The following is a 283,732-nucleotide window of genomic DNA, read 5'->3' as shown; positions in this document are numbered from 1 at the left end:
TCATTCCAAAACAAATTAAGTCCCAATTAACCAGCTTATCTCAAAAGGGGGCGGGGAGAAGAAAGTAAACACCAACTCCATTCCTTCCATGTATTTAAACAGCGGTTTTAACAATGGAGCAGATATTTATACAAACACTTGCATTACAACCCGAATCTAACAGTTAGCCCAAAGCAACTGCATACTGACTTGGTAGGAAAAGCACCAATTTCTCAGATAAATAAACTGTTCTTAACTCGAAGGTAAGCTGATATTTACGTTTACTTAAATTGAACCACAACTATTCCAGCACATTCTTGTTTTATCTCTCACAGAGAAAAGAAAAACCCCAAAATTTTAGCTCACAAATTTGTTTTCCTGGCTCCCACCTTCAAATGTACTCTGTCCGTGTTCACTCATTCTCAAATATCTCTTCCGTGCCTGCTAAGTCCTGGGCACCATGCCGGGTCTAGCGGTGCATGTTAGAGGATAAATCACCCATGATCGGTCTCCATTGATTGTCCTGTTTCTGCCCAGAGAAAAGCCCAGAGAAATGTAAAAGATGCCGAAATCTGTCGTTGTACTGGAAAGCTTGGGTGAGTGTCCTCAGAGGACCCCAAAGTGTGCAGCACAGGGGGACTGACAGCCAGCACCCCAACATGGGCAAAGCAGGCAAGGAGAGGGAACAGCCACTGCAAAGACACAGAGGTCAGCAAAGGCCGGTGACTCGGGACGGGAGGTGCAGGGTGAGGGTGGGTGACGATGGCAGAGGGACAGAGTGCAGCTCAGGAAGGCTCAGGAGCCAGGGAGCCAGTTCTGTCTCTTAAGTAGTTAGGAACGATTCAAGTGGATGACTTTCTTTCTCCAAGATGAACATGGCCCTCTAAAGGCAACATATGTCTGCAGTAAAGAAAAAAGAAAAAATCAGATAAGATAGGAAAATACTGTTAACTTTTTGACATTGATCTCTGGATGTGCATTTGATCCCTTTGCATAAAAGGATGTATGTACACTCTCCTTGAGGTTCTGTGACCTGCTGTTACATCTCAGGTGGCTTTCCACGGCAGCGGACACAGACCTGCCTCACCACTCAAAATCACTCGCTATCCCCGGGAAGGGTGGACCAGGTGCTTAGAACCAACGCCCTGGAGAAGCACGTTTACGTTAGTCCAGCTTGTCAGTATCACAAATAACACTGCAGTGAACCTCACCCACTACAGAGAACCCACCAGGGAGGAGGGTGGAGTCGGCCCGCAGCCTGCCTGTGCCAGGTCCTGCTCTGGGTGGCAGCTGGAGAGGGGCCAGGATGGGGTCAGAACACGAGACACACAGGTCACAAGACCTGGTCCACACATGGCGGCCAGGCACGGGTAACCAGCGTTAGGGAAGTTCTCTGACATGAAAGGCAGAAAGTTGAACCCAAACTGAAAAAGGAAGTGGGAGTAAGTAGAGAGAAAAAGTCTTCCAGAAAAGAAAGCCGTCCTCAAAGAGATGTGAGAAGATAACGCATTCCTAACATAAGAACTGGGCCCTGTCACAACCGACCTTTGGCAAGAAAGAAAACATCCTGCCTATTAACTAGACAAGGGCAGAAGGCTGAGGAGGTGAAGCTCTGAGCACACGGAGTGGAAAGAGAGTAGAGTTCAGAGAAAGAGAGATGAGGGTGAGGCAGGAATTCAGAGAGAAAACGGGAAAGTGGGGAGGAGGGAGGCCGGCCTCAAAGGAGCACTCTAACACAGGTCCCAGGGCAGGCTGTCCGCCAGACTCAAAGGGGCCTGTGTGCCCAGCACAAGCACAAAAGGGGAGCCACTGAACACGCTGTTATGACAGTTCAAAGCACAGGGGACAGTTTTCAGAGGAAATGGAAGTGGGTCGCAAGAAAGCATCAGGGCTCAGAAGGCACTTGCACATCTCAGCTGCGACCCTGGGAGGTGATGGCCAAGAAAGTGCACACTCACATACCCAGCTGTGCTGTCCATGCAGCGGTGCAGACAGACGGGAACTCCCAGTCCACTCGAAACACGTACTGGCTCCTACCCGTGTCACCACCAAAGGAGGGAGCAAACCACCAAAGAGGAGGACGTAGGATCTGGACACCGAAACAGAGACAAATGGTTTTCCCGGGGTGCGAGCTGAGCAGGAGAGGCGTCTTCAAGACCACATCTCAGAGAGAAAAGCAGATTGGAGCAGCCGCCTGCTGTGTAGACAGAGGACGATGTTCTCACTGCTTTCCTGAACACTTCCGGGAAGAACTGGTGACGGTGCCCAGAGGACCAAGCAAACAACAATGTCAGGTTTTAACACAGGAAGAAATGTAGAGTCTGGGACCCAAAGGGTGACTGTGGTTCACCGAGCAGGGAGAGTAACGATATTGACCAACAGACGCAACAGGGATTTGACTAGAGAATTACTTTTTGATGCATTGATAAGCCTGATTTACAGGATTGAATTAATAAATTGATGTAGTGATTAATATTGAATAATTTAATTATTCTAAATTTAATTTAATCCATAATGTGATTTCACCTTCTGGGGGAGAGGGAGGGGTGGGAATGGAAGGGCGGTGGGGGTCCGAGAAGACTGAGCAATCTGTTACTGTGAAGTCAGTGGGTGGTGTCTGAAACTTAAAAAGCGACAAACAGCAGAAGAAGCACGTCCTTTGGAGACGGGGGTGAAATGCCAAACCAATGAAACCAGAACAGATGAAAGGCTGGGAGCCACTTCTTCCAGGGAGGGGGGAGCAAAGCAGTGGGGCTGAGGGACAAGATGGTTTTTGTGATAAACCTTGGAGAATGATTTGGCTTCTTTTTTTTTTAAAGATTTTATTGGGGAAGGGGAACAGGACTTTATTGGGGAACAGTGTGCACTTCTAGGACTTTTTCCAAGTAAAGTTGTTGTCCTTTCATTCTTAGTTGTGGAGGGTTCTGTTCAGCTTCAAGTTGTCGTCCTTTCAGTCTTAGTTGTGGAGGGTGCAGCTCAGCCCCAGGTCCAGTTGCCGTTGCTAGTTGCAGGGGGTGCAGCCCACCATCCTTTGCGGGAGTAGAACCGGCAACCTTGTGGTTGAGAGGACGCACTCCAACCAACTGAGCCATCTGGGAGCTCAGCGGCAGCTCAGCTCAAGGTGCCGTGTTCAATGATTTGGCTTCTTGAATTATGTACTTCACATGCTGTTTCAATGAAATAAAACTTTGAAATGGAGTATGAGACAGAAGGCGCTGACTTGGACATTGGTCAGGAGTGTCCTTGTCAGGACGTTGGTCATGTGGCTTCCCTCTGGAAACAGCACCCAAGTGCAGGGTCCTCCCAGACCGCACTGAGCTCTGGCCAGCACGCCGTGGGAGGTCAGCACTCTCCACCCAACTGCAGTCATGCTGGACCAGACCGCATCCAGCAGAGCCGAGGGAAGGGGCACCAGAGCCCCGCCTGGACCAGGGACTGGTCTGGAGGGAGGCCTGGCAGCTGCACACAGCGTGATGCCCTGGCCAGAGCATAGACAGAGCGAGGGACTGCAGGTGGGAAGGAGGCTGTGCAGGGTTGGGGGGGACAGCTGGGCCACCTGTCAGGACTGGAGGAATCCAGGGCCGCCCATAAGTTGTTTAACTGACTCCTGCCTCACTCTCCTCCTGTGGAGTTCTTCCTGAATTTGAACTCCCAAACAATTGTGTAAATTGCTTTAAAAATCCTTCCATCATTCATCTATCTACCATCCATCCACTCACCATCCATCCATCATCCATTCATCCATCCATCCATCCATCCATCCATCCATCCATCCATCCATCCAACATCCATTCTTCTATCGATCATCCATTGTTCCATCCATCCATTGTTCCATCCATCATCCATCCATCCTCATCCATCACCCATTCTTCCATCCATCCATCCATCCATCCATCCACCCATCCACCCATCCATCCACTCATCTATTTATCCATCCTTCCACTGAACAAGGAAATCTTGAGCTGCTGCTATGGGCCAGGTCCCTGCCCCACGGAGCTGACTTTGGAGGGTGGGGAGGGAGCAGCCCATGGCCTGAAGAACAGCAGCCGTTCTCCTTCACCTGGTGGCTGCTCTGTTCCTGTCTTTCCTCACCAGAACGAATAGTGTCTGACTGCAGGGGAGGGCCTGGCTCTCCGCAGGGGGCCCAGAGCCTGCACAGGGGAACAGCACCCCCCGGCCAACGTGATTGCCAGGGCCGCAGGGCCACCCTCGTGGGGAGACAGCAAGTGCTTCTCTAACATTCATTTTCCCAGTTCTTCTCTCAAATGTCAAATCACTCTGAAGTGGGCTCCTGACTGGACACATGACAGGCTGTGAAAGAGGCATTTGGGGAGGTGTTAATAAGCTGGAACTTGCCGACTTCTGAGACAGGAGCCACCTCTCCTGAGGACCCTGACGGGACCCCCTGGGGGATGCAGAAAAACCACGCAGCCTGGGGTCCTGGGAAGATCTTGGAAGCTTCCCTAGCTGCCCTCCTGGAGGGGCGCCTGGCTGAGGAGCCGGCACTGGGGCCGGCCAGTGGTGCCAGCAGAAGCGAGCAGGCCCTGCCGTCTCCACCCTGTGACCCTGGTGCCTTTCTCCAAGCCCCAGGTCCCCAACTGTAAAGTTGGGGTGGGGCATCTCACAGTGCATTAGCTAACAGGGCCCCTTTCACCCTAATGTCTCAACTGCTCATTCTGGGCCTGAAGTCAGCTAGAACTCAACTGGAAGGAGGAGCCCATTCAAACATGACTTCCCTCCATGCCTCAGGGGGGCAGGAAACCGAGGCCTGCCCCCAACTCCACCCCATGGTGTGCTCAGCAAGGAAAAAGCAAATCTGGAGAGAGGAGATGGTGGTGACCATGGAAACCCGTGCCTCTGCGAGCTCAGATTCCCCCGGGATGGTGCAGGAGCTGAGAGCAGGAAGGGGCCAGGCATGGTGGGCTTGTCAGAGGAGGGCTGGGTGACAGAAGCCCTGAGAGCATAGAAGGTTCCAGAGTCTGGGCAGGCAGCTTCCCCAGCCTGTGCTTTCCTGCAGTTACGGTACCCGTTCCTGAATTGGCTCTCTGGTCCCTGGGTGCCCGCTCTGGACTGGGGTGGGTATGATGGCTGTGGGTATTTCTGTGCCAGGCACACAGTTGGTCCACATTAAAGGGCAGTGATGGAGGCGGCCACTCAGGTCTCCCTCGAGAATCCACCTGCGCTGGGAACCACCAGCTGCAGCTGAGGGATTTGTTTCAGCTTCTGAGCCAAGGCCATGCTCCTCCCGGGGGGACCCTACCTCCAAGCCGGCTCTGTCTCCAGCGTCTGTGGGGAGGAGGGGCTGCAGACAGCCCTGCAGTATCCCGGGAATTAGCACCCAGTTAATTAGCACTAAGGTTAGGAAGTAACAACTGTGCACACCCTGCTGTGGGGGCCTTAGTTGGTCAGAAATTCAGGTTGAGACAGCTGGGCGTGCGTCTGGGTCTCCTCCCCTCGGAGCGCACACGCTCCCTCGGAGCCAGGAACCAGGCTTTGCATCCTCTGGTCCTTGGAGCATGACTGTCTAGGATGTCTAGGATGTGGCATCCTCACCATGACCTGCAGTTCTCCCCTGCCTGCCAGGAGGCTCATCCCCTGCGCAGAGTCCTGAGCGGAGCACACAGGCTGCAGCCCTTTGCCCCCACCAGCTCCCTCCCTCGCCCCATGACACTGCCAGCTGCCCTTCCTTATCAGAGAGCCCTCATTAATGCAAGCCCCTCTCATCTCCTGCACCCCAGAAGTGCAATTAAACTGGGGAGATGGTGGGAGAGGACCCCCCGTTCCACACTCCTCGAGGTCCCCTTAGCACAAAGCAGCACTGTTGGGGTGTGCCTCTGAACTGAGTCTCTGCGAGGGAGGGGAGAGCAGGTGGCGATGAAGAAGGGGGGTTGGGGCTGTGTCTCGGAGGGGCTGGCAGGGGCACCCTCCCTGAGCGGAGCCCTGTGGAGCTTAGTCCCTTCAGTGTGGGTTGGTCAATTTGTCCCCTTGGCAGTACAGACAGACATATCCTAATTCCCATTGCGAAGGAGAGAAAAGCGAGTCCCAGGAGGAGGAAAGACTTGCCCAAGAGCCCATCCAGTCCTGGCACAGGTCACTTGCCAGCCTTGTTGCCCCCTCGCTGCTGCTGCCTTGGCAATGGCCCTAGGAGAAAGCAAGCTTCTGGGCCCGGACAGCCAGACCGCACCCTTGGCTGGGCTCGCCTCTCACCAGCACCCTGCCCCTGGAGCCAGGCTCTATTTGGAGCGTAAGGGAAGGCAGGCGCTTGTACCCAAGGGCCTGCTCCTCATGGGAATCACCTGAACAGTTTCCGCCCTCAGCACAGCCACCGGAGCCCCTGGGGGGCGGCACAAAGGGACGCTGTGTGGGTCTGGTGGCGAGCCAAGACTCGGAGCCGGGCCTGGGTGCAAAGCGGTCCGTCTTGACCTGTGCTAAGACGGTAACACTGATAATAACGATTCCTGTGCAGTAGGGGCTTCCTGGGTGCCCCCCCCCCCCCGCTTGGCCTGTGGAATCTTTGCTCACACTTGGGGGCACCCGCCACACCACAGGCCCTGGACTGCACCCCGTGCCCCCCTTCACGTGCCCCCAGACAGAACTGCAGCTCGATGGGTCTGATGGGCTCCGCTCGGGGCTGCGCGCCCCTCTAGCCTCAGCTCCTGGGCGTGCTCCGCCCACCACGCTTCACAGCTCCTCCTCCCCGGCCTCTGCCCCCACCCCCGTCCTCTCCAGAAACCACATCATGGATAGTTCCAGAGTTCCTGGCCCTTTGGATACCTCCCCTCCCCCACGCCACGGGGTTGGTGAAGGAAGAAAAGCACGGGCAGTGTGGGGCTTTGCGGAGCTCCGGGGAGAGGCTGGGAGGAAGGTGAGACCTGGGTCTGCGGCCCTAGCTGTGGTCAGAGCTGGGGGGCAGAGGGGGGTCCGTGGCGGATGGTACCAGGAGGCCCGAGCCCTGGGACAGAGCTGGGGTGCAGAGGGGGGTCCATGGCGGATGGTACCAGGAGGCCCGAGCCCTGGGACACATGGGGCTGCAGAACCCAGGAAGGAAAGCACCTGGGGGTGGAGAAGCAGAGCCTGAAGACCCCTCTCAATGAGGAAAATGTCCGCAGCCCCTCGGGCTCAGCAGGGCTTCCATGCAGGAGGCCTCCGGAAGTAAAGGCACGGGATGACCTGAGGTAAATGCTGTCCAGGGCCGTTTGTGCAGAGACTGTGCACCCCTCCACCCAGCTTGGTGACTGCTCCCATTGACAGCCTGGGTCCTTGACCTGAGTTCACCGCCACCTAAGGCAGGCAGGAGCCTCCATTCTGGGTGAGGAAACCAAGGCAGGGCAGGGGGGATTGACCCCGTTACACAGGCGGCCTCACTGTAGAGGTGGAGAGACCTGGAAGTGTGACTGTCACCCTGCATCGGAGATGGCTGGACATGGAGGACAAGCCCTCCTCGGGTGGGGACACGGGTCTGCTCCCTTCCCCATGGCAGGCTCTCGCTGTCTTCCCAGGCAGTCGGTCCTCAGGACAGCTCATCTGTGACCTACTTTCTCCCCAAAATAGCCTGGAATGTGCCTCTAGGGGATTTTCCATCCCCTGGCCCAGGCCCTTCCTGACATGGGGTGGGCGGGGGTGGAGGGGGTTCAATTTAAACCTCCTGCTGGATCAGCAGATTTGCAAACCACAGGTTTCTTCCATTTCTTTGGGGGTGGGAGAGAAAGGAAGAATGAAAAAAAGAAAATTATTTTCCTAAGTATTCTCTTTCTTCGCAATGAATCATGGCCGCCAGGCATGCAATGTCGGGGGCCTGGGAGAGGAGGAGGGGCTGGAAAAGTGACTAGAAGGACTGGGTGGGGAGCAGTCGGGGTGACTGGAGAGTGAAGTGAAGCAAGCGGGTGTTGGCTGGGGAAGCAGCCTGTGTGGAGCTGCCGATGGGTGAAGCCTGCAGCGGATGGAGCCTTGGCCGTTGGGTGGCGTGATGGGGTCCCTGGGACCGGCTGGCGTGGTTCGCCTGCAGCAGAGGGAGGAAACCTGGAGTGGCCAAGGAATGGGTCACGCTCAGGCAGTAACCTGTCGGCAGCCAATGAGCAGCGGGAGAAGGTGTGTTTCCTTTTCTATTGAGATGAACAATCAGTGACATTAGTACATTTGCAGTTTTGTGCGGCCAGCGCCTCTAGTTCCAAGACACTCTCATCACCGCAGACGAGACCCCACACCCACTAAGTAGTTCCACCCCCACCCCAGGCCCTGGCAACCACCAGCCCACCTCCTGTCTCTGGCTTTGCCTCTTCCGGGCATTCGATAGAATGGAATCGTACGGTGTGTGGCCTTTGGTGCCTGGCTCGTTTCACGTCCATTCGTGTTTTTCAGGTTCATCCATGCTGTACGCTTTGTGTCTGTGCTTCATTCCTTTTCTAGGGCTGAATAATCACTGTACGGATGGGCTGTATTGAGTTTACCCATTCATTCATTGACACACATGTGGGTTGTCTCCACTTTCTGGTTATTGCAAATAACATGGGGATACAAGTACCTGTTTGAGTACCTGCTGTATTCGTTTGCTGCCATAACCAAATGCCACAGGCCAGGTGACTTAACAGACATGTATTCCTTCCCAGTTCTGGAGGCTGGCGTCCAAGAAGCAGGTGAGGGCAGGTTGTTCCTCCTGAGGCCTCTGTCCTTGGGGTGCAGACGGCCGTCTCCTCCCTGTGTCCTCACATGGTCGTCCCTCTGTGTGTGTCTGTGTCCTTATCTTTTCCTGTAAGGACAGCAGACATATTGGGCAAGGTCCCACCCCAGTGACCTCCTGTTACCTTAATCACCTCTTTAAAGACCTCACACTCTGACGTGCTGGGGTTAGAGCTTCAGCATGTGAATTTGGGGGGACACGGCTCAGCCCATCGCAGATGTCTTTAGTTCTTTGGGCCACGTACCTAGGAGTGGAATTGCTGAGAGTAAGAGGTTTTTAAAGAGAAAAGTACCAACAGCTTGTCTGGTGGGATGGGGAAGAGCTGGGAGGAAGGAAGGACTTGAGGGTCAGAAATGGGCAGAGCTGGCTGGGGTGTGCAGGGGTGGGGCTGAGAGGGGTCAGGCTGGGGCCCAGGGGGCGGGGGGAGGGATGCGGGGGGGGGGGGGGCAGGGGCATGCCGCCAGCGTCCTGTGTCCTCAGTGAAGTGGGAAGTCCCGTTGATTCTCATTGGCTTCTACAGTCAGTCATCATGGACACTGAATAACAAACACGGTGCTCCTTTGATCACCGCAGGGGATTGGGCCCAGGGGCCCCTCGGTTCCACAGACGCTCAAGTCCCTTCGTTGGCCTCGGGTCCCACATCTGTGGATTCACCGACTGCGATCCTGGATGAGGGCACGGCCGTGCTGAACCACCGCTCTCACGGGAGATCCGGAGGTACCCCGTGAGCTTCCTGCCAGCCTCTCTGCAACATTTTTGTCAGCCGACCAGTAGTGACCTTGTTTTTTGAGCACTCGGTTTAAGGACGGCTCATGTAACATACGTTGCTGGACTCAGGCAGCAGCACTGTCACTCAAACACACACACACACACACACACACACACACACACACACACTCCAGCCTGGAGTCCCCGGCAGGCAGGTGGCAGGCACAGCCCAGCCTTCTTGGTCTCAGAACACTAGACGGCACTTAGGCACCCAGCATGGGGCCACTTTAAACAGTGAAATCACCAACCAAAAGCACAAAACTGCGAAAAAAACAAACAGCACTAAGTGGCCTGAGGAGAGGACACTGATTTATAGGGACAGCAGAAACAGGCAGCATGTAGCCTGTGCCACACCAGCTGGGACTGTGTGTCAGGCGCCCCCACCCCGGGTCTCCCTGCCCTGCCTCCCGTGACAAACCCCCCTTTAAAATTCCCTCTCCTCACTCCCTGCCAGCCCCTGACAGAGCAGAGGGGAGGCGGGGAGGTGCAGAGCTGCTGGGAGATGAACAGAGGAGGGAGGAGGGTGCAGCACTGGCTGCCTGGGGGTCTGTGGCTCTGCAGCCCATCCACAGCCACCAGCACCACAGGTGCCCTCGCCAGCCAGGCTCAGCCCGCAGGGAGCAGGGGCTGGGGGGGGGGAGGATTGGGGGGGCGGGGGGCAGGGTTTGGGTTTCTGCTGGTTCAGCAAAGTGGGCAGGGGAGGGAGCTGAGGGTGGATGAGGGAGAGATTACATCCCCCACAGGGAATCTGAGCTGGGCAGAGGAGGGGAATTGGGGGGACAGGGAGAAGGTAGGGGTGGTGGATCTGGGGGACATGGCAGCAGAACGGTCCTTGTGGACTTCACAGTCACCCACCACTGAGACAATGGCCTTTGGTGCCTGGCTCATTTCACGTCCATTCGTGTTTTTCAGGTGAAATGTCCTCGAGAGAGTGACCCACGAGTTGATAGAATGTGGTAGCCTGGGGAGGAGGGGTGGCTGGGGAGACGCCAGGAGGACAGGGATGCGCCTCAGGCCCAGGCCAGCGAAGGCTGCACACGCTCCTGCCGGAGGAGCCAGCCCTTCTCCCCGGAGGAATGCAGCTGTCAGGAGCGGGGACCGGTCAGGGCAGAAGTCACTGAGGGACGATGGCCATGTGGTGCCAGGAGTTGAGGACAGGTGGGGAATGGGAACAAGTAGGGTTTGTGCTGCAGAGGCATGCCAGGGGCCCCCTGGGGGCTTCCATAAGGTGGGACTGGCCTGAGTGGTCTTAAGGCTGAGGTGGGAGCTACCTGGGGTGAGAGCCTCTTCTGAGCTGGCCCTCGGGCCCCCATGGCCCTCACAGCAGCCCTGTGCCTGCTCCCTCAGTCAGAGCTCGTGACGGGCACCTGGTCCTTGCTGGCTCCCTGTCACATCCCCAGTGTGCTGGGTAAGTAGCTGTCCAGTACACGGTTAACAGGACACTGCTGTCCCAGCACAGTGTCCTGAGCCTGTACAGATGCCACTCTGGGGTACAGAGTATTCTTGGGGTGGGGGGTCCTGTGCGTTGTGGGGTGTTTGACAGCATCCCTGGTCCCCACCTGTTAGATGCCACTTGCACTCACCTTCCTCTCTCTCAAGCTGTGACAACCAAAACAATGTCACTAGACATTGCCAAGTGTCCCGAGGGAGGGAAATCCTCTCCAGCTGAGAACCCAGTTAATCATATAAACTCTTACTATAAGGGTAGGTGGTGGAGGCTCCCAGCAGGTCACCCACAGAGCAGGCCGAGGGCTCTGTGTGGGTCCTCATCTGGGAGCAGAGACAATCAATGCAGTGAGACAGCTGGTCTCACCATCCCCGTCCGGAGGCACCTGTTCAGAAGAGCAGTTCAGAGGCCCGTCAGGAAAAAAGGAAAACCTCTAATATTTCCCCACAGCGGAGTTTCTTGTTTAAGAGCTAAATAATAGAAAGATAGTTTAACTACCACTCAGGATGTAAATGCTCTCTGTTCCACTCTGCTCGGGTGTGTTTCTTTAACCAGCACACTAAGGGGCCATTTCTAAGAGCTGAAACATGGGGTTGTGCTGGGTTTTCGATTTGCCAAAAATGATGACCCAGGATGATTTTACATAATCTGCCCCCCCATAACCCCACACCCCATGCACGAGGGGTGCCTGGCGGCAGAGAGCATATCTTCCCAGCAAGTTCCTCCATATCTCTGAGCCTCAGGTGATCATCTATAAAATGCAGATTCTACAAAGTGTCTTTCTAAGTGGCTGTGGGAATTCGATGACATTTAAGGGGCCCAGCCAATAATCCCAGTGGGTATTTACGGGTCATTTGATGGGAATCGGGCCCTGCATCTTAGCACCTTGCTTTCATTCATTAATGGAGTCCGGCAATAATCCACTAGTAGTTTTATTATGATCTCACTTTACCGGTGGGGAAACTGAGGCAGCAGGCGTGCCTCACTTGCTGTCAGGCAGCCTGACTGGGCCATCAGTTGGATGTTGGGTCTGGAGTTCTGTGAGGGAGATACAGCACAGACCTGGGGAGCTGGGTCCAGATGGGTCTCCCCAGGAAGGAGGCCAAGGAGAGGTCCAAGGCCTGAAGTCAAGGGAGGTGGGAAAAGGTGTCACACGGGGTGCGTGTGCGGGGTGGGGTCCCAGGAAGAGGTGGACCTCGGGGTGAGTGGTCCCTGTTAGCTGGCCTGGGAAGCTCAGAGACCCTCAGGTCTCTGTGCACAGAGTGACCGGCCGTCCCCATTTGTCTGGGACTAGGGGTCCTGGGGACATGGGACCTTCTGTGCTAGAACCAGGACAACTGGTCACCCATTGAGTTACCCGCACACCACAGAGGAAGCCTCTTCCTACCCCCAGGCCTCCCTCAGCTCCCACATAATGCCTTCTTCTGGGAGGCTGTCTCCTTATGGAGGTTTATTTTCACCTACCGATGGGATAATTACAGGGAGGAGTGGAAAAAAAAAATGAAGTTGAAACAGCTGATGATTAGAGAAAAATGTAGCCGACTTCCTTCGCGTTCCGCCGTGCATTTAAAGAACCCGAAACATCAGAGCCTTTCCATCTCTACATAATGGGACTGATGCTAACTGATTGGGCAGGTGGTTCCTTCGTGCGCCGGGTCCCAAGTTACCAAACAGGCAGATTTGTAGGCGCTTCCGATGGATGGAGGAACTCTCCATGGTCCTGCTGGCCCGCCCAGGGCACCGGCCTGGAGACCCCAGGATGGCTCAGGTTTCCAGGCCCAGAGCCCATGCTGGCCCATCTCCCCCCCTGGGGCTAGCATGGTGGGCCTCCCCGCCAGGTCTCAGCTGGCAGTTTGATTGACCGCCTCAGCTCTGGCCAGAATGCTCTGTAAGGGGGCTGCTCCCACCTTACCTCCCTGCTTCAGTGCTGGGCACAGGCTTGTGATGCTCCCAGAGGACCTAGGGCACAAGCCGCAGGGGCCTTGGGGGTTGGACAGGTCCCAGGGTCAGCTGCCACCCTAAAGAACCATGGCCTGCCCCCACCATTTTTTTGAATGGACTCTATTGCTTAGACCAGTTTTCAGAACATTGAGCAGAAAGTCCAGACTCCCCTGTACGCCTCCCAGTTTCCCCGACTGTCACCATCTGGCGTTGGTGTGGTTCATTTGTTACCATTGATTAGCCAAGAAGGATACATTCTTAAGCCAAAGCCCACAGTTTACTGCAGGGTCCCCTCTCTGTGGCTCACATTCTGTGATTTTGACAAATGTCCTATAGCCAGCCTCACAGTATCACACAGAGTGGGCTCACTGCCCTAAACATTCTCCATGCCGCTTTTCTGTCCCTCCTCTCTCTCTTCTGAGGCCCTGGCTGCCAGACACGGGCTGAGGGGAACTTGAGCTGGGACTCAGGCCTGGGAAGATGGGGAGGGATGGATTAGAGGGGCTAGAATAGGGAGATAGCCCACTGGCCGAGGGGCCTGAGGCTCCGGGCAGTGCCTTGGTGGTCACAGAGCCAGGCCAGACAGTGGTGGACATCGCACATAGGGGCAGGGCCCCAGGCTCTGCACACTTCTGCAGACAGAGCTGAGCTTCCTCCAAGAGGCTGGACCAAGGATGCTGTCAGCCCTGGAAGGGGGAGCCCCAGGATGGGGTCACCCCCACAGGCGAGACTGGAGCAGACCCTCTCCTGGGAGCACTGTGGACCGTAGAGAGAAGGCGAGAGTTGTGGGTGGGAGTTGGGCAGGAACACAGCCCTGTGCCTGGTTACGGACAGCCCCCATCACATGGCACACTTGCTTTCTTTTTGTGAATGGGGAGACGGAGGCCCAGATGGGGAAGGCTCCCTCGGAGCCTCACAGCCAAGGCTGTGTGGGGGGGTCCCAGCTGGCAGACCTCTTCCCCAACCCAAACACAAAGCACCAGGGCAGGCTTTGCAGTAGGGAGCCCCTGGTTTCTGGGAGGTTCCTGGATTGTGAACTTGGGGGACCCGGGCTGGCCTATAGGGTCAGCTCTGGAACCAGACACTGCCCTGCCCCCTAGAACTGTGTGGTCTGGAGCTGGTTGCTTTCCCTCTCTGGTCCTGCTTTGTCATCTATTAAGTGGGCTTCCTGGTAATGCTGGGTGCGTATCGGGAGGTGTGAATTAAAAGGAGGTAGGAGTGCCCAGCATGGCCTGTGCCCAGGACCATGCTGTCTTCCTCCCCCCAAGGAAGGGGGGGCCCACTCAGAACTCCCCGGTGCTGGAGGAGGAGCCGGAATTGCCAAGGCTGCAGAGGCTTTCCTGTTTCTATGGCAACCCGGGGCTGCACTCAGCACAAGTTTTGTTGAAGACTGTGGACTCCTGGGCAGGCCTGGCAGTGGGGGTGGGGGGGTGGGGCCGAGGGAGGGAGAGAAGCTGAGTCCTGACCCACCCGGGCCCGGGCCCCTAGAGGACAGGTGCTGGAATCAGAGTATCTGGTTCTATCTGGAGACCTGTTCTCCTTTGCCGTCTGGGGAAGGGGCCAGGGCTGGACTTTTATGAGGCAGGAAGAAATGACCCCAGTGATACAGGGAGCCCCTAACTTACCCTGGACCCACCTGGCCTGCTGGGTACTGGGTGCTCTGCCTGCTGGTCTGCTTCCTCCTCAACAGCCCGCTGGGAGGTGAGCACCATTACTCTCCCCTCTCTCCATTTTCAAGGAAGAAATGGCTGGATGAGAACCAGTGAGGGCATGCAGCTGCCCAGCCCCAGCTGAGGGCAGCGCAGCCAGGATCACTGCCCTCAGTGGCTGCCAGAGCTGAGAGCACCACCCTAGGAGAACTGGCAGAGCCAGTGTCTCCTAAGCCCCACCCTCTGCCGGGGGGAAAGCCCATCGAGTGCAGGGACTGCCGGGTGTGGGTGAATTCTGTGGGAGCCAAAGCTGAACTGGAACCAGGGCATGAAAGTGACAGGGGAGCGGACTGCTCTGAGAGTCAGTGAGCTCCCCACCCATGGGGGGATCCAAGCAGAGGCTGACTGTGGTGAGGTTCCCACAGCACACAGTGATTGGACTCACCTGGACCCCTTCAGGGTTCCTCTAGGGAGACTGTGGAGCCCTGATGATAATTCTGGGATCAACCCTTTAGAAGCCCAGGCTCTAGGGAAACAGGGGACCGGAGACGGGCCAGAGGGAGAGAAACCACATTTTGCCTCCAAAATGCAGAGCCCTGACACTGCGACCTCTCCAAAGGAGAAAGGGCTCCCAGCCCTGCCTGCATGCTGATGGGTGCAAGTATACACACCCCACGTTCAAACATACACCACACGACATGCACACACACTCACGTTCACATACACTTCCAGGCACTCACATTTGGGGGTCCACTGACCCCTCAACACCCTGAAAATCAGGTGGCACAAGGTGCTGGGGGTGAGGGCAGAGGTCGGGCTGAGAGCAAACATCGCCAACTCCCCAAGTGCCCAGGGCACCGAGTCAGAACTAGCAGAGCTGGTGCCACTGAGGGACATGACATAGTGGAAGGTTCTCAGGTTCCAAATTCAAATCCGAGGCCCCTCTCAGCAAATTCCACCTGACTCCACCCGAATTTCATATAGTGCAGTTCACTTCATTTCAATTCCATTGAAACCCAACTCAATAGAAATCCAGATTTATTTCAACTCACTTTAACTCAACCCAATCAAAATCCGGCTCACCCCTAACCAACCTGCACAGTCTTCCAGAAGCACCACCTCCTGTGAGGGGCCCTCAGCACGAGCCCCAAACCCAGTGCAGACCGCCCGCCTGCCTGCCCACCTGTCTGCCTGCCTGGGTCCAGCTGGCCGGCTCTCCCAGCAGACTACAAAGCCGGAGGGCAAGGCTGGGGTCTTGTTCATGACCGCCCAGTCGTCTTTGCCTGCTCTGCATCATTCATCATTGTCATCTTCTTCACCATCATCTTCATCCTTCTGAGCCCTTTACCCCACAGCAGGGTTTCAGAGCACCTTCCAAGCATGACCCTTTATCCTTACAAAAATCAAGTTAGGCACCCTCACCCCCATTTCACAGAAGGGCAGACTGAGGTGCGAGGAGGAGACCCAGAGACATGCACCAGCTAGTGGCTGTCACATCTGGGAGCAGGATCCAGGCTAGCTGACTCTAGGGCCACCCTTAGCCACGGAGCACCCCTGCTGGCCCCAGGGTGAGCACCTGCTGTGTGAAGTGGAGGTCTGCTGTCTGAAGCCGCTTGGCCCTGCACAGCCCTCTCCCCTTGGCGCCCAAGCACCAAGATGGTGCTCCCTCACCGCCTACAAGTCTGTGCAGCGCCTGGCCTCCACCCACCCCTCCCACCTGCCCCACAGGGAGAAAGGCGTACAGATCCAGACAGTTCCGCTGCGCTCACAGCTCCCTGCATGGCCTCAGTTTACCTCCCTGACTAACCGGCCCCAGTCCTCTGGCCTACTCATCATACTCCTGGCATGCTGACGGACTTCGAGTTGGTCCTTATCAAAACCATTAATAATTTCAAAGATTTGAAAGAGGACTTGTTTTCTCCAGCCACACACTGCAGTCATTTAAATCCACTGTGACTCACTGAAGTCTGGCAGAGACGGGTTGTCATTGCTGGGACTGTGGGCTTCCTAGGGCAGGGGCCACACGGGGTCTCTGGGGGGTGGGGGAGGCTCAGGACGGCCTGCTGTTGGGTGAATGTGTGATCGGACGGGTGGAAGGGTGGTTTGATTTTTTTTAATAAAATTATTTTATGAATTATACAAATAATTTATGTCCATTGTGGGAATTTGGGAAAATACAGAAAAGTTCAAAAGAAAAAGAAAAGAAGAGCAAGGCCCTATCCCTCCCAGAGAAAACTGCCATAAACATTCTGGGATCGTTTCTTTGGCATTGGCTTTTATTGTAGGTATAGTTTTGCACAATATCTTTTGCACTTAACATTTTCCAGTTTATTAAATATTCATCGAAAGCATGATTTTTTAATATCTTCTTATTATGGAATTTTTCAAACATACAAAAAAAAAAAGGAAGAGTTTTGTGTAATGAACCCCCAGGCAGCCACCCCAGCTTTAACAATTATCAACATTTTACAAACCTTATTTCATCTATTTCCACCCCACTCCCATTTTATTTTTATTTTTGGTGGAGTGCTCTTTCGGATTGAATTGTGTCCCCAAAAAAGATACATTCAAGTTCTGACCTCTGGTGTCTGTGACGGTGACCTTATTTGGAAATAGGGTCCTTGCAGATGTAATTAGTTCAGTTGAGATGAGGTCTTATTGGAGCACAGCAGGCCCTAACCCAGCAGGACTGGTTTCGCTATGAAAAGAGGACATCAGACATACAGACAAAGAAGGCCCTGTGAAGACAAGGTGGAGATGGAGTGGTGCAGCCACAAGCCAGGAACACCAAGGGTGGCCACCGCCACCGGAAGCCAGAGGGAGCAAGGATTCTACCCAGAGTCTCAGAGGGAGCTCAGCCCTGCCAACACCTTGATTTCGGACTTCCGGTCTCCAGCACTGTGAGAGAACAAATTCCTTTTGTTTTAGCTACTCAGTCTGTGGTACTTTGTTATGGTAGCCATGGGAAACTGACACAAATACTTTAAAGCAAATCCCAAACATCAAAAAGCATGAGTTTTAATGACTGCATAATTTTTCATCAGATGTCTGTGCCGTGGTAAGAACATAGTAAGTGGGGGGAAAGATTGTAAAATGATGTACAAAATACCAGTTTAACCATATGTCTATATGAAAACTTTCATAATAGACATAAAAAAAGAAAGGAAATACATCAAAAAATTTTAGTTATTATTAATGAGAGATTCAAATTTGTTGAGTTCTCTCTCTGTACCAGTTGCCACAAAAGGTATTTTTCACCTCATTTAATATGACCAACAACCCTGTGAAGTGGGTGTTACTATCTACACTTATAGCTGAAGAAGCTGAGGCACAGATAAGTTAGGTAGCTTGCCCAAGATCACCCTGCTGGTAAGTGGCTAACCTCAGATTCAAACCATACCAGACCCAGCACTTTCTGCCCCGCACAGGGGGCTGGCCTCTACATCGCTGAGGATGGTGCTCAGAGCAGAGATACCAGCTCAGGCCCAGCTGGACTCTTGTTTCCTTGACTTCCTCTTCTCGTAGTATGGCCGTATACCCTCCACCATCTTCTCCATGGATATACCCTAGATTTTGCATTACCATTAAATACACACCCTCCAGAGCCTCACATTGAAGCATCTCCCATACTCACAGCCTCATGTCTTTCCCTCCCACACAGGCTGGTAGCACCATCCTGAGAACATGACCACCCTGAGATATAAAAAGCATTATGTACGTCACCCGTTCACTGGCCTCACCCTCTTCATGCCCTCACTTCCCTTGTTACTGAGCTTAGTTCCCATGGGGTAGCACGATAATCTTTGTGTGTGCATGCACACACACACCTTCAACTCTCTTATCCCTCTCTCATTTTATTGACCTCAATCCTGGTCAACTTCAGCTCTCCACCTAGTCCGCACTTGCATTTGATCAAGAAAACAAAGACACAGATTACCAATTTCATGAGTGGAAGAGGAGACATTACCACAGACCCTACAGACATTAAGCTACAGCCAAATAATAAATACAACTCAACAATAAGAAAACAAGCAAATAATTCACAACTAAGCAAGAAATTTGACAAAAACTTCACAAAAGAAAACCTATGAATAGCTGATTAACACTTTTAATGATGTGCAACACCAGGATTAGTCAAAGAAATACGAGTTGAGACCACAGGGGACACTACGACACACCCTCCAGAGCGGCTGAAATTGAACAGACTGACAGTGCTGTTAATGAGAATGTGAATCTGCTTTCATTGACTTTAGAAATGTCAAATAGTGTGATTTCTTTGGAAAATATTCTCACGGTTTCTTATAAAGTTACCACATAATCCAGCACACGTCTACACTATGACTTGCACGCAAATGTTTTTTATTCATAATAGACACGACCCAAATATCTGTCAATGGCTGAATAGTAACCAGTGTGGGACATCCACACAGTGAACCCTGCTCAGCAGTGACGGGAATGAACCACCTCTGCACAGACTGGGTGAGTCCTGGAAGCATGCTCAGCGACAGAAGTTGGCACCGGAGTCCACACACGGCAGGGTTCCAGAGGTACAATTGCAGGAGGGTGATTCTAACTACAGTGACACCAAGTCTGTGCTTGGGGGGAGAAGACTGACCAGGAAGGGGCACAGAGAAGAATTTTCGGGTGATAGAAATTCTCCACATCTTGATTGGGGCGGTGGTCACACAGGTGTCTACACTTACCCAAGCCCATCAAACTGTACACTTAAAAGGAGTGCATTTTACTGTATGTAAATTACACCTCAATAAAGTTGATAAAATATAAAACAGACAAAAAAATTGCAAACTCCCCCAACCCCCACTCCCATCTCACTTATTTCTGTTTTTTCTGTGGAATGTAATGACCTTTAATGACTATGCGATTTACTTGTTTATTATGATTTTGTGTGTGTGTGTGTGTGTGTGTGTGTGTGTGTGTGTGTGTTTCTTCTTCAATGAGAGCAGGGATTTTGTTTTATTCATTGACAGATCCCCCGGCCCTAGGATCAGGCCAGGAGCTTAGCAGGTTCTCAATAAATATTTGCTAAATCAATCAACTAATGAAAGAAGAACAAGTGAGAAGGACTTGCCTTGCCAGATCACAAGTCTTTATATAATGTATTAATATTTTAAAAGAAAGTGGTTTTTAAATTCCAACAAAAGCTTTTACAATGTGTTGTCATCTCCATTTAATATAGCAACAACAACAGACAAAAAATACAGCAGTTTGTCCAAAATTCATCACATTCATGACAGAGGCAAAGCAAGAATCCAAGAACTCTTTGATCTGAATCCAAAAGAGTTTGTATAGCTTCCAATTTAATGGGAGGAGAGATGTGAGTACAGGTCTTGGAACATAAAATGAAAAAAGAAATATAATTTCTAGTCCATTTACTCATTTTTGGGGAATGAATGCAGCCTCCAGTTTTAGAGTTTCAATGTCCATTTCAACATTTTCTAACTTTTATTGTATTTCAAATAGATACATTATATGTATATATGTTTTATATATGATATATATACAGAGGATGCAAAAAACAACATACACATTTTAAGAAAGGAAAAAACTGTATTAAAATTGTAATGCTCAATACATACCAATAACAAAAGATGAATACAACTCATGTGTACACATTTTTTTGGCACCCCTGGTATATATTATATATATAAAAATTACTTTGCTATTTGTCTGTGTGTGCATGTGATTTTGATGTGTGTCAAGGCATGGTTTGTTTTGTTGTGTTTTGTTTCTATTCCCAGGTGGTTTTGAACAGGGATGGGCAAAATGACCAATAGAAGAAATCAGCACCCAGAAGGGATCCAGCCATGTGTAGAAATGTGTGTGGCAGCCATGGATTGCCAATCTATGCAGGGAAGGTGCTGGGAAAATGGCCATCTGCGTGGAAAAGAATAAACTGGTTCCATCCTTCACAACAAACACCCAAAGACTCAAATCTTTTTGAGTTTTGCCTTTCACATTTAAGGTAGTTTAAAGACTTAAATGTGAAAGGCAAATTTTAAAACCTAAAGACAATAAAAAAAAACACCATTTTTATTTCCTCAGAGTGGGTAAGGATTTCATAAAATACACAGAGACCACTGAGCACAGGAAAATGATTAATCAATTTGGCTTTGTTAAGGTCATGAAGTCTGTCCATTAGAATTCAGCCATATATCCTCCTTATTTAAAAAAATACGTAGGGAAATGTTGACCAGTAAATGAAGAGGCACTGAGGCAATCAGATTCAAGTGACTATGGTGAAAATGAGACAAGACACCAAACAGAAAGTGAAAAGGCAACACCCAGAACTCACCAAAGGATTAGTGCTGGAATATACAAAGAACGTTCCTAAATCAACAAAAAAATAAAGGCATCACAAATAGAAAAGTGGATAAAGACTGAAACAGGGATTACACAGAAGAGGACATTCAAATGGAAAATAAACATTTACCCATCACGAGCTCACCCACTGTCCAAATTAGGACATGAAAACCAGCACAGTGAGGGGCCCTCTCTACCTGAGACCTGCCAGGTAGCTAAAGGTGAGGCATCCCGACAATGGGAAGGGCCAAGGCTGAGGCCCAAGGGGCTCAGGCTCTGCTGGAAGGGGTGTAAATTACATGTCACTAGGGAGGGACACTTCCAGCCCCTCACCCCAAAATCCCACACCTTGAACACGTATGTCTTATCTTTCCAGCAGCTTTTGCTGAGCAGCTGCTGTGTGCTGGTTTCTTTAAATGCAGCTCCCTATATGACCATCATAGAGTTTATAAGGTGGGATCATCATTTTTGGAGGTGAGATCACGCAGAAATAAAATGGCCAGTCCCAGTTCGCTGCTGAGCAAACGGGGGCCAGGAACCACCTTGCCTGTGAGTGGGGTAGATGCTGACAGGGGCCTGCAGATAAAGGCAGGCAGATTCCTCATACTGGAAGCAACATGCAAATATTCACATTATTTTTCAAGTGGGTTGGGAACACCTGTGCTTTATTACCGCGAGGAGCAATCAGCTTAATGAAAGCTTTATGCCGACTCTTTAAGAGGTGCCAGGCCTCCATCTGGCAACACGTGGTTGACCGCCCTGCCTATGGGAGCTCTATTTTCCCCACAATGAAGTCGCAAAAGCCCCTATAATTATTGAACAGGCGATGCAGAAGCATGGACTCCAGGAGCACTAGAGATCCTAAGGAAAAGCCCAGCCAAGCCCGTGGAGCCTGACCGGGTGGTGGGGGCCTGGGACTCTCAAGTCATCCTAGTTCTGTGGGTGCCAGGCCAGCTCTCAGCTCAGCTGCCCACCTGGGAGACACTGCAGGCCCAGGCAGGGCCCTGGACCACCTCTCTGTGCTGGCCTGGTGTCACACGTGCAGTCGTCATGCCCCTCCGGCCACCTCGCTCCCTCCGGTGCTCCAGGCCTATTCTCTCCTCTGAGCCCATCCCTCTGCTATAGCTTCCAGGTTCCCTATGTGTCACTCTGCCCCATCTCCCCACCACACACAGTGAGGGCGGGGGCGCTATCTGTGGGATCCCTGTTCATCAGAGAGCCTGGCCCATGTGGCCACAGTAGGTACTTGTAGAAGTAAGAGTGACGGGTGAGTGATGAACACTAACCCCTGGTGGGCTGAATAATGGCCCCAGAGATGTCCACCCCCTTCCCCACAGGGCCAGTGGGGCTTCTTCTGACTTCACACTTCAGCCCCCAGGCTCTGAACAGTCCTCTCGCCCGACCTGCTCCCACTGTACAGATGTGGGAACTGAGGCCTGCAGAGGCGAGGGCATGCCTAGGTCACCCAGCTGTTAGGGACGTGAACACCAGGGGAGCCAGGTCTCCCAGCCCTGCTCAGGACTCTGGCCCCGCGTGGTGTCATCTACCTTTTGAAAGCAGAGAGCCTCTGTCACTCAGTGTTTCCACTAAACCCCAAGCGTGCTCCCAAAAGTTGGTGAGGAGGCTTTACAGAAACCATGGAGTAAACAATAAATGACTGAAGGAAACATGCAGCCTGGATTCTCCACGTTGGCCGGTGTGGGGAGCAGAGCGTGCACCCTGCTGGGGAGTGGGGTGCACACTGACACCTCTTTTGCAGGGTGCAGGCCACGTGCGCCTCCAGCCTGGGGAGACGCAGGCCCAGCAAGGCCACTTCTGGCAGCTGACACTAATGAAGTCACTGAGGATGCAGGAAAAGATGTAGCTATAGGCACAGGCATGGCCGCTTTGAAAGACAGTGACAATGGGACCAGTGAACGAGTGATGGCAGATCTGTACACTGGACACCCTGCAGCCACTGGTCATTAAAACCACATGGTATCATCACGTTATTATATGATTACATGCTATATGGTCACATAAAAGTCATATTGTCTACATTATTGTGTAATTACATACGGTGTGATGACATATTACATATCACATATAATTGCATTACTGTAGAATTACATAAAAACCATCCTGCATCATTATTTAAGGGAAAGCAAGCTGAAGAGCAGAACGCTCTCCAGGATGTACGCATGCCTGTCCTGATGCCCAACTACGTGCAAGTCTAGGAGGAAATGCCACGTCATGGTGACCACTTCATTAGCATAAGGAAAGTAATCAATAATGGGGGAATAACTCTGCATAGTGCCAGCTGGGTACTGGTGAATAAGTATGCTGTACACCTGAAACCAACACAATACTGTATGTGACCTGCATTTTAATACAAATCTTTTTTTTGTTTTAAGGCTTTTGCCTGGAGCGCCCTGTGGTTGCGGAGTTCCTGCGATGGTCCACCAGGCGCTCTGCGAGGCGGGAGTACACATCTTTGGATTGCTCTTCTGCCCGCTGTGGTTTTCCCACCTGTGTCCTGTCCATCAGCTGTCCTGTGCCCCTACCCTGGGCAGCTCCCACCTGCCTGCACCTCCCTTCCTGGCCTGTGCTCCTGTCTGCATCTCCCTCATTGCTCTGGCCTCAGAGCAATGAGGGCCGGGCTGAGTCACACCCACACAGGGAACAGGACAGGGGACCTTGAATGTCTTGAGGGTCCCAGGATCCCTCAAGTCACCCAGTGACTGACAAAACCTACAGCTCTTTCCCTAGAAAGCACACAGCTGTGGACACCTCTGTGACACCAGCATTTCATGTGATTCCACAGCTCCCAGGACCCTCCCCCATGCAGTGGCAGGCCTGTGGGGTCCCGGCCTGGGGCTGAGAGCTGCCCCCTCCAGGTGCCTTGGCAGAGCCAGCATAGAGTGACACTCCCTGGGTACAGACCGAGGTATGGGGGCTCCCACACATTCTCCACGTGTGTGAGACTCCAGGGGTCGGCTGCCTTGCTTTCCACGGTGGGGGCAAGACCTCCACCATGAACCTAAACTCAAACCCCTGGCCTTTCCCAGGAGCCAGGCACACAGATGGCTGGGCAGTCCCTTCCCGTCCTTCCTGAGAAGGGCAGAGTCGCCTTCCCACCATCTTCAAAGGCCACCTCCCCACGAACAGGCACTGCCCTCCCACTCACTTCCGCACGTGACAGAAGATAGACGGTTTGACCGACTAAAAACAGCAGACGTGGCCCGTCCCTGGTGAACTTGCTGCAGATTGCTCCAAACCGCCCAGAAATACGGCAGCTTTTCACACCACGTCTTGGAAGTTTGACAAGTCTGAGGGTTTAAAATAATATCCTCAAATTAACCAATTCAGGGATTAGATAAACACATAAAATAAACTGAGCATCGGCGAGCACGTGCCCCACAGCTTCCACGCCCCCCAGAGGCACGGTTTGGAATCGCCACCTAGAATCCCAAACCGGGGATGGCGCTGCACTTACTCTGATTATTGCCCAGTGTTAGACTTGGAGGCTGTGTCTCATTGTCTTCCTGCCCATGATAAAGCTCGGACGGACAGATCTGTTGTGCAATTTTTTAAACAATCAGGATCATTTTTCACAATGTTAAATGTTCCTTAAGTGGTGCTTCTAACCTACAGAGATTTTCTGTGTGTGCAACTCGAGGTGTGTGGCCGACGCCCTGTGGTGGGGCGTTGGGGCCGTCCATGAAGGACCCCCGGTCACACAGCAGAAGGAGGCAGCATCTGGCAGAAGCCACCATGCGTGGAGATCCTGTCTCAGCGTGGCTCTGGGTTCCCACACCCGCGGGCCCCTCTTTGCCAGCCCCTTCCACCCCCACTGCCACGCCCTGCTCCTTGGCGCCCACTCACAGTCCAGGATTGAATTGGGCCCCCACTCCTCCTGGGGGTCTTCCCTAAGCACAGACCACTAGTCAGAGTCATCCCTACAAGGTACACTCCATGTCACCTGTGCTTCCCACACCAGAGCATTTGGGACCCAGGTGGAGGTGGCCACATCTGCCTCTCCTCCTCCCATCCCCCACCTCGGCCACAGACCCGAGACCCCTCCTCTGGGAGCAAGTGGCGGCTTCTGCAGCCCCGTGTCCTCAGGGCCCATCTCGGGGCAGCCCTGACTGCTGGCAAGGTCAGTGGGTGTGCCCTCCAGCCTCCTGGGATGCCCGGGGCCACAGCACATAAAACAGAACCATGAATGACACAGGGAGTCAAGCTTGCAAATAGTCCCACTTGTCCCCGGCAGCAGAGATGTCAGAGCGTTTCCATCATCTGAGATGATGGTCATGTGGTATCGGCTCCATCTGATCACCAGTTTTAGTGGAAGAGTCTGTGATATTTCGGGGTCACATTTAATTTGGTTGCTGTTTTAGACATGTTCTATATCATGCTAAAGCTCTCTCTCTCTCTCTCTCTCTCTCTCTCTCGCTAAGATTTGTGTTGAACTTAATTAATGCACATGTCCACCCCCAACTGGGTCCCTAGCAACTAGCACTAGCTGGCATTTAATGAAGCTTAATACATATTTGGGAATAAATGTAGGAATGTATGAATCTGATACAATTGTCACCTGTGCTCCTTATTCTACCCATTTATGTGGTTGTTGTTTTTCTGGCTGTGCAACCTTTGAACTTCTAGGATCAGTTCTCCTTGATAAGAGCAGATTAATCTTGACCTGTAAAAGAATGCTGAATTACGTTTGTGAGTATTTTACATCTAAACTCATGAGGGGCTAGTTCTTAGCCTGTGCGCACGTGTATGTCATGTTTTACATAGTTTGATATGAACCTATCTTCCTAAAAATTAGTTGGGTAGTTTTCCATCTTTTCCTCTGCTCTGGATTTCCAATTTGGATGCCTTTTATTTCATTTTCTTGCCTAATTGCTTCGGCTAGAATTTCTAGTACTATGTTGAATAGATGAGATGAAAGTGGGGACACTTGCCTTGTTCCTGATCTTAGAGGAAATGCTTTCAGTCTTTCACCACTGAGTATGATGCTCACTGTGGGGTTTTCATATATGGCTTTTATTATGTTGTTTTCATATATGGCTTTTATTATGTTAAGGTGGTTTCCTTCTATTCCTAGTTTGTCGAGGGTTTTTATCATGAAAAAGTGTTGAATTTTGTCAAATGTTTTTCCTGCATTCATTGATATGATCGTGTGGTTTTTCCCCCCTTCATTCTGTTAATGTGGTATGTTACATTGATCAGTTTTCATATGTTGAACCATCCTTGCCTTCCAGGAATAAATCCTACTTAGTCGTGGTGTCTAACCCTTTTAAGATGTTGCTGAATTCTGTTTGCTAATGTTTTGTTGAGGATTTTCACATCAATATCCATAAGGGACATTGGTCTGTAGTTGTCTTTTCTTGTAGTGTCTTTGTCTGGCTTTGATATCAGTGCAATACTGGCTCATAGAATGAGTTGGGAAGTATTGCCTCCTCTTCAATTTTTTGGAAAAGTTTGAGAAGAATTGGTATTAGTTCTTCTTTAAATGTTTGGTATAACTTCTCAGATTTAGATCTTTTCTTTGTTAGGAGATTTTGATTACTGATTCAATCTCCTTGTAGTTATAGATCTATTCAGGTTTTTTATTTCTATTTTAGTCTTGGTAGGTTTTGTGTTGCTAAGAATTTTGTCTAAGATTATCCAAGTTGTTGACAGAAAATTGTACTCTCTTATAAGTTCTGTAACCTGGTCACTTCACTGTCCAATGGAGCAGATTTCAAACCCCAGATGCCCAACTCCAGAGCAGATTTTCTGAATCCCTCATGCCATATGGGGACGGACTGCAGCATCAAAGTCATTTCCAGTAGTGAGATGTTCTGCACCCTTGGCATCAGGTCCATCTCATCCTGTAATCTCTGCCTGGGTCTGCTTTGAGGACTGTAAGCTGTGCTCCCTCCAAAGCCTCAGGTGGAGGGTCCCAGTGGCTGCTGGCATTCCTATGCTGTGGCCAAATCACTCCCAACTCTGCCTCCATCATCACGTGGCCTTTTCTCTTCTCTGGGCTTCTCTTGTCTGTCTGTCTCCAATTTCCCTCTGGCTTTCACTTATAAGAAAATTTCCCCTGAGCTGCCATTGGATTTAGAGCCCTTTCAGATAATCCAAAATCACCTCCTAATTGCAAGATCCTTAATCACATCTGCAAAGAACCCCTTTCCAAATAAGGCCACATTCACAAATCCCAGGCATTCGGGTGTAGATGTCTTTGCACAATCATCACTCAACCATCAATCACAAACGCTGGCCATGGTGGCCAGGGCCTGAATGGAGCCCCGAGGCGAGGACCTGTGGCAGCCGTGTGCAGAACACCTGTGAGGCCCAGGTTGAGGCGAACATGACTGTACCCCACAGGGTGAAGGGAGGATACCCGAGAAATTACAAAAGCAAACAAAGAAGGAATTAGCACCACAGAAATTACACTAGGATTTCATAAAATAACATCATCAGGCATAAAGATAAATAGTTTTAAGTCCTATAAATAAAAAAATATAATTTTTGAACAAAACAGTTCCATAGATGGGCTATGTAACCTTGTCACAGATGAAAAAAGGACTGGGGATGCGTGGAACAAAGCAGAAGAAATTCCCCTGAAGCATAGAGAGCAAGTTAAGAGACGGAAGAGGACCGTTGGGCTGGTGTGAGGGGTACGTGCAGAGGCACTGCAGCGAGGAAGGACCACCGCCCGGGACCGGGGCTCAGAGGGCGGCGGCAGAGTTTTGTGGAAAGGCAAGAGCCTTCATATTTTAGGAGAAGGAGAAGGAGGAGAAGACGGCATAGGCTGGGCTGAGCAGGCAAAACATCAAAGACAGAACATCCTAAAACCTCAAACAGATGCTGCTAGGGAAGACCCAAAGGCTGCCTTCTCGTCAGCAATAATCAGAGGCCAGAACCCCAGAGATATGGTCCCAGTGGAGGGAACGCCTGTCCCTGGCACTCTGTGCACAGCCAAAGCATTGAGGGGAGGAGGGCACAGGCAGGGCCATGCGCTACTGGATGCCACTCCCACCCCGTTGTTGAGAAAGCAGAGGCTGGACCAGAAGACCTGGCGCCGGGCACTCGGCCCGCAGCCCCACACTGCTGGTCTGATAACCCTCTCTGCATCTCAGCACGTCCCAGGATTTCTCCCGGGAAGCACGGGCACCAGGGGTCACGTGTGAAATGCCTGCGAGGGCTTGGCCAGCACTCACATCCCAACATGAAGGCGTCAGCTGCAGGAGCCGTGGTCCTCAAACCGCCAGCCGATTCCACGTTAGCCTACTGAGCAAACAGCTCGGCGGGAGCCCCGGTGAGGTCCTTATTCATGAGAAGTGACAAGAATCACTTTAACGTTCCTCTGGTCGGGGCTGAGTTGGTCTGGTTCCAAGGTGCCACAAGGGTGTCTGTCTTGTGCTCATGCAATATGCATCCTCCCCGAATCAGAACAGCGTGTGGCAACCTCCTGCTCCCCGCTTTTGATAAAATGGGCTCTGGGCAGCCACCGTGACAGGGATGTGTGTTTGTCTAAATTATGTAGGGGAAGGGTGTGGGCTCGGGGCAGGAGGTGAGGCGGTTTTCTCTAGCATCTCATTTCCATCAGGCGCTGCTGCTTCGGATAACATGGCCTTGCCTGGGCCTTAAGGGGGGCTTCACGTCCCGCGTGGATGCCCATGGCCACAGTTCCCAAGCCCACCCCAGCCCGCCCTGGGAGACCAGGGCCCGGGAGGTTCTGCGGGCTGGGCCGGGAGGGGATCTCTGCCCTCCGAACAGAGCAGAGCTGGTGGCCGAGGACAGCAGGGGGCTGTGTCCTCACCTGCCCAGTGAACGGACCAGGGGCCCCTGGTGGGGGCAGGGATCCGGAGGCTCCAAGGGCCCAGCCCCATCATTCTTCGGGTTTGTAGACCCACAGCCAGAGGCCAATGGGGACCAGGCTGGAGGCTGTTGGGGCTGCATGCACCTTGGGAGCCGTGATGGTTTGGGAGGAAGACCATACAGAAGGGTCTAGTGGGGCGCCCTCACCTCCTCACTGCTCACCCTCCTCTCCTCCTCACGTCCTCACAAGTCTCCCTACAAACGCGATTTTGGGCCGTCTGAGACCTGGCCCTGCTCTGCATGCCCCACTGTACCCTGACCTGGGCACATGCTGCAGACTCCATCAGCCTCAGCATCCTCAGTAAAATGGGGGTGACAAAACTTCATGGGACAGCCCAGGGCACACCTGACCTCCAGTAAATGCCAAGTAAATATTAGTTTAAAACAGAGTCAGAGAAAGTAAAAGCAGATCCTATGCCCAGAGCAGGGTCTGCCCATCCTTGGTGTTTTTCAGGTGGCTTCTGATGAAGCCCGTCGCCATGGCAATGCCGAGGTGTACCTTGTGCCAACGTCTAGGTACTTCCCAGGATGCATGGTGGACGACTCCCCTAGTAAATCCTGAGTTCCCCACCCTGCACCCACTCCCCAAACCAGGTCTCCATCCCCCGCCCCCACTGGCTCGGTCTCTGTGGCCAGCCCTGTCCAGTTCTCCTCAGCCCCACGCCTCTGCCTCAGTCTCTTTCAAGAACACATGGGCTGACCTCATCTGCAGCCCAGGTGCCATTGTGAACCCATTTTACAGCTGGGGAAATAGAGGCCCAGAGAGGTTAGGAGCAGCTCCAGGGAGGCAGAACCCCAGTCCCATCCCCCCCAGCCGGGCTGCCTGACTCCACAATGTGGGCTCTGTGCCCACCCCAGGCTGCCTTCCTGGGGAGAGGGGACCAAAGCAGGCAGATGGCCAGAGTGCTCTGCGCCGCGGGCCCCAAGGAAAGCCTGGACTCGTGCACCAGCACCAAAGGGTTAAGAGTTTGGTGGGCGAGGGGATGGGCAGCCTGCAAAGAAGCAGCCGAGCAGATGCCCAGCAATCAGGACCATGAAAATTTAATCCCGCTGCTCACTTTGTACCTGGAGTAAATTCACTGAGCGCGCTGCAGTGTGCCAGAGCAAAAGCTGCAGAACCTTGCAGTCTGGAGGGGACTTGGGGGACTCAGTCTGTCCCACCCAATGCTTCAGATGGCAGAGCCACCACCTGCCTCTCTTGGCACCTGGACACTCAGGGCATTTGCAGCAGCTCCCCCTGCCCCCAGTGGAGCTGGGACTGTCCTCAGGGACCTGGCGGCTCCCCCTACCCAGGCCGGCTCCAGCGGCTGCTGGAGTTGGGTCTCAGATTCCCATCCCTCTGCTCATCTCTGAGGAAGATACACCTGAAGCAGTAAAACAATATAACATCTTAACAACACAATGATAAAGGCAGCGACGGATCGCCGAGCCTTTCTGTCTGCACTTGACACGCACCGTGGTGTGTGACCCTCCCAACACCCCGTTCCCACTTTACAGATGAGGAACACAGGCTCCGAGGGTCAGTCGTCTTGGCTTTGTCTCGCAGCCGATGCCGGCCCTGGTTGGCCTGATGCCGGCGCTCACAGCCTTTCCTCCACTCTCTCTGTCCTCTCCCAGAAAGCTGTGTGCACACGTGCCCCAGGAAACGTGCCTCTAGGGCGGAACCCAGGACTCCCACAGCCTCCAGGGAGGCTGCCTGGCGCTCCCTGCCTCCTCCCTCCCTCCTGCTGGCAGAAAGAGGTTCCCTTCTCGCTTCCCACCAACCTGGCTCAGAGGTCTACTTTGTTGAACCCAGGGCGCTGGGACTGTGGATAGGCCGCAGGTGTGAGCCTGAACAGACTAGACCCAACTTCTAAGTCAGACATGAGCCTGGAGGGCCCTGGAGCCCTGAAGGACCATGACCGTGGCCCTAGGACACTCAGCTTCACGTGGGGAAGGGTGGGTGGCGTTTCCAGGCAGGCAGCTCATGGGACCGGCTTCCAGGACACACAAAGCTGAGAGCAGGACCTCATGTGGGGGTGTCCAGTGTGAATGGAAGTTGCTGGAGAGGTGGCCTGGCCAGTTCCGGCATGTTCTGGACACCTGCTAGGGAGCTGGACCCCAACCGGGTGGTGGGGGTGTTTGGGGGATCACCAGGGGTGGTCAGGGTTGCATGTTTTATAAGTGGCCTCCCCTCCAAAGAACAGCTGGCCCTGCTGGGGAGCTGGGGAGCCTTCCTCACCCCGTCTTCCCTTCCCTGTCCCCACGATCCCTCACATGGGCTTCACTGAGGCTTCCCAGCCTGGTGGATAGGAACATAAGCCCTGACGGAGGCTGCTGGGACACGAGGCCCCATCGTGTCACTTAGTAGATGATCCATGGAGCTGGCCCCTTCCCCCTCTTCCTCAGTTTCCTCACCTGTAAAGTGGGGTCACAGCAGCCTCTGTCTTAAAGACCACTGGTGCCTGGTAAATATCAAACAGTCAGTAACCATCAGTCATTTCCATTACATAAAATTCGTGCTGTCAGGAGGCTCCTGCAGAGTTTGAAAGACTGTTTCCTGCTTCAGCTAAATTTTAATATTTAGAAGGAAAACCAGGCTTTTTATGTTTATTGGGGAAGAGATTTAATTCTCAGTCTTTTGGAAATGCTCAAGAAGGCAGCGAATGTCTCTTTTTAAAGAGAATATTGTACCCTGAATCAAAACAGAGTGTCAAATTATCTTAATGGGTGTTATATAAAGTGCACGCTTAGTCACTTTCTTAAACTATTTGTCTGAAATGGGGGATTTCTCTAACGCACACAGGACTGAAATGAACTAAAATGTATTTTCACTCCAAGAAAATCCACCGTCCACGTCCGGCAGCCGGGCGTCCTACAAGCTCAGTAATCGTGGGGACGGAATCAATCGTGGCGCCTGTGGCCCCATTCAAATGTCCCCACTGCTTTTTTGGAGTGTGGATATGACCCTCTCAAGCAGGCAGGTGAATCACGAGGAGGATGAAACAACGCGTGCACGGCCTAATGCTAACCAGGTGTGACCTCCGTGGGCCAGGGCCCTGACACAGAGAATCTTCCAGAACCTGACGCCTGCTGGCATGGCGCTGTCTCGTCGATCGCCGGCAACTTTGCTTTGAAGATGGAAAATTTCACCATGGGCCGGGGTTTCGCACATTTTCTTTTGAATTCAGTCCACAGAGAAGGACTGGGGGGGCACAAAGATAAAGCCATGTCTGGGTGAGGCTGTTCTGTGTGTGATGTCCCACTGCCTGCGGCGTGGCTTACCTGGTATTTTGCTCAGCAGAATGAATCGCCAGTTTGGTCCCCTACCCACTACCATAGCTGCACCAGCTGTCAGAAAGCTGGACCATAAAATGGCTCCCCTTTGAAATGGGCAGAACACAGGCAGGTGCAGAGGCAGATGTGGCTTCCCAGGGTCGCTGGAGTTCAAGGCCATGAGTTCCTATTTCAGAGCATCAGGGCCCCCAAGCCCTGGAAAGTGACCTCTCTCTATGTTTCCTTCACTGCCTCTTCCCGCTCTAGAAACACAGGGTTCTGGGGGCCCCTGCACTCGGCAGCTGGGTTCGCCCTGTGCTCCCTTGCTCATGGGTTCCCTGCCTCCCAGTGTTGATTCCACCAACCCTGGGCCGCCACCGCCCCCATTCCAGCAGGACTCGGCTTAGGCATCCCCCTTCTGAGAAGCCTTCTCTGCCCCCTATCTCCTGCTCGGCTGGGTGCCTCCTCTGTGCACTCATGGCTCCAGGACTGCCCTGTCCGTCAGAAATTACTCAGCCTGTTTCTTTCACAAGGCAGTGAGCTCCCGGGACTGAACCCACTTCCGTGTCTGAGCACCCAAAACAGGCTGTGCCTTCAGAGGGCACATGGGTCCCTGGATGGATGGATGAGTGAGCGGGTGGGTGGGTGGGTGGATGAAGGAATATGTGGGAGGGGGATGGATGGATGGATGGATGATGGATGGACATGTGTGGGGGTGGGTGGGTGGATATGCGGATGGACAGATGGATATGGGGGGAGGGGTGGATAAAGAGCACACAACCCAGATGCCTGGTTGTCCTAAGACCTGAGATCGTCCATAACCTCCTGCGCTGACCCAGCTCTGTTCTAAGAGCAATGCCATTGACTTTAATCACGCCTGTCCCTTTTTTCCAGGTGCACTGGGGTGGCTGCGCCCACGGGGTTTGTGGGGCTGGCTTCACCTGCTCTGGAGCCTGTCTGCATGAAGCAGCCTTGCTGGTTGTTTGTCACTGTCCACCCGCCGAGCAGAGGAGTTTGGCAGACAGCGGGTTTTTGTCATTTCCCTTCACTTGGGTCTTGATTCCCGGGTTACAACTAATGCTGACAGGAGAGCCAGCCTTCCCAGCACTGATCCTGAAATCAGCTCCCTGAGCGCTGGGCATGCGGCAAGCTGCCGAAAGCCTGAGCATGCCAATGAGCCTGGTGGCCTGGCAGCTCCAAGGGGCACTCTGTCCAGAGAGGGACGGACTCTCGGAAAGCGTCCTCCTAGACAGGACCTGGGGGTCCCCACGCCTCAGCTCCCTTCCAGTCTGCCTCTACCATGCACAGCAGACTGACGGGAACCCCCGAGCAGAAACCCCCTTGAGCAGGGCCCTGATGACATAGGAGTCGCATCCCGGGAAGCTAGCTGGGACCCAGTCATTTGGCTCTCACCTTCCCGAGGTTCCCTGCCATCCAGATTTGAGGGGTGTCACTTGGGGGCCCAGCTACAGGGCCAGCCTGAGCTGCCCGGTTAGGTATCTCTAGCAACAATTGTGCAGGTGGCTCCAGCTGCTGGGTGGCAGGGACGCTCTTCCTCTTCCTTCACCCCATCATCTTCGGGGTGAGGCCAGCCTCAGAGAATGTGCTGGCAGAGGGTTCCACGTTTTCTATGGCTCAGGACTGTGAGCCATGGTGGGGCTGCCTGGCGGTGGGGGTGGTGGTTATGTTTGAAAACTCCCCAGTGGAGTATGGGGACACTGGGGCCTTGCGAGGAAGGGCTTGTTCCTCTTGGTTTCCCTGCTGTCGCCTCTCACCTCCTGCTTGATCTGCTCCTATGTCCTCTGCTCAGGACTTGCCTCTCCTCCACGGTCTCCACACACAGGTGGGCAGCAGCCCCTCCGTGGTCTCCAGGGGAAGCAGAGAGAGGTGAGTGGAAGGGGCCTTGGCCGGAGCCTCGCCGTGCCCTCTACCCGCCCATCTCGGTCGGTTCTTGTGGCCCCTCTTCTTGGTTGTGTCCTCAAGAGGATTTTCATTTTACAAAATGTTTTTAAAGAACCAGCTCTAGGTCTTAATTATCACTTCCTCAGAGCTTTTATTTTTCAGCTCGTTTGTTGCTTTGGTTTTATCGAAATTGTTTCCTTCCTCTGCTTTAGGAGTGCAGGGCGATTGGGTCTCTTTGCGTTCCCTGGTGGGGCTGGGGGCTTCCCCAGGGTCACCCCGCTGCTGTGCCTCGGAGGACGTCAGCAGCGGCTCTTGCCCCCATCACCTGATCCACTTCCTGCTTGCCTGGTTTCATCTCTGATTTCAGACCCCACATCAAATAACGTCATCATTAGTCTTTAAATTATGCATCTTCTGCAAAAGACTACAGTCAACCCATAGTACAGGACCCTCTCACAGCCACAGTTGTGGATATTCAAGTCCCTTATATAAAACGACATGGTATTTGTATATAACCCAAACATCCTTTGTACCTTAAATCAGCTCTAGATCACTTGCAATGCCTAATACCACGTGGATGCTGTGTATAGTTGTCATGCTGTAGTGTGTGGCTTGTGTGTGATTTGGGACATTCTCCAACATCACTCTCGTTAACCTCGAGAAATCCTGACATTTTTCACAATGTTTGCAAATTCGCTTTGGAGTCTCGCTTTGTATCCGTCTTCCTAGTGTAAGATATTCTCGGTACCGTGAGTGAGCACAGGCTGGTGGCAGACAGGAAGGGCATTTGACTGTGGTCGAGGCCCAGTGAGTGTCCTCGCCCAGTTAGCCACCCAGCTCAAATGCACACTCGGAGGAGATGCCCTGGTCCTCCCGCCCTCCGGCCAGCTCCGTGTTCTGGTAAATTCTTACCAGCCATGGGCTGGGCGTCAGACCCCCTGCCCTCGCCTCCCATCCTCGGCAAGCAGCCGAGGAGTAGGCCTCCCCACCTGGGCTCTCACGGAGCCTGCCTAGTCAAAGGGACAACTGGATGGATGCCAGGGTCGTCCAGGCTGGCTCTGGACTTTGATGCCATCCGTCTCTGCCCTCCTCGCCCCTCCACTCAGCTGCTCAGATTCTGGCTTTTGCCCCACCCGCCGTGACAAGGCTCCCTGCCTGCCTCCAGCCTGCCCTCATCCTGCGGCCACTAGGGAGGCCTGGGCTGAGGGATCAGCCACTGTCGAGAGGTCCCCATGATGGTGCTCGCTGGCTGCTTCCAACGTGTTCAGGAAAGTTCTTTCACTCCATCTCTTCCTTCCGAGAAAGAGTTTCAAATCCCCTGTTCCCATGACTCCAGGCTGTGTCAGGGCCCCGCCTCCCTGCTATCCCTGTGGGATGGGGCGAGGGCACAGGTGAAGGCCAAGTTCCCAGCCCAGCACAGGAGCCATAGTGAGGTCGTGCTGGCTGCTCTCCTGCCTGAGTGGGATACTCCTCAGGGGAGCCCCAGGCCTCATTGCAACACAAGTGGTCTTCAGTTTCCACTGGAACCGAGCAAACGATCGATGTCCTCTTCCCTGCTGGCCCTAGCCCTGAATGACAGTCATTGCAAGGGAATGCATCTGAGCAGAAGAAATGAGGAGAAAGCAAACCCTTTCTCCACCAGAAAATAGGGTCATTTTGTCAGTGAGGGAGAAATGGCTTCCTGCTCACTGAACGCTCCTCACCCGTAGGTCTATGTGCAGAAGGGCCCGCTGCACCACTGGGCTCCCCCAGCCTTGATGCCCGTGGTCATGGGTCAAAAGGGGTCCTCCCAGGCAGCAAGGCAGGACCCTGCCTTCTGCCCCTCTGCACCTCCCTTCTCTGCTTTTTCTCTGCCGTCTCCTCTGTCAGACCACCAACTGTCAGACTCTGCATAGAGCTGGCCCTGGCCCACACTGTCCCTGGCCTCCAGGAGCTCCTGGTGCAATGGAGGACGCCACCCAGAGACAGATGACAGCTGCCCAGTGATGCTGGGCCAGGAGTGTGGCCCCCCACCAGGGAGACCAGGGCAGACTTCCTGGAGGAGGTGGCCATGATATGGATCATGGGAGATAAGATGGCATGTGGGGAAAATGGCCTCCCCCTGATGTCCCAGAAGAGTCCCACCCTTGGGTCCCTGTCCCTTCACACTGTCCAGGGGGTCTCCAACCACACAAGGTGGACGGTGCCATCTGCCTGCCGGAAGCCTTCAGCAGCCATCTTGTCTAGATAATGTCACATGCCTCCCCAGTACCCGCCCTTCCCAGAGTCCTTCATATGGGGCTCTGCCCGCCAGCCTGGCCTCCCGCTGCCCCCAAGCCTACCCCTGGACTCCTTGCTCAGCACTCACAGGCCCCCTCACTCACGCAGTGCCCAATGGCCCTGCCAACCTGAGCAGGTGTCTCCTGTCCCTTTTCCATTACCTTCCCATCAAGGCTGGGTTCTCTCCTAGGGAGGTGGCAGGCAGAGTCGGGACAGGGGATGGTTGTAGGGCCCTGGCTCATCCCACCATACAATGTGTGACCTTGAACAGCCAATATACTGTTCTTTCCAGGAACATGGGTCTGTGACAAGCACCTCATGGAGCTTGGGGAAGGGGTCTTGTGGGGAGACAGACAGTTGGGGGATTTCATGGGCGGTGACAATCGCTCTCGCACATGCAGCATAATGCAGACCATGAGTTAGCACCCCAGGACCCACACCCCAAGGACAGACACACCACACACACACATTACATATGTGTGTGGGCACATTTACCCACGTACGTGCATACAAACACAATACTTCCACACTCACTCTCACACACACCCATATCCACACAAAATACACACCCATCTGTATACACACTCACACAGCCTCCCACATGTATCCACATACAACCACACGCCTATATCCACACACATGCACCCACACTCACACATCCGTACACACAGCCACACACACATCCACAGATGCACACACACCCACGTACACACAGACACACACACTGCTCGCTCTCCCTCCGAACCCTAAGACCCTCTGCCCCATCTCTGCCCTCGATCAGCTGCCCCTGTCCTCAGTGACCCCCCTTGTGCCATGGGGTCCTGGGGGTGAGTGTCCTCTGGCCCAAGGGAACCACGCCCAGGGCGGTACCCACACTTGAACCTGCCCCAGGTCCCCGCCATTTCCCATCTGGGATGGAGGGCAGGACGGGGACAAACTAGCTGCCCCTTCCTGAGATGCTCCTGGAGTGACTTCGGCTGACTTTACAGCAAACGATGTGCACGCCTGGGGTTTGTGAGCGGCTGAATAGTGCCCCAAAGATGCCCACGTCCTAACCTCATGTGGCCAAAGGGCCCTTGCAGCTGTGACTCGGTGAAGGACCCTGAGATGGGAGGTTATCCTGGACTCTCGGGGTGGCCTGTGTAACCACAGGGACCTTATCAGAGGAAGGCAGGAGGGTCAAGGTCAGAGAGAAGGCCGTGACATGACGGAAGCAGAGATGAGAGTGACGGGCTTGGAAGGTGGAGGAAGGAGCCGAGGAATGCAGGTGCCTCTAGAAGCTGGAAAGGCAGGAAATGGGTTCTCCCCTGTAGCCTCCAGAGGGACCAGCCCTGCAGACTCCTTGACTTTAGCCTGGTGACACTGACTGCAGACTTCTGAGCCCCAGAACTATAAGAATAATTTGTGTGGTTTTAAGCCCCTCAGTCTGTGGTACAATAGTCCCTCCTTATCCATGGGGGAGATGTACCAAAGCTCCTAATGGATGCCTAAAACCACAGAGAGTACCAAATCCCACATGCAAGGTCTGACAATTAAGTTTGCGAACTCAGCCCAGAAAAAGTGCTACATACCTCATTGCTGAATATCACTATGGTCACCTGCGAAAGACTCCCCTTGGGAAGCTATGCACCGACACCAGCACCTAGTCCAGCCTTCAAAGCGATTTTGGAACTCTTTTTCTGGAATGGCCATCAGAGCTGTCGTCATATTACCCTTGATGTCCTGAATGTCATCAAAATGTCTTCCTTTCAATATTTCCTTTATCTTTGGGTAAAGAAAGAAGTCATTGGGGGCCAGATCAGGTGAGCAGGGAGGGTGTTCCAATACAGTGATTTGTTTACTGGCTAAAAACTCCCGCACAGACAATGCCGTGTGAGCTGGTGCATTGTCGTGATGCAAGAGCCATGAATTGTTGGTGAAAGTTCAGGTCGTCTAACTTTTTCATGCAGCCTTTTCAGCACTTCCACATAGTGAACTTGGTTAACTGTTTGTCCAGTTGGTACAAATTCACAATGAATAATCCCTCTGATAGCAAAAAAGATTAGCAACATTGTTGTAATAGTTTGTGAATTTAATGGTCAAACCTCTTATAAATCTTTTTCAAGTTTGCACAGCCAATTTATTTTTACAAAACAACACAGAACCTGGAATATTCTAAAAGTTCTGGCCACGCTAAGTGCTCGTCTGCCTTCGCGGCAGCCCTCATTGCCTCCTGTTTGTTTCTTCTCTTCCCTGGGCAGCGGGGGAGTGGATCGATGCCTCAGTGCACTCACATTTTTTCCCTTTTTTGGAATGAATGAACAGGAAACAGGGCATTAGACACAAAGGTGTGCGGCCAGGCCTGCCCCGTCCTGCCCATCTGAAATTTGGAACCATCATTCTAGGGGCCAACCGGAGTGTGGGGACAGAATCCCAGAGAGCAGTTTCCAGGCTCTCGGCCTCACGTGGAAAGGTGCGGGCTCGGGTAGTAGATGGCCATCAGCTGTGACTAGTTGGCCATCAGCTTTAACCAGTTAGCCATTAGCCACTGATATAACTGCCATGGCTGTGTTGGTTGGTTGGTTGGTTGGTTGGTTGGCAGGCAGAGAAGTGGATGGCAGATGGTGGATAGTGTGGATCCTACTTCCTTTGTCTCACCCGGCCGCCAGCAAGACTGCGGAGCAGGAAGACCCCTTGTTGGGTACTGGCGGACGTTTGCTCCCTGTGTCTCCAACCCAGCCGCCAGTGAGAATATTGTGGTATGACTCCCCTACCTATGGCTCCATCGTTCCTTTTTGGCCTCACCATGTCCTGTGTTCTTCTGTGGGGAGTGAGAACTGAGATCCTGCATGGGCCCCTGCATGACACGGGGTCAGGCCCAGGCCAGGATCTGGGGCCTGTGACCAACAGGGCACCCTCCCTACAGCACACAGCATCCCATAAGCATCACCATATCAGCTAATAAATGACGGGAAGCGTGACTGGCTGGACTTTTGAAGAACAGGGACATGGAAATCTGTGACCTGCCCTGGGCCTCCTGTCCTGCAGAGACGTGGTTGTAACAGCGCCTCCTGGTGAGGAATATGGGTAATAACAATCATAAAACGCTTTGCCGGCAGACAGGAACATGGCGGCCTCTTGGTAAAATCACATCCAGTCCAAGAAACAAGTCCACAAAGAAGACAGCGATGCTTGCCAGGATTTATGGAGCCTGAGCCGTGCACAGGCCCCAGACAAACAAGGCCTCTGCTCACATAGGTAATTGTCCCCAATTACGGGGAGCTGGAGCCCAGAGATTTCGGGGGAGGTGAGAGGGGAGTCCGGCCTTTGTGGGGGGGAGGAGACCCTGACTTTCTTACCAAGATTCAAAGTCACTGATGACAAAGGGTGGAGCACGAAGCCAGGGCCAGGGACAGGGTAGTCTGGGGAGGACCTGCGATGTATCCGGGAGTCACTGTGCCCTACACGGCGTTTGTAATCCACTCTGTCACCGAAAACAGCCACCAAGAAAAGCAGCAGCATTTCAACCAACCCTAATCCCAGACCATGTCCAACACCACATGCCTGTGGGGTCACCCGTCAGAAAAGCATTCGTGGAAAAAACAACGGAGAGTGATGTAAGAGAGCAGAAGAGTGAACAGGAAGGGGAAGAAAGCAAAAGGCACTTCAGAACTGGGAGCCACGCCGGAAGCTGCGAAACAGGAAGAAGCAAGAAGGAAACAGCGCTGAGTCCTGGTGGGCAGCTCACGGAGGCCACACGCACGGAGCCTGGAGCGGTGGAAGCTGTGGGTGGCCAGGAAACCCAACACTCCAGGAAGCGATCAGGGTTCCAAAGACGGAACAGGAACCAAGGACCACAACATGCTCCCAGACGTAGTGAGAGGAAGCTTTTCTGAATGAAGGGACGTGAGGGTCCCAAACGCAGACATGAGATGGTTGTTACTGGACCTCAGACGGCAGGCGTGCTGTTCCTGTGTGGTGCGATTTGGGTGACTTCATCTCTTTTTTGCACATTTTTTGAACTTTCATAACAGACAGGTTCTGTTTTTGCAAAATAAAAACAAAAGAAAAGAGACAGGGCCAGTGAGTGCCACCTGGTCAGAGTGTTTTCAGGTCTGTGAGCCCGTGGACCCAGGACCTGCCTCACCCAGACGGCTGGTGGTCATCCAGGAGGTGGCACACGTGACTGTGAGAAGCCAGGCTCTTGGGCCAATCCTGGTGGGCTCCCTGAGTCATGTCCATGCAGTCCCGCTGAGGCCCGCACCCGTGGGGCTGCCCAGAGAGGCCAGTGTGACCTGCTGCCATGCTGGGACATGTCCTCATCGCCGAGCCTCCCTGTGACACAGGCCTTGGAGAGACCAGCCTCTCACAACAGTTCAGGAGCAGAACAGGCTCACAAGTGCCTCCGGCCCTCCTGCCCGAGAGGCCAGGGCAGACAGACAGGCCCCAACAGGGTCCTGCCAAGACCTTAAGGAGCCTGGGCTCCCCACTCCTCTCAGCCTGTGGTGCTCACATGTTCACACTTAGGGACACTTCTGAGGAGACTATATTTGCCCTTTGCTATGCTCTCAATGTTTGCGTCCCCCCAAAATTCATATGTTGAAATCCTACCCCCAAAGGCAGTAGCATTAGGAGGTGGGTGTTTGAGAGGTGCTTAGGTCGTGAGGGTGGAACCCCAGGAATGGGATTAGTGCCTATAAAAGAGACTCCAGAAAGATCCCTTGCCCCTTTCACCTTGTGAGAACACAGAGAGAAGCCGTCGGCTATAAACCAGGAAGGGGGCCTCCCCAGGAGGCGACTGTGCTGGCACCGTGACCTTGGACATCCCAGAACTGCGAGCAGTAACTCTGTTGTTTATAAGCCATTTTGTTAGAGCAGCCAGACAGACCAAGACACCTCTCTGTGGTGGGGCTTGATGGTACACTGGGTCTGGCCCACCACCTGTTTTTGTAAATAAAGTTTTATTGAGATTCAGCCATGCCCATTCATTTATGTGTTCTTTGGCTGAGTTCTCACTATAAGGACAGAGTTGTAATAGAGACCAACTAGTCTGCAAAGCCTAAAATATTTATTATCTGGCTCTTTACAGAAAAAGTTTGCAGATGCCTAGGCTGGAAACACAGGTTACAGGAAGCAGGTGGTGCATACGGGGCCCCACCTACAATGCTTGCAACATGTGTCTGAGACCCTGTCTAGCGACACTTCTCTGTGGGTGAGCCCAACCCTGCCTATGGTTCTTCTTAAGCTTCCAGTGTCCCACCCCACCTCGCCCTGTGGAGTTGCAGGGAAGACCCTACCATCATGCATATTGATGGAGCAGAGAGCGAGATGTGGCACTACCTGACTGATCGGAAGGCCCAGGGCCCAGGCCTGCCTGCCATCAGCGTGAGGGACAGGGCAGGGCAGACAGGCCATGTACCATTCCTCCCTATGCAGGCATCTTAGGACCCCATGGTCCATGTGTCAACAGAAAGGACACTTTTCGCTGGGCCACATCAATGTCTTTCCCACTAAATGATGGCCTCCCCGCTCACCTGGACAACAGCAAGGCTGGGCTCCTAACAGCTCCTCACTCTAGCTGCTGCTGACCCATTTAGAACTCGGGTCTCACCTCTGCTGTAACCGCCTCCTGGGGGATCATTATTTACTCAGAGCCAAGCCAGGGGCTTCTGGGGGTGGCCAGGCCTCCGTGGACACCCACCCTGACAGCCTCGCCTCCTAATGCTGCCCCTGCTGTCTTGCTCCAACCACTCCAGCCTCCCTGCTGTCCTCAAACACAGCACAGAGGTACCCACCTCCTGGGCTTCCCAATGTCCCCAGTGCTCCGCCCTCCTGAGTTTCCTCAGTTATCCATTTCTCAGGGTCGTCTTCCTCAGCCACCAGTTTACTTGAACGACACTCACGGTCGCTCTTCCCTGTTTTTATAGCACCTGTGACCATTCCTGCTTTAATGCCTTCTTGTTTACTGCCTGTGTGCCCCCGGGGAGGGTGTGGATCAGGTTTGCTCCCCCAGCATCGTCAGCTCCTGGAACAGTGCCTGGTATGTAGCAGAGGCACATAGAGACTGATCAATCATTGGTTGATTGATTGATTGATTGATTGATTGATTGATTGATTGATCCCAGTACTGCCCTCTGCTCTAGTTCACCTTTACCAAGCACCCCTGGGCTTTGGGGAATGCTGGCATCCTGTTACTCCCAGTAAGCTGGCACTTGTTCTCCTGAGTCTGCTTTCTATTAATGAGAACCTAAAAGAGAGAAGAGAATAGGGAGAAGGATGGGTGGATGGATGGATGATTAGATGGATAGGTGATTGGATAGATGAATGGATGGATGGATAATGGCTGGGTGATGGATGGATGGATGATGGCTGCACGATGGATGGATGATTAGATGGATAGGTGATTGGATAGATGAATGGATGGATGGATAATGGCTGGGTGATGGATGGATGGATGATGGCTGCACGATGGATGGATGATTAGATGGATAGGTGATTGGATGGATGGATGGATGGATGGATGGATGGATGGATGGATGGATGGATAAAGAATATAGAAAACAGGACCGGGACAGGGTGTGGCAGGAGAGGCACCGAGGGCGCCAGCTGTAAGGAAGCACTACTCTCTGGGTCATAGGAGTGCAAGGTTGGTGCCTCCTTACCCTTTGCACCCTGGACGCCTCTCTGGCCTCACCCCGGCCCACCCTGATAGAAAGGGAAGCCTTGCCCACAAAGACAAGTTCAGCAGCCAAGGCTCCTCCAGTGCCCGAGGCCAGGGCACCCCATGGGCTGGGTCACTGCAGTGAGCACTGGAACGAGCAGCAGAACAGGCCCCCCGGGGTGTGCCCTGCAGAGGCTGGAGGGGCTGCTGCAAATACATCCTTATTCCTCTCGCTTCATACAGTCTCAAATCAAACCATGTACATAAGAAATACATCTGGAAGGGGACAACTAGAGACAGAGACCGCCTAGCCTTAGGGGTGGCCTGAGTCACCCTAAGTTGGTCTCAGAGTTTCAGAACTGGCTCTCTCCTCCCTCAGCCAGATCTGAACGCAGTGCAGCTGGAGGTGGCACAGGACGGTGGCTCTGAGAGCAGACAGTGACTGAGGCCCTCAGGCAGCCCCACCGTGTACAGAGGGCGGCTGGCAGTCTCATTAGCTTGTCACTGCTGCCCCAGGCACTGAGTCACCCCACAGGACCATGCACTGCTCCTTTCTCCTTGTCCCCACGTGCACTTTCCCCAGGAGACCCGTCTCCGCTCTGAACTGCAGCATGGAGTCCTGGGTCCAGCTTCCCACTCAGACTAGGTGACCAGGGCCGGTGGCCAGCTGTGGCAGCTGCCCCACATCGGCGGGACCTGCCCCCACTAGGCCCAGTCCCATTCTGTGTTCACATAAGGAGCCGGGACTGCTGGTACCAAGACTGAGTCCCGGCCTGACACCCAGTGCAGAGACCCCTGGCACCTGTGAGTAACCAGACCCCTCTCTGCCTGCCCCACAGACCTACCAGTGCCCTCCCCAAACTGCACTTGTGAAGCGGGGTTCCCCACGGGCCCAGCCTCACCCCCACGGGGCTGGTCAATGCCTAGCAATGAGCTCCTTCCTTCTGGGCTCTCCTCCTCCGACCGCGCCCCTCCGCCCCGCCCAGGTTCACCAGGACACTCCTTTGAGCATCTGGCTTGTCTCTGGCAGAGCCCCAGGTGAGCCGCGGTAGGAAACAGGAATAATTCTCCCTGCTCCCACATGATGGAGAGGATCCACGATGACACTGGTGGGAGCCCCCTCGCCCTCTCGGCCTCAGTTTCCCCGTTGGCTAGCCCACCTCTAGGAGCTCTTCCTGTCGGGACTCCATTTGTTCAACCACATGGTCCACTCACCCAACAAGTATTTATGAAGATCGTTCTTGTTTGCAGACACTGTTCTGGTTGCCAAAGACACAGCAGCCATCACGAGGCAGGCTGCCCGGTCTCTGTGAACAGTCAACAGTTTGACCTGATGTAATAGCACGTGCTAAAAGGAGCAAGTAGTGGGGGAAGGGAGAGAGTTACCAGCAGAAGCAGCCAGTTGAGGGGTCACCGGAGAGGTGTCCCTGCGAGGTGAACAAAGGTGGTATGAAATCAGAGAGGAATCGTAGGTGCAAAGGCCCCGAGGCAGGTGAGCGCAAAGCTCCTTCTCTGGTGACAGCCTGGAGCCCCAGCCAGGGCTGGAGGGTGAGACCTAAGAGGCCGTGGCCCTGAGAGAGCCATGAGTGTGAAGGTGAAGTCCACCTGGAGGCCGCTGATGGCTGACGTGGGGCTGGGGAGAGGGAGGCTTCTGGACCGAGCCCTGGGCAGGCTGCCCTCTGGGTGTGGTAAGCTGGGGCACCTCCCAGATGCCCGGTTGAGAAATGAAGGATTCTGTGGAAAATGGGAGTTTGCAGGCTTTTCACTAGCCAGTGGGACATGAAGAGTCTGGCCCCTGGGCCAACCCTCTGTGAATTGCAGACTTGGGGAAACCTCAAAATTTATGGGGCAGGCAAGCAGGGCTCAGGGATACATCCCAAGTCCTCTGTGCACAGAGGGGAAACTGAGGCTCAGAGAGGAGGAGGAGCATCTGGCTCGAGGTCACAGGACCCCACATACCCCCCCACACACACAACTCAGCACCGTTGCCAGGAACCCTCGGCCCTCACCCAGGCGTCCAGTGTCTGATCCCCCCACAGGCCGTGTCCCACCCATCAGTACATCTGCAGCCCCGGAGCACTTTGGAGCATTTGATTTTCCTGTTTCCTCTCAGACCCACCAGCTGGCTTCATTTACTGGAGGCCACTTCTTTGCCCTAAGTGCAGCAGTGCAGATGACAAATTCAGAGACAGGGCCCTCTGGCCGGCCACATGGTCAGGCCCAGGGAGGAGAGGCTCCAGCCTAAGGTCACAGGCGGGGACAGCAGAGGGAGTGGTGCCCGGCCCCACCTGCCCTCGCTCTAACCTTGCTTGGCCCTGGGTGAGCGGTGTCTCCTGCTGTTTATAATGGGTTTTCCACATCATTTCATGTCTTGCAAAACATAATATCACGCAGAGTCATTTTTCAAAAGCAATTAGGCTGAAGTTTGCTGCAAGGGATTTGCCACCAATTTACTCAAAAGCAATCCTTTTTATCTCCCGGTCACCCTGGAGAAGGGGCTAATGCAGACACACCGGAGAGCAAGCCGACCCTGCCCACTGATTGACTGATAACGGCTCGGACCAGCAGCCTCGCATCAGAGTTCTGAGCCCAGTGTGGATGGAGGAACTATAGTTAACCAAGGATGACAAGCCACCACCCTCAGGAATGTTCCAGAATCACTGTGCCCTCCCACAGGCTTGTCTGCTGGAGGGCAGCACCCTGGGAGGCCCGTCTGAAGGCCTCCTCCTCATCCCCTCCCAAGGGGTGACCTAACAAAGGGCCACATATGGGGTTGGGCGAGAGGGGTGCTTAAAACAAGGGAAATGTACTCTCACACAGCCCGGGAGGCCGGAAGTCCAAAACGAAGGTGTCAGCAGGGCCGGTTCTCTTGCTGGAGGCTCCTTCCAGCCTCCTCCAGCTCCTGCTGGTTCCTGGCGTGCCTGGGCTGTATCGCGAGGATCTCTGCCTCTACCTTCACGTGGCCTCCTCCCATGTCTGTGTCTTCTGTGCTTTCTCTTGCGAGGACACTTGTCATTGGACTGAGGGTCTACCTGGATAATCCAGGATGATCCTCTCGTTCCCAGACCCTACACTGGATCCATCTGTATAGATGCTTTTCAAATAACGTCCCACTCACAGTCTCAGGAGCTGGAACATGGACATATTTTCTTTGCAGGGGGGTCACTATTCAACCCATGACACCACCTGATTCTCACATACCACCCAAAGGCAAGAACTACTCCCACAGCAAAGAGCAGCCAGACTCCTCTTGAATGCCCCCAGAGACAGGGAACTCACTGTCTTACTTTCTAGAAACGGCACGCCCTCCCACTCAATTGCCCCCTGGGTTCCTCTGGGCTCCATGACACCTCAGTTGCCCTCCGCCCTTCCTGGCCCACCTGTCTCCCCCAGCATGTGGGGGTGGTGCTGAGATTCCAGGTAAGAGATGGTAGCAAGATTCCCACCAAAAAGATAGGCAGAACAACAGGGGGAAGCAGTGCTCAGCAGAAGACGCTTCCATGCTTCTGGCTGGTAGAGCAGTTCAGGGAGAAGGGCCAGGGCATGTGGACAAACTGAGAAAGTTCAGGGAACTTAAACAAACCCAGTGAAAAGGAACCCAGACTCACACAGATTCCGGCAAACTGTGAGCGAGGAAAAGGCAGCATCCTGGCCTGGAATGTCTCTGCCACACAAAGCAGGAGAAACAAATGCCAACGAGTGAGGTCAGAAAAGGTGTCTAGGAAACCAATTCCCGCCCAGCCAGGTGACCTTGTCCGTTCCTGAAGGTCGCAGGAAGGCCTTCTTGGATAAATAGAACGCAGGTTCCATTTTTCTCACAAGTAGCCTTCTTGGAAAACCCCCTCGACGACGAACCCCACATTTTCAGGGATGATTAAAAGCTAAGAGTCCTAGTCTGGGGCAGCTACGCGGGAACCCCAGGCCCGGAATCAGCTGGCGGTACATCGTGGATGAAGCTGGTGGGACTGTGCCCCCCGGCCTCCCTGCCCTGCCTCTTGGGCTCCACTCCTTTCTCAGTTGTATGAAGTAAGACTCTGACCAATTGGTGAGACCAAATGAAATGGTCCTCTTTCTGGGTCAGAATTCCACATGGGTCACCCTCATACTTGACTTGCACTTCAGAAAGAATCTCTCCCCGTAGCTGATGATTTCTTCTTTCCGGGCCTGATTTCTTCTTTCCATGCACCCAGCCGCTAAGCCACTGGCTGGCTGGGCCACCACGCCAGGCGCAACAACTGAACAAAACGCTTTGTTTTTCCCCTTAAAAAAAAAATTACACGGAGACACGTGATGGCCATTTTTATTGCCGAGGTGCTTGAGTAATGACTCTCTGCGTGATTATGGTTATAAGTTATATTTAATGACACAAGTCATAGGGTTGTTTCTGCATCAAAAGGCCAATAAGCCTGCCAGTGACAAGTCACACTGCCATCACCATTTATCAAACTCTGCCTCCTGTCATCTCCTCTTTATCCTCTCAGGATATCTTGAAGTCACCACATGTGGAACAATGTCAGTGGCATAACATTGGGTATAAAACATACGAGAAGAATAAAGGCTGTTTGGAAGTACAGCAAAATTAACAGTGACTATTCCTGTGTGGAGAAATCCTGTGTTGTCTTGCCTTTCTTCCTTTTCTTTCTTTCTCTAAAGGAAATGGTGCGTATGCATTTTCATACAGGAAATGTATTTTTTACGTTGATTGTAGAGCTGTGTGTACAGCATGGAGCAGGCAGGAGGCTGTACTGTCCGTAAGCGCAGGCCCAGCGATGACCAGCCCCGTGGAGGAACAGAGGGCCCACTTGGCATTCCAGGGCATACCCAGGCTCCTGCACCCCAGGCCCTACTGGCCCAGGGCAGAGAGAGAATGCGGGGACCGGGGCCCACTGTGACCCAAGGCTGTGAACCCTCACAAAGAGTGAGCGACTCGCTCCTGAACGCGTCACAGCTATTTTCTGGAAAGACCCCTGTTGTGTTCACAGAGAAGGAGTCAGGACTGGGTGTGTGTGTGTGAGAACTGGGTCTTCTCAGGGGGAAGAAGGCTCCTGGGTGACGCATCCCCACCCTGCACAGCTGGGCACCCGGACACCAGGCCGTGCAGGGTCGTCTGGCTCCGGCCACTCAACGTTCGCTCTGTACAATCTGACTGAATTTAGTTCTGAGGTTTACAAACCTTTTTAAGCCCATCAGTTTCAATAAGTGTGCAATTCATAAGAGAACTGAAAGTTCTAGGAAAAAGAGGCCCCACATTCCTACAGGAACGAAAGGACAGAGTTTTTAAAATAGAAACTGGTGAGAAAAATGACAAACACTGTGCATTTGATGGGTGAATCATTTAATGGTGGCAATGACTCCTCGGGACCAGTGTGAGTCATGCCTCTTGGAGGGCCAAGGCCGGGAGACGAGCATTCCAGAACCGGGCAAGGAGGAAGGTCTGTCTCAGGAGCCTGGGTCGGGAGCCGGGCGGGGTTAACAGGTGGGGAAACCAAGGGGATTGGGCAAAACAGAACAAGAGAAGAAGATGTTTCCAGAAGGAGGGTGAGTAAGTGCAACAGGGTTGGAAGGGCCCAGGACGGGGTAAGACAGCCCCGCGTCTGTCTGCTAGGATGATCCAGAGGGTGGGTTGGCCATAGTCACTACGTCCTCACCACTCCCCGCCCTGCACCCTCAGGCAGGAGAACAGTGGCTTCTGTCTGGAGAAGGTACTTGGCCCCGGGGCACTGACATGACCAGCCGCCTGGACCCTGGAAGCCCTAGGAGGGTCCAGCCACCTTCCTAGCACCCGGCAACCTGAGATGACCTGGTGCTGGGGAAAACCCTCCAGCCGGAAGGAAAGAGACAGAAGAAGCTGGTAAAGGGCTGCTGAAGAGACAGGCGCTGGAGCTTGGCAGTGAAGGCAGCTGGAAATATAATGTTCTCTGAGTCAGAAGGTATCGTGACCACAAGACAGACTAAGACGTCTGTGAAAGAACAAATCAGAGCAAGAAGGGTCCTTGGGAATTATGCGGGTGCAGAGCTCGGCTGCACCCGGAGCCCCCCCTCTACTACACTCACAACTAATTCACTGGGCATTTTGAAGTGTTTACAAACTCAAGCAAAAGCTTCGGAGATGAAGTTAAGTGACATGCAAAACTGAGACAGTTAAGAAAATCTAAGCACCCACCTGGGAGGGTCTGCAACCAGCTAAGGAGTTGTAGAAAGTTCCAGAGACTCAAAAAAATGAAGGAAGGAGGTGCCCAAGCAGCACTGACTAGAGCGTTTCCCAAAGCCCGGGGCCAAGTGGTCCCATCTGAGACTCTCTGAGTCCCGCGCCCAAGGAAATGGGACCATAGGTGGCTCATGTCACGGCATAGACCAGGCACAGATGCTTCCAGACAAGAAAACCCAAAACTGTCACTGCGAAGGACGGGAATATGACAGTGTCGGTCAGAAGCAAGAAGGAAAAGCAGAAGACAGAAAGCACAGCCTTCAAAGGACAGAGGAAAATCATTTTCAACTCAGATTTCTTCTCCTGGGCAAACTGTGCCTGTAGTGAGCCTGCCATTCACAGGCTCTTGGTGCTGTCGCTTGGAGCTGTCCCCAGAGCTGTGCAGACCACGAGGCATAGAGCAGGTGACAGGGAGGGCCCAGGACGAGACCCAGGCTGCCCCCAGCCCGGGCTGGAGCAGTATGATGGGGCCAGGCGGGCTCCCTGGCCACGGAGAGACAGTGGTTTAGGTGTTTGGGACGTCCTATTGAAAGGTGTTTGGAACGTCTGTGGGGCATTTTTGAAGGAAAGAAGCTTGATGGAATGACTAGTTTTACGTGTCAACTTGGCCAGGCCAGTCCCCAATGATTCAATCAAAGACCAGTCTAGGGGTTGCTGTGAAGGCATTTTCTAGATGTACTTCACACGTGCAATCAGTCGACTTTGAATAAGGAGACGACCCTCAGTCGTGTGGTGGGCCTCGCCCAATCAGTTGAAGGCCCTCAGAGCCAAACCTGAGTCTTCCTGGAGGAAAAGGGATTCTGCTTCAAGACTGCAGCATCAGCTCCTGCCTGACTCTCCAGCCTGCAGGCCTGATTTCAGATTTACCAAGCCAGATCCCACAATCCTGTGAGCCAATTCTTTGAACTAAATCTCATCCTGTACATAGTAACACATTAATCTCTTTGCATATATATACATATATACATGTGCACAAATGTGTCTCTAGTTCTTTTCATTGGGAGAACCCTGACTGGTCCACATACGTAGAAAATCAGCAAATGTGAAGTGGGTCATTAACTCCCAGAAAAACAAAACTCACGCAGGCAGGGAACTAATCATAGCACAGGGACAATAGCTGACACCTCCTGCGTTCTCTGGGCCAGGCAATTACAAGCACTTTCTCCGTCACAATAACCCTCCTGCAGTGAGCACTGTCAGCATGTTACACGTTGTCCACGTGGAAAAACAGAGGTGCAGAGGCTTAGCAACTTGCCCTCTGCCACACGGCTGCCCATGGCAGCAGCAGGGTTCAAACCCAGGCAGCCTGGCCGCAGAACCCCTATCCTGGCCACAGTCAGGAGCTGTGACCCCAAGTTGTAATGTGACACCTTGGAAGGATGGGGGAAGAGGTGTGTTTTAGGAAAGCTGAATCCTCAGCCACAGTAATAGGATGCCCAGGGCAATGTCTAAATTCAATGACCCCGAAGAGGGCTGAATAAAGCCATTCTGTAAGACTTTGTACGGAAAGACTAAGAGCAAATGGAGAGACCGGCAAGGCTTGTTTTGGGGTGGGGTGACCCACGTGGGTGGGAGAAGGGCGACCTTCCTGTGTTCTTTACCTTTTAGGCTAAGTGCAAACTTTGCTTTGACACAAGCACAATTACTTCTAACGGGGTCACTGGTCGCAGGAAGTCTTCAGGAAGAATTTAGGGGTGGGCACCCAGGATCTGGGACCCTGCCATCCCAGGAGCTGGGAGGAGGCCAGTTCATGCTCAGTGCAGACGTGCACTCATCTCCACCTGAGTACCTACTATGCACTGGCCCAAGCAGCAGGAATGCGGGGGTCCTGATTCTATGGCCGGGGAGCCTAGTGCTGTGGTGGGGGGTCCTCGTTCTGGGGAGGCCCCCAGGAAGCAGACACTGAGCCAGCTCGGGGATGCAGAAGGGATGGGAGGTGACGTCTGTAAGAGACAATGGGGGACAAACCTGCTTGGGCAGGAAGAGCTTGGGCTCCAGCACCCTCGAGCTCAGTCACTGGAGAGATGGACTGTGCCTCCTCTGCTGTGTGTCTTGTGTCTGTGTGTCCCTCCGCTTCTTTTAAGGACCGTCGTTGGATGTAGGGTCAACCCTACTCCGGTATGAGTTCATTTTACCTAATCACCTCTGCAAGGACCTTATTTCCAAACCAGGTCCCATCCTGAGGTTCTAGGTGGGCATGAATTGGGGGAGGGGACTATTCAACCCGGTACTTCTGGAGCAGAGGCTGCGGGAGCCTTGGCTGAACAGGTTCCCATTTCCCTCCATCCCTGACTCAGAGCCACAGGGACCCTTCCGTGCTACCTGGCCAGGCCTGAGATCCCCAAGCAGAGGCCTGTGTCAGGAGGGGCAGTGGGCAGGCCTGGCAGAGGGAGGTGCTTTGGGTGGGGTGGCCCTGGCATCAGACCTCCAGCCTGCTCTACGGGTCCGGTTCCAAGGCCGCCTCTACATTGCGTCATTGTGTCTCTCTCTGTGGCTAGAGTCTCATGCATTTTATTTAATTAATTTATTTATTTAAAGATTTCATTGAGGAAGGGGAACAGGACTTTATTGGGGAACAGTATGTACTTCCAGGACTTTTTTCCAAGTCAAGTTGTTGTCCTTTCAATCTTAGTTGTGGAGGGCGCAGCTCAGCTCCAGGTCCAGTTGCCGTTGCTAGTTGCAGGGGGCGGAGCCCACCGTCCCTTGCGGGAATCAAACCAGCAACCTTGTAGTTGAGAGGACACACCCCAACCAATTGAGCCATCTAGAAGGCAGCTCAGCTCAAGGTGCCGTGTTCAATCTTAGTTGCAGGGGACGGAGCCCACCATCCCTTGCGGGACTCGAGGAGTTGAACCGGCAACCTTGTGGCTGAGAGCCCACTGGCCCATGTGGGAATAGAACCGGCAGCCTTCGGAGTTAGGAGCACGGAGCTCCAACCGCCTGAGCCACCGGGCCGGCCCAGTCTCATGCATTTTAAAACTTTCTCCCAGGGAAGAATTCCCTCTTTGCTGTGACCCAATTATCTTTTGGGGTTCTGGACAGGGTTGCTGACGGATGTGCTAATGGTGGCGGGAAGGGCAGGCCGGTGAGAAGGCAGGACGGGGATCCAGAGGACACTTCTGCCAGCCCTGGTCTCACTGACCTCCTCCTCCCTCACCAGGGTCCCTCCCCACCCCCAGCGCCCAGCCGCATGAGGACTGTGGGACACGTGGGAGCAAGGAGGCATCAATGACAAAGCCGGGCTCTGGGCGGAGGGTCCTGGCCCCTCAGGTGCCAACTCTGCAGCTGGGGACTGGTGGTTGACCTCCCAGCCTCGGTCTCCCCAGCTGTGGAATGGGCTGGGGACGACAGCGCTCTCCAGGGGCAGAGACTAGCTTACGAGACACGTGTGTGCAGTTAGCACAATGCGGGGCGCCGGCCCTGCTGCTCCCCTCGCTGAGCCGCAGCTTCCCCAGCTATAAAACAAGGTATTGGTGTCCCCTTGCAGGGTAGCTGGGAAGACTGAGCCAATGAAACAGTCCTGAAATAACCTCATGAAGCTGACGTGCTTACCAGTTGCGAGTCATCCTCAAGCACAGAGGCTGCTGTGCAGGGAGACGAGGACCCGCTGACTCAGCAGACACTCCCGGCCCTCCTCAAGGTGCCCACAGCCTGACGGGGGAGGCACACACACGCACACACACAGGTAATAAAAACACAGTGTCCCCGGAGCCAGATTGAGAAGCCCTGCTTTAGAGAAAGCTGCTTCCAATGAGGGGGAAGGAAGCCAGCAGGCCCAAGGGGCAAGCAGGCACCCTGGGGGAGCCTGGTGGCAGGTCCCTGAGGCCCAGTGTCTCTGTCCCTGTTCCCTGCAGTTGGAAGCTTCATCCTCTATGCAGCCCAGGAAGTCCACCCTGGTCCCAGCCAATGCAATGAATGGCTCCTGTTTATGGTCAAATCATGACACAAAGGCAGAGTGGGGGCAGGGCACATGGTCGAGAGCCCAGCCTCAGAAACTCCTCTGTGGACCAATAAGAGACAGGGCCTCAGATGCCCAGGGACATACCTGGCCTGGACAAGTAATGTCAACCTCACGCCCCATGCCCAGGCCACCCATTTTAGACAGGAACCTTCTGAAAACAGGCTCTTACCCACCCACCAGAGGGGTGTCCAGGCTTTGCAGAGGACGTGAGTGGCCAGGGCAGACCTGAGAGGCCGAGCAGGGCAGCCCAGCACGGAGGGCACGAAAGGAGGGCACTAACTGCTGGGTGGCCGACACAGGGCTTCCCCGCCCTGAGCCTGCCCTGTCCCCAGCCCCGCAGCTGTCTGCCTGGTGGCCAAGGGCCGGCTTTGGCTGAAAGTATCCTTCTGTCCAAGATGCAGTTTCAGCTTTTCCTGCTGGTGAGGAGCATTTGTTTTCCCTCCGAGGCCCCATGACGCCCCCTGCCCTCACTGCACTGGCTTGTTCTGTCACAGACCTTCTGGGGGCGACACTCAGCCCCTCTCTAAGCTGTGCTATGGAGGTCCCAGGTGTCCATGTCTGAGGACTCTGAATATCAAAGGAAACACAGGCCTGGTGACTTCAGGGATGGCCTTGGCTGCCATGGCTCCTCCAAGTTCAGAGCTGGGACCTGTCCCCGCAGACCTCACTTCCTGGAGCCACTCAACCCATGGGAGCCACACAGGTGGCCCATGTACAGTGAGGGAGGGAGCCGGGGCCCCACCCTGCCCCTCCACGTCCTGTGTGGGTGGCCCCTGATGAGTTACTTTCCCTCTCTGTCCCTCAGTGTCACTGTCCATAACATAGGAAGGTAACATGACCTTGCAGGACTGTGGCGACACATATGTGACAGAGGATGTAAAACTTATAATGCTTTCTGGTGACAGCATTGAACTGTACCTGAGCCCTAGGCTCCTTTGCTCTGGAAAGTGGCTCAGTGCAGAGAAGCCCCTGCCCCATGTAACTTAGGTGACACTCGCAGATGACCCTGTTCACCTGTGGAAAGACCAGACAGAGACCCCCAAACCCCCTGCCCCATAAGTGACTAGCTGAATTGTTTGTCCCCAGTGACCCATGGGAACAAAGTGCTTGTTAACCAAATTTGGTTATGCTTCTCTCTTTCCTCCAGGCTTCGTGGCCAAGTGTGGCCCAGGGACCTCCGGAAGCCCAGGAATTGTGGCACACAGGGACCCCGCTGGCATGTGTGGAGATGTCCCTTGCTCTCAACATGGCATTGGCCTGCCCAAGCCTGCGTGAGTGACAGCCATGGGGTTGGGCTGTGGGCCCACCCAAACCCCACCTGCTGGTCTGGGTGCCCACGCCATTGTCCAGAAAGGGCAGGACAAGAGGCAGACTCTCCCGGGTGAGAAAGTCCCTGACCCTCCCAGGGCTCTCAGGCCAAGTGGGACGCAGCCTCCCAGAGGACGAGGGGCCCCCGAAAGTGGGCTTGCTGGGCCTTCGGTGACCAGCTCGGGAAAGAATGGCACATTGTTCTTGTTTAGCCTGTAATATAAGTTGTCACCCAGTTCCCATATTGAGAGACCGTCTCAGGGCTGAATGGCGAGGTCTACACCCACAGCCGGTACGTGAGGCCTGAGCCCCAGACACCCTTCTGTGGGTGTAACTGCATTGGGCCCCGCCGCCCCTCGCTTGGCTCCTGGTCCTTCCCGCAGCTCAGAAATGTTTCCAATGCCACAGTGGCCTGAGCACCAGCCTCTCTCGGTTCCGTCCTCCCCACATCCTGTCTTGTCTTTTCGCCCCATATTCCTCTTACATCTTCTTACAAAATATATGAAGCTGTGAACACAGAAGTGTCAGCCTGAGCTAGCGTGTCCCGCTCAGAAGATCAGCCCTAATTATCCGGCGGGGGAGGTCCAGCTGCCAGAGGCCTTGTGGGGACAGTGTCTGGCGTGGAGACCCCGCCTCCTCGCAGGGTGGCAGGCACAGGGTGGCATGCAGGCGGCGCCTCATCAGTGCCCGTTGCCAACACAGGAGGTCACCCGCAGAATGCACAGCTCGCAGGCTGAGGGACGGGGTAGCCAGCACCCTGCCAGAGACAGCCAAGCTTCCCTGGGCCACATCACTCTCTTGGCCCCGGCCCCTGCAAACTGTCCCGAAGGGCAGCCAAGGCCCTGGGGCACTGTCCCCAGGCCCTAAAGTCCCTGACAGAGACCTCATTTACTCCGTAGGCTGTGAACCCCTGTGACTGTGTTTCAGGAATCCAAGTCTGGCTAGGGAGAAGAGACAGACATCGTGACAAGGACAGAGGTCAGTCCAAATGTCACATGAGCAGTGGTGGAAGCAGGTAGTCTGTGACCAGGAGCCCCTCCTAATGTTCCACTCCTATACACTGGGTCAGGTCCCCCTGGCCCATGGGGCAGTAGGGGAAGTCTCCCTGGAGGAGGCAGCAACTTTGAAGGCTTGTTGGGCCCGAGGAGGACAAGGCATATGAAGCTGAGCTTGACCAGGAGGGACGACAGTCTAGACAGGCTGGGAGCTGCTAACCGGCCCAAGACCAGGCTTTGTGCTTTCCTCTTCATCACACTTGGAAAACTGATGACGTTTGCTTTTCTGCCCTCTGAGAAAGGTAATCCCCAACAGAGTTCTACATAATCTCCTCTGCAGACACAAAGAAACGCCACTGCTGTAATAACACCTTCAAGGTAAACAGAAAACAGCAGGCTTGAAGCTGGAGAGAAGTAGATCAGGGATCCAGACGCTGATGAAATGATAAAATGGCCATGAGAAGCCACACACAGGGAGGACAGTGCTCTTACATGGCCTGACTGCAAACACCGGTGCTCCCGGAGGAGAAAGGGACGCCAGGGGCAGAGGTGACCAAAACAGGATGGAAGGAAGCCGCCGCCCAGCTCCAGAAACAGAAATTACAGGGAAATAATGCGGAAAAAGAAATGCCAAGAATATTGGGGTAAAATGGCCTGATTTGGGGGAAAACGAGGCACTTGAAAAGCTCCAAAGAGAAAAAGTTAACAGATGGTCTTAAAAGAAGCTACCATGTTTCCCCGAAAATAAGACCTAGCCAGACCATCAGCTCTAATGCATCTTTTGAAGCAAAAATTAATATGACCCGGTAATTATATTATATTATATTATGTTATGTTATGTTATGTTATATTATATTATATTATATTTTTATGTTATGTTATGTTATGTTATGTTATGTTATGTTATGTTATGTTATGTTATGTTATATTATATTATGTTATATTATATTATAGAATGGGTCTCATATTATAGTAAAATAAGACCAGGTCTTACATTAATGTTTACTCCAAAAGACGCGTTAGAGCTGATGGTCCGGCCAGGTCTTGTTTGTGGGGAAACACGGTACAAACAAGCTGTGGTTATAGTCCTCCCTGGAATGAAGGACGCCAGCCCAGAATAACTCACTCATGTTGGCATAACTAACATCAGAATAAGCAGCATGCGTGTGCCTGTGGAGGAGATGTCAGGACACAAGGCCACTGGGCCCTTTTGTGAAAGCTCCAGAGATGCCCGTGGCCATGACTCTGCAAGGACCCAAGGTATCGGTGTTAAAAAGCAGGACAGCAGGTATTACAATAGGCAAATAGAAGAGAACAAAAGCACTAACCACTGTGAGGAGGAGGGTTGATGCTGACGAATTTGAAATAAGACGATAACAACGCCAGCTGGGGAGAACGCAGATGAAAACCTTTCAGTGCGTTCAGTGTCACAGCAAGAGGGTGAGGTGGGTGGGTTCTGAGGACAGGAACACGCTTAGAAAAGGGGAGATGACACCAGAGGATCGAGGCTGGGCAGTCGGAGGTCATTGTGTGGGATTGATTATTAGATAAACATAAGTTTAAGATGGTTTAAAGCAGGGGGGTCCAAACTGCGGCCCGCGGGCCGACTGTGTCCCGCAATCCATTTTTAATTGGCCCGGAGCAAATTCCAAAAACATATTTAGTTTACTTAAATAAACCAGGCGAGGCAATACGTACTTCACCTCGAGTGAGTGGCCCGGCTGTTTGTGTATTTTACCGTATATGGCCCTTGGTGAAAAACGTTGAAAAAAGTTTGGACACCCCTGGCTTAAAGGAACTTAAGTGGTAGAATCAAGAACATGATGTCTGCCTTCTAAATCATTGCAGAAGATTTAAAAAGGTAAAATATGTGAAGAGAAAAAGACAAAACGGAGGCAGTAACACAGCAAAGAAAGGGGGAGGGGGAGGGATGAAAAGGGGAAGGGGAGGAGAGGGGTAAATACTACGACACAACTCACGCTAAACCTATCAGTTGGGATTATTTAAACAAAGGGTTTCTAATTATGAAAAAAATATTGCAATAACTGACTACTTACAAGAGATATAAAACAATACAGAAGAATATAAAATGAAAACATGAAGAAAGGCACAGATTGAAATAAAAATAAAGGAAGCTGGGGCAGGAGCGTTACATTACAAAACCAAATTTATGGCAAAAAAATAAAACCCACTGAATGTTAACATTGGGAACATCTTTATATTGCTCAAATATGCAAATAAAACGGATGATGGTAACAAAGACATGTGAGCGAAGACAGCAACAAAACACCAAAAAAAAAAAGCAAAGAAAGGAAATTATTATCAATACAGGGAGAAGGGGTTAGGTCTGCTCTAGGGACCACAATAAATGAGACTGGCCAGGAGAAGCCATTCAGGAAAGCTGCAGGAGACACTGCGGGCTCCGTGGAATACACATACATTCCTTAGGCACAAAGAAATCTCCATAAATATTTAGAACACAAAATTTATACAGCTCTTGTTTTCTTATCATAATGCAATGAAGCCACAAATAATAAAAGTTGAAGCAAAAACGCCAACCACTGAGAAATGTAAAAGTTTTGAGCAAGGACATACAGTAATGCATTGTTTGTAATAAAATAAATATAAGGATACTAAATGGCAAAACAGATGAGATACAGCCAAAACTGTACTCAGGCAGAAATCCATAGCTTCAACAACTAATGCAATTTTAAAAAGTAAGATTTAAGAAATATGCTTGGCGTTCAACTCTAGAGTTTGGGAAAATACTTCTGGTTTAAAAGAGGGTTTGGCAAGTGGTCAAACAGTCACAGACACAGTGACTTCCCACTGGAGTGCCTGCAATCCACAGAGAAAGATGGCACTCACAACACCGCACACTCCTGCTGGAGGACAAGTGACCAGGCTGGGAAATTGGGTTGAGAAGCATCGCTGGACGACACCTAGGGTGCACGTACCCCCACAACAGGGGACCCTGTGCCTGAGCTCCAGGCCAGACGCAGTGTCCCTCCACCACGCAGCACCGCCTTTTGGGTGGACGGTCGCACTGTGCCACCTCACCCCATCTTCATCTCCTACTGTGATCCAGGAATGTTGTACCCAGCTGTGATGAGCTGAGACCTGCCCCAGGTACGCGCCAGGTGTGCAGGGGAAGAGCAGTATCACCTCCCGGCCGGGGGCCATTCCCAGCCCTGCACACCAGGCTGCACCTGCGTCTGCCAGTCCCTCCAGGGTGCCCCTGAGTGTCCCTCTGCACAAGGCCCTGCTTGCCACCTGAGGTCAAGCTTTCAGGCTGAGTGGAGAAAATCTAAAGTCCACCTTCTTCATGACTGGGAGACACGTGGCCCCCTGCCCTTGTCCACGTGCAGTGACCCAGGTCTGATTTCCCAGATCGCTGGGCTGGGCTGGCCAAGCCACCAACGCTGCCCTAGGCAATGATTCCAGAACAGCTGGTCATTTATTTGCAGGGCCGCACAGGAAATCCTATTTCAAAGGGAGATGTCCTGCGCAGCATGTCCCCGAGAGGAAGGAGCTGGCATTTACTAGAAGCTTCTATGTGCCTGGGGTTTTGGAACAGGGCTTCCTGGTTTCTCTAGCTTGCACCAGCATCCCCATTTCCCGATGAGAACCTCAGAGCGGGCGAGCAGCCAGCGTGCTGTGCCCGCCCAGAGCTCTGCTGACAGCCCCCGCTGACCCCTTCTTTGGGGACTGCTCCTGACGAGGAGGCAGAGGGCCGCAGAGAGCAGCCTGCAAATTCTCTTCTTTCACAGCCCGAGATCCATCCTCCTTCTCCGGGAATTGTTCTGTTTCCTCTCGACTCCCACAGGAGATTCCTCGGACACAGTCAGGCAGAGAAGGGAGCTCTGCTAGGGACACGGGCCCTGGGTCCTCCTCTCTGCCTCCTGCACGGAATCTGCCTCAGTCCCAGTAACAGGAGCGAAGGGGGTTTGTTTCAACTTTTCCAGACAGTTGGACTTCTGACCACATTGTGGGGGCGGGGCAGCCCACTCTGGGCTTTCGGAAAAGACGGGGAGATGTAGAGCGAGGCGGTACTCATTGAACGTTTCTGGACAAGCAGTGGCCATGGGCACAAGGCAATGTCCCTGATGTGCAGGCTGCCTCGGGAAGACGAAGCTCAGGCCGGGGCTGAGGTCATGCAGGGCCTGTGTCAGTCCACTACTGCTGCATAACAAACATGCACGAATCTCCGAGGCATCAGCCTTGGTGTCGGCCAATCACAGCCAGGCTCGGATGGCAGATTGACGGGTCTGGGTCTGCCTCACATGCTTCTCATCCTTCATGTACCAGCAGCCTGGCTGGCACACATTTCATATCACATTGATGGCAGAGGCCCAGGAGGAAGAGAGAAAACCTTTCTGCCCATGGTTAATGCCGGTCCCATACCTGAACCCCATCCAGGGTCCCCAATGTACTTCAGTGGGACAGTCTCCTGGCAAAGGGCTTGGATGCAGGGTGGAGTGAAGAACTGTGGCCAAGTGTGCCATCTGCCACACCGCCTGAGAAACTTGGACTCGATCCTAGAGTGATAAGGAGCTGTCAGTAAGTGACATGTAGCCAGGGCTTCAGGGGGAGGTGTGGGGTGAGGGTGGGGGGACTGCTGCAGTCCATCATCCAGGGGACAGGTGACGGTGGCCTGGCTCCTGGCCATGGCAGGGCAAGGTGAGAGATGACAGCAAAGATTAGAAGGGAAAACCTCTGGCCGTGGGGGCCAGCTGGGTGCCAGGACTGAGGTCAGCTGTGCTCAAGGGTGAGGCCAGCTTCCGGTAGTAAAACTGGGGGTACAGGGAGCTAGGGGCAGAGAGGGCAGAGCCCACCGGGGTGGGGGGCAGAGATGAGGAGTCCAGCTTTTTAAACCTGACACTGAGGAGCTGGGTCTCTGAGAGTGTGTGTGTGTGTTGTTTGTTGTGTTATGTGCTTTGTATGTGTGCTGTGTGTCATGTGTGTGTCATGTGTGTACTGTATGGTGTGTGGTGTGTTTTGTGTGTTGTGTGTGGCAGGTGTGTGTCATTCTCCACCAGAGCCTCCCTACCCTGAGGGGATTGGGGCAGTAATACCTCTCTTATGGACCCTACCTTCCCGTCCCCCCAGATCCCACAGACCCCTGGACTGGGCAGACTGGGGACAGCTTGCCTGTTGCCTCCTCCTCAGCTCAGGGGCCCAGAACCCCAGGGGACCAGCACATCTATGAGCCAGGGGTCTGTACCCCTGGATGGAGGCTGGGATTGGGTCTGGGGGCCTCAAGGGTCTGAAAAGATGGCCTCTCCCAGCTCATCCCCCAAGAAGGAGGAAAGAAACAGCGGGTTACCATGGCAACCTGCAGGCCAGCCTCCCCTCCAAGACTGCTCCTCCTGGCCTGGCCCTCACCCTAGGCTGCCACAGACTCCAGCAGCTGCCTGCGAGGTCCCAGACGGAGCGTGGCAGGACTAATGTCTTGACACCTGTAGGTCTCCAGCGTCCCCTGTGAACACCTGCTTCTCTGTGGCTCCGCCAAGGTTCTTGAAGCTAGAGACCTACAGGAGGGAAAGCAGAGACCCCCTGTGTCTGGGGCTGGGGCTGCTCCACTGTCCTGCCTATCCTGGGTCCATCACACACAGGTCATCCGAGCAGACACTTTAGGGGCCCCCAGGTCCTGTCCTCTGAAACTGCTCCCACAGCTGGTGACTCCCCCACCCTGTGCTCATTTAAATACACACTGACACAGGCAAGGCGGGCCAAGTCTCCCTCAGGGCCCCCACTCTGCATTCTGCCTGCTGGGAGCTGACATGGGGCGGGCAGGGCACATTTGGTCCTGGGGCTCGGGAGGCCTGTGGGCCGTCTGTACGACTGTACCTGAGCACAGCCCACAAAGGCTCCTCTGCCGGGTCCCCCCGAGTCCGGGGTGGTCCAGGAAGGCCTGGGCTCTTGTGAGCAACCCCCACCCTCCCCACATCCTCCCCCAGCACAGGGGCGTCCCCGGCTCAGCCTCCGGGGAGAGGGTGCTCTATGAGGACTCTTGTCTGCCCAGCCTGTCTCCCCACACACCTTCCCAGCCCCTGGGCCTCACGCCCCAGCCCTCTCCCGTGGGAAGCCCGCAACAGAAGGAGAGATTCTCCCCAGGCCCCTGTCTGATCTTCACAACCAGAGCACTTTAGACTTTGGCTGTGCTACAGTCCTGGGGCACCCCTACCTGCCAGGGTACCCCCACATGGCAGCAGAGGGCAGAAGTGGGATCCTTGTGGCTGGCCGGCTGGCCTCCGCACTAAAAGGGGACCCCTCTGCTCTAGCTCAGCTTGGCGATCCCCCAGAGGGCAGGGTCAGAAAGACAGGGAGTGCCCAACTGCCCCCCAGACCAGCCCTGCTTGGGTCCTTCGCTGCATGGGGACACAGGACAAGGCCCCTACGCCTACACAGACAGCGGGGGCAGCAGGAGACCAGGCAGAGGCAGTAGGCCAGCACCGGCAGGGGTTTTCAGGCAGTGGAACCCCTAGAACCACCGCCCACCTCCTGTGAGGAGAAAGGCGTGAATAAGAGCAGAGGGAGGTGGAGGCACGAGGATGGTTATATCCCTCCCTGGACAGTGAGCTCACTACTCCCAATGAGGCCTGACACAGCAGGACAGCCCTGACCTGGGCGGCTCCCCATCTTCCTGTCCCTCCCCAAGGGCACACATGTGCGCACACACACACGGGGTGGGGACTTGGGGGGCGCTGTATAGAGCTCTCGGCCCCCTCTGCCAAGGGCTGCAGGCAGACATGAGAAAATAGCGCTGTCCCTCACTGAGGAGACAGAGCCAGCATGTGCTACTGGCAAGTGGACCTGGGCAGGGGCGGCCTAGTGTCTGGGCAGATGGACGAGGCCCTCCTCACTCTTCTGTGTCCAGTGCAGTCAGATGGCCTCTGCCATCGCCTCCGGGCAAGTGTCTCACCAGCTGTGCCCAGAACTGGCGTGGCTACCAGCTCTGCTGCCCTGGCCTGGCCCCTCTGGCCCTCCTTCTCCGGGAGGGTTTCACCCCATCACCCCATCACAGCGCTGCCTACAGCCCTCTCTGGTTCCCCACTGTGCTTTGACCAAGCCTAGACGTCTGACACTGCTGGCCTGGAACGTTTCTTCTGCCTGGGCCTGGCCTGGCTCTGCCTTCCCTGCCTGACACCCCTTATCCCCTCCAGGCCTGCCACGCTTTGTCCCAGGCTGAGAAAAGAGGATGTCACCTGCCGGTGACCTAGAAAGAGGGCACACAGCCTGCCTACCTTTCCCAGCCAGCACCAGACGCTCTGTTAACCACTGAGCTTCAAGAGGCTGGCAGACGGGCATGGGGTGGGGGCCACCTGAGCCTGCCAACCCTTCAGGCAGACGGAGGTGGGCAGGGCTTGGTCAGGCCAGACCTCCAGCAGGAAGCTTGGGGACTGGGGTCTTGAGCGCCAAGGCAGATTGGGGCACGGGCAGGAGCCGGCGAAGGAAAGGGACATGGACAGTGGCATATACTGGCCTCGGCCCAACTGTGTGGATGCGAACAGCCCAGAGCATCCGAGGGCTTGGCGACGCCCACTGAGGCAGCAGCCACACGCCAGTCATAGCAGAAGCGGAAGTCAGAGGAAGCCCTTCCCTGCCGAGGCGCTGCTGGGGGCTGAACGGTGTCCTCACGAAATTCCTGCTGAGTCCTCATCCCAGGACTTCCAAGTGTGACTGTATTTGGAGAGCAGGTCTTTAAAGAGGTGATGAAGGTAAGATGAGGCCTGACTGGTGTCCTTGTGGGAAGAGGGGATCAGACACAGACACAGACACACACAGAGGGGCGACCATGTGGGGATACGGGGAAGATGCCGTCTACACCCCAAGGAGAGAGGCCTCAGGAGGAAACCACCTGCCCTCACCTGCATCTCAGACTTCAGCCTCCAGGACAGTGAGTCTGCTGTTTAAGCCCCGGTCTCTGATCCTGCATTATGGTGGCCCTAGCAACCCAGAGAGAGAGGCAGGCGGTGTTTGGTCCTGCCTGACCCGTCACCTCCTGGCTGGGAGGGCTCAGGGAGGCTGGTAACAGCCATTGGTGTGACTGCCTCGGCCACCCAGCACTTGGGCCTTTACTCTCTTCTAACAGCGGGTAAGGTGTCAGCCGCTCACATGGTGACTGAGGCTCAGAGAGGCCAGCGACCCTCACAAAAGGGGCTTTAAGCCCTGTCTCCTCCCCACCACCGATCCCCTCTTGGGACAGGTGAGCGCCCGGCAAGGACAATTGAAAATAGGAGGCCCGGGACTTGCTGCTTCACTATGGGGGGGTCTGGCCCCAGGAGCCTTTTACCCCAAAGCCAGATGTGCCCAGAGGCCAGCCGTGTGGTAAGTCAGCCTCACAGGACAAGGAGCAAAGAAAGCCTCTCAGGGACGGTGACCAGTGACACTCAGAGGCTCCCACAACGTTTAAAATCAAACCCATTCTCTAAACTCCAGCCTGACTGTGCTCTGGCCCTCGGGCTTGGGGACCTCAGAGTGCCTGGGCAGCTGTTCTCACGCCTGCTTGGAGCCTCCCGGGGCCAGGCAATGTGCAGGAGGGGCCAGAGGGAAGCAGGGGCCCTGGGACAGCAGCTTTCCTGGCAGTCAGCGCTCTTTTGGGCCCCTGCTCCCCACCATGGGCCTCCACCCTGCCCTGTCCTGGCACTTTCCAGCTGTGCCCCACCCTGCCAAACCCTTGCCCTCAGCTCTGCCCGGAAGGCCTCCCCACGGCCTCCTGCCCCTGGTGCTGGTCCCACTCCCTCCACCTGACCCCAGAACACCCTAAGCAGGACAGCCATCTGTCCCCCACCCTCTGAGAGCCACAGTGGGCTGCTCCGGACAGCCAGGGCAGAGCCTGTTTCTCCCTGACCAAGGGCCTTGCCGCAGGAGGCACCTGTCAACTTCACCCCGGGGTTGAGCTCTCCCCTTTCCTCCTCTGACTGGCAAATCAGCCAGGAGCCAGCCAGGGAGCAAGGGGCCTGGCCCCGTGCAAGCAGCAGCCACCACAGTGTCCCTGAAGTTTCTGAGGACCCCTCCCTGACAGGGGCAGAGGTTATCATTCCCTCCACCTGGGCCGCAACAATCACAGCAATGATGCTTTTCATTCTGACAGATTTGCTGGTCACTTCTTATGGGACCCAAAGGTGAGACGTCATGGGCACAGAGCCTGGTTGGCCCAGGGTCAATCTCTCCACATCTCCCCTGAATGTGTGGCCCCTGGGGAGTTACCCAACCACTGCGTGCCTCAGTTTCCTCCTTGGTAAGTGGGGGTGGTCAGAGTTTACCTCGTAGAATTCACTCAGCCAGTGTCTATAAGAAGCTGGGGGCTGTGCCTGGCACATAGCAGGATGACGAGAAGGGAGCCCACCTGGCCAGGACATGTCCTATGTGGGACACACCTCCCCGTCCTCAGCTTTGGGGCTCAGGCAGCGGCTGTCTCATTCCTGAGGGTGGAATGCCAGCATGTGGGGGTGGAGACAGCTGGGACAACGGGACCCACTGCCTGCAGACCCCCTCCTCCTGCCCAGGCAGCCCCTGTGACTGGCTCCACGTGTCACTTAACACTCGGCCTGGGGCCCAGGAAGGCAGTGGTTTCTGGAGACAGGAAAGCTGTCGGCCTCTCCACACCGCTGCCCGCCAAGCTCACCTCCAGGGCTGCCTCAGCCTCCAGCGGCCAGGCTGCCCCAAGGCCCGGGAGAGTAACAGACGGGGCTCCAGGACAGCCCCACTCTTCCTCCCCCAAGCCCTCGGGTAGCTCAGGTCCCCTACCCAGTCCCCTCACTCTCTGACCACCCAGCCAGTCCCCCAAGTAGCAGTAATAATTGCTACCATTCAGAAAAGGTCTCTAGGGGAGGCGGTCCCCTTTGCATCCCAGCCTGCGAGGAACAGCCACCAGCAGTGCCCAAGTAACCCTATTGTCCTGATGCTTGGAGCCAAGTCAGAAAACCCCGCCCCACCAGGACGATTATGAGCTGGAGCTGATACTTAAGTCAGTCACATCTGGACCAAGGGCCGGTTACAGCCTTCATAACTCTCAGGAATAACTGCGAGGTCAGACAGGGGCACAGGTACCAAAGCCCTTGGAAAACCTCCCAGCATTATTCAAGCACCAAATCCCTTTGGTGCATCAGGCACTGCCCGAGGCAATTTGGGTACCTCAGTCTCCCATCCGCCCAGCCACCTGGTAAGGAGCACATTACTGTCACCATCTGGCAGGCGGGGAAATGGAGGCTCCAGGAAGTCATTTTCTCAGAGTCTCCTACAGACCAAAAAACCCATGAGGACACATCCTGCACCCGCTCCTCATCCACATATATGAGCCCTGAAGTCTAATATTGGCTTGGCCCTCACACATGCTCTTACTGCTCAGATTTTGTAGAAGAGCAGACTGGTCCCAGAGAGGTTAGTGACTTGTCTGGAGTCACAGCTACTAAAGGATGGAGTCGAATTTGAACCCACTGGTCCCCAGCTTGTGAGTACTGCTCTTACCCTCTGCGTGAGCACTGGTCCCCTCCCCCCACAGTATGCGGGCTCCTCCTCCAAGGCGTTCCCTCTGCTCGGAATGCCCTTCAAAGATCTGGGCCCATGAGTCGCCTCCTCCAGGGAGCTTTGCCTGACTTGTCACCCCCACCAGCCTTCGTGGGCAGATGCCCCGTCTCTGGCAGAAGCTCTCCCAATGACAGACAGCCTGTCGTTGGCTCATTGGACACGGTCTGCACAGAGCCATGTGTCTCTCCGTCCCCTGGCACTCTGCACGCTTCGTCCCAGTCTGAACAATTTCCATCCTTGGGTGGCTATGAGTAAGCTTTCAGTAACTTCAGCCAAGATCTTTTCATTAGCTGTGTTTGTTTGGGCTGTTTTTGCCCTTTTAAAGTAAAAATAGTTTGTTTTTAACGTTTTGATGCTGTTGTTTTCTTTTTAAGAAAGTGCAAAATATTTTTTAAAATTTAATTTAAAAAAATGCGTTTCTTTTTCTAAACCCATCTGTGAGCAGCCCTGCTCACAGATGCCCTGAGGCTCTGGCTGGGCCCCCAGCACACACAGCTGCCCCTGGACTCAGGGGGGCGGCGCTCAGGACGGGTGGGGAAGGAAACATGGTGACCCACTTCCTGGGGACAAACCCGAGACACAGAAGAGGGCCCCGGGGCTCCTTCCCAGGGGAGACAAGGCATCTCCAGGCTTCAGTGGGGCTGGGGAGGGCCCAGAGCATGACAGCCTCCTGCCACCCCTGCAGGCCCACGGGCCAGCCCTTCCAGAGCCTGGGGACAGCTCCTCAATGTGCATCCCATCAAGCTGGGAGCTGGAGCCTGGAGGCAGCCCTGTCCTTGCCCTCAGGAAGCTCCCAGGACAGAGAGGGACCCTGAGAGGAGTGAGGACTGGGGCCACAAAGAGCAGTCCAGAAGGTTTCCTAGAGGAGGTGGCCCTGAGCTGAGCCCTAAAGGCAGAAAAGGAGCTCAGCAGACAAGCAGGGACGCAGGACGTGGTAGGAGAGCGCTGCCCCTGGAGGCCCCCAAGACGGTCGTGGTCATTATGTCCTGCCTGGCGGGACTGCTGCAAGGACTCACTGGGTTTGTCCAGCCCTTTATCAATTTCTCCGATAAGCAATCGCTGCCCACTTTCCCTGTGCCCCGCCCCAGGCCAGGACCTCACAATGCAGACAAGAACCGGGTGAGGCTCTAGAAGGTTCTGGTTGCTCCTAGGCCAGGAAAGGAAATGGATGAGACAAGAGACAACAACCATGGCTGCATCTCAGGTGCATTCTGAATCCTGACTCCTGCCCACACGGGCCAGGCCCAGGACCTCACTGGAACCGGGGGACCACACCACCTGAAAAACAATACAGTGCAAACGCCCTGCGCATTCTGCTCTCAGGCATGTCCTCCCTCGGGTGTGCTGGGGTGCTAGGCGTGGCAGAGGATGTGGGGGCAACGACACAGCCCCCACCCTCCCTCCTGAGGAACGAGGTCCCATGCAACAAAGTGGGGCGGAGATGCTAGGAGAGGGAGCCAGGCTGCCAAATGCCCAGTTAAAAGAGGATTGTTGCACATAGAGGAAGGACCACGCTTTTGATAAAAAGAAATGTCCCTTTAGGACCAATCCACTTCATTTCCTTATTCCACCTGACTCGTCACCTCTGGGCCTCAGGCCTGGGCGGGTGCCCCTGTTGTCCTTCTGGAAGAGCCGTGCAGGGCAGTGTTTATGGACCACCTACTGCATACCTAGCCCTGGGCTAAAAAGTGGGGGTGTAAGTGTAAAACATGATCTCTGGGAGGTCCTGCTGCGTTGGTGACAGGAGCTGCACACTGAGCGGACCCCTTGACTCGCTTTCCTGCCCCCGCACATCCCAAGGGGCAAGAAGACAGTCAAGTCTGGGACAGCCCCAAACTGCCAAGGGGGGATGAGCTCCGCAGGGCTCCGGCCTGGACCCCATCGACACATGGAGTTTGGGGGAGCTGTACCCCACACACCCACAAACGCACCCGCACCCGCCTACATGTGCACATGTGTGCTGTGCTCCTGACAGCCACGCCACAGTCTCGTGCATAGTGACAGGAGACAGCGCTGGCACGGCTCTTCCCGTCCTCTGGGACCTCTTAAAGAGACGACATCTCAGAGTCGATGAGCAGGTCTCAGAAGGGTTCTCAGTGCAGTGTGGGGTCATCGGGTTCTGGCCTCAGGACAGGGGCCAGCAGCAAACCGCCTGGACTGAGCCAGCTCGGACCCTAAAATGCTGCTCAACCTTCTGGAAGCCTTGGCCTGGCTGGACCTCAGCTTCTCTGCATCAATGGAGCAAAGGCCCCTGCTCAGGGGGCTGGGCCTGCTGAGGCTGGGCGGCCCACGTGGTTGGTCCGCAGGAGCCAGTCCCATGACTGTTGTGACATCTGGGGTCTGTGGTGGGGACCCGGGGAAGAGGGGCTGCTCGTGTCAGTGTGGCAGGGGGGCCACAGCAGAGCTCAGTGCTGATGGCGCTCAGAGTGGTTCACCATTGCTGGGGTGAGGGGGTGGAGAAGGGCAGGAGGTGAGAGGTGAGGCCAGCAGGGTGACATCACAGGGTCTGTCCTGTGCCCTGAGGCCCACCCTGCTGCCACTGCCTCGTTAAAGAGGCTGAGCAGCTCCAAGTTCAGGTGCATGGCAGTTACCAGGAAAACAACAAGATAATCACCGAACAGCAATCAGCAAATCATAAGAGAATTCAGTGGGAAAGAGAGAGAAAAGTAGCCCACAGAAATGAGTCAGGACCATGGACAGGTGTCTCAGGAGCCTGCGGAGGATCGTGGAGGAGGAGCCGCCTTTGCAGTCACAACAGGAAGGAACTGAGCAGGGACAGCACGTGCTGGGCCTTCACCAGGAAGGTGTTTCAACACGTCTGAAAAACACAAAAGGCTCGGACAAATATTCTGGTGTAGAAAGACTCAACGTGATGAAAGTCTCAATTCTCCAAAAGTCAGTAGGTACATTTTGCAAGACCCCCCCTAAAAGATCAGCGGTTTATTTCCTAGACACGATGGTTCTAAAGTTCATGTGGAAAAACACACAAGAGCAGCCAGGAAGCGCTGGTGAAGAGTGGCAGGTGGGGTGGAGGAGCTGACACTTAAACACACCGTGGAGTTGCCGTGTTAAAACAGTGCGGTGGGCAGAGTTATGAACAGAGGAGGACAGCCAAGCACACGTGGGCATTTCTCACGGGGTAGAGGGGAGCCTCCGGCTACTGGGATGCGGTGGACCTTTCAGTAAATGGTGTCGGAACTGTCCAGTGAAACTCAAGTCTGCACCTGGGAAGAGAGACGTTCTCCAAAAGCATTACGGCAGGGGGAAAGGCCATTGTAATGGACAGAACGCTGACCGTGGGGTCTGCAAGCCTCTCAAGAATTAGGCAAAAAGAGTATTGGAGGGATTTGGGTTTTTTTTTAAAGGGGTTTTGGCTTTTGTTTTGTTCTGTTCTGCTTTGTTGTTGTTTACAGAGAGGAGAACACAAGGCTAGAAGAAGTGGGAGTGGGGAAATGGGGTGAGGGGTGGGGTGTGGGGTGGTGGACCAGATGCTGCTTCTCGAGGCCAGCCTGTCCCAGGCGTACTACGTGGCTCGGTGGATGGGCCCCAAGTCTGCTTAACACACATTTTGTTCCCATGGATCAGGGGGGACAAGCGGTTCAGCTAGTCATTTCTGAGGTGAAGAGAAGGACGTTGGGTCTGTGTCTGGCCTTGTCCCAGGTGAACAGGGGGCATCTGGGAGCATCACCTAAGTCACGGGGAGCAGGGCCTTCTCTGTAGTGACCTGCTTTCGGGAACAAAGGCTAGGGGATTCCTTAGGTGTTTCCAGGGGCCCCGGGCTCAGGTACAGCTCAACATTGTCAGAACAACTGGATAAACATTTGGAAGAGACAACACTGGATCTGGGCTTTGGCATTCCCCCAGAATAAACTCCAAGTGGAACAGAGACTAAAGTGTAAAAAGCAGAACTACAGAGTTGCCTGAGGAAAGTGTGCGTGAATTCCCCTATAATCTAACTGGGAAAAGCCTTTCTAACTGTGACTCAAAAGCCTAAGAAATAAAAGGCAGATACTGATAATATGATATATAAGTTGTGTATATATACATATAAACTACATGGGAAAATGCAAAACATGAACTCAAAACACACAAAGCCAGAGTAATCATGGAGAAAATATTTACAATTTATATCACAGTCAGAGGGCTGTTCTCCCTAATATAAAACGAAACAAAACAAACAACAACAACAACAACAACAGCAACAAAACAGGAACAAAATAAAAGACCCAAACCCGATAGAACAAAAACAGGAGTGGACAGGTGCAGCCAGATGGCTCAGTTGGTTAGAGCGCGAGCTCTGAACAACAGGGTTGTGGGTTCAATTCCCTCATAGGATAGCGGGCTGCGCCCCCTGCAACTAAAGATTGAAAACGGTGACTGGACTTGGAGCTGAGCTGCGCCCTCCACAACCAGGTTGAAGGACAACGACTTGGAGCTGATGGGCCCTGGAGAAACACACTGTTCCCCAATATTCCCCAATAAAAAATTAAAACAACAAAACAAAACAGGAGTGGACAAATGACATGAACAGAGAGTTCCCAGAGAAAGGCCAACGACCCTCAGACATATGAAAATGGGCAGAACCTCACATAAGAGAAATGCAAATCAAACCACCCAGACAGCCCACGTCTTCCCAATCAGAGAGTTGCTGTCCCAGAGCCTGGCTGTTCTCCCTCCTGGCAGGTATGTTCCTGGCAGATATGTGGACAGACAGGCACCCTCACCCCTCCTGGTGGGGGAACAAAATTGTACAGGGCTGGAGGGACATTTAGTGACACAGGACAAAAGCACAGATGCAATTACCTTTGACCCAGCGATCTCAGGTCTACCCTGAGATCCAGCTCTACAATGTGACATAACTAGGCACAGGATACCCACTGTGGTGTTACCAGTCATGTCAAACAGCAGGGCCAGCTCAGCCATCCTGCCACAGCGCCTGGCTGTATGACCGAGGTCCCTCTCCACAATGGGGTCGTAGGAGGTCATGGAGAGGAGCAGACGACCGCTCAGGGCTCAGCAGAGCTCTCCGGGACGTAGTGTTCATGGGAAAGTGAGGTAGAGAACAGGGAATGCCACCTTCCAATAAAGGACAATCAGTGTTTGACCTGTTTCTGCCATGAAAAAGAGGCTGGAACCAGACAAGTCCTCCTATCACACAGGACTGTAAGACTGGACAGAACAGAGGGGGTGGCTGTGTGCAGACTGTGCACTGAGAAGGATGCCAGGTGAGCCCCACATTCCCCCGCTTTCTGCCTGGAGACACTTGGTGGACCACAGTACAGGGAGGTAGAGCCCAAGACGGCATGGTGGTCTCACTGAGTGACGTCAGAGTTTGGGCAACCTAGGCAGCTGGAATCTGTGGAGTTAGAGGATCAGAGAGCAGGTTTAGAAATGTGCATGGCGTGCCCCATAGTCTTCTTCTAAATACCAATATGTCCACGTGCAGGGCAAGGTGTACTGAGGCCTGATGGAGTCTAACTCCTGGGGTACTGGGAGTTGAGGGGACAGTCTGGAGGTGTCCCAGCTGTCTAGGTGGAAGGCCTTGCCAAGTACCCTGGGATTCTGCCAGAAAGGCCAGGCATTAAGAGCAGATGTCCCAGACCTGGAGTGAGTGCTACACCAAATCCACCCCAATAAAGCTTAAAAGGAGCACGCTGACTCACCAGTAAGTAACTGCAGGTCAGGACACAAGTCAACAGTCCGGATGCAACCAAGCTGTGTCTGTAACACCAAGGCTACATAAAAAGATGAGATGTGAAGAATCAGGAAAACGTGACGTTACAACCAGGAGGTACAACAGTCAATAGAAACATACCCAGAGAAGCTGAAGCCAGCAGACAAGCACCACGGAGCAGCTACCACAGACATGTTCAAGGACTTAGACGAGCAGATGGCCACAATGAGTGAGCAGACGGAGAGTCTCAGAGAAATGGAATGTTGTGAAAAGAACAATATGGAAAGTCTACCACTGAAGAGCACGATGTCTGGAACGACAATGTCACTGGCTGAGCTTTAAACAGTGGAGACTACAGAAGAGAGTCAGTGAACCTGAAGGGGTCACAGACTCATCCCATCTGAAGGGAGGGGGGAAAAAGGTTGAAAACCAGAGGCCAAGTGAGGCAATACCAAGTGGTCTAACACAAGTGATTTTATGTATTAAGTCCATTATTGGAGTCCTGAGAAACAAAGAGAGAAAGATTGTAGCAGGGGAAAATATGGACTTGAAGAAATAATGGCCAAATTTTTTTTAAATATCAGCCCACAGATCCAATAATTTTAACAAACCCTAAGCAGACACACACCACCACCACCACAACCAAGGCACTTTATAATCTAATGCCAAAAACCAGAGCCAGAAATAAAATCTTAAAAGTAGCCAGAAGAAAACAAAAATATTCCATATAGGAGAAAAATAAGAACTATTACTAGTTTCTCATCAGAAATAGTGAGGTATGATTTGAATTTTTGTGTCCCTCCAAAATTCATATGTTGAACTTAACCCCCACAGACGATGGTGTTAGGAGGTGGGTCCTTTGGAAAGTGATGAGGTCACAAGGGTGGAGCCCCTATGGGATTGGTGCTTTTATAACAGAGACCCCAGAGAGCTCCCGCACCCCTTTCTCCATGTGAGAACACAGTGTGAAGTCTGCAGTCTATGAGCCAGGAACAGGGCCCTCCGCCAACCATGCTGGCACCCTGAACTTGGAGCTTAGGAAAACCTCTAAAAAGCTTTTAAAACACGTATAATGACGTCAGTAGAGGAGAGAAAATGAAATGATTTTAAAATGCTCTGTCAAACCAAAGGAGGCAGGAAAAGAGGGAGAAAGAGACAAAACACAAAGGTAACTAAGAGCCTCATGGTATGTGCCTCCTGACACATAGCAGAACAAAGCATAGCAGCATAAAGCACACGGCTCCACTCACAGAAATCAAAGGGAATCCTTCATTTACAAAGGACCCATGCCTCACTTCTAATTTACAGAAAAGACGGGACATTGGCACAAGTTAAACGATACCAGGAGGAAATGGACCAATGCAGGATGTGGGCATTATGTAAAACAACTGACCTAGCCCTTCAAAAGTCACCATCATGAAGAAAAGTGTAGACGAACCACATTTTTAATCTAAAACTTTTAATCTAGAGGGAACTCTAGGTTAAAAGAGTTCCCTCTAGATTAAAAGATTCTAAAGAGACAAACAAGTGAGACAGTATATGAAACGTGGTTAGATCTTGGTTCAGATTAACAACTACAAAAGAAGGGACATTTTGGACACTTTTAATCTGGGCAGGATATTAGATGATATTTGAGAATTGATTGTTAATTTTCTTAAGTGTGATAATGGCACTGTGGTTCTGTAGGAAATGTCCCTATTTTTGACACATGCAAGTGGAAAGATTAGGGATAAAGCGTCAACATACCTGCAACTTATACTGAAATGCTCAGCAAAAAATTAGAGGAGGGAAGGGGAGAAAGACCGTATATGCCAATACGTTCCTAATTGCTGAAGCTAGGTGGGAGGGGTGCAGGTGTTTGTTATGTTCTTCTTCTATATTACTCTTCCATTATGAAAATTTTCATAATTAAGAAAAATATCCTGCAGCAATCCGCAGATCAGATTTCCAGGAGGCTCGGCCATCTGGTGTGCAGGCATACACCCAGGAGTCAACACGAAGGTCTGCACGGTGGCCAACATGGCACTCACTGAGCACTCCAGGCCATGACGGCCACGGTAGGTGTTTGTTGATCGAGTCCCAGCACCTGCTTCCCCTGCCCATCTGCTCTGATTTCCATTTGGGGGGTCCTTGTGGTTTGCGAGAAGCTGACTTTCCCCAACTGAACATTCTATCCTCTGAATACGTGATTGCCCACGTGATCTGTCAGCCCGGTCATTTTGGAGTGGGTGTGGATGAAGACACCATAGCCTCAGGAGGTGTTGGCAAACAGCTCGAGAACATAAGGGAAACCAGACCTAGGACAAGCTAAACCTTCAGAAGCAGGACAGGATCCTCAGTGACATCCTGGAACTACTGGAGCATGCCTCACCTGAAGCTGCCACTGCCACTTTCTGTTGTAAAAGCCAATAGATTCACTTAGGTTGCATTTCTGTTGTGTGCAACCAAAAACCTCCTTTAATGCTATACCATCTATAGGGGATCCTTCTGGCCCCCACTTACAGCCTTAAATCAGTAAACAATGTTCACACAATTCTGAGATCTACATCTTGTTTCTCAGAACTCAGGAGTGTAGACCCGAAAAAAATAAGAGAGGGCAGGGCTTCTGCAGGCAAGCACCCAACAGCATGGAATAGTCAGAGCTGACAGCACACAAGCAGATGGGCTCTTCACAAAAGAGGAAGCCCAGATGCTCACCATCATCCATAACTGTGGAAATGCAAATGAAAGCCACAACAAGATAGACGTCGCACCTACCAGGTTGGCGAAAGTTCAAAACAGGATAATAACAAGTGCTGGCAAGGATGTAAAATGCCTAGAATGCACTATAGCCCAGCCAACCGGACACATACCAGTGATGTGGGGTGTTCAGATCAATGGATGGGTGGGTGGATGAGTGGGCGGACCACAGTCTGGTGAGTAGATGGTTGGTGGGTGGATGTATGAGTAGGGGTATACATGGGTGGATCATTTTATGAGTGTGTGTTAAGTGGGTAGGAAGGCAAGTAGATGGGTGGGTGATTGGGTATGTGGGTGAGAGTGTAGGAGGATACTGCATGGGTGAGTGCGGGGATGGGTAATGGGTACACAGAATATGGCTGGAAGACAGGCCAATAGATATGCAGATGGATAGACAGGTGCTGAGGGGATGGAGGTGTGGTGTGTTAAGGGGTAGGTGGGTAGACAAAGAGATGGGTGGGTGAGGCAATGGACCCGTGGATACCTGGGTGTGCACTTGACTATTGGGATATATGAGATGAGACATTTCGGTTTGTGTGTGGGTGGATGAATGAATAAGGCTCAATGCTGGATGAGTGGATGAAAGGATGGATGGATGGATGATGGATGAATGGATGGATGATGGATGGATGGATGGATGGATGGATGGATGGATGGATGGATGGATGGATGATGGATGGATGGATGGATGGATGGATGGATGGATGGATGGATGACTGGATGGTGGATGGGTGGATGGATGGATGGATGACTAGATGTTGGATGGATGGATGGATGAATGGATGATAGATGGATGGATGGATGGATGGATGGATGGATGGATGGATGATGGATGAATTGATGGATGGATGGATGATGGATGGATGATAGATGCATGGGTGGGTGGATGGATGGATGGATGGATGGATGGATGACTGGATGGTGGATGGATGATGGATGGATGGATGGAAGATGGATAGATGGATGGATGGATAGATGGATGGATAGATGGATGGATGGATGGATGGATGGATGGATGGATGGATGGATGGATGGATGGATAGATGGATGGTGGATGGTTATATGGATGGATGGATGGATGATGGATGAATTGATGGATGGATGATAAATGCATGGGTGGGTGGATGGATGGATGGATGGATGGATGACTGGATGGTGGATGGATGACGGATGGATGGATGGATGATGGATGGATGATAGATGCATGGGTGGGTGGATGGATGGATGGATGGATGGATGGATGACTGGATGGTGGATGGATGAGGGATGGATGGATGATGGATAGATGGATGGATGGTGGATGGTTAGATGGATGGATGGATGGTGGATGGATGGATGGATGGATGATGGATAGATAGATGATGGATGGATGGATGGATGGATGGATGGATGGATGGATGGATGAATGATAGATGGATGATAGATGGGTGGATGATGGATGATGGATGGATGGGTGGATGGATGATGGATGGATGGATGACTGGATGGTGGATGGATGATGGATGGATGGATGGATGATGGATGAATGGATGGATGATGGATGGATGGATGGATGGATGGATGGATGGATGGATGGATGACTGGATGGTGGATGGATGGATGGCTGGTTACATGGCTACATGGCTGGATGGGTGGGGGCGTACGGTGAAGCAGGGACTAAAGAAGTTCCTGGTTAGCAGACAGTCTCCCTGAGCTCAGAGGCCCTGGACTCAGCTCTTCCACAAACCTGCTTTCTGACTTGGAATGAGCATCAGCCCTTCTCTGGGCTCAGTTTTTCCATCGGCCCCATGAGTGTGATGGAGCAGATGGACTTGATTATTTGCGCGCTCGAGGCCTTTCACCCAGGCTCGGGTCATGGCCCAGGACATAGCCCTTGACAGTTGGGGCCAGGGTCAGCGGGCTCTGGCCTGACCTGCCACCTTGGGACAAGCCCAGACAGGGAGAACACTGCCCACTGGTCGTTGCCATGGAAAACCCTTCACTACTTGTTTTTCTCCTCAGCTGATTAAGGAAAGAGGCTCATAAAGTGACAGAGCATCACTGGCTCTCGCCCCTGGGCAGCTCTGACTTCTCCCCTGACATTTCCCAAGAGCCAGCTAATGTTTTGTGCCACAAATAGACTGATGTGGACCCCTCGAGGCAGTCTGGCTGGCACAGGATCCTATCTCAGGGGAGTTGGGGACCCAGGGGACACAAAAGGGAGTGGGGTAATGATAACAGTCAGGCAAGGGCAGACTGTTGGGTGGGACCAGCGAGCACTTGGGGCAGGGTTTAGGGAGGAACTGGGGGAGCCACAGGGAAACGGGCTCCCGACAGAGTGGTTGGCTATTGGGACCCACTGTCCCATGAGGTGGTGAGCTCCCCATCCCTGGCAATGTACAAGTTAAAGCCACAGAACCACCTGGCAGGCAGTTTGGAGAGTCCAGGGGACAACAAGGTCTATAACTTCCCTCCCAGCTCTGAGTTTCTATGAATCCAATGCTCTCACAGGATTCCAGGATTCTGGACCTTTCTGACTGGGTGTCAGAGAGTTAAGCAGCCACTGTCTTATCAAGGGATAAGGCACGCTTAGCTGTGGTAGTCAGGGAGGGCAGCCTGGTGGAGGTTCCGATCAAGCAAGAAACTGGGGAAAAGCATTGCAGGCAGAGGGAACAGCACTTGCAAAGGGCTGTGGGGTCCAGCCAGGAAAGGCCTGAGTGGCCTGAGAGAGCCTGGCCTGAGCCTGAGCTCACAGGTCACATTCTGAGTAGGTAGGGTCCTGCGTGAGCCTCAGGGTGGCTACTGGGGGAGGATGGACCAGCCAGGCCTGGCAGCTCCTTCTCACTGCCTGAGTTCCAGGCTGCCACCCACGAGCTGCCAGTCGGGGGCCTCTTCTCCCTAGGCCTCTGCTTCTCACTCTGTCTCTCTGCCCATGAGTTTAGGCAGGGGGCAGCTGAGTACCTGGCAGCCCCCCTTTCAGATCTGACAGCCTCGAGAGGCCTGCTCCCTACCATGTGCACAACTGAGCAGAGCTCTGCAGTGACTGGTGATTGAGCAGAACTAGGGGTGATGTGGGGGCCCTTTCATCAAAGCCAAGTCCCCCAGCCCAGCTTTTCTCAGCCACGATCTCCCCCTGCCCATCTTCCGTGACTCCATCTCAATGAAGGGGAAGAGGGGTGTCCCTGTTAGGAGCCCCCTATTGTGTATGCAGCTCGAAGCAGTGTCCTGGAGGTCCAGGGGCTGCTCTGGGGTACCTGCTCTAGCCGCCACCCAGCCATCGCAGCAGAATCCCTCCAGGCTCACTGGGGTCTCGGTGGCCTCTGTAGGTGAGCTGGCATGGCCTTCACCTGCACAGTGGACTTGGCACAGCACAGCTTTCAATAAGGACACCAGTGAGGGAGCAGGCCGCTCTGGGGAGACCACAGGGCAGGGCTCCATCATGACCTCTGGGTCGAAGGGCCAGGGAAGCAGTGGTTACTGGACGCTGTGCACCTGGGTCAGCCTCTCGGTGCCCGGAGCAGGACGGGGACAGTGTCTCACACGTCTGTCTCTAGACTACAGACAGCTGGGGCCTCTTCTTTTCACCAGGTGGGAAAAGGCCTAGCAATGTTTCTGGGTCACTGTCTGGGGACCCACCCTGCCCTGGGGCCGCAGGATTCCCATCTGTCGTTTGTTCGGGGAGACCTGCAGCCCCCACCTGCTCCCAGAGGAGTGCTCTGGGGACCAAGGGGCTGCTGGTTGCAGGCTGGGCAGTCTGGCGTCCTGCAAGCGTGTCATGGGACAGCTGCACGCTTCCTTGCAGCCCAGAGCTGTTCTGAAGGTGCCTGCTCTGGCCTTGCTGGAGGGACAGAGAGACCCAAGAGGTGGCTCGAGACACCCATCTATGCACTTTGGCACCTCCATCTGCCCTTTAGGCTATAAATCAAGAATAGTCAGGGTGTGCTGCAGAGATGGAGGAATGAGTCATCGGATGGAGCCTCCCCCTGTGCCCTGGGCTGGGCCTTGGGACCAAGAGCACATTAACCCTGTGGGCCTGGCATGAGGTCAGATAAACGGGCTCTCGTGCCTCCTGTGGGCATTGCTGAGACCGGAAGTCAGTCCCCTGTGACGCCCCCACACTCAGTCACCACCCTGCAGCCCACACCATGTCCTGTCCACAGCTGTCCCCCACTGGACTTGGGGTGAAGCTCGCTCTCCCACCATGGTGCCTCCAAGGCCAGCAGAGGCTGCCACCAAGGAGGGGCTCTGCAGGGGTTATGGAGTGAATAAGTGAATGAGTGAAGAAGTGAATGAGTGAATGAATGAATGAATGAATGAATGAATGAATGAATGGCAGCATGAACCGAGTAAGCAAAGGGGAGAGCAAGGCATGGACGCCCTCCTTCACCAAGTGTTTGAACTCAGTGGGTCAAGTTTGCATGGGATTAGGAAGGCCACGTTGTGACAATAAACATGCTGCTATTTGTCACCTCATTTTCTCACCTGGAAAACAGATGGTGCAGTAATGTGTCATGTCCCCACTTCTCAGTGCAGACGCAGCCATGGGGACGGCAGGTGGCGAGGGATTGTGCCAGCATTTCTCAGCTGGCACCGTCCTGTAAAGAAGTCCTCCCTTCTTTTTAGTATCTCTGCGGACTCATGGCTATTTTCATCTGAGATTCACCATCATATTTCCCAAACGTGGCCGCTGGGAGCCCCTGACACCGGCCCTTGTCTCTCCTGACGCGTTCCCCTTCCTCTCTGAGGGCTTCTGAGCTCTCTGGGCTCATCCTGGCCCAAATCTGGAGCCAGGCCTTCTCCAGGAGCCCCGGCCATGCTCGTCATCGGCGGACGTGGGGGAGAGCGACTCTCAAGTGGGTGCCCTGTCCCCGAGCCACGTGGCTCTTCCAGCCGGCCTTTGGGAGCTTGGAGTGGTTTGTTATAGACAGACTGGCCACTGTGACTCAGGGAGAAAGCCATGTGGCTCCAGGCCCCAGTGTGTGAGTAGCGCCAGGCAGGGTCTGAACCGCACAGATCTGGCTTGCCTGCCACTTGCAGCTGTGTGACGTTGAGCAAGTGCCTTCACATCTCTGAGCCTCAGTTTGCCTCTCGGTAGAAGAGCAGTCAAAGCTATGATGAATATTAGGAATAATATGCCCATTACACTTTGGTTTGGCTGCACACAGCACAGAAATCCCACCCAAAGAGGCATAAACAAGATAGCAGCTTGTTTCTCTCATAAATGAACACGTCTGGAGGTGACCCATCCAGGGTGGCATGGCAGTTCCACAGTGTCCTCAGGGTCCCAGACTCCTGCCAACTGCTCCTCTCCATCCTCAGAGCATGGCCCCCACCCCAAAACCACTTCATGGTAGGGTGCAGGGTGGTACCCAGAGCTCTGTGTCCTGGGGAGTGTTCATAGCGGGCTCCCCAGGAAAAGGCCTGATTTGTAGTGTTTGTCACTTTCCACGGTGCTTGGACCCCACCATGCCTGATCCAAAGCTACCACACGACACTGAACACCACTGGCTCTCACTATAGACCTCAGCTTTGAATTTTAGTTTGCAAACGTTCATAGTAACAGTTGGAAGGAAAACTGCCCTCTACAGAAAGAACGCGTGTACCATTATTTCAGACACCCACCTTCTCTGGCCCCCAGGCACCGCATTCCAGAATCAGCCACTGCTCCCCTCCACTGCGAGGGCGGTGGGGGAAAGTCTGCCGGATGCTCAGGAAGAGAACCCAGGATCCAAGTGTTTCAGATGACACTCGAGGCAGGTGCCAGCTGTCCCCACAGCAGGGAGGCATGCACTGCAGCCCCAACTTGCCCTAAACCACTTCCCGCTGGCCCATCCTAGGCTGGTTCTGACTCACGGGACACTGGAAGGGCAGAGGAGGGTGAGACTGGGTCCCTCCCCACCTCAGGAAGGATCCTGTGACCCCTGCCTTGCCCTGTGACCTCTGCCCTGCCTGGGGGCTGTGAGCTCCTATCTCTAGATGTGGAGAGATTCTGGCTGGGGCCCACAGTCCCTCCCAGACCCACTCCACGCCGCAGGGCCCCTGAGCACTCACCACGCACAGGCGTGGACTTGAATAGATCACAGTCCCCTTTACAGGTGAGCAAGGTTAGGCTCAGAGAGGTTGAGTCCTGATCCAGGTTGCACAGCCAGGAGCAGAGTTGTAGGGAGCTGAGCCCTTGACCCTGGTCCTTCTCACAAACACCCAACACTGCACCCAAGAAGCACCCAGGCCAGCAGGACAGGCCCACGCAAACCCCACTGGGGCAGCCGCCGTGAGAGGCAGCCTGGCTGGCCACAGAACACTGATTTAGAGACCGAGGTGGGGGCCCTATCTCAGCCCTGCCTTTGGCTGGCTGTGCGGTCCCAGGGGGCAGTGGACCTTCCTGATCTGTAGCTCCTTTATGCACAGAGTGGAGCCGATGACGCCAGCCTCGAGTGTGCTGTGAGCCCAAGGTGGTGTGGGTGGGTACCGGGTGACCACTGCTTACCCCAAATCCTGCTCCCCCACACAGCAGGAGCCTGGCGGTTTCAGTCAATAATGTAAAGAGGCCCCAGGCCTGTTTAGGGTGATGTCCTTTTCCAATTAGCCAGTAATTTTTTCTTGGAGACCCAGGCGGCTCTGCTTTTGTCAACGCGTCTTGAATCTGAGTCTTGCTGGACAGCTCAGGACGTCTGCAGACTCCAGAGATCTCACATGGGCCCTAGGGTCTGGGGTACAGAGGGGTCGGGGCCCAGGGAGGTGGCTGGAGGCCGTGCTCTCGAGTTAACGAGAAAGCACGGGACCTGGGGCTGAGGTTCCGGCTTTATCCTGCTGAGGTTCCGGCTTTATCCTGGTGGCCCATTTTCTGTAAAATGAGGGGTGGGGCAAGCACCTTTCCTTCTGAACTCATGGAAGTGCTGGGAGGACAAAATAAGGTGTGATTTGGGAAGGCAGGGTTTCTCTGCACACGGGAAGTATGCTTTGGCAACGTAAGTGGGATTCACACCCTGAGCTGTGGTGCTGGCCGGGCCACCCAGGTGGACACAGCTCTCGCAGGACACAGTCCCTCATGGTGTGAAATGGGACCAAGAAGTCTGCCTGACACCGGAGTGACCCCCGCATGGAGTCCTAACTGCCCCGACAGCCCAGCCACATGTGTGGGTGGTACCGTTCCTGCAGACCTCACACGCCCGGTGCCACCAGTGTCTCTGCTCAACTCAGGGTTCCCACCCCACACTGCTGCTGGGGGCTGGCTAGTTCTTTGTGGGGAGCTGTCCTGGGCACTGGAGGAAGCTTAGCAGCATCCCTGTCCCCCACCCCTTAGATGCTGGCAGCATTCCCCGCACCCAATTGTGACAACCAACTTATGTCTGGGCATGGCCAACTGTCCCCTGTGGGCAAAACTGCCCTTAGTTGAGAACCAATGATCAGGGGTTCAGACTGTGCTTCTCACCATGTCTGACTCCTCCCCACCACTGAGGCACCTCAAAATCAGCCCGGTCTAGCTCGGTTCTTCATATCTCCCCACTCAGCATGGGGCTCGACACTTGGTAAGGGCCCAGCCGACGTGCCCTGAATGAATGAAGGAACCACTGGGCGTGAGCACCAGCAACACATTTTGTGGTAATGGGCAGGGGTCCCATTGGTTGAGGGACCACTCTGTGCCAGGTGCTACTCTGAGCACTGAAGGGGGCCGCCTTCAGACAGGATTCTAGAAGATTCTGTCAGCCACCTGGCAGTGCCGATGTCCCCGTCCAGATGAGCTCACCCACTCCCCAGACTCCTTCCGGCCGCCTTCCACGCTTGACACAGCACCACCAACAACACATCCCAGTGGGCAAGAGGCAGGGACAGGGCAGCGGGCAAGTTGGCGCCAGGTCCCCTGGGACCCAAAGCTTGTGCCGGTGTTGGCTTTCTCTAAAGAAGAGAATACAAACATAGAGAAACGGATTGCTATGAAAGTGAACACTTACTGTGAGTGAGAACAAATGAAGACAAATTACACATTTTAAAAATCTTGACAAATACCACAAACATACAAAATGTGGAAAAACAACACAAAAATATTCTGTTGTTTTTCCACACTTTGATCCATCCCCATAATATTTTCTCCTGCATTTTTTGGCCACACGCTTTTTAGTCATCTCCGTGCATGACAATTTTATATCAAGTTTGAGAGAGAGAACAGCAATAGAGCTGTCTTTCTTCCAGCACGGTTGACTGAAATTTCTTCTTTCTTATTTATAGTTAGAAGACGAACAGTGTGGCTCCCCGGCCAACGCGTGTACTGTCTGCCACCCAGCCAAAGTTTCTTGTGCCCTAAACAGCAAGAGATCTGATCAATTCTATTTCATAAGATTCCCATTTTCAAAAAAGGAACAATGCTGGCACATATTTATCATTTCGTGCAGTGCATAGGGGGCAGCGCTTCCATTCTGCCCGGACGTCGGTGAGAGTGGTACCCTCTGCTTACAACTGTACACACCTGAGGCCTGGGGGGTGGCCCATAGAGGGCTCCGACTCTGTAGGTTTCCTGTCTTGCTCCCCTCTGCCACCCACATCGTCATCGTGCTGGGCACCACGGGACGTGTTCACTCTAAATGTGAGTCCTCACCCTGCCCCATCAGGCCACGATGCCAAAGGAAATGCAGGGGGTTGGGGGGACCACTTAGGATTGGCTGGTTTGAACGATGCCAGCATGCTCTGGGGCACAGCGCCGTCCCTCATTGGCTGGCACCTGGCCCTGGCATGGGATTCGCTTGAGAGATGCCAGCTTGCTGTGTGAGCGTTGGCTGAGGAGGCTCAGACTGTGGGCTGTGGATCTCGGAGGGGACGTGAACAGCACCGGCCCTGCCTTTGGGTTCATGATGAATGGAGGCCAAGTAGAAAAATGCAGCACCTCAGAAAATGCAGAGCGAGGAAAGAGCAGCAGGGGGGCAGTGGGAGGAGGGCGAGGTGGGTGTTTATTCCTCAGGCTCCCTCCTTTCCTGGGAGTAAACTGCTCCTCTGCCTCAGCCCACAATTGCCCTCGGGCACCCAAGGTCCTTCACACGTTAACATGTTAGGAGATACAATGCACGTGGTCCTCTCGGTGGGCACAGTAGCATTCAGTTTCTATTCTCAAGACAGCATCTCAGCTGTTTAGGAAGAGAAGGGAACACTGTCGATCTGATAAAAGCTATCTACCCAAAAACCTGGAGCGGTAATCCTAGTTAATGGGAAAATGTTGAAAGCTTTTCCTCTGAGACTGGCAAGGGGACAAAGCTGCCCATTGGCACCGTTTCTATTCAATGTCAGCCTGGATGTGGCAGACGGTGGCACAGTGAGTCGGGTAAAGTTTGTAAAGGAACAAAATTGGCTTTATTCACAGATGACATGGCTATGTGCAGGAGAGGGTCTAAAGGATCTACAGAGAAATTATGATAATGAACAGGGACTTGAGCAAAACTGTTAGATTCAAAATCTATGTGCAAGATTCAATTTTATTTCTATATGTTAGCAACAATGTTGGAAAAGTAAAATCTATGTGCAAGGTTTCATAAACAGACATTGTGCATAACAGCATCAAGAATCTAGGAATGCTGCTTAAGATCTCCATGAGAAAAATAAAACACTATCAGAGTTATTGAAGAAGGTCTAGTAAGTGGAAGTACCATGTTCATGGGTTGGGAGACTACAGAGTCTGGCCAAATTCATTAATTCTTTCCAAATTGATTTATAGAACCAAAGAAATTTCCATCCAAATCCCAACCAAGGTTTTGTGGAACTTAAAGTACTGATTCTGGGACGTGCCCGGTGGCTCAGGTGGTTGGAGTGCCATGCTCCTAACCCTGAGGTCGCCAGTTCGATTCCCACATAAAGGATCTCCGTGCAGCGGGCCAGTGAGCTGCGCCCTCTACAGCTAAGATTGTGAACAACAGCTCTCCCTGGAGCTGGGCTGCCGTGAGCAGCCAGAGGTTGGCATAAGCTGCCGCGGGCTGCTGTGTGCTGCTGTGGGCTACTGTGTGCTGCCATGAGCAGCCAGTGGCCAGCGTGAGTGGCCGGCAGCCGGCGAGAGCTGCTGTGAGCGACCCACCGGAGACCAGTGACCGGCGACCGACTGCCTCAGCCGGGGGAGTGCAAGGCTCCTAATACCAGCATGGGCCAGGGAGCTGCGTCCTACACAACTAGACTGAGAAACAACGGTTTGAAGGGGGGAGTAGGGGGTGGCAAGGGTGTAGAGGGGGTGGAGGGGGGAGTGGGGAGGCAGAAGAAGGGGAAAATAATACTGATTCTAAGATGTAGTATATGGAAATACAAATTCAGTTCAACAAATTCAATTCAATATATAGAAGTACAAATTCAGTTCAACAAATATTGACGACCGCTGGTACTTGCTTGTGGGTGCATCAGAGAATGGAACCAACCAAGACTGCCTCACACAGCTTTCATCCTAGCTGGGGAGACACACAAGGAACACGGAACAGAGTAAGTGATTTCCCAGAGTGGGATAGGAAAGCATGCTTCAGGGAATGTGAAGAGCTGGGCAGGGTGAAGGGGCCACTACTGCCGACTGCCAGGGGCCAGAGAGAGGCCGTGTTCAGAATTAGTGACTGGCCAGCATGGGCCTCATTGAAGGTGACATTTGCACGACACAGAGCAGATAAAACAGAAAGTGATAAAAGGTGGGAGGGACATGCTCTACGGCTATCAGGGCATATCAGGAACCTCTGCAATTAAGACCGTGTGGGGTTGGTGCAGGGAAGGCTGATTAACTAGGGGCACACACTGAAGAGCTCAGAAATAGACCTTTGTCTAGAAGGACACTTGATTTAAGACAAAGGTGGCGTGGCACGGCCAGGACTGAAAAACGAACTTTCCAATAAATGGTGCTGGGACAACAGGCCATTTATATGAGGGGAAACGTGAAATTGTGCTCCTACCAAAATCCATCCTCAAAAATCCATTCCAGCTGGATTAAAGACTGCAGCATGCAAGGCAAAGCCGTAAAGCATGTGGAAGATCATACAGGAGAATATATTCACAATCCTGAAGTAGGAAAATATTTCTTCAGAAAGACACAAAAGCACTGACAATTCAAAGAGATTACTGATAGTTTCAAGTATATTAAACTGCCTGTATATCAAAAGACACAATCAAAGAGAGAGACCGAGCCACGGGATAGAAGATATTTGCAACACACGAAACTGACCAAGTTGGGAGGTTGAAGAGGCTAAAGCGGGTCAAGTACGTGGGGACCGGAGGACACTAAGCTCTGGGTGGTGCGGCCACAGTGCACCACACAGGTGACCGAGCAGAGAATTGTGCACTTGAAACTCATATGATCTCATTAACCCATGTCACCCTGATAAGGTTAATTTTTAAAAAACTGACGAAGCACTGGTGTCCAGAGGTTCGATAAATCAATGAGAAAAGGCAAAAATGGTAACAGAAAAATGGGTGACAGAACTTGACCAGGAACTTCCCAGAGGACGAAGTGCAAGGGGCTCCTGTGGGTGGGAAGGGGCCCAAATGCAGTCACGGTCAGGCAAATGCTCGTTGATCCTGCCGCGACGTGCTCTTCCAGAACCACTGGGAAGACAGAAGTCAGTGCAGCCACTTTGGAAAAGAGTGCTGACTTACCTCTTAAAGCTGAAGAAATGCAAACCACGTGACCCGGCAATTCCACTCTCAGGTAAATGCTCCAGAGAAAGGAAGTCTGCAGGCACCTGTTCTGGGCAGCTCTTCTGACAATTGCCAGGGAGCAGAGACAACCCAGGTGACCTCCATCAGCCGCCCGCATGGGCAGGGGCAGTGTCATCGTGCACTGCAATGTTCCATAACCAGGAGAATGCCGCCGCCAGCTGCTGGGAACATGGGTGGGTCTCACCGACACGACCCTGGTGGAGAGGAAAACGCAGAAGGAATCCACACAGTACTCGTTTGCGTGAAGGGCCAAACAAACAGTATTGTTAAGGGTGCAATCGGTGTTGTCAGACTACACGGAAATGCAAGGGAGAGGTCACCTACAAGTGAGGGGAGCAATCGCGGTTACCACGAAGGAGAAGGGAGGAGTTTGGGTTGTGGATGGGCCCCTGGGGGCCACTCGTGTTCTGTACCCTAACCTGGCTAGACTCAGTTATAGCTGCGTTGAGAAAAAATGCACGGTCTTAACCGCCCATTGGTGGGGCTATCGCCGCTTATAAATGGCATTTACCTGCGCCCCTCACAGGGCCCTCAGAGCGGACAGGCGTTTCCACTGAGGGAAAAGGACTCAGACCGAGAGAGGAAAGCGCGTTTTCCCAATGCTGGCTCTAGGGTCACACGTGGAAAGGTGAGTCACTCGGTCACGAGACATCACTGCCTGTCCCAGCTGGTGACAGCGTAGCAGAATACTTTGCGTTTCCCTGTGCACTTGCCTTGGAATGGAAGCCCCAAGGACAGACACGGGTTGTTTGTGTCCCTGGACCCTAAGGCAGTGCCTGGCACACAGCAAGTGCTCCACAGTATTGGTTTAGTGAATGAACGAACCTCTGGCTTTATGGTAAACACCATAGAAACCAACCTCAGAAATGGGGAACGGGGAGGGGTGGGCAGAGATGGAGGAGAATCACCCTGCCCTGCAGCCTTGCACCCCGGGTGGGATCAGCCCCCCCGAGTTTAAGTCCTGACTCTGCCACTCTCTAGCTGTTGGACCTTGGACAAATGACATCACCTCTGTAAAGCTTAATTCCCTCCTCTGTGAGGGGGCACAGTTCCTCCCTCACAGGATGCTTCCTAAGATTGCCCGGCACCCACCCACGCACCACACATAGCAGTTCTCACTTCCCTCACCTCCCGGTGTCAGCCGGAGGCCCAGCTGTCCTGTCCCCATTCAGGAGACAGCTGTGATGTCCCTGCAAGTGGCGTGACCTCCATGGAGTCATGCACTTGTCACTGTTGTCATCAGAGAAGGGGCCACTCACGCCACCAGTGAGAAAAAGTCCTTTTCCCCAAGTTCAACAGCTCATTGGGACAGGGCCTTGGGACTTGGCTGCTTCATAAAGCGTTTAGGTGCTGGGGGCCGTGCCAGTGGGTTCAAAGCACAAGGTCGGCACAGAGCCCTGGCGCCGAGCCCCGGGACAGCTGGGCCCTGAGCCCATTTCACTGCTCCTCGGCGACCCAAAGTTAGAGTCACAGAAAAAGGGCCTAAGTGCAGGTCTCTCTCGGGGAGGCTGGAGCACGGAGGAGGGTGAACTCGGACAAAACGTCAACGTTTTAAAAGTGTGTTTCCAGGCTTCGCTGTCCTGCACCAAGTTTCAGTCTGGTGGGAGTTCCACGTCAGAACAGCTGAGGGACAGGTCCATCGTCCTTGTGTAAGGCTGAGGGGCTGAGTGCCATCTGGGTACCTAAGTGAAGTGCTTCCTGGGTCGGCCAGCACACAGGCCCCAGGGAAGGCAAGGGCACTGGAGCAGGGGGCAGGGGAAGGCAGGGGAGGGGTCCCCACATTCCCACCTGGGGAGAGGAGAGGCTCCAGGGCAGCACCCATCACCCTGAGTCTGCAGAAACATTGCTGGGGGGCACTGTCTAGAGCCTGGAAAAGTGGCTTAGAGCTGCCTGCTCCCCACAACTCCCCACCCCAATCCCCATCACCAGCCAGCAGATCCCACCTGAGTCGCTTCAGGCCTGTTGTGGCTCTGAAAGGGGTATGAGACCTTCAGCACCTAGCCCTCTGCCACAGAGTCACCAGGGCCTTTGTGGCGCCTTGTTTTCGGGGAAAGGCAGCATATTCTAGAACCGGGCGGGGAACAAGAGAGGAATCGTGCATCCTTCCAACCCTCCGTCATTGAGTACAGGGCAGGAAACTCAATGCCCGCTCTCAGAACTGTCCGAAGGGCAGACATGGACAAAAGCATAAGACAAAGACACAAAAGAATGGCCAGTCTGCGATCCACATCCTGGGGAGCAACTGAGACGTTGGTCTGATGAGAAGATGAAGAAACTGTCCGTTGTTGCCAAGAATGTTGGGTGTCCACCACACAGCTGGCAGGGGACAGGCAGGACGAGACGGGTCGATGAACAGTAAACACGGGGGTGGTCTGTAAATCCCAGCATTTGAAGAATTATTGCGATGGGCACGGGAGGAAGTCACCTGGGAACACAGGAGGTGGTGACTGCCGAGTGGGGGCTTGGAACTGTGTTCCGGGAGCAAGTGGAACTCACAGTCCTGGGTCTCAGAGTCTAGTGTGTGGTCATGGGAGTGGGTGGTTGGGGTAGGCTGGAGGTCAAGATCATTGGAGGAGAGCAGGCCAGGGTGTTGGAGGAATCACCCACCCGGAAATTGAAATCACCCAGGATTATAAGGGGAGGAATGCTGGAAAGAGTGACGTTGTCTTTGAAGGACCAGGGAGCTCCCATTTCAGAGCAAGGTCAAGGGAGAGCTCAGACAAAAGGCTCAGGATCCAGGGGTGCTGCGCATGGCTGGTGAACAGGGCCATGGGAGGATGTGGGGAGTTAGGGCGTGGGGGAGGGGCACAGATACGGGGATGTGTGAGCTGCATGGGACAAGGGCTGGCCTGAGAGATTGAACTTGACATACAGCGGGAGGAGCATAATGACATTAGTCTTGGGTCTATCGTGGCCGGTAGTGGTGGGAAGTAGGGAGGGTCATGGGTTTGTCTCAGGGATCCCACTTTCTCCTGCTGGTGGTGACGAGGCCAGCTGAGGGTGGCCTTGGCGCTCTGGGGTCCAGATGGAAGCACGGAAGCTGTGGAAGGGGTGGTTTTACTCAAGCACATGAGACCTCGCTTATCTCCAGGTGATGGTGGCTGGCAGAAGGTCGTGGACACTTGTGGTGCCCACCCAGACTCCCAGAGTGCCCACCCATGTCCCCGCTGCTCACAACTGCCCCTCGTTTGGGGTATTGCCCTATAGCCCTAGGCCAAATGGGAACTGCCTAACTCAGGAGGTCTCACCCTCCTCATAACCCACAGCCAATGAATGATGAACAGCTGGGGGCGGGGGAGGGTAAAATGGCCCCCGCCCCAGGAGAGGCAAACTGCGAGGTCCTGGTTACACTCCAGAGCTCCCGTGGGTCAGGCTGAAGCCAGTCCCCAGCCAAGACCACACTCAGCTTTCCTCACCTGCTCTCTCCTCCACCTCACGCCCCTTCTCCTGGAATGCTCCCTCCATGAATCACCTCTGCACAAACCCATCTCGGGGTCTGCTTTCTGGGAGTTGGACCCAAGACAGAGGGACTGGCTGTTGGGCAGGCAAGCAGCCGATGTCCAGCTGGGCTTTGGTTTTGCTCCACTGTGCGTGGTTCTGCCCTTACTTGGTCTTTCTGTGGCACTTGACAGTGTTCTCCCTCTGAAAGCTTTCTCGTCCCTTGCGTCTGCAGCACTGTTCATCATTGAGTTTCTTCCTATTGCTCTGGCTTGTGTGTCAGTGTCCCTCTTTCTCACCTGCCCTTTCAGATCAGAGCATTCCATCTGCTTCTTCTCACTCTGCTCACTTTCCCTGGGTGACCTCATGTCCATGCATGACTCCCATCTCTCTCTCGCTCCTCTCTCCTCAATCCCCCTTCTTTTGAATGCCAGATCTATTTGGCCAAATGCTCCCCTGGAAAGCCCCCCTGGACGTCCTGCAGAGACCTCACACTTCAGGAGTTTAAAAGCAGATGCGCCATCTGCCCCCTGAACTTGCTCTACCCCCACAGGTCTCTGACTCTGGGAATGGCCCTACTGTCTACCTGGTCTCCCTAAGAAGAAACCTGGGCATCAGTCTACACTTCAGTCACCAATTCTGTCCCTTCACCTTCATATAGCCTTCCATCTCCAACAGGTGAAGTCAGCCGATCCCTAAACACTCCTGCCCCTGAAAGCTGGCCTATCTGAATGCCAGGCCCCCAAAGTGAGCCATCTGGTTTGCTCAGGGAGATGCCCCGCAAGCACAGTTCCCTCTGCTTTAGCATGCGATGAATTCAGCCTGGATGTGGCCTCTTCCTGCAAAACTGTTAAGCCTACACATCCTCATGAAGGTCAAGGCTCCCAGCATGACATTTGTCTCTGTTTACACACCTTCACTCTCACCCCAGGAAGGAAGAGGTTTCTGATCAACACAGAGTCCTCAGCAGTCAGCATGGGCCAGGCCTGGTGGGTGCTGGGGGGTGGAGGGGTGGTGTTGAGCTGAACTGAGGAGAAAGCAGTTGGCAGTTGCTGAAAACCATGTCCAGCCCTGAAGGACAAGCCCAGGAGAAGAGGGACCTCATGGCCCCACCTGGAGCACCATCTGTGTGCTGAGCCCTGCACTGAATGCATTTACTCATTAAAATGAAGATTTCTTGTTTGGAAATACATAATGAGCACAGAGGCCTGTGTAAAATGCGTATGCCCAATTTGAGGAGTAACGACAAAATGCACACCTGTGTACCCACCACCCAGCTTAAGAAGTTCAATGTGAACAGCATGTTAGAAGCCTCTCTGCATCCACCTCCCCCAGATAATCACTGTCCCCCTTTGATTCATCCCCTTGCCCTTCCTTACGGTTTCAGCAACTATGGACTTACTCCTGTGTCATCTACAGCTTTGTTCTGGAACACTGAACAGCATATCAAATGTGGCTATATAAGAAAGGGTGTGAGATCACTGTAAAATGAAGGTCCCTAGGAGAAGGCTTTGGTGCCAGTCTGAGTTTAAGAGCTCTTTCTGGGGATACTAGAGGCAGGGGAAACAGGATTCTTCAGAACTGGGGCACTTGGGTTTGGGGAGGACCGAGTACCAGATGATCAATTGGAATCTACTCTTGGGGGCTGGGCCATCTGGACTCTCTTTCTAAAGACCACTTGCAGCTCTCAGGAGTAAGGGCAGAGGGACACATTTATGTGGAGTGAAATGGGTGACCTCTATGCTCCAGGTCTCAGGACACAGAGAGAAGAGCAAGAATTGGGAAACACATGGTGAAGACAAGTACATATGAGAATTTGGGCCAGCCTCACCTGGGCATTCTGTCTATAGATTAAAAATATGGAATAACGGCAACAACAGCATTTGACCTGGCTCTTGAGTCGTGCTCCTGCAATGGGAACTCGTTTCCCACTGTGTCTGGTCATCCCCTTTTACCATCTCCTTGGGGGATTCCTGTATCTCCCTCCCTCTTACACACACCCCATGTTGGATTTTGTATCCTTGTCTTCCTCTTCTTGCTCTATTTTCCTATTTTGGTGGAGGATTTGCTTGTCTGAAATGTCTTTATTAAGAGATTCTCATTAGGTACTTACATACTTTCTTGGTAATTTGGCTGGGTATAGAAATCTAGGTTGGAGGTTGCCCTCCTTTGAAATTTTGAAGTTACTGCTCCACTGTTTTCTTACTTTAAATGTTGCTATCAAGAATCTGAAGGCATTTCATGCCTTTTTCATTTACTAATTTTCTCCTTATAAGCTTGTAAAATCTTAGTTTTGCCTCCAGTGTTCTGAAATTTCACATTAACCTGCCTTAGTGTGGCCCTATTTTCAGTCATCACTAGAGTCCCTTGGTGGGTTCTTTCTGGCAACTTATGCCCTTTGGATCTGGAAATTTGCCCTGAATTATGTCTTTAGTAGTTCTATCACTCCTCTGTCCTTGCTTCCTGAAACTCTTGTTAATCAAATAATAAGTCTCCAGAATTGGAAATCTAATTATTTTCTTACATGTTCTTTCCTGTTGCTCATCTCTTTATTACTTCAATCTGCGTTCTCAGGGATTTCTTCAGTGTTATACTCTGTTTGGCTTTTCGTTTCTGCTATAATGTTTTTTAGTTTCCAATAGCTGTTTTTGTTCTCTGAATTATATACTTGTGTGTGTGTGTGTGTGTGTGTGTGTGTGTGTGTGTGTGTTCCATGGATTTAATAACTTGTCTTATCTCTATGCGGGTAAGAATAGTTATTTTTCCCCTTTTCTTTCCCCTGCATATTTTGTATTTTCTCCTAGTTGCTTTTTTGTTATTGTTGTCTATTTGCTTCTCTCTCTCTCTCTCTCTCTCTCTCTCTCTCTCTCTCTCTCTCTCCCATTAGGAAATTTCCTTGGATTTTTAGGACTCCTTAGCTCACTGCTCATAATAAGGAATGCAATATTTAAGAGCTGCTTGGAAAGAACTCATACAACTTAATACAAAAAAAAAAAATCCAATTTTAAAAAATTGGCAGAGGACCTGAATAGACATTTCTCCAAAGAGGACATACACATGGCCAATAGACATATGAAAAAATACTCAGTGTCACTAATCATCAGAGGAATGCAAATCAAAACCACAATGAGATATCACCTCACACCTGTTAGAATGGCATCATTAATAAGTCAATAAACAACAAGTGTTGACAAGGATGTGGAGAAAAGGGAACCCTCATGCACTGTTGGTGAGATTGCAAATTGGTGCAGCCACTATGGAAAACAGTATGGAGGTTCCTCAAAAAATTAAAAATAGAACTACCTTATGACCCAGGAAGTCCATTTCTGGGTATTTAGCCAAAGAAATCCAAAACACTAATTCGAAAAGATATATACAAACCTATGTTCATTGCAGCGCTATTTATAATAGTCAAGATATGGAAGCAACCTAAGTGCCCATCAATGGATAACTGGATAAAGAAGATGTGGTACGTATATACAATGGACTATTACTCAGTCATAAAAAAGAATAAAATTTTACCATTTGGGACAACATGGATGGAACTAGAGGGTATTATGCTAAGTGAAGTAAGTCAGACAAAGACAAATACCATAGGATTTCACTTATATGTGATTTTAAAGAACAAAATAAATGAACAAACAAAACAGAAACAGACACATAGATACAGAGAATAAACAGATGGTTGCCAGATGAGAAGGCAGTTGCAGGGCTAGGTGAAAAAGATGAAAGGATTTAGAAGTACAGATTGGTAGCTACAAAATAGTCACAGGGATGTAAACTACAACATAGAGAGTACAGTCAATAATATTGTAATAATTGTACGGTGTCAGGTGGGTTCTAGACTAATCAGGAGGATCACTTTGTAATTTATATAAATGTCTAACCGCTATCCTGTACACCTGAAACTAATATAAAATAATATTTAATGTCAACTGTAATTGAAAAATTTTTTTTAATGTAAAAAAAAAAATTAACTTTAGGAGAACGATCCAAGATGGCGGAGTACATAAATGCTGTGCTTGCCTCATCCCGTGAACACATCAAAATTACAACTAAATTATAGAACAATCAACCTAAAGAACTATCTGAAGTCTAGCTGAACAGAAGTTTTATACCTAAGGATATCAAGAAGAAGCCACGTTGAGATTGGTAGGAGAGGTGGAAACGCTAAACGGCTCGGCCCCAAACTTCCCTGGGATGGTTGAGAACCAGGAGTAATATCTTGGCCGGGGAGATTCCCCCTGGAGAAGCGAGGGACCCCAGCCCAACACCAGGCTCCCCAGAGTACTGGTGCCCAGAAGAGGAGCTCCCACAACATCTGGCTCTGAAATACAGTGGGAATTCTACCTGCACAGGTGGGATGGAAGGTGGCAGGAAACCCAGATGTCCTCTTAAAGGGCCCATACAAACTCACTCGCAGGCACTCACGTTGGGCTCTGGCGGAGGGACAGTGACTTGGGGAGCATCGGGGGCATGCAGCGGGGGAGGGCAGACTGAGGTGTGTGGGTTCAAGGCACAGGCTAGAGGACAGTCTCCATTTTCCCTCTGTGGGGTTCTGTTCTCATGCAGCTGGCAGGTGGGCACCATCTTTCCTGTCTTGAGCCTGCCCCCTACATTTATGGCTAAATCGGAATCTAATTGGTCTGGTGAGCTCTGCTGCTCTGCCATGCTGACTGACTGAGACCCCACCACATCCAACTCCATATGGAGACTCTATTGGCGGCTGAACTTTACCAGAGCTGGCAACTAGCAGCAGGCAGCAGCAGGTCTCAGTGTGTCCTGGTTTTTGCAGAGCTACCCCAGGCCCAGTACTGGTGGCAGCCGTCCTCAGTTTGCACCATGGCCTCTCCCATATGCCTCCAGGTCCAGCACAGGCAACGGCCAACCATGGATCACTTTGTAGCTCCTACCAGGTAGTCCCTGGCCAGTCACAGGCAGTGGCTGACCTAGGCCTGCACTGGAGCCCCTTCCAAGGTGCCTCAGAACCAACATACTTGGAGATTGGCTTCAGACCACAGCAGAGAACTGTACAATTAACCCCATAAGTGGCACACGCAAAGGGTGGTCTCAACAGGCACCAGAGCCCACTGGGGTGAATCCCACTCAGTAGGGTAAGCCCCTCTCACAGCAGCATGTAAACTGTCGACATAGACAAGCCACACAGCCAACCAGCCTGAGGTTCAGTCCCACCCACTGATATGTCAATAGCAATCAAGGCTCAACTATAATGGGAGGGTACACACAACCCACACAAGGGACACTCCTGGAACACCCAGAGCAGGTGACCAGGGAGACTGTTCCAGGGCCCCACAGGGCACCTACTACAAATGGCCACCCAGCAGGAAATGCAGCAGCTCTACCTAATACATAGAAACAAACACAGAGAGGCAACCAAAATGAGGAAATATGTCCCAAACAAAAGAACAGGAGAAAATGCCAGAAAAAGAACTAAATGAAATGGAGGCAAGCAACATACCAGATACAGAGTTCAAAATAATAGTTATAAGGATGCTCAAGGAACTTAGTGAGAACTTTAACAAAGAGATAGCAAGCAGTTAAAAAAGGCATAGAAACCATAAAAAAAGAACCAGTCAGAAGAGAAGGATACAATAACTGAAATGAAGAATGCACTAGAAGGAATCACCAGCAGCCTAGATGAAGCAGAGGATCGAATCAACCATTTGGAAGACAAGGTATCAGAAAACACCCAATCAGAACAGCAAAAGGAAAATAGAATTAAAAAAAAAAAAATGAGGATAGTTTAAGAGACCTCTGGGACAACATCAAGTGTCACAACATTTGCATCATAGAAGTACCAGAAGGAGAAGAGAGAAAACAAGGGATTGAGAACCTATTTGAAGAATAATGACTGAAAACTTTCCTAACCTGGTGAAGGAAATAGACATACAAGTCCAGGAAGTGCAGAGAGTTCCAAACAGGATGAACCCAAACAGGCCCACACCAAGACACACTGTAATTAAAATGGCACAGGTTAAAGACAAAGAGGGAATCCTAAAAGCATCAAGAGAAAGGCAACTAGTAACTTATAAGAGAGCTCCCACAAGATTGTCAGCTGATTTCTCAACAGAAACTTTGCAGGACGGAAGAGATTGCCAGGAAATATCCAAAGTGATGAAAAGCAAGTATCTACAACCAAGATTACACTACCCAGCAAGGCTACCATTTAAATCCAAGGACAAGCTTACTGCCAAGGCAACCATCCTTTCAAGTTAATGAATTCCTCCCACAGGAAAGGGAGTACTGTATAATTTTACCACAGCCCTCGAACTGCCATACATTTTAGACTAAAGAGGGGCTCTATCTTTACTGAATTCATAAATAGCGCAAGGTCCCACAATCCCCCAATAGACCCCCTGGTTGCAGCCTCACTGGCAGCACAGGAATTACAACGGTGGGTACTAAATACCCAAGAAACAAACAACTAGTCAATGGCAAATATATCTCTGTAGAAACCCAGCCAGTTAAATTCACAGAGATTTCTTTGGTAGCAGAAATATCCCCTTCTACAGGAGACTATTGGATTTGTGGGTCCCAGGCATACTCTACAATGGAGAGAAATCTGCTCTCTTGGGTATATTCTTCCTGACATTTCCAGAGCATGGGAAAACACCACCTTCCCATTCCCCTTATAAGGACAAGGACATCTTTTCAAGATGGCCGGTCCTCTTATTCCTCTAATATCACTTATTGGTATTCTCTCTGCTATGGGAACAGTGGTAGGGGATGCTACGTTAGGAATCCACCACCGCCAATCACAGAAAATGACTGAGTCATTAACTAAAACAGTGGAAACACTTGCGGCACTCCAAGAACAATGGGATTGGTTTGGGGGAGTCGCCCTCCCAAATCGAAGGGATTGGACCTCCTTACAGCCTCAGCTGGGGAAACATGCCTATATCTCAAGGAACAGTGTTGCTTCTATGTTAACAAATCAGGACAAATCCAACAGAACATTCAGAGCATCCTTGAATCCGCATCTAGGATCAAAACCTCAGCCTCATACAGGGGTTCAAATTCATGGCTCCCATCTTTACTTCTTCCCTTTGCAGCCCCATTGTTAATCACACTAGTGTTATTACGATAATCAAGTTACTAATTAAATTTATCTCTTCTAGAATAGAGACTATAAAGTTACACGTGACCGCCATGAACAACTATTGACCCCTGGGACTCCAAGCTCAGACACCTACCACGGGCAGATGGATGGACACTTCCCTCCAGCTCCTCTGATCAATAGTTAGCAAGCAGATGGAACCCAAAGAAGTCTCAACGTCCCTATACAGCAGGAAGCAGCCAGAGCAGTCGCCACCCCAATGTTCCCAAAGATTTGGGTTCCTAATACTTGAGGGGGAAAAAATGTTAGGTAGAAGTTAGAAAATGTAGGAGGAGGAAGGGTGGGAGGGGTCCCTGGTGCCTACAGACAAAGCTCATAACCAGCTTTGATGAACTGCTCCAGCCATGGCTCTGTTTTTACAACAACACGTGACAAGAGGTGGTCTGGAGCAAGATAAGGATCTGAGTCAACAGACCTCCACCCATCTTAGGGGGTCATGTCCTCCCGTGGAAGAGCAAGCACCACTTTTGCCGCCCAATCAATATGTAACTCCCTCACCCCACCCAGCAAACTGTAAGTCCTCGGGACAAGGTCTCTCTCTCTCTCTCTCTCTCTCTGTCTTGCTCTCTCTCTCTCCCACCTTTGCTGGGCCCACTCTCTTCCCTGAGAATGTATCACTAATAAACCCTCCTTGCATACTACACAAATAATAAATAAAATAAAATCCAAGGACAAATAAAGACCTTTCCAGACAAGAAAGAGCTAATGAAGTTCATCACCACCATACCAATATTATAAGGCATGTTAGAGGGACTTCTTTAAGAAAATAAACAAATAAATAAATATATGAATAATAAAATGGCAATAGTTACATATCTATCAATAATTGCTTCCAATATAACTGGATTAAATGCTTTGATCAAAAACGTAGAGTGGCTGAATGGATAAGAAAACAAAACCCTTACATATGCTGCCTACAATAGACTCACTTCAGATTGAAAGACACACATAAACTGAAAGTAAAGAAATGTGAAAAGATATTTTGTGAAAATACAAACAACAACAACGACGAAAAGCTGGGGTAGCAATACTTATACCAGACAAAATAGACTTTAAAAACAAAGACTATAACAAGAGACAAAGAAGGACCCAGTAATCCCACTTCTGGATATTGATCTAAAGAAACCCTAAATATTACTTTGAGGGCATGTGTGCATCTATATGTTCATCACAGCACTGTTTGCAATGGCCAGCATGTGGAGGCAGCCTGGGTGTCCATCAATGGATGAATGGATAAAGAGGAGGTGGCATATATACAATGGAATGTTGCTCGGCCGGGGAAGGGAATGGGTCCTTGCCACCTGCAGTGATATGGATGGATCTGGAAGGTTCTGTGCTGAGTGGAGTATGTCAGACAGAGAAAGACAGATGCAGTGTGCTTTTACTTATATGTGGAATCTAAAGAACAAAATAAACAAACAAACAAAATAGAAACATACCCATAGATACAAAGAACATTTTGATGGTTGCCAGATGGGAGGGGGTGGATGAAAACATTGGAAGGAATTAAGAAGTACAGATTGGTTGTTCCGAAGTAGTCATGGGGATGTAGGGTATAACAAGAGGAATATAATCAATAATATTATAATAACTATGTATGGTGTCAGATGGGTACTAGATTGATCAGGGTGGTAAATGGGAGGGTGGTTGGGAGACAGAGTGGAAAAAGTGAAGGGAGTAAGAAGTACAAACTGGCAGTTACAAAATAGTCATGGGGATGTAAAGTACAGCACAGGGAATATAGTCAATGATATGGCAATAACTATGCATAGTGCCAGGTGGGTACTGGACTAGTCAGTGGGATCACTTCTTAATTACATAAATGTCTAACCACTATGCTGTACACCTGAAATTAATACAAAATAATATCAAATGTTAACTGTAATTGAAAAATTTTTAAAGGGAGTGTGGGGACAGAGCCCCAGAGAGCAGTTTCCAGGATCTCGGCCTCATGTGGGAAAGGTGCTGGCTCCGGTAGTAGATGGACGTCAGCTGTGGCTGGTTGGGCGTCAGCTGTAACCATTGAGCCATTGGCCACTAAATATAACTGCCGCGGCTACGGAGGGAAGTCGAGGAGAGTCGAGGAAAGTGGAGGAGAGTCGATGAGAGTCAGTTGGCAGCAAAGCAGACAGCAGGTCGCACATCATGTGACCCCAGCCTCCAGTGAGACCATAGTGGTGTGACTCCCCTACCTATGGCTCCATGGGTGTTCCTTTTTGGCCTCACCGTGTCCTGCGTTCTTATGTGGGGAGCGGGAGCTGAGACCCCACAGGCCGTCCCACACGACAGCGGGGAAAAGGTGAAGGAGAATGAGAGGTCCAAGTTTCCAGGCATAAAACAAATAAGTCATGGGGATGTAATGTACAGCACGGGAAATATAGTCAATAATATTGTGATAGCATGGTACGATGTCAGGTGGTTGCTAGACTTGTGGTGATCACTTCTTTGGTATGTAAATGTTGAACAATTTGGTATACACCTGAAACTGATGTAATATTGTATGTTAGCTATATTTTTCAATAAAAATCTTTTTTAAAAAGAAAGAAAAAAAGATTAACTTTACATGTAGTGAAGTTCACAGAATTCAAACATACAATTTAATGATTTTACACAAATGTATGCAGCCCCACAATCAACATTTCAAACAAGATATCAAACATTTCCATATCACCAGAAAGTTCTCTTGAGCTTCCTTCCGGTTAATCACCAACTCTCACCCCCACCCCCACCATAGGCAGCCAATGTTCTGATTTCTAGAATTGAACCTGTTGAATTGGGTCATAGAATAGGCATTTATTTAATTGTATAAGAAACTGACAAACAGTTTTGCAAAGTGGTTGACCATTTTCCACTCCAACCAGCACTGTATGACAATTTCAGTTGCTTCATATTTTTTCCAACATATGACAGACTGGATGTATTTAATTTTGGCTGTTCTAGTGGGCATGTAGTAGTGTGTTGAATACTAATGATAACAGTGAACATTCTTGTATACTTTTTAATTTTAGGGTGAAAAAGCTCAACATTTCACCATTAAATATGATGTACATTTTGTTTAGATGCCTTTTAACAAACTGAGCAAGTCCCCTTCAACTGTTCATTTGCTGAGTGATTTTATCACAAATGGGTGTTGGACTTGTCAAATGCTGCTACTACACCTATTGAGAATATTATGCGCTTTTTTCTCCTTTATTCTATTAATGAAGAGAATTATACCGATTTGTTTTCAAATACGAAGCTAAACTTATTTATATATTTACATATGGCTAGATTTGATTTGCTAATATTTTATTCAGGGTTTTTGTGTCTGTGTTCATGAGGAATATTGGTCTGCAATTTTCTCGATCTGACTTATGTTTTAAAAGGCTCATGCTGGTTACTGTATTGAGAATGGACTCATCAGGAAACAAGTTTAGAAGCAAAGAGGCCAACAGGGAGAGACCGAAGTTATCCAGACAAGAGGGCCTCAGCAATCTTGTGGCTTTGAGCAAGTCAAACCACATCTCGTGGCCACCATTTGTCAGTCTGTGATATGAAGATACACAGCCAGATAAGCACTATAGACCCTTAGAGCTCTGATGTGTTCTTGGTCTGTGAACTTCATCATTCCGGGACCTGGAAGGTCACTGCCCTTGATGTCTGCAGCCCATGACCTCTGCCAAAGCCCAAGAGGGAAGAAGTATCATGACCACCCTGGATGAGTTCTTAACTCAGGCAGTCGAAGAAAAGCACTATCTCGTCCACCTACGTACACAGCTGGACATTTCCCAGTTTCCCTTGCAGTTAGGTCCGGCCATGTGATTGCTTCTACGCAGCAGAACATGGGCAGAAGTGATAGGCCTGGCTTTTCAACCACTTCCCTGTGATATCCTCAATGCTCTGTCCCCCCGCCAGTGGGAAGCGACCTTGGAAGGCCTGTGTGGACGATCATAGGAGTATCTGCCTTTCAGACTTGAACAGGAGTAGGAATAAGCGTCTACCCTCTTGGGGCCTGTATACGTTTTGGAGTTTGTTATAGCAGGTAGCATAACCTAACTAATAAACAGGGTAAGTGCATTAACTACGAACAGCCAAGCCGCTGGGAACTTGTGATCTGGGCAGAATGAAGTAACAGGGACTGAACTTACCCTTTTGCTTGAAACAACTAAATAACTGGACAAAATACATGGAATGATGGTTCTCAAGATAGTCGACATCAGGCAAGAAGGACCGCACATCACTCCTTGCTTCTAGGAGCCTTAAACCCTTTCTGGAACAACACGGGGTAACTTTAAAAGTAACTAAATATTGATTTATCCTGAGATGCCGTTTTTCTCCACCCCCTTCCTTTGTCCTCAGTTTCCCTCCACTTGGAATGCCCAACTCCCAGGCACAACTGACTACTCTTGGAAGCCTTTCAGGTCATGCTTGGCAGATGGGCTCACCCTGTCCCTTCTCGGTGCCCCAAAGCACCTAGTTAGTGCCTCTGCTCAACTCTGTATCTCAAACTACTTGAAGGCAGCAATCTGCATCTCACTTGTTCCCTTTGTTTCCCCCTCTGTCTCCAGGGCACTGCCCAACTCCCTGGGTTGGCTCTGTGGAATTTAGCTGATGCTAAAAGGAAGCAGGTGGGAAGAAATGAGACAGGTACACAAATGTATGTAACACAGGAGAAGTTAGGTGTTGGATGGCAGGTGTGGGATGTAGTGCAGACAGTGTCCGGGTGCAGGCGCTCCTCGGGGCAGTGGGGACGCAGAGAGAAGGCCAAGGAGCTCTGGGCCTTCCTGCGCCCCAGCTTTTCTTCCTCTGTCAAGTGAAGGAGTCGGGTAGGTGGTTCTCTAAGGTTCCTGACAGCAGTGACATTTGTGCCTGAGTACCAAGCAGGGGCCGCCTTCCCCAAGACCATAATGACAAGGAAGAGTCAACATCAATGCAGATGACACAGGAACCGTCTCAAGAACAGCCAGACACGTCCCGATTTCCGATTTACTCTTTCTACGGAGTAGAAAAGAAAGGGGCCTCGGGTCACTCGGCTTCCGGGATCTGGGGGGCCGAGTCGTCTCTCAACCAAGCCCCTGGCAACCCTGCAAAGTCAGAGAACCCCAAGCTCAGCGGGCCGCCGCGGGGACGCCAGGCGTCACGAGATCGCGGCGTGGTTGCCTGGGCAACGCCCACGTGCCTCCGCAGGGCTTCCCGGGCCTTGTAGTCCGCCGCCGGCCTAAGCCTGGGCCGGCCGCGCGGGAGGAACTTCAACTCCCAGGAGGAGGCGGGGCGGGGCGGGGCCGGGGGCGGGGCCTGACAAGACCACTGGGGCCAGGGCGCGGGGTCTCCGCTTCAGGAGGAGGAAGATGGCGCCACGAAGGGTCAGATCCGCGCAGCGCGGCCGGGCGCCGCCTCTGCTGCTGCTGCTGCTGCTAGCGCTGCTCGGGCCCTGGCCGGCGGAGGGGCACGGCGGCAAGTATTCGCGGGAGAAGAACGAGCCCGCGGGGGAGTTCCGCATGGAGAAGCTGAACCAGCTGTGGGAGAAGGCCCAGCGGGTGAGCGGAGGCCGGGGTCTGCATCTCGGGGTCCGCGGGCGTGGCCGGGGCTGTGATTCCTGCGTTGGTGCGCAGTTGCCGTGGTTGCGGGTTCGGGGTCCCCTGAGAAGACACTGAAACGCACTTGCTGTCCTGTGAGACCAGAGAACCACTCGTGTTGCTTCATCCCGTCCCAGCATCTTAAATCTTGACTTCCTGTGAAATCGTCCACTTCCTCTCTGATGGAAGTGTCGAGAAGAGCTGCAGGCAGGGGAGGAAGCAGGGCTCCTTCTGCCCAGTCTTGTGGGGCTTGTGACATATTCGGGGTGTTGCAAGACCACAGAGCAGGGGACGCGGGGCAGGGGGCTGTCCTTGGAGCTTCGGGGTTGGGGCGAAGCCTTTTAAGAGCTGCCTCTGGGCGGCAGCCAGGTGCTGGTGGCGTTTGTCTGGTTGGTGTCACCCTCAGCTCAGGGTCACCGTCCGGTGTTAGGGAGCCACTGCAGAGCACTCAGTGACATGGTGCTGCGAGCTCCTCTCTGTCAGGGTTCTTGTCCTTACCCCTGGGTGGAGGGCCAGAGCGGGAGGGAGATTGTGTCTGAGCCCCTCTGTCCCTGTGTGTATTTCACTTCCCTTGGGGCACCGCGTCCCTCTGCTCCAGGGCAGACTCTGGGAGGGCAGGCCGGGTAGCAGCCACCTTACCTGCATACCAGGAGGTGGTGGGGCCGTGTTCTGTCCTTGGAGCTTCGCTGAACTACTGCTGCCTGGCCTTGAATTGTCTGTCCTCTGCACACCGTGGCTCAGCGAGAGACCAGAGCTGTGGCTGGAGGTACAGGCTGGGGTGGACACCAGTGCCCACTTTTTTTTTTACCAGTTTATTGAGATTTGATTGACATACAAACACTGTACGTATTTAGTGTACACATCTGGGTGAGTCTGGAATCAAGTTACACCTGTGGGACCATCTACACCGTGAACGGCGCTTGTTTCTGCTGAGCTGCTTTGTCCCCTGCCTGTGTGTTTGTCTCATGATTGTTGATTTACGCCACTGTTTAATCTTGGACAAGTTCTGCTTTGCATTGGGCTCCTATTAACTTTTCACGTGAGGCATTAACATTTAACTAATTTAAAGAGATAGTCAAAGAATGCCAGGTGTTCCCACGGGACCTGGAGCAGGGCTCTGAGTGGTGGGAGCTGGTGGTCCCTCCTCCAGCTGCAGAACACGGTCCTGCTGGGGACCAGCTCCAGGACAGACTCAGGCTCAGGCTGTCGGAGCGTTCCTTAGCCACCCTCCACTCCAGGACCTGCCCGAGAATGTGGGTCCTTAGGGGAGATAACTGGTCTGAGATCAGGTAGGTTAGGGAAACTGGGCTCAAAGAAGCTGATAGGTTCCTCAGAGCTCTTAATATGCTGATGTCACAAAGTGGTGTGGCGGCAGCCTTCCCCACGTAACTGCCCCGGAACCCATTTCCATGGTCGGACTGTCCCTGGCACATTCTGGGTCATACACCTCTTGGAAAACCTGCTTTATAAAGAAGAGCCTGACTCCACAAAGAATGCCCAGCACGTAGCCAGGAGCTGGTCAGAACCAAGAGCTGGGGTGCATCTGGAAATGGCATTCTGACCAGCTGTCTGGTGTGGGGACACCTGGGCGTGGCTTTAGAAATCCACCATTAAACTTTAAGAATCCCAGGGTAGGTTTTTTTCTTGTGGGTTTTTTGTTGTTGTTTTTGACATTTAGAATGCTTTGAGCTTTCCAGCTGACACCACTTATATCAGTAGCTGCAACGTTGTACCTTGAAGCATATCACACAACTAGTCAGTAACGACTTTTCTGTAAGGGTCGGAGTAAGAGCAGGACGGACACATAAGAGTGTCAGGTTTCCCACTTCTGTGAGAAACTCAAAAAGCAAAACGATTTTCTCTCTGCTCCAAAGTGCACCACAAACTTGAAGGTACTTTTAGCTTTAAGCCCGTGCGTCGTCATCTGCTCTTGGGAGCTTGTGAACAGGAAAACCCTGCTCCTCCCAAGTGCTCGCGCCCTGCAGTTCTGGTGTCACCTGACACACACATTTGCTCTTGTACCAGCACTGAGGACCTGCAGACAGCACCCCTCACCCTCCCCTCACCCCCAGGCCCAGGTGACCTGCATGGGGAGCAGCCCCTTGGTCTGCTTGAAGCAGATGAGGGGGCTGGGCTAGTCCTGTTGAAGGGGATGGGGGTCCCTTTGAGAAGCGTCTTGGGTTTGTTTAGAGCTCTTGATACATTTAAGAAGCAGACACTGAGCTCAAGAGTCAGATGAAGGGTCAATGAGATGAAAACAGGAAATCTGAAATTGCACTGATTTGTCTGTAAAAGACCTTTAGGACTCGGTGTTCTTTATTTGCACTTTGCCCAGGACCACAAGCTGAAGTCTCCTTCCTGTTACCTCTGGCCCCGGGTTGCACTCCTGGGCAGGGTCCTCCGTGCCACCTGCCCTACAGCTTCCTCCCCTGCAGCGTCTGGGTCCTCACCTGTGGACCCTTCAGGTCTGCATTTTCTTCCTGGCTGGACCTTTACCTCTTTCTTCAGAGGTTCTAGCCCAACTGTGCTTGCAGGCACATGCACACATCCAGCCTGAGCATGGCCCTGGGAATAGGCCCTTCCCATGGGAGGGCTGGGCTGCCTGCGGTGGCACCAGGCACTGAGGGGGAGCCCCACACCCCTGGCCCTGGGCCTGTCGTCAAGGGGTCATTAGCAAGTTCCTGGGGGTGGGTTGTCTGTCAGGCATGTGAACAAACTGATTTTTAAAGCCATCCCTTCATTATGACCAGAACCTTCCCGTGCCATTTCCACCAGCAGTGGTGGTGCTGGCCCACAGCTTGGCAGGGGGCCTCTTGGGGCAAACAGGGGAGCGGGACCTGGCAGGAACTAGAGGTCCCCCACTGAGCCCCTCAGTCAGAAGCCAGCCCGGCGCCCTGCTCACAGGGGAAAGATGGCAGGGCATAGCTTCCCAGCCAGTGTCCTGGGGAGCTTTTTTTTTTTAAAAAAAAAAAGGGAAGTTTTCCATAAATTCAGTCTTCCGTCCTTTCTAATAGTCACAGCTTATTTTTATGTAGTTACATGACCCAAGGACAAGGTACTGGCCTCTTCTCCCAGCCCTGCATTCTTCCCCTGCACCCCCCTTCCCCATTTACTCAGATGCCCCACGAATATCCCCAGGGTGCAGGGTGAGAAGGTGGGGTATCCTCACTGGAGCTGACCTGTGCAGTCGGCTTTCCCTGCTGTGCCCTAAAGCTCAGGTTGCTGATAGTGGGCGGCTAAGGACCTGGGATTTCTAGATGATTCCATGCTGTGGGTGTTTCAGGAGAGGCCCGTATCTTCATGTTCAGGGCTAAGGTACCCCTGAAGCTCTCCTGCGTGAATGTGTGCAGGGTTCTGAGTGTCCAGGACCCTGACTCCATCTCCTGCTCGTCTCCTTGTGTTTCTCGGTCGCCCGTTCTCCAGGGTCGGTTTCTCTCAGCTGTAGCGTTGGTCATCATGCAGCCGGTTGTCACATGTCCTCTGTTCTCGTCCTGCAGCTTCAGCTTTCTCCTGTGGAACTGTCTGAGCTCCATGCCGATCTGAAGATCCAAGAAAGGGATGAATTCAGCTGGAAGAAATTGAAGGCCGAAGGCTTGGATGAAGACGGAGAGAAAGAAGCAAAACTTATACGCAATCTCAATGGTATCTTCCTTTTTTATTTTTGACTGTGAGAGGGGGAGTCACCCAGGCTCCGGAGCCCCGGCTTCTTATTCTGGCTCGGGTCGTGGGCAGGACAAGGTTACGGGCCGTGCAGGCCACAGCTGGCTGCGCAGGGAGCCATCTGGGCAGCAGCCTTTTTTCTAAATAGTTTTTTCAGGTATAAATTACACGTGCTGAAGTACAGCTCTCGGTGACACAGTTTGATGAGTTGGCAGGTGTATGTGCCTGCGTGACCCACCCCCGGCCAGGTTCTCGGTGGCTCTGCAGTTTAGGGAGAGAACCCAGACTGCTGTTTAATGTCTAGGAAACCCACGCGCTCACAGACAAACACTGGAATACACTTTTCATGGCACAGCCTTGAGACTTCCCGTGGTGTAAGCTGGCAGGTGGAGGGAGTTCTGAGGCACAGGCAGTGTAGACTGAGCCGGGGACGTGAAGCCTGAATGAACTGAGCAGCTGGCACAGCTGAGGGTGGGCACGGCTAAGGAGCAGGTGTGGGGGCCTGGGCTCAGGTGCCCCCATGCATGCCTAGTGCAGTCCAGAGGGGTCGGCTCAGGTGGGTTGCTGGCTTGGATGCTGAGGACCCAGGGGTGGAGGACAGGGTAGGGAAGCCGTGCGCCCAGTTTCTAAGGAAGGCGGGCGTGAGGGCCTGCAAAAGGCCTGGAGGAGCCTCCTGCAGCCCAGGAGGACCTCCGTCCCTTCAGAGCAGAGGACTGGGCAAGCCCACTTCCAGCCCAGGAGGTAGATGAGTGGGAGGCAGTGCTGGGCGGGCAGGGACACGGGAATGGGCCCTGAATCCAGGGTAGACCCAGCAGAGGGCTTGTCCCAAAGAGCCATAGCACGCTGGAAGTGGAGTCCGGCCCCACCAGGAGACCTGCTTCCCGGGGCTGTGCTTGGCGCCTGCCCCATGTCATGTCAGTGACAACGGGGTGCTAAGGGACCCCCCCACAGGCCCCGCCTGGCACAGAGGGCTCAGGGTGGGCGCTGAGAAATAGCCCAGTGACCGGGCAGTAGCAGGCCGGCGGCTGATCTCCGCTGTCGGCTGCTGTTAACTTTTTGTTGGAAGTTGCAGATACTGGTGTTTCTCCTTTCAAAAGTCTATTCCTCCAAATAGAAACGTGACTGGGTGTAGAAAAGCCTACCAAGACACACCCTTGCATCCTGAACTGTCATCTCTCCCACACTTGCCATAAACGGGCTGCAAATTTTGGTTTTGAAAATCTGTGACACTGTCCCATAAAAACGACCTCCCTGCTAACGACTTCTGTCCCAGATGAAGTTGCTGGTGGTGGGAGCCCCAGAGCAGCCAGTGTGTGTTTGGGGTGCGTCCCCTAAGCCACTGGACGTGTCGGTAAGAGTGGGAGGCGGGTCCCCAGGTTTGTTCATGTTCTTGTTCTGCTTGGTCCCGACTCGTCACCACCAACCCAGGGGGCCTGCCCCTCGCATCCAGGACCCGCCTTGATTGACATCCGGCTTCTCTCCTAGTCATTCTGGCCAAGTATGGTCTGGACGGAAGGAAGGACGCCCGGGCGGTCAGCAGCAACTCCCTCGGCGACGGCACGGAGCAGGATGGCCTGGAAGACCCCAGGCTGGAGAAGCTGTGGCACAAGGTACGCTCGGCGCTTCCCACGAACCCGAAACGTGTGCCCGCGCGTCGAGAGTTGGGGGCGGCTGGGGGCCCCTCTGCACGGTTACTTCTGCTCTGCGTAGTGGGGTCTCCGTGGACCCCTCTGCTGCCTCTGGCCGTTCCTCTTTCCTGTGGTTCCTCCCGCTCTCCTGCTAGGAGCCCTCGTGCCCACCGGGTACAGGGACTCTGGTGCTAGGCAGTGGAGCTTCCAATGCCGAGAACGTGCTTAGTAAGAACGTGCGGCCAAGTGCGCACGCTGCTGCTGTGCCCAGGGCTGTGTCAACTCTGCGTGTTTAGTTGGGCTTGATCCTGCAGGCAGGTTCTGTGGTTCTGAGAGGTGCCCTCACCTGGTGGGCGGGTGCCAGGCCAACTCGGCCCTTCCCTCGGGGGTAGGGGGTGCAAAGCGCAAATGGGAGCCTGTTCGGCCAGCCTGCAGGGCCAGGCGGTGGTTTGGGCAGCCGCAGCAAGGCACTCGCTTCCCTCCCCTCTGTCCCAGCGCCTGTCAGACATTCTGTGTGCCACATGGAGTGGGTCCCGGAATGGGAATTCTCACACCAGCCCGTGGGCCTTGGTCACGAAGGTGGAGCTGGCAGGGGGCAAAAGGGAAGCACGGCTGCTGTGTGGGGGGCTCTCTGTGGCCTCCAGGCTTACACGGCTCCCTACAGCCCCGGGGTTGGGGGTGGTCAGGTGGGAAGGCATGGTGATTGGCCCATGGGGTGGGGTGGGGGCACCAGGGTGTGGACAGGTGGGCAGGCCCACAGCACATACGCACTGGGTCATTTTCTCCCCAGGCAAAGACCTCTGGGAAGTTCTCCAGGGAAGAGCTGGACAAACTGTGGCGGGAGTTTCAGCACCACAAAGAGAAAGTTCGCGAGTATAACGTTCTGCTGGAGACCCTGAGCAGAACCGAAGGTGCTTCTGGCCCTGTGCCCTCCCTGTGGTGTGGGCGGCCCTGGCTCCAGAATGTTCCCGAATGGAGCTGTGGGGGAGGGGAGCGCATGCCGTGTTCTCAAGGCCCCATGCAGCTCTCTGAGGGGGACTCTCCGTTTGGAAACCCATCGGGGTGCCTTTGACAGGTGCTGGGACGTGTTAGTCAGATGAAACACTGCTTTAGTAACTCAGGTCACCTCTTTCGTCACCACGGGCCGCCTCCCACAGATGTGTAGTTTTGACTGGTGTGATCTCTGATGGCACCGTTGTTTGAACTGGGGACCCCCCCAAATCTGTGCTTCCCCCCCAAATCTGTGCTTCCCCACCCCCAAAGTCAGCACACTGGGGGCTGCCGCGGGTTCCTGCGTCTGCACCTTTGCAGGGGCCAGCTCGGGTCCTGGTGTCCCCACACCCTCGGGGCACAGGTCCTTCCTCATCGCACTCTGCTTGTCCCCACAGAGATTCAGGAGAACGCCATCAGCCCTGAGGACGTGAGCCGCGTGCAGGCGGAGGTGCTGGGCGCCAGGCACGTGGAGCTGCAGGACCGGCTGCGGGGCATCAGTCAGGGCTTCGACCGCCTGCGCAAAGTCAGCCACCAGGGTTATGGCGGGGATGCCGGTGAGCGCGGGCGGGGCCCATGGGGGAGGGCAGGATGGGGGAGGGCAGGCAGCGTCCATTTCCCCACTCTGAGCAGGTGCGTGGGGCGGCCTCGGCTTCTTTTCTGGAAAGCTACGTGCAGCTTGACTTTCAGTGTCACACTGTCCCTTTCCCATTCGTCAGTCTTCCCTTGGCCCTCATATCAGTCGGGACAGCTGGTTACGCTGCCGCTGCCGTAACAGCTCCACACATGGCTCGTTTATGCCAGCGCTCCTCACTGGTGCTCCAGTTCCACTCCTCGCGCCAAGACCTGGCTGCAGGTGCCCTGGGCAGTGTCCAGGGGTCAGCCACGTCCCAGTGGGTCCTGGATGCACGTGGGAACGATGCGCAGTTTGCTTCCAGAGGACACTGAACACACCCTGCATGCACACGCGTGCTCAGGTGCACCCACGTCCCATGTCTGCTCAGTCCCAGTGCACTTGTGGCCAGGTGGGACGTGTGGGCCCAGACGTCACGGGAGGCCGTGTGCGTCTCTAAGGTCGCCTTGCTCTCTGTAGAGTTCGAGGAGCCCCGGGTGATTGACCTGTGGGACCTGGCCAGGTCAGCCAACTTCACTGAGAAGGAGCTGGAGTCGTTTCGGGTAAGGAAGGCAGGAGGCCCTGCTGTCTCTTAACTTGGCACGGTCTGTCTGGTGAAGCTGGCCTCCGTGAGGAGGGCTGTGTGGAAGCGAGTGGGCTGAGAGCGGAGGGCCTGCAGGGAACGGTCTTGGGCAGGAAGCTGCCTTCCTCAGAAGCGAGCCCAGTGAGGGAGAGCCTGCTTGGGGGTCATTGGCAGGGAGGACGGAAAGGGGAACTGCTCTGTGGCGGGGGGAGCAGGGAGGCCTCAGGAATAGCCGTCAGGACACGTGATGGCAGAAGATGGGCAGGGAGGTCAGAGCAGGCCCGGCAAAGGTCTGTGCAGAGCATCTGCCCTGCAGAGTTGAGACCAGTTCAGAGGGACATGTGTTGTGAGCTTTCGCTGTCCCCAGGCAGGGCATGCAGCCCAGAGGCAATGACAGCCGCTCCAGGACTGTGGTGTGATTGGCCAGTGGGACGCCTGAGCCCATTGGGTGGGCAGGAAGGGCTGGGTGGTGGAGCCTCCCGAAGGTGAAGGGCAGGGGTCAAGGCTGGAGGTGGCTCCAGATGGGACAGAAGGCCGTGGGGACAGAGAGAACTGCAGGGTGGCCGTGTTCAGAGCCTGAGTCCCAGGTGTCAGGCTAGATGTGGGGTCAGGGCCGGAGAGAACCATTGCCTGGCAGGCCCTTTTCACTGAGAGTCCCCAGGGTCAGGAGTCAGGGTGGGTGCAGAGAGCACAATTGCCATCAGCTTCTAGCGTGGTGTCCCCTTACTGGGGACGTGCTGTTCACCCATTTCTAAATGTGCTGCTTCATAATGGGGTGGCAGAGGGGACGGCGGAGCCCTCGGCCCCCACTCAGCCCTTGGGGCTGTCCTGGGTGGGGCACACGGTGAGGGGCTCAGTAGGGAGCTAACTGCTGTCCCTGCTGAGCCCTGTCACCCTGTGGGACCCAGTCCCTGCGCCAGCGTGTGGCCTACCCTTGGTATTCTGGAGCACTTGTCGGGTCTGAGCAGGGACCCAGTTGGCATTAGAGCGTGTTGGGGGGAAATTCAATTGCTTAAACATTGTTCTAGGAGGAGCTGAAGCACTTTGAAGTCAAAATTGAAAAGCATAACCACTACCAGAAGCAGCTAGAAATTTCTCATCAAAAACTGAAACACGTGGAGAGATTTGGTGACGAAGAGCACGTCAGCCGGAACAAAGAGCGCTACGCCATGCTGGAGGACAAGACCAAGGAGCTGGGCTACAAGGTGGGCGTGGCCCCAGCGGCGCCTGCGCAGGAGGGGGCGAGTGACCGGTACCGATTCCAGTCGGCTGCAAGGGGCATCCGTCCGTGGCCCTGAGCATGCCCAGCTTCCCCTTTCTGAGCCTCAGTTTCCTCCTCTGCGGGGGGGGGGGGGTGAGATTGACCACACCTCGTGGAACTCGGTGGAAGAACCCGCTGAGCAGCCTCACGGCCCTGCTTCCAGGGGGCTGCCCAGCCCTGAAGTGGGACTGGGGCTTCCTAGCTCCTCCCACCCACCCCTGGGCTGGTTTGGGGCTGGGACCTGTGTATTGCCACTTGCACGCAACCAGGTGACCTGGCGAGGGCTGTGGGCACAGCAGGTGGGGCTGGAGCCAGATCTCTTCAGCCACACAGCTGGCCTCTTGGTCCCTAAGAAAATGGGGACCATCTCAAGACAACAGCTGGTGGCCCGAGTGGCCCTAGGCTAGCCAGTGCTTCTGCTCTGTATGGGCCAAGGTGCCCTCCACAGGGCACTGGTTAGGTCAGCCACAAGTCTGGACCCTGTCCAGGCATTACAACATAAAGGGCCCTGTATCCAGAGAGCCTCTGGTTTAGACTACCAGAAAGGAAGGAGCAGGGCGCTGGGAGGCCAGGAGCAGGTGGGGCACGAGCACAGCCGTCCTCACAAGGCGCTGGGGGGCACGACAGCTGTGCCTTTGAAAGTGCAGGCCTGCGTTACTGCTGCAAACCAACGTAAGGGGAGGAGCCAAGGGCCGGACCTGGGGAGTGGGTTCTAAACTTGGCTTCCTAATGCCGGGATTTGCAGAGGAATGCACCTGTGACAGGTGTGGGTGGTGGAGGGAGCTTCACCTGACTGGAGAAGGCTGCTGTGTGGGTTAGGAGCCTGGGGAAGGGAAGACGGGGCGGGGGTACCCATGGACCAGAGGGGAGCCTGAGAGTGGGCGCCTCCCCGGCCGGCAGTGTCCTGTGGGGACGAGGCACAGCTGTAGAAAGCTCGAGCAGGCTGTGGGACCCCGACAGGCTGCCAAGGAAGCCTGAAAGGGACCTGGGCAGGTGGCGGAAACAGCGCCCTCCTTCTCAGCATGCTCTGCGTCTAGCTGCTTGTTTCTACTACTCCCTGGTGGTTTCTAGCTGATGGCAACTGCTTTGACAATTTAGAGATGACGGTTCTGGGGGGTGACTGCACCCCACCCCCACCCTGGGCAGGGCTTGTAACTGGGCCTCCTGTGCTGTCTGCAGGTCAAGAAGCACTTACAGGACCTGTCCAGCCGGGTCTCGAGAGCGCGCCACAACGAGCTGTGACGAGCGTTGCAGTGCAGTCCTGACGACGGGCCACGTGCTCTGGGGTGGCGTCTGTGAGCAGGACCTCAGGAGGGCAAGATGGGTCCTCAGCAGGGCGAGGTGGCCTCATGCCGGGGCACCTGGTGGAGGGCCTGTGAGATCGCGCCCCAGCTGGCCGCACAAGCAGAGCTGGCGTCCCAGCGGCGGGAATGGGTCCCAGCTGCCCGTGGGGGGTGGGGGGGTCCTCTGTGCTCCGGCACCAGAGTCAGGCTCTTATAAAGCTGCCACTGGGACCACTGTACACCCGTCCTGCAGAGTAGCCGCAGTGTTTAATTCGTCTGACCTGACTCGTCACTCAGCTCTCGCACTGTGTGTGTCTTTGCGCTCAGCCCGCGGTGACTTCAGTCCCAGCTGTGGGAAGTGGCTCTGGGTCTCTGCCAGCGAGGGGCCCCGTGAGCACCCCAGACGCCACCCACCCTGTCCTTGTCCTTCTCTGTTGTGTAACATGAAGGAAGGGCCTGGGCTCTGCGCTCAGGCCACGCTCGGTGGGCATTTCTCTGCCCAGCCCTGCAGGTCAGGGTCGGCAAGAGCGGTGCCTGCAGGCCTGTGGCCAGCGGAAGTGCTGGCTGAGGGACAAGCTCCAGGAGGGCGGGTCTGACTTCACAACGGCGGCGTCAGGTAGCGGCTCGAACACAGTTTCCGCGTTTGAACCTGGAAGAGGTTTGACCCCAGTCCTGCTGTGGGGTTGGCCACGTCCCGGCTCCACCAATGCTGGGAGCCGCCAAACACATGTCCATTGTTCTAAGAAATCAAGGCCAAGGACAGCATGCTCGGACTTTGTGTGCCGGGGTGCTGTGAACAAGAGCAGGGAGGTGGCCCCCACGCAGGTGTCATGGAGCAGCCCTGTCCTCATGGTCACTCGGCAAGGGCTGGGCCTCCTGGTGAGGCAGCACCACGCCCTGGGCCTCGGTGTCATGTCTGCCCCTGAACAGTCAGCTGTGTGTCCCTCACGGCCGTCGGTTTATCAATCTTATGGATATTTTTTCCCTCTGAACCAGCTTTTGGGTTCATTGATTTTTCTCTACTATTTGTGTTTTCTTGTTTGTTTTTTTAATTTTATTTGGGAACAGTGTGTTTCTCCAGGGCCCATCAGCTCCAAGTCAAGTCATTGTCCTTCAGCCTAGCTGTGGAGGGCGCAGCTCAGCTCCAAGTCCAGTAGCCGTTTTCAATCTTTAGTTGCAGGGGGCACAGCCCACCATCCCATGTGGGAATCAAACTGGCAACCTTGTTGCTAAGAGCTCCTGCTCTAACGGAGCCAAACGGCCTGCCCTGTCTTTTGTTTTTGTTGACTTCTGCTCTTACCTTTTACATCTCTCTCTTCTATTTAATTTACTGCCCGTGTTCTTGCTTCTTATGATGGAAGCTTTTTGGTTAAGAATATAGAAGAATGGACCTCTCTGGAGGAAGGGCAGGCGTTTGTGTGGTTCCCCCCCCCCCCCCCACCCAGGTGTAGCCCTCGCACCTCCGAGCCTCCCTGGGCTGAGGGGGCCGCCGTGCACCAGGGCAAAGCCCTGCCCTCGGCTGGAGTCCTTACTCCCAAGGTTCTTCCGCACTGCCGGCCCCGCGGTGGCACAGGGGGGCACGGATGCTTGGTCCCCTTCACAGACTCCTGAGCACACGCTCCCTGACGGCCCTCACATGGTGCCCGTGGCCCGGCCATCTGACCCTGAGAGCAGTGCTTTCTGCAGCCCTGCCCCACGTCCATGCATCTCCAGGTGGATGTTTCCACCCGCGGGCAGAGGGCGAGGAGCAGACAACCCTATAGACAGGACATGGCCCTCGTCCTGCCGGTGCCCGGGTCTAGGCCCCTGCCTGGATGTCACACATCCTCGACCCGTGTTTGCATCGCAGCAGCTTTGTGGAGACCCCAGGCGCCAGCCACTCAAGGTCACTGATCAGGCCCAAGACCCCTAGTTGCCTCTCCAGGCTGCTCAGAGCCAATGCCTGCAGCCCCTCCCGCCCAGAGGGGCCCTGCATCACGCGCCCTGGACAGGTGCTGGCCTAGCTTTGCCCCCCCCTCCCCACTTACAGCTTAAAAGGAGAGTCCTGCTCCCCTGGAATCCTGTCCAGGGTGTGGAGCAGAGCCTTCTAGGCAGAGAACCTGCCCCCAGGGCTCAGGGCTGAGCCTGCTCCTGCCTTGACACCAGCTGCCCCAGCAGTCAAACATCAGCTCAGAAGATACGGCAGGGCAAGGCTGGTGTTCTAGAACAACCCACCCAGTGGACTTCAGCTGAGGAGGAGAACACGTGGCGTGGCGGGCTCCCACAGATTCACGGAGTGCTTGGTGGGCTGGGGGGAGATGGATAGATGGGTTACAGATGGCGGGTGATGGACAGATGGGTGATGGGTGGGTGGTGGGTGGTGGGTGGTGGGTGGCTGTGGGTGGGTGGTGGGTGGCTGTGGGAGGGAGGGAGGGGCCTGATGGGGCTGTGTTTGGGTCCCCAGCCAGGCAGAGCAGAGTCCCACCTCTGCGACCAGGAGGGCCCAGCCTGGGGCTGCCCGCTCATGCCCCAGGCCTAGGGCGGAATGGCAGGAATCCCACCACCAGCTCTGGAAGCTTCTCAGCATTCAGACCTCAGTGGGACCACCCACCCCTCTGGCTTCGAGTCATGGAAATGTCATTCGACTCCCCCAGAGCTGTAGGCATTGGGGGGAAACACGTGGAAACCCCCACGTAGACCCGCCACGGTGGGGCCAGTCCCGGCCCTGAGCCCCTCGGCCATGTCAAGATGACCCCGCTGTGTCCAGGGGCCGCCAGGCAAAGCCTCAGCCCACTGCACGTAACACAAGAGAGACAGCTCATTCTTCAGGAAAATAATGTGCGTTGTTAAAAATAGAACATTGAGGATTTTAAACTATTTACATGACTAACTGTGATGGGGCCACCATGGTGGCCTGCCAGGTCGGAAAGTGGCACAGTCCTGCATCAGGGCTTGGCTGGGGGCTCCGGTGCCCCAGGAGTGGCGTGGGTTGGCTGGAGGTCCTTGAGCCCAGGGCTGTGGGAAGCTCGGCCTGGGAAGGTCCTGGCCGTGTCATCAATTGGGCGGCACCACTTCTGGGGAGAGGAGGGTGGTTTGCATCCCAGGGCCACCTGCAGCCGAGAGCTGCCTCCCACCTGGGGTACAGAAGGACTGGCTAAGGCCAAAGGAAGGGGCAGCGCTGGGCACTGGGGACCAGTGAGGCGGGGAGGGCTCAGAACCGGCCATGCCCACCCTGTGGCCAGGAGGCCATGTAGCAGGAACCCAGACCTCTGGCCTGCAGCATAGGTGACCGCCAGGAGGCCAACTTCCCTTGGACCCGCTGTGCAGCTGTGTGGCTGTCCAGTCGAGGGGGCCTCAGCGTGGGGTCCCCTTCCTCCTGGGCTCCAGCTCGGCCAGTCGCTCCTCGCGGGCCTGTGCGTGCTGGGCCCCCGCCTTGTGTGCGGCTGCTGTGGCTGCGAGGTCGATCTGTGCGTAGTGAGACATGCCGGCCCCTAAAAGCAGCCCCAGGTGAGCCAGCCTGAGGGAGCCCACAGAGCCCGCCCCTCTCAGCAAAGGCCTGGCCAGGGTGTGGGGACTGGGGGCTCCACCCAGCAGGACACACCTCAGGCTGAGAGGAGGAGCCCCCCCCAATCCACCTGGACGCACCTCGGACCTCCGCACCGGTCTCCTGGAGCTCCAGCCCCAGGTAGTGAAGCTGCTTCCGGGAGGAGGGGCTGGCAGGGATGTTCACATAGCCGGGCGCCTCGGGCCCCGGGGCTCCTGCAAGGACCGGCCGAGCTGACCCCAAAACCGCAGCAAAGCTTCCCTCCCACCCCACCCCTCACGTCTCCACCCTCCACCTGTCCAGGGCCTGGGCCTCCTCGATTTTCCTGGGCCGGCTGCCCATCACCCACATGCCTCCCTGACCCAGGCACCCGCCTTTCTCTCCCTTCACACTGAGCTTCTGGAAAGGGTGTCCCCACTCTTCCTACCCAGCGCACACCTCTGCTTCTCTGCGCTGACCACTGCTGAGCTGTTCTCCATGCCACCGAAGCCCGGTGACCACATTCTTCTGTCTTCAGCACCCCTGCTGCCCTCCCTTGACCCTCACCACCCCACAGCGCCTCCTAGCCACTTCCTCCTTGGGTCCCCAATGCTCTGCCCCTCCCACGCAGGACACCCGCAGCCTCTCCAGGCCCCAGCCCTCCCCCTCGGCTGTCCTCCTGGGTCACCCTGCTTACTCCAGGCTTCAGGGACCCTCCTTGGGCGGGTGGGTCGTCACGGGATCCCCGGGCCCTTGAGCACAGCCCATGGGGTGGGGACTTGCCACCATCTCAGGGAGTCAGGTTCTTCCTCATCCGTCTACCAGCTAGGCCTAGGAGCCCAGACCAACTGCCTCTCAGGAGTGGGGGCTGGGATCTGCTGGCGAAGGACTCAGGAAGGGGGACTCAGGTGAGGGGGGATCAGGTTAGGGTTGAAGCCCCACAGGACCTGCCTCTGAGCCACCTGCATGCTGGTCCGAGGGAGCCAAGCCCAGGGTGGGTGGGGCTCACAGCCCTGTCCTGTCACAGGGCACCTTCTTACGTCCACAGGTGCCTTTTAGCCTGGCTGGGGGAGGAGGGGGCACACCCTACTGCTTGGTCGTTCCCGGTGTGGGGACAAAGGCCTGAGCATCCCTGGGTCCCGCCAGCTGCCTTGGCAGAGCTGGACAGACCAGGTCCCTGTGGGTCCACCATCTGATTCCATGAACCAAAGCAGGTCACATGGTTCTCCCCACCCCGCCCAGCCTGGGCACCTCCAGGAGACCCCTCCCGTCAGTGTCTGGACCCTGGAGGGCAGGACTCCCTCTCCAGATGCCATATCCACTTGATTGAAATTCAACACATTAACACTGATGCTTGGGGGCCTCCAAGACCTGTGACCCAGTGAAAACAGCTGTCCCTGCACATTCCTTGCACTGATCCCAGCAGGGATTCCTTGGAGGGTTCATGTGCACAGACCCAAGGGGCATGGGGCCCCCGGGAGCAGCCCCAGACCCCACGGAGCCAGATCTCCAGGAGACTCAGAGCCAGAAGGGGTCACGCCTGCGCTCGCCTGCCCGGGGCCCTCCTGTGGAGAGAGGGCGTGGGGACCACAGTCTGCCGTGACCACCATCCCCGGCGAGGTCCCGGGATGAGAGACTCAAGCTAACACCAGCGTCACGCGGGGTCTCAGCTCCCGCTCCCCGCCCAAGAACACAGGACATGGTGAGGCCCAAAAGGAACACCCACGGAGCCACAGATAGGGGAGTCACCACTATATTCTCGCTGGCAGCTGGGTTGGAGACACAGGAAGCAGGGGCCACACTACCCGCAACCCGCTATCAGCTTCTCTGCCAACCAACCTCACTTGCTACCTGCAATTGGCCTCTCTGCAATCCGCAATCCACACTCCACCGCTTGCTAACTCAGCCACGGCAGGTATATCAGTGGCCAATGGCTAATCGGTAACAGCTGATGGCCAACTAGCCACAGCTGACGGCCATCTGCTACCCGAGCCAGCACCCTTCCACGTGAGGCCAAGAGCCTGGAAACTGCACTCTGGGACTCTGTCCCCCAACGAACAAGGATGCCACTGGTCACCCTAGCTGAGACCTGCTGCCCTCCAACACCCACCGGGTCCCGGGGTCTGTGTGGCACAGTCGCGGAGCTGGCCCTGCTCTGTTTGGCCACCCACAGAGCGTCCTCCGTCCTTGTCAAGCAAAGGAGAGGCTGAGAGTTTTCCATCCCCAGAAAGTCTTGCTCTGAAGGGAGAGATTTCTGTAAATCCACCCATTTGTGGGGAAGATTCCACTGCAGGAAACAACCTCCTTCCTCACACCAGCCCCGGCAGTGGGAGAGCGTTGGTGGTGGTGCAGGGCCTTGGGGGGACAGAATCCATGTCCCCGCCCATTCCCGGGCCACACACGGTATCTGGGTGAAAGGCACCTGGAGGGCAGGCGCAGCTCTGAGAAGTGGGCAGCTGGCAGGAGGGAAGCGTCCAGGACCATGTGGGAGGGCTGCCTGGCGCCTCCCTGTCCCAGCTCAGGGGACCCCATCTGGATCGGCTTGCCCATGGCCCTGCTTGTTCCCGCCTGTCCCCTGATATCCACGCCAGGCTGGCCTGGGCCCTGCTCCGCCTGCAGGGTCTGGCCCCAAACAGGCTCCATTTGCCTCTGAAGAAGAGATGGCGGGATCTAAGATCCTTAGGGCCCCACCCTGGCCCAAGGCTCCACCAATGAAACAAGGCACACAGCTGACCCCTGACCTCCAGCCACCCCAGGCCAACCTTCCCATTCCAGGGTCAGGGCCAGTGTCTGGCCCTCTCTCACCTCCTACCTGGGCTTCTCCCTGCTTGGGCCTCCCCCCACCACGATCACCTTCGCCCCACCCATCGCTGGGTCCCCTGGACAATCGCTTCCCTCTGTTGTCTGTCATCTAAAGGACATGGCTCCCTAAAAACTGGGGCTCCAGGACACCCAGCCCCGCCTACTCCGTCTACACTCTTCCCTCCCAGGCAGCCGGGCCACATGCAGCCTCCTGCGCTTGACGCCCTGCCTGGCCTCGCCCCACCCAGGCCGGCTTCTCCCAGCTGCACATGGCCTTCCTGTCCACTGCTGCTGCCCACTGCTGCCCCCTCCCTATCTGGTACAGACTTTCTGGCTAGGCTGTCACTGAGGCCACCATGTCCCAACCCTCGTCCCGCAGCTGTGTGGGAACTGGTTCCAAAGTTGTGCCTACCTGAATGCATCGGGAGTCCAGGGGGTGAGGCGGCCGCTCCCTACACCAAAGAGAGCAAGTGTCAGTCTGTCCGTCAGGCCCCCACATCCTGCACCCCAGCCATGAACCGGATGAACCGGGACACTAACCCCAAGAGGAACACAGGATGGGGGGCTGGGCCACCTACACAGGAGACCAGCCTGGGGCCCCTCGCACGTGCCCCTGCCGCACCATGAGCCCTGACACCCACATGACCCTGTTTGGGGAGAAGAGTCAGCAAGTTGGGTCCCCAGACCTAATCTGTTCTTGGACATAGTAGTGTGACTGGCACACAGCCATGCTTTGTCACCTACTGCCGCTGGGAGATGCGCAAGGCCTGTGTGTGACACGCACAGCCTGGCCCGGGGCCCTGAGAGATGAGCAAGGCCCCCAGACTTCAGAGTGGTCTCCCCGGTGCCTCGTCGGAGATGCCCATAGAGCCAGCGGGGAGGGGACTGTGGCGGCCTCAGAGCCTGGAGCTCTGCTGCTGCAGCTTGGGAGGCAAGGACGGTGGCCTGTGGCTGGCACATCCATGGCTGCCTGAGCCTCGGTCTTCCAAATCTTGTAGAAGATGGTCCCCAGCAGGCGGCCTCGAGGGGGCTGGGGGCTGGAATGGGGTGCAGAGCCCTACCCACTCTCCGGGAGGGCAAATGTGCTGCCAGACTCAGGACATGGAACCCCGACCCTGGTCCTGGGCCAGGCTCCTGAGCACCGGGCTGGTCTAACCTCAGATGTCTCGGGGATCCCCGTGGTCGGGTGGGGGATGGGGCAAGGAGGACTCCTGGTGAGTATCTGCCCCCTCTGGTTGCCCCCAGCCCTGACACTCAGCAGGAAGTTCCGGGGCACCTGAGAAGCCCCCACCCCACCCTGGGGAGGGGGACCAAAACTGGCAGCAGGCTGGAGCCTCACCCAGCGGTGCCCCAGGAGCAAGGGGCTCCCATAAGCTCACTGGGAAGAGAATGGATGAAGATAAATGCCTCCTGCAACATCCTCAGGGCAAAAGGCTGTCCTGGCAGCCCTGCCAGCCCCACCAGGCGAGAGACCCCGTGCCTCCACCCTGTCCCCTCAGGCCACCTGGGGAGCCTGAGGCACCCAACTGTGGGGCTGGGCCCTCCTCCATCACAGGAGCCCCCCAAAGGTCCTCAGCCGTCAGTGGCCGCTCCCATGAAGAGCCCCTCCCCCCTCTGCACGAGGACGTCTCTCCAACAGCCCAGCCCCTGCCCATCCAGGTCCTCGGGCGCCTCCTCCAGCAAAGGGCTGATGCCGGAGGGCCAGGGCCACCGGGCTCCAGTTTGCCCAAGTCCCCACCTGGACAGTGCACAGTCCACCCCTCCTGCCTCAGCCCCCAGATGCCCTTCCCTCAAGTCCCAGCCATCAACCTCGGTCAGAGAGATTAGAGCCCACAGCCAGATTGCCCACCAGGGTGGGGACAAGCCAAAGGCCTTCCCTGACCTCACAGGGGTGATGGGGGACATCATTCAACCGCTGCGGGCTCAGTCTGCTCTGGTTGGAGGGATGCCTGCCCCACCCCCACTGTGGGCAGGGCATCCGTGGGAGCAGGACTGAGCCCCAATGACAGGGGCTTTGGTGGGAGCAGGCTGCCCCGCCCTCCAGGGCCAACAGCCCCGCCCCAGCTCGCCTTCAGCAGCAGCTGGAAACCGCATCTTTTTTTGCAACAAAGCTGGTGGGGGCCTTCTGGGTGGGGGTGAAAACGACACGGAGCATTTACATGTTGCCGTCAGACCCTCAGTGGGCCCAGGGAGGTAGGGACGGTTGTCCCACCTATGGAAGAGGAAACTGAGGCTCAGACAGGTATAGTGACTTGCCTGGGGCCACCCAGCCGGTGGGCGGGGCCTCAGCCTGGCCCCCAAAGCCTGCCTTCCCAGCTGCAGTGCTGTAAGAGCCCTGCCCAGACCTCCCCCCCACCCCTCCCTGCCCTTGGCAGAGCTGGCCCCCGCAGGGGGCGAGCAAGGGTGAGAATGGGCATGACAGGGCAGGGTGTGGCCCCCAGGATGTGCGGGGGAGATGGCGGTGGGATCCCTGGAGCTCGGCTGCCCACTGGGGTAGACGGGAGTCGGGGTGCCTCCAGGCACCATGCCAGCACCCTCACGGGCCCAGGAGGTGGCGTGTCCTCCTCACCTGGACATGGCAGCTGCCTGCCTGAGCCCCAGGGAGTGCCGAGGACCTCAGTGTGGTCTCCAGTAAACACTCAGAAATGTGCCACACCTGTGCACACACACTGCACACACCACACGCACACATGCATACATGTGCATGCACACACGTTACACGCATCTGTGCACACATGCACTGCAGGACACATACATGCAAATGAATGCACACACATGCACACATGACACATGAAAATGTGCACGCACACATGTGGGCCCCATTGGCTGTCTGGAGCCACCACTCATTTTTCACACGTCCTGCGTGTGGCCTCACGCAGGATTTCAGAGACAGCCAAGGCCCCACAGGGAGAGCTAGGGCTGGCCAAACGGAAAAGGACAAGATAATAAGAAAAGAACGTTTTATTTCCAGTCTGAGAATTTATTACAAACAGTGTCAGATTTTTAAAATGTGAAAGAGCAACGAACATCTCCAGCTGACAGTGAAGCAGAATACTGGCAGGTGAGCTGCCCGCTGGGCCGGGGGCTGATTCCAGAGCGCGGGATGAAGCCAAGCACAGTCCAGAATCCGTGGCACAGGCCACGCCACTCTCGGTGCCTCTGGACTCGCAGGGCGGACGCACAGAACCAGGCCACACAGCCGCACTCCATGCAGGTGGGCAGACAGGCCACGGAGGGTGCCGGAAGGGATGCCTGGGCCCTCCAAATGCAAAGGTACAGGCCTCGGAGCCAGGCATCCCATGTCCTGACCTCTGGCCTTCCAGCACTTCTGCAGCTGGGCCTCCTGCCACGGTGGCCACACAGAAGGCCAGCACGGCCCACCCACCCCTCACTGGGACTTTTCGGGTCCAGGGACAAGCTGATGTGGGGGGAGCTGGGAGGGGGTCCAGAGTCATGAGACCCCCCCTCACAAGTCCCTAGGCCTCCTGAGCCTCAGTTTCCTCCCTGTAGGATGGGCCACCAGCGGCTGCAAGGGAGGAGGCGAGGGACAAACAGGTAAAGCTCATCATACACATGGGACGCACAGGGAGGCAGTCTCGGGCTCAAGTTCCCCAGGACTTGGGAGTCTGGAGCTGCTGCCCATGGATTTGATTTTTAGCGAGCATCGTGACTGCGCTAGGGAAGGAGGGGCCGGATTGAGATGTAAGCATCAGCTGTCCTGGAGCTGGGAGGTGGGGCAGGCTGCAGAAGAGCCAGCCAGTGAGGGGCCTCCCGGCCCCTGAGCTCCCCCAGCCCAGCAGGAGCTCGCTGGGATGCAGCGCCCGCCTGCCCCCCAGCACCTGATCCTGAGTCTTGGGGCTCTGCTGGCCCTGTCTGCCCCACCTAGAGCCTCCACTTTCCAGCTGCACCCAACTGCAGGCAGAGTCCTGCAGGCTCCGCCCCACAGGTAGGCTCCGCCCCACAAGTAGGCTCCGCCCCACAGGTAGGCTCCGCCCCACAGGTAGGCTGGCCCCACCCTCCCCACTGAGCTGCACAGTTGCCAGCATCACCAACCAGCACAAAGGACACCCCCCTCTGCGGGGGTCCAAAGCCCCCTCCTCTCCTGTCCAGAGGGGCAACGCCAGCCCGCTCACAGCAGCAGGTCTGGGCTCGGCTCAGGGAGGGGGGTTTACCTTGAGTCCTCCACAGACAGGACACGTGGAAAAGAAAGCCGGAGGGGGTCCCGCATGGGGGCCGCCTGCTTCCCAGGACCCTCCAGCAGCCAGGCTGGGTAGCACCGCCTCACTGCCTGGGGCCTCTGTCACCTGTCCCCGCCGTCTCGTGCTCAGCCAGCCAGAGGGACACCCCATGGATGTCTGGCTGCCCAAGTCCCCAGCTGCAGTGTCATCAGGGCTGCCCTGCGTGGCCGGGGTCTGGTCCCTGGGGGCCTGGCGCAGGCTGCGGGGTGTGTCATAGTGGGGCCGCAGGTTGCTGGGCACCTGGTACTCGGCTGTTCCCGGCGGGCAGGCACACAGGCTGGGCTCAGGCGCCCCAGCCGCTGGCAGTAGGCTGAGCAGAGAGCCAAACTCATCGCTGGCACGCCACACGTCCAGGCTGCTGCCAGCGACGGAGGAGAAGCTGCCGGAATAGGAGGAGTGGCTGCCCGTGGCAATGCCACTGTCCGATGAACTCTGGCGGCCCACCTCTTGCAGCTGCCGCGGCCGTAGCGGCTTGGGGGGTGGCCTCCAGGCACCCAGTGCGGCCTCCCCGGGGGCCTGGGCCACCACCAGCCCAGGCCCCTCCTGGGACGTGCTGGCAGAGGACGAAGACTGCTCTGGCCATGCCGTAAGCCGACTGCTGGCGCTGACGTCCGAGTGGCTAGCCTCTGACGATGAGCTGGACAGGCTGCGGTCATCCCCTGAGATGGAGAGCAGGGGCTGAGGCTGCTGGGGGAGCCTCAGTTGGAGTTGCCATCTAGTGCCCCCCCGAGCCCCTAAAGCTATCAAGGGCCAGCACTCAGTTGGCACCCTGAGCCTTTTTGTCTGGGCACAGATGGTGACACTGAAAAGCATTAGCCGCAGCCTCACCCAGGCCACACGGCTGGTGGGTGGGAAGGAATCCAAACCCACTCACCAGCTGGCTCTCGTGACTGCACTGGACTCCCAGTCACGCCCAGGCCAGAGTGAGTGTCTGTGGCATGGTGAGGCAGGGGTCGAGTGAATGACCAGAGGGAGAACTGAAGGCTTGGAGGTCGACTTGGGGGCGGGCCGGGCCCACGCCGCTGCCACCCCCCCAGCCCACGCCGTGGCCCTACCTCCGCTGCCCGGCCGGCCGCCGTGGGAAAGGAGGCTGAGCCGCTTCTCCAGCTGCAGGGCTTCCAGGGCCTCTTGGGCCACTCTCTCGTCCATGGCGGTGGGCCCCCCTGGGCTGGGGTCTGCAGCAGAGAGGATCAGAAGAAGAGGCAGCCGCAGCCCTCTCCCCGCAGGACCCTTCGCCTCAGCCCACATGCTGCCCAGGACATCACAGTGAGCCCAGCACTGTCTGATCCAGCCCCAACGCCATGGCAGGGCCACAAGTGACCCCCTGGGAGGCCCACAGTCCACTTGCGGCTTCAAGGCAGGACGGTGCCAGCAGAGGGCGCTGCCGCATCATCCAGCAGAGCCCGAGCTGCCAGGCTCTGGCTACAGGACATGCCTCCTTCTTCCCAGCCTGTTCCCTCTGGGCCTTCTGAGGGATAGGGGGTTGAGGGGTTGAGGTGCCAAGGCCGGGAGAAGGGGGACCTGGCCCACTGCCCACCTTGTCCTGCCCAGGTGGCCCCACCTGCCCCCACTCCAGCGGTGGTGGCCATGCAAGGAGGCCCCAGATGTGAGCTGACCACCTGTGGGTGTGGCTGCAGGCCTTGGTCCCCACCTAGACAAGGGGACAAGCACTGCCTCACTGGGGTGAGGGGAGAGTCAGCAATCCTGGGTCTCCATCAGGGAAGCTGTGGTGACAAGTGTTCAGGGCCTCCCAGGTCATCAAGGGGCCTTGGATCTCGCCTGGCTGGGAGGCAGTGCCCAGGGTAGCATAGCCCCTCCGTGGGTCAGCACTGTCCCTGGCCCAGGACCCGGAACAAATGGTGCCAGAGCCGCGACCAGGGAAGCAGGGACAAGACGAGGCTCTGAGCGGCTTTCCCTGCTGCAGTGCACACCGAGACCCCGCACACGAGGCCACCCCACCAGGCAGCTTCCAGCGCCAACGCTGTCTCGGACAGCCAGCCCTGACCTCAGGCAAAACCCCACCCCACTCTGAGACATGGGGCTGCTCACAAGGTCTCCAGGAGCCCTTCCCCAGGGTCTCGGGCCTCTGGCTGACCGACCTGGGGCAGCTGCAGCACAACTGTCCCAACAGAAGCGGACTTGGAGCGTCCTAACAGCTCAGACCTATGAGGAAGGGCTGTGCCCCCAGGAGGCGCAGTGGCATGTGGGTGGCAGGGCAGAGGCCAAGGGACGCTGCTGGCAGAGAGGGGACCTCCTGCCAAGCCATGCTGCGGCACGCACCTGGGAGAACTGGCCGCAGTCCAAAGGGACCCTTGGTGGGGGAGACGCCGCGCACGACGCAGTCAAACAGGAAGCTGATCTGCTCGCCCTCGGCAGAGGACAGGAAGAAGACTCCAGCCCCTGCAGGGGGATGGACCCGTCAGCCTGGCCAGGGCACAGGTGGGTGGCATCCCTGCAGGGCAAAGCCACGACACCACCTGCCAGGAGTGGCACCCAGCACCTGGATGAGCCTCTCAGCCCCGATAACCCCGCCTGTACTTCAAACACACGCTTGTCCAGGCACATAGGCCACACGCCACTTGTCCCACACCTGCGACATCAGCTGGGCAGGGCCACCTCCATGTGTGGCAGGGATGGGGTGGGGGAAGGAGTCCTGCCCTGCTGGTCCCACGCCAGGACAGGAGCTGGGGCTTCTGGGGGTTGGCGGCCATGGGAGGAGACGAGGGCGTCCTGGATGCCAGGGAGAGCGCAGCAGCCCTCCCGCCTCCACATCTCCAAGCTCATTTGAGGGGTTTGGAGGGAGGTTGTCCAGAGTGGGGTTCACATCCCTCGAGGGCAACTGCGACACCTTGGCCATGTTGGGGACCCCAGACCTGGTTTCTTTACCCAGGGCTGTGGTGAGGGTAAAATGCAGCTGTTGGTAAAGCACGTGCCATGGCACCTGTCCCACAGGGAATCAGCCACTGCTGGGGCCAGCCAGCGTCCTGCCTACCGCACAGGGCTTCCTCCTCCTGGGGTCTGCAGTTGGGGAACTGGAGTCCACATGTAAAGGTGCAAGGCCAAGGTCGTGCCCACAGGGCTCCCACCCAGCAGAGGGAAGGGGGACACTGGGGCAAAGGTAGGGGTACCAGAGCACAGGTGGGGGCACCAGGACAGAGGTGGGGGCACTGGGGCAGAGGTGGGGGCACCAGGACAGAGGTGGGGCACTGGGGCAGAGGTGGGGGCACCAGGACAGAGGTGGGGGCACCGGGGCAGAGGTGGGCGCACTGAGGGGGTGCCAGAGCAGACAGCAGGCCGGTGAGTCAGCAGGGCCGACCGCCCTCCCGCTGGGCCCGCAGCTCTGGCCAGGGTGAATGAAATCCCTCACCACCAGTGAATGGGGACGCCGGGTCACGTGGGCTGGACAGTCAGAGTGGTGTCACCACACAAGAATGCCTCAGGCTCTTGCCCTGCACCTGTTGCCCAAAGAAAGGCACGCGCTCTCGAGGGGAAGGTCCCTGGGCGCCACTGCACGAAGAGGTGGGACAGGACGGCTCTGCACAGAAGCCTCTGCTGCCGTCACGGTCTCGCTCCACCCTCATGAGTTGCAGGGACTCTGGTCAGCCCCCCGCATGTGACAATGCCACTGCGCCCCTCGGCGGCCACCGCTCTGGTTGTTGCCGCCTCATCCATGCAATGCCCCTAAACTGGTGACCTGCCTGCTGAGGCCCAGAAAGGGGCCAAGGGGACTCAAGCTGCGACGCCCACCAGGGACACCCCCAAGGTTCGCCACCCAGAAAGGCTGGCAGGTGGCCCTCCTAGCCAGAGTTCATTAGCTGAGAACTTGTGCCGGACCTTGGCCAGGGGGCAGGCGCGGAGAAGGCCCACCACGCCTGCCTATGCCCACTCGCAGCGTCCCCGGCCCGGCCGCCACCCCACCCCACATGACTAGCCAGTCCGCCAGCTCTCACAAAGGGCCAGGCTTCTAATCCCACGCTCACAGTCAGCTGGCAGAGGCCACGGCACAATCAGTCCCCCAACTATAAAAAACCACATTACGAGGGGAAAGGAGCCGGCGGCATTCCACTGGGGCGTCTGCCGACATCACGCTCCCGAAGACGCATCCGGCCACTGAGGCCTGGGGACACAGCCACCGCCCCCCGTGCCAGCCAAGCCAACAGCAGGGGCTCCCTGGGAGACACGCGCGTCTCGGGGGGCTGGACTGCCTGAGCCTGGTGACCAGGCCTCCCAGGACACGGCTCATTGACCTCTTGCTGGCCCTCCTCGGCTCACGCCCAGCACAGCCCACGGGCTCCTCATAGGTGAGGGTCACTCCTGAGCCACAAGAAGCTGCTGGAACTGGCAGCAGCCTGCGGGCCAAGGCTTTTCCGTCCGCCCAGGAGGCTGGACTGGGGTGGTGGGCATGAGAGTGCCAGAGTCCAGGCCCACAAAGCCGAGCCCTCCTGGCACCGCACACAGGGCACAGGGAGCCCTGTGGTGCAGAGGAGGAAACTGAGGCTCAGGGACATTACTAGGCACCCCTGAGGTCTGCGGAACTTGCGGATAGCTACACATTGCCACATAGATCCTGGCATGAAAGGGACTTCATGCCCAAGGACCGAATTTCTCGCATTTGGAGACGTAGGATGAGGCTCGTGTGCCATCTCATCCAGATGGTCCCTCCCAAGGAGACAGTGCACATCCTGAGGGCAGGGGGACAGCGTGCCTGTCCCTGGGGCCGCTTCTCTGCCTGGGAGGAAACAGACTGGAGCAGACTCCCCAAGAGGACACAGGGAGGCTGCTGAGAGCTGGGCTGTGTCTGAACCCCCACAGCTGGCCCACCACTCAACCCTGTGCCGGGCAGGCGCTGGGTCTGGGGGTGGGGCCAATCCCCTGGGCAGACCTCGGTTCCAGTGCACTCAGACGGACAGACCCAGGAAAGGCGAGGCGGTTCCAGGCCTCAGTTTCCCCGTCTGTAAAACAGGGGTGGTGCATGTACCTTGTAGGGTCAGTGTAAGGACCGATGAGCAATGCAGTGAGTACCCGGGACCCCAGTTATGTGGCACCCCTGCAGATGGCTGTTGGGGCGGCTCTCACCCCGGGCCCCACCTCTCCCTGGCCTGGGTGTCCCCGGGCAGCCTCGCCCTCCGGTCATCTCCCTGGACACTCAACATGCAGAGTCATCCTCGCGTTTGCATCCTCAACGTGCAAACATCATAGTGGCTACAAAAGGGTGACAGGTTCCAGCCCAGCTCACACCCCCAGAGTGGCAACTTCAGAGCAGAGGGGTGAAACTGACCACAGACCTGCCAGAAATGTGACAGCTGGTCTGAGACCCAGATAGGGGACTTGAACTCCTGGTTTGAACCTGAAACGGTCCCTATCGAATGACCACAATTCATAAATGTCCCCCCATTGGTACCGAGTGGAAGGGAGATGGGGCCTTGGCATGGGCTGTCCCGTGGGCACAGCACTAGAATGGGGCTGGCACTGGGCAGGGGCTCCAGGCCTGCCTTCCTGGGACCTTCGCATGGCCCCTCCTCCCAGCCCACCCCAGGCTGCCCCTCCCCACCTCTCCCGTCAATCACCACCTTGTTAATGTCCTGGAATCCACAGGCCCCTCCCATCCACACAGTTGCTGCTAGCTCAGCGGCCACCTCTCAGCTGGACCTCATCCAGAACCTTCTCAAAGCCCCCTGCCTCAATCCCATGTGCACAAGGGGTCCCTTTGCACAAGGGGTCCCGGGCTGGAGAGGGGGCCCAGCTAGGCCCAGTGCGCGGCTCCACCCAGGCCCGCGGCCAACCCGGCACACAGTGGTCGTCTCAGCCACAGGCCGGTCACCAGGTCACCCAGCCCCATCGCAGGCCCTGGGCACACAGGTGAGGAGGGAAGGGGCTTTGGGCCCCCATGGTGGCCAGACACATGCACACCCCCATGGGAACAGCAGGCAAAGGGTGTTGGGACAGCCCCATCTCCACTGTGTCCCCAAACTCTTTGGGGAGTGAGAGACCTGGAGGTCAGCTGACTGGCAGCCGCTGGAGCTCACACCCTCTTGGACACCTGCCCTGAGCTGCGGCCTCTCATGGGCCCTCATCCTGTGACACTGGGCAGCTCTCCCCTCCCTGCTCTGCCCCTGGGTGTGGGGGGCTCATAGGCCCTAGAGCTGGGGCGTCCACAGGAGTCCTTGGGCCACACAAATGTGGACGTGTTTCTCTGCACGTCCTCAATGACCACATTTATTCTTTTTCTTTTGTTTTCATTATATGTGAACATGAGCAGCTCTGATGCTCTGTGGCCTCAGATGCAGGGCCATGAATTGTGACAGGAAGCCCTCGCTCCAGAGATGCTGAGTGCCTCCTGTGTGTCTTCGTGCCTGGGGGCCCCCCTCTCACTCTCCCAGCATCGCAAGACCCCCCACCCCTTGGAAAGAGTGGGTCTGGACTCAGGTCTAAGCATCGGTTTGCGAGACATCACCCTCGCGCGCCCCCAGACGCCAGCAGAGTGAGTGTGCCAGTGGGGTCACGGTGTGCCAGGGCCCCCACGGCCAAATACTTACAGTACCCACACCTGGTCCCGCCTTCAAAGATGAATCCATTTGGCACGGCCCCATAGCGCCGGAGGTCAGACAGCTTCCACTGCCCCGTGACAGCCGGAGGGATGGCCCTGGCCACGACGAGGACATCGTTGCAGAGGTGGAGGGTGGCAGGGCCGCTCTCCAGCTTGGTGCCTGGAGCCACCATCACGTGGAACCTGTGCACTGAGGACCAGGCAGGGGCGAGAGGGCATCACCAGGGGGCAGGGGCAGGAGGAGAGGGGATGTTGGGGCCGCACCCAGGGGTTGGCTCCGGGGGAGCACCGAGGCCCGGCCCGCTCAGCTGCTCCCTCCAGGTCCAGTGTCCAGCGTGGTGGCTGAACTCACGCTGTCCATCCTTCAGGAGTTACGTTTGTTCAGGGGCAGGCAAGTCCTCGGAGGGGCCGCCCTGATCCCCCTCCCCACCCTAACAGCCACAGGTGGTCCCAGCGAGCTCCCATGACAGCTCCCCATGTGAGGCTGCTGAGAACACCCTCACAGAGGTGTGAGGAACCCTCTTCACAGAGCACCTCCCTCAGGAACTAGCCCACCAGGTGGCCAGTGTGGCCTCATTTCACAGACGGAGAAACTGAGGCTCAGGGAGGCACAGCCTGTGCCAGTTTGTGGAGTGTCTGCCTCGCAGCATGGCCTGACCACAGGGACACCGGGTCCACTCTCCAGTCAGGGGTCTCCCTGGCACTGAGCACGACCATCGTGCTGCCTGAGATTGTGTCCCCATCTCGGCTCAGCCCTTGGCACCTGAAGCCCCTACAATGGGGGCGTCAAGGGCCCCGGGCAAGGTCAGGCTGATGTTGTGCTGGCCAAGGAGCTGGGTGTCAGTGAGCCACCCAGTGTCCTTGTCGTGACCTCTATACGTACCACCCCACCCCATAAGGGAAAGGGGGGCTGTGCCTCTGAGCCAGGTGAGCTGGCGGGAACCCCAGCTGGAGAGCTTTTCTCTCTCCCCTGTGCCCTGGCTGAGCTTTCTCAACTTGTCCTGCATTGAGCGCCTGGTCTGGGGACTCCTGGAGAAGGGAGTGGCTGCTGTCCCCAGCAGGGCAGGGGTGAGGTGAGCGAGGCCTCCTCCTCCCCTTCTGCGTCCTCCAAACCACCTCCCCAGCGCACTGGCCTCTCTCCCATCCTCGAGGAGGCCAGTCAAATGTCAGCTTTGCGCCCCAGCTCAGGGCGCAGGACCTGCTACACTGCTGTAGAGGGACGGTGACCCGTGACATTTGTTCCTTCTTGCCCTAGCTCTGGGCTCGGGTGGCCAGGGTAGGGTGCAAAGGCCACTCTGCACTCGGCTTAGGCAGCTGCCTACTTGGGTCAAAGGCTCTAGTTCTAACTAACAGGTCAAGTCAGGCAGCTGGAAAGGCCCCAGTGGCCCCACGCGCTCCCCCAGCCCCAGCCTTGAACTGGGGCTCTAAGCTCAGAGCCTGGGCCAGGAGGCGCCCAGCAGACACCCCTGCTCCATGCCCTGGAGGCTGGTCCCGGCCTCTGCAGCCTGTGGGTGAGGCCCCACGGGACACGTAAGGGGGGAGGCTGCCATCTCGGACCCCTGAGCCCCGCCGTCACTCACCCTCACCGAGCGCGTAGCGGATCCGGGTGTCCCAGGCGCACATGGCCTCACGGCTGTCGAAGCCCAGCATGACAGCCTGTGACAGGCAGACAATGGCCAGCGTGTGGACCAGGCCCTCGTAGGGCAGGCCGGGCTCCAGGCCGCAGATGTCCTCCAGCGTCAGGCTGCTGCGCTCCCGGAGGCCCTTGGCCCGCTCGGCCCTGTCTCTGTAGACCAGCATCTGCAGGCAGTCTGCAGGGACAGGACGCACAACAAGGGCCGTCAGGGGCGCCAGCCGGCATGGCGCTGCCCCCAAGCCCCCACACCCAGACTTGGTGGCTCAGGGAGAGGTTCCGAGCGAGCCACCCAGCCACTCTGAGCCTCCGTTTCCTCGTATACAGAACGGCACCCCCACCCTCAAGGGCAGAGCACCCCGAACACTGCATGGCTGGGCCTGCCACCTGACTCTGGCCCCCAAAGCCAAGTCCTGGCGCCTGCCCAGGCCCTGCCGCCCTGGGGGTCACCGTCAGAGGAGCAGGGGCTGCAGGAGCCGTGGTGGGTACTTGGGGGACGAGCACAGAGCCTGCGGAGGGGCCGGGTGCCCTGCCTCAGCCCTGCATGTGCCTCTTCCTGCCACACCCATACCCACTTCACCTCCTGGATTTCTGGGTTTCCAAGGTGTGCCCTGGACTCCAGGCCTGGGGAGGGCGCCACTGGGCCCTGGCTCCCCCTGCAGACCCCACATGAGCCCATCCCTGAGACCCATGCACGAGCTCCAGCCTCCTCCCCAGGGGACAAGCCGGAGTCTGGGTGAGCCAGGTCTGTCCTCAAGTTCAGCAGCACGACTGCCGTCCCTGCTACGCCAACAGTAAAGCAAGCAGCCCACTTCGCCTAGGGGTGCATTCCAAACGTGGCTGCACCCCCCACCCTGTGTGCCCTCAGCAAATCCTGCCCCACCCCAAGCCCAGGCTTTGGTGCAGGCACAGTGTTTGGGGAACTAACGTGACACGGAAACATTTAGGAGAACCCGGAATCCTGCGTGCAAGCTGGCGCTATCAGGCCTTGACATGGGGGGGGGGGGGCGGCACCCGAGGACAAGGACGCAGGGAGAGCAGTCAGGGACCTTCCTCTAATCCTTGAGAAGCCCAACCCCAAGTGAACTGGACTCAAAGACTGACTTCTTAGCCGGAGTCAGAAACAGCTGCAGAGTGTGGTTTGCTCCCTGCCTGCCTGGCCCCCCAACCCAGGTCCTGCCTCAGAGCAGCAGAGAGGCTGGTGGTCCCCAGACTCCCTGCTGTGGCTTGACAGCAGGTGACTGTGTCCCTGCAAACCTGTTACAAACTCAGGAGAGGGGATGGTGATGGGGGCTTCACTTCCTAGTTGAGAACCTGTCCGTTGTGTTTGAAATGCACATATCAGAAAAAAGCAAAGATGTTCCCATTTTGAGGGGAAACAAAAACAACAACCAGAACCCACAGAAACCCATCTGAGTGTTCTGGCATGTTCTCTCCCAAGCTGACCCAAAGAGGGGGTGTGACCTGGCCCAGAGAGAAATCGGTCACACAGGCAGCAAAAAGGGCATGTGTCATTATGGAAAGGTCTCTCAAATGTGTCACCAGAGGCCTGAGAAATAAGAACTGAGGGAGGTGTGATCACAGAAAGACCGCAGTAAGAGATTTGCGGTAAAGACCGCCACGTGGGACATAGGGAAGCAGCAGAGAGCAGCGGGCAGCTACAGAAGGGAGCCTAGTCTGTGTGAGGACAGTCCTGCCACCCACACCTGGGATGACCCCACCCCAGACACGCCCACTTCCTTTGCCCCGCCCCACAGCAGGCTCTGGCCTCCCTCAGGGAGGTCATTCCACTTGGCTGTCTGTCCCTTGTCTACTTGCTGTCTCCCCCTCCACCCTGAAGGCCAGCTCTTGAAAGCAGGTCCACTTCTGCTCATGCACAGTGACAGCCCCATTGCCTGGCACAGAGGAGGGTGGGGACATTCTGTCAAATGAAAGATGGTCACTTCATGCATGGTCTGACCAGCAAGGCAGAGCGTGACTGTCACCACCTTTGTTCTAGGAGTTATACTCCCAGTAATATAACCAAAAGCAAGGTCAACAAACCTTTCTATAAAGAGCCAATAGTAGTTACTGTCATCCTTGTGGGCCGTGCAATCTTGGTCACAAGTACTTAACTGCAAAAGCAGCTAACAACACATAAGTGAATGGCTGTGTTCCAATAAAACTTTACTACAGAAACAAGCAGAGGGTCGGATTTGGCTCAGGGCCGTGGTTTGCAGACTCCTGGTGTGGAGTCGAGTTGCTACTATGTTGCCCCGTAGTCCCTCACCCCTTCACCCCTTCCCGATGCTGCTGAGCAGGCCCCCGTCCCGGTCGTCTGCACTTGCAAGCCTGATTTGGGGACTGTGTGCAAGAGCCAACATTTGTCCCTGAGACGCTTTTCCCGCAGGAATGCCCCATTTTTTTGGATTCTGACTGTGTCTGAAATGCAGCTCACACCCTACTCCTTGAGGAGATCTGAGAATCCATGAACACCCTCACCCGTCTGTAATGGGCTGAAGAATGGGGCCCCCAAAAGATCTGTCTACATGCTGACCCTCGGAACCTGACATGTGACCTTGTTTGGAAAAGGCCTTCCCAGGTGTGACTAGATCTCAGAAAGAGATGATCCTGGATCAGAGCAGAGCGGCCCTCAGTCCAATGACAAGTGTCCTGATAAGAGACGCAGACACACAGAGCAGACGCCACAGGAAGACCAGTCATGGAGGGAGCACCTGGGGCCACCGGGAGCTGGAAGAGGCAGCAAGGACCCTCCCCTGCGACTTCAGCGCGAGAGCACGCCCTGCCACATCTTGGTTTGGGACTTCCGGCCTCCAGGGCTGTGAGAGAGCACATTTCCATTGTCTTAAGCTCCCTAGGTGTGGTAATTCGTTATGACTGCTCCAGGAAACTGAGACACCATCCAAGTCACTGATTTCATTATGAAATATGAACAAAGCAGGGAGAGGGGCAGAGCTGGCGGAAGCTGGCCCGAGCTCCGCCCCAGTTGCTTGGAGCAGCTGACGTCCACCCTACAGTGTCCCCAGGCTCCCGGCAGCGAGGCTCCATTGGAAGTGGTTGGGGGCAGCACATGTGGGGCCCCGCGGGGCCTGTGTCCCTCAGCTGCTCTAGCACCTCTCCTCTCCCCATCACCTCGGGCAATAAATTGATCCTATTTTTAAAACCCATTCTGTGAGGAGGGCTGTTTAGTGCAAAGCTGCTACAGTAACAGGCAGTGGAGACACAGAAATACTCAGTCAGGGACAGCAGACACACTGGGCACAGGAACGCTGGCCAGCTCCTCCCAGGGACCCAGGCAGGGAGTGCACTGGGGTGGCGCCCCTTTGCAGGAAGCCCAGCAGGACTGGTCCCTTGGCAAGGTGTCCTGGTCAGGGCTGAGACGGCCTGTTGGACGGCCTTCCCATCCAGAACACCGGCCACCGCACTCAGATGGCCTCTGCTGGGCTCCCCACGATGCCCAGCGGTACACGGCAGGGTGCAGAGGACGGGATTCATGCAGAAAGGAGGCACACAACAGGTACCGGGGTGCACACCATGCAGTGAGGACCAGCGGGGCTCATGCACACTCGCTCACTCACACTCGCACAAGTTTCCAGCTGCATGTCTGCAGTTGACCTGTCCCTCAGTTCTGGGAGCCTCTGCTTTCCATCTGAGAAGTAGGCACCACCCACCCCGCAGAGTGGAGGCGCTGACACGGCCCAGAATGGCACACAGAAGTCCTCAGCAACGTCATACTGCCAGCAGGCAAAGAGCAGGACGAGCAGGGCACCTGGGCCCAGGGCCTCGGACAGTCCCAGGCCATTAAACACCAGGAGGGATGCGATTTGGACCACACGTTACCTGCTCCCCCACCAAGCCAGCTCACCACCTCGCAGGGTGCCCACCCCCACCTCCTGCTGTATGCCAGGGCCTCACCCGCCTCCCCGCAGACCAGGGACTAGGGGACACAGCCTGGCTCCTGCAGAGCTGACACTCAAAGGGGAAGACAATCAAACACTGAAGCAGGATGACAAAGAGAAGCCATGTGTCCGTGCTGTTCAGGGGATGGGGACAGGCAGATGACAGTGCTGGGCTGGGGGCTGAGCTCAGGGTCAGAGACCCTCCCAGAGGGTACGATGTAAGGAGCCAGCTCAGCAGCCCCCGGGCACGGCATTGTGCTGGAGGGAACAGCCAGTGCAAAGGCCCAGAGGCAGGGACCCAAAGGGCTGGCCCAGCAGGAGGGGGAGGGGCAGGGTGATCCCAGGTGTAGGGGGTCAGGTCAGGAGGGACGGCTGAGCCAGGCCAAGAGCCTGGTTCCCAGCACCAGGGAGCCCTGAGGACTCTAAGCAAAGAGAGCCTGGCCTTGCTGCGTGTGAATGGACACGGGTAACCGCAGAGGCCTCCTGCAGCTGTTCAGGAGCGAGGAGCTGTTGGCCTGGGCTGGCCTGGAGAAAAGCACCCCCACCCCAGGCTCCAGAGGCTCTCTGGGCTCTGCAGAAAGCCTGAGAGGTGACAGCCTGGAGGGGCCTTCCCTCTGCTTGAGGCTGCCTAACTCACAGGACGTCTGGGAGCAGAGTGCAGATGAGGGGAAGGAGGAGGGCGAGGATGCTGGGTTCGGGCCGGGAGAGAAGTCTAGGGACGGGCTGCTGGGGCGGGGGCCAGGGTCGGGGTGTTGCCCTGGACACGAGAGCCTGAGAGGCCCACCGGACACAAGGTGGTGTGCACTTAAGCAGCTGGATGTAAAAATAACCATGGAGTCATGAGCGCCCGAAGGCGTTTACAGCCACGGCTGAGTGGGGAGGGCGGCTGGGAAGAGGAAAACCTCCGGGCTCTGTTGTGGGGGTGGGGAGGGAACCCTGCACGGAGGACAAGGACGGAAAGCCAGCCCGGGGGAGATGGTGGTCCACACCCAGGGGACACAGCCGGAGCCTGTGACAGAGGCCAGAGAAGCAGCAGCTGGATTTAGGCCTTGGAGGTCACAGTGACCTTGAGGCAGTGTCTTCAGGAGTGTGGCCTGGCAGGAGCCCACAGAGACCCTGCGGAGGGTGCAGCAGCCTGGGGGCATCTCAAGCGGCCGGGAGCTGGGGGCCCGCTGACCCGGCCAGTCTGCAGGTGCCTCTGGCGGCAGCCAGGAGGCGCCCGTCTGACCTGCAGTCCTGGTTCCAAGTGCAGGGGCCCAGGCCCGTTCTTGATCCGATTTGGGAAAGATGCACGCTCGCAGTGTGCACGAGTGGCACCAGGAGGGCCATGCGGGCTCACAGAGGCCAGTCCACCCAGAGCAGGGACCAGGACGAGTGCCTGAGGAAGACTGTCCCAGTCATATGGTTTGTGGGAGCACAGCTGAGATGGGAGCCCAGGGGCTCCAATTCCCAAGCCTGAAGCAGGGGCCACAGGAAGCCCTGACCCTTCTGCAAGGGCCACGGGGACAGGAGGGCTGGCCACCACCACACCGTGTCCACGGGCTGCCTGCTCAGCCCGGGAGCAGGCAGCATGCCCCTTCCCACGGGACCGATATTCCAAAGCCGGGAGGTGTGACCTGGGAGGGGGCCTGTCCTCTCGGAATACACCCACCTCAGCAGAGCGACCAACTAAATGGGGAAGGGGTGTGTGCCCCGCGGCTCCATTCTGGGTGGTTGGTGCTGCGTGAGGTGTGGCCATGCATGGCCAGGCTCACAGCACCTCAGCAAGTCCCCAGCCCTGCCAGGATGCCTGCTGGGGTGATGCCCTGGGGCGTCCTGCCCTCTAGGAACTCAGCACTGACCTTGAGGGAGACTGAACAAACACCCACTGTCAGTGGTGGAGCAGGTGCTGACCCTTTGGCCTGCCACAGGGCAGCTGGCGGCTGGGGGCTGGAGACAGGAAGCCATCCCCCCGCCGTCCTTCGGTCGGACTCCTTGGGTCTCTGGGCCTCAACCCTGTGCCTGTAAAGAGCCCAAAGGTCTCACCGGCTCCAGGACTCAGGGCCCCTTTGTTGGCTTTTCTGTACTGGATGGAGGCCCCGGGCAACCCACACAAGACAGGGTAAAGCAGGGCCCCCTGACTGTGGGGACCGGGGAGCCGACCAGACCGGCTGGCTGCTCCGTACACGCCTCTGGACGCCTTATCTGTCAGCCGCACCCTCATCCAAAGCCTCAACCAAGGAAAAGAGAGAGTGTGCCCAGGGGTCATCAGAGCTGGGCCCCTGACCAGAGGGGGGACCCAGACACAAATGCTCAGCTGGAACAGAGGCTAAGCCCTGAGGGACACAAACCCACAGAAACATCACCACCTTTTATAATGATTTATCACTACTTTTATTAAAGATGTTTTCCTTTCTCTCACTGACTAAACTGTTCTAAGAAGAGCTGGTTAGGAAGAGTGCAAACCAGAGAAAGGGCACAAAGAGCCAAGGTGCCCTTCACGCCCACCCGCGCCCCTGGCGCCTCTTAGCTGTCCCTTGTGGGCACTCCTGGGAAGGAAACAACTTTTAAAATGAAGCATCCTGGCTTTTCTGACAAGAAGGCAGGGTTGGCCCCATCTGTCCTTCACAGGCTCCCCTCTGCCGCACTCAGGATCTGGGTTCTTAGTTGTGAGATCCTCAAGGACTCCGACCTGCTCCCCCCACCCTGATCCACCTGGGGGTGCTGGTCTTCAGGATAAGGGTGGGGAGGGGGCAGCTGGGGCCACCCTCGCAGCAGGGAGAGGGGCCAGCTCATCAGCCAAGAGCCGGGGAAGGGAAGGCAAGGTGTGTCCGGGGCCTCTGTGCAGGGGCTGCCTGGACGGGAGCTCAGCCCTGAGACTCTGCCTGACGTCGGCATCTGTACGATGGCTGCACTCCTCACACCTACAGTGGGGGTTCGAGACGCCGGTACAGGGACATGAGATGGCAGGCGCAGGGCTCAGAGAGGTGGGCCACTCAGGGAGGACGGAACGTGCCCTCCACTGTCCAATCCCCTGGCCCTGCCCCTGGCCTCGGTAGCTTGGTGCATGTGAGGCCCGGCCTGGAGTGCCCTGCCCTCTGCTCTCCAGTGCTCCTCAAATCCAGCTGCAGAGCCCTTGGGGGAGTCTCTTCCACCCCCAGAGTTGGCTTCCATGGCACTCTCCTGTGACACTCTCCTACTGTGACTGCTCTCTCTCTGCTCCTGGGCATGTGGTAAACGCAGGGAGACACGGTGCCTCTGCAGTGTCGGGGACCCCCTGCAAACTCCCCAGTGCAGAAGGGCCCCACAGGTGTCCTCCAGGCCAGAACTCAACCTTCAGATGGCTCTCTGACACTGAGCTAAAACCCACAACCACCTGCAAATCACACCCCCTCCCCCACAAAGGGACAAAGACCAACCCGGGGCTGCTCTTCCAGTGGGACACCCGTCTGAGGTCTGCACAGGCCCCCTCACCACTGACCCACCAGCAACACCCAACTGCAGCCGGCCCTGCTCCAGCCACAACTGGCCAGAGTCCTTCACGGTCACCATCACTGTAGGCCCCATCTCCCCAGCCCCTGCCGGCTCCCTCCCTTCCCTGCCTGCCGGAGTCCTCGTCTCCCCAGCCCCTGCCCTCTCTACCAGGCCTCCCTGAAGTTCCCCAGAACAAGGGCCCTGCGGCACCAGCACAGGGTCTGAGCATGAAACACTGGATGAATGAGCTGTGCAGGGAGCCAGCCCCTGGAGGGGATGCCAGGCCCCGGCCAGCCGGAGGGAGTGTGTCTGGCCAACAGCAGGCCCTCCACTGCACCACGAGGTACCTGGAGCAGGCTCAGCAGAAGGGACTCAGGAGGGACCCAGGAGGGGAACAGGGTGGGGCCCCTACACCCTCCCTAGGAAATGACAGCCACCCACATCCCGGAAGACGCTCTGGCAGCCCCACACGTGTGAGGCAGCGTGCACTAACTCCCCCAGCATCCCACACAGACCCCCGGGTGCCTGGGCCGGCTCCAGGACACCTGTCTCCCGAAACAGCTGCAGCCACTTGGCCCAGCCTTCCACTGCTCCCCACGGCTGGCAGAGGAGGAAGACGCCCAACTTCCGGCTCCCTGCTGGCCTCCCACGCTGGGGTGCCGGCTCGTGGGGGAGCTGGGGTGCTTCCCACAGGACTGTGCCCCCCAAACCAGCTAGACTGCACTTTATTCAGGGACAGAAGCAACACTGTTCCTCCTGCCACCCCCTCTTCTCCACCTGGGGAAGGTGTTAGGGCTACTGGGTCAGCACCGTCCGGAATGCCCCACCACATTCTGGTTCAGTGACACAACTCAACTCCCCAGGCGCACAGCACATAACTTTCTGGGCGCTCCCAGCGCGCGATGGGGGAGGGGGCGGCCCAGGCTCCTGCACTTGGTGCCCCTCCAGCCTCCACTGCTGCTCCCCTCCCGGGCTTCAGTCTGCCCTTCTGGAAAGGGGGTCCTCGCCTGGGGCCTGGGGTCTGCCATGACGGCTCCTCGCCCCGCACCCTCCGCCTGCGAGAGGGTCCCGGCATCCGCTGCAGGAGGAGGCCGAGGCCGGCGCGCTCTCCGGTTACAGCCCTCGGCCCCGGCGCCGCCGGCTATTTCGGGTGAACTGGCCCGGCTCCGGGCCGGCAGGAGCTCGAGGCCGCCAGCACCCGCTCCCCCGCGCCCCGCGCCCCGCGCCCCGCGCCCCAGCCCAGCCCGGCGCCCGTCCCCCACCCCGCTCACCTGCCACCGGCGACGGCTTGCGCAGCACCAGCCACCTAGTCTTCCACTGCGGGGACAGAGGGGGCGTGAGCGTCCTCCCGCGCCCCGCGCCCGCCCCGCGCCCGCCGCGCGCCCCCACCTTCTTGCCGTCCCGCAGCTTGACCTGGCCCTCCACCAGCGCCGCCTCGGTCATCTTCTGTCATGGTTCCCGCGCGCCCGCCGCGCCTCTCCCCGCCGCCCTGCGGCCGCCCCAGCCCAGGGTCACTTTCAAAATAGCTTCGGGAGGGCCCTGGGCTGGGCCAGCAAGGGCGGGCCGCGGGCAGGCGGGCGGGCGGGGCGTCCCGCCGAGGTGTGCGCTCTCCCCACCCGCGCGCGGCCCCTCCGCCCCCGCGGCCGCAGCCGCCGCAATGGGCACAGCAGGGCGCCTGAGGCCCTGGAGCCTCCGCTCCGGAACAAGGCACAGTCTGGGGCTCAGGCACCGCTCACCCCGGTGCCAGTGCCAGGGGCTTCTTCTCTTCCAAAGGCAAACAACCCAAGAAAAAGGGGACACCCGTGTGTCCAGGTTTCCCAATTTTTAAGTTTGTCTTCAACCAACCTGACTTTACCCTCTGGCACCTGCTCCTCCCACCCCAGGGCTGTCACCAGATGCCCCTGACAACAGACCACTCTGGCCAGGACACTGCCCCACCCCCAGCCTTCCAGCCCCCTTTCCCACCCACCCCTCGCTGCCCCCACTCCCCAAGCAGGGTGGTGGAAAGGGATCCATTTGTGTCCCCCGCAGCATGGCCCCCAGTGCAGGTCGCTGGGGGACAGGACTACTGTGTACAGCCCACATCACCTGTGCCCCAGGGCTCCGTGTCTGCTCTCCTCCACCCGGGCTGAACGCTGCCCCGCTGAAGGTGGTCCAAGCCCACTGTGTGCCCGGGGCAGGCTGGAAGATGTGCTGCTCTGCGAAGGCCACCAGGAGTCCCCTCCCAGCTGCTGGGCAGGTAGCCCTCCTCCACCCTGTAGGTCCAGTTCAGACGTCCACATTCTCTGAGCCCAGGTGGTTTGGGGGACCTGGTAGGGCTACACCTAAGACAGCCTCCAGCTTTCATGCTTCCAGGAGCATCCAACAAGGTAAGAGGATGGCACAGAGGTGGGGCCAGCACCCTGGCAAAGCAATGAGAGGCAGCACGCCCTACTCAAGGTCCCTTCCTCAGGGGCCTTACATTCTGGTGGGGAGAAGAGGGCAGAGATAAAGTGTCCTGTTAACCGGAGATTCACTGCAGGGAGGCTGCCCTTCCTGAGGCACGGCTGTGAGTCTTCACACCATCCAGGCCCAGCTGGTTGGCTCCTGCCACTCACAGAGGAGGGAAGTGAGTCCCAGAGCCACTGGTGTCAGGTCTCGTCGCCAGGACTGACCCATGTCAACTGAGCCTGGGTTGGAGTCTCAGCTCAGCAGCCACCGTGCTGGGTGCAGAGAGCCAGGTCCACCCCCACTGGCGCCCCTTCCCCACTGTCCCTGGTGGGCCACAAGCTTGATTCTGATGCCCTGGGGGTGTCTTTCCAGGACCTAATGCAGAGCAGGGTCACACCAGGGCCAGAGAGCAGCTCAGTGTCCCCTGAGCTCACCCCACATCAGCTGTGCAGCCGCCAGCCGCCTTCCTGAGCAGTTCCCAGCCACAGAGCCCCGTTCACGCTCCTCACACATCTCAGACCCCCACGGGCTGGCACGGGACAGTCGGCGTGGAGCTGGGTGGGGGCTGGGGGCTGTGGCCACGGATACACCCGCTCACCCGGGCGCCTGGCACTTGGTCCTCCCTGTTGGGAGGGGCAGTGCCTGCTGCATTCCTGAGGACTGGCCATGACCCAGGCTCCTGCCACGCCTGGCAGCTGCACCTGCTCCCGCACTGGCCCCAGAAAATGCGGGCTGCAGAGGGACAGACAGCTCCCCTCCCCCTCCACGCCTGCCTGGGCTGCTGAAAGGCGGGACAGCTTCCTGCCTGGCACCCACTCCAGCGCTGGGTCGGCTCCTGGCCTCTGCTCCTCAGTTCCTGCTATGGAACCAATGCTTGCGACCTTCCAAATTCATGTGTTGAAGCCCAACCCTCAGTGTGATGGTGTTAAGAGGTGGGGCCTTTGGGAGGTGATCAGGTCATGAGGGTGGGGTCCCCATGATGGGATTAGTGCCCTTCTTAGAAGAGAGACATTGTTAGAAAAGGACACAGCAAGAAGGCAGCCACCTGCACACCTGGAAGAGAGCTCTCCCCAGGACCCAATCTCTGACTTCCAACCTCTGGAACTGTGATAAACGAATGTCTGTCGTCTAAGCCCCAGCCTGCGGTATTCTGTGATGGTGGCCCGAGCTGAGTGGTACAGAGAGTGTGGTTGCTTGTTTGGAAAAATGGCTGCAAATATTCCTGTCCCTGCACCCACACCCCTTGAAATGTGGCTGAACACCTCCTGCCACTAAAAGATGGGGTCTTTCACTCTAGCCTGGAATTGGCTCTCTTGGACAAATGAGCTGCCATGGAAATGCTCATATCTACTCTTTCTTTTACAGCCCAGCCTCCACCATGGGAACAAGCTCAGGCAGCTTGCCAGATGATGAAAGACATGTGGCCTAGTCACCCCATGGTCCCAGCCAACAGCCAGTCAGCCCCCAAGAGCAGCACAGCCTAAGACTCACTGACGACCCCAATACGTGAAGGAGCTGGCCAGCCCACAGCAACTACCCAGCAGAGCCCAGCCCAAGTTACCAGCCCACAGCATTGTTAGCTAAGCGCATGGTGGCTGTTTTTCATCACTGAGGGTGGAGGCCATTTATGACACAGAAAAAGCATCCTGACATGGAGTGTCTGGTATTGGACCCCAAGCTTCATGGGACATTGAAAGTTCTAAGTGGAAGGAGCCTAGGTCACCCTGGGGGAAGGGCACCAGCAAACATCCAGGCTGAGCAAGAAATCCAACACACAGCGAGCAGGAAAAGAGAAAGGGGAGAAAGCCACATGTACACCATGGTGGCGGCACATAGCACATCAATGACAAAGACGTCATAAAAGCCACCAGAGGAAAAAGTTATTTACAAAAGAACAACAGTTAGATTTACAGCAGACTTCTCAGCAGTAGCAATGGCAGCCAGAAGATGGTGGAGTGCCCCCCAAATGCTAGCAGAAAATCACCACTGATAACATCTGAGACTAAATGACAGAACACTATGACCGACTCTAGGGCAATAAATGTGATGATTTAGACAGGTAACTAAATTCCTAAAAGTGTGACTTCCTATAACTGGCTCAAGAAGAAGAATTCTCAACTACCCCTTAACTATTAAGATATTGAATCAGTAGTTAAATATCATCCTATAAAGAAAACAGTGGGCCCAGGGAAGTTTATAGGGACTCCTACCAAACTTTCAAAAAATAGATCGTTCCAGCTTTATACGATCTTCCGGTGAATCGTGAGAGAAGAGATACACTTGAACACATTCTGTGAGGTTGGTGATGACAGCCATTCAAAAAGTATACGAAAGGACAATTATAGGCCACTCTCACTGAGAAACATAAATGTGAAATCCTAAATAAAATACAAGTAAATCTCAAAAAGCATATGAAAAAATACAGCGTGCATCAACACCCAGGATCCCAACAGGCTGACACGACATTAGGACAAATCAAGGCAGGTTTATTTACAAAGGAGGGGAACCACCAGGGGTAACTCGGCAGCCCTGGGCTAGTTAGAGAGCAGGAGTGGGCCAGGGGTGGGAGAGGTCACTGGAAATGCCCAGGCAGAGGCATGTACATCTTGGGAGAAGCAATGACTGTCAGTTAAGGGATCTGTGTATTGGTTTGCTCGGGCTGCCGTAACGAAGCACCACAGACTGGGGACTTAAATGCCAGAAACTGATCTGGAAGACCAGGGGTCCAAGATCGCAGGGTCCACAAGGTTGTCCTTTCTGAGATGGAGGGAGAGGCTGCTGCAGGCCTGTCCTTGGCTTGTAGATGGCCGTCTTTCCCTGGTGACACTTCACATTCTCTTCCTTCTCTGTGTCTCTGTGTCCAAGTTTCCCTTTCTGGTACGGACACAGTCACATTGGATGAGGGCCCACCCTAGTGACCTCATCTCAACCTGGTCACTTCTGTAAGGACCCTTTCTCCAAATAAGGTCACTTCTGAGGTCCTGGGGGTCAGGACTCCAACATATGGATTTTAGGAGGACACAATTCAGCCTGTAACACTGAGATGACCCCAAAAGGAGGGAGCCGGGGAAATCAATACCCAATTTCACTCTCCTCCTCCTCTGACCTGCTCGGGCGCCGTAATGGCCCAACAAAACTCAAAGGGCACAGAAGCCCATTGATATGAGAGCAGCCTCTTGGGGCAGAGAGCAAGGTGGGGAATAAATCTGGGGGATGAATGGAGAACCCCTGGCTCACACTCAGACTCAGCATGGCTCACTCAGGAATGCAAGGTTGGCTGGACACTGGACAACCTATACAGACAAGTCACCTCTTTAACAGATCCACACTCAAACTCAGGGCAGAAGGGTAGGGACAGCCCCCTTCAGGCGACGGGTATGGCGGGACCAACATGACACAGTTCTCAGAGGGGTACACAGCCCGGGTGTGGCCTGGGAGGGAAGGCTGGGCTGGGGCAGCAGGACAGGCAGGGTGGGCTGCGTTCCCGGAAACATCTTTATTGCTGGCAAGCAGGGAATGGCTGGGAGGCAGCACGCCCCCGGGTGGTCTCAGGAGGGATGCACAGGCCGCTTTGGGGGCCGAATCCGGTCATTGATCCAGTCCACATAATTGGCCACGCGGGTGTAGACGCCGGGCTTATTGAGCCGCCCACAGCCGTCGCCCCAGCTGATGATACCGTACAGGTAGGCCACGCCGTTCTTCTCGCAGGCCAGGGGCCCGCCTGAGTCGCCCTGTGGCAGAGCTGCCAGTCAGAGCCAGGATCTGGCTTGGGGGGACCCAGGGCTCAGCTCCTCAGCACCCCAGAAACAGCCCCACCACCCCGTCCCTCCCGGGCTTCCCTCACTCCAACCCAAGAATGCCCCAAAGGTATCTCAGATGTTCCCCTGTGATCAGGCCTCCCCAGGGCCCTCAGACGGCCCCCTGACAGCTTGGGGACAGATGGCAAAGGCATTATTTCCAAGTCAGGGAGTTGTTCCCTTCCCCCAAACCTCACACACAGGAAGTCTTCTCATTCCGGCTAAAATGCGACACGGTCCGGCCAGTCATTCCCCTTCCTAAAGCCCTGCCCGGTCCCTCGAGCCTCCAGAGCCAGCAACGCACTCCTGTAGCTGGCTGCCCCCCACCGACCAGCAAGGGCCCACGTGGACGAGGTGGCCCCTGTGTTCTGGCACATGCTATCCCCCCACCCCCACCTTCCTTGCCTCTCAGCAAACTCCTATTACCTCCTCAGGACAAGTGCAAATGCCCCCTCCTCCATGAAGCCATCCTTGACTTTCCCCAAGGGCACTTGTACCATGTGGTCCAGTGTCAAGCCCCCCACCTCCACGCCTACTCCCCTGCTATGTCTGTTATGTAACCTGGGAAGAGTGATCAGACCTCTCTGGGTCTCGGGATCCCCGTGTATAAAATTGGGAGTAAAGCAGCTCCTCCATCTCAGGGTTGACAGGCAGCCTGCACGAGGTCCCGCCTGTGGAGCCTGGCTGAGCACCAGCTATTGGGACTAGGAGATGGATGAGCCCCCTGGGAGAACGCTGGGTGAAGGGGTTCAGCCTTTGGGGTCACAGGGACGGCCCTGCCCTCAGCTGGATGGCGGGGACATGACCGGCTTTGTGCCCTGCCCCTCCCTGGGCCTCAGTCTCCCCATCCGTGTGCCCCACCGAGGGGCCTTCCAGCAGTGACCGGAGGTGTGCTCTCTGCCCTGGCCCCTGCTGGCCCTGCGGTCTCACCTGGCAGGCATCGGTCTTGCAGTCGAAGTAGCCGGCACACAGCATGTTGGGGCTGATGTCCGCCCCGTACACCTCGGGGCTGCTACACTTGTGGTCAGCCACCAGGGGCACCAGCGCCTCCCGCAGGGAGCTGGAGTAACCGCTCACGTCTGTGGACAGCGCACGCGCCAGTCAGGGTGGGCAAGGCTCAAGTGCCACCCATCCTCTGGCCACCACACTAGCAGGCTGCCCCACCCCCACTCACTCTCGTCCTGGTGGCCCCAGCCTGCAATCTGGCACTTGTGTCCGGCCGGGAAGGGGCTGCTGGGCTCAGGCAGGCAGATGGGCTGGACGAACTGGGAGCGGACAGCACAGCGGTCTCCCTTCTTCTTCAGCCGGATCAGGACTGGGCAGGAGAGAGGCCACAGTTCAGCCTGGGGTGTGGGGGTCCTTGATGGACAGAGGGTGGCTGCTGAGTTACACTAGGTGCAGTCCCCGTGGGCAGAGGGGCTGTGGCTTGGGAGACCCAGGAGGGAACAGTAGGGCCAGCTCGGGGCCCACAAGGCGGGCTGTCCAGGGCTTCCTCCACTGGCCAAGGCTGCTCTGCCACACCAGGTGCCTTGCTGCCCTGCCCTGGACCCCCTCCCTCCCTCCCTCCCTCCCTCCCACGCTCTCCCCACTCATGTCTGAGCACTCTCCCAGGGTCCTCCTGGTGCCTACCCCCTGCCCCTCTCCTGGCTATGGCCTGGGGTGCACGGAACGCCCAATCCCAGCCCTGCTGCTCCCCAACGTGTCCTGAGCTCACCAAGGTCATGGTCACTGGGGTTGAACACTGAATACAGGGGGTACAGGATGTACTTCTCGATGCCAAACACCTGTGTCACGTCCGTCGTGTGGTTGAAGATGTGTTGGCCCAGGACCACTGAGACACTGTGCCTGGGGGGGCTGTGCAGGGAGGGGTTGGGGCAGCATGACCCCGACTTTCCCTTTGGGTCCCCAAAGTCGGCTCTCTGCCCACTCACAGGGGCTGAGCAAATCAGAGACAGGCCCAGGAGGGTGTCACTGTGCTGGAGCCCTGCTGGGCACGGGTCTAGGCCCATTAGCCCCGTTTTCCCATCTGCTGTGCAGGGGTCACTGCAGCCTGGCTCGGCCCTCCAGCCTTGGGCTCTACCTCTAAGCCACCGTGAGGCCTTGGCCACTTGGCCCTCCCAGGCCTCAGGCCCTTCTGGAAAATGGGCTCCCTCTCCGAGGGCAGCAGATGCCCAGCACACAGCAGGGCTTGGTGCCCCCGTCCCCTGGGCAGGGCCAGAGCTGGGGGCTCCTAGCTCTCGCTCAGGAGGCCTCTTAGGGTACATGGCCAGTGAGCTCAGGCTGGAAACGCCCAGATCTTGAGGGGGTGTGAAGAGGATTCCTGGTTCTGCCTTTTGCCCCACCCCCAAGGGAGCAGGCCCCTCCTGCGAGGCCACCTGGGGGTCCAGCAGCCGGAGCCACACCCCCTACCTCCTGCCTGTCCACACCTGTCCTGTTCTGCCCATCTCCCCAGCTCTCCTTGGTCCAGACCTGTGACCAGTGTGCTGGGGTCCCCGGGTCCTCCCATCCAGCTTGGCCCCTCCCAACCCCTCCCTGGATGTAAGGAGTGGATGTCTGCTCCCCTCCCGCACACTCTTAACCCCCCCACCCTATTCCATACTGGGGAAGCCTCAGGGGTCCAATTTCACAGGCCCAGGGAGGAGCTGCTGCAGGTAACACAGGGGTCAGTGCGAGCAGGACTCGTGTCCCTACCCCCATGCTGTAGTCCCCGGTTGACCCATGAAGGCTGACTGCCAACCCCTCGGCCTTCCCCAACCTTCATCACTGGGATGTCTGTCAGGCCTGGCCCCACCCCCCCGAGCCCCAGGCCCGAGTGCCCCCGGGCAGGCCTTGTCCCCACCACAGCGGTGGGAGCGCGGAAAAGGCTGGCCTTTCCGTTCTGAGCTCGCTGGCTCTCCTGGGGGTGTGGTGGTGGGCCTGCATCCCCGAGCCTCCCATCCTTAGCTGACAGCCCCAGCCCGCCTTCCCTGCCCGGAGGCCGCTGACTGGGCGGAGCCTCCGAGCCTCTGCGCCCCCTGGTGCCACCTGCGCTGTCCGGACGAGGGGGGCGGGGCCGGGGTGGGGTCTGCGCAGGGGACGGTCCCGCCCATGGCCCCTACTGCGCACGCGCTCCCGCTACTCCGAGAGCCTTCTCGCCCCACCCAAAGCGCCTGACAGTCTAGAGTCCGGGGACGGGGACGGGGCGGGGACAGCCATCGTGGTAGGGACGGGGCGGGCCTCTGTAGCCTTCATGTCCAGCACCTGACTGAGTGCTGAGTCCCACCTGAGTCAGAGGGGCGATGCGGAACCGGGAGCTGAGCTACAAGAGGATGAGGGTAGGTGGGAAGACGTGGGGACACGTGGGTGATGGTTACGCAGAAGCGTGTGAGGATAGGCCGGTGGGCGGGAGAGGGGTGGGGGATGGAGTGTGGGGGACGATGGGTGGAGGGGTAGATGGGGAGGGGATGAGTGGATGGTTTGAGGGATGGCGTGGGGGTCTGGGACTCGGGCCACAGCTGCTCACCTGGTTGGCGTGGGGGTCTGGGACTCGGGCCACAGCTGCTCACCTGGTGGAGAAGCAGTGGGCCGCAGACACCACCCAGCAGGTGTGCACAAGACTGCCTGCGCAGAAGTTGTTCCCGATGTAGATGGCGGCCAGCCAGGGGTGGGAGCCGGGCAGCGAGGACGAGCCACCGATGATGCGAGGCCGCAGGAAACTCCTCTTCTTGTGCCGCCTGCCGCAGGTCTGGCGTCCAGCAGGGGCGGGCTCAGGCAGCGTCAGCAGGACGTTGGTGCGTGTGTGCTCATGTCTGGCGAGGGATTCTGAAGGCACAGGTGACTGGTCACACCCCCTGGGTTCCTCCTGCGAGCCCCAGGCTGCCCCCACCTTCCACCTTCCTGGGGCCCCACCCTAGGCAGCTGCTCTGGAAGAGGGTCCAGGGCTCAGGCCCAGCTCTGCCCTCCTGGCACATGACTTACTCCCTGAACCTGTTTCCTCATCTGTAGGATGGGGAAAACCCAGTCACAGGCTGGTGGGAACCAGAGTGGCCTGGTACACCTGGCAGGTGTCCATGTGCCTCCTAGCTGCCAGTCCCAGGATGGTCAGATGCTGGGGCACGGAGGCCAGAGGGCAGCTGGCCTCACAGAGCTGCCCACCCCCAGGCCTGACTCCAGGGGCCCCTGCTGGACCTCCCGTCCACACTAGTCACTCCGCCAGCACTTCATCGCCTCTGGTGGCCTTCCCAGCATGGTTCAGCCTGGGCAGGGGCCACCCAGAGGACCTGGTGACCAGCCTGGCCCCTCTGACCCCTGGTGACAACCCACTGCCTGGCCTTGGACCAGCCCTGCCCTGGTAAGCCTCAGTTTGCCCACCCCTCAGTGGTCTGCCAGAGAGAAGAGGCCAGGTGTGGGGGTGAGGTGGGGAGGGCCACAGGGAGAACCGCTGTGACCTCAACTGGAGTGTGGCCAGCGCTGCCCACCCTGCTTCCCTCCCCTCCTCCCCGCAAGCTCTGCACACCGCAGGCCACCAGGTGGCAGTACTCCCAGGAGAGTGCGTGGTCCTTCAGCACGTAGCACCAGGGCCTCTCGTCCTTGTCTGGGTTCCTGGAGTGCATGGAGAGGCGAGTGCGCGGGTATCACACTGCCCCCCAGAGAGGGAAGGGAGAGAGGGACATGGGACACCTAGCAGGGTGGGGTTCCTGACACCCTCCCCCAGCAGCCTTTTGCTGTTTCTGCAGATGGATACAGTGGCTGTGGGGCCCGGCTCTTCTTGAGGCAGCTAGCTCCCAGGCAGAGGTGTCAGGAAGCTCCCCCCCACCCCGCCCCCCAGGACAGACCCCGCCCACCCAGTGCTGACCGGCAGTAGGCGTGAGGGCCCAGGCCAAGCAGGGCTGCAGTGCCCACCGAGTCCACGTGAAGTTCCTGGTACAGCAGGTCGGAGTTCCAGGCCAAGCAGCTGAGGCCCGACGCCGCCGTGCTGGCCACGCCTCGGTACTCGGTGCCGTTCCCCATGAAGCAGCTCTGTGCAGGCACTGGGGGCGGCATGGCGTGCCATCGGTGAGCCTGGGCCTGAGGCTGCGCCCACCCCGACACCTGGCCCCCAGGGCACCACGCCAGGAGGACAACCCATGTGGCTCCAGGGGCCGAGCGACTCACCAATGTTGCACAGCCGCCCAGCATGGCCTGGGGGACAGGCGCATACGGTGGTCCCGGTGGCCACGACCAGGTGGCAGGTGCCCCCATTCAGGCATGGGCTGCTCAGGCAAGCTGGGGGGAGGGCTCAGAAGCTAGGCCTTGGGCCTCATGCATGAGGCATGAGGGTGACCAGAGGCATGAGGGTGACCCTGGGAGAGTACGGGGCAGGGGACACCCGATGGAAGGCTCTTGACCTGTCCCCCCAGCCATAGTGTACCTGTGTGGCGTGTGTCCTCACACTGCACGTGGCCCCCCACACATGCGCACTGTTCCACCTGGCCCTGGTGCACGCGGGCCCAGCGGTCGCCCACCTCCAGGTACTCGTAGCGGGTCTTGTCAAAGCATTTCTCTGCAGGTGGCACCATGAGTCCCCGCTCTCTGCACACCACTGCCCCCATGCAGGGCCCTGCCCCCTTTATGCGGCAGGCCGCCTCCCACCCCCCACCTCCTCCCAGGACCTGGCCTTATCCCCCCGCCCCCCCTGCCCCACTCACCCAGGCTGCAATCCTTGCCAGTGAAGGCCACGGGGCAGGTGCAGTGGTAGGACGCAGGCTCCTGGGTGTTGGTGCACGAGCCCCCGTTGAGGCAGGGGCTGGAGGCACAGGGGTCCAGGGCAGCTGGGGACATGCAAGAGGGGTGGAGGTGGGGTCTGCGATCCCCATCAGTCAGTGTCCCTCACACTCCATGACCCTCCCTGCTTTCCAAGGGCTCGCGGTGCCTCCATCAGGCCTGCCACCTTAAAGATGCCCCTTCTGAGTTCCGTGGGGGTGTGGGTGCCCTGGCAGGAGATGCTGGTCTCGCCCTCCACCCCACATCCCTGCTTGGCACTCAGACTCTGGGCAGGTGGGCCTCTGGCTTTGCACCCGGCACCGGGGAAGCCTGACACCCCACCTCATCAGGCAGCATGGTCCCCTTCCGTGTGCCCTGGAGCCCTCGGAAGCAGGTCTGCCAGCATCACACCCTGTAGACCCCAATGACCCTCCCTCACTGGCCAGGGCTCTGCCTGTGTGGCCACAGGGCCTGGCCTGACCAGCAGGGGGTGCCTTGGTCCCAGCAATGGCCAAAGCAGCCACCAGAGAGGGCAGGGTCCTGACTGGTAGGGTTCCACCCTCTGTACTCCTGGGGTTCCATGCTAATGCCCCCCATGCTTTGGCCTGGCCCCCCAGGCCTGCAGGGATCCACCCTGGAGCCCCCTCCTGCATCGCAGGCAGGACCCCCCACACTCATCAGCACATTGATCCTGAGGTCCCCCAAGCTTACCCCCCAGGCCCAGCCCCCTCCTTGCCTGGGCTGGGGCCTCCCAATCTCCCGGCACCCACCTGGGCCCTGCTGGGACGTGGAGGTCTGTGCACAGTAGCCCCAGGCCCTGTCCCGGTCATAGTTGTGAGTCGTGGCACACCTAGGGGTGACGTGTGCAGCGTGTGGGCGCCCCAGACTGCAGAGCTGCCCTGACTGTCTTGGAGCTCTCACTCACCCACTCACCCACTCACCCACTCACTCACTCACCCTCTCACTCACCCACTCACCCTCTCACCCACTCACTCACTCACCCTCTCACTCACCCACTCACCCACTCACCCTCTCACCCACTCACCCACTCACCCACTCACTCACTCACTCGTAGGCGCCTTCATCCATTCATGACACCTGCTGTGTGCCAGGCTCAGTCTGGAGCAGGGAGGGTGGATGGGGGCTGTGGGGCCCAGGAGGAGGGGAGACTGGTGGTCTGCTTGCAGGCCTTGCCCCAGCCGGGACCCACCACTTCCTGTGGGCGCTTCCCTCCGAAGTGCAGGAGTGCAGCATGCGGCCGCCATAGCGGAAGGGGAACCTGCAGGGCTGGCCGTCCTCGGTGAGCACTGCTGGGGAGGCGGCGGGGTCAAGGGGCTCCCGTGCTGGGGACCCCGACTCCCCTCACTCATCCCACTCCCCAGCGGCCGTCTATGCCCCCCCCACCTGTCCAGGTGCAGCCCACCACCTCCTCCAGGAAACCCCCCTGACCCACCTGGGCCCCCAGGGCTGCTGCTGGAGGGGGCCACCCTGAGTGCAGAGGTGAGCCCCCCACCATGGGGTTCCTCTGCCTCTGGAGTGCTCACGGTTGGGGGCATGTGGGTCACTGAGGTTACACTGATCGTGGGCGCCCCAGCGGTCACTGTGGCATTAGATTCTGGGGGCTCCGTATGGTTCTAGGAGGAGCCGAGAGGATGGGCCTCAGATTCCACATTTGAGCCCTCAGGTCTTGGAGTAGGGGCCAGGGGACACTGAATGTCCTGAGGCCTCAGCTGGGCCCATGCCCCCTCGCACTGAGCCCACGGGGTTAGACCAGGCTGGCTCAAGGTCTGCCCAGGCAGGGCACCATAACCCTCAGGCTGAGTCCTGGGGGTCCGTTCTGGGGGATGGGCGAGAGGAGCTGAGCGGCACTGAGGCCCCCATCCCCCACCTGAAACACTTGGACCAACAGAGCCCAGCAAGTTGGATCCCCAGGCCCCGTCCCCCAGGCCATCCCAGCATGCCCACCTCACCCCAACGCCCCCTTTCACTACGTTGGGCCCCTCACCCTCCACCCCCTCCCTGGCCTGAGCCCAGGACCCGAGTGACACAGGGAGCCCATGGCCACAGTGCGATCGGGTCAGCGCTCACCTTGCCGGCCTGCGGTTGGGCCCTGAGAGACGCCAGCAACAGGAGCAGCAGCAGGGACAGTCTGGGCAGGGGCCAGGGGCTGGGGACCCAGGCCCAGCGCCCCATGGTTCCTCCTGAGCTGGCGTGAGGGGCAGTAGGAGGCGGAAGCAGAGCGGCCAGGCAGGTGGGGTCAAGGCTGCCTAGAAATGATTAACCGTGGCTGCCACCCACGCCGGCCATGTGGCCCCCGTATCTGCTGCCCAGCTCACGGGCCAGGCCCACAGGGCCCCGCCGTCCCCTTTGGCCTCAGCCATCTGCTCCTGGACCTGAATCATCCTCGGGTCTTAGAAGCCACCTCCACGAAATCTTCAGGGGCCTGGACTCAAGGCCCCAGCTTCCAGTCCCCACGTGGCCACAGGGCTGCCCACTGTCTATTTGTGAACGGCTATGACTGCTGAGCTCTTTCGACAGCTCAGGCCTGGGGGGTGGGGTGCTGGTCCCAAGGCCAACAAAAGGCCAGGCAGAGAGGAGGGTGTATGCACTGGGCTGAGTGTGGCAAACAGTGACCCAAGATGGGCACCTCTGCTGCTCTTCCCAGGGTGAGCCTGGAGTGGGGAGGCCCTCGGGGAGTAGAACTGGGGGAGGGGCAGGACCAGAGCTGCCCAGCGGTCTGCCCTGCCTCGGGGGTGCCCAGGAGCGTGCCCTCCCTCACCTCTCCTGGACTCCCTCTCTGGTCCCTAGCGGAGCCCCACCCAGGTACCTAGGGGCTCGGGGTCCTGCCAGGTCTGCGATGCCTGCTGTCCCCATCTGTGAACTGGAATGGGGGCATTGACGCCAGACACAGCTGCAGCAGTCGCCCCTCCCTGCCCAGAAGGCAGGCTGGGGGCTGCGTGCCAAGCTACCATCGGGACCTCTACCACAATCTCTAGGCAGCCTCACTTTCTCGTGAGTGAGCTCGGCTGCCTGCACCTGCCTCGCTGTGTGCCCCCAAACAGCACTCTCTCTGGGCTCCCACTATGACATCTGTGCAGAGAGAGGGAGAGGGTGCTGGGCCCTCTTTTTCACTCCAACACCTCCTCTGAGCCCTGCTCAGAGCACTGTTCATGGGGGGGGCCACTCCCTGGAAGCACTCAGGACAGTCCCATGGCTTTGCTGTGTGCTCTCAGGCCCTCCTGACAAACCTGGTAAGACAAGACCCCTACCTCCTCCATCATCTCTGAGGAATGGTTGTGGGGGGGCCGTCAGCATTCAGCTGCTCAACACTGGGGTTCCACTGAGGCAACCTGGGCCGATGGCACCATCTCTATCTGCTTCAGCCTCATACCACACCGTCCTGCACACATCCTCTCCTGAGTTGGCTGAAGCCATTCTGTAACCAAACTCATTCCAGCCTCAGGGCCTTTGCACAGCGCTGACACTTTCCCAGGGCTGCTTCACAATCAGGTTTCTGTTCAGATACTCCCTCCACAGAGAGGCCATGCCAGACCATTCCTCTAAGTGAGGCCAAGGGCAGGGCATCCTGAAGGGTCCCCACTGTGCCCTCAGAGCCACAGCAGCCCGGAGCCGTGGCAGGAGACCTGGCTCCTAGCCACAGACAGTGACCAGCTCACCCTGGAGAGAAGAGCCTGCTTTGACCGGCAGGGGAAAGTGTGACGTGGACAAGACCAGGCCTGACCGCAGCCTCACTTCCTCACTTCCCACAGGGCCTGGCCTTGAGTCCCACCTTGGACCTCAGCACAAGAACTGTCTGCCCTCAGCTCCTCTCCCCACACGTTCACAGAGGCCCCTGGGAACAACACCTCCCGGAGGACAGGGCCTGGGACCCCAGCACCCAGCACGAGGCCGACGCTTGGGGGTCCTCGAAGACACTTTATTGAGGGAAGGCTGGATGCCGGGGCAGGGGCAGGGTCCGAGGAACCTCTGAGCCAGCATGGCACATGTCCGAGGCCAGGCCCTCCGCCCTCTCCTGGTTTGGTTCCCCAGGGTGTGGTGGCTACGGTGGCCCCTCCAAGCCCCTTGAGATGGGCTCGGGGGCCCCCACAAGGTCACTGGGCCTCCACACGCGGGTCCAGATGGGCAGCTTGGCCGGGCTCCGTCAGGAGGGGTCGGAGGTCGGCCGGCAGGAGCAGGGCTATAGACAGCCTCAGACAAAGGTAGCGTGGTGTGGGCTGGCCTTGGGCTTGGCGGGCCCTCCTGGCACAGGGCTCGGGCCAGGGAGGTCTGAACCTGGGGGCCTGCTGGCCTGTGACCTCAGCCCTGTCCATCCACTTGGGGCCCCATGGCCCAGCCCAGGGGCTGAACAGGCCACACGGTCCACATCGATGATGGTGCTGGCGGGGACGCCTCGGCTGCCACGGGCCCCGCCTCCTGTCACAGAGAAGAGAGAGGCTGTTACCTGTCTGCCCCAGCACTGCAGGCACCCAGAGCAGGAGACCCCACCCCGCCAGCTGTGGGAGGGGTTCCTCACACCCAAATGAAGCCCAGAAGCAGGCAACCTCTGCCCTTGGCCCGCTTGGCCTGGGGCAGGAGTCTCCAGCCTCTGGTTAAACAAGGCGCCAGCCCCTCAGGGGCCTCTGGCAGACATGCCACACAGTGCGGGGAGGGCCCCGAGGCTGAGGGGGCAGCGCCCGGGGCCCAGGGCACTGGAGGATGAGGTCTGAGGCTACAGGGCCCAGGTCCTGTGTGGTGGAACCTGGGAGAGCTCCCATCAGTCACAGGGACACCCAGGCTCCCTTGTCCAGTCTGCGCCAGGCCAGCCAGGGTGTATCACCTACTCGAAGGCTGTCCCGCCTACTGGGGCACCTGAGCCCCCACAGCTCCCCACCAGCCGCCTGCCCTAAGCCTGGCCCCTGCCACCTCTTCCTTCTTCTTCCAGGTGGCATTAGATGCCTTCCCTGGCTGGGCTCCCCCAGCTCTGATGACACTGAACTGTCCCCTTGCCAGGGCTGTAAGTGGGGACAGGTGTATGGTTTATGTTGTAGAAATGACTTCTGAGCCCCATGAAGGGGGCTAGGATGGCAGGGGAAATGGAGAGGGGGGAGGAGCAGGGGACGGGGCCCCAGGGCCCTGAGAGGCCTCCAGTCAGCCTCCCTGGTGGGCTGTGTCCAGCGGAGAGCATTGTGGGGGAAGGTCTGCATGAGAAACCTCCCACTATGCTGCTCAGACAGCCCCGTGCCCCCCCACTGAGGCTCAGGAACAGAGCTGGGCCCCTGCTGAGGACCCAGCCTCATCTTGCCCCGACCCCCCCACCCACCCCAGAATAGTAAGCTCCCTGATTCCTTCTGGGGGGCTATCTGCAGGGCTTGCCCCTAGGCCGGGGTCCCAAAGGAGACCCCAGGGTGGGGGGCGACAACTTTACTGGGCTGGGGATGAAGACCAAGCACTGCGTGGGGTTGTTCCAGATGGGACTGCGCCCCCTGAGGGCACTCGAGGCCTCTACCCACAGCCCTCACTGCCAGCTTCTTCAAGGCACGAGTGACGCAGCTCCCAGGCTGGGTGGGGCAGGGGCCGAGCCCGTCTTCCAGTGTCCCCAGTACCCTCCTGGCCTGGCCACCTGGTTGTCCACTGCCTATTACCTCAGGCCCATGTCTTCAGCACACAGACCCTGAGCCCTTCTAGGCACCCGCTCTGGGTTCTGGGTGCCAGGTACGCTTTCCTACCCCCTCCCCACAGCTCGGCTGCCTGCCCCTTGCTCCACCCAGTACCCTCTGCCGCTGTCGGCCCCTCCTCAGGCTGCTCAGTGTCCAGCCGGACCTCTGGCTCCAAGCCACCCCCTCACCACTAGGAGTTCCTGAAACTGCCTTGGAAGCTTCTAGGCCTGGGGGTGGGCAGCCTTAACACCTTGCCAACCACAGCTGGAGGTCTGCCCGCCCCTGAGCAGGTACCCCAGAGGATAGAGACCTGTTTTCCCACGTGGAGTCTGCAGGGACCAGCGCGGGGTGGGCAGTGGGCACTCGGCAGATGCTCTCACTCCCCTGGCTCACCCCAGGCCGGAGACAGGCAGTGCCACCCAGGTAAGGGCCACGGGCAGGGCTCAAAGGCCCTGGGCTGGCTAGGACCTGGTCTGGGTGGGAGCCTTGGCATATCTGTAGGGGTGTCGGTGAGCCTGGGGCCGAGGCCCCTTGGGTGCCCATGACCCATGGTGGCCAGGCTGGGCAGGAGTCCAGCCCCAGGGCCATGGGGTCCTGCCCCCCTGAAGACCCTGCCCTGGGCCTCTGTTCCCTGGCCTTGCTGGGGAGGTGAAGCCTCTGCTCACTCCATGGGTCCAAGGCCTCTGAGCGGGAGTGGGGACGACCGTGGGATCAGGAGCCTGTGTTTCCCCAGCTGTCCGTGACCCCCAAAGTCTCCAGATCCCACTGTACCCCACGCCTCCAGAAGAGCCTCCACGCGGCCTCCCAGGCAAGTCCAGGCCTGCAGGCAGAGGCACGGTGTCCCCTCAGTAACAAGTCCATGCAGCAGACCATGGGCCTTTCGCCCCAGCCTCCGCCCTGCACATGTCAGCGTCAGGGCGCCCAGCTCGCACATGTCCTCCCCCATCTCAACGGGGCTGGGCCCAGGTGTGTCCCCCAGGGCAGGTCTGGCGCTGATGGAACAGTGGGAAAGGCTTTCGGGAAAAGCTGCCCCTCCTGAGGTCCAAGGGTGCAGTTCTTTAGTCATTCAACAAATGTTCCGCTAGGGCCTGCCCACTGGGATGCATCCTGTCCCCGCTTGTCACTGGGTCCCCATGCTGCTCTGAATGCTGGCTGCAGGGCAGGAGATGGTAGGGGGCTGGGCTTTGATTTAGTGTCAGGATGTGGAGAGGGCAGGGTTTGCCCCTTGAGCCTTTGTCCCAACTTGGGCCATGTGGAGCATTACAGGGCCTGTGACACCACAAACGTTCAGGAGCTTGGCCCTCTCCTATCCATCCATGAATGGACTCCCTGGAAGACCGGCCTGCAGGGGGGACGGACCTTGACCAGGCCCCCTGACCCCAGGGCAGCTCAGGAGGCTCAGGACAGGGAGGAACACTGTTTCTGGGGACAGGGCAGCTGATGCATGGGGCCAAGGAAATGTGTGTCACATGGAGGTGGCCAAGGTCCAGGCTGTCCTGCCTGCCTGGCCCAGCTTGCTCTTCTGAGCCCGTGACTCAGTGGTAGGGCCCCAGTCTCATGCAGAAGCGGCATCACAGAGCCCGCCTCAGAGCCTGTCCCAGAGCTGCCTGCCCGGCCTCCCTGGCAGGGACGGCGACACAGAGGACCCCGCAGGGTCCAGGGGCCACCACTTCCAAAGGGAGCCTGGTTCTACTCTATGCACAAGTTCATTCGGATCCTGTCCCAGGTCCCTGAAATACCCGATGGGATACTCGCCTCCTGCCCTAAGGCTGCCCTGCTGACCCCTTCTCTCTCCAGGGCTCCACAGCCCCTGCCCCCCCACCCCCAGGGACCAAGTCCTGCTGGTTCCAACTCTGCAGTTGGGCCCTCCCTGCCCTGAGGGGCCCTGCTGGTACCCTCACTGCGATCCAGGGTCTTCTCTTTGCCCACTGGTCAGCCCCACCCAAATCCACCGTCTGGCTGTTGATTGTCCCCTGGGCCACCGCTTTGTTTGTCCACTAGTGTTCTCGGCACTGGATGCCACATCTGCTCTGGTCCTTAAGACTCCACATCAGGAGAAGATAGCAGCTGAGTCAGGAGCCTCCTCTTGGGGACGGCAGGGTACGGGACTGCGCTGGAGGGCCAAGGTGGGGGCATGGGCTGATCCCTCGGCCACCTCCAGGCTCTCCCTGTGGTCCCGGCCCCAGCAGCCTGTCCCATAGCCCTTCGACCCCCAGGGGACCCTCCCTGTCCTCCTTTGCTGTGACTTGTCCCCATGGTCTGAATCGTCGGCTAGGCTGGGTCCTGCGTGTCCTTTGAGGCCACCCTGCCACCTCCTCTGTGAAGTCTCCTGGACTGACCCACAGAAGCTCGCACAGCACAAGGAGATATGGGCACGGCTAGGTGGGGAAATCTGGGGAGTGGGAGAGGGCCAAGGGCAGGACCCCATGGTCTGCCCTCAGCCCCCAGCCCTCCAGGCCCTTCTAAGGCCTGTGCTGGCCCTGGCTGCCCCATACCATTCTGCCCACTTCCTTGGAGGCTGGTTGGGTTCCTGTAGGAAAGCACCTGACAGCCACAACCAAAGCCCCGGGTGCGTGTGGCACAAGGTCCCCCTCCACTCAGACCGCAGCTGGACCGTGACCACGTCTGTGACGGGGTGGGGCTGGATTAAAGTTCCTCATTCAGCAAGTGTGTACCGAGCACCCTCAGAGCTGGGACAGCACATGGCGAAGGGACGGGATGTCTTCCAGGAGAATGGGGACAGGCGGTCTCGAGGTCACACCAGGGTGGTGGGTGGCCCTGGGGGAGGGGCTGCAGGCAGGAGGTCCAGCCTCGGTGGGCGTGGGTGGCGGGGACCCAGAACCCTGCGCTGTGCTGGAGGGGGTGGGGTGGGGGCAGGTCACATGGTGGCCACTGGGGCCTGTGGCTTCCACTCTGAGACCCGGAGGTTGGGCGGAGCACCCTCAGGGCACATGGTGGGGTTCATGGAGGTGGGGTGAGGAGGATGGGCACTCAATGGGAGACCCAGGGCCACTGGCCCGAGCAGCTGGGAGTACGGCGCTGCCATGATGGGGTCTGGGGAGGGGGCCGGGCCGGCTTGGGAGTGGGCTAGGCTGGTGCAGGAGCCCCGGGCATCTAGCTGGTCCACTCAGGCCCGTTCCAGCCAGGTCGATGCCGGAGTATACAACATGCTGTGCTGGAAGGGGGCTCTGAAGAGGCCGTTGGCAGGGGTGGCCCTCCTGGTGACTTCTGAGCCTGAGACCCATTGCACCGACGGTCCCCGAGAAGGCCACGTGCCACCCTCATCTATATCATGGTCTGTGCTGGGAGGGCTGAACTGCCTGACCTGGAATCCGGTGTGCATGGTTGGGGGTGTCCCTTGGACTCCCCAGACAGAAGGGCCAGGCCTCTGCTGGACAGAGGACGTTGGAATGGACAAGTGCAGACCTGGGGAGGGACAAGGAACAAGAGGCCGGGCCCTGGGCTGGCGAGACCTGCATGTCTGCCGTGTTGGGAAGGTGGGGACCGGAAGCTGGGGACAGGTGGCTGGGGACAGGTGGCTGGGGACAGGAGGCTGGACAAAAGCTGCAGAGGCCACCCTGTGGCTATTTTCCTAGACACAGCAGGAGCAAGGCAAGGTGCCCTGGTGTCCTCAGCCCAGGATGCCACCTCATCTGGGAATGACCAGGTGTGACACACCTGAGACTGTGGCAGGAGGTCCAGGCTGGGGAGGGGGGAGGAGGGAGGGTGGCTGACCGCTGAGCGGTGAGGTGCAGACAAGCTCCCGACACACGGGCCACAACAAAGGCATGTGGTCTGGCTACCTCTGCCAAGGCGAAGGGCATGGCCTCTGGTTACCTCTCCAGCTCCGTTTCCATGGAAACCACATCACGAGGGTACAGCGATCCCCTGGCTGGCGGGCTGTGTGAGTGGACCAGGAGAGCGACACATACTTGCTAGGAAGTGAGCTGTGGGCCCACCAAGCGCTGTCACTCTGGCAATAAGATGTGGCCATGAGGACACCAGACACTGACAGAAGGCACGAGGCGAGGCCTCCAAGCTGGGGTGACTTCCTCCTGCCCAGTGAGCAGCAGCTCCTCGCACCTGAGCCCCTGGGGACCCTGGGCCAGGATGGCTGTGTGAGGACGACCCCCGGGGGCGGGCCGTGTGGCCGGGCTGGCCGCTGCGCTCCTGGGTGATGAGTAAGGGCAGCTGCCAGGACGCAGAGGAGGGCAGCACGGAGCCCAGCCTGGCCTGTGGGCTCCTTGGGACTGGCCTGCAGGAGGGGCTGGGAGGGGCTCAGCCAGAACCCTGACCCAGGCCTCCAACGCCAGCACAGCCAGGCGGCAGTGAGAGGAAACGCTAGGCTCTACCCGAGCAGGGGGCAGGGCTGGGGGGCAGGGTGGAGCCGTGGAGAGCCCCTGCTGGCCATGTCTGGCCCATCCATCAGCTAGCGGGAGGGGCAGTTAAGGAGGGACTTCTCTAAGACCAGGCCTGGGGAAGGGCTGCAGACGTCCAGAGCCACGCGGTCACACCTGCGCCCCGAGGTTCTCTGCCGGCTGACACTTTACTGAGTGCTCAGCCCTGGGACCAAGGCGAGGACCAGCCTTGGGCCAACCCAGCTCCTGCGTGTGGGGGAGTCTGGGCCCGGGGCCACCAGCCGCCGGTCAGCGCACTGAAGGCAGCTCCTCGGTGGGCTCTGGACCCCTCACCAAAACTGCAGTTCAACAGAGATGTTTCCCTCGGTAGGAAAAGGTGTTCTTTAGGGGGCAACCCCAACACCCTCTGTGTCCGCTGATGTGATGCCTGCATCTGACGCGCCTTCTCCCACCGGGAAGCAAACCCTTGAGGCAGCACTGCCCTCTGCCTGGGCCCCCAGGACTGGCCACAGGAATCTGACTCGCGTTCTGCCAGGACCTGGGGACACACAGCACTGCTGCCCCACCTGGCCCTGCCCAGACGGGAAAGGCCAGAGGACACCCACAAGCTCCCAGGGGTTTGTTGGAAACAACAGGCAGCTGGGGACTTGCCTCCACCACCACACGCGTCTTATGGCTGTGCCCGTGGAAGGAGGGCCTGGCACCCAGAAGCGCTCTGCTCCTTACACCCTCTGCTCACCTCTGTCCTTCTGGATACTTCTGTCACTCTGGATACCTCTGTCTTCCTAAGGACCTCTGCTCTGAAATCCTCTACCCTCGGCCATGTAGGGTGTGCACAGGGCAATTCGCAGGTGGGCTCTGAGTATCGCGGGTCAGGGTGGGCGAGGGGTATGGCTCTCAGAGCAAGACCATCCCTACTTGGGGGTGCACTGCTGGCAGCCCCCAAAACCAGCCACACGGCCCGACACGGCCGTGGTGTGGGAGCCCTCGGGCCCCGCTGCACCCCCACCTGGTGTTTCTCACTCTGGACAAAAGGCCCACCGTGGCCACCATGCTGTTAAGAAATACTTGCTTCCCAGCACCTGGCAGAACTGGTGAGGGGAGCTCGGAACGAACGCCTCCAAACCCCGAGGAATACAGCTCAGCCCCACGCCAGCGGCGTCCTGGCCCCGGGTGTGAAAGATGCTCTCCAGGCACGTGGCTGAGGCTGCGTGGGCATGGGTTCCCTGCATTACAGTGTGGGGCAACCCACACAAGGCTTATGTGGACAAGTGACTGTCCAACGCAGACTGCATGTGAAAAGCCCGACTTGGGGGGCCCACGGCGCTCCCCGGTCAGCGCCGAGGCCCCTCCCAGCAGGCGGCTCGTCAGCTCCGGCACACACACGGTGGGTCAAAGACTCTTCCCAGCTCCACATGGCCACATCGCTGGCTCAGGGCCAAAGCCCGTCCCACCTGTCTTTTGCCCAGGGCGGCCCAGGAGCCAATGGTTCAGGGTCCCCATCTCCCTGGGGCTGGGAGGGGCCGCTGTGGCAGCCCAGCCACCTCACTGACCTCTGCCTGGCGACGGCAGACGGGAGACCTGCCTATGGAGACCACCGGTGTCCTCAGGGAGAGGAGGCCCTGTGACTGGGCCGCGAACTCCATCTCTGATCCTGCCTCGCGGTCTCTGGGGTGGGCCCCCCTCGTGACACTTGTCCTTGAGGCATCACATAACTGAGTTTGTGGGTACATCTAAGGTGCTCGAGAACAGCTGCTGAGTGAATGGTCTTTTTAAAAAGGCCGTATATTAAGGCAAACCCACTGGGGTCCCTGAAAGTGTGAAGTATTTTCCCTGGATTAAAAGGCACCTATAGTTCTCTAAAGTGGAAAACAAATTTTCAAATGAGAAAGAGTTTTCAAGCAGTCCATCAGGAGATCTAGAGTTTATTCCTCTTGGAAGAACGCAGACTCAGACGCGGCTGAAACTACACATAGGTGTCCACAGAGCAGAGCAGAGGGCAGCTGGGCCGTAGTGCAGACACCGGGCTCCTTCCACTCTGTGGGCTGCGCTGTCACAGCGGGAAGGTGCCAGCCGTCCCACTCCTACACAGCACGTGTCCTCCACAGCCGGCTGTGGACAGTACAGAGCAGGGACGAGTGCCCCCTGCTTCCCCGTCCAGGTGTGGGCCGCAGACTGCCATCAGATCCTGGACGGGGCTGAGCAGAGCGGGGCGTCCTGTCATCCCAACAGCAGATCATGACTGAAAGTGTCCACGCACCACCAAGCGTACAGGAGAAAGGGCAGCCCCCAGGGGCTCTATCAAAGTATAGACTGAGAAGGTGTCTGGTCCACAGAGTGGGGACAGGGACGCAGGCACCAGTGTGGTGGCACTATTGGGGGGGGGGGAGCGGAGCCGCTCCTGGAAGCCCCTCTTGCAGGAGGCCCTGGGCCTCACTTCAACTTCTAATCTGTGTCTAGGGGACAGTCCCAGCCGCCAGCACAGTCTTCACTGAGTTTCATGAGCACACTGAAGTCATACTTCCATTCAGAGAAACGCCTGTGACCGTCCGAGCTCAGGCCGCCCACGGAAACCCCCAGCCCCTGGTCCCGGCCACACCCCCGGCCACGCAGGCCCAGCACGATGTCTGCTGTAGAAGGGCTCTGGCGGCAGATGGGACAGTCCTTCCAAGTCACCTGGGCTTTACTTACTTGCTCAAGACAAACGCTTTTTTTCAGCCTTCAGACCACAACACTAAAATGCCAGCTCTCGAAATCTTAAAAGTAACACACACATTTTTGGAAATTCCCAGGGCCTTACTCGCGGTGTCACTGGACCCAGGACAAGTCCGCTGCGGGCACCACTCAGTGCCGTGTCCCGAGCAGTGCACAACACTGGCACAGCCACCGAGCACCTCAGTGACCCATCCTGACCACACATGCGACCTCAGCTGCTGCCCGACGCCCTCCGTGCAGAGAAGACAGAGGCAGCCCAGTTACTGTGGTTACTGAGAGGGGAGGGTCACACTGAAACGTCTTGTTACACAATCATGGGGCAGAGGGTGACTGACCACAGTGGTTGTTTTTATTGGGAGCCTGGTGGGCAGCCCTGGGTGGACGGCCCCGAGTGGGCAGTGAAGTGGCAAAGAGTCAAAGGTGAGCAGGGGAACCAACACCAGAGGTACCTGGTCTCGGAGGTCCGGCCGAGTCCTGCGGGGTGGGGGGTGGCGGCAGTAAAGTGCTGTTGGGGCTGCTGATGTCCCCCTCCCCAGTGAGCGTCAGGTCGGCCACGTGCTCTCCCTCCACGGTCTGGACGCCCCCGGCCTCCGCTTCCTGCACATGGGGCCCGGGGGAGGTCGGGGAGCAGAATGGTGGGCTGTCGGCTGAGCTGGGGCTGGTGGCCGGGCTCTCGGGGTGGTCTCGTGGCCAGGGCGCCTCCTTGCCGCTGCTGCTCACGGACGTCTTGCTGGAGCCTTTGGCCGCAGCCGAGCAGGGCAGGGCGGGTGCGGTGGCGCCAGGAGGTAACCGCAGAAACTCGGGCAGGACCAGGTCCTCCTTCCTTAGTAACCCGCGCTGGTCGTCGGCTCTGTTGCTCTGAGCCTTGGAAATGAGCTCAAAAAACGCTATTGGGAGAAAAGGTACATTGACCAAGTCTTAGAGCGGTGCACACTCAGGCACGCCACAGCACAAGCACCGTCTGGACGGTTCTCATCTCGCTGCCCTGCTGCTCTGGGACCATGGGCTGCGGCCCAGAGGCGTGTGTATCCTACCACCTTCGCCCGCAGAGCCGTGGGAAGTCCTGGGCTTCTGGAACAATCCGACACAGCTCTCTACCTCCCTGAAAACCCTGTGTGAAGTCCGGACTTGAATAACTCCAAACCCTCGACCTAACACAGCTGTGTGCTGATGGCATTTCAGTGGCACATTGTTTGGACTCTGGCCAGAGGCTGAGTACGAGGGGAGGCCGGGCTCCTTTCCTCCCTTCCTGGGAGGAAGGCAGTGACCCAGCAGATGCTGAGGCACTGGAGCTGGAGGAACCTGTCTGGACAAGGGAAGGGGCCGGGGGGAGGCGCATGGGAAGGAAGCCCCTGGTCATGCAACCCCAAACCTGGGGCCTCTGGGGTCACCCCCTCTTGGCACAGGGTGGTCGTGACAGGGCCTGAGAGCAGCGCCGAGCCCTCCATGCTCCCTCCCACCCAAGCCCCATGGCCCCTCTGGGCCCCACCTCCCTGACACCCTCGACAGCCTGCTGTGTGTGCCCAGCTTCTTTGCTTCTTCCAGAACCCCTTTCCTTACCCAGAAGGCTTTGCAATTGTAACTCGAGCTCACTGTTCAAAGCAGCAGGTGCCTAATCTGAGCTTCTCTAGCATTTAAATCACACCCTCAGTTTTTGAACAAGACAAGGAGTTTAAAATCTCAAATCTTAATGCTTCTCAGAAATGCGCAAACTTCAGAGTTGGGGGGGGTGTGTGTGCTTCACCTCTGCCTGAGTGGCTAACAGTGGGGGGGGCTTTATGGTTTTAAGGGTGGACGTCATGGGAGCTGTGACAAGCTGACTAGGAAGCACCCCCAGATTAAAATTCAGATCACAGTCACAGCTGTTAGTTTTGATTCTGCTTTTCATGCTTCCCTTGGTTATAAGCTTTTGGCAGACAAAGAAGTTTCCATAAAAGAGACCCTCTCTCCCTCTCAATCTCCTGGGTGCCTGCTTCCTGTCTCCTGTAGGCCCCGGGGGAGTACAGGCCGCCACACCCCACAGGCTAACACAGAGGTCAGCGAACCCAGGCCCCCCACTGGCTGCCTCCTCTCCTGGCACCAACTGAGCCACCATCCCAGTTGGGGACAGAGAGGGAGGAGCAGGCGGAACCTGCCGGGACCACCGTGCCGCCCCCCACCCCGTGAATGCTTCCTGTCCCCCAGGGGCCTGGCTCTCAGTCTGAAAATGGGGGTTTTAGTAAAGTTACACCAACAGCCACAGACTGACGGGGCAACATCTCAGTGTGACAGGGATCAGTCTCCCCGCTGCCAAGAACTCAAAGAAAGTTCTAATGATCATACTAAGAAACTGACATTGCATTCACTAACAAACGTGCAAGTTTAAAAAGTACACATACCCTCTGCTTCGTCCAAATTAATTTTCTGATTTTTTTTTTTCCCAATCTTTGCAATAGATTCTTCTCTCTTTGAAAGCCGGGGATCCCTAGCATTTTTTCCATTTTCTCCTTTTATTTTAATAGAATTAGACTTGCCTAGTGTTCTCTCCTCTCCCTGCATTAGAAGGAAAGTCAAAGTTCTACTCACATTTCAGACACATGACAGCACACAATTCATCAGTTACAGACAGAAAGGGTCTCTGAGGCACAGACTGCTGGACAGGCGCCTATACACGCAGGAAGCAGTCACCACGACAAAGATCAGAAAGCAGAGCACGTAAGACACAAGTGCCCACCACGGGGGAAGCAAGCTGGCATGTCACAGGTCAGAGGAGCAGGCCCCAGGAGGGGACGTGAGAGGACACCGGGCGGGGGACAGCGGGCAGGCCTGGAGGAGCGAGACGCCGTGCGGGCCAGGTGGGGCATTACCGTCGCCGAGAGACTTCTGGAGCTGGAACTCACGGCCACGCTCTGTCTACCCGGCGTGGCTTTCAGTTTGTCTGTGGACACAGAACACATGAGACAGCTTTGTAGTCACGGCGAATCGCAAATCCATCCGAACACCTAAATACCATCACACTTACACTGCCTGAGAGCAGGGCTGTGCAGAAGACAAAGCACAGCTGCCCTTACCTAACCTAGGCACAGACAGGCCCAGCGCCCAGTCAGGACAAAGGGACAGGACCAGCCTCTTGAGCCTGATCGCTGGCAGCACCCCAGGTGAGGTGGGGGGGACGGCACAGTGACTCCACCACATGGGACTTTGGTGGCACTGCGACGGGCAAAGCTCATTGCATGGACCACTGGGCATGAACATTGTTTAGAAAGTAGTCACATATTTTGAAGGATGCCCGTGGCCCCACGTCAGGGCTGCTGTCTGGCCTCTGTGGGCACTCAGGGCCTTGGCCCACTTCTGTGGCCTGATTCGGCTGGAGGAAGCACACCTGCCTCCAGCTGCTGCAGATACTTGGCACGGCCTGCCTGCAGCTCTGCCGGCATCCTCCCGGGAGAGCCACCGTGTCCGACCCTCAGGGAGGTGCAGCAAACCCACAACCTGCTGGGCGCTTGGCGCACCTGCTGGTACCAGGGAGCCTGGCTTTCTCCAGACGCAAGGATGGCCCGGGGAGGTCCCTCCTCTCACGAAGGGGAGAGGAGCAGGCCCTGGAGCCCCAAGGGCGGCAGGTCACCCGGGGACAGAGACATCTCAGAGCTGAGCCAGCCTCACAAATCATTTGCTACACAGCCCTCGCTGGGCCCAAGCCCCAAAGTTGCCTCAGGCAGCTCCTTACAAAGCCACCTCCTCACCCAGGTAATCAGATGGTTCCAGAAAGCTCTCTCCAGGGGCCGTGCTCCCTACTGTCCTCCGCCCGGAAGGAACTGAGGAGAAGCACAGGTCCCCAAGGCATGGGGGGCCTGACTGAGCCCTTCTGAGGCCAGGCACATACCCGGGAGGATGTGGCCGAGACAGGATGTGGGGAGGGCTCTGTAAACCACCTAATTCCGGCACAAGGGGACAGTGGGACCTCAGACACCACCCAGTCTCCGAGGAGGGCAACGATGCCCCCAGGGAAGCCGAGACCCTGGGCAGAAGGACGCAAAGCCTCCTGGGAACAGAGTTCTCTGTAGTTAAAGCCCCCAACACTGGGCGGTTGGAACCCTGGAGCAACTGGGGGGCTGGGCAGGGCCTGTCGCCTGAGAACACAGGCTCAGGAAGGACCCGCTCGTCCGGAGGCACACGGCTTCCAGTGAGGCCCTCGTGCTCCTGCCCAGTCAGGAGCCGCCTAGTCCAGGCCCCTCAGACGCCCATGGGGGCTGAGCACTGCCAGGGCAGGGGTCACCTGGCCCTGTGAGACCCCAGACCCAGCTGAGGCCGTGTGTGCTGGGCAGCAGGGCAGGGGGCTTTCGGGAGGCGGGAAGGGGACGCAGCAGGGCCTCACCCACCTTCTCCTCTGGAGGGGTCCTTCTCCTCCAATATGACCCGCTGTCCATCCAGACTCGAGATGGGGGCGCCGAGGTCTAGGGGCTCTTTCTCTCCGCTCTAGACACAAGATGGTGTGCTGAGTAACTCACCCGGACAAGAACTTTCTGGAACAGCTCATGTGGGCCAGCTGCTGACAGTAAGACGTCCCAGGCTTGATGGGTCACATTCCAGGTGACCGACCCCAGGACCTGCCAGCTAGCAGGGCTGCCTCAGAGGGCCCAGCGCCAAAGACCTGCTCCCTGAAGGAGGCCGTGGCCCCAGAGCTCCACGCAGTGAGGAAACAGCCAATGGCTAATGGGGTCCTGCCTTGCTCACCACATGCCTGGCTTAGGTGGACGCACGTGTTCAGTGAAGAGGGTCAGCTGGTGTGTCCATGGAAAAGCCACATGTGTCACACCCGTTTCCCAAGAATTCTCCACGATGGGCACCTCACAGCACCCAGGAACCGCAGTCCAGCAGGGGCACGGTCTGGCCACCGGCCAGCCTAAATCCTACCACAGCCCCTCAAGCACACTACCACGGGAACCTCATTTTACAGATACGGAAACTGAGGCACAGAGGGATTAAGCGATGGCTTAGGACCTCAACAGAGTAGGAGCAGGGAGGCCCATGTCCCTTTCTGTCCAGCATGTCTGGACTGTAGAACAGCGGTGCCCCTGCTGAGCCAGGAGAGGGAGATGTCAGGTTACTCCCGGGATATCTGTACACTATTTAACACGGTCCTCTCCTTCACCTCAAAGATCCTGAACAACTGTAGGGCCTGTTTCACAGAAAATTAAAACACTAAAAATATTTGAAATCATAGCTCCGATAAAGTTTACTTATTCTAAAGAAAGGCGAACACAAGGCAAATTCTGCATCATAAATCACCGTATTCCAGAGCACACGCACAGAGCGTGCAGACCCGGCAGTGATCCCAGCATAAGCGAGGTCTCGGGGGACCAGGCGTGCTGACCCAGGGCATCTCCCACACATGCCCTCTGGTTCAGGGGCAGCGGGCTCTGCTCCCAGCCAGAGACTGCTTTCCTTCTCTCCCAGGGTTTTCTTCCTTAACCCACTCACATGGTAACCCAACAGCCCGGCTTGGAAATGCCAGAGAGATTTTTCAATCTACCAAGTGTAGGTGGAACAGGACATTTGAGGAGAGGGCGCACCTGAGGCCACCAGCAAATGCCTGGCTCCCGGCTCAGGGTGCGGAGGCACTGCTCTGAGCTCAGACGTGCAAATCGGGGGCGCATTTCCAGGTGTTAGTTGTCTGTTTCTCATTTTGGTTTCTCTGGACTGAAACCACATCTCAAATATCAATCCCAATCCCTTTGGGAATGACCAAGGTACACACAACAACCGTCTGCGCTCAGCAGTATGCAAAGTGAGGGAGCAGAGGCGACACAGCTCCCCTGCCCAGGGCTGGCATGGCAGGAAGCTGAGGACCGTGACACAGCGGCGCCTTGTGGAGAATTAGAAGCCAACTGCCCAGCCAACAGGCGCTGAGCTTCTCCCAGGGAACAGTGGTGGGGGGCAGGGGCGGGCGGTCACTCACCAGCCTGGCCACCAGCTCATTCAGGTGCAGGCCGTATTTGGCCACCACGGGCCGCAGCACCTCCGTGACGGGCTTGCTGGGCTTGGCCTTGAGTCCCACTGACCGGTTAATTGGAACCAGATCCAGCCTGGTTGGAGAGAGAGACACACGCTACTGAATGTCAGCTTTACTGAGATTCTCCATGTCACAGGCAGACAAGGTGGCACCCGCCTCAGGCCCAGGTTCTGACTGGAAGGAAGCCTGCGGGGGCTTCTCAGATTCCTGTGGGGCTGAACATGGGCTGACACACTCGGCAAAGAGCGGTCCCTTCCCCACGGGGTGGCCAGCTCTGACGTCCAGCCTCCCACCCCTGGGTGTGGCCCTACTGTGTGCGTGGGACAGGAAGGCCCCTTGGGCTCCAGGTGGCTGTGTGCGGCCACCTCCCCCATTTAAGACTCACGATGGGGGTCAGCATTCCCTTCCCAGCAACCACTGGGACGCAGAGGCCACCAGGACAGTCCTCCCAACAGCTGTGTGCCTCTGGGACCCGCATGGGAATGGCAGCTGCACTTTTCTTACCGAAACAAAGTTCGCTTTTCTAGGCGCAGGTCCCTGGAGGCCAAGATGCTGCTGTCCTGATGCAGCACCAGCGGCTTCAGGGCACATGCAAGGGACAGAGAGATGGCATCAGACATCAGTGAGGGCCCTGCAGCGCTGTCAGCACACAGTGGGACACACAGCTGCACAGAGTTACAGAGCCACAGGAGAGCAGGCAGCTTCCATGCTCCCCGCGGCAGCACACAAAGGGTCCCAGAGCTGGATCAGCCTCAGGACGGCGCCAGCAAGCTGCCTAGACAAGGAGCTCAGCACAGGGTCAGCTGTGAGCAAGTGAGTGCCTACCACCACCACGCGGGCAGGCAAAGAGATAGGTGGGTCCCCCCACGGGGCGGGCACGCCCCTCACTGGTCCCCCCACAGGGTTCGCCCCTCTCCCCGGGCTGGTCCCCCCACGGGGCAGGCCCCCCTTCACTGGTCCCCCCACAGGGCAGGTCCCCCTCACTGGTCCCCCCACAGGGCGGGCACGCCCCTCACTGGTCCCCCCACAGGGTTCCCCTGGTCCCCCCACAGGGCAGGTCCCCCTCACTGGTCCCCCCACAGGGCAGGTCCCCCTCACTGGTCCCCCCAACAGGGCAGGGGCTGGTCCCCCCACAGGGCAGGTCCCCCTCACTGGCCCCCCCACAGGCAGGTCCCCCTCCCCGGGCTGGTGCACACAGGGCAGGTCCCCCTCACTGGTCCCCCCACAGGGCAGGTCCCCCTCACTGGTCCCCCCACAGGGCAGGTCCCCCTCACTGGTCCCCCCACAGGGCAGGTCCCCCTCACTGGTCCCCCCACAGGGCAGGTCCCCCTCCCCGGCTGGTGCGCACACAGGCAGGTCCCCTCACTGGTCCCCCACAGGGCAGGTCCCTCTCACTGGTCCCCCCACAGGCAGGTCCCCGTCCCCGGGCTGGTGCGCACACAGGCAGGGCCCCCCTTCCCGGGCTGGTGCGCACACAGGCAGGGCCCCCCAGGGAAGAGCGCTGAGGGCCTTCGTGCCTGTACCTTGTCCCCGCCCACCAGGAAGAGGTCCACGGCAGCCCCGTTGATGCCGCGCCGCTCGCAGAGGCCGCACAGCACCTCCTTGATGGACACCCCCGCCTTGACGAGCACCACGCAGGACGTCCCATCGGGGAGCTGGATGCAGCAGTGCTTGGCGGCTTTGTCCCTCTCAGGCGCCAAGGTCCTGCAGGCCTCTGACTGGGGAGCAGGACACAGGGTTACGGGGAGTGCGCAGGCCGCCCGAGCAGGGCTATGGCTAGCTCACATGCGCTCACAGAGGTCGTTCACAACTGTTGTGACAGATCTACACAGTGTACCACTGTGCAGCGAAGCCACTAAGGGGTTGGGGCTTTCATGCTGACACAAGGGGACAGCCATGCTGCTACTGATCACTCGGGCCCGGAATTCAGTCTCACCCTCCACTTATGAGGGCCACCCTGGGCCAGCTCTCCTACTCAGAGCAGGACGGGCCCTTCACACTGCTATTGTCGGGTCTTGTCTGGACCTGACCAGGAAGCAGACAGGGCACTGACCCTGAGCTGCCTTCCCCCACCTCAGTCTCCGGGGCTGGGACCATGAGGCAGGCTGGATGGCACACTGAGGGGCCCGAGGCCCGACGCAGTCTGGGAGCCCCTCTGCTGCTTCTTGCTATCTTTCTGGCTCCCCTGCCCGACCTCCCAGGCCCCTTCTGATGGAGAGCCAATCAGCCCGAGGGAGGAGGCTGGGGGAGGCTCTGGGCGGTGGGCAGGGGCTGTGAGGACCACAGTGAGAGCGGCTGCTGGCAGAGGGCCCGCCCTGCCTGAGTGAGGGACAGGCCACAGTTGTTTCTGCCCAGAGAATGCTAACACAGTCTGCCCGGACGAGGACGAGGCCCAAGTTCGCGTGCCCGCCCCTCCCAGGCCCTCAGCAGTGACGTGCCCGCAGGATGGGGGTGGGCAGTGGTTCTGGTGTGCTGGGTCTTTCCAGAACAGCAGTGTCTGTGGCATCACTCACATACTTTAGAGCTCAGGAAATCACTAGTTGGCACGCCACCCCAGCACCAGGACCCATGCTCAGAGGCGGGACGTGGACCGAGCGGCCAGCCTTTGGGGCTGTCCCTGAGTCATGATCTCATTTCCTCACTAGGAACTGCTCCCTGCACACACTCTTCTAATGCACTGCTGCCTTAGCTGTCACTTCACTGTCACTATCTCCTCTACATAGTCTGAAAATCTTTCACCCAAACATGATTTCAGAAAACTAGTTTGTAGGTGCTACCCTGATTGCAAAATGGTCCCAACTATCCCCTTCCCATGGACACAAGTGCGCTGTAAGCCCCTAAGTTCTGGGCGGCTTTCAGGAGCCACAGCTAATGGATAGCTGGGGAGGCCTTATAGTGCTAACCGTCGTGTGGCACAGCAGAAGGAACACTATGCCCACTAACTGCTGCCTGACAATTTCTAGTGACTCGGATGCTGGCAGCACCTACCCCATGCCTCCCACCTGCCCTCATCTACCTGGGTCAAAACAAGCAACCAGACACCAGGTTAGCAGGGTGTGAGGGGCCCCTCCCAGCAGCCCCACAAACATGGGAATGTCTGAGTTAGTGGGATGTTCAAACAGTGACACAAAGCTTTTGTTTGTTAGTAATAGGAGTTCGAAAAAAATGTAACTGAATGAAAACAGAAAGATTTCAAATTCAATCCAGAAATATTTTTAGTGCCCAAGGAGCACCCCCCCGCCCCCCGCACCTAGCAAACGGCTCCTCGCTCTGTTCAGAAGCCCCACCCCCCATCCCCAGAGTATCAGGTTTTGTACACGTGGGCGCTTGGTGACTAGACCCTCAGACAGGCTCCACAAGTCCACGTGGCCTCTGGGACTTACCAGGTCCAGGCTCCCCGCGGAGGACACGGAGCCCTGAGACTCCCTGCGGCCCAGGCCTCCATTGGCGTGAGGGGCGTCTTGATGGGGAAACACAGCGACTCAGAAAACCAAACCGCACCACCTTCACTTAATACAGAAACCCCTTACTTGGTCACATCTCCCAACCCCACCCCTCGAGGCTGAATGAAGGACAGAAGGCAGCAGGGAAAAGCCCTTTAGAAGCACTGCCCCACCTCCCCGGCCTCGCTGCAGAGACGCTGCCCCCTGCACAGCGCTGTGCTTGGCCAGCCCCCAGGAGCCCACTGGCTCAGAGCAGGTCAAAGCGCAGGATCGTCCTTCCCTTCACTTATCTGGGATTTTTATCTCAACTTGGGGTTTCTGGGCCTAAACAGAAACTGTCCCCTGTCACAGTCACTGAATCTTTACCAGTGGCTCTGTCACGTCTTCCTGCGAAGTCGTAAAGTGAGCCAACAATCACAACCTGTGATCACTAATTGAACTAACTGTGATCTTAGGCTAATGTGAAAATCATGAAAGCGCTGATCTAGAAAGGCCCTTCCAAACATGGGGCCTGCTTCCCAGTCATGATGCTATGCCAGGGTGGGGACTGCAGCCGGGGTGTGTGAACATAGGGCCCCTACATCCCACTGACCCACCTCCCCAAAGCAACGGATTCCTAGACCACCAAGTCCGAATTCCTGGGCAGTGCCCTGGAACCAGGATTAAAGCTCTCTAAAGATGTGCCAGGATGGGGCGCCCAGCCCCTGTGGTCCTGCTTGGGGGGACAGACGGTCTGAGGCGAGCATTACCTGTCTCCCTGGCACTTGGGGGTCTGTGGCCCCGTCTGGCTACACAGCTTCCATCCCCCTGGAGGTCTCACTAACTGAATTCTACAACTGTCTGCCTGTCCTCATGGAAGGACTCCTGCATCCGTCACCTGCAACGTGGCCAGGGCGGGGGCAGGGTGGGGGTTGCGGACCTCAGGCCCACGCCCCCTGAGCCGCCTTCTGTAAGAAGGCACGTAAGACGTCTGCAGACTGCTCTGAGGAGATGAAACACACACCACAGAAACCACTTGGCACAGCCAGGCCGCATCCCGGTCAGGAGCTGCGCCTGGCCCCTCCCTCGGTGCCACCTGCCTGTCCTCTCTCCATAGGGGTCACTGGCTGATGAAACTTGGGGACCACAGGCCTGGGGCTTTCAGGTTATTTCCTGGAAAGTAATCCCTTTCTTAAAGAGCTCTACAGAAGAAAACCCCTGCAAACCCTTCCCTCCAGTGCTTTTCAGAGCCTGGTGCGAACTGCTCCACCCTTCGGCCTCATTGAGCCCCCTGTGTCGCTCACATTGACTTCTCAGGTACACACAAGAAGGAAACCAAGGGGAAAATATCTAGGACGGTGACCTTTAAGATTTACAACAATAAAAAATTACAATTGTGAGAATGCTTGTAGCCAAACTATGGTACTGCATTTAAGCAAAGTCACAAAGGCTGGTGCACCCCTACACATACCTAGAAGAAAGCTAGGCAGAAAAACAAGAGGCTGTCGTCCTAGGTGGACAGACGGCACGCATTTGGGTTTTCTTCTTTTTACTGGGTTGCATTTTCCACATTTTCTCCCAGAGCACCTGTTGCGCTCAAGCAAGAAGAGTGCAGGAGTGCAGCAGCCAGGGGGCGGCTGGGCAGTGGGAGTGCAGCCCCATGCTTTTCAGAAGACCTTAAGACTCCCCTGGGCTGGGGTGGGCCCGCCCCCAAAGGCCACACCTACAAACAGCCACACCCCCATTGGCCCCGCCCCCAGGACAGCGTCGTCCTCATCTGGCTGCTGTCAGACCCCACCTGCACACCACAAACCGTTTGCATGGTCACCGTGGTCCTTCTTCTTCTGGGACCGCCCGGTGCTCCGGGTCCTGGACCAAGAGAAAAAGGCTCCTTTTCGTTTCTTCTCGCTGTCCTCATCCCCCAATTCTTCATTCAGGGATCTTCCAGACTTTGATTTTCCACTCAACTGTCATCCAATGGAAAACATCGTTAAAATCATGGACAGTTACTTTAAAATGACATGAAATGCAAAAGGAAGCTGAAGACGAGCTGTAAAGTGCTCCTTGGATCCTTCAAGGCTGGACCCCATGCCCACCCCACAGGAAGAAATGTTCTGGAAGGTCCGCGTCCCCAGGGTCTTGGGCTCACTGTGGGTGACGGGACACTGACACGGACTGGTGTCCTGTCTACAGAACCACCTGCTCTAAGGCGACGGCGACAGGGACGAGGCACCTTTTTCGGTGTGGACACGTTGGAGTGGTCTGAGCTGACACTGTGCTTGGAGGCCGGGCTGCTGGGCACCTGCTGTGGGTCGGGCAGGGGGCGGCCCTCCACCTCCGCCAGGATGCACTCCTGGTACAGCTGGGACTTCAGGAAGCGCGTGTAGCTGTCAAACTTCATCAGATTGAAAATCTGTGGAGTAAATGCAACGTGCTTTAGTTACACAAGTACCTACAGACTCAGCCATGAAGGTTCAAGGTCGCAGCGGGGCCGACAGATGCCCGCCAGCCCTTTTCTGAAAGGACGTCATTCAGCCCATTTCTCTACCCAGCCGCCCCAGGGTTATTTTCCCGAGTTCGCTGAAACCTGACTACTCTTTCTTATAAGACGGCAGCCTTTCATTTATCACACTATCAGCGAATCCCAACAACTTCCACAAAGCCAGCACCACCAGGAGACCCAGGGTAGCCAACGTGCAATCTTGGAGGAGATTTACTTCGTTAAAAATGAACCCCAAACGGCCAGTTGGCTCAGTTGGTTAGAGCACAGTGCTCATAACACCAATTCCACTGGTTTGATTCCCCCATTGGCCAGTGAGCTGCGCCCTCCACAACTAGACTGAAAACAATGACTTGACTTGGAGCTGATGGGTCCTGGAAAAACACAGTGTTTCCCAATATTTCCCAAAAAAAAAAAAAATTAAAAAAAAAAAGATGAACCCAAGCCACCGGAATCTGAAGGAAGTGAGGACTGTGTAGCGAATGCCTCTCTCCATTTGTTTTTCACATCGTTTACATGACTTAGCAACAGAAGTCATCTCAGGTAAGGCCGGTGGGACACGCTATAAATAACATGAGGTCACAGGCATCTTCTCATCACAGGGATGTCCTGACATGTATCACCCCATGAACCTGTGGTTTCACACGAATGCACGAGTCGAAGTGTCACTGGACACGTCATTTCTGGGGACCATGCAGTGGGTGGGGGGGCCCTCACATCTCAGGGCCCCACTGCAATCCGTAGACTCCATCGGCCGTACTGACATTGAAGCCCGGTGGGCAAGGGGTCCCTTAGCACCGAGCCAACTGGCGCCTCCCTCCTCCCGGCTGGCACTTGGGAGCTCACGGACCCGAGCCCTCTGCCCTGTGCCTGGGCCAGGAGTCCCTGTGGGAACCTGGGGCACGGTGTCACCTGCAGCTGCTGCTCCTTAAACATGTCGGGGTGAGGTGCGCTGAGAATGTCATCTGCCAGCTGGGCCTGGCTGTCGATGTTGACCGGGGTGGTGGCTTTGCTGCATAGGAACTTGCTGAAGATCTCGCGGGCCCTGTAGGAAAGCTGACAGGACAGGGCCATGAGCAGGACATATAGACCACGGGCTCCCAGCACGGGGTTTGCTTGTCGTTGCTCTATGCCAAATCCCAGATGAGGCTCCAGGCTCTGGAGAGGCATTTGCTCGGGGCCGAGCAAATACCGGGAGTGCCAAAAACTGGGTACAAGTGGACACTTTGGTCAACATTGCTCAAGCAGTAAATCGCCGTCATCAGAAGTGTCTGGACGCTCATGGTAACCACTTTGAGCACTTCTTGTAATTGCAGAAGTCAGATGTGACTTGTATCTTCTGTTATCGGGATATATTGAGTATTAAAATTTTAATATAGTTTTCCTTTCTTAAAATGTGTATAGATTTTTTTGGTACACTGCTTGGGTGAATAAATATAAGTAGAAGCCAGCGTGAAACTTTGCACTGAGTCGGCTCCTCTCAGTTTTTCCAGTGGGCCATCATGTGTCCCAAGGACTTGGGCAGCGCTGCAGCCACGGGCACCCACATGCGGTGTCCGCGTGCGGTGCTTCACGCAGCGCACTCCTGGGGAGGGGGGAACTTGTCCAAGCAGTGCTGGGTGTAACAGCAGACGGGCCTCGTGGGATGGAGGCGCGGGCTGCTGCAGAGCAGGAGGCGCCATGGGCCTGGACCGGCAGGGACCAGCGGGGCACACCCACCCCGCACGTGAGGTGGGGCCACACAAATGGCCCCCCTGATGCTCTTCCCAGGATCACCCGTAACCCCCTTTCCACACCCTGAATGGCAGCACATCTGCTGATGAAAGTTCGATGGCTAAAGGCATTTATGCAAACTACGTTTAGGCAAAACTAAATATCGTGTCTATGAAGAAACTTATTCTGAAAGGAAGTGTGTTGTAAATGATGTGAAAATATTTCACACGGACTTTTCCGACTACACTAGCTGCTGCCCGCAGTGAAATCCCCCTGCCCTTAAGCTCCTGACTTCCTGGCGGGACCAGACGTACCTCTTTTTTGTCGTGTGCAGGAACATGATTAAAATATTCACAAGCCTGCCAGAATAAAATGTTTTCTTCACTGAATTCCTTCCGGAGAAAATCCTAAGAAAAACACTGTCTTCACACAGCGGTCAGGAGAAGGTAAGTCGGCAGCTCCTGGGGTGCCCGCCCTGCCCCTGCCCCGGAGCTCTGTTTCCTCATTCCCACTTGTTCCCCAGTTTCCCTTTTGCAGAAACCGGGTCATAAGCATGTGTCCGTAGGTCACGCAGGGCCGGGCACATGACACTGTAAAGCCGCCCACTGATCAGACTGCTTTGGCGTCCGCAACTGGTCCCCTAGGAGCTAAGCACACCCAACCGTGGGACGTGCCCCCGCATCCCTGGCATCCAGGCAGTGAGGAGAAGCTCGGGTGCTCTTTCCTGTGAGAACTGAGGCCAGGATGAGCCAGGCTCCCTGCACTGCCTTGGTCCCGAGTGTGAGGCTGCACGGTGACCCCCAGCCGTCATGGTCCCGGGATCCTGCTGGAGGGGCCCCCATCCCACACCCAGCCCCACTCACAGAGAAGTACCGGACACCGAGCGGGTCCTGCAGGAGACGCTCGAAGGACACGGCCCAGCTGGCGACCCTCCTGTCGCGCAGGCGCCGGCAGCTCTGCACACTGGGGAGGCTGGCATTGCTGCTCAGGCTGTGGTTGCTCACGCAGTCCTTCCGGTCGGCGCCGCTTAGCTCTGTGGGGACCAGCACACACCTCACCTGCATGCCTGCCCGGGGGCTCGGCCGGCCTTGCAGGAGGCCGTGGGGGTCTCACAAGGCTCTTCTCGAGCACACGCAATGAGCGCCAACTGCGTCCCCAGTGCTGTTCTGGGTGCAGGGAGAGCCCGGGGCAGGACTAACCCAGCCACACGCGCACACCCTGCAGGAAGAACTGTGTCTACAACCACGCATGACAAGGCTGCTCATCACAAAGCCGGGACGCAACAGGGAGCTTCGAGGGGTCCACGTGTGAGGCTCGGCGGGGCGGGAAGTCAGGGTGAGCAGAGTGAAGGGGCAGGGCCGCGGACACTCAGCGGGGCTGGTTTCAGTGTGAAATGTCCACATGTGAGTATTTCAGCACATGTGTCAGTGTGACAACTCAACCAGAGGCCGCCTGGATGTAGCAAATGCCACATGTGCCCCAGCAGATTTGCTCCTCACTCGTATGTAAAATGGCACTGGACAGCCTTGGTTCCCATGAGCTTTAAAGTGAGCTCGCGATAATCTTCCCTCCATAAAGAGTGGAGGTGCCTGGGGAACCCCCGTCACGCTCGCCACCTCATGTCCCAGGCTGGCATGGGTAGGCCTGGCCAGGGAAACCCGCAAGAAGAGAGTCTGGCCTGGCAGGTCTGCCCACACATTCTGAAGTGCCATGCCTGCCCCTGGACCTGCGATGGAGACAGGACCGGAGGACCCCAAACCTGCGTGGGTGTGGGGCTCGGCTTTGGCGAGTTGGCACGGCTCCGTGGAGCAAAGCTGACTAATGAAATGCAGCTTCATGTGCTCCCACGTCACCCTCCTCTGTCCCACTGCCCGCTGTGCCCTGTCACCTGTGCGGAGTAAGCTGTCTGGGCCGGTTGTGGTGAGGAGTCACGTGGACTAGTTAACTGGCTCCAGCTCCAGGCCAACCGTTTAAAAGACATATTATCAGTGACGAGGGCCCAGCGGCGGGAGATGACTAGTGAGGGCTGGAGGCCAGCGCAGCCACGGAAATCCCTGACTGACGGGGCAGAGGTGATGCTAAGCTTAGAGTAAACGGCCTCACAGACGTTCTGACCATGGTGGGCAGAGGCTGGGCCTGCAGCCGCCATGCCCACAGCCCGAAGCCAGGGCAAGTCAGAGCCCCGAGGGCACGGAGGCCACGTCCCAGACCCTGCTCACCCAGGGAGACGTGGGCCTGTAGGGGCCAAGAAAGCAAAAGCAGGAATTTGATCAAGTCGTACTGGTGTGGTAACTAGAGGCCAGTTTTGGCAGGACCCACTTGGAGCTCTACAAGCATTTAGATTAGAAAAGAAGAGAAAAATAGAAGGGCAAGAGGAATCAAACGACTTAACTGCTACAGGAAAAATTCACATGAGAAGTTGTGGAAGATCAGAGGACAATTTCAATTTCTCCTTGAGCTTCAATAGGACGCACCGTGCTGCATGTATTATGTTTGAGAGAAAACACTCGTGTAGTCTGCCTGCCACCAGTCAGCGGGGACGCAGGGGAAGGCTGACTGAGCCGTCCGGAAGACGCACAGGCACCACAGGACAAACACTGCCGGAGCACACCAGTCAGTGACCAGCAGGACGAGGGTCCACGCGGGCCCTCCAGAGAACTCAGCCACTCTGCCATCACACAGCTGGAACCATCTGGAAATGCCTGGCCTAAGAATCCCGACCTACAGAGCCTGCCCATGTGGAAAGCTCTCCATGTTACATGTATGGGGCTGTGGGCGAGAGGGGGTTGTACAGAAAGCGACCTCACGGGTGACAGGATCATAACTCCCTACCTGGCTGGTCGTGGCGGGTCGTCCCGCCCCAGGCCTCCAACTTCTTTATTGAAAGGCTTACGTGGCCGTGAGCTGCCCTGTCCGTTGTCTCTGTGCATCTGGGTTAACAGCCTTTGAGACAAGCCGAACCACCCTCAGGAGAGCACAATCTCCTCACTGTCCTGTGCCTTGCTGTCCCCGCTCCAGGCCATCTTCCTTATGTGCCCCCCTTAACTCCTAACGCAGAAAAGAAGCTGTGAAACTGTTATTCTCCAGAGTATTTGAGATCTTGCTTCCCGGCAGATGGCATCAGTTTGGGCTCAAATAAACTCTTATCAAAACTCTCTACAAGTCTGGACGTTTCTTAAGTCCACAGGATGTAGGACACTCACTCCTACGTTGTACTCACGCACACAGGCACTTGCGCACATGCACACCCTCTCTCGCCTTGGAGCGGGGGTCCTGGAAGACGGCCAGCTCTAAGTTTGCTTTGTGTCCAGTAACTGGGGCATTGAGGGGTTAACACCACAGATGTGAATGCTCCCTAATGGACATGTAATCCCAATAAACTTCCTAGTAGAAGCTTTATTTGATCTTGACAAGCTGAGTGTAAAAGTTCATGTGGAAAACTAAACCTGAAATGCTGGAAAAACAAAACCAAACAGAGGGATGAGGCAGGGTCAGCCCTACCCAATGACAGACCGTCACAGCCTCGTCCTCCAGTGGCGCAGAAACAGACATGTCACGGGCTGTTCCGTCAGTGGTATAGGCCAGCTGGAGAGTAGTCTGAAAAATGAGCAAGTCCGATCCCTTCCAACACACACTAAAATAAATGCTACATGGACCAAAGAGCTGAGTGTAAAAATAAAATTAGAGAAATATTAGAAGAAAACACAGGATAATATTTTGAAATATTTGAATGAGCAGAGCCAGGAGACACAAGTCCAGAGCGATACGAGCATAACAGACAGCAGAGATTTAAAATCTCTGTATGTGACAACAGACTGCCAAGCTGGGGGTGAGGGCGGGCGGAATGGGTGACGGGGGTCAAAAGGTGCAAGTTTCCGGTGATAAGATGAGTAAGTTCTGGGCTGTAACGAACAGCACGGTGACTGTAGTTACTGCTGCGCTGTGTATTGGAAAGTTGCTGAGAGTAGATCTTAAAAGTTCTCATCACAAGAAAAACAACTGTATGGTGACAGAGGTTAACTAGACTTCCTGTGGTGACCATTTTATAATATATGCAAATATCAAATCACTATGTTGTACACCTGAAACTGATATAATATTGTGTATCAATTAAACCTCAATAAAAAACAAACAAAATAAAATCTCTGCATGTATAAAGCACCACAAGCTAAGTCAAAAGACAAAAAAGAAATTGAGGGGAAATACATGTAACACATTACACAGACGAAGGACTAGTTTCCTTGATATTTAAGACACGTACACATCAATAAGAAAAAGATCAACAGACCAAAGACAAGAGGAAGAGAAGGCTGGACGGTCACTAGGTGGGGGCTTAAGGGGCGTCCCAGTCACATGGAGACGTGCTCGGCCTCATCTGCAATGAGCTAAAGGTGAGTCGGAAGGAAGGATGAGCCGCTGTACCTTCCCAACAGGCCACTCCCCCTCAGCAGGGGATGAGCAAAGGTGCCCTCATGCTCCCTTTCATCCTCACAAAATGAAATAACCCCTCTAAGCACCAAAACCTTCCTCCAGCTTTTTTGTCCGTGAGACAACAAAAGTTGAAGTGAGAGCTGAGGATAAGCAGAAGTTAACTGGCCTCAGGGAAGCAGGAAAGCGTCCCACGATGCCACCAGCATGTGCAAAGGCCCTGCCTGGGACAGAAGGGACCTGGCTCACGGCCGAGCAGCAGGAGAGCTGGCAGGGCCAGCATGGCAGGGCTGCAGGCACCCAAGCAGTGTGGCACTTGCCCTGGGAAACAGTTATCCACAGGAACGTCAAGAAGAGAGAGACTTCCGTTTTCCGCAGGCAGAGGGCAGCTCTGAGAGCTGCCCCCATGGAGGCCCAGCTGAGGGTGCTGGTGGCCTGGACTGTGAGGCCAGGGGAGGCAAAGAGGGAGACGGGCCACAAACTGCAGACAGAGCTGCTGCCCCCATCAGTGGTGCTGGAGCTTTTATTTCTCAGATACAGGGTGTCTGGACTCCAGCCACACAACAGCGGAGTAAGGCAGAGTATCTGCCTCCCTCGCCAGCACGTGTAGGACTGTCCCCTCTGCAGAGGACACTTCCCACCAACCCACCCGCCACGGCCTGCCCTCCTCCAAGCCCCTGCTCTGCAGGCCCACCACTCATGTCCACAGTGCCCAGTGCTTCCCCCAGCGTGGAGACAAAGGATGTGCTGTGTGTTTGTGGAACGAACGAATGAACGAACGCTGACTGAATATAAATTTTAAGTGAAAGATGACCTGTATATTAACTAAACCCATTCTTATAACACTTGGCAAATACTAATTATTTTTAAGACTCACAAATCAATAACTGATACTTTAAATGTCTGAGAAAGAAACTTAAAAATTACAAAACAGGAAACTACTGCCCCACAAGGTACATTATGCTCCGTGTGTCAGATGACTTTGGCATGTTTTGGGGTCCGCCCTTGCTGATTCTTTGGTGCGTGTCAAGTTTGCCTTGGAGTCTGAGGGGACTGACCTCCTGCCCAGAAAGGTGCACGTCTGGCTTGAGAAGGCCCAGGTCGAGGGGCAGGGGGCAGCGGAGAGTGGACGCGGGGAGGGGCTCAGGCAATGCAGGAAAGAGCCCTTCTGGCTGGACACCCCACGCCCACTGAGGGTGCAGGCTCTGGGGTCCTGCTCCCCCTGACTGCACCTCCCTCCCCACAGTCTCCCTTTCTTTCCTTCCAGAAAGGCACCCCCACTCTGTTCTGTTTCTGGAGGAAACAACCCAAAGGCCATGCCGGCTCCCTGGGCCACAAAGCGAGCACCAGGAGAGCTCAGAGAGGGGCAGCGGGATGCAGCAAGGCGGGCGCCTGGCCACACACCACCGCGGCTGCCAAATGCAGCGACCGCCCTCGGCGACACATAGGTCTCTAGGAACACGCGCATTCTTCAAAGGGGGACAGTTAGAGACAGTGCTGGCTGCTCAGAGGTGTGATACAGAGTTCCTTCCGTCATGGGACCCCCCTATGGAACTTCTGACGGCACACTCCTGCAGAACGTGGAGAGTCACGTAGTGGGTGCAGAGGCCCCCGCAGCCAGGTTAAGGCAGAGCTGCTCCCATGGATTACAAAACCTTACACCTTCCCTGCGTCCTCGACACACACAGACAGTCCCTGCTCTTAGATATCCGTTTTCAAATTCTGCATCTCATAACTCACACTGCCTCTGAGCTCGCTCTGGAATCGTTCTCAACACATGGAAAATGGTGCACACATGAAGCATTGACCTTCAATGCTGAATGAAATTCTTTCAAATGCCAAGATCCCCACACAACTCCAAGGTCAGGAGAGGGTCGCCCCATCCACCTAAACCGCTGCCTGACTGTGGGTGCCAGGTGAGCGGGGACAGGCACGCGCCTGTATTCTAAGCACAGAAGAAAACACCCACAGGAGACACCCGCCCGGGCCGAGTCACAACTTCACTTTGGGGAATGTTTCCTGCTTTTTGTTGTGGCTTTGTTTTCCTCTTTTAATTGACCAGTTTGAGTCAGGGAAATGCTTTCTTGGGGAGAAAGTTTTTAAAGTCTGTCTCAGATTTGCTGGTAACTGGAAAAGCCACCACCTTTATTTACACTAGATGAACATGTCGGTTGTATATTGCAGATAATAATGTCTTAGCATTAAATTCTTATAGGTAATTCTGTAACACAGGGCGCTAGCCCATTAACATCTCGCCAGAATATTTCATCCAAACTATAATCCCAAGCACGTGAACTAGTTCCATCACAACTCCAGGGCGGTCAGAGGGCGCAGGCCGCACGCCGACCTGGGAGCTGCGCCAGCCCCGCAGACATACCTGGAGACCGCACAGCCAGCCTGCCCCCGCCAACCACGACAAGGCGCACAGACCACGCGGGACTTTACCTGGGTAGAGCTGATAAGAGCCACTGTGATGCCATTTAACCAAATACTTCCAACCATTCACCGCAAACCACCCCTCTGAATCCATACCAGGGTCAGCTGGCACAGCCCCCGGGGCCCCGGGCAAAGGCCCGGGCCACACACAGAGACATTGCTCCTTAGCTCGCTCCCCAAGGAGGCGAAGTAGTGCTCTCGCTCCAGCGACGGCAGTGGCACAGGCTGACAAAGGCAGCTCTCCCTGCTCGCTCAGAAGAGGAAACCAATAGTGCACTTAACACAAAGCCCTGCAGAACACGCATGCATAATTTACCACGGGCCCTTGGCCTGCTGCTGCCAACCGGCCTTGAATTATTTAGGCCAGCAGAGCCCAGCTCCAGAAGCCGGCAGGCAGGCCGGCCTTCCCGGGCGGCAGTGCAGGAGACGAAGGGCGGGCAGCGCTGTCCCACAGGCCGCTCTATCCGGGGAATTGTTTTTGCCCAACTAGCAACGGCAAAGAAAAAACAAAAATACTTGTGGTTTTTTATAATAACTATGAAGTTTTTAAACTCTTATTTCCCTATGTATCTTAAATCTAAATAACTGTTTTATCCCATAAACTTATCTTGTTAGTGAGAAGCTGATCACCAAAACTGCGCGATGTCCGGTAATAAGCAACGGGAGCGAACGGGACCACTTCTACACTGTAACGAGCACCTTTGGGGGGAGCGCAGACCGCACCTGTGTCCTGGGAAGGCGCTGCTTACGGACTGGCGGTGACCCCTGCTATAGCTTCTGGGACAGACGCTGCCACACAAACTGCAACTTGGTGATAGCGCTATGAAAAAGGTGTTACCACAATCTCAACATTTTCCAAGAAGACAGTTCTGGAAAAGGGTTTGAAAAGAGAACTTCAATTGGTCCTACCTTCCTGTCCATGTCCTTTCTGACCTCAATTTTCTGCAGTACAGGGAGAGCCCAGGACCACCCCCCAGGCAAGCAAAGCCGCAGAGCGTGGGAAGAGCGGACCGACAGGCCCCGCCCCTCTGGGCCAGCCCCGCCCTGCCCGGGCTGCACAGGGGACCCCAGGGCTGTGGAGAGGGCCGTACAGTCCAGATGCGACCGTCACTAGAGCCACACCTGGCCGGCAGGTGCTCAGAAAGGCAGAGCTGTTAGCATAGCCAATGCCGTGGGAACACTCCTTCACTTGCACTAAAATTGCCCCCCTTTTTTATATGTGTTGTTTTTTATTAATAAATCCATTTCCTAGAACTGCCCCTTTCTTATGTGCCATCCGTTTAGGGCGACTTTTTATTTTGATATAATTTCAAACTTGCAGAAAGGTCACAAGACTACTGAAAGGAACTTCCATGCCCCTTTACCCAGTCACCAAACACCATTTTCCCGACGTTTGCTACGTCAGCCTGTCTCTCTCCCCTCATTCCCTTCCTCCCATTCTTTCTTCTGAGACACACACACACACGCACACGCACACGCACACACACACACACACATACGCACACATACGCACACTATCTGAGATTAAGCCGGAGACGGCTTCCCTCTTCGCCCCTAAATACTTCAGTGTGCATTTCCCAGTGACAAGGACACTCTCATAACCACAGTACAGCTGTCAAAATCGGGGAGTCACACAGTCCATACTCCAATGGCAGCACTAATGTCCTTTCTAGCTTTCCCGAGTCCGGGATCCACTTCAGGTCACCTAGTCATTATGCCTCTTTAAAGATCCTAGCATTTCTTCCTTCTTGCCCTAAGCCCTGCAAATGTTCCTTTGTCCCCTAATGAGAAAACCAAGGCACAAGGACCCCATGGCCATGCCGTCTATCACATCACACCACCCAGAGCCAAAGCGACCATCCTGTGGCCCAAGTCTCCGCCTGGACTCCAACAAGGACAGATGCTACAGACCTCAGGCCCCATTCTGCCTCACCTGGCACAGCGCCCGCAGGCCGGCCCAGCTCCTCTCGATGACAAATTATGGAGCCCTACTGATCATTAGAACCCCACAGCACCGTTCTAGAAACTATTGATCTGACTCAATCCGCCCCTTTTACAGATGACATTGTCAAGGTCTAAAGACCTCCCACGACTGGCCTGAGATTAGCCAGAGACCGCGCTGCGCCATCCTTCCGCGGCCGGTGCCCAGCGTCACACTGCTCCGTGAGCTACACCAGTCTGGCCTCACAGCCAGATTTCATAGCCCTGGAGGAGGTAAAACGCCTTGCGCTCCCATGGAGGCCTGATGGACAGTGTACGTCCTGGACGTCCCAGGCCAGAGAAATGTGGGCCCAAACAGGAGGAGGCTGCATTCGAGTCTCTCCTGAAGTGAGTACCAGGAAAGTCTGGCCGAGCAGAGCCAAACAAACTTTGAGTCTGAAATGACATGAGTGCTTTTGGAAAGTGAAATGCCAAGCAGATGGGGGTGAAATGCTGGGAGAGCTCACGAGGCCACATGAGTGGGCGGTACAGTAACCAAAAAGGGTCAGTGTGGGAAGTGTGGAGATGAGTGGAGACGTGTGAATTTTGTCACTTGTCACACTGCATTTTCAGGATTCTAGGCTCAGAGCTATCAACTCTGACCACAAGTGGCTGGCCAACTGGCCACAGGGAGCCTCCAGAACTCACCAGATAGGGACACCGGGCATTTTTCAAAGATTAGCCCTAATCAAATTAATATATTATGCAAATTTCAATAAAAGAATTACATTATTCACTTATTAAGTAATTTCTTTATGGAATTAATGTATTTCATCTCAACAAAATACGAACGCTTTGTGAAGACATTCTTTTGTTCTTGTGCCCAGGGCCACACATGAAATGCAGACTCTCCAGCTGTGGCCTGTCCCTGCCTAGAGGACACTGCCCAGTGCAGAAGCCTCAGGCCCCAAATACGGGCTCCATAAGTAAGACTCAAATGGGTGCTACACTCAGTCAAGGAAGGGCCCCACCAGGGAACCAAGGCCCAGCTGTGAGCCTCCGGCCTGCGCTGACACGGGGCTGGAGGACCAGTGCTCTGGCAAGGGAAAGGATCAGGATACAAAATCATAAAGGATGCGTGGGAAAGGCACCCCCTTCATCAGAAATGGACTGAGAGGCCCCTCCTGAGAGCAGGAAGAAGTAATACAGTGACAAAGGAAAACACCTACTGTATGAGGTGTGATCATCAATACTGTGAATGTTTAAATTTAAAAACATTTATTATTGCCATTAATCCCCCTCAAAATACTCCCCCTCGCTTGGAACACACTTATCCCATCCTTCTTGCCACTTTCTGTAGCAGTTCTGGAAGCCCTCTTACTTGAGTGTCTTTAGTTGCGCTGTCATGGCTGCCTCCATGTCCTGAATCATTTTGACTTTGGGGAAGAGCCAGAAGTCTCACAGTGCCAGGTCCGGTGAATAAGGTGGATGAGGACACACCGTAATGTTTTTATTTGACAGAAATTGCCGTACCAGATGCGATGTGTAACATGGAGCCTATCCGCTGTGATCACAAAATACGGTGAATGCTGTTGCTAAGTGCCATCCAATGGAAAGGCAGGGATCTTCAATATGGGAAGCAGCATGTGGAACCTTAGTAACAAACTGTGTGACAAGTTTCAACTTGTTCAGTGCCGCCAGTTGGGTGTGAGCTACGGTTGAGAGAAGTTGTGTTTTAAAGTGTGCTGTAAATCATCCTCCATCATGACAAAGCCCCATGTCACACATTGCTTCTGGTACAGCAATTTCTGTCAAAAACATTATGATGTGTCCTCATCCACCTTATTTGCCGGATCTGGCACCATGCAACTTCTGGCTCTTCTCCAAAGTCAGAATGACTCAGGACATTGAGGCAGCCACAACAGCGTAACTAAAGACACTCACGAAACAGGACATCCATATCTACTTCAGAAAGTGGCAAAAACAATGGAATAAGTGTGTCTGAAGCTAGGGGGAGTATTTTCAGGGGAGTTAATGGCAATGTGTCTTCTACTTTAATAAATGTTTTCAAACATTCCCCGTATTATTTTATCACACCTCGTACATGTCAGCTGTAGACTGTAAGTTTTTAGCTATGGCCACCATAAGCCTGGGTTTTCTGCAACAGTAACGATTTCACATAATTTTAAGGAAGACATGTTAGCTGTAAAAGTAAACACAATGTAATATTTGTACCTTTTACATGACTTCCAAATAAAATAATTAAATTTAAAACGTCATTTGTCCAAAACTGGGTTTTAAAAACTAGCACCATGCTCACCATGCTGATTCCTGGTCCCTGGGGGCCCTTGGCCGCCTCCCTGGTCCAGGGAAGGCTGGCAGCTCACCTGCTCCTCCTGCAGGAGTAGGCTTTGATGGGCAAGGCTCCCAGAGACATGCCCCTCACCCATTGGTCTCTATGTCTCCAGTGGGCGGGGCCTGTTACTATGGTCTGTACATCTCCAGTGGGTGGAGATAAAGGCTGGAGTGTCTACCTTGCCTTGGGGATCTCTCAAGCCTGACTCTCCTATGGAAGAAGCAGATGACCAGGGCTCCACTACACAAACAAGCCAACCTTTCTGTTTTCTTCCTAAAACTGGCTGGGGCCATCTAAGATGAGTAAGAGGTAAATGGGCCCTCCCTCCTCACTTTTTCAACAGATGCACTGCAAGTCTACTCCGTGGCAAACTCTGTCCTGGGCACCAGAGTCTCCAGGCCAGTGTGCCTGGCACAGGTGTGGTGGTTCACGGTGAGGTTCCAGAGTCACACTGCCAGTCGAATCAGAGCCCCACCCTTCCTAGCTGGGCAATGTCCTCACCCTTCTGTAACACTGCGGGAGGAGCTGTAATGATGGCACAGGGACACTGTGACACTCTGCTCCTTACCAAGTTAACTCACAAGTCACTTCACCTTTCTCTAAAACTGTGGTAGCAACTGTATACTGGCGTCATAGGAATGCTATGTGACAAACAGTACCAGGGACATGGTAGGCGGCAATAATGCTGAATGAATAATGGATCATGCCTCCCAAATACAAGTTAATGAGATGAAAGGCTGAAAGGCATATAACTTCAAATTATACATATTTTGCCGTTTTAATGCACAATTCATGAATATTTTCTTCTTTAAAATATTACACATAAATCTAAAATTTCTTACTGAGCATTATCTAAAATCCTGGTCCTATCTTCCTACCCCAGAGAAAACCCATCTTATTAGTTTGGTGTTGATTCTTTCAAATATTTTTTAATGCTTTTACTAACATGTATACCTATATCCCCATAGAAACAATGTGTATTGTTTAGGAAAGCTACTCATTTTTATCTTTCTGAACTCTATTAGTTCTAAAAGGACTGGCCATGTGATTGATATGCTTTGGGTTCTCTAGTTAGATAACAGTATCATTCAAGAATAATGATTATTGGGGCCGGCCCAGTGGCTCAGGCGGTTAGACCTCGGTGCTCTTAACTCTGAAGGCTGCCGGTTCGACTCCCACAAGGGATGGTGGGCTGTGCCCCCTGCAACTAGAAAACGGCAACTGGACCTGGGGCTGAGCTGCGCCCTCCACATCTAAGATTGAAAGGACAACAACTTGACTTGGAAAAAAGGCCTAGAAGTCCACACTGTTCCCCAATAAAGTCCTGTTCCCCTTCCCCAATAAAATCTTTAAAAAACAAAGCAAAACAAAAAAAACAGGTCTATCTAATTTCAGAAATAGAGCTTTAAAAAAAATAATGATTATTTGGTTTCTTCCTTTACAAGTTTTTTAATTTATTTCTTTTCCTTGCCTTATAGTGTTGGCCAGAATCTCCAATACACTGTTCAATAGCAGCTGAGATAGAGAACATCCTTGCCTTATTCCTGGCTCTAACGGGAATGCTCCTGAAGCTTAACTATTAAGTGTAAGTTTTAAAAAACAGAGAGGGTGTATAATTTTATCAGATGCTCCTTTAGCCTCTATTGTGATAATCGTATGGTTCTACTCCTTTAATCTACTAATATAACACAATCTGTTCATGTGCTGGTGATATTTCACTACAAAACGTAAGCTCCATGTAGTCAGGGACTTGGTTTTGTTCGCCAACGTCCAGGGTCCAGAACAGTTTTAGAAGTAGGAGTTCGAAAAATAATTGTTGAATGAATCAGTGGTGACTTGAATGGAAAATGCCCTAATGTTAAACTATTCTTGGGATGCAGCTTTAAAAACAACAACAACAACACTGCTGGATTCAATTTACTAACATTGTAGCTAAGAAGTTTCCATATTTGTTCATAAGTTAAATTGGCCAATAACTTAATTTTGTGCATCCTTGTCCAGTTTTGGTACCAAGGGTAAGCTAGCATTGCAAAATGAGTTGGGTAGCTTCCCATCTTCTATACCCTGCGTGGAAGACCACGTTACGTTCCAGTGTTTGCTGCCCCTCGCTGTGGGAGGGTTACCCATGTCCTCGGTCCTGTCAGACTTGGCCTTGGGATGTGCTTTGGCCAGAGTGTGAGAGAGCATAACATGTGCCACTTCAGGGGCAGCCACTGCCTGGTTCTGCCACAAGACCCAGTGTCCTATGAGGAATTACTCCAACAGCCTGACTCCTGGAGTGAAAACTCTAAGTCAAATGGCAGTAGGCATGTAGTGTAAGTAAGAAAGACATATTTGCTTTTGTAAAGCCACTAATTTTTGGAGTTATTTGTTATTGCAACATTATTTAACCTAAGCTGACTAATATACTCACCTATAAATTGGTTTTGGCACAGTGCCTTTTTGGGGGATAAATCTTTGACTTAAAAGTCATTTTTGCCTATGCTGATTTAGCTAACCAAAATTTCTTTTTCTTCTTAGGCCAACTTTGATTGCTTATATTTTCCTAAAAGTTGTCCAATTGATCTGGTAATCACATGTATTAGTGTAAAGTTATTCATATAATTTTCTTACAACTTATTGGGACCCATTTCATTACTGATGTTTTCTTTGAGTCTTCTGTCTTTTTCTTGATCATACTTGCCAAAGACTTATCTTTTAGTTTTATTAATCTGCTATGCATTTTGTTTTGTTTTCTATTTTGTTAGGTTATCCTTATTATTGCTTTAATCTTACTTTGCATTTATGTTGCTCTGTTTTTTTCCCTACCTCCTTGTGTTGAAAGCTTATTCCCCATATTTTCCCAACTTTTCTTTTTTATAATATATACATTTAATGCTACACATTTTTCTCTAAAAACCACTTTGGCTATATCCCACTGGTATTAATCTGTAGCACTATAATTGTTAAACAGTTCTAAACTGTATTATAATTTCCATCTTAACTTTCTCCTTGACCCATGGATTATTTAAAAGTACAGTTTTAAACTTTCAAATGTATGAATTATTTTTTGTTGTCTTTTTGCAATTGATTTCTATTTTATTACACTGTTGCTAGTCGATGTGATCTGTATGCTATAAATGTTTTTTAAATTTGTAGCTACTGCATTTCTGGCACGGGATATAGTCAATTCTGGGGAATATTCCATGCATCTTTAGAAAAAAGTATATTCTCTATTGGGTGTAAAGTTCTATATGTATCTGCTAGATTTAATGTTTCCGTTTATCATTCAAATACTCTGTAATCTTACTATTTTGCTTATCAGCTTGGTCTCTCAGTTTCTGAAAAAGGTATATTACAGTCTCCCCCTAAGAGTACTTGTCAACTTTATTGTAGTTCCATCTAATTTTGATTTATAAATGTGATGCTTATTTTTGGTGCACACAACTCTCTTTGTTCTTCTTCCATTTTTCACTTTGAATTATTTTCTCTGATGTTAATATTGCCATACCAGTTTCTTTTTTCTTAGTATCTGCCTGTTGTATCTTATTTTATTATTTTCAATCTTCCTGTGTTGTTCTGTTTTGAAACTGGATCTTTAACCATTTAAATGGACAGTTTGTGTCCCCTGGTGCTCCTCCTCCCCCACTGATCTCGTCACCATCTTCGGATCTGTCCCAGCCTCTTCTATCCCAGGCCCTCTAGGCAATTTTATCCACTTCCAGTGTTAATCACGTTAGAAAGCAATGCAAACAAGGCATCTAGTAATGGCAGCTACCATTTTTATGGCACTTCATTATGTGCCCAGTATTGCTCTAAGTGCATCACATATATTAACGCATTTAGTTCTCACAACAACTCTACAGGACGCATCCTAGGACCCATCTTGCAGACGAGAGAACTGAGGCTTACAGCTGGTAGCAGAGTTGGAATTAAACCTAGACAGTATTGCTCCAGAGTCCATGCTCTCACTTCTTACATGTCCTGTTGCCTCTCACATCTCTGTGCCTAGCGGTCTCCCAGTTTCCCACTTACCTCAGAGGTTTGAGGCTCACCTTTTCTGCATGATCTCTTATTCAAGTTCAAATTCAAATTCCACTGACAGGTTGATAAATCCCAAATTTATGCTCCTAGGCCCAACCACTTTTGTGCATTCTATAGTCATTTATCCAACTGTCAACATGACATCTCCATTTATGTAGAAACTGAATAAAGCATCTCAAACACCACAGGTCCAAAGCAGAACTGTTGTTATTGCCCCATTATCTGTTTCTCCCCACCCTGCTCCTGCCCATCCCTGCAAATGGCATGATCACCACCCATCCTCCAGGTCCCCACGTGAAAACCTAAGGTCAGCTTGGGACCTCTCTCACCTGACTCTACGCTGTGCTCATGGACACACATTCTCCCTCGGGGCTCCTGCTCTTGCTGGCTGCTCCTTCCTGCTTTTCCCCATTCCTCCTGTCTCCCCAAACTTATAAGAGGGTTCAGCTCATCTCAGCTTTCAGGTCTCAGTTTTGCTCGGCCACGCTGCCTCTGACTGGATTAGGCCTGCTGCACTCGCCCCACAACAGGCCCCAAAGCCCACTCGTCGGCCACCGTCCCGCAGAGGCACCCATGGCCTTCCCACCTGCTTCTCTCCGATGTGACAGGCCACCTCAGATGCAAGCCCTTGTCAGGTCTTGTATGTCACAGGTTTCTCTCACCCTCCTCTGAACAACGGAGTGTATCTGAAGGTGACACGTGTGCCTGAAAAAAATCTCAACTAATGCTGGTCTTAGATAGTTACAGAGGTCAGTATCTAAAAGAAATGTTTTTTCAAAAGGCACACAAGCCACGCCAGGTTTAGTATTTATCATTATGGAATGAGCTTGAGATTTTTAGTGAGCAAGACAAAGCTCCATAATGAAGGTCAGAAACGTACAAGACGGTTTTAAAACCAGCTGACCTACTGTCAGCGGCTGGCTGTGGCTTGTGGGCCTCTTTCCCGTGCAAGCATCACACAGCTCGCACAGCGCTCTCAGCCGCCTCAGACAGACGCCAAAAGACTCTGCAAAACAGCTGGGGCCTCACAACTGGCGCTAATATGTGTGAGGGCCGGGGACAGACGAAGCACCCTGAAGACACAGAGCTGAGACTCGACAGAGCGGCAGGAATTACGACACGAAGTGCTGATCCAATGACAGACAGAGAGACCAGTGGAACAGAATAGAGAGGCCCGCACAGACCCGCGAATATATGATTACCTGATAACGGTGCTGCTTCCATTTAGTGGGGAAAGGACCGTCTTTTCAATACGCGGAGCTGGGTCAACCGGATCTCATGTGGGGAAAATGAGTCTTGTTCCTTAAGTCACATCATATACAAAACATCAGTTCCAGAAGACCAGAGATTTCAATGGGAAAGACAAAACAATAATGGTTTTACCTTCATGGCCATGGGAAGGACAACACCTGCTCCAAGAGGTCAAAAAAACGCATTACAAGAAGGAAAAAAATGATAAATTGGATGATATTAAGAAGTTCTGGTCATCAAAAGACACCATTAAGATGGGCCGGGCCGGTGGCTCAGGCGGCTAGAGCTTCCGTGCTCCTAACTCCGAAGGCTGCCGGTTCAATTCCCACATGGGCCAGTGGGCTCTCAACCACAAGGTTGCCAGTTCAATTCCTCGACTCCCGCAAGGGATGGTGGGCTCTGCCCCCTGCAACTAAGATTGAACACGGCACCTTGAGCTGAGCTGCCGCTGAGCTCCCAGATGGCTCAGTTGGTTGGAGCGTGTCCTCTCAACCACAAGGTTGCCGGTTCGACTCCTGCAAGGGATGGTGGGCTGTGCCCCCTGCAACTAGAAACAGCAACTGGACCTGGAGCTGAGCTGCGCCCTCCACAACTAAGACTGAAAGGACAACAACTTGAAGCTGAACAGAACCCTCGCACAACTACGATTGAAAGGACAACAACTTGACATGGAGAAAAGTCCTGGAAGTGCACACTGTTCCCCAATAAAGTCCTGTTCCCCTTCCCCAATAAAAATCTAAAAAAAGAGACACCATTAAGAAAGAACAGGTAAGCAGCAGGGGCCTCACCTGCTTACACAAATGCAACATAATATATTTTTAAAAATTTCTACAAATCAATAAGGAAAGGCACGTGATCTGAGAGAAAAACGAGCAAAAACCTTGCAAGGAACTTCACAAAAGCAGATATTTGAATGGCTGAAAACATGAAAAGGGGCTCAGTTCACTAGTCGTGAGGGATGTGCGAGCTGAAACCACACCCAGCGCCCCGACACCTCCTTACTGGCTACAAGGAAAATGCAGTATCAAGTGCTGAGAAGACGTGCAGCGCCCAAATTTGCATACGCCACTGTGCGGTGCATATGTTGGAAAACTGTTTTGGAAAACTGGCAGTATTCACTGTGTGAGGGATATAAACAGTAAATGTCTAATTAGTACATTGTTTTGTGCACCTGAAAGTAATTTAAAAAAGTTTAAAAAAAAAAGAAAACGGGCTGTATTTACTAAAGGCTGACACGCACACACGACCTGCCTATCACCACCCACAGAAACGTATGCAGGTGCCACAGCCCCGTGACAGTGGCACCGTATGTCACCGCCAAATCAAAACCAACTCAATGTCCAAACGGCGGACGGGATGAGTAAACAGTGACGTATTTAATGATGGGGCAGCACGCGGCAGTGACAGGGCACAGTGACTGGTGCACAACAAGGGCAAGCGCACAGACCCAGTGTTAGATGGGGCAAGCAGACACTCAACAGCAGGCATTGTATGGATCCTTTTCTTTTTTTCAAGTTCAAAAATAGGCAAGACTTACAGATGGCATCAGCAGTCAGGCTGGGGTCAGCTCTGGGGGGCAGGAGCTGACGGGTGGCGGTGGGGGGCTTTGGGACGTCTGGTAACAGGTGTGTTCACTTTGTGAAAGCCCCTCAAGACGTTCATTGCTGATGTGTAAGTTGTGCAATAAAAAGTTTTCATTACTTGAAGACGGCTGTAACAAAAACACATCTAAAGTGCTTGAATAAAGCAGTATCAGGAAATGTGAGAATAGAAGCCTTTCTAAATTAGTATCATTTGATGTAAAATGTAACTTTGTATAATGAAATAAGTACTCTGTGTAGACATTTGTTACTACATTTCTTTCTGGATTTGTTGTCTACATTTCACGTATTCAAATTGGCCAAGAGCGAGTTCTGGGACTTGTCATCAGAAAACAGCGGGGCCTGTCCTCAGTGAGGGATGCCCAGTGTTGGTCTGGTGTGTGTTCCAAGCTCACCCACATATCAGGTGGGATGGGGACACGTGTGTCTGTGCTGTCATATGTGTCCTGTGGGAGAGTGAAGATGACGTGCCCATCAGTGGGAGGACGGAGACCAACTGGGCCCAGCAGGCAGGATGGGCGAAGGCGCGATGGCATGTGGCACAGGCCCGGCTCCCTGCATGTCCCTCCGGCCACCAGCAGGACACAGGCACCTGGGGCCGCTTTCCTCCCCAGATTCCTGCCCCTTCTCCACAGTGAGTTCTTAAAGACAGATCCCCGCCGGTGGCAGGACCGGAGCTTGATTAAGGTGAACTGACTCAAAGGGCCGCCTTTGAAGCTCGGGAAACAGCCGCGCAGGCCAGGGCTGTCCGATGTGGCCGTCACTGAGACACTCACATGGAAGCTTTTCAGCACCACGGGACCAGACGAGGGCCGTCTCAGATTTGCTTCCAGGGGCAGGAACAGGCTGAGCATGGCCAGGCCTGAGCCTGAGCTGCGCAGAAGCAGGGGACCCCTGGGCCGCAGGAGCCACACACAGACATCTCCGTGAGCAAACTGCAGTGATAACACCAGCACACCCCGCGTTGAACAAGCCCGTGGGCCGCTGCCAGACACATGAGGCTCCCCGCCCCTCTGACCAACGTCAAGGCCATTTACCCGCAGACAGGAGCGCCTGGCGGTAGTGAGGGCCGTATGAATGAAAGCGTGTGAAGAGCCTGCGAACCTAGGACAGCGCTGCCCACGCCGCGCTCGGAGGTACCATGGCCGCCACCAGCATCCCCCACCGCCTCTCCTATCCCGAGGGAATTCACTTAACGACATGCCTCCTGCTGCTGGTGTTTCTCTGTGTGGTGCTGGACAAGCCAGGTCCTCTAAATTCCCTCCAATCAGAGGGAGGGCACATCCCCGGGCCCAAAGAGTTCCCTAAACTGGTTCCCGGACAGAACTGGGTGTGCTTCAGGGACGAGCGCTGGGGAGCTGGGGTGTCTGCCAACCAGGAGGCAGAGCTCAACTCCAGCACAGACGACTATGGCCCGGCTACTGGTGACTTTTCACCAGTAGCCGGGCCAGGTAGGGGAACCAGGTAGGTTATGGCTGTTTCACTGAGTGGAGAGACAGAGATTAGAATTAGGGAGGGCCAGGGTGTCTGGGATTTGCGGTGCCAGAGGAAAAGAGCCAGCAGAGAAGGAGCTCCAGACGTGTCACAGGAGACCCCTTGAGTCCGTTGCTGAGTTCTGAGTTGTGTGTGCACAGGCGGAACCCCATGGGTCAGAGAACTGCTGGGAGCTACAGGCTGAGCTGCTCCCAGAACTCGCCCGGGATTGCGAGGTATCCGAGTGCCCCCATTAGTTTTTGCTAAACACCTAGCCTTCAAAGGAGGCCCGGCAGTGTTAGGCTTCAGTGGGGGCACTAAACCAGCCTACAGTAAGAGCCACTTTAGACTCGCCCTAAAAAGCCGCAACACAAGCCTCAGACAGACCGAGCGCACCCACAGGACTTAACTGCCTATTTACACAAACCTCCACGCCCTTCCAAGGAAGACCACACCATGCAGCACCCAGGAGGAAAATCACAGGGCGTGTGAAGATACAGAAAAATGCGACCCATAACCAGGAGAAAAATCAGTCACCAGAAGGGACCCAGGAATGACAGTGACAATGTGTCAGCAGAGCAGGAACCTGAGGACACCAACATGCTGGAAACATGGCTGAGGGTTCACAGGCAGGTATGCGCGCAGTGAGGACAGTGAAGTGCTAGCAAAGCCAAAAGGGGCTGCCAGAGATACAAGACACGAGCTCCAAAATGAAGAGTTCACAGGATGGGGTGAAGAGCGTACTAGACACGCAGAAGAATCCATCAGTGAACTGGAAAAAAGCGCAAAAGCGACTATGAAACAGAAAGCTTATTGAGGAAAACGAGACTGAAAATGCACAAGCCTCAGTGGCCTCCAGGAGAAACTCGATGGGTTTAATATACTGGTAATTAAAGGTCCCAAAGTGGGGACGGGCGAAAAATATCTGACCCTCAACAGACCCCAAATAGCATCTAGACAGACAAAGCCAACGCAGGACTCCTCATAACTGAACTGCTGGCAGCCAGCAGGAGGGAGGTGCACACTTGTCTCCTCAGTTTATGCAGCTTGGCGGTGGGGACCAGTATCTCCCATCTGCAGGACAGCTACTCAAGTAAAGCCCCTGAGGAAAGCCACTGAAACCCCCAACCCCAGGCTCTATTTCTAGACCTTCCCCTGAATTATTTTGGCTAATCTGATTTGCAACACTTTCTCTTAGCAAGTTTACACATATTCTCCTGAGAGTGGATCTATTAAAATTTCCAGACCATTTTGAAAGTCCTCAGGTAAAAATCTTCAAACATATAAAACAATATTATTTTAGGAAATTATTAGAGCAGAACACAGAAAAGTGCATAAATCATAAGTGCAAACTTGCTGGATTTTCACAAGTGAACACACTCGTGTAACCAGGTCCCAGATCCAGAGCTGGGCATGAGAGCCCCTGGGGCTGCTGTGGGGGAACTGCTCCCGAGGGAACATGGGCCGCACTACACCCCCCACCGGCCCGGGCCGCACTACAACAGTCCTGACAGTTTCCCACACTCCAGTTTCTTGAGCGAGGCTTTCCCCTAGAATGAGACTGACCAGCTCCCTTGTAGTGGGAAGGATACACACCCGCTTCCAGGTCGTGCCTCTGGAAGAGAATGAGAAAGGGACACAGGAGGAGAGGGGTACCAAAGAGACCTCCACTGTGATTTTAATGCTTTAGAAAAAATATGCCCAAATGTTAACATGTGTTACTTCTGGGAGGTAGGTATGTGCTCACTGATCTTATTACTTTTGAATGTCTGTTTGCCTGAAAAAAATTCCACAATATAAATAATTACTAATAAAAACTCTCTCCAAATATCTTGTAGAACTGGAAAGAAATCAGTACACTGCAAGGCATCTTGGCAGAAATCAAGTCTCCACGCTTCCAAAAACAAAAATCTCCAATCTGACTAGTGTTTACAAATACTTAGTACTTTGTACCCTCTAAATACACTATGTTATTCTGGGTATAATTTTTAAGTTCAAAAGCAAACCATAAAGAATGTGATACATTAAACCAAAATAGAGTCCTGGTTAAAGCAACCCCTCTCGCATAGCAAATCACAAATTAACATTCCATCTCTACGCTTTAGCAAACATTTTTAAAGAATGTGTAATTAGGCTGCTGTTTTTCTGATGAGGAACATATGAATTTCCAGAATTCTCTACACATACCCATGGCCCTGCCCTGAAACCTTGACATTTCTCTTCCTCTTTCATAACTGTATAGAAGACAGACTCATCTCAACACTGTCACAGTGTAAGACCCTGTTCTTAAAGGACGGATGCAGTTCAGCTCCCCCAATGGACGGAACAATGGCGGCACCCTGGGTTCAGGCCGCCGTGGGATAGGCCAGCACGCGGCTGTCCCACACAGCGAGCCTGGCAGATAGATGGGACACCGATGGGAGAGAACACCAGGCCCTCGGAGGTCGGAGGTTGGCCTGTGAGCTGCGCGGCTGTGGGCAGAATCCACACCTTCCCTTCATGCCGTGTGGTGTGAGCCCGGGGAAAGCTGGTCACAGCAGCCTGGCGTGTGTGGAGCTGCACAGAAGGAAGGAGTCAGGGGCTGCCCTCGAACAACCAACCAGAGCACAGGGAGTGGTCCTGGGGGTGGCATCTACTCTGGCAGGCAGGATGACACTAGAGGAGAGGCCCTCCAAACCCCAAACACCTGAGGTCGTGTGCCACTTCCAGAAAGCACCGCTTCCTAGGAAGGTGACGCACATGGAGAACAGCGCCTGGAGGCACACCCAGACAGAGCTGGGGGTTGGACTGAGGCGGGAGGAAGGAGAGACCTCAGAACTGGAGGGGGAAGTGGGGACCCTGCACTGGATCTGACTGAGACCGTGCCCACCATCGTTCACCAGGTGCCCAGCCCGGGGATGAGGAGAGGGTGGAACCCAGAAAGACCCAGCCCGGCAGCCAAGCCCAGTGAGCGGTACTCAACCCTGGCCAGGTGTGCTCCAACTGTGGGAGCGGAGCTGGCTGCGCCCTGGAGACGCGGAGCAGGTCCCGGACCGAGAGGACCAGGTCAAGGACGTCTGGAAAGCGACAGGCTATGACGACCTCCTTTCCTCTTTCACTTCCTACTCAAAGTTCTACTTAAAAGCAAAACAAACCTGCATGCGACAGCTCCCAGGTAAGTACAGGCACTGGACAAGGCCCACAGACACTCCTCTGCCCCACACCCACCACAGGTGGGGGCAACGGGGAATGGAAAATCAGCTACAAACCCAACAAAAGCAACCAAAGAAGTGGGCACAGCCTCATGCCATAGCTTCAGACACAAATAAGAAATACAGGGGACGGGGGAAGCCAAGGAAAAATGTTTGAAAAAGGTGTTGACAGGGTTTTATGTCTGACCCTCTCCCAAGTTCCCAGCAGTTGTCCTGGGACAGGAAGCTGAGTCAACAAAATCCTGAATATTCTTGCTAAGGCCGTGCTGTGGGTTGGTTTAACATGGTCTCAGATCCACTTGTTTATGACTTAGGGGAAGTTGTTTTAATCCGCTTGCTTATGACAAAAACAAATATAACTTAGTTTTAAAAGTGAAGATGTTTTGACGTAAGAATGAAGTAAATTAAGAATGAAGTGAATTACGTCAGGATGTCATCCTCTCATCTAGGGTTTCCGGGCGGGAATTCTTTCCCTCCCATTCTCGGGAATTTTTTTCGCTTTCCCATTCCCAAATACTGAAAAAAGTTGGTCGGGAAATTGGGAAAATCGGCTGCTTGAACCCAGTAATACCCACAATGGGAAATAAACGTACTACTCACAATGTATCTCAAACATTTTTCCTATTTATCGGTATCTAAAGTTACATTGTGTTACAATGTTGCACGCCACCAGACACGCACGCGGGACACCAGAATCAGCTATCACATGACCAGCTAATTTTACTCTTGTAAATCGAGCACATTTGATCATGGAGAACAGAAAACAGTTTGTATTTACACATAAATATTTATTTTCACAACCCAGGATTTGACTACAAAGTCATCTTCAGGTGTAACTCAGGAAATCTAAGGTAGTTTACCTTAATATGACATTGTAGTCAAATCCTGGGTTGTGAAAATAAATATTTCTCTGTGTAAATATAAACTGTTTTCTGTTCTCCATAATGAATCGTTTCCACAAAGTGACAGCCGATGCTACCAACCACACTCGGTCACTTATGGAAAGAAGATTATTATGAAATATTGAGAGGTATGTGGAATTGCTTACAACCTGTAAGATTAGCAGTTGAAGCCTTAAGCAATAGAGAAGCTAATATTCTCACAAATGAAGGAATTTTTAAGTTCCTGTTCAGTAATTTAGAAAAACAGAATTCTTCAATGAGCCAAATGCTTTTAAAGGAAATAAAATTTGAATTGGTTAAATATAGAAATAGAGATTTTTGTGTCTCTCACAAAGTACTTGAGCAACGTTAGTTGTCCATGTGAGATGGACGAGGATGAATTTTTTGCCTTGTCAAGTAAGAATGAAATTGCACGACTGGCGAAGTCATTAATGGAAGGACTTTTTAAAGGAACATTTACAGCAGAAGAAGTTCCAAGAGAAGAAATAAAGGATGTCCTTACAGAGAGTTCTGACATTAAAGCAGAATCTGATCTGAAGTGTGAACTGACTAAAGCAATACCAATTTCGACATCACAGCCCAGCCCTCTGCATGCAGACAAAATATTAGCTTCTCTAAGGGAGGAAATGAGCTTATATGAAGCAACGCATTCTCTCTCCCAACTTGAAGATACTTTTAGACGCACTCATAACAATTCGACCAACGTGTACAGAAAATGAAAGAAAATTTTCCACATGAAATATATTTGTTACAAAGTGAATATCATGATTGTCTGATAGGGCAAGTAATGCTCTATGTTTCCCAAAGTTTCATTTTAAAAATGACAAATAAAAACTATTTGAAGTATTTTTAAAAATTTCAAACGAATAATATTTGTATTTGTTTTCTATTAATGTTTAATAAATAAAATATTTGTATGAGATTGGTAATGTTAATACATTGTGTGATATATGTAAAAACTCACTGTATACTTTAAGGTTTGGTTAAATAAACTTTGTATTAATTACATTGTTTATACTTTGAGAAAACCTGAAATATAACAGAAACCTAGCCAAAATGATACCATAGTGACCCCTGTTTAGCGTTCAGGGCAAGAGATGCACTAGTCATGAAATTCCGGGCGACCTCCACTTAGGAAATTTTATTTACTGAAGTTTTGCACTGTCATTTTACATGTAGGAGTGCCTCGAAACCTCTGAAAGACTGCGCTGGGACACGAACCCTGATTGCCCCACCTTCTCTATGACTTTTCCGTTTATTAACATTTACTGTTACAGCCATTATTACAGATGATCAACGAAAATTAAATAAAAAAGGTTATTTCAGGAATTCTCGAGAAATACGATTTCCCGTTCTCGATTCCCGAAGGTTCCAAAATGTCGGGAATTTGGAAAGCCTAGTCTCATCTGCTGTCATTGATAAGCACACAGCAGCTCAGCAAGGGCTTATCGATAAGAACATGTGGAGAAGCAGCTATGGCAAGGGGACATTTAGACTATAAATACTGCGAGTTTGTGAGCACTATTCGAGCATTTGGTACAGGCAAGGCACACTTTGCTGACCTCAACAGCTCTCCAAAGATCTCGAGACGTCTGTTCCTGCTGTGGCCAAGGCAACTCTTTGGTTGGCAGGGGTGCTAATCTGTGCAGTGTCCCCTGGAATGATAACCCTCAGAGCAGCCTGGCCTGCCCGCCAACACCGGCACCTTCATTCCCTAGCAACGTGCTCTAGCAACAAGGGACAGCATCAGTCTCTGAGTATAACTTTGCCATGTCCTCCTAAAACAAAACCAAACTGGCGGGATAAGGAGGAAGCTAGGGGAAGTCCAGGATAAACCCTTGTGGGGGGAGCCCCAGTTGGCACTGAGGGCTCCGGGAAGAAGGGCACAGGGGCTCCGTCTATGGTGTCTCTGGGCTTGAGAACGTCAGCCCCAGAAAGCACAGCGATGGGGACCACGGAGACCGCTGGCATACGCAGGTGGGAGGACGATCTGATGGATAGGTAAGTGGACGGGGGGTAGAAGGATACATGGAAGGATGGGTGGATGGAGGGGTGGATGAAAGGAGGTATTTACCACGCAAAAGGCAAACATAAAATCTGGTCTGGAGAAAACACAGCCTAAAGAACTTTAAAATCCTTCATGTTCTAGAAGAGAAAGAGGAGAATGCAGAGCTGACTAACCAAATTGAGGACAAAATCAAGACTATTACAGGACCAATAAAAAGTAAAAAAGAGGCAAGATATGTCTGAAAATCAAATTAACGACATAGAAAAAAGGACCTTTACCACCACATTGCCTTTTGAGCATAACGAGAACTGCCCGCCTTCTCAGAGCAGCAGAAATGTGAGGAGCAGAACAGCCAGGGGCTCTCAGATACCTTCCGGGTGAAGCAAAGAACCCGAGAGAGGTGGCTGGTAAAGGACTGACATAAGCCTTCTCCCCTTCATTTAGTACAGAACCGGGCTGGGTGCCCTGGGGGGTCTGGGGATGGCAATACAGCGACACACGTGCCAGTGGAAGGCGGTCCCTGATGCAGACCTGGAGGGGAGGGGGCAGCGGAGGGAGAAAGCAGAGGAAGGTGGCTGCGCAGGCTTCCCACGGGGAGCTGAGCAGACCCAAACCCAAGCTGAGGGAGCCGCAGGAGCAGCCCGAGTGCGGCAGCGGCCACAGTGGGGACGCCACCGAGAGACCTGGCCAGCACTGCCGACCTGGTGAGTTTGCTAGCGCGCCTCCCACCGTGTCCACCTGCCCAGACTGCTCTCTGTGTAAACACCGGCGGCGCTGTGCAACTTTCTGGGTTGTTGGATTTGGGCTGATTTTTTAGAACCACTTTCTGTTCTGCTTTTTCTTCTTACTTAAATTATTTATAATGCGTAAGTATCACTTTACCAAGAAAGGTCATTCTTCTCAAATATTAAATCTGTAAAAATAAAGCAGATAGTAAAGGTTCGGTGACTTGGAGAACAGGACCCGTCACACCGCCGCTGCCTCTCTCTGGATGATCCTGCCTCCCCGGGCCTCCGTCTCGATTCCAGCCTCTGGCAAAAACAGAATCCATCTGTCTCTCTGGGGTCTGGCTTCTTCCGCAGAGCACGCTCGCCGAGGCCCAGCGTGTGGGTGTGTGCAGCTGGAGCAGGTGAGGGTCAGCGCTCCCTGCCCTCCCTCTGGGCCCACTGTGCAGTCCCCCAGCCTCCTGTAGCTGGACACGTGGGCCTGCCCATCAGGGGCGTCATTAACATGGAAACCACCCCACCAGACACAGGCGGTATGCATCATATGCTCTCTGCAGGGAACTGTGGCCTCTTCCAGCCCCTGCGCCTCACTCAGAGAGGACCAGGGCTACAGGTCTAAACTGCTTGTGCCGGCCAAGTGGTCCGAAAGCTCTCTGCAGAAGATTTGCAAACCATATCTGATAAGGGATTCATATCCAAAATATAGAAGGAACTCATACAAGTCAGTACTAAAAACCCCATACCCAGATTGAAAATGGGCAGAGGACCTGAGTAGACAGACATTTCTCCAAAGAGGACATATAGTTGGCCAACAAGTACATCAAAAGGTGCTCAGAATCACTAATCAACAGGGAAATGCAATCAAAATTACAAGGAGGTATCACCTCACACCTATTAGGATGTCTGTTTTCAAAGAGACAAGAGATAACAAGCGTCAGCAAAAATGTGGAGAAAAGGAACCCTCGGGCACTGTTGGTGGGATTGCAAAATGGTGCAGTCTCTATGGAAAACAGAATGGAGTTTGCTCAAAAAATTAAAAATAGAACATATGACCCAATAATCCCATTTCTGGGTATTTATCCAAAGGAAATGAAATCAGCATCCCAAAGAGATATCTGTAACCCCACGTTCATCGCAGCATTATTCACAGTAGTCAAGATATGGAAACAACTTAAGTGTCTACTGACAGATGAATGGATAAAGAAGTGATGGATACATACAACGGAATATTATTTGGTCTTAAAAAAGAAGAAAACCCTGCCTTTGCGACACGATGGATGAACCTGGAGGACACGACACTGGGTGAAATAAGCCAGGTACAGAAAGTCAAATACTGCGTGACCTCACTTCTCCGTGGAACCTGAAACAGTCAGACTCGTAGAAGCAGAGAGCAGAACGGTGGGTACCAGGACGGGGCAGGGGACGGGGAGATGCTGGTCAGGGTATACAAAGTTTCAGTGAAAAGATGAACAAATCCAGGGTCTAAGGCACAGCCTGGTGACCACAGTGAATAACAGTGGATTGTACATTTGAAATCTGCTGACAGAGTAGATCTGAAGTGTTCTCACTACAAAACCCCCAGGTGACTCTGTGGGTGACGGAGTGTAAATCAGCTGGATCATGGTGATCGCTTCACAACGTACATTTATGTCGAATCACCACATCATACACCTTAAATACATGCAAGTTTTGTCAATTATGCTTCAATAAAGCTGGGGGGAAATAATTTTTAAAAGAAAAGGAAACAAGAAACTCTGGTGCAGGAAGTAGTTACTGACACCAGAGCAGCGTCAGGACAGCGCACGCAGACCTGGCAGTGAGCTCGGCCCAGGGCACGTGACCTTAACTACAACGCTTTTCTTTTTAGCAGTCTCTACGAGGCCCAAGTTTTCCGATATAATCTTAATGATTTAAGGCTGATCAGCTTAAATGACACGTCTAATTGCCGTCCACTTTGTCGCAATTATGAAATGACCCTAACCTGCTGGCACGACCTCTCAGCTACTAGTTACACAGGAACTAACTAGCAAGTGCCGAACCTCCCCGCTGCTGGGCTGGGTCAGGTGCGACCCAGAGTTTACAAAGTGAAGGTCGGGTGCCAGGCCGGATGAGACCCAGCGCAGCTCCACGGGCCCGGCCAGTCAGGGCTCCCCAGCTGCCAGGGGACAGGGAGCGGCACTGGACCCGCCTTCCCTGCCGCTCCCTAAGCCTGCCAGCCCCTGATTGCACGTTTTTTCGCAGATACTACTTCTGATGGCAAAGAGGTTCGCGTTCCTGTGTTAACACGATGGTCAGAAACACTAGAAATGACTGTTTGTTAGTTTACAGCACGGAGTTTACCATCTACTTCAAAACGATTGTCTTAGATCAGAAGTGACGATAAGTGGCAGTTTGCGGAGACAGAAGACACACTTGCCGGGGACCATGGCTGCCACCGGGAAGAAGAGGCCGAGTGGGTCTGCGGCGTTTCTGGGCCCTCGGGCCCAGGGGCAGAAGCAGCACCAGAGAGGCTGGGCCAGCCCCATGACTCAACCAGGTAGCTCTGCTTCTGTGTTTCACTGAACAGGATGCTACTAAGCTGCTTGTTTGTTTTCTGAGAGGGTTTCACTGAAAAGGAAAAGCTTGGCAAGCCCCTGTCCTGGTGTAGGTCTTCCCTTCCTGCTCTGGCTGACGTCTGTGCACATTGCAAATGCCGTGACTGAATCATTCACTCGACAGTACTTCTCGCGCCGTCCGCTGTGCAGGGCACTGAGCGCAACCCTGAAGCTGCCTCGTAGGTCACTTTCGGGGGTGGGGGGAACATACAAAACCAGACACAGACAGATAATTAAACAACAGGCCTTGTCAGTTATGTTGCAAGGAAATGAAGTCTGGGCTGATACTCAGAATAAGGGCTGGTGGTCAGTGCAGGCGTCTTTGAGGGACGACGGGAGACAGGGTGGGAGGACGTTTCCTGGTGAGGCCTGAGAAAGTGCTAACATAGCCCCGAGGACAGCTCTGAGCAGGCAGACAGCGATACCCAGGTAGGGTTAGGAGGGGGTGCAACCTGAAAAAGGGCAGGAGTTTAGGTGAAGGGAGTGGGGGCACAGCTGCAGCCTCCTGGGGGCTGGGCTGCGAGAGGTGGGGACTGAGGAAGGTCACGGACACGATCACGGACACCGACGAGCCCTCACGGCGACTGGGAGATTTGGGGACCAGCACGCGTGGAGGGGAAAACCAAGACTGAGGCTGGGCAACTTAAGTTGGCATGTTTATGAAGCAGCCAAAGTGGAGGTGTTGCGTGGACGTGTCACAGACCCAGAAGCCAGACTTTCCCACGGTCACAGCCTGACATATGCCAGTGAATGTGGGCGTCTGTGTGAACGCTCCCTGACACCCCTAAGTTCTTCCAAAGCTGTATCCAGTAATGGCAGAAAACACTCGGCCTTTCAAGGACGTGTGCCTTGGTGGGAGGAGAATGCTGGCAAAGCCGCTGATAGAGAGTGAAGTAGAAAAAGAGATCAATACGAGCATGAACTCTGCTCCGCTAGAAGCCAGGATCAGAGAGCCGGACACGCCCACCAGCAAGGAAGGTCTCACCTGCTTCCTCCCAGCCATTGCCGAGACCCCCTCACATTGTGTTTGAACGCTGGGGCATTCTGTGTGAACAAGTGTCTGAGTAACTTCCCACAGGCACGGCGTTACATCTTTAAGCCTCTCTCTAATGCTGGAATGTTCTTCCTTTTCTGGAGGCAGAGCCTGCCTACCTGGACCTCAGCCCGGGCCCTCACTTGCCCTCCGCAGACTGACCACTACTCCTTCCATCACAGGCAGCCTTTGTCGACAGGGAGCAGTCATTATGAGCCCCTCTCCTTCTGAGAAAGTGGAAAAACACACCTCAAGTGGCCAAAGATTACAAAAATAGTATTGTCCAACTTCCTTAAAATAAAGCCACAAAACAGTAAGAACACATGTTATAAAAGGATAATGTGTGAGACGGAAGCCAACAGCCACACGAATCCAAGCTGTGTCCCTGACAAGGGTGACGGCACACAAACATTGCTGAGTGAACGGTGCACTCATGGCCACGGTGAGCCTGGGTGACCAGACCATCCCACCGTGCGAGCAGCTTGCTTTCCAAATGGGCTCCTGAGTCACTGCGTGGAGCCGGGTGTGTTCCCACAGATATGGCTGCCGGAGGACCCAGGCCCTCAGTGAGCTGAATCTGCTGCTCACCTCGGACAAAAACATCTCACTGTGGAAACACATCCTGAGTTTCTGCCCGGATCCTCTCAACAGACTCTTGTCCACTACCGGGGAGGGCAGGAGGGGTGGAGCCCCCCCATCCCCAGGAAGCGGGCTGGAGCTGGGCCTCTCGGGGAGACGGGTGGGAAGCCAGAGCACCCGAGCCTCGGCAGCCAGGGGCCCCTCCACGGCTCTGCGTCAGCAGCCCCGAGTCTGAGCACAGCCACTTCACTTGGTGTCTACATGGCCCTGATCGACTTGGGATGTTTCTGCCTCAGAGTCTTTACCGATAGAGATGGCAGAATGTAGTATTATGCCTCCTAGAACTAACATACAGATTAAATGAGAGAATTTTTTTTCTTACTTACAATCAGAAAAGAAATTGAAGAAGGAAAAATAAAAACGTGAAAATAAAAAAGAAATAAAACACATGTAAGCTGTCAGGTGCAGTTCCTGAAATTCAGGGCATGCTCATGACACAATGGCCTCTCCCCTCCCCCTCTGCCACAGAGGGACTCCAGGGACAAGCGCTCCCCCGTCCCCCAGCGTGGCACCAGGGTCTCAAGTGCAGGAGCAAGGCAGGCCCAGAGGGCTGGACAGCGGCCGCAGGGGAGGAGGAACCACTGCCACCAGCCGGGCACCACTTCCTTAGCAAGGACATCAGGGCTGTGACTCAGGGCTGCCTACACTTGGGAAGTTTAGCTTTGTAAAAAACTATAAAACGGACTCTATAATAAAACTCCCTGAGAGTCTTGCATCTGTTGCTGACTGAAGAAAACTTTAGAGATGAATAAAGCTTAATATTCATGATTAAACTGAACATATTAAATAAACTTCTCAAATTGATACATTTCCTGCAGAAATGAGTCTTTTACCAGAAAAGAGAAATTAGAGCACAGTAGAAAAGGTAAGCGTGAACATAATCTTATAAACACCATTCACTTTTATCCTGGATTTGGTGACAGGTCCTATTTCTTTTTAAGGAAGTTATTCCCACTCCCAGCTTAAGACAGATTAAATGACATGGTTATCCTTGTACATAAAATAGGCAACATAATTCCTTTTATTATAAAAATAAAGCCCCAAACACAAGCTTCTCTGGTCTCAGCTTCTGACCCACCGCAGGGCTCCCGGCTGCGCCCTTCCCTGTAAAGCAAGCCTTTCTGAGGCTGTGGGGAGGCCAGCGGTATGGACCCCAGTGCCCAGACTACACCTAGCTTCCCTGTAACTTACAGTAAGGCGGCAGCCTCCAGCCTCATCACATGCCCCTGCTGGGACAGCCTTGGCTGTCACCTGGACTTCAGACCCACAGCCAACGTATAAATGAAAATCAAGTGCTGGTACCTTTTGATAAATTTAAAAATTCAACTCTCAAAAGAAAGAAGAATAGATTAATTAAAATCATGTAAACAAACAAACAACCTGTGAGCATAGGCACTTCTATGAGTATTACAAGAAACAAGGAACATTTGGGAGAAACTCCAAATCACCTTGGAGAGCTTTTAAAAAATCATGGAACTAAAGCCATAAGTGTTACATCAGAGAAATCTGAAGTGAACTAAGACATCTCTGGCCATTTCCTTTTTGGATCAGTCCCATTAAAACAATTCCCGTGCACAAAATTATTTAAAGACAAAGTTTTTGATTCCTCTTCACCCCACAACTCTCAACTCATCTCTGACACTTGTCCTCAGAAAGGGAAATTTAGCAGCTGAGAGTGTCACCCGTATTTCCAGAATTGCTCAAATTCAGCAAGAGCTCTGAACTCTTCCCTTGCTGGTTATACAACAGGGGACAGCAGGCTTTGACTTGTCAAGAGCAGGTGAGCGGCCGGATGTGCGGCCCCACCCTCGCCGGCCGCAGCTGTGCCATCGCGCTGAAATTCAGGTTCCTGACATGTCTCTATGGTAAGCGGCTTCCACACACATTGCCGCCACCTGGGAGCCAGGGAACGCTCCCCAAACCAGCCCGGGCAAAACCCTCCCCCAAGGGGACGGGGAATGGCAAAGAAATCCCCTTTCTTGTGTGAGCCAATGGCAAATACACTTTCACAATTTGAAAACTTCATTAAAAATAATAAAAATATACATCAGAAATTGTGACTTACCACCGTCAGATACAGTTGCAGACTGAAAGAAAAGAGAGAGAGACATGAGTTAATTAAGCCTCATGACAAATTTAGGAAACAGCACATCCATCTGAGGAACAAAACGGGGAGCTTCTGTGGAAGGTTCTGGTTCTCCGTGCCGGTGTCCCAGGAAAACCAGACACCTCAGTGAGTCAAGAGTTACGCTCCCACTTCCTGGGAGAACTCCACCCAAGCCAGTGAGCCAGGCCACGGCAGGACGTGCGGAAGTCATCGTCATTTTCACTGGGAAAGAACAAATCCCTCCATGTTTGACGTCACAACCTTAGTCACAGCCTCACTGAGGACAAGTCTACACACACGTTCCAATCTCATCAGCCAAGGGCTGCATCTGGAGGGCACACACAGCACCAGGGAGGCAGGTGACCTGCAGAGTCCGTTCAGTGCCACTGGCTTGCAAGTCGGCCGTGCCCTGGGCATGACACACCCTGCTTGGCGCTCACGCCCTGGGCAGCAGGCTAACTGGTGTCACCTCCACTCTACAGGGCAGAATCCAGGCCCAGAGAGGGCAAACAGCTCCCTGGAGATGGGTCAGCCCACCCGTGCCCTGGACCACCAGGCCCAGCCACCACCAAATGGGGCAGGAGGGCCCACGGCAGGCAGGGCCCACGGCAAGGAGGGCGTCTGGGAGAGGCTGAGAGACTGAAGGAGAGGAGGGCGGCTGGCTCGGAGTCACTGAGGCAAGAGCCAACATGCCCCACAAGGCACGATGCAGGCCGGTGCTGGAAGAAGCGGGCTGTGGAGGGAGGCCCCGGCATGACAGCTCCGAGTACTGAGAGCTACAAGCAGCTGGGGGCGGGGGGAGTCAGAGAAAGTCTGTCTGGGATGGGCACTCCGCTCTCAGACTGAGTGCCCCGAGTGACCCAAGGGGAGGTCACTTCCACCTGGACATGTGGAGGGAGAAGAGTCTGGCGGAGTCGGGAAAGGGGTGGGAACCGGGGCTCAGAAGGACAGGGCCTGGTGACAGACACCAGGAGGCATAAGGAGCCTGGGGAGCAGGGGTTCCAGTAGCCTCGGTGAGGGCACTGGGCTCAGGAGACCGGGGGTATGGGACCCTCCCAGCTCTGAAATAAGAGTAAAGTGGCGCTTCTCAGTGGCCGCAAGAGCCCCAGGGCTCCGGTGGGAAATGGACTCACAGCCTCCTCAGGGGGAGGGGAAGGCTTTGCTGAAGGCACAGGTGACACCGGGCGGGACTAGAAGGACACCTAGATAAGCTGGCTGACCAGAGCTGGTGCCTCCTCAGCGTGACCACACACGGCACCCCTTCCCTGGTCCTGGGCCTCCCCCAACAAGCGGAGGTCATGTTGAAGACCCCTCCAGCCAAACTTCAAACAAGCAAGGCCTGAGGTCCGCAGGTGAGCCAGGCTTCCAGCGAACGCCCCTCGTCATCATGGCCTCTGTCACGGAGAGCCAGAGCACATGTGTGCGGCTAGAGCTGCTACCCACGTCAGCTGGCATGCTGTGCTTTCTGCTTGATCGCCCCATCCCCAGCACCAAGGCCCCCAAACCTTGCCCCCCAAGTGGCACAGAAGATGGGGGACCTTCTCCATTCCGAGCAGACCTGGTGTCAGCCCTCACCTGGTGGAACTTACAGCTGAAGGCCAGGGAGCCCAGCTAAGTGACCCCCCTCCTCCCCCAAGAAAGGGTCTGACCTCGGACAGTGAGAGGAAGCCACCTCCTGACGGGCTGTCACTGTTTCGAACCGTCATAAGTCCCGGGTCAGAAATACTTTGAAACTGTCTCTTGGCATCTTATCAATGCGTTTTCAATAGTAAAAACATACTGTTATGTGTCCAGTTTTCACACTCTCATCTCCCACACAGCAGGCAGAAGAGCGGCCTGCAAGCCAGGCGTTGGGTATCGGCCCTCAGCCGAATGGGGCTCATTCCCGCCCCAGAGCGGGTGGGCCTCCTTCCGGGGCTGACCAAGGCCCGTGGACAGTGGTCTTTCTCCCACGCTCGTAATAAGTCACCTCCAGTCATGTGACACATTAAACAGTATCAAAGGCAAAGTATTCCGAGATTAAGAAAATCTGCGAGGCCACACGCAAAACCAGAAATACCGTCAACAATACTAATCTGAAAAATAAATCATAAAACATAAACTTCATCTATATGAAGGGCCCGGTTCACTTCATGTCACAATCAAGATTAACACTAAATTCTTAGGCTTTTAGCAGATGGAACAAAGTGCACTAAAAATCTCTACACGCATCCCCAAAATGAAGTGAAATGAAACAAGACCCAGGACAGAAGGGTGTCGCTGAAGCCACAGAGACAAAAGAAGGTGGTGGCTGACAGTGGGGTGCCCACAGAGAGGCGGGGAGGAGGGTATGGGCCACGTGGCAAGCAGGGTGGGCTCAGGGCGTCTGCTCAGGCTCTGGGGGGGCTGCAGACTGCAGCCTGTGGGTCCTTGCACAGAGCGAGCAGACCCAGGCAGAGCTCCATCAGAGCCCTTTTTCAAAGTCTACTTTACCTTTTAGGACAGTTTTAGATTTATAGAAAACCTGTGAAATAACAACAGTAACAAACATGCTTTTTAATACACTGCTGATCCCAAAGAAATAAAGGGAGAGCAGTCGGCGAAAAAATGCCGACCCTGGGCTGAGTGTCACCGCAGGGCCGGCCACTCACTGGCAGATGCCTGGGGCCAGGCAGCCACAACACAAGTCCTTCTGGGGAGAAAGCAGCCCAACAGAGGCCCACGGGAGTTCCACAGAATGAGCCCACGCCAATATGAGCTCACAATTCAAAAATCCCCTAAAACCAAGGAAAAATCCACCACAGGAAAGAACCAGCAGAACTGACAATGACAGAATCGGACACTGGAAAGTCCTCGTACAGATGTCAAATAACTATGAAATTGTAAAAAAGTAAACGTCACAATTAAAAAAAGAGGAAATAAGGTGGCATATTTGAAAAATAACCCCACAGAATGTTTGACAATGGAAGCTGCAATTGTTGAAATGAAACACTCAAAAGAGAGGTTAGCAGAGATGCAAGGTGGAACAGAAAATGTGGGAATCGGAAGATTGACCTGAAAAGAATCACCTTGACGGCAGCACAGAGATGAGGCATAGAAACGAGAAGACACCCAAAGAGGACTTAGCAGGGGAACCCTGTGGGGAGTCCTGGCTGGGGCGGGGACAGCGCCCAGCAAAGCTCTGCCAGGAATGAGGGCTGTTACATAGACATGCTCCCAGTACCCACCCCGAAAGAGCTCACCGCCCACACGCCGTCCCTTCAGGAACTTCTCAAGGCCTGGCCACCAGGAAGAAGTGTCTAGGATCCCAAGTCTCAGTGGGCCAGCATTTTCCAGGAGGGACTCAAAATGTCACAGCCACATCCTCAAATGTATTTACTTCCCTTTTCCCCGTCTGGGTCGCTGTGCCAAAAGAGTACTTTCCAAGCCCAAAACTCTAAGGAAAGTTCTAGGTATCTGAGGAGCTGCAGGCTGGTGGCCTCTGTGTGTCGAAGGTTCTCCTGGAGGGGCCAGTAAGCACTCAGAGGTCACGGATATCCCTGCCCACCCCACACCTCCGAATCAGCTCAGACTGGTCCCATCCTGTTTCTAAGAAGGCCTTTGGAACCAGTTTAAACCTTGGATACCCCACTGACGTGCGACCCTTGGGAACCTATAACTGCTCCCCCAACAGAACCAAAGGAGCGGGACCTGACGGGAAGCTGAACGCTGAACGAAGGGTCCGCTGTCCAGGAAGAAACGGTGCTGAAAACCCTCAGAACCCCGCCCCGCACCCTAGATGGGGAGACAGATCTGAGCCTTGCCTCCTGTGTCCTTACCAGTCAACTCACAAATGAAAGCTTTTCTCTTTTCTCAAAAGCTGGTGCCATAGCGTTGGCTTCTATGTGTGACAGGCAGTGAGCTCCGCCCAGAAATCCTCCATAAAAGGTAAGGTCACACCTGGATTGCTCCTAACACTAACCAGTGTGAAACGGCACCGGCACCAGGGAACCAGCAACACAACCCTTTTATTCATGGTCCCCCACCGTCTCTGCTTACGACTTATCTGGCAACTGGTCCCACCCCAACCAGACATTAATCTAAATGTCTCATGGAGACATGTTTATTACTACCCAGACATAAAACCACTGTCCTCCTCCAAGGTCACATTCTATCGAGAAACAGGTGTTGACTTTCCCTGAGCAGATGACTTAATTTGCAAACAAATAGTGTATAATGACCACAAACCTAAGTCTTCTGTTTGCTGTCCAATACTTTATTTATAAGCGCACACCTGGTGTGTATATCGGTTATATGACCGACACCCAGCTGCCTGCACAGGAAGGGCCCAGGCTAAGGAGCACGTGGCCAGGCCTCATTCTAGGAGGTGAGGCTGACGGGGTGAAGCAGTCGGCGTCGTGTCAATGGTGCCAGGTGGAGTCAGGGCACAGGAGGCCGGAGGTGCCCTGTGAGGAGCAGGGTACAGGGTGCTTTACTGGTGGTGGGGGGGAGGTGCAGGCAGGCACCCCACCAGCAATGGGGGTGTGTGGGGAAAGCACGTAACCCCTAAATTGTTTCCATTTGCCTTTGGATTGACAGCATGTCAATTCTGACCCAAGTACCCTTTTTTAGCCTGGTTTCGTGATTTTGCCCACATCCTGGCTGATGGGGAAGCAGTCTAAAATGGCACAGGCCCCGAAACCCCCAGAGATATTCCAGAAGACCCCCACAGAGAACAAGTAGGACGAACTGCAGCTCAGTGTGACCCCGAAAGCTGGCGTTCCCAGAGGCCTTGCCTACACAGACCACCGACCACCACAAACATTTTGTGAATTAAGACTTAACACACCTCTTGAGTATGCTGATGCCCGGAACAATCTGTATTAACAACTCGTTTTCATCTCCTGCACTGCTTGGGTTCTTCCTAAATCCCCAAATCCAGTTGTTTTACTTACAAGAAAAGTACAGCCGCAAAAACAAGCTGCCAGGGAAAAAAGGTCCCAGTAAATTTGCATTTTTCTCTGCTTACAATTTAAACACATACCACAAGTAGGAGGCTCTAAAAAGGTCTACAATGCGCCTCCCAGGCTGGAATTCACACTAACATAAATAGATTTGTTTTAAAGGAACTTACCAAGTGTCTTAGCGGTGTGCTCCAAGTTCCGACCGGCTCCAGTCCTTGGTGGGCCTCGGACACCCCACCGTTCAGTGGAAACTGACGTGTCTACTCCTGGCAGGAACTTGGACCACACATATAATTTGTATATAATACGGGTGCCAAAAAAACGGATACAAGTGGACACTTTGGTCAGCGTTGCACAAGCAGTAGTTCGCAGTCATCAGAAGTGTCCGGACGCTGATGGGAACCACTTTGAGCACCTCTTGTAATTGCAGACGTCAAATGTGACTTGTATTCATCTTCTGTTATCAGTATATGTTGAGTATTACAATTTTAATACAGTTTTATTTTCTTAAAATGTGTATACATTTTTTTGGCGCCTTCTGTATGTATTTACTTGACTTTTTAAAAACTTGATCATTTAAGTTTTAAAGCAACTCCTCACTGGCCCCAGTATATTAGAGAGCAGGTCCATGTGGGGCAGGGACGACCCCGAGAGGTGGGCCCGGAGGGCATGGTGGGGCGTCACAGGTCGCCATCCAGGTCCCGGCCAGTTGGTGGGATTACGAGACTGGGCGCACGCAAGCCCGCCCATGCCTGCTCACCAGCCTGCCCTCTGCTCCACGAGCCCACGGCCCTCGAAGGAATTGTCAAATCAATTCAATGGGCAATGAGCAGCATTTGTTAAAAAATGAAGTAAGATGGGAAAGGAGAACATGAAAGGAAAATCCCAAGGACATTCCAGGGTCCATGCTGTGCTTGGACCTGGCTTCAGAGCTCTGTGCGTGTGAGCTCACACACCATGTGCGTGTGAGCTTGTACACGTGTGTGTGAGCTCGTATACCACGTGCGTGTGAGCTCGCACACCACGTGACTCCCACTGTGGGCTCTGAGAGTCACTGCTCGGAACGACCCAGCCTCTCACATTCCCCCAGCGTGGAGCATCCCTCCCTGTGCCCCAACTCTCACCTGTAGCCTCCCCTGGTGAGCCCGCCCACAAGGGCTGCAGCTTCACCCACACCTTTTGAGAAGCCTTCCCTGCACAACCATGACGACTGTCCTCACAGGACAGCTCCCGGGTCTCTCGGGTACAGGACACAGGCATGACCTCCGGCAGACCACGCAGCAGCCTGAACTGAAGGGGGTGTGCTCCATGGCGCACCGCACGCCAGGATTCCACAGCGCTGCATCTCACCACCCGCTTTCTCCACGTTCACACAGCGGCAGATGCAAGCACACATACACACGCATGCACACACCCCCACACACATGCACGCACACCCCCCCCCACACACACACACACACTACTTTCCAGCAGGTTCAACCAGCGACCATTGGACAGAAGGCTCAGGAGGCGAGGAAGAGGCACATCTTTCTAGGTTCAAACCATGGTGCTCACAATAAAGAATTTCTGTGGCCCAGGCGATGGTGACAACAAAGGGACGGAGGCACGATGGGCACAGTGACAAACACAGGCCCGCAGGACGCAGGCGAGGGCTATGGGCGAGGAGGGCAAAATGACGCTGCTAGGGAGGTGGCCCGGCCTCCAGGGCCTCGGTTTGGGAGCAGAGCAGCCGGAGCGCAGAAGCGAGGCTGTGCTTCTTTTTAAAGTGTGTGCACGTGTGTGTGTGTGCATGTGTGTGTGCATGCACGTGTGTGCGTGCATGTGTGCATGCACGTGTGTGTGCACGTGTGTGTGTGTCCCAAAGAGCTCTTCGATGTTCAGTAAAAATCAAAAGAAACCGAACCAGGCAAACCTGTGGCGACAGCATTTCCCTAAGAATTGAACAGCCGATACTGCTGTCACGCCCTGGGTGAAGCACAAGACGGTTCACTCTAGAAACTTTAGAAGTCGGAGGTGCCAACCTGATGAGGCAGCGCATGGCCCCACAGCAATAGGGGTTCCACATACACATCTGACTTTAAACAAGAACCCCCTGACCTGGCTGGCCCACTTTAACAAAGACAGGAGTCCCCAATACAGAGAGGGGTGGTGTCACAGAGGGGTCTGGGGCGACACTCAGGATCTCAGGACAGAGCTAACCTCCTGCCAGCTAAGCCGGCATGAACCCTGGCCTTTGGGAAGTGGTATCGGGTCCAGGCAGACACTGGCCAGGAGCCCCTCGGGATACACACTACTTTACTCCTTTACGTGCTGGACACTAGAACCCGAGGCCTGTCACCTCCAGCTGATGCCCAACACCAGGGGACAGCTTACTCCTAAGGGCCGAGGCTGGCTCCCTCCACCCAAACAGCCAGACTGTCCTGTCCAGGCAGAGCCTGGGCTCAGGGTAGTGGGTGCAGGCCCTGGGGGTCGGGCCGGGTGGGTAGATCCAGCTGAGACGGCTGCCACTCTGCTCAACAAAACATCTGCTCAGCACCTGCTCAGACCCACCCCCAGGGCAGGTACACTGGTGGCTAGAGATAAATTCAACCTTGTCAGGTCCCCACCTCCAGGAGAGAGCATGGTGCAGAGGAGGGCAGAGGCAAATGTCCCCTCAGGCTGACACTGGAGAAGGGTGTGGGAGGAGGGGTGTGGTCCCCAGGGCTCCAGGCGAGGAAGTGTCACCACAGGAACAGATAGAGGGTCTGCTGACCGGGAGCACTCAGGGCTGGCCTGAGGGAACGGCAGGGGAGGGGTGGAGGGCAGACTGGGGTGGGGGGGAAGGGCAGACGGGGGGAAGGGCAGACTGGGGGAAGGGCAGACTGGGGGAGGGCAGACTGGGGGAAGGGCAGACTGGGGCGTGGGGGGGTGGAGAGCAGACTGGGGTGGGGGGGAAGGGCAGACTGGGGCATGGTGGAGTCACAGTCAGACTTGGACGCTTGGGTCGCAGACCCTCCCGCACATATGTCCGAGGGAGATGCGAGCCGGCTGGGCTGTGGGTCTGGAACGGGGGTGAGGGGAACCCTGCTGCAGAGGTCGGTAGGGGAGGGCAGCCTCCAAGTGACCTGGAGAAGGGAGGGCCTGGGAAAGCTGCGCAAAGGCTGGGACGCGGATGAATCCCGCTGTTTCCAGAGGCCCAGCCTTTCTTCCGCGTGTATGAAGGCTGTGCTCCTGCCGTTGTTTGGGGATCCAGGGAGAGGGGTGTGTGCTTGTCCTCTCGGGACGTGGAAGGAAGGAGGCCACATGCCGCCCAGGCCACAGGAGCGAGAGGAGGACACAGGTGCGTCTTTAAGCCTGGAACCTGGAAGGAAGGCTGCCAGTTCAAGGTAACTCGCTTCTTCATGAGAAAAGGGAAGAGGTGAAAATAGAAACTTACAGCCTCCCTCACTTCTCACACGGTAAAGAGAATCGGAGCGTTGAAAAGTGAGAAGAGGCTCGGTGCAGCCATCGGCTCGAGCGGGAGAAACGCAGACTGTCCCTAGCAGACCCAAGGCCCCTGCAGCCGGTTTTAGGGTCCAAGGAGGTGTGGGCCGAGTGTGTGCCAGGCGCCGGCCAGGGACAGAGCGCAGCCTGCACCTCCCACCTCAGCTGTCAGGGCGCCCGCTGCAGGGCAGTGTGGGGGCCCATCTGGGAGAAGAGGGGGCAGACAGGCGACACATGTCCACTCATCTGGACTAGAAAAGAGACCACCAAAAGCCACAGAAGTCCGCCCGCAGGGGCCCATCTGGACGGGCTCAGAGACGAGCAGGAGGCGCTCACACGTGCAGCGCAGGCCTGACGCCTCATGTCCCAGGCTCCCGGCCACACTCGTGGAGGCCCGCACCCCCTCAGGCTGGTCGGCCTGAGACTCCAGAGGGGACACCGTCCTGCCCCAGCCACCCAGCCTGGCAGACCCAGGAGAGGAGCAGGGCCGAGAGTCCTGTCAGTGCCGGGGAGGGGGAAGGACAGGATGATGGCATCTGGAGCCAGAACTGCCCTCTGCGCCAGACAGCCTGACTCCTCCTGGCGACCTGGCCAGCTTCCTCATGGTGCTTTCACTTCCCCAGGCACCAACGCGCAGCGCTTCCCTTTTACCGCCAGGCTCTGTCTTCCCCAGCCTCCCAAGGCTTGTGTGTGGGGCCTGCTGCGTGAGTGGACACCACCCCCGGGAGCCGCCCATCCCACTGGGGTCCTACTGCCACCCCTAAGGACGCAGGGGCTCCGTGCTGCCCGGAAAGAATGCTTGGCTCTTTATAGCGCCCGTCTTTTCATCTTCAGATCCTACACGGAGTCCAGAGCAAGAAGAGCCAAAAGCCCTTGGTCTTTGGAAGATTCCTTCCCTCGGACTCAAAACAAATCTCTTACATCTGATGTGCTTCCAAACCCCTGAGAGACAAGCCTCTGCTAAGTGTGCGACACAGCAGAACCTGAATTTTATGACCACGAAGGGAAGGACAGACCACAGCAGTGACAACGCCCCAGCCACCTGAAGCAAACACGGGAGGAGGCCGACACCTCAGCCCAGTGGTGCTGGGTACACCGAGCGTGGTGGTCACAGGGCTCAGGGACAAAGAACGGCACGTCAGCAGAGCCCTGAGATGGGATTGCTCCTCGGCTCAGAGGAGGGAAAGACACCCCATGTTTGGCTTGGCGCGGTGATGCCCTGGGGCCACTAAGCTGCTCCTGCCCAGTGTCTCGCTCAGGAAACCCTCCAGCCCAGGCCCCGGGGAACCACCCCTGCAGCTGCACACAGTGAACCTGTCACAGCCCTCCTAGGCTGCTGCCCCGGCCACAGCACTGGGACGGGGACCCACTAAGCACACACAGCACCCTGCCCCAAGCACGGCTCCGTCAGACATAGCACGGAACTCTGGGTGCCAGTCCAGGCCCATGGCGAGGGCAGGGGGCCACAGCGTGTTAAAGCTTTCTTATGACAGTGAGTATTTCTTTTAGGCTGTGGGTATCCGCATCTCCTCAATCAGTATCTTACTAGTATCTAGACTGTGACCCCCCCCATTACGATGGGGTTTAAATATGATGGATGGCTTCGTTTGGCAAAGGGACGGTACATTTTCCAAGTCTACTTAATGCTGTGTCCATCTCACTTCTAAGATGATGGGGACCTGAGCTGCTCACTCGGCCGCTGAGAGCCTCCTGCTCTTCCTGGGGCAGCATCCTGTCAGCTCTCCCTGGCGCCTCGTAAACGATGCTGGGAAATAGCTCCTGGAAAGGCTTATGAGTGCCCCACTTCACAACGAGGAACTCAGAGCACAGCTTGTCCTGACCACTCACACACTCTGGATGGAGCCCAACATCCCTGTGACACCTCCATTTTAAAGATGAACTATCTGAGCAACTTAGTTAAGATCACAGAGCTGGTGGGGCGAGAGCCAGCCCTCCCACACGGTCCCTGGCCCTCACCCCTCAGCCCCCATGCCATGTGACCTGTCACCACTGCACAGCTGGCCTGCCAGATGACTCACCTGGCCCCAGTGGAGCCAGGTAGCACTGCAGTCCAGAACCCCTCACCTTCCACTGGCCGCTCCACTCACAGGGGGGAGCTGCCCAGTTTCTGATGCTTAAAATATGACCACACAACCAGATTGTGTTAACACACTCACGTGAACAACTTATTTTACTTTGAACACTTGCAGAAATTTCAGAAGGAATCCAAATCATTTATATAGCCAAGTACAAAGGCAGATTTTTAGTGACCTTTTTTTTTTCCACTTAGAATAAAAAACATTTTTCTAAGACTTGCCTTAATACACTACTGAAATGCAAGTCCAGTCTACACGTATATAGAAGTAACAAACTGGTTAGTTTGTCCCTGAAGGCCGTAATCCATGCAAAACTCACTTTCCACCCAAGATGTGAAGTGGAGTGCACAGGAATACATGAGTGCATGGCACAGACTGGCCAGAGGCAGCCTCGAGGCAAGCGTGCCCCGAAAGCTGCGAGTGCGCCTGTACCCCACGAAGGAGCTCTGTCAGAACAGGGGCTTCCAAAACACAGCTCTGCATTTTCAAAACACAGGAAAAGCTGCACGTGCCTCACCAGCATAATCCCTGGCCTGCCCAGCAGACCTATTTCTCTTTTCCGTTTCAGAGGAAGGACGCTGCTCATTCTCCTCTACCCCCCTCCAAACCCGGCACATAGGAAGGAGCCTGTCTCCTGAGTTCTCTACAGAAGCTTCTAATTAGGCATTAGGAAAACATGACGATGCAACAACTGTCAGAAAAGAGTGAATTTAAAATTGGTTCCCAATAATTAGTGACAATCTTCTGTAAATGATTTACATTTAGTTTTACCTTCACATCAACACAGCACAGCCACAAGAGGAAAATAAAAATTATTCTTTTTATTTAACCTTGAACATTTAAAAAGTGTTTACAGTAAATTCAACTTTATAAGCTCAGATAATAATCATTAAGTATGACTGCCGGGAGTTCCCTATGTATGCATATGAAACAATCAACTCATTACATTCAAAGATGTAAGATACATAACTGTAATTAAGAGTATGATAGATTTTCATACATTTAACTAGTTGAAATTTAGTATTTCAACAAAATTATTCACGCCTCTTTAAGCTCTGTCAGCATCACTGTGGTAAGGACGAGAGAAACGCTGCCGCTTTCCTAAGGCTGACTTACAGCACAGGTAGCGTGGCCCCGTGAGCTTGGGCTGCCTCCCCCCAAGCCCGGCCCCGCGTGACCGACCACCCCCCCAAGCCTAGCTCTGGGTGAAGGTTTGTGGGCCCAGGGAGGGGGGAGCCCGGCATTTACCTCCACGGGAATCACTTTAAGCTCCATGACGCAGACACAAAGGAAGCGTTTTTCAAAGTTTACACTTAAAAGCTACTATTCTCGAAATAGGCTGAAAACAAAGCAGTAACCAAGCTGCCAAGTCTTCTTTTAACAATTCTGTTTAAAAGACAAGAAACGGCTGGAATAACTTACCTGCTGATCATTTAAAATGTGCGTTTCCTTTGACAACCCTTTTCCCAAATCCATCTTAAGACAAGAAAACTTCCGAACCTCACCAGGGCCGCAGATCTAGAATATACCATTTACACGGCGGCAGCGTGCCTGTGCATGTCAGAGAAGTTTAAAGACATTTCAGATGAAGTTCCATTTCGCTCCCTCCGTAACCCATGGCAACAGGACACTGCAGGAAGCTGTGGTTGGCCAGGGATTCAGACTCTCTCTGGATTGTCTCGTACAAAGAAAAAAAAAAGCCGTTTACATAAATCATGCTGTGAGATCATTTTTAAAGTATTTCCTCTACCGAATGAGAAGAAGACTTCAGCTGATGGGGTAATTCTCAGTCAGTACAACAGCTGCAGAGAATTCGTGTGTGCAGCAGCGTGGCACAGTTCCCACCCTTAATTACAGGGGCTGGTTCTATTATAAGCCTCCATGTGCCATGTGGGTGTATGTGGTGCCCGCCTGAGGACCTGTCTTCCTAGACCTGCTCTGTCTGCCTTCCAACACCTGACACCACCTGCCAGTAAGGGAAGCAGGACAGGCCCTGACTACGAAAGGAAGAAGGAAAGAAAGCGCAAACTGGCTGCAGGACCGATGGTAGGTAGCATTGCAAAACTACCCGCCAATGTGCTAGAGATTCAGGGGCAACTGAGCACCGCAGTGCTGCCTTACTCTCCAGCCTCAGCAGCGGGCACATCGCGCCTCATCCGAAGGGGAAGGGGCTCCTAGAATGGCAGAAGGAGCAGGCCTCAGGGAGCATCCTGTCCAGGGTTGCAAAGCAGTGCCCAGGTGGGCTGGGATGAAGGCCCTCGGGTGTGGGCTCAGGTCACTAGCTGGGCTGGTGCTGAGCCCACCCTCCCTCTTGGTCTTCCCTGGGAGGGGGAAGGGGAACCCGAGCTTTGCCCCAGGAGCATTCAGGGGACAGTCGGCTGCACAGGCCCATGGCTCTATGTTTAATGCAGACAGACAACGCCTGCCTGAAGGGTGAACATCTCAGAAAGTGCATCGGCTCAAGCGTCCTCAGACAGCTTTCCTCAAGGGACCGGCACACAGTAAAAGCATGAAAAACAGCAGGAGCAGGAAAGGGTCAGAGGCCTCCTCACCACCGCTGAGCACAGGAACTGCCTGGCCCAGCACCCAGGAAATGCTGGGGGCAGTGAGGCACTGGAGAGGAGGGAGGAGGAGGAGGGGAGGGAGAGGGGAGAGAAGAGGAGGGGTAAGGGGAGGGAAGGGGGAGGAGAGAGAAGAGGAGGATGGGGAGGAAGGATGGGGGAGCGGGAGGGGACAGTAGAGGGGAGGGGAGAAGATGGGAGAGAGGAGGAGGGGGAAGGGGGAGAGGGAGGAGGGGGCGGGGAAGAGGGAGGAGGGGGAGGGAGGAGAGAGAGGAGGAGGAGGGGGAGGGAGAGAGGGAGGAAGGGGAGGGGGAGGCCCACCCAGGGCTGGGGCAGTGAGGGAATGCTGGAGGCAGAACTGGACGGAGGGCAAAAGCAGCAGGGATGGCAGCAGCCAACAACCCGCCTGCCTGGGGGACGTGGGCAGGACTGGCACCCCACGGCAGCCCCCTCTCTGTCTGCAGAGCTGCCCCTCCTGGGAAGAGGGCAGCCATGAAACCAGCCATGGGGAAGAGAAGCCTGGCTCCATCCAGCTCCTTCCAGCTCTGCTTCCGAGACCCCAGGCTACACAGGTGAGAAGCTATGCTCGGAGCCTGTGTGCTATAAACTGTGGGTCTGGCCAGGCGGACAGACTGGATGCAGCACCCCCCTGCACTCATGCTGGGCCCCAGGGCCTGGCACAGCCCCTGACAGGTCTGGGCACAGCCCCTGACGGGCCTGGGCACAGAGGAAAGGCTGGGGTGGCCGCAGTGCATGTGGCCTCCAGGCTGGGCCTTAGCAAGAGACAGTGAGCTTCTGGAGGCCACCGGAAGAGGGCCAGCTCTGGGCGAGTCCTGCTTAGCCCCCCAACCCCGGCCTGTCTGGCGCCTACCTGCGCTGTACTGCCTGAGTGCCAGGTGCTCTGGATGACAGGAAGTGCTACGAGCCCCCAGCTGGTCCCAGGGCTGAAGGGAGCCTGGGTGTCCTTACTGCCTCGGCCCTGTGCCTGCCCAGGGGTCTTCTCTGAGCTGGGCAGCCTGTGTAAGCACTTGGGAATGGCCGGAAAGGTGTGGGGGGGGCCTCTGTGGGCAGCTCAGGAAGGAGGTCAGGGGAGGGGCCAGCCAGGAGGGACAGGTGAGAGAGAAGGGGTGGGGAGCATTCCAGCAGGGACAGAGATGAGCTGAGCAGGAGCAGCATGGTGACAGAACCCTCCTGCGGTGTGTCCCGTGTCCGGGGGGACCAGGGGGCCTGGGCAGTGCAAAGTTCCTGTGAAGGGGCCTGCCAACAAGCCCCTCTTTTATTGTGGGTCCCCTCGCAGGTCCGAGTCACTGCCCCAGCCCCACGGCCGTCTCATAAGGGGGAGGGGCACACTCTTCGGAGTCCCCTAGACCCAGCAGGTCTTCACAGCTGGGACCAGCAGGGACAGACACTCCTCTACCAATGGTTCACAGTAACAGCAGGGAGATGAGTGCAGAAAGCATGGAGGCCTCAGGGGAGGCTCCTGTCGGCCCTGCAGCCCCTTTACCCGCAAAGACAAGGGTCAGACCACCTCCACTCAGGGGTGCCCAAGACTCTCAGAGGAAGACGGCAGGTGGGAGCAGAGCAGCTGGTCTCACAGGCCTCCCTAGGCCAGCCCCCAGGCCTCCTGCCCCGTCCAGCCTGGCTGTGACCCCGGTGGGCAGTGACCCTCAAGGCTCCCCCCAGCTGCTCCTTCCCTGATCCCAGGTAAGGAGTCTGACGCTTAGCCTCCCCCCCCGGCCCAGGCCCCCAGCCCGGACCACCACATGCCCGGAATCCTAACTGCCTTCTAGCCCCCCCATGGTCATTTGTTCCCTGACGCCCAGAAGGACCCTTTTAAAGGCTGGCTCAAAGACCCCAGTCTGGCGTCCCATCCTCCCAAAAGGCCAGCTCCAGGAGACCAGGGGGTGGTATCATTCATTCACTTCTGTCCCGAGCCAGAATAACGCTAGGCACACAGTAGCTGTTCAATGAACACTCACTGAATGAGGGAGGAGACACACGAGGCACTGAGAAATCCTGGTACGTGCCCGAGTGAATAGGATCTTAAAGAAAATGAACATAATTTCCTATGTAAATGGTTTAAAGGATAGACAAGTACATCAAAGACCAAAACAAGCAAAAACTCCTAAGTGAAATTCTCCTAGAAATAACAAACAGCAGACTTAAGAAATAAGGTTAAAAAAGAAAGCTTGTTTTGAAATGTCTGTGCAGATTGCACCCTGGAGCATGCGAACTCTGTAAACTGCAGGCCGTCCCAGAGGTGAGCCAGGGCTGAGGGCAATGAACCAAACCAGACAACTGGCCAGAGAAGGCAATTGCAGCCTTAGCGCATCTCAGGTCTAGTCCAGTGCAGGTTCCGCCTGCCTTTTGCGGGATGACAGCTCTCCGAAGGCAAGCATAACAGCAGTTCAGAGTAAAGGAATTCACCCAGGGCCTGTACCGTAGAGACAGCAACTGCAAAAGCCCCTACTTGCCGGTCCCCCACCCCTCCTCTCCCCTCTCCTCTTCCCCCCACCAGGGGAGCAGTCTGTACGAGTGCTCACGGAACCAAGTGGCCTCGGCGCCCCCTGCTGTCCAGGTCTGACACTACCAGTTCCCGTTGTCAACACCTGGGCTCCCCCCACGCCCCCACCACAGCTCAAGAAGAGAAGCCAGCCAGCTTCCTCCAGTATATGCTCTAGCCTATGATACAGAGGAGGGGCTGCGGTGCTGTGAGAGGCCCAAGGTGCCGTCAGGGGCTGCAGGGAGCTTCAAAAATGCTGGGTCTGGGACACGGGCTACGGCCAGCAGTGAGGGAGTCCAAGGGCAGCCCGGCAGGTGGGCCTTTTGGAAAAGGGCAGTGTGTCAGGCCATGGGAAGGGGCTGGAGGCCCCCACCCAAAGGCTAGAGAACAGTCTAGAGCAGAGCTGGGCCCTTTCATCCCAGGCCCTGCCTCCGGCTCGGTCCTGGTGCTGGCAGCAAGTTCACCAGTGGCCTCGCCCAGGGCGCAGCAAGCTTGCTCTAGAGGCCAAGGGTAAGTACCCCGGCTTTGCAGGCGACACACTGTGTCTACCACTCAGCTCTGCCCTTGCAGGGTGAACACAGCACAGACGTGCGAGCGACGTGACCCTGTGCCAATAAAACTGTAGTCAGCGGACTCTGGCCCCAACCACGGCCTCTGACCAGTGCGGTTCCCCACCCCCTCCCCGCCCCCTTCTAGTCCAAAGCCTGGTGGCCCCTCCTGGTCTTTGGAAACCTGAGAGCTTCGGCTTGAGAAGGTGGCTGCCTGGCCTCCAGCTGCTGCACTGCCCTCCTGGTGAGTCTCATGCCCAGCCAGCCTCCACTGCTGCCAGAGGGGTCTTCAAACAGGCTGCGTGATGCTTCCTGCAGGGGGGGGCTGCGTCCAGCTCCCCAGGCCGGCCCACAGCAGGCGCTGAGCGCAGGGCAAGCCGCTCTGCTCAGCTCCCACAGGCCGCCATCACCCTGAGAAGGAAAGCCAAGGCCTCCGCCTGGCCCTTGCTCCCTTCTGTCCCTGCACACACTCTGTCCTGTCCCAAGACCTCCACGTGGCTGGCCGCCTCTTAGCACCACAGGCTGGGCGTGAATGTGCCCTCCTCAGAGCAGCCCCTGCCCCCGACTGTGGCATGCAGGGGAGCCTCATGTCTTCCTCACATACGCCGTCACCCTGTCTGCCGCCTTCCTGTTGCGGCGTCTGTCTGGTCGTCTGTCACCTGGACAGCGATCCGAGAGCAGGAGGAACAGTGGGAGCAACAGAAGGCTGGGAAGCCAGACGCACAAACCCAGGGGCCCGGCCTGGAGCTCCGGGGCCCGGGGAGAGGCAGCACGTGAGTCTAGTGCACACCCAGAAGCGGGGCTCTAAAGCCCGCCTGCCTGGGGAACCTGGGGAACGGGCTTGGTGGCCTGGGACCAGTCCCTTAAGCCTGGCAGGGGCACCTTGCCTCAATTTCCCACTCTGTAAAGCAGAAATGATGATCGTTCCTGCGGCCCAGGGTTCACTGTTGTATCTACAGCAACGGGGCAGGTTGTGCCATCAGGCAGATGCCATCAGCCTCGTGTGGCCTGTCAGTGCAGGTCACGGGGCCCTGCGTGGGGGGAGCTGCCCTCAGGGAGTGGGGTCACCATCGTCCTCACCACATTACCCACAAGGCCCTCCCCTCTTTCCCACGAACTGCCACTCGCTCTGTCCTCTCAATTTGGCACCCGTTCCACACACTCTCAGGCCCTAGGTCCCATCTTCCTCTCTCAGGCTCATCTGCAAAACATTGCCCACTGCAGCAGCAACCCAGGGCTGGAAGAGAGACACACACACACACACACACACACACACACACACACACACACACGTGCGGCTGTGCTGATCATTTTACTACAAACTCAGAAAAGAGCACAGGCCGGAATCTAGGCGTCTGTGGTTTATCCTGAAGCAGAGCCCGCGTGGCCTCTCCGGTCGTGACGAAAAGCGTGGTGGTGGTCTAGCTTTTCATGGTTCTGCACTGAGCACAACCAGAGAGTGGCTCAGTGCGGCCCGTTTTCAGTTTCTATGAATAGAAGCAGAGGGCCACGCTGTTTGTGTCTGCCCTTCCTGGGATACGTGTCCATGTACGGAGGTGGCCACAGAGCACCCGCTGGGCTAGTCAGGCACGGTCTGTCCTTCCCTGTGGCTGGGCAGTTAGGTCAACATTTACAGTCTCCGATTGCTCTCACTTTACAAGTTTGAGAGCTGACAGAGGAAGTGCCCTCACCTTATGCTTCCCCAACTATATCTTGGCTACTCTAGCACTTTGCATTTCCATGGAAATTTTAGAATCAACTTCTTAAATTCCATAAAACACCTGCTAGGATTTTGATTAAAATTGCATTGAATCTATAGGTCATTTTCTACCTGTATCCACAACTAATTTTTGTATATTGACCGTATACCCAGCAACCAGGCTAAACTCATTAATTTTAATAATTAATCTATAGATTCTTTTGGATTTTCTATATTATAATCATATCATGTGAGAAGAACAACATTTGCATTTTCTCTGCAAGCTTTTTAACTTCTATTTTTTTATTTTTATACTACACTGACTAGGACTTGCAATAAAAATGTAAGTAGAAATGGTAACAGCAGATGTCTTTCTCTTGCTCCTGATCGCAAAGGGAAAGTTTAAGTATGATGCTTGCTGTAGAGGTTTTCCATACTCTTCTTAGATTAAGGAAGTTCCCTTTAATTCCTATTTAAAGGGGGTGTTTTTTTAAAAACCATGACTAGATACTGAGTTTTACCAAATGCCTTTCCTGCTTCTGTTGAGATGATATATGGTTTTTCTACTTTATTCTTTTAATGTGGGAAATTACACTGACTGATTCTCAAATGTTAAAAAAATATTGTGTCCTTGGAAGAAACAGGAAGCGCAGCGCTCAGCTCACACATAATCACGTTGTTCGGGAGCCTCACACTTGTGCTCACCAGTGAGCCACCCTGGACCTCTCCTTGCCTTGTCGTCCTTGGCAGTTTGGGTGCCAAGGCTCGGGAGGCCTCATAAAATGAGTTGGGAAGTAACCCCTCTTTATTTATTCTTTTGCTAGTTTAGTTTGTTAATTTGAATTTAGTTTATTAATTTCTTTTAATTCATTTGTTAATTAGTTTTATTAATTTCTGCTTTTGCCTTCATTATTGTCCAGCTGCCCTTCTTCTGCGTCTGTTTTCCCCGCTTTTTCTACCTTCTTGAGATGACTTTCCATTGACCTTCACTTCTAATACATCACTGTAAAGCTATAAACATTCCTGTGCGCAGTTTTAGCTACACCCCACGGGGTTAGATGTGTGTCCTCATTATCATGCAAAACGTCCTAATTTCCATAGTGACTCTTCCTGGAACCCCGGCCCACGCAGCCTCAGCTCTCTCCCAGGCAGTGGAGTCTGCCCCCGGTTTCCACAACACCTGCCAGTGACAGAGGACACACCCTGCGGGAAGCGCGTCCACATTTGCTAAGACTTGCTCTGTGGTCCAGCAGATGGTCAGCTTGTGTAAATGTTCCGAGAGGGAACAGGAAGAAGGCATGGACTGGGAGCCGTGCTGACATCAGCCCAGTGCCAGGTTGGGGGTCACGCTGTTCAGATTCTCTACCTTGTACTGACTTTTAGAGGCTCAACTGCCACTGACTGAGCAGGGAGTGAAAAACCTCCTGTTGTGAGGACAGATTAGTCCATTTGCCTTCCTGCTTCTGTCAGGTTTGCTTCAGCTGTGTTGAGACCATGTTATTGAATGCGTACGAAATTTAGAGTTAGAACTTCCTGCTGCCTTTTGTCACTATGACGTCTCCCTTTTTATCTTTAGAAATGCTTTGTGCCTTAAAGTCTACTTCGATACTGAGACTGATACGGCTACATTACCATCCTTCTGATGAGTACTTCACGGTGCATCCCTTTCCACTCTTTTATTTTCAGTTTTGTATCTTTAAGTTTTAGTTGTAGCTCTGGTAAATAACCTAACAGATTTTTAATGAAGTCTGGAAATCTTTTCTTTTCAATTTCTTTCATTTAAAATTAATGGAATTACTGAGATATTTGGACTTAACTCTACCATTTTACTAACTGCTCTCTATCTGTCTCTCCTTGCTTCCTTTCTCGCCTTCTTTCAAACTGACTATTATTTATGGTCCATTTTTTCCTTCTATTAACTTGAAATTGATTCATTATTTTGTCTGAGGTTCCCCTGGAGATTACAACAGGCACCCTTACCTTATAAAAATGAACTACAAATTGGCACTTGTACCCTCTTTCTAGCCAGCAAAGCACCCTGAAACATGTACCCACTCCCAGCGCTCGGACCACGGCTGGGGTGTCACACGTGGGTCCCTCCTGGGACTTCCTCCTCATCCCGGTGAGTAAATGGCCTTCCAGCTGAGTCTGCGTCCAGGGACCCAACCTAAGCTGCTGGTGCCCACCGGGGCCCCAGGAAGAGGACTTGTAACTGAACCTGCGCGGAAGGGAGTGTCCAGCCGGCGGTGGCCAAGGGCATGCAGAGGCCCCGGCAGGCAGACACAAGGTTACTAACAGGCCCTGCACCATGGAGCACCAATTAAAGCAAAGATGAGAAAGTCGGTGCCCCCGCCCAGGGAGGGGACAATGCAAGGGTGTGAAGACCAGGAGGGGTGGCCCTCTCAGAGGCGGCCTCGCACACAGCCAGAGAGTAACAAAGGGAAGAACAGACAGTGTTCAGCAGGCGTGTTTCCCTTAGAAACAGCCTTACCAGTGACGAGTGTGAAAGGAAGTTATATGTATTAGGTTGGTGCAAAAGTAACTGTGGTTGAAAAGGTTAAAAACAATCGCAAAACCGTAATTACTTTTGCACCAATCCAATAGCTTCTACATTTTGCAAAAAATTAGCAAAAATTCACTCCCATGTCTCTAATACGATTTTGACAACAGAGGCTTGGTTCGTGGTGGTGAAATCCCGTGCTTTGCAGCCAGGTATGGCCTAAGAATGCCACTGAGCCTCCCTGCATCTCATCTATGGAATGGAGACAATGACAGTCTCCTTGCCGGGCCGATCTGACGATCGGAGATAAGAGACATGGATATGCAGCTGCCCCTGCCTGACAAGCAGATAACGGCAAACACCGTGATGCTTCGTCCTGGAAAGTGGACGTCTTAGCACTTCCTCTCTGATGAAGAGAAGCAGCAATAAGGGCAGCCAGCTGGAGTGCGGGTCCCAGAGCCACACGTGGGAGACACAGAAGTCAGACCACACGCCCACACGTCACCACGAAGCCGGCAATCGACAGCGAGCTTCTTCACCTCGGAGTCTGAGACCTTGTCCCAGGAAACCCTAAACCTGCTGAGACGCACGTTGGGGGTGGGGTGGGGGACCCCCACAGCCCCCAGGGTCCTCAGCAGGCAGGCAGCGCCTCGTCGGAGCATGCGTACCTGTTTCTTCCACAATAGTCCTGGACCAAGCGCCCTGTGCTGGCTGGAAAAGCCCTGTGACCTGAGACCCAGCAGGACAGCGGCAGGTTCCTGCCTCCAGCCCCGAGTACCCTGTCCTCTGCCCGAGGCCACCTTCACTGTCCGCAAACCCCCTGAATTCAGCCTGCAGCTCCCTTCACAGCTGCACCATGAGGGGACCTCAAGGGCCTCTTCCCCGCTAACATTCCAGTTTCACATTAGAACACAAATTAACTGACACTCTTAGGAAACAACCACCGAAGTCAATGTGTCCGGTTTATCATCACTGAGTCTGTCCCAAACCACCTCATGTAGAGTTAAGTTTCACCCCCGTGTGCACAGCAGCACCACTCACAGCAGCCAAGGAGGGAGCAGCCTGAGTCTGTGGACCCACAGATGGATAAACAATGGGACCCACCCACACAGCGCAGTGGCATTCAGGCTTGACAAGGAGGGAAATTCTCACACACACTACACCATGGATGAACCGTGAAGACACCCTGCTGTAGTCAGCGAAATAGGCCAGACACAAAGGGCACGTATATTGTGCGATGCCACTTATATGAGGTCCACAGAGGAGTCCCCTTCACAGAGACAGAATGTGGCTGGGGGAGGGGAGACGGGGAGTCATTTAATGTACACCAGTGTTCAGTTTGGGAAGATGAGAAGGTTCTGGAGATGATGGAGGTGATGGCTTGCACGACAGTGTGGGTGTGCTCAATGCCACCGAGCTGTGCACTTAAGGGTGATCAATGTTATGTTATAATATTTTACCACAATTTATATATTATGTATTTATATGTATATATTTTTTAACTAAAGACACCTAAACAAGGGTAGAAATAAGCCACACAGAAGATCTTTTCAAAATATTTACCTGACAAAGGTCCCATATCCAAAATATATAAAGAAGTACTAAGAAATATATATGTATAAAACAACCCACTCGAAAAAGGATATGAACAAGCTATTAATTCAAAACGGAGAAAACGAATAACCCAAAACCCACGGTGGAGAAAGCTCAGCCTTACTTGTGATCCGTGAAATGCAAATTAAAGCAAGATGCCATTTCATTGAAATGGAAAAATTCACATCTGACAGTGCCACTTACTGGAGGGGGGTCACAAGGACCAGAGCCTGAGTGGGAACAGCCACTGTGAGTGGGTGTGTGGCCACGCCCCGCACCCGGCAGGGTTCCTGCTGGGAACACTGTGTCTCCCTGAAAATAAGACCTAGCTGGACAATCAGCTCTAATGTGTCTTTTGGAACAAAAATTAATATAAGACCCGGTCTTATAGTAAAATAAGTATATTATAGTAAAATAAGACCGGGTCTTATCTAACGTAATATAAGACTGGGTCATATATTTATTTTGCTCCAAAAGACGCATTAGAGCTGATTGTCCGGCCAGGTCTTATTTTCGGGGAAACACGGTACTCTCTCTGCCACGTGTGCCCTGGAAGACCTCAGAGTAGACTATTTCCCACTTGCCACCCAGCACCTGTCAGTAGTGGAATGGATAAAAACTGTGGCATATTCACAATGGAATGCCACATAACAAGTAACTGAACGGACACTACACAGGTAAATCTCGAAAACATCATGCAGTGTTTTCAAGGTGGCAGAGTAAGGCACACAGCGCAACTGCACCAGTGTAGAATTTTAAAACACACAGAATGAACTGGTGAAAGGATCACTGTTTGCCAAGGGGTTCAGATGTATCTGTAAGATTGATTTCCAGTTCTAAACACCCGGAGATAAAAAAAAAACTAAAATGATTACCTCAAGGTCATCGAGGGAGCGAGTGACACTAAATCGCTTGGATCTTCCAAACGATCTCCGAGCAGAGGTGCGTTGAGAAGTCTGAGCGAGTCCAAGTCCTCGCCCAAGTTTTGAGCCCTAAAGAAAAAGAAAGAGTAAATACATCAAGTTGCCTTCTTGGGAAGAGATGTGTAGCTTTGCCTGACACCCCACCTCGGAGAAAGAGAGGGCTATGGTGGAACTGAAAACTGGGCTACGTCAGCCTAGGGTACATTTCAAGGTATGCAGACATCACCACAGTGCAAAAGTGCAGAGTTGACACAGATCTCCAAGCATTTGCTCTGCCCCTTCCATCTGTGTGCCCCAGAGAACGACCCCCAGAGCCTCACCCTCCGCCATCACGAAGGGATCAAAACAGCCGCCTCCAAAGGCTGTCACCAAGAGCAAATGCAAAAGCATGTTTGAATGTTTGTGAAACCAGTGTGTGATAAGAGTAACAATTATTACTATAGAAGCTGGTTTTCAGCAAGGTGGGGCTTTTACATACTTTTATAAGCAGTTTGGGAAATTAAAGAATCCCTAGACATTCACCAACACAGGTGTGGCAAATAACTGGCCATTGAAACCTCTTGTTCTTCCTCCAGGAAACGACCAGAATTAATTCTGTTATTATGTTAGGCACTTGTCCAAGTGTGATCAGTAAATAAGTCATCACATCTTTGAAATAAAAAGCATCAAATCTGAAAATCTCTGACTTCCTGAGAACGTGAAATCCTAAGTGACCTAAGGGCAGGCAGAAGGGGGACTGGAGGAAAGATGTGAGGTCGGTACAAAGACTAAGGAGAGACGACCGACCCACTTGGGCTGGAGCCAGGCCCGAGAAGGCTGGAAGCTGTCACCCTGAAAGTGATGCCGCACCACAGAGGTGCCAGCAAGCGACCCGTACGGAGGTGACGCCTCAGAGCGGCTGTGGGGGGCTCTCCAGTGCGCCCATGCCGGTGCCCCACTGGAATGCCCTCCAAGAAATCAAGTTGCACGGGAAGATGTGCTTGTCCCCAAATGGATGGCTGGGTGACCTGTGTGCACTGCCTGTCTAAGGCTGAGAAAACGCCTGTTTGCAACTCCCGCCTGTCGCTGGAAGGCTGGCTGCAGGTCTGGGGGACACAGGGTCCTGCCTTAGCTAACTGGCCCCCCAGGCACTCCTGGGGTGAGCCTCACGGTTCCAGTTCAGACACAGACGTGCCCGCCCACGTGTTTCTGCTCCTGCGACAGGCATCTCCGCGTCTGTGTGACGAATGCTGACCATGCCAGGCCCACTTCGGCAAGCGTCCGAGTCCAAACTCCGCCGCCCTCTGAGGCAGCAGCCCTGCCGCTCACCATGCTGGTGCCGTGCTAGCAAGTTACTCTATTTGACATATTCTCCAGAAAAAGTTGTCTAAAAATTTTCTTCTTCAAAAATATGCCCGAGGCTGATTCTATCTGGAACACGTGTCTGGAACCCAGCCATCTCCCAGACGCACCGCTGCCCAGCCCTCCTGCCTCCCTCGCCGTGCAGCCCGCTGCCCGCGCTCTTCAGGGCATCTGCACGGCTCTGCGGGCTCGGGTCCCTGCCGCCTGACCCTACTGGGCCCCGCCTGCGGCCTTGCTGGCCGCTCTTCTGCCCTGGGGCCCTCGCCCACGGCGCCTCCTGGAGATCTCCTTTCACCTGTCGTCTCCTAGGTCGCCATCTCTTCCTTCGCACCTCTGAGCATGAACTGAAATGACACCACCAGCCTTTATTGCTCCTGTCCCCGAGGAGCTCGCCCGTTACAGAGGGCGGCAGGGCCTCTGCTCTGTCGCCCTGAAGCTGCTGCCCAGCGCAGTGACCAGCCAGCGGACACAGCATTTGCTGAGAGCGGGGAGCCCCTGACGGACAAGGCCTCCCAAAGTGACGGCGTGGGCAACGTCCCTCATCTGCTACTGAACCAAAGGAGGCCCCGGGTACGAGAAGTGAGGCCTCTGCACAAACCGGACATTGGCTGGTCTGTATTTTCTTTCCTGTTTTTAAAGCCCAGGTGGCCGCAGAGGCGACTCTGGCTGAGACAGCCACGTCACATCGCAGGGCACGGCTCCTCCACTCAGCCCTGAGCTTGTGTCCCATCACAGGGCGGGAAATGAAGCCGAGAACAGCTCGTTAGGCACGGAGGTGCCGTCAGATGGCGAAGTTTAAAGGCAATAGGAGGAAAAACTCGAACAAGCAAGCAGACACAAAAACTCCCACGAGGAACTGAATCAACTCTGCGGTGACACTTCACCAAGGAGAGTCTTGAGCGTATTGGTTTGTTTCTCATGTCAGAGTCCACTGCTGACCAGGAGGAGTCACCACTGACCCGCACCCCTGCCAGCCCTGCGTACCTGAGCCCCCAAACAGCACTTCTGTGACGACTACTGCAAAAGGGCCTACAGAGCGGCTCCTTTGTCAAAGTCAACTCCACTTTTTAAACTGCAAACCACTCACCGTAACTGCTTGAGAAGGCGAGCGGGAGATGCCGGCCACACCCTCGTGTCTCACACTGGCATGGCCCAGCCCGAGCTCTCTGCATCCCAACCTCAGAGGGTGCTGGGGGAGCAAACTCCACCTCTCTGCTCCAGGCATGGAGAACACAGCCCGGCAGCCACCCCGCTTTCAGCAGCCACGCGTGAGGCAGCGGTGCCCAGCGTGTGCTGGGAAGACCAAAGGGCCCTTCCCTACCCCTGGCCCCGGCTTGGAGAAATGACCCACCTGGTCACTGTCGCCTCAAAATGTAAGGGGCGGAAGGGGCCCTACAGGACGCCTTCATCCGCCCCAAACGAGGCCCAGAGAGCTGCCGGGCTCACTGCCTGATGAAACAGCCAGAAAACTGGGTGAGAGCAGAACCCGCGTCACGGGCCCCACCCACCACACAGGGTGCCCAACTGCCTCAGCCACTCTCAGTGCCAACACTGAACCATCCCATGGAGCCACCACTTAGGGAGAGGACTCATTTTAGCACAGCCAGTCCCTCCTCCTCAATCTACAGATGAAAAGCCGGAAGGCAGTGGCGGGGTTTGCCCAGGGCCAGGAGGAAGGCAGCTAGGTGAGACCCAGACCCCTCCTCGAGCCCCACGGGCGCAAGACTGTGTCCAGGTGGCTGCGACGCCCCCCACCCCTCCCGCAGTGCCTGGTACATAGTAGGTGCTCACTGAGCACTACTGAACAAATCAACTCTTGCCAAGGAGATGATTTAGCCTAAAATGGAAACCAGATCACCTGACTGTTCTTCCCAAGAGAGGTAACAGAGACTTTGAGGAGTAAGATTTCCAGCTGACATACTTCTCCCAGCGCATGGGCAGGGTCTAGTCAGAAAGCAAAACCTCACCAGTTGTTTTAACAGAGAGACTTTCGCATAAATATAAATTGGTAACCAGGTATCAGAGGACTGAAAAGGCAAAAAGAGGCTCTAGCTGTCGGGAGGCAGCCACACGGGAAGCGGCTGAGCCCCAGGGCTGGGACAGCAAGGAAGCAGCGGCCTGAGGGCCGCGGGGCTGGGATCCAGACCTCAGAGGGGTGCAGGCCAAGGCTGATGTCTGAGGGGCAACACGCCTGGCCCCGAGCCTGGCCTTGGGAGAGGTGGGGAGCCCGCAAACTGGACTCAAGGGCTGTGACAGGAAGGAACTGCCGGGCAAGGGGGGAAGAGTATTGCCATGGTGATGTCGGGTGGGCAGACAAGAAAGAGCAGGCACGGGGACACAACTGGCAGAGGGAAGGGTCACAGACCCGTGTCCCACAGACCACTGCAAAAGGTGGGCTCAGGGTTGAGGGACGACAGCTGATTAACTGGCACAGCTTGTTAAATCCTGTTACAACAAAACGCTACATACCAGAGAGAATTCAAAGCCCCAAATCAAGACAATTTTAGAACCCATAGAATTCCATTTCACACATAAATACTGGACAAACATAGAGATGACCATGAGAGGAACAAGTAAGGAACTGAAGAAAGGTTTCCCCAGCATGTGAAGCCCCTTCCAGAGCAAGGAAGGAGAAAACGCAGACAGACTGGCTCTCCTAGCCAAGTAGGAAAAGGATGAATGTGCAGGAAAGGACATTTAAATCAAGACAGAAAATTAAAGGAAACATTTATTTATACAACAATTATCTAATAGCCTACTATGTTCCACACAATCAGCTAGGACAAAAACATTTAAAAGACAGAAACAAAGTGTGTAACTTCCAAACCAAGAAAGGAGGGGAAATGAAGTAAGCAAACAAACCAAAAATAGCCCTGAAAACAAAACAAAGGCTCTGGGGAAGCAGGAGGAGAAAGCCTAGAAAAAACGGATTTACAAAAAGTACACAGAAATATCATGGAACAAGACTAACATACTAGTTAGCCCAATAAATATAAATGGACCAAATTTGCCAATTTATTTTCATATTACTCTTGAACTGTCAGAAGAATGTCAACGTGGATTGGGGGAAAATCCAATTATCTACTACTTATAGAAACACTTCTACAACATGGAGAAATAAAAGAGATTTTTTAAAAAAAGGATAGAAAATGCTGATTCAAAAAAAACCTTATAGCTATAACAGTAACAGACAAAACAAACTTCATCCATAGTAGGGCTTTTTAAATAAAAGATTCAATACACTAAAAAGAGAAGGGGAGAAAATGCCACCACTGATTTAATAACTTTATGAGGCTAGAATAACCTTGATACCAAAACCAGACAAGAACAATGAGAGAAAGGAAAACTATAAGATCATTTCATTCATAAACAAAGATCGAAAAACTCTACAAAAATATTAGAAAACCAAACCCGTTAGTGTATAAAAAGATAATCATAAGTTGGGTTTATCTCAGGAACGCAAGTATGGTTTGACATTCAAACATCTATCAGAGTAATCTGCCACATTGGCATATTAAAGGCGGAAGCTTTGATCATCTCAATGAATGCAAAATAACCAAAAAAGAAACACACATTCATGATGACAAGTGTTAACAAATAGAAGTAACCTTAGCAACTCAGCTGGAGATAAAAATCAACAAAACAATTGTACTTTTACATATCACAAAAGTTAGCATTTCCAATTTTTAAGTAGTTACCATTTATAATGAAACAAAATATATAAAGTACCTAAGAATAAATCTAACTAAAGAATCTAAGAATAAATCTAATTAATAATGTTCATAAAGGTAGTTATATAATTTTACTGAAAGAAAATAAAGAAAACCTAAGTGAACGGAGAGAGAGATCATTTTCATAATAGGAAGGCTCAGCATCCTTAAAGACATCAATTCTCCCAAATTGGTCTATAGATTAAAGTACAGCAATAGGGGCACCGGGTGGCTCAGTTGGTTAGAGCGCGAGCTCTCAACAAGGTTGCCGGTTCGACTCTCCACTCCCACATGGGATGGTGGGCTGTGCCCCCCGCAACTAGATTGAAAACGGTGACTGGACTTGGAGCTGAGCTGCGCCCTCCACAACTAAGATTGAAAGGACAACAACTTGACTTGGAGCTGATGGGTCCTGGGAAAAACACATTGTTCCCCAATGAAGTCCTGGAAAAATACACACTGTTCCCCAATAAAGTCCTGTTCCCCTTCCACCCAAAAAAGAAAACACAGCAATAAAAATGCCAAAAGCATTTTTGGAGAATTTATAAGCATTGTAAAATTTATATAAAAGAACAAGGCTCAAGCATAGTCAAGATATTTGCCCTATCAGATATAAAGACATTAAAAGCTACAATTTTAAAAAGTAAAGTATTGTTGGGGGGTATTGACAATTGAGAAGAGAACTGAGAAAGCGACCCACACACATGACATGGCTGAGGGGACACTGCTGGGCTACGTGAGAGGGAATTTAGTGCTCTAACAACTGGTCATCCATCCATAAGGAGAAAAAATTAACTTGCCACCCACCTTATTCCATTCATAGAAATCAACTCCAAAAAAATTTTAGGAATAAAAGGTGTGGATGAAAAAAGGGGGTTCTGTGGAAAATGACCTCACGGGGAATCTGATCATAAATCCCTAACTGGGCAGGTCTGGTGGGTCCTCATGCCCCAGCCTCTAACTTCTGTAGTGAAAAGTCTTAAACCAGTTCTGTCCATTGTTCTCCTGCATCTAGATTAACACACCTTTGAAGCACCGGAAGTAACACCCCTCCAACGGGGCCTTAACCCTCAAGACAGCACCGTCTCCTTAACTCTCCCGTAATCCAATCCCTGCCTTGCTGTCCCACCTCCAGGCCATCTTCCTTGTTCCCTCCTTAACTCCAAATGCATAGAAGAAACTGTGAAACTATTATTCTCCGGAGCATTTGAGAACTTGCTCCCCGGCAGACGGCATCTGTTTGGCTCCGATTAACTCTTACAAAGACTCTCTACAGTTTCGGATGTTTCTTACATGGACAAAGGAGAGAATCTGACCTCAGGGTCGTAATGAATGCGTTACATCAAAGGTGCAAACCCTAAGAGAAAAGACTGACAAGTAGGACGGCATTCAAGTTAAGGACTTCTATCCATCAAGACACCACCATGAAGCCAGTGAAAACACCAGCCACGAGGAGCTGGGGAGGTAACGTGTATACATACAATCAGCAAAGGGTTAACAGCTGTATCTGTAACTCCTACAAACTGAAGAGAAAAAGATAACCCCGCAAAAAAATGGGCAAAAGTTTTGGGTAGGGCCCTCAACCAAGAGGAAATCTAAATCTTTACAACCAAGGGAAAGCAAACTGAAGCCACAGGAGATGCCACTTTAGCACTAGATTGCCAAGAACTGAAGAGCCTGACACGGCAAGTTGTGGTAAGGACGTGGGGCCATCTGAGCTCTTACACTAGCTAGTGTGGGACGGTCAGGGAAATAGCGTTGCTTCTGCAGGGTTAGGGCCTCTGAGAGAATCTGACCGAGACTTGAGACCTGGACTAAAGTCTCCAAGTCTTAGAACTTGGTGGTTAAATGATGATGGAAAGCACAGTGAAAACTCCAGGAGAGTTTACCTCCCCAGGGTATGTTTTCACATTGCAGAGGCAAGAGACCTGCAAGACCTCGCCTGGAGTAGTGGTCGTACCTTCCTCCTGGAGACGCTAGCTCACATTGCAAAGGGGGAGAGGGGAAACCCAGGGTTCTGCCCTCTGTCTTGAAGGAGAATTTGATGAAAGAGCAGAGGGTTCTCTCCCCATCTCAGGAAGGGGAGGGGACAGCATGTATATAAGCTCCCAGATTCCTGTTTTGGAGGTTCCTGGCCCACAGTACAACCCCCGGTACGTGCAGGGTGACATCTGATGTGGATCTCACTGCGTCACCCCAGGGTAAGGACTGGACATGGGGAAACCAGCATGGTTCTTGTAAGTAAATAATTAAATCTGTCCACGCTTCAGAAACGTGGTGTCCACTTGTCAATACGAACGAACAGATACTACAAATGTAACACCTCCTCACTGCCTGCAAAGACGAATACTGCGACGGACCAGCTGCCCCCTCTGCACGGAACCCGAGACATTCCTTCACATACAGCCCTGGAGGCGTGTGTAAGAATGTCCGCAACAGCGTCACCAGTCGTTCCTTCAGGAGCTGCGCGCGTGTGTTGTGCTACAGTCACACGATGGAGTATGACATAGTTGAAATGTTAAGAGAGCACTAATGAACAAAGTGAGGCCTGGCACTGAAGCCACAGCTGAGTTTCTGTGACGCAGCCAACGACAGGCTCATCGGCCCTCAAGCCACGGCAGCGCTGCATTCAACAAATAGGTCTCGGGGAGTTTTCCCAGCACAATGGCAGGAAGTGTTAAAATAGACTGTAGAAACTATCTGGAGAACACAGCTCGGCCCCTGTGAAGAGCGGCTCTGATCCCTGCCTGTGCACTCAATGCCAGGGCAGCACTGCACCACTCCCGCCCAAAGCACAGCCAGCTGGGGGGCAGCTGGCCTGTGGAGATAAACATTCCCTCAGAGACACTGCACGGGTCTCCTGTCCCTGCAGCACTAGATCCCGGCAGGGAGCTTCTTTTGATGGGGTGCGCTGACTGCACTCAGGGGTCTGGGTACAACTGGGAAGCTGCTGCCAAGGCTGCTCGAGGTGCTATGGGAGCAGAGCGGAGAAACCCCTGGAGATCCAGCAATCGGCTCCTTGGTATTTACCCAGAGGAGCTGAAGCCCCACGTCCACGCAAAACCCTGCACACAGCTGTTTACATCAGCCCCATCCAGAATTGCCACGCCTTGGAAGTAACCAAGATGTCCTCCTCCAGTGGGTGACGGATAAACAACTGTGGTCCATCCAGACAATAGACTATTACTCAGCGCTAAAAACGAATGAGCTGTCCAGCCATGAAAACACACGGAGGAACCTTAAATCCATGTCACTAAGCGACAGAGCCAATCTGAAAAGGCTACATACTGTGTGATTCCAGTGACATGACACTCTGGAAAAGGCAAAACTGTGGAGACAGTAAAGAGATCAGTGGTGGCTGGGGGTGGGGGGTGGAGGGTGAACAGGGGAAGCAGGGGGGGTTAGGGCAGTGACACCCCTCTGTGTGACGCCATAATGGTGGACACGTGTCATTACTCCAAACCCACAGAATGCACACCCCTGTGTGACGCCGTGATGGTGGACACGTGTCATTACACCGTCCAAACCCACAGAATGCACACCCCTCTGGGTGACGCCGTGATGGTGGACACGTGTCATTACACCGTCCAAACCCACAGAATGCACACCCCTCTGGGTGACGCCGTGATGGTGGACACGTGTCATTACACCGTCCAAACCCACAGAATGCACACCCCTCTGGGTGACGCCGTGATGGTGGACACGTGTCATTACACCGTCCAAACCCACAGAATGCACACCACCGAGTGAGCCCTGATGCAAAGAAGGACTCTGGGGGGTGGGGGTGATGGATGACGTGTCAATGCAGGTTCATGGGCTGTAACAAAGGTACCATCCGGTGGGGGAGGCTGTGCGCGTGTGTGGGAGACACGGTATATGAGACTTCTCTGCACCTTCGCTCAATTTTGCTGTGACCCTAAAACTGCTCTGAAGAGGGGCCGGCCCAATGGCTCAGGTGGTTGGAGCTCCATGCTCCTAATTCTGAAGGCTGCCGGTTCAGTTCCCACATGGGCAACCACAAGGTTGCCGGTTCAACTCCTTGAGTCCTGCAAGGGACGGTGGGCTGTGCCCCCTGCAACTAAGATTGAACACGGCACCTTGAGCTGAGCTGCCACTGAGCTCCTGGATGGCTGTTGGTTGGAGCGCAGGCTCTCAACCACAAGGTTGCCAGTTCGATTCCTTGACTCCCACAAGGGATGGTGGGCTGTGCCCCCTGCAACTAGCAACAGCAACTGGACCTGGAGCTGAGCTGCGCCCTCCACAACTAAGACTGAAAGGACAACAACTTGACTTGGAAAAAGAAAAAAAACTCCTGGAAGTACACACTGTTCCCCAATAAAGTCCTGTTCCCCTTCCCCAATAAAATCTAAAAAAAAGAAAAAGAAAAAGAAATGTATGTCAAAAAAACAAAAAAGAAAGAAAAAAAAACAAAAAACTGCTCTGAAGAAAACAGTCTGTAAAGAAGGGTTGAGGGCAGACGGGTGGCTCAGCTGGTTAGAGCGCGAGCTCTGGGCAACAGAGCTGCCGGTTCGATTCCCACATGGGCCAGCGAGCTGCACCCTCTGCAACTAGAATGAAGACGACGAGCTGCAGCTCAGCTGCTGCTGAACTCCCAGGTGGCTGGAGGGCTCAGTTGTTTGGAGCGCATCCTCTCAGCCACAAGGTTGCAGGTTCGACTCCCGCAAGGGACGGTGGGCTGCGCCCCCTGCAACTAAGATTATACAACGGTGACTGGACTTGGAGCTGAGCTGCACCCTCCATAACTAAGACTAAAAAGACAACAGCTTGACTTGGAGCTAATGGGTCCTGAGAAATACACACTGTTCCCCAATAAAGTCCTGTTCACTTCCCCCAATAAAATTTTTTAAATAAATAAAATAGAGAAGCGCTGAATCATGACCCTGCTTAATGCTGACTGTTGGACCTTAGACAAATCACTTAACCCCTCAGGGGACCACCACATTCTCATCTCCCAGGTTTCCCGAGGCCAGAACCCCACTGTGAGGGATCTAAGACAGTGTATAGACAGGGCACTTCCGACCCAACGAGAATGGACAAGCGGCACTGTAGTCTACACAGGACCGTACAAAAACCGTATTGTTATGAAATGTACTCACAGCCGCAAGTGAGAAAACCCACTTGTAGAATATGTATTCCAAGGGATGGTGAATTCCTCAGTTTCAGCCAACATTTCAGCCAACTTCCAGAGCCTTCCAGGGCCTTCCCTCCCCAGCCCCACCCCTGCCCAAGCTGGGGGGAGGCCCTTGAAGGAGGCTCAGGTGGGAGGTGGGGCCCATAGCACAGGTAGGCTGGTGGGGTGCAGAGAAGGAGGGGCAGGAGCCACGCTACCTTGAGACCCTGAGACCCCGCCTGCATACGGTTCAGACCCTGAGCCCGGACCAGAAAGGGGGAGGTGCACACAAGGGCAAAACTCCCATGAGCACCGCCAGCTTAGGGATTTAGTCCCAAACTCATATGGCAACAACTGTGTATATGAAAACAAACCTCTGTGTCTAGATACACGAGGTAAAGCTACAGGAGAGCTGTGCTTGCTTCACCTTGGCGTTTCCTTAGTGTGCTTCGTAGTGACAAACAGAAGACTCGGAAGCGGAAGGATCTAGAACAAAACCTGATCTAACCCACAGCACAAGCCCCACGCTCTCCTCTGCCTGACTTGCCCTACCCAGCCATAGGCGTGCAGGCTTTGCTGGGGAGAGTCCAGCTACCGAGAACAAAATCCGAGCAGACACAGGAAAGGTACTCTAACGTCACAGAAGTCCTGTGAGACGTTCCTTTGGAACAATCTGAGCCCAGCGCCATCCTCCTCTCAGCAGGAGCCTCCCTCTTGCTCAGGCTGGTACCATGGCCGCTGGTGGCCCTCTCCCAGCAGTCCTAAAGGAGGGCGACCCCCTCCCTCAGGCTCCAAACTGAGCGTGTGTGTGGGCACACAAAGGCCCCCCAGGGACACAGCAGACCTAGGGGCTTGAGGGCAATGCTACGCCAAGCCAGCCCCCAGCTGTTTGATGCTCGTCCCCGACGACCAGGAGCCCGCCACCCGCCACTGTCGGGTTCAGTTGGCATGGCTTTGTAGCAGGGTTTTCTTGATGAAGGAGGCAGTGCAAGGATCATGAACAGTCTCTGTGCTTCAAGAATGTACTGTCCTCAGAGGGCTGGCTGCCTTGGCCACTGGGGTGAAGACTCAGGCCAGAGACACAAAGGGCTTTGAAGGGGCCAAGGGACAGGGCTGTCCCAGGCACTGGCAGGAGGACAGGGCAGGAAGGCGGGGGCATAGCCACATCGGGGTTGTGAGGCATCAACGGCCTTTCTACCAACACCTGTCCCCTAGGTGTCCTACCCGGGACCCCGAGAGCCAGCAGAGCCAAAGGCCAGCTCGGGGACAAGCCCATGGGAGAGAGCTGAGTGCGCTGAGAGGGCCAGATGGAGCCTGCAGCCCACAGGCAAAGCACACATCCTGTGCCAGCTGACAGGCCACAGCTAGAGGAAGCTGGACTGGGGACACAGCGACCAATGTGCCACCATTTCACCTGTAGCTGACTCAGCTACCAAATCAAGCTCACTTTTACGGGCCACTCCCAGCAGGCTTACCTTTTTGTCTTCCTTAGTCTTTCTAATATTGCGATGGGGACTGAAAATGTGTTGCATCCCAAAAGCCTTCCTGGACCAGTCCCTCTTCTGGGAGCTCAGTGGGGGCTGCGCCAAGCTGCCCTCCACCCTGTAGCGGTCGGCGGGAATCTTGCTCATGGGCGGGGGCAGCGTGCCGCAGTTGACACTGGACCACCCGTCGGTGGAGTCCGTGTAAGACTCCTGGTCGCTGGCGTGACCGCATTGCCACTCCTGCAGGACGTGGACCGGGAGCCACCGCTGGCTGAACCCACCGCCAGGGCCCGCAGCACCTCTCTTGGAAGGAGGGACGGAACTCCGCAAGGAGGCAGGGGGCACCTCCACGTGAGAAGTGGGCCCCCCATGCTTACCGAAGTCCCAGCACCTGTCAGCCTGCAGAGCGGCCTCAAACGGGGCGCCCAGCTCGGGGTCGTGGCAGAAGGCCCCATTCCAGGGGGCACCCCAAGGCTGGGAGCCCCGCCCGCCCCCGCCCTCCCAGGTGCTGCTGCCGGGGCCATGCCTGCTGGAGCTGGCGCCCAGGTCGACCACCAGCACCCGGCTGCTTCTGTCTTCCTGGTTGAAATTCCCAATGCCGCTGTCGCTGTTGCTGCTGGTGCTGGTGTTCTGGTGCGCATCTGCGTCCCCGTCCACAAACGCCCGGGCCCGCACCCCCTCGATCAGCTCGCCCATGTCTCTGTACAGCACGGAGATGAACTGCAGGACGGGGAGGGAGGATGCCGGGAACTCCAGGCAGCCGTTGGTGTCGGGGTCGGCCGTGCACTCGAACCCGAAGCGCCGAGCGATGCCCTGATGGATCTTGTGGTTGAACAAGTCGGGATCCACCATAAACACGTGGCAGGATGTTCGCAAGACGCCCTCGTCCTCCCGCGCCAGGCTGCCGTCATCGCTGCTCTGCATGGTCACGAGCCCGAAAAACCTCCTGTCGTCCGGGCACACGGCGCTGAACGCCAGCTTCTCGGCGGGGTACTCGGCCAGGACGGCAGCCTTGTCGGTGCACAGCTGCACGCCGTCATGCATGACCTTCATCGTCACCAGAGAGTGGATCTTCTGCTCGGCCCGCAGACGCCGCAGGCAGCCGCGGATGGCCTGGAAGCTGTCAGACTCCAGGTTGCAGCTCGTGGAAGGAAGCTCGATAGAACCCAAGTAGCCGACGACCATGGCAACGTTCAAAATGCTGGCATCTAACCCAAAGTCTTCATGATTCTCTAGGCCAATGCTGAACACCGAATCATCATTAGTAACTTTGGAGATTTCCTCCTGGGAGAGCAGGCTGGCGTGCGGATTATTTATACTTTCATGTCCAAGGTCAAATCGCGCCGCAGCTGACTCTGAAAGGGATCTTTGTTTCAATTTCAAGGGCTCTGAACTGCTTGCACGAAGACTAGGGTTTTCAAAGATCATATTGAAAATTCCACCCGACTGCATTTCTTCAACGACTCTCTCTGCTCTGTTTATACCTAACGCTTTAGAATCGAGTTTGGGCTTCAGCCAGCCTTTTCCTTCATAGAACCCCACTTCCTCGTCGCTGGAGCACGACTCTATGTGGCTGAGGCTTTCCCCCACCACCATGTGCAGGACCCCAGAACATTTCCCGATTAATTTCACCACGTCTTCGTGGGACGCTTTCTTCACGTTGATTTCATTGACAGCAAGTATCTGGTCTCCAGCGCGGAGGCCCACAAAATCTGCAGGGCTCCCTCTCATGACACAGCTGAGCACGCAGGGCGCCTGACCAGAAAGGGTGAAGCCGTACCCAGCTCTTCCCCGGGCAATCTCCACGCTCCTCATGCGAGGGGGCGCTGTCCCCGGCAGGGGGCGCTCCGCTGCGTCCCCCGCTCTATACATCTCAATGGGCCTCCAAGACCAGGAGCATAGCTCTTATTCCAGGGGTCCGCAGTTCAGAATGCCTGATGCTGCCATAGTTTTTCTTGAAATAATGCCCTAAGGAAGAAAAATAAACAGCTCATTATTAAAAAGCCCAGCTCTCTATTGCTTATTACCTACACATAATCAGAGAATGCAGAACAAAACCCGCCACAGAAGGAATCTCCAGTTACCACATAAACGTCAAAGTGAAGGAGAAGCGGTAAATCTCAGTCAGGCTCAAGTTCCTCCCGAAGTGGAAAACGCTTCCCAAGACATAGCTCCCCGCCCCCGCCCCCTCCTCTGAGGCTGCCCCACCTGGGCCTGGAGCAGCACAGGACTGCGCAGAATCCGCTCCTGGTGGGGATGGAAGAGAAGGCGCCTCCAGACCTGACCCTCAGTGTGGCCCGAGGGCCGGAGCCCGCTGCACGCCCCATGCACCCAAGTCTGCATGTTAACCAGAGGGGCAGTCGGAGTGAAAAGCAGTGCTGGCTAGAGACTTGGGGGACACAGGCACCCGGATGACCCCTAGTCCAACCTGCATGTGACCTCGAACTCCCTCTAGGAAACGTTCTCCCCAGGAAAGGCAGTCAGCTAATATTCTCTCCCAGCCCACCACCCTCCCTCCAGGAATCCACGTGAACAAGGTACCGTGTGGGGACAACACATCGTATTGGACTGGAACAGCCGCAGTCAGTACCGCAGAGGCCGCCCGACAGAACAGATAAAAGCAGCAGAAAGAGCAGAGAACGTCAATACTAAGAGCCATTCCCGGGGGATGGCCTCATAATTACAGGACTGGTCATCAGGACAAAACGGACGGGCCGCGTGATTCGACGACTGTCTAGGAGAACACGGGACTGCACAGACAGTCGTACCCACACTAAGATTTAGCACAGGGACAGGATGCAGAATGCAAGTCAGTGAAGGGAGAAGGCACGCAGGGCGAAATCCAGAGGAAACCAGCTCAGTTTCCAGAACCCTCTCCCAGAGTCGCACAGGATGCACTCAAGTCCCCCAGCAGCTCGTGACGACATGTGTGGAGTGTTGTCCACGAGGGAGGTTCCTCAGAGACTCAGAGCCAGGGCCTTCGTTGCGGGGCTGGTCCCACAGGCCCCTCTGGCGGGCATGTCCCAAACTCCAGACCCCAGCAGGAGAGGGGTGCCAGCACACAGGTGAGGCACAGGGAGCCGCTCTTGTCAGTCAGGGTTCTGAGGACGCTCCCGACGCCCAGGTTCGCGATGCCAGCCCAGGGCCAGCCCTCACGCAGGTGTCTCCCAGCGCAGCCAGGCCTGCTGTGTGAGCTCCTCTGCACAAAACCCTTTAAAGATCACTTTAAAAAGAGTACAGTAAGTGATTATGTTGTGAAAATCCAAAATAGAATAGAGAATGTTTTTTAAAGAGTGTATGCTTTTAAGTAATTGTTTTAAAGTTATTAGGAGAAATTCTTATGTCTTGGGATCAAGTTTCCAGTAACAGAAGCATAATTCAAGGCAATTTATGCACACACACACGCAATGAAAGAACCAGATGAGATGGAAAGGGTACAACCAAGAGCGGCTTCAAGAATGATGAAAACACTGATACGTAGGATGCATGTTTGAATAAAATTCTTTTACGGCACGTAAGACTGAAAACGAATCATTTATTTCTAAATTACCATATTATTTAATACCTAAGTGGTACTAAATTAATCACTTAAATATCCATCATTAAAATGCATATATTAAAGATGACCAAGAAATGTGTTTTAAGGTCTTCTCACTAGATCTTCTTAAGGGGTGTGGTGAGCTAACGCCCCCCACCAAATATGCCTAATCTCAGGAAACCGAATGTCACCTCACGTGGCCAAAGGGCCCTTGCAGCTGTGACTCGGTGAAGGACCCTGAGATGGGAGGTTATCCTGGACTCTCGGGGTGGCCTGTGTAACCACAGGGACCTTATCAGAGGAAGGCAGGAGGGTCAAGGTCAGAGAGAAAACCATGACATGACGGAAGCAGAGATGAGAGTGACGGGCTTGGAAGGTGGAGGAAGGAGCCGAGGAATGCAGGTGCCTCTAGAAGCTGGAAAGGCAGGAAATGGGTTCTCCCCTGTAGCCTCCAGAGGGACCAGCCCTGCAGACTCCTTGACTTTAGCCTGGTGACACTGACTGCAGACTTCTGAGCCCCAGAACTATAAGAATAATTTGTGTGGTTTTAAGGCCCTCAGTTTGCAGCAATTTGCTTCAGCAGCCACAGGAACCTCATATAGGGGAGTCACCTGTAGGTGGGGATACAGCACATGAATGAAACAACCTGTCTGAAAAAACGCCCAGCACAGCATCTGGCTCCTGGCAGATGACACATCAAAGCCGCCGCCGTTCCCAGTGCAACTGCAGGTGTCAGTTGTCACTGTGAAGTCTCCCAGGACAGAGGTCAGTGAGGCCCTGCTGGCTCCCTCCAGGAACAGAAAACCTTCGGGCTTTCTCTTCCAAACAATAACAGATCCTCTCTGAAAGAAGCTATTTTCCAGTTTCACATGCAGAATTATTGTGTAATTCATCCGATCACCAGGAATCACAACTCTGTATGACACACCATTGAATAATCATCTAGTATGTGGTTTACTCAGACATTTCTATTAGACTTATTGCTACGTTCCTCTATAGATTAAAGCAGTTTCTAACTCATATGAATGCTATTCGCATACCTATAAGTCACACTTTGTAAGTTCAGCCTATACTTTACATTTTCCTTGGGCTGCATCAGTGAATAGCAAACTGGTGGAAGAGGCAGTGAAATGCCAGGTCCCGGTCCCTTTCCTCCACCCAGAAGCTCGGGGCTGTAGGCCCAGCAGGCGCCTGCTTTGACGAAGCTCCCCCCAGCCCACAACCTTCCCGGAGACTCTGCTGTAGGCAGCAACACGTGGAGCCCCCTGGCGTGAGACGTGTCCCCCAAATTCCTACGTAGAAAAGGGATGGTATTTGGAGATGCCTCTGGGAGGGACTGGTTTTAGACGAGGTCACGACAGTGGAGCCCCGTGACGGGATTAGTGTCCTTGTAACACAGAAAGACACACAGGTCCCACCTGCTGCCAGCATGTGAGCACACGGAGGAGACGGCCGTGGTGAGCCAGGCCGTGGTCCTCAGCAACACCGGGTCTGCCAGCGCCTTGATCTTGGACTTCAGGCCCCAGAACTGTGAGAAAGCCATTTCTGTCCTTAAGCCCTCAGTCTGTGGGCTTCAGTTAGAGCGGCCGCGCTGGCTGAGATGCCATGTCACCCAGCCTCCTCGGCCTGCAGAAAGGTAACTGAGGTCGGCAAGCAGGGCTTCATCTGAGTGACAGCTTCCGGACGGCACAGAAAGCTGTGACACAAGGGTCTCCGCTCTCACTGCGCCCACTCCTGTCACCCTCCAGTTGCTCGGCCTTCAAACTAACAGAACCTAGAAACAAATACCAGGTGCCATGATGTTTCCCTGCCCCTTCCTCTCCAAGGTTTCAATCTGCTGTAAAACAAGGCCCGTTAATGCATTCCTCCACTCACCGGTCCGGAGTGAGTGCCCACCCTGTGCCAGGCAGTGTCTCAGACCCAGAAGCTACAGAGAGGGTCCCGGCAGTCCCCAGGGAACCCCCACTCTGAGCAGGGCGAGTGCCGCCCCAGCTGTACGCTTGTGCGTGGAGTCCCCGGGCAGTGCCAGCAGCGAGATGCGAAAGCCATCCCAGGCAGAGGCGGCGGGCACGACTCCGGCCATCATGCAGCTCAGCCTCCATCTCTGCCCACGGAGAGGGGACGTTCTGTGAGAACGATGCTCGGCTGTCCAGAATTGTGCCCCCAAATGTTAGACATCCATGCTTCAACGGGCCCTGGGCTGAACATGGGGCCAAAAGAGCAAAGCAATAAAGAGCAGCGCGTGGAGACGCAATCAGAGGGAGAGAAACAGCACCATGAGGCACTGAGGGGGAGGGGAAGCTCGGAGAGAAGCGCAGGACAGCGACTGTGACACCAGCAAGTGACGCCAGCAACGGGGGCCTCCCACGGTGCTCGGCAGGGGCCAGGGCCTCGGGACCTCACACACAGTTAGTCACTCGTGTGTTCGTAGCAATGTCATGTGAGGTAGTATGGTTATTATTCCCATTTTGTAGGTAAGGAAATGGAGGCACAGAGAAGTTAAGGAATTTGTCTAAGGCTGCACAGCTAATTAGTGTCAGAGGTGGATCTGAGCTGAGGTCATTCTCGGCTTTCTCTATCCCCACGCAGAGGGCTTCTGAGACGCAGCCGAGATGGCCTTGAGCCTGAGGGAGCAGGCGCCCTCCACTTCCACAGTCTGTGACACACTGGGGACGCCTCATCAGCCTGGTCCCACTCAGCGCAGGGGCCTGGCGGCACCGTGCCACGTCCCGGCTGTGTCCTGCCACCAACACACCCCCAAAGCCATTGTGCCCAGCAGCTAACGCCGGCCACCACCCCAGAACTGCCCCCAGTGCCAAACACCCACCAGGTACCACCTCCCTCCACACCCCCCTTGGGGACACACACAGAAGACCCCACACTTCCCCACACACACACACACCAGGACGCACGCGGAAGCGCCCTGTGTCCTGGCCACCTCACCCCCTCAGCTCATCCTAGCAGCCGGCCCCTGGCCCCTGAGAAGTGCTCCCAAGTCCGCCACTCGGCCTGCCCTCAGCCTGACCGACCCGACCTGGACACAGACGATCCGAACGCATGAGAAAGGATGCACTGGCCAATGCTTGGCTCACCAAGGCCACTTCCAGGCCATTTACTGCCACAAACAAACAACAACCCTCACCATGCTTTTACCCTGAAAGGGCCCCTTTTCCACCCCTTGCCACCAGACCCATCACCTACCCGGTGCTGGTGCAAACCCTTTGCGTGTAGTTCAACGGTGTCACCGAACGCCAACAATGCGCGACACTGGGCCAGTACAGCGATGCCCCAGGAGGGGGCAGTCCCTTCCTGCGAGGAGGCTACGAGGACAGCGACTTCCTGAGGGGCACTGGCTCCCTGGCTGCGCAGTGCCACCCACACCCGCACACCTGCTGCTCACACACCTGCCGAGGGTCCCTTGTCCACACACCTGCTGCTCACACACCTGCTGCTCACACACCTGCCGAGGGTCCCTTGTCCACACACCTGCTGCTCACACACCTGCTGCTCACACACCTGCTGCTCACACACCTGCCGAGGGTCCCTTGTCCACACACCTGCTGCTTACACACCTGCTGCTTGCACACCTGCTGTTTGCACACCAGGCCGAGGGCCCCTTGTCTGCACGCCTGCTGCTTGCACACCTGCTGCTCACACACCTGCCGAGGGCCCCTTGTCTGTGCCCATCCTTTCTCCCTCCAGGACCCATGTCCTCTCTGAACTTCAATGCCCTCCCCAAGGTAGTGAGGGTGACTCTGAGCGCTCCCCTCACTTCCCTGGGGAAACAGACCCACCCGAAGGCCAGGGTCTCCCACCTGCTTATCTCCTGCCCACACTGCTCCTGCAAGCTCGGGGCACCTCAAACTCACAGTCAAAACAAACTCTGTCCCCCAAAGCTGACGCCCTCTCAGTGACTGGCCACCATCTCCACAGAGGCACAGGCAGGGGCCGACACATGTGGGGGCTCCCAGAGACTCCTGAAATCCTAAGCAGGACACAGAGATTCAAAGATTCGGCCGCAGGCAAAGGCTATGAACAAGAAGCAACAGTGCGAACAGTCTACAGAGCCACCCACACACAGGACGGGCCAGCCAAGCGCAGCTTCCACACAGAGCAGGACCATGAGATGGCAGGAGGACGACAGACAAGCTGAGAGACTAAGAGCATCGACCAGGAGCCACCAAGGGGACAAGTGTGGAACGGAAGGGAAGGAAACACGGGGGGATATTCAGTGAAAAGCCGTCTCTCTGTGCATCTGTCACTGCGTCACCCGCAAAGGGCAGCCAGGAAGGGTTTCCCCAAATTTGTAGCATGTTTTCAGGGTTGTATGACTTAAATTGTAGATAATGGGGAAAATGCAAAATTCTCTTTGGAGAACGTTGGAGGCAGCTGAAATTGAAGCCAGGTATTAGCATTTGGTAGATGTTTGGCCTTGTTTTGCTTTTTTTAAAAAAAGTGGGAAAAGAAGACGGAGAGAAAGAAACTGGAAGAAATAGTGGAAGGATCCTGCAGCCACCAAAACAAAGGGAAGACTCCCCAGCCCACCTCCGTGACTCAGGGGACACAGGCCATGTGCTCAGGCCCCACAGACAGAGAAAGTTTCATTACAAGTCACCAGTTATGCTAAGACTCGGAGTGGTTTCCAACCAGGCTGCTCCTGCATGAGCAACTGGTTACCCCAGGCCCAGGGGACACAGCTCCAGCCATGAGCATATGGATAAGTGGGTGGATGGATGAATAGAGGGGGAGAGGGACAGATGGAAGGATGGGAGAAGGATGGATGGATGGATGGACGAACTGAATTCATTAGTGGTAGTCAATGTTTTCCCAATAACACCTTGTTGGCCCCAAAATTAATGGACCATTTCCCAGAGCTACAGAAAGACAAGAACCTTTAAATTCAAAGGGCCCAGCAAGTGCTGAGCAGGGTAAGTGAAAAGTCCCCAGACTTTCAGGAGAAAAGACAGCTCTTGGACAAAGCAGCAGGATTTGCCAGCGGACGTCTGAGGATGGCAGAGCCCGCGGGTGAGGTTCTGCGGCTCCCCGCACGCGTGCTGAAGAACAAACATGTATGCGGTGAGAGGCGGCAGGCAGCGAAGGCCTGGGCTGGGTGGTCCCACTGGGCTACCCCGCGTGCCCACAGTGTGCCCGCAGACTGGCCATGCTCCCAGGTACGACCAGCACCCCCTGCTCGTGCGAGAAGCCCATCCCCAGGACTTCCCCCTGTGGCAGCTCTGACAGGTGAGGGTGGCCAGGAAAAGCAGCAGGTGCAGCCCACCGTTTCAGTGTGATGGTCACCCTAGAGCAAGGCAAGGCTGAAATGAGGCGCCCTGTCCGGAGCCCGCCCCCCACGACGACTGGCAGGCTGAACCCCAGATCCTTCACCGGGAGCCGTCTCCGGGAGACCGTTTGTCTGACTCCTCGGGCGTGTTTCTTTCTATTCACCCAGGATGCAAGCTCTAGCGGTGCGGGGCTGCCCTGGGAGGGGATCGGCCCGTGCCCCCTGTAAACGTCAGCAGAGGCACAGACTGAATTCGTCACCCAGCTAGACAGACAGGTGTGCTGCGGGCAATGCACCCTCCAATATCTGATCACACCTGCCTGAACTCCAAGAGTCTGATAAACAGCCACAGAGCGTAAACAAGCCCCGGTGCACGGCCTCTGCCCAGCCCCCCAGACACCCTAGTGGGGTGGCTGGAGCCCAAACACGTCAGGCAAGGAAAGTTTCCCCTCCTCTCCCCGCAGGACTATGTGGACTTTGGGAACAGAGAAGGAAGTTCCCTTTTTCAAATGACTGCTGCTCTGGCAGTACCTTCTGCGAGCAGAATTCTACACCCTTCCCCTAAATACCGGAGGCACTAACGGAGCCCTGTGACCAGGTTTCCCCGAAAATCAGATCTCGCCGGAAAATAAGCCCTAGCATGATTTTTCAGGATGACATCCCCTGAACATAAGCCCTAATGCGTCTTTTGGAGCAGACCTTCATATAAGACCCGGTCTTATTTTCGGGGAAACACGGTAAAACAGAGGAGCAAGCTGCTCTTCGTCCCGCCCATTCCACGAATGCCTAGTCCTGTGCTCTGTTCAGGCCGTTATAGGAAGAGGGGTCAACAGAGGCGGCCCGCCGGGCCTGGGGGCCATCCAGGGGGGCTGTCCTGGGGGCGCTTTCCTAGGGGTCCGTCCTGGGGGGACCACCCTGGGGGAAGAACCATCCTGGGGAGGGGCCTGTCCTGGGGGGACCTGTCCTGGGGGCCCACCCTGCGGGGGCCCGCCTTCTGTCCAAGCATCAGTAGCTGAAACAGAGTCCTGCAGACTGTCCCAGTCAGGGCCGAGACTACAGAGCCAGATGCTGGAGACCCAGCCCTGCCACTCATGCAACCTTGGTCACATGTCCAACAGAGACCACAGCGCCTCTTGCCTGAGGTTGGGAGGGTCAGATGGGGTCACATGTGAGAGGCCTGGCAGAGGCCCGGCCCGCCTTACACGTTAGCTGTGGCTTCACCCTTGCCTGTTGGGACGCACCCCAGGGCCTGTGGAGGACACGAGACGCACACAATTCCCTGAGAACAGGAACGTGCTGGCTCCTGGCCCGCAGCACCTGTAGCAACCGCGCCCACGCCCTCCCCTTTGGAAGGTCCCGCTCTCCCAGGGCACATCACAAGCCCGATGGCAGGCCTTGCTTCCCTTCCTGTTCCACGGGACGTGTAGGTACGGCAGGAGGTGTTGTGTGCCTGTCACGTGCCCACTGGAGTGGGCAAGCAGTCAGCAAGCCACCTGCTGAACGAGTAAGTGTGGCTGAAACAGCCTGAGCTTTCTCCAAGTGCTAGAATTTAATTATTTTCATCCCCAGTATCTAAACTTTCTAAAAAGAAGAGGTATGACTTTTGTAGTAAGAAAAAAAGTTGACTGAAGAGGATGACGCATTTCTATACGTAGGCCATCACAAACAATCCTGAACAAAACACCCAACTGCGAGCTGTACAATGAAGGTGGCCTTCTCTCTCCAGACCCACGTCACTCCTGCCCCACGCAGCGGGGACCCCACAGTGGGGAGCAGTGCGCAGCAGAGTGCACTTGCTGCCGCCATGGGGTCTGTCCCCACTATGCCGGGCCCGTCCCGGAGGCTGTACCTGAGCCACATTGGGAATTTGCAAGGGTGTGACACATCGGCTGGACGCCACAGCCCAGGAGCAGACCAGCAAGTCGAACTGCTGGCTCCGGGTGGGAACACGGCTGTCATCATAACTCCCGAGCTCAGTGGGGTACGGTGAGCAAAGCACCCCGACACATTAACCAGCACAACTCAGAAGAATAGAGGGATGAAAGGGAACCAAGCATCAGAAAACTGACGAAAATCCAGAGTTCCCTAAAACGAAGTTAGAGTCCCCTCTCTCCATTCTCCCCATCACCCCTTAACCCAACCCAACCCCTCCCACCAGGGCTGGGAGCCTAACTGCCAGGTAATCAGGCAAGAGGCGCAGCGGCCCCCGCACCACACCCCGACCCAAAGAGAAGCAGAGTGCCGTGGGGGCTGGGGCCGGGCGGCCACTCAGGTCTCCCGCCGCTTCCAGGTACGTGACGTGTCCCCTGAGGGGCGGTGCTGAGGTCCAAGTGGCAGAGCAGACTGACAGCGGTTACATTTGAAGAAGAAAACAATCAGCACGAGTTTTCCGAAGAGGCCAGGCCGGCTGTGTGGGCCTACACAGCACACGGGTCTGAGCAACACGGCACAGAAAGCCTGGGTTAAAGCCCAGGTGTGCTGGTGGATCCACGTGACAGGCGGGGGCGGGAGTGGCACTCCGAGTACAACCTCGGGGTTCCCCTCTCTTCCCCCCACGAGCCTTCCTCCTGCACGGCTGAGTGGTTCTCCCTGGGACAGCGTGCCTTCTCTCCACACCCCTGCTAAGCTCCTGTCACCACCACCTCGCCTCCCCGTGCCACCTCTCCCCTCTGAGCGGTCACCACCCACATGGACCCTATGTCTCCAGAGCTACCTCCTCACCTTGCCTTACCTTCCATGCCTGTGCAAGGCCTGTCCCAGTGCGGTGACGCTGAGGGGAAGGGCTGTGTGTGAGCAGAGGGGGAGGAGGTGCGAGGGTGCCTGTCATGCAGGGTGTCCCGCAGGGTCTCAGCTCCCGCTCCCCAACATAAGCACGCAGGACATGGTGAGGCCAAAAAGGAACACCCACGGAGCCATAGATAGGGGAGTCACACCACTATAGTCTCGCTGGCGGCTGGGTTGGACACACAGGGAGCAAACGTCCGCCAGACCCCAACAAGGGGTCTTCCTGTCCCCCAGTCTCTCTGTGCCTCTCAGGGTACCCTGCTGGAACAACAGCGACTCACAATCAAGGTGCTTACATATTCTCAATGGCGGCCAGTCAAGACAAAAGCAAATATCCCCCAGTTCCACTAACAACAGTTCCCAAACAAACAGTCAAGCGGTCCATTAAATTAGGGATGGAAGGCAATTCCCCATAGTCCATAGTCATTCACCAGGGCTGTCCTGGGAGTGAGGGACGACCTTGACCTCACCCTCATCTCCCACGGAGGACTCAGCAAGCGTTACCTCCTGGGACTACAAGTCCTGCATCCGGGCTGCCTGAGCAGGAACTTCCCCGGCCCACAGGGCTGCAACGACCTTCGCTTTCTCCGGCCTGTGCTGGTTGGGGAACCGTCCACATCTTTCCACCTCTCCACGGGGCTCCATCTCTGCAGCAGCTGCATGGCTTTTCCTGTGCTGGTGGGAGAACCGTCCACGTCCTCCCACCCCTCCACGGGGGTCCAGCTCTCCGGCAGCTGCTCCTCCTGGTCTTCCAGAGACTGGGTGTTCATACGCACAAACTGCTCCACCGTCCTTCGGGGAGCTTTGGCCGGCACCATACCCTGCTCGCTGCGCCATTTGTCGTGCGGGGTGGCCTGCAGGGTCTCTGCTCCCGCTCCCCACACAAGAACGCAGGATATGGTGAGGCCAAAAAGGAACACCCACGGAGCCATAGGTAGGGGAGTCATACCACTATATTCTCTCTGGCGGCACTATACTCTCACTGGAGGCTGGATCCACACTGTCCGCAAACCGCCATCCACGCTTGCCAGCCCAGCCGCCATCTTCTTGCTAGCCCCGATTCTTCTCTTTCCTCTCTCCTTTCTCCTAGCGTAGCCACAGCAGTTATATTAGTGGCCAATGGCTGACTGGTTACAGCTGACGGCCAACTAGCCACAGCTGATGGCCATGCAATCTCAGTTGATGGCCATTTACTACCTGAGCCAGCACCTGTCTCTGTGAGGCCGAGAGCCTGGAAACTGCTTTCTGGGGCTCTGCCCCCACACACTGCCAGCCTGAACGCGGCGGGTCGGATGCAGTACAAAATGAGAAGTGGGACTGGATGCCCCAACTCGCACTGGCAAGAAGCAGGCGGAGGAAAGGCCTCAACGGCAAAGCACGTGCCCTCTCCCGAGAAGGGGAGGTGCTCGGACAGACGGGTCAGGGTGAGAGAACGCTCCCCACGTCTGGAGAGCTACCCAGGAACTGCCGCCTTTGCCAGGCCAGACTGAAGACTGCTACACCCCTGTGCCCCCCCCCCCCGCCTCCCGTTTTCCCTCACTTTGAGCAGAAGCATCTATAGTAGTCGCCGTATGTCTGTGGCAACAATGCACTTCTGGTTTGTGGGGGTGGGGGGGGGGCAGGAGCTAGGGGTTGGTGTCTTAGTTCAGGTCTAAGACAGAGAAGAAGTGCACCCCAGGAGTGACAGTCAAGGGGCTACGTTTGGGGGCCTCACCCTGGAGCTGATTCGGACAATGGGATTCGGATTCGAGGGGAGGCCCTTGAGGGCGTGTTTTGTACGTGGATGGGACATGAACCACTGCCTGGGGCTGGACAGTGACAGGCAGCCTCTGGGGTGTCCCCTGGGTCCCACTCTGGGCAGCCCCTCCCCTTGGGTGTGAGTTGGACCCAGTGTCCCACTTCTAACAAACAGAACGCGGCAAAAGTGAAGAGATGTCACTTCCAAGTAGGGTTCCAAAAGGACTGTGGCTTTTGTCTTGTTCACCTTGTCCTGCGCTCGCTCTGAGGGATGTCAGCTGCTGGGCTGTGAGCTGCCCTGAGCAGCAGCCCACACAGCAGGGAACGACGTCACCGGCTGACAGCCACACCGCTGGCCTTGGAGGGGGGTTTTCGGAGTGTGCCTGGAAGCGGGTCTGCACCCACCTCAGCCTGGCGACACCTGTGTGAGACCTGGGGCAGAGGACCCAAGAAGGCCTGCCCCCGGCTCCTGAGGTGCCAAACGCCTGCTGTAAGCGGCCGCAGTTGAGTGGTTTGTTACACAGCAGTAGGTAACTAATGCACCATATAATGCAAAAGCTAATGTCAGGACTTGATTTGTTACCGTTCCTGCCACAAATACATAAAAACAGCACTCTACTTATTTCTAGGAAGCAATGCGTGGCCACGTGTGTTTCATGTTCCCTCTAGTCTAATCTGTGAGGAGGTGATGGAGGAAATGCCACTGCGTACCCCAGAGATAAACTGACTACAGAATGGAAACAACGGGCTAATACATGACTTCTGCGGGACGACTACCTAAGCAATCACGGCCTCACAGCTGAAGAGGAAAACAACGCCATCATACACACGAGCAAACCGAGGCCCGAGCACCTGTCTGCCACCACGACAGAAGACAAGGGCTGGACTCACTGCCAAGGCCGTTTCCGCTGTGCCTCTCTTTTTACCACCAGCGCACAAGCAAAAGCCTGTGTAGAAACTGACGCCCCTCGGAGCATTTCTGCTGCTGACAGAAATGATTTGCCTCATTCTCAAAGAGTCTATCTCAATTCCTTGGGAGTGTCATCTCCCAAATATGACCATTAATGTAAGTTTAGGGAGCAGGTCGGTCGGGAGCCGGCCAAATTATTAGTATGCATGCTTGTGGAATAATTTACAGTAGGCTGAACAGACGCGTACAATATATAAAAGTCCCAGTTCAGCATTTTGTTATGCAGAGTTTTTGTGTTGGTTTTTCTTTTCAAATGTCAATTCTTGAGGTGTTACCACTTCAAGAAACCAAGAGGCCAGCCTCGGGCACGTATCGGATGCCCGGTTTGGTCTCCGGGAGCAGGTCCCCTCCGCCTTCCCAGCCTGGCTCACCGCCAACTAAGCAGCCGCGCGGCAGATAGGGAAGGACAAGAATTTATACCAACAGGAAAGCAGCTCGTGGAATTCGGAAGTACAGCGAACACACGTAACCAGGAGAGAGGAGAGAGAAATAAGACAGGGAGAGAAGAAATTACAGACTGGCAAATCGAAGAATGTTTCATTTCTTTGAACACATGAGAAAAGTGTACACACAATTATTACTCCCAGTCTAATAATGTAAAAAGGAAACAGAATGCCGAAAGTGATACAGAGTTGAAGAAACACAGTTATGCTGACGCTATACTCACCCCATCAGGACAGTGTAAAACATTAACTCGCCTAGCTCCTTCTTCCTTCCCCACAGCACAACTCGGCCTTCTTAGCACTGAGCCATCTACGGCCCCACGAAGACACGGGCAGCTGTGTGCCCCCCGTGCAGCTCAGGCTGCAGGGGAACGAGGGGCTGCCCCCAAGGAAGGGAGCGACCACAGCCCTGGAACACAAGGGCCTGTGGGAACAGGATACCTGCCCAGCTGCTTGAATATTTTATCACAGCTTCCCACTGTCCCCCGCCCACACGAGGAGGCCAAGCAGCATCTCTAGCACAGGATGTTCCCTTTTTCTCATGTGCGGAGAAGAAAGTCTAGATTCAGCAGAAAAGACATTGTTTTAAATTACAAAGGTCCATTGTACTGGTTCAAAAATATTAATATGCAGTTGACCCTTGAACTGCGCAGGGGTGAGGGGCGCCAACCCCCACCATAGTCGAAATCTGAGTGTAATTTTGACTCCCCCCAAAACTTAACTACAGTCGCTAGGTATCTGCGGGGGTGGGGGGTGGGGGAGGTGGTTCCAGACACCACCCCCCCAGCAGGTGCTCAAGCCCCTCACATAAAACGGCATGAAACGACGTACACAGCCGGCCTTCCGCATCCGAGGATCCCCAACTCGGATCAGAAATACTGCTTCCATCGCGGCTGGTTGACTCCGCGGATGCGAAACCCGGGGAGACGGACAGCCGACTGGATATTTACTGAAAACGCCCGCCTGTGAGAGGACCTGCACAGCCCAAACCCGCGCTGTCCAAGGGTCAACTGTATCACATGTTGATTCTAATCCTTTGTCATGTAAAGTCTACATCAAGCAAATTCCACAGGTAACAATCAAGAGAAACAAATGTACACAAGCTCTCTCATGGAAAATAACTACAGACATCAGACCCCGCGGATAAGAATAGGGGGTTATTTCATAGTGGCGGTGTGTGGTGGCTGGTGCCGGCTGCGGGAGTTGGCGGGGTCGTCAGGGAGGAGGTGGGGTCTGAGACGCCCCCAGCTGCGCCGCGGCCCAGGGGGCCCCACGCTCTGCTCACTGGTCAGCCCAGGGACCTCACTGAGCAGCCTTCCGTGTCTCTGAGGCGGCGCAGTGGGTGCACACAGCATTGGTACACGCACTGAGGACACGTGCAGGCTGCGGGCACACATGTGGACGTCAGGACGGTGACAGGTTTGAGGGGAAGCCGTGCGAGGGGCAGGACAAGCTGAGCTACGAACTTTCAGGATCTACAGCTGAGGGAACTGAAGGGCTTTTTCTGATTCCAGAAACAAATTCTAGGTCAACAAATCTCAGAATAATGAAGGTTATATCATCTCTGCCTTCCATTGCCATTATCATTTGACTTTCTTTTATCTCTGCTTGATATTTATTTCTGTCTGTGGTTTTAAAACCTGGGCAAAGTGGGACTCTAAATAGAGTTACCGGGTTTGGCAAGTAAAACTAGGATACCCAGTTGAATTTTGAATAAAAGGCGAGTAACTGCTTAGTGTAAATATGTCCCAAACATTGCGCAGAGCACGTTATCTGGCCAGTCTGGGGGGTGGGGGTGGCTGAGGCTGCCCCTCCTGCCTGGCCACACTGCAGCGCCCACGCCCCCCGCCAGTCTCCCTGAGCTCCTCCTTGCTGGAGCCTGGCTGGCCCCCCCACACCCCTCCATGGGCAAAGCCCAGGACAGGCCCAGGACAGGGTGGGCAGGCTAAGCCCTGTGTGCCCCTGCCCCACTCAATCCCCAGCCTCGTCTGCCACCCCGCCTCACCCCCAAAGGCCCAGGAAAGACTGAGAACAATTTCCTCCTCATCAAATGGGTCTCATTTCAAGCCTCCTACATGCAATTCCCCTCCCACATACAAATGCAGTCATTCCCTCTGGGGTTTGAGATGAGAAAGCCACGGGTGCTGGCCTGGCCTGTCTGGTTTTCTCACTGGGGCTCAAGGAGATCTTTCTGCTCTCCGTGTCTTTCTCCGTCACTGTTAAGACAAGAAAACCTGCCCGCGCCCAGGGCAGCATGGAGAAGGAGGGAAAAGCTGAGAGCCACAGGCCCGCACACAGGGCGCTAGGAGGAGGGGTGGACAGAGGAGGCCCCACCCCCTCAGGACCCCAGATGGCTCCTCACCTCCCACATCCAGGCAGGGTGAGGTGGGCGAATGGTGGCCCCAAAGACATCAGGTCCTAATCCCCGAACCTGGGAAACGTGACCTTATTTGGACAAAGGATCTTTGCAGACGGGATTAAGTTAAGGACTCTGAGTGAGGAGATGCTCCTGGGTTAGCCCGACAGTGAGAGGGGCTGAGACAGGAAGAGGGCCGTGTGAAGACAGAGGCAGAGCCTGGAGGACCAGCCACAGGCCCAGACGGCTGCAGCCCCCAGAAGCTGGAGGAGGCAGGAAGGACCCTCCCCTGGAGGCTCCAGAAGCAACACAGCCCTGCCCACACCTTGACATGGACGTTTGGCCACCAGAACTGTGAGCGAGTAAATGGCTGCTGTTGTAAGCCCCCCAGTCTGTGGTGCTTCGTTACAATAGCCCCAGGAAAGTGACACCCTCCTTCCTCCTCCCGGCCCTACTGCCCCCCATCGCAGTGAGGAAGCAGGCTGGCTGCTACACGTTTACGTCCACAGACCGTCCTCTGGACTGGACTCCGGGCAAAAAGGGATGCAGGGCTCTGGCAAGCGGGCACCTCCCTCTGCCCACTGCTCCCTGGGAAACCGTGTCCCGGCCGTGGCTGTGCTGACTGCGCTCAGGTGGAGTCACATTGTGGTAAGCCACGCTGAGGCCAGGAGCAGAAACCTTATCTGAAAAGCCATCTTGTCTGGAGCCCGTCTGGCTCTATCTCCTAGGGGCCTGGGCCTGGGGTGGAGCTGGAGGGCTTGGCCTGCCCTGAAATCTTTGTCAACGAAACCCCCTGAAGACTGAAGGGGAACAGCCACCCCCCCTTTGCTGGGGGAGGTTATGATCTTTCCCCTCGGCTCTCGCCTCACCTCCCGCAGCTCAAACACACCCAATAAATTCCCACAGACCCAGCTTGGTCTCCCGCGGCTCATTCCTCCAGCCGCGCCAGACACAGATGAGCCACATGAAGGCCAGGGCGCCTACCTGGGCACAGACCCACTCCCAGCAATGACCCTGCAAGCCTAAGCACGACGTCAGCACAACGTCGCTCACGGGTACTGAGAGCGTCCGGTGTCAGGCCCAGCTCCCACCGTCTTACACACGTCGCCCAGTTAATCCTCACAACTGCTCGTTTAGTGAGAGAAACTGCAGCACAGAGGAGTTTGCACAAGGTCAAACTAGACAACAGGATGCGGTAAAGAACATGGTACCGAAAGGCAATGCTCTTGCCTCTCAGGCCTCAGACAGAGCCCGACACCTAGTAAACACGCCAGGCCCGGGGCCACCTGCCAGGGCCTCACTGCTAAGTGGTGCCCGAGGAAGACAGTGGAAACGCTCAGCCTCTACTGCCACCACGCTCGTCAAACTCCTTTCCTTACAGAGACGGGCACCTGTTGAGGCTAACACGCAGCAGAGCCAGCCGTGGGCTTAGCTCACCCACAGTTTTGTAAGGAAGCTTCTTTTAGGGTAGAGAGCCTCACTCCCTGATTACTCAATTCTCCAGGGGAAAAACAAGTAAACCCCAAGTTCAATGCTTACGAACCAACAGACCACGAGTCCCAGTCTGTCCGTGCGGTGACAAAGCCTCCTGCATTCTCCTTTGTTGCTCAATCAAATTCCAATCAGGTACAAAATAAAGACCGACTATCTGAAGGTACTGGAGAGCTGTGAAGAGGGAGCAGAAACTGGGGGGAGGTGTTCTCCCCTCGAAGAAACTGCAGTGGGTAAAATGCTATGCTGTGCGTCTGTACAAGTGACTGCAGCACAGGCAGAAGGCTGCTCTCCTCCTGGCTTGAGTCAGAGAATGGAGATGGGCAAGGCAGGGCGCCTAGAAAGAGAGGGGGACATCGCACCATCTCAGAAAGGAGGGCGCTGAGGAGAGGAAGCCCTGGAATCCATTCATAAACTCTGCCAGGTCCTGGGCCAGCCCGAGCTGTCCACGCACAAGGAACAGGAGGAGGCAACTGGTGGGTTGAGCTCACCAAGTGGAGATCACAGCAGAGATTTCAGTTTGAGTCCAGACAAATGAACTCCCAGAACAAAAATCAACTCTTCACAAAAAAAAAAGTCATTACAATGGATCACCCATGATGTCCAGCACACAATCAACTATTACTAGATCTTCAAAGAGACAGGAAGATGTGGCCCACAGTCAAGAGAAAAAGAGGTCAACAGAAATTGATCCTGAGATAACCCAGGGGTTAAAATTAGCAGATAAGAACTTTAAAGCAGCTAATATAGTGTGATCAAGGATTTAATGGAAAATGCAGTCACAATAAACAGATGGCATATCTCAGTAGAGAGATGGAAACAATAAAAACGAAGCAAGTGAAAATTCTGGAAATAAAAACTATAGTAACAAATTTGAAAACTCACCAAATGGACTTAATAAAAGAGTGGAGACAGAAGAAAGGGTGAACTAACTTGAAGATAGATCAATAGAAATTATGCAATATGAAAAACAGGCAAAAATGATTTTTTAAATGGACAGGGCCTGAATGCCCTGTGGGACAGTATCAAACATAAATGCAACAGGAGTACCAAAAGGAGAGGAGAACAAGTGGGATAGAAAAATATCTGAAGCAACAATGACCAAATTTTCCCCAAACTTAGTAAAAAATTATAAATGTATATATCCACGAGGTTCAACAAACCTTGAGCAGGATAAATACAGAGAAACACCTCCTAAGCACATCAGTCCAACTACTGGAACACAAAGAGAAGAACTGGAAAGCAGCGTCACCAAGGACACACAGGGACAACGCAGTGAAGCCAGCGCTAACGTCTCATTACAAACAAGGGCAGCCGGAAGATGTTAGAACAACACAGAGAGCTGGGAAAAAGAAACTGGCAACCCAGAATTCTATATCCAGCAAGAAGAGCCTTTAAAATTGAAGGAAAATAAAGACATTTCAGATAAATGATAACTGAGAGAATTTATCATCAACAGGCAAGAAATGCTAAAGGAAGTGTTTCAAGCTGAAGAGAAATGATACCAGATGGAAACTCAAATCTACAAGAAGGAATGGAGCACACTAGAAATGGTGTACATGTGACTAAATATTTTAAAATACTTTCTTTTCTTAATTTCTTTAAAATACATATGATTTTTTTAAAGCAAAAATTGTAACACTGTGTTGTGTGGTTTACAACATGTAGATGTAATATGAAGACAAGAATAGCTCAAGGGAGAATAAATGGAACTTACTATGACAAAAATCCTTACATTTTAGGTAAAGTGTTACAAAATTAACCTAACGGACTACAGTAAGATATTTTAGACTACTAAAAAGTAATGTGGGGCTGGCCCGGTGGCTCAGGCAGTTGGAGCTCCATGCTCCTAACTCCAAAGGCTGTCGGTTCGATTCCCACATGGGCCAGTGGGCTCTCAACCACAAGGCTGCCGGTTCAACATCTCGAGTCCCACAAGGGATGGTGGGCAGCACCCCCTGCAACTAAGATTGAACAGGCACCTTGAGCTGAGCTGCCGCTGAGCTCCCGGATGGCTCAGTTGGTTGGAGCGCGTCCTCTCAACCACAACGTTGCCAGTTCGATTCCTGCAAGGGATGGTGGGCTGCGCCCCCTGCAACTAGCAACGGCAACTGGACCTGGAGCTGAGCTGCACCCTCCACAACTAAGATTGAAAGGAAAACAACTTAACTTGGAAAAAAGTCCTGGAAGTACACACTGTTCCCCAATAAAGTCCTGGAAAAACCAAAAAAAACCATGTTTGTCTGACAAAAAAATAATTATAAATAAATTAATATAATTAATTAACATAATTAATAATTATAAATAAAAAATGAATTATAAAAAAAGTAATGCAAAGAAGTATAGCCAAGAAGCCCATAGAGAAATTAAGATAGAATACTAAAAAAATGTGTATGTATATTACAAATACACACATATATTATGTGCATGTACATATATGTGTGTGTGTGTGTGTGTGTGTGTGTGTGTGTGTACATATAAGTACATAGTCAATTAACCCAAAACAAGACAGGAAAGGAAAAACAGCAACAACAAAAAATAGGGCAAATAGAATACAAAGTGGGCGACACAGATCAGCCATATTAATATTCATATGAAATGGAAATGAAAAACTTTGCAATGAGAGGAGTGAGGAGTGCGTGGAGTAGAGCTGTAAAAGAATGGCAGGACATCAACAATTGTTCAAGCTGAGTGACAGGTATATATGAGTTCATCATATTCTTCTGTTTACTCTGTATCTATTCAATATTTTCCATAATGAACACTTTTTAGAATTGGATTTAAGAGTATTCCAAATATTATTTATGCCTCACCCTCCAAGCTGCTTTGGAAAAAATGGTGTTTATTCTTTATTTATTAGCTAACAAAAAGTCTTCAATTGGGGGCTATTAAACATCAAAAAATATAAATAGATAAAACATTCACATTCAAAAGCAAAAACTATCAGACTGGATAAAAAGGCAAGACCCATCTAACTATACGCTTTATAAGAAGCTGACTTTGAATATAAAGACACGAGTAGGCTGAGAGTAAAAGAATGGAAAAGCTATACCATGAAAACAACAAACATGAGAAAGCTGGAGGAGCTGTCTTAATATCAGACAAAATAGACTTAGACACGAAAGCTCCATTCATCAGGAAGAGCATCACCATAACGTGTGGGAGCCTAATAATAGAGCTTCAATACATGAACCAAACTGGAAAGAATTAAAGGCAGAAGGAGACCAATCGACAGTCAATGTTATTTAACACCTTTCTCAGCAACGGTTAGAACTATCTGAATCCTCACCCGCCAAAAATCAGTACTAATACAGCAGATCAAAACACTATGCAGTGTTCCTTCTATGTGCCAGGCATTTTGGTGTTTGAATTCAACCACGAATAATTATGAGGGGAAAAAAAAATCCCTGGTTTCATGGAGAATATAGTATAGTGCAAACAGAAGGACAAAAGGAAAAACAAAGAAAAAACAGAATAAAAACTCATAGTATTCTTAATTATTATCTTCTAAAAGATAAGATCTTACATCTTTAAATGAAGAACGAGACGTTATTTTTAAAAATAGAAAAAGGAAATCAAAATTTAAAAGAACTTTTGAAAAACAAAAAGGATAATGGAAATAAAACGATTAATTGGAGAGTTGGAAGATGATGGAAAGCAATTTCCCAAGAGCAGGACAAACATCAAAGAGACCAACAAAAGGAGAAAAGATCAGGAGATTAGAGCATCAGCCCAGGAAATCAAACCTCCAAATAAATGAGTTCAGGAAAGAGAAGATACAAAATTGGAAGAAAATGATCTTGGAATGATATGAAACATCAGTCCTCAACCTGAAGGGGCCACCACGTGCTTCCCACCGACCCCCACAGTAATGAGAACAAGTACCATCTTGGGACATTGCAGAACACAGGGAACAAAACCCGCTCCTATGAGCTCCGTGGGGCCAGATCCCACACAGAGAACTGAAATCAGAAAGGAACAGACTTCCCACCAGTGCTGGAAACTAAATACAGTGAAACCACATCTTCAAAATGCTGAGGAAATACTTTTCAGTAGATTTCTATACCCAGCTAAACTAAAAGTTAACTGAAGGGTAAAGGTATTTTTTAAATCAAAGACAAAAGAAAAATCTATGTAACATTTCTTAGTTGTCAAGAGCATGTACTGCAACAAAAGAAGGAGTAGCCCAGACAGAACACAGGGGCCCAGAGCACAGGCCCATCACAGAGGGAGAGCAGCACAGAGAAACCTAGTCGGCACTGCATGCAGGTCTCCGGGACCAGAAGACTGGGGCAGGAAGGGGACTCTGGGAAAGAAGTCTCCCAACAACCACAAAAGGGGTGTGGTGGGGCGCGTGCTGGATGTAAGGAAAAGGAGTTTGGGGATAGATGAGTGACAGGGTTGGATGAGAAAGGAGTTGTGCTCAAGTGCACTGTGCGGTTCGGTAATGAACAATAGAGCCATAAAAAAGATAAGCACTGACCACTGGTTTAACCAAAAGGTGATATGGTAACGTTGGGAAATGGAGGGAGGAGGAGCAGTGATGGATAGAGAGGAAAGCTAACACTTCCTCCACACCTTTGAGAGAAATCAAAAGATAATGTCTACATACATAGTTTAAAAGAGCAGCTTAATTAGCAGCTATATCTGAAGATGACTGCATCTCAGAGATGAGGAGAAGCAGGACAGAAGGCCTACGGTCTGATTCTTATATCAGTAGGCTTAGCTTCAGCTAGTGTCCCGGAAGAATAAAGGACAAAAACAAGACGTAGAAAAAGATATGTAAATAACATGGAGTGTGTGTCTGTGTGTGCATGTGTCTGTATGTCTACAAATGTGTAAACAAGGAAAAAGATGGGGAAGCACACACATCGGGAAATCACCATGTGTACAGGGTTGGGGAGAGCAAGGCCCCTGGAAAGGAGGGAAGGAAGGAAAACAGGACAAACTCCATGTTTTCTCTGAGAGAGCTCCAAGAGAAGAGTTCTCTGCCTGGAGCACAGGGCCTCCTTCATGGATGAAGCTGGTGAACTTTTGAAATGTGAACCCCCTGAAAATCACAGGAAAACTTGTGTCCATATTAAAATCACGTGTGCATGTGTGTATACTTCTGGAGAGAGACTATAGTTTTCATCAGATGGCCAAAGCCCTGGTGGCCACCAACCCCGAAAGGTAAAAAATGAGTGATCTACCAGACTTGAACCCCAAGCCAGACTTATCTTTCCTGGGATGCCCTTCCCAGTACAGCCCCAGTCTCTCCTCCAGGGCAGAGCAGGGAAACCACTAAGCCCATCTGGACACAGGGGCAGTGGCAGCCCCTCTGACAGACGTGCCCGAGGGACCAGGGGAGGAGTGGGAAGAACCACAGTCCTTCCAGAAGCAGTCAGGAGCACTGTGCTAGGCTCAGGGGTAGTCCCCAGAGACTGCAGGTCCTGGACCCTGGAACTGTGAATGTCACCTAACAGGGAACACTTTGCAGGTGTGATGAACTCAAGGATCCTGAGTTGGGAGAGGATCCTGGGTTATGCAGGTGGGAGTGGACGTGAGCGATCACAAGTGTCCTTGGGGTGTAAGAGGGGGACTTGAAGATCGGATGTGACAGCGGCGGAAGCGAGGGCGGTGGGCACTGGGCTGTCAGGCGGGGCCAAGGACTGAGGACAATTTCCAGGAGCTGAAAAGGGACAGGAACAGATTCTCCCTGGAACCTCCCGAAGCTTCCCCTGGGTTTCAGCCCAGTGAGACCCATTTCCGACTTCTTGCATCCAGAACTGTGAAGGAATAAATTCCTGTCGTTAAAGCTCCCAAGTGGGTGGTAATTTGTTTCAGCAGCCATGAGAATCACACACATGCTAATTAAGAAAGTAAAATGCTTACAGGAATGCCACCAAATTCAATGAAAATGAAAATACTCCGGCTCACTGTTTCTGTGCTTGCCACACAGAATGTGTTGTCATAACTAACACGCTGCTTTCTCCTTCACTCTGTTTTGTTTGGCCCTTTTCAGACAAAGATACATGTCAAAATACAGTAAAATCAGAAATGAACACACTGTCACCTTTTGCAGTGGAGGTGCAGGCTGTGGGCACAGCCTCGCTTCCTTTCATTATTCCTTCACGGCCGTCTTGAGCACCTTCACCCCAAAACTGGAGCTGCCCCACCTCCCGACATCACAGTCCCTGCCTGGGACTGGGGCCATGTCCTGTGGCCCTCACCAGCCCCCTAGCTGCTCCTCTGCCTGGCTACTGACGCCATCCTCTCAGATGCCATCATTCTAGAAAGGGGAACAGGCCTACCCTTGACCTTGAGGCCCATGAGCCTCCAGCCCCCCGCCTCTCTGCCACACAGGCCTGCTCAGCGTCTCCCTCCTCACCTCCTGACCCGCCCCACGGAACTGCCACCTTGAGCCCTCCAGCCACCTGCCGCTGCCCCTTCCTCCCAGCCCCTCCACAGCCCAAGTCCGTGGTCTTTCCTCAGCCCCACCCAGAGGTGTCCCGCGTCGGCAGTCACCCAGTGCCGTGGCAGTGGACGCCTCAACAACAGGCTGTCACCACCTGAGGAGCAACCCTGAAGCAGAGGTCCTTGCGGGCACTCAAGGCCCATTATCTCTCGTCCTTAAAACCACAGGGCAGAGAGGCATTTTTATGAAACTTCACACTGTGACGTGACAACTGTGTTTCCAAAGTAAAACTTAAACACATCCTCTCCTCCTCGCCACCCTCCACCCATTGCGCACTCTAGGCTGAGTCTCAGACCCTTTGTAAAGCTCACAGGACTCCAGGACGTCACCCCTGCCCGGGGACCTGCCTCACCACCCTTCTCTCCTCTCGGAAGCAAGTTGTGGCCCTTTTCCACGCAGACCTCACTGCCGCCCTCCTGCAGGTCTGGGGCCTTACAAGTGGGCTTTGAGTTACAGCAGCTGCGACCACGCAGGTAACTGACACTGACCACGCTAAGGGCTCCAGGCAGATCCACTCAGGACCTGCCTGCCCCACCGCACGTCCCATGACGAACCCCACCCACCAATGAGGAAAGTGGGGCACAGACAGGACCTGCCCAAGGGCACATCCTTGCAGAGCAGCCAGGCAGGTGCCAGGCCAGGCAGCCCACTCTGGGGTTTCTGTCCACCCTCCACAACTCTGGGGCCACTCTGTCTACACCCCACAACTCTGGGCTGCTCTCTGTCTATACCCCACAACTCTGGGGCCACTCTGTCTACACCCCACAATTCTGGAGCCACTGTGTCTACACCCCACAACTCTGGGCTGCTCTCTGTCTACACCCCACAACTCTGGGCTGCTCTCTGTCTACACCCCACAACTCTGGGGCCACTCTGTCTATACCCCACAATTCTGGAGCCACTGTGTCTACACCCCACAACTCTGGGCTGCTCTCTGTCTACACCCCACAATTCTGGAGCCACTGTGTCTACACCCCACAACTCTGGGCTGCTCTGTCTACACCCCACAACTCTGGGGCCACTCTGTCTACACCCCACAACGCTGGGCTGCTCTGTCTACACCCCACAATTCTGGAGCCGCTGTGTCTACACTCCACAACTCTGGGCTGCTCTCTGTCTACACCCCACAACTCTGGGCTGCTCTGTCTACACCCCACAACTCTGGGCTGCTCTGTCTACACCCCACAACTCCGGGCTGCTCTGTCTACACCCCACAACTCTGGGGCCACTCTGTCTACACCCCACAACTCTGGGCTGCTCTGTCTACACCCCACAACTCTGGGCTGCTCTGTCTACACCCCACAACTCTGGGGCCACTCTGTCTACACCCCACAACTCTGGAGCCACTGTGTCTACACCCCACAACTCTGGGCTGCTCTGTCTACACCCCACAACTCCGGGCTGCTCTGTCTACACCCCACAACTCTGGGTGCTCTGTCTACACCCCACAACTCCGGGTGCTCTGTCTACACCCCACAACTCTGGGCTGCTCTCTGTCTACACCCCACAATTCTGGAGCCACTGTGTCTACACCCCACAACTCTGGGCTGCTCTGTCTACACCCCACAACTCTGGGCTGCTCTGTCTACACCCCACAACTCTGGGCTGCTCTGTCTACACCCCACAACTCTGGGCTGCTCTCTGTCTACACCCCACAACTCTGGGCTGCTCTGTCTACACCACACAACTCCGGGGCCACTCTGTCTACACCCCACAATTCTGGAGCCACTGTGTCTACACCCCACAACTCTGGGCTGCTCTGTCTACACCCCACAACTCCGGGCTGCTCTGTCTACACCCCACAACTCTGGGTGCTCTGTCTACACCCCACAACTCTGGGTGCTCTGTCTACACCCCACAACTCTGGGCGCTCCGTCTACACCCCACAACTCCGGGCTGCTCTGTCTACACCCCACAACTCCGGGCTGCTCTGTCTACACCCCACAACTCTGGGTGCTCTGTCTACACCCCACAACTCTGGGTGCTATGTCTACACCCCACAACTCTGGGCTGCTCTGTCTACACCCCACAACTCCGGGCTGCTCTGTCTACACCCCACAACTCCGGGCTGCTCTGTCTACACCCCACAACTCAGGGTGCTCTGTCTACACCCCACAACTCCGGGCTGCTCTGTCTACACCCCACAATTCTGGGCTGCTCTCTGTCTACACCCCACAACTCTGGGCTGCTCTGTCTACACCCCACAACTCTGGGCTGCTCTGTCTACACCCCACAACTCTGGGCTGCTCTGTCTACACCCCACAACTCTGGGCTGCTCTGTCTACACCCCACAACTCTGGGCTGCTCTGTCTACACCCCACAACTCTGGGTGCTCTGTCTACACCCCACAACTCTGGGTGCTCTGTCTACACCCCACAACTCTGGGCTGCTCTGTCTACACCCCACAACTCCAGGGCCGCTCTCTGTCTATACCCCACAACTCCAGGGCCGCTCTCTGTCTACACCCCACAACTCTGGGTGCTCTGTCTACACCCCACAACTCTGGGCTGCTGTCTACACCCCACAACTCTGGGCTGCTCTGTCTACACCCCACAACTCCAGGGCCGCTCTCTGTCTACACCCCACAACTCTGGGTGCTCTGTCTACACCCCACAACTCTGGGCTGCTGTCTACACCCCACAACTCCGGGTTGCTCAGTCTACACCCCACAACTCTGGGTGCTCTGTCTACACCCCACAACTCTGGGTGCTCTGTCTACACCCCACAACTCCGGGTTGCTCAGTCTACACCCCACAACTCTGGGTGCTCTGTCTACACCCCACAACTCTGGGTGCTCTGTCTACACCCCACAACTCTGGGCGCTCCGTCTACACCCCACAACTCCGGGCTGCTCTGTCTACACCCCACAACTCTGGGCTGCTCTGTCTACACCCCACAACTCTGGGCTGCTCTGTCTACACCCCACAACTCTGGGCTGCTCTGTCTACACCCCACAACTCTGGGTGCTCTGTCTACACCCCACAACTCTGGGCTGCTCTGTCTACACCCCACAACTCTGGGTGCTCTGTCTACACCCCACAACTCTGGGCTGCTCTGTCTACACCCCACAACTCTGGGCTGCTCTGTCTACACCCCACAACTCTGGGCTGCTCTGTCTACACCCCACAACTCTGGGGCCACTCTGTCTACACCCCACAACTCTGGGCTGCTCTGTCTACACCCCACAACTCTGGGCTGCTCTGTCTACACCCCACAACTCTGGGTGCTCTGTCTACACCCCACAACTCTGGGCTGCTCTGTCTACACCCCACCACCCCTGAGCCGCAAGAGCCTGGGACCGGGGACCGGCAGGCAGGCGGCGGCAGCTCATTTCCAGAGTTGGGGTCTCTGGAGACAGCCTCTGCCCAAACAATGCGGCGCCTGTTAGGTTCGGCCAGGAAACCAGGACCCCGCAGGCAGCGAGCGGACGCGGTGGGCACGCAGGCCCGGGTCCTCGCCCCGAACGCTGCGGCCCCGGCCCCGGCCCCGGCCCGTCCACTCCCGCCGGGACCCGGCCGGCTTCACAGCGACCCACACCCGCGCCGGGCCCACGACAAGTCCCCGGAGTTGGGCCCGGGAACAAAAGGAGAGGAGCCGGCGGCCCGGGGGCCGGGTCCCCGAGGAGACAGCGGCCCTGAGGGGCCGGACCCGGCCGGACGCCCCTTCAAGCCTCCGCCGCGCTGGGCGGGGCCGGCCCGCGAAGGGCGCGAGAGCGCGCCTAGAAAAGAAAGAAAGCGGAGGCGGGGCGGCCCTGCCTCCGGCCCGCAACCTACCGGCCGTTCCCTCCGCCGGCGGAGACCGCGCCGCCCGCGCGCCCAACGGTCCCCTCAGCCTCCGCGGCCCGGAGCAAGGGGCGGGCCCGGGGAGGGGTCGATTGGGCGGGTCCTTCGGAGGGCGTGGTCGTTGGTGGGCGTGGTCTCAGACCGAGATGGGGCGTGGCCTCCAAGGGCGTGGGCGGGCCTCAGGAGGGGGCAGCAGTGCGCGGTGTATGGGGGGTTCGGACCCTCCAGGGGGCGGGAAACTGGATGCGCGTCGGCCCTAGGGGCGGAGCATACAGAAGACAAGGGTGAGAAGAAGCGAGGGGCGGGGCCTGAGGGGCGGGGTCTCCCACGCAGGGGCGGGACTTCCGCTGCTCAAGCTGTGGCAGCTGATCCAGCTTCTCCAGTGTAAGCCCTGCGCCCCCGCCTCGGTCCCCTCCAGTCTCCCCGACACCGGGTTCCCTCCCGAACCCTAACCCCGAGTCCCCTCCCGACCCCCAGCTCGGGTCCCCTCTCGACCTCCGCCCAGTCTCCTGTGCCCCCGCCAAGGCCGTCCCGCCCCGTCCTCCCGACTGCCTTCCGCGGACTTTGATGTTCGTGGAGACTGCATCCCACGGGAAATCGTTTTATTTTTAAAGAAGAGCAGATAGGAAGTGCGGTGTCCCCCCGGTCCTCCAACAGGGGGCAGAGGGCAGGCAGGTGGGGTGCCCAGCCCCGGGGACCTGATTCCCTCGTCTCGCCCAGACTCCCGCCTCTGTCCCCCGGAGGTCTTCCAGGCAGCTCTCCCTGCCTCCAGTTGTCTTCTTCCCCCGCAGTCACTGTTTGCAAATTCCGTTTCCTTTCCTCCTAGTGACCCACCAGAGTATTTTCAGGAAGCAGTGCACCGGACGTGTACTGTACGATCTAAGCGCGGGGAGTGGCGGGGGATATCAAGGCCAGGACTCCTGATTAGCTAGGCCCTGGCTTCCCGTTTCGCCGCCAGCACCAAACCCGGCTGGAGCCTGCTGGGTTGCATGTAACAGCATGACGACAAAGCCACCAGCCATCACACGCCAGTCCCTCCACTGACCCAACAACAAGGACGTCTAAGTTATGCTCCCAGAATGACAGCAAGGGCAGTGTTTTCACGACCTGGGACGTTATCAGTGTGCACCTTCCCCCGGGTTTGCAAATGAAATACCTGGACAGCACCATGGAATGTGGAACTGGCACTGGTAGAAGCACATGCCCCTGCTCTGCTAACAGAGGGCAGGAAACGGTGACTCTGAGGCTGGGGGCCACTGTCTCTACAACAGCACTGCTATGGAGTGAATGTCTGTCCCCGCCCCAAATTCATGTGCTGAAGCCTAACACCCCCATGTGATGGTATTTGGAGGTGGGGCTTTGGGGATGTGATTGGGTCATGCGTGTGGAGCCACCATGAGGGGGATTAGTACCTTATAAAACAGACCCCACAATGCCCCCTTGTCCCCTCCACCTTGTGAGGTGACAGAAAGAAAACACTGTCCATGAATTGGGAAGCGGGTTCTCAGCAGACTCCGAATCTGCTGGCAATTTGATCTCAGGCTTCCAGCCCCCAGAACCGTGAGAAAGTAGTTCCTGTTCTCTCTAAGGCCCCCCAGTCTGTAGTCTTCTGAGACAAGCTCCCACGTCCAACCCTCTGTACAAGGGGTGGGCAGGAGAGCAGTCAGAGCAGTCGGAGACCACTGCCCCCTTCTGATCATGCCACGCTCCCGCCTCTTGGAATTCTGCCTTCTCTGGGCTTGTCCCAGCCACCGCCTTGGGTTGGACTCCTGTTCAGCCTCTGTGTCCTTGCGCCAATGCTGGACCCTCTGCTCCTTCCTTCTGCCTCACCACGCCTCCTTCTCTCCTGCCTGCTTTCCCCTTTAAATACTCCACTCGCTGCCTGTCCACTCTCCAAACTCTGCACACCCTGGCGACTTGCTGAAGCTCTGCTCCTGTCCCCTTCCTCTTCTGAGTGTGTCATCTGCTTTGTTTGACTCCGAGGATACCACTGTGTGTCTCTCTCTCCCTCTCCCCCTGTCCCTCCCAAGTCCTTCTTTGGCAGCTCTTCATCATTAGGTCTTGTGTTATTACTTCGGGTCCCAGGAGGAAACACATGGCATTCTCAAACGGGGAAACTTGAGAACTCGAGTCCAGTAAAGGCCCGATCTGCAGAGGATCCAGAGGGGTGGTGTAGAGCAGAGATAGAAAAGCAGGGCGGGGGCCAGGCACCGCCTCTAGGGCTGGGAGAGCAGGGGCAGCCCAGAGACAGGGGTGCCGGGGTTGTGGGGCAGAGAAAAAGGGAGAGAAAGGGAGAGAGGGTGAGGGAGCATGAAGGGAGAGGGAGAGGGAGAGAGAGAGAGGAAGAGCGCGAGGGGGCACACACATACTTCTCTGGTGTCTACTCCCTCTGCCACATGGATATCACCAGGTCAGCTTCCCCAGCCCCTGCCCTACCTGCAGGACATGCGCAAAGGGACATCCCACACTGCCTCCACCCTGGCTGACACCTGCTCTCCCCTGCCCAGCACCTGGCACCTTCAGCCATCTTCCCAGCACCCTGCTTCAGCCTGAGGACACCAGCCAGCCACCAGCCTGAGTCATTACCTCACTGGCCACCGTGGAGCTAAGACCTGGTGTCAAGCTATGCCAGGAGCGTCCCTCACACTAGATGCAGCCACACCCTCCAAGGTAGGTGTGTCAGTGTCAGCCCATTTACAGATGGAGACTAAGGCTGGAGCAGGGTCCCGCAGCAGCACACCACTAAGCAGAGAAGCTGGGATTTGGCTCCCAAAACTTGATAGCTCATGGCACCCCCTGCTCCCACGCCCTGGACACCACGTGGAAGGGCCTCCTGGACCCAGCGTCATACTGCCAGCCTCTCTCCCCAGCCTGCCGGTGCCGTGTAGCCCTGCAACAGTCCCCACTGTCTGCACTAAGGAATCGATTGATTCCCGAGGCTTGGGTCGAGGCTCCCCTCCACGGAACCCCTTTCTGCCTTCCAGGAGTTGAGGCGATGGGACCGGGGACCTTGCAGCCAGGTGCCCTCAGTGCCAGCTAGACATGAGGCCAGGTCAGAGCATCCAGCAGACCTGAGGGCCGAGGTCCTCTCCCCCCACTCCAGTTGGTGCCCTTCATGCTCCCTGTCCTTGGCAGGCCTGCTGAGATGCCACCTGCTGCCACACCTGCTGGCTACCTCCTCACCTGTCAGAGCTCAGCTCAGGTGTCACACCCCCCACCCCACCCCCACCCAAGTGGAAGGAAGCCCCTCCCATGCACCCACCAGACCTATACACACACCTGTCACCATCCTATCCCCTCTGTAAGGAGGTCAAGTTCACATCTGTCTTATGCCCCCACACTGTTCACCCCCATCCTGGGGCTACTGACCAGGAAGTACCACGATGGCCCAGTAGACACTGCAGAGCGCCCACCTGTGCCACACGAATGCCAGGCATGGGGCCACGACGTCTAGGGCTCCAAGAACTCACGGTAGACCAGCCCAGCAGGTGCGATGGCCCACAGGTGGCCAGCTGGCAGAGAGGCCTGCAGGGTCACTTGGCAAGGGTTTGGGAACCACATCCAGGAGACTGGGCAGATTTGTGTTTCTGGAAAAGCCCTTGGCTGTGTAGAGGGGAGGGACAACAGAGAGGGTGGGGGGTGACTGGGGAGCAGGGACAGTGACCTGCCCCGGAAGGGAAAGCACCCTGGGGAAGGAGCCACGGTGGACTTGAGAGGCTGAAGTCAGTGGGACGGACGGGAGGGCGGGGCCCTGGAACAAGAACCAAGGAGGCCACAGGACCAGACAAGGGCAAGGTCCTTGGGGCAACCAGGGGACACGGGCACTTAGGGTGGGCTGAGGGCCCCACCCAGGCCCAGTTTGCACCTGCCCCCATCTGATGCTCGGTTCCAAGCCCCCCCTCAGGAGGCCCTCCCGATTTCCAGGGAACAAGAATCCCTGCCTCAAATATCTCCCAACACCCGCCCCTCTGCTGTACCCCTGTGTTTTGGAACTCATTAGGATCACTGAACAGATGAAATAAATCAAATGAAGCATAATGTTTTTAACCAGAACGCATGAAATCAATTAAATTGAGCATATTGTTGCTCAATAGAACTCCGGTTAATCAGGGACATTGTCACCAAATGGAACAGGCGTTAATTAAATAGACCATGTTGTTACTGAACAAAACGTATAATAACTGACCAGCACACATTGTTCCCACAATGGAACGCACTTCATTCTTCCTGGGGCCCCAAGAAGGATCGTGCAGGGTGCTGGTGGCCGGCGACAGGGAGGTTTGGCGGGCAGGCGGCCTCGGCAAGTTCACAGAGCAGGAGAGGGAGCCCCCTGTGTGGCCTGAACACCGCCCTCTTGTGCAGACCCAACTGTGAAGTGTCTCTGCTGTCACAGTGTCACTTGTGTTAGGAGAGCATTTTCCTTCGCAGAAAATAAACATGAAATAAACCAGAAAGCATCCCCTCAAACCAGGGAAATGACAATGAATTCCCAAACGTTGCACCTTGAGTGCCATGAGCAGGCCCACACTCACCAGTGTCCTACACGCTGCGCTCCCGAGTGGACACAGCGCCTCACGGTCTGAGGCCTCCTTTCCTGGACGCTCAGTGAACAGGCGGCCCCAGAACTCTCCTTTCAGACCAGGATTCCGAAGGAATGAGCGACCCTTTCCTGAACATGGTGACTTCCTCTGAGTTGATCCCTGATGTGTGCACGAGCTGAGGCCACAGGCCAGGGCCTCGTCCAGTGTGTCCCAGGCTAAGGCCACGTCCTGCAGAGACAGCCCCTGGTTCTGTGCTGGGTTCCCTTTGGCAGGATTGGTACCAACAGCCATGCCAATTAGGTGCCTAATGGGTGTTTTGCCCACCTTGGCCCTTTAATCCCCCTACAACCCTGCACACGCCCATTTACAGATAGGGAGACTGAGGCTCGGGGACACAAGTGCTGGGGAGAGCCTTCCCAGTGTGTCATGCCCGGCCTGGCCTCCTGCCTCCCCGAGCTGGCTCCAAGCTTCGCGAATGCTCTGTATGCACCAGGGCACTGCAAGGACCAGAGGGGCAGCTCAGTGAAGCCACATGGGGCACAGCTGGCGGGGAGGAGAGGAGTGACGGCATGGCTGGCCGGAGGGGCCACCCTGTCTGTTGTGTGCCCTCCTCTGTCTGGGACCCAGAGACCACTGAGAGCTGCCCCCCGAGCTCTGCATCCTAGGGTGACAGGCGGCACACAGCGTCCCCAGGCAGGTGGGCGGGCACTGGAGGGCAGGAGCCCCGAGGCTCTTCCTTCTCCAGCCAGGGCGCAGCAGGTGCATGAGTGGACGAGCCACAGTCTGGGATCAGAGCTCTAGGATTCGCAGCAGCAACAGAGAGTTTGGGAGGCAGAGGCTGGAGGGAGGCCCACACCCACCTCCAGGGATTGACAGCCCCAGCGACACCTCGGGGAGGACCTGGCTTTCTCCCCATGTGCGGGCTCCTCCCCACCCACACGTGCTTCCTGCATTTTCTATGGTGATAATGGGTCCCGTGTGGGGAACTTTCGGGGCATCATCCTAGCCAGCCAGCCTCACAACGTGGGTGTTATTAGTATTATCCCAACTGTCAGATGATAGAACAGGCTCAGGAGGTGAAGTCACACCCACTCCCACCCCCCAGCAAAAGTGGGCCAGAGCCAAGGTCTGCTTGCATCCAGGTGACAGCAGGAGTTCAGGGGTAACGGGGTGTGACAGTGGAGACGAGACTCGGCCCCTGGGCCCGCTCACCTGGCACCCTGAGAGACAGCGCATCCGCAGCAAAGACAGGAGTGGACCCCAGTTCCTCGAGGCCGAGGAAGGAAGCCAGGGTCCCTACCCCAAGAACCCATGAAAGCAGCCACAGAGAGAAGACGCTGAGCACCCCAGGCCCAGCCGCAGGAAGCCAGCTCCCCAAGTTGGGCCACAGAAGGTCGTCCCTGACCCTTCCGACCTCTCCCCCACCCCACACTCCAACTGCAAGGGTCAGAAATGGAGCGCCTGGCTGGGATGCAGTGTGGATGGAGCGGGGAACAGACACCCCCTCCCCACCCGAGCCCAGAGCAGGCCCAGGACAGGGGTACAGGGGCAGGAGGGCTTGACTTGAAATCAGTATGGAACTTTGGTTAATATCTCGGACTTGAGAGCGTGGATTGGGACAAATTCTAAATGGACACTGGATTTGCTAGTGAAGTTACGGAAAGCTGCCTTTTTATGCAAGAGAAACCGAAAACCCAAAGGCCAGCCAGAAGTCTTTAGGGCAGGTGGAAGTTTGCCCGACAGCATTAGCTGGGGTCAGAAAGAGGAGAAAACAAAGAAAGTTACACTTTGGTTGTATCATGAGAAACGCTTTTCAACTCACCAATTGCATGGGGCTAGATATTCCAGAAGGCAGGGTGAAAAGTATGACCTGTCCCTTGTAGGGGACACACTGTCTGGGTTTGCTTGGGTCTCTCTGGGTCTTAGCACCCCAATTCCTGCGTTCCTGGGTCCCCAGTCCCAGGCAAATGGGACAGCTAGTCGTCCCACCTCCGATGGACTTCACGAATAACCAGAGACATGCCAGGCTGGGCAAAGACACCGCCTGTCACACCTGAAGGAGTTGGGCCTCGTCGTCTTCTCTGGGTGCCATTTCCCCGTTGCAGCTCCAGGAGCTAATATCACAGGAGTGTCAGGTCCCGGCCAGCAAGGGCATCTTCCCGCTGCTAGTACAGCGTTTATTGGCAGCAAAGCTCCCCTCCATCCCCTCCTGAGAATTAGTAGAGAATTGTACAAAGGCACGCTGTGAGCCCTGGGCGCTCCCAGACAGGCGATCTCGGCGTTTTCCCAGATGTTCCTCTCATCCCCTCCAGATCCCGCCACAGGGTGGGCTTCCGGGGCCTCTCCCTGAGGAGCAGGACGGTGCCCGGCCCCGGGCAGGAGACGTGCGCAGAAAGCCTATTTTCTCTCCAATTAAAAACAATGCATTGAATTCTTAAAACATGAACTAGTCAACCTTGCTTATTTCTGTATCTTTTTTTCTTTCTTGGTCAGCTTTTTCTAATGTTATTAATAGCAATCAACATACTGAGTGATTGGAATAGAGCAAATTTGAAATCAGTTTTATTTTCCTCTGAAGACAGCGATTCGCTGAGGATATTCTGCTAGGCATTTCACTTAACTTTTCTAATGCAACTTGAGTCTTCTATAAATTAAATCGAATTCCTTTAACAGCATTTCGGTGACATTCTTTTGTGTTTCTGAAGGTGATTATAAGGGTAGATGTAATGAATACATGTTTCATCAAGATGGTCCACCTCTGTGCAGATGCAGAAACTATCCAACAGTCTTGGAACGATTGTAGAGCCTATCCTCACGGCCGGCAGCCTCACAGCCACGTCTCCCAGTAACAAATCAGACTGTGTCACAGTTGGTACAAGGAAGGCTGCTGGGTTTCGGGCCAAAATTTGGGCTCGTTTACCTTTTCCTTTGCCCACTGTGACAGTACCGTTATCACACTCTTCTCTTGACCATCCTCTGAAGTATTTGAAGGTAAGATTGTTTTATTTGATTTTTGGTATCAAAAATCATGTGTAACAAAATCTCAATTCTTTATTCATTGCTTTCATTTAGTTCTAATACCAAATTTTTGATTTTTGATTGTTTTATTTGATTTTTGAAAATGTAAATGAATCTTATTAAATAAAAGGATTCGCAACGTTAGTGTCAGCGTCCATCTTGTTGCCGGTCTGCCATGGTGTCACCCACTTCACCGTTAGGTCTCACCCGACGAGCACATAATCGGAGGAGTAATGCGAACACTCAGCATTGCAAAACGCCCCCCACCTGCCAAGTGGGCTGTCGCGAAGGCTCTGTCAGTTTCTGAGAACCTCTGGAAACAATCACAAATAGAAATATGAAGAAAAGCAAGGCAAATAGATGTCAACACCAGTAAGTGAGTCTGTGGCATTCGGTCCATCTGAAGAGAAGGACCTGACAAGTTTGTTACCTTCTCTTCTATTTCAATGCAAGCATTTTCAAAGTGAAGCAAAATGAAGGAAAGAAAGTGGTACTTCCTCTTCCAGCTGGAGTGTGGAAGGATGCAAAAGACTTTCGCTCCCATGGTTACAAGAAAAACTCAGGGGAGGAAAAACTGTACTTTTCTATGGGGCTAGTAGAGAAGGAGATGCAAGGAAATGTTTAAGAACTGAATGCCCGAGAAAGACGAGCTCTTCATCACTGAACAGAGTACGGCAGCCATCCCTGTAACGGGAGTGTGGCCCACATATTAGTGGGTGGAGTTGCAGGGGTGAAGAGGAACAGCCCAGTCTTAGATGACAAGTCACTCAGCCCCACCAGGCTACCTTCTCCCACCCAGACTCAAATTACACAAAGAAAGTGAGAGGAAAGGCTGAAAAGCAGAGCAATATCATTCAGTCCTCCGTAGTCGCACCGTGCTGGGATTCCAGTGCTCTGCCAGAGGTAAAGCTACAGTGAATCAAATAGCTCTGAAACTGTAGTTGGGCTCCTAGCTCCAATTCTGACAAGATAAAAAATTTAAAAAGGCTGCAGTGGAATAGGATGTGGAAGGTTGGGGTGAACATAGGTAAACTCAAAATAATTAAAGCTGTGTCCCAGTTCCGGAGTCAACTTGACTCTTGGAGAAATCTGAATGTTAAACGCCTCACCCAAACTGAGGAAACAGTTTGTATTCTGTGGGAAATCAGCAGAATAAAATCAAAACAAAACATTACATATTATTAGTCTCCACTGTTCATTTGCACAAATGTCTGGAATGGGATAAAAATTATAAGACATGTGAAGATTTTGACCTATAGTCAAAAGAAAACACAATCAAAACAGGTAGATCCCAGATGATCCCGTAATTGAAATTAGCACACATGTAATATAAGAAAATATTATGAATATGTAGAAGAATTTACAGGTAAAGATGGAAATAATTGATAAAGAGATGGGGTATTTTGGAAGAGAAATGGAAACTCTAAAGTCGCAAAAGAAATTCAAAAATTGAAAACTACAGTATCACAATATTTGAAATTTTAAAAAACGTATTGGCCAGGCTTCTAGACACAAAAAAAATCAGTGAACTTGAAGATACATCAATATGAATAATACAAACTAAATTCACAGAGGAAAAAATTGATTAAATCAAATGAAAAGAACACCTGTGACCTACGGGATAATATCAAGTGACATATGTGTAATTAGAGGCCCAGAAATATAAAATGGGGGAAATATATTTGAAGAAATAGTGGCCAAAATTTTCTCAAATTTGATTTTTAAAAAAACAATCCATAGATCTTAAACCTCAACAAACCCTAAGAAAGATAATTACAAAGGAAACACATAGGAACAAATCGTTGAAAATAAAAACTAAAATCTTCAATGCAGCCAGAGAAATAAAGAAACATTAGATACTTTAGAATAATAACAAAAATGGTTGAGTTCTTATCAGAAACAATGGAGGCCCAAAGACAAAAGAGGCACATCTCTAAAGGAGGAAAAACTGTTAACCGACAATTCTATATCCTGTGAAAATTTCTATGAAAAATAAAGGCATTTTCAGATAAGCAAAATCTGAGTGAATCCATTGCCAGCATATTCACACTACAAGAAACACTAAAAGAAATTCTCTAGGCTGAAGGGAAATGATGCCAGATGAAAACTTGTATCTACACAAAGGAGTAAAGAGAAAGTAGAAATGGTGAATATGTGTGTGAATATGAAAGACTACATTTCCCTTTTCTTCATTTCTTTAAAGACAATTGAACATTTAAGGGAAAAATAATAATATTGTATTTATGAGGTTTGTAACATAAGAACATGCAAATTATATGCAACGAGAGCACAAAAGATGGAAGAAAACAGAATTATATGTTGAAAGGTCTTACATTATACATGAAGTAGTATAATGCAATTTCAGAGTAGACTGAGGTAAATTAAGGATACATATTGGAAGCCCTACAACAAACTCTAAAAAGTAATACAGAGCATTGTAGCTAAAAACCCAATGGTGGAGACAAAATTTTTAAAAATTTAAATCAGTTAATTCAAAAGAAGGCAGGAAAGGAAGAACAAAAGAATAAAGAACAAACAGGGCAAATAGAAAATAATTAGCAAGATTATAGGTAGACTTGAATCTAACTATATCAATAATTACATTACATATAAATAGGTTAAACACGCCAATTAAAAGACAGGGCTCGGCAGACTGGATTTTTTAAAAAACCCTGCTATATTTTCTTTGACAGAGACACACTCTAAACATAAAAACACATTTAGATTGACAGTGAAAGGATTTTAAAAAATCGGAAAATAACCATAAGAAAACTGCCGTGGCTATATCTTCAAATATGTGAAGCAAAAATTGTGAGAAGTAAACGAAGACAAGTAATAATAGACAAAACCATACTTACAGCTGAACATTTTAACATTTTTCTATCATAAATTGATGAGAAAACCAGACAAAATAATCAGTAAGGATATAACAGATTTGAACACCATCAAACAATCTAATCTAATTGATATTTATAGAAGACTACACCCATTCACTACAGAGTGCAGATTCTTCTCATGGAACATTTCCCAAGTGAGAACATATGTTGAGCCATAAAATAAATTGTATTAATTTTAAAGGATTGAAGCCATATAGCATATGTTTTCTAACAACAGAAATCAATAACAATATCTAGAAAAGTATTTAACTTTTGACAATTAAGTAACACACTTTTAAATAATCCACAAGTCAAAGAAGAAATCACAAAGAAAAATTTTAAAATATTTTAACTGAACAGTAAAGAAAACATAATATACCCAAATTTGTGGTATGTAGCTAAAGTTCTTATAGATAAATGCATAATTTAAAATGCTTATATTGGAAAAGGTGGTTTCAAATGAATGATCTAAGCCCCACATTAAAAAACTACAAAATGAAGAGCAAATTAAATCTAAAGTAAACAGAAAGAAGAAAATAATAAGAATGAAAATTAATGAAATAGAGAACAGCTAAACCACAGAAAAAAATAACCCAAGAGAGCCAAAAGTTGGTCTTTCAAAAAGATTAATAAAATTTATTAACCCTTACTAAAACTAATGAAAAATAGAAGGAAAACACAAGCTACTAATATCAGGAATATCATTACAGATCCCATAGATATTTCAAGGATAGTAAAATGTAAATATGAACAACTATAGGACAACACATTCGACAACTTGTATAAAATGGAAAAATTCCTTTGACAACACAACACGAATGACACAAGAATAAATAGAAAGTTTGAATAGCCCTGTATCGGTTAAAGAAATTGAATTGATAATTCAGAACCTTTAAGGGGAAGTGTGCTGATGTCTGCAAATTACTTAGGCATGCATCAGAAAGTAAGATGAAGTGATGGATAAATATCTGATAAGGAAAATATAATAAAATATCATTCTAGGAAATGGAT

At 54.5% G+C, this 283,732-nt stretch overlaps 4 protein-coding genes and 2 long non-coding RNA genes across 20 annotated transcripts; 3 read left to right on the top strand and 3 right to left on the bottom strand.

The window, feature by feature from the left end:
- The first annotated feature begins 85,635 nt into the window (after nucleotides 1–85,635).
- On the top strand, nucleotides 85,636–96,909 carry LOC141568217 (uncharacterized). The gene is made up of 3 exons (XR_012491269.1): nucleotides 85,636–85,748; nucleotides 86,286–86,387; nucleotides 96,337–96,909. It is a non-coding gene; the product is annotated as an uncharacterized LOC141568217 (long non-coding RNA).
- Nucleotides 96,910–101,609: 4,700 nt separating this feature from the next.
- On the top strand, nucleotides 101,610–112,179 carry LRPAP1 (LDL receptor related protein associated protein 1). The gene is made up of 8 exons (XM_019711543.2): nucleotides 101,610–101,851; nucleotides 105,388–105,532; nucleotides 107,036–107,160; nucleotides 107,969–108,089; nucleotides 108,567–108,725; nucleotides 109,262–109,344; nucleotides 110,393–110,569; nucleotides 111,805–112,179. The coding sequence occupies exons 1-8, from the start codon at nucleotides 101,663–101,665 to the stop codon at nucleotides 111,865–111,867; spliced, it is 1,062 nt and encodes a 353-aa protein (XP_019567102.2). The 5' UTR covers nucleotides 101,610–101,662; the 3' UTR covers nucleotides 111,868–112,179.
- Nucleotides 112,180–114,714: 2,535 nt separating this feature from the next.
- Nucleotides 114,715–139,666, bottom strand: DOK7 (docking protein 7). Of its 2 annotated transcripts, XM_074320678.1 has the most exons (11): nucleotides 139,372–139,666; nucleotides 139,254–139,299; nucleotides 130,578–130,808; nucleotides 128,987–129,187; nucleotides 124,731–124,850; nucleotides 123,506–123,625; nucleotides 122,385–123,109; nucleotides 118,625–118,664; nucleotides 115,720–115,746; nucleotides 115,533–115,643; nucleotides 114,715–115,378 (listed from the first exon to the last, which is right to left on the bottom strand). In XM_074320678.1, the coding sequence occupies exons 1-11, from the start codon at nucleotides 139,423–139,425 to the stop codon at nucleotides 115,242–115,244; spliced, it is 1,812 nt and encodes a 603-aa protein (XP_074176779.1). In that variant the 5' UTR covers nucleotides 139,426–139,666; the 3' UTR covers nucleotides 114,715–115,241. The 2 variants fall into 2 exon arrangements, with proteins under 2 accessions (XP_074176779.1, XP_074176774.1); XM_074320673.1 differs by lacking the exons at nucleotides 114,715–115,378; nucleotides 115,533–115,643; nucleotides 115,720–115,746; nucleotides 118,625–118,664 and having other exon boundaries at nucleotides 121,159–123,109; nucleotides 139,396–139,659.
- Nucleotides 139,667–142,877: 3,211 nt separating this feature from the next.
- Nucleotides 142,878–152,377, bottom strand: HGFAC (HGF activator). Of its 5 annotated transcripts, none has more exons than XM_074320640.1 (14): nucleotides 152,019–152,377; nucleotides 151,384–151,564; nucleotides 151,141–151,240; nucleotides 150,701–150,780; nucleotides 149,876–149,998; nucleotides 149,599–149,730; nucleotides 149,343–149,453; nucleotides 149,044–149,218; nucleotides 148,705–148,790; nucleotides 147,755–148,010; nucleotides 145,924–146,063; nucleotides 145,384–145,524; nucleotides 145,140–145,288; nucleotides 142,878–144,143 (listed from the first exon to the last, which is right to left on the bottom strand). In XM_074320640.1, the coding sequence occupies exons 1-14, from the start codon at nucleotides 152,121–152,123 to the stop codon at nucleotides 143,961–143,963; spliced, it is 1,962 nt and encodes a 653-aa protein (XP_074176741.1). In that variant the 5' UTR covers nucleotides 152,124–152,377; the 3' UTR covers nucleotides 142,878–143,960. The 5 variants fall into 5 exon arrangements, with proteins under 5 accessions (XP_074176741.1, XP_074176743.1, XP_074176751.1 ...); XM_074320642.1 differs by having other exon boundaries at nucleotides 151,141–151,237; nucleotides 152,019–152,375; XM_074320650.1 differs by having other exon boundaries at nucleotides 151,029–151,240; nucleotides 152,019–152,178.
- A 1,503-nt stretch (nucleotides 152,378–153,880) lies between these two features.
- RGS12 (regulator of G protein signaling 12) lies at nucleotides 153,881–272,396 on the bottom strand. Of its 7 annotated transcripts, none has more exons than XM_074320600.1 (18): nucleotides 272,278–272,396; nucleotides 243,439–245,415; nucleotides 231,734–231,850; nucleotides 208,933–208,954; nucleotides 177,151–177,320; nucleotides 176,602–176,694; nucleotides 175,487–175,630; nucleotides 174,308–174,487; nucleotides 173,888–174,041; nucleotides 172,036–172,112; nucleotides 170,176–170,370; nucleotides 169,157–169,230; nucleotides 168,599–168,725; nucleotides 167,019–167,115; nucleotides 165,507–165,577; nucleotides 165,039–165,192; nucleotides 163,110–163,547; nucleotides 153,881–154,364 (listed from the first exon to the last, which is right to left on the bottom strand). In XM_074320600.1, exons 2-18 carry the CDS (start codon nucleotides 245,317–245,319, stop codon nucleotides 154,141–154,143), a joined length of 4,218 nt encoding a protein of 1,405 aa, XP_074176701.1. In that variant the 5' UTR covers nucleotides 245,320–245,415; nucleotides 272,278–272,396; the 3' UTR covers nucleotides 153,881–154,140. The 7 variants fall into 7 exon arrangements, with proteins under 7 accessions (XP_074176701.1, XP_074176703.1, XP_074176720.1 ...); XM_074320602.1 differs by lacking the exon at nucleotides 272,278–272,396 and adding an exon at nucleotides 258,425–258,600; XM_074320619.1 differs by lacking the exons at nucleotides 231,734–231,850; nucleotides 243,439–245,415; nucleotides 272,278–272,396 and adding an exon at nucleotides 220,877–221,139.
- LOC141568995 (uncharacterized) lies at nucleotides 221,172–231,193 on the top strand. 4 transcript variants are annotated; one of them, XR_012492350.1, is made up of 5 exons: nucleotides 221,172–221,500; nucleotides 221,866–221,989; nucleotides 222,480–222,587; nucleotides 223,628–223,719; nucleotides 225,089–231,193. It is a non-coding gene; the product is annotated as an uncharacterized LOC141568995 (long non-coding RNA). The 4 variants fall into 4 exon arrangements; XR_012492351.1 differs by lacking the exon at nucleotides 223,628–223,719 and having other exon boundaries at nucleotides 221,175–221,500; nucleotides 225,089–225,310; nucleotides 227,867–228,445; XR_012492349.1 differs by lacking the exon at nucleotides 223,628–223,719 and having other exon boundaries at nucleotides 221,176–221,500; nucleotides 225,089–225,310; nucleotides 227,686–228,445.
- Nucleotides 272,397–283,732: the final 11,336 nt, after the last annotated feature.

This window comes from Rhinolophus sinicus, linkage group LG02 (assembly GCF_036562045.2).
Source record: "Rhinolophus sinicus isolate RSC01 linkage group LG02, ASM3656204v1, whole genome shotgun sequence".
Taxonomy (NCBI): domain Eukaryota; kingdom Metazoa; phylum Chordata; class Mammalia; order Chiroptera; family Rhinolophidae; genus Rhinolophus; species Rhinolophus sinicus.
Note: the sequence above shows the minus strand (reverse complement) of the source record. Positions and strands in the feature narration are given on the sequence as shown.

Bases quoted from the DNA above. Each gene is read 5' to 3' on its own strand.
- LRPAP1 (XM_019711543.2), top strand. From the start codon at position 101,663: ATGGCGCCACGAAGGGTCAGATCCGCGCAGCGCGGCCGGGCGCCGCCT. The intron at 107,161-107,968 runs GTACGCTCGGCG...TTTTCTCCCCAG, and splicing joins TGGAGAAGCTGTGGCACAAG to GCAAAGACCTCTGGGAAGTT. The intron at 108,726-109,261 runs GTGAGCGCGGGC...TGCTCTCTGTAG, and splicing joins GGGTTATGGCGGGGATGCCG to AGTTCGAGGAGCCCCGGGTG.
- DOK7 (XM_074320678.1), bottom strand. From the start codon at position 139,425: ATGACCGAGGCGGCGCTGGTGGAGGGCCAGGTCAAGCTGCGGGACGGC. The intron at 130,809-139,253 runs GTGAGCGGGGTG...CTGTCCCTGCAG, and splicing joins CAAGCCGTCGCCGGTGGCAG to ACTGCCTGCAGATGCTGGTC. The intron at 124,851-128,986 runs GTAAGTATTTGG...ATCCCCCTGCAG, and splicing joins CGGGACCAGGTGTGGGTACT to GGGCTGGAGTCTTCTTCCTG.
- HGFAC (XM_074320640.1), bottom strand. From the start codon at position 152,123: ATGGGGCGCTGGGCCTGGGTCCCCAGCCCCTGGCCCCTGCCCAGACTG. The intron at 149,731-149,875 runs GTGAGTGGGGCA...TGCCACCTGCAG, and splicing joins TGGCAAGGATTGCAGCCTGG to AGAAATGCTTTGACAAGACC. The intron at 149,219-149,342 runs GTGAGTCGCTCG...TGCCGCCCCCAG, and splicing joins TGGGCGGCTGTGCAACATTG to TGCCTGCACAGAGCTGCTTC.
- RGS12 (XM_074320600.1), bottom strand. From the start codon at position 245,319: ATGTATAGAGCGGGGGACGCAGCGGAGCGCCCCCTGCCGGGGACAGCG. The intron at 168,726-169,156 runs GTAAGAAAAGTG...CTCTCCAACCAG, and splicing joins GAAAAGCGAACTTTGTTTCG to GCTGGATCTGGTTCCAATTA. The intron at 163,548-165,038 runs GTATGTGTACTT...TTCTCCCAATAG, and splicing joins TAATTTGGACGAAGCAGAGG to CGTTTTTTGAGCTCATTTCC.